Consider the following 216,975-nt stretch of genomic DNA (forward strand, 5'->3'; position numbering starts at 1 on the left):
AGAGCAATTGGCAGTGCTGTGTTTGGGATTAAAAAAGGCTGACTGTCTGTCCACCCAGTGTGTTTGTGTTACCAAAAGCTCAGTCCTTGTCCCCAGTGCCAATCCAATAATGAGGATACAGTTTGCAGAAAAAGGAAAAAGAAGTTTCATTGCTTTGCTAGCAAAGGAGAAACATAGGGGACTCCTGTCCCAGAGGCTGTGATTCTGCCCATCAGCTGGAACAGAAGGCTTTTAAAGAGGAGATTCAAAGGCTACATTCCATGTTTTCTCTGTTGGCATTGTAATGCACTTGTTAATTTGGGAACTAGTCTTTTCTGGTGCCATCCCCAAAGTCTGGATGACTTCCTTCCTATGGTGGTGTGTACTCAAGGACAGATAACTCTGCTGCCTAGGATGGGGAAGAAAGGTATTTCTGCTTCCTTTGAGATTGGAGAGGGGGAGAGATTAGGGAAGAGCTGAGAGAGAAAGAGAAACATGTCCATTTAAAAAATCAGTTGCTATGGCAGAGCAGCAAGGGCTATATTCAAAACATAAAATGGACCACTGTTACACTTGCTTGGCAGACTTAGTTCAGTAGCACACCCTTCTGTAGAAGTAAAGTTTGCCTTGCTGAATAACTTTTGAGCATATGCCTGATTTCTTGAGGCACCCCAATATTTCTAACAGTATATATGCCAATACTTATGCCAGAACCATGCCAGACAATTTATTTGCAGTACTGTGGATTGAATAGTGGGCCTCACATATATGAGGCAAGCACCCTACCACAGATCTACATTCCCAGTCCTTTTCATTTTTTAAATTTTAAGACAAGACCTTGCTAAATTCACCAGGCTGGCCTTGAACTTGTGATCCGTCTGTCTCAGCCTTCTAAGCAGCTCAGATTACAAGAGTGTGCCACTAAACCCAGGTACCATGCAATTTTTTAATCCAGGGCTCTCAATATGGTATAATAGATAAGAAGTATACTTTCAGAACATTTCCTTTGAAGAAAAGGAAAAAAAAAAACACACTTTTTGAGACAATCTTGACGTGTTGCCCAGGTTGCTGTCAAATTCATGGGCTCAAGTGATCCTCCTGTCTCAGTCTCCTAAGTAGCTGGGAATGCAGACATGCACAAGTACACATGGCATGTATGTTTTTAATTTTGATGAAATCTAGTTGATTTTTTCTTTGTGTTTTTGTTGTCATATGGAGTAAAATTTTGCTGCAGTTATGAAGATTTACCCTTGTTTTCTTGCAAGACTTTTGTATTTTAGCTTTCATATGTAAGTCTTTGATCCATTTTTTTCTTGGTACCAGGGATTGAACTCAGGGGCACTCAACCACTAAGCCACATCCCCAGCTGTATTTTATTTAGAGACAGGGTCTCACTGCATTGCTTAATTCCTGGTCATTGCTGAGGCTGGCTTTGAACTAGTGATCCTCCTGCCTCAGCTTCCTGAGCTGCTGGGATTACAGGTGTACACCACCACACCTGTCAGCCTTTGATCCATTTTCAGTTAATGACAAGGATGCTGCTTTGATTTATATTTTGTTGGGCTCAAAGTCTCATTTCCTAAGGCTGTTTTTTTCAATTTGAGCATGTGCAGGTGAAGGTCAATCAGTGTTCCTACCACTGAGCTACACCCTCAGCTCCAATTTCAGAACATTCAAATCATACAATTGTGAACTTGTATATCTGGCTTCTGTCACTTAGTATAGTGTCTTCAAGGTCCCTCCATGTTGCAGGGTGTGCTGGTGTATCTTTCCTTTCTGAGGCTGAATAATATCGCATTGTATAGAGACACCACATTGTGTTTATCCATCCCTCCCTTGATGGACTTTGGGTTGTTTCCACCTAGGCTACTCATAATGATGCTGCTATAAACATTCATGTGCAAATAACTTTTGTTACTGACCAATCCTCAACCTAATCCATTCAAGTAAATCTCTTTGAAGACATGCCACTCACAGATCAAGATATGTCAACATCATTTCAACTCTTTCCAAGTACAATCCAAAATTATGTCTTCATTTTCACCATATTTACCCCTTGAAACCCTCCTCAAGTTTGTGCTTAAAGAGGTAGTGAGATATAGAGAATATCCAGAAAGCTAAATGATATGGGTTCGTTCATTCTGTTCTGTGTTCACAACCAGCATTGATTCCCAAACCACAGGTGTATATTGACCAGGGTAGGCTTGCCATCGGGCACAGCAGAATTAGACTCAGTTCACTTGCCACACTTCTTTCCCTCTAACCAGATGGGTATGTGAAAACCCCAGATCAGCACAAATCCTTTGATAATCATTTACATTTCCAAATAACCCATATAAAATAGGACCCTTGACAAGAAAAGAACATCACTTGTAAATTACAAATGATAACTTACTAACATTCAAACAGGAAGTTATCATACCTTCAAATGCTGGTCTTGATTGGAAAGTCAAGTTGTTTATTTGCTGGGTCAATGGCTGGTCCCTCCTGTGGAGCACATGACACTGAATGAGAGTTGAGCTTTACTGTGCAGTGCTTGGCAAAGCTCCCATGCACCTTTCATCACAGATCTGAATAAGGAACTATGCAAGGGCATGAATGACATTGAAATAGCAGTATTTCATTTTCAAAAGATAACAGGTGCATTGAGAAAGGCACTTTAGAACTGTGTCACCTAGAAAGGATAGACTGGGCTGTGGTTCAGCAGCTAGACCCTGGCTTGGATCTATAGAGAATCCTAGGAATTGCTTCCTCATTCACCCACTCATCCTGTGTCTAAAGATACCGTGTACCTTCTCTTGACAATTATAATCTCCCAACAGAATCTCTCAGCTCCAGAGCACAGGGTGAGTTTGGACACGTGGGCAGAAAGTTATTTATTTATTTATTTATTTGTTTGTTTGTTTGTTTATTTATTTATTTATTTTTGGTACTGGGGATTGAACTCAGGGGCACATCCCCAGCCCTATTTTGTATTTTATTTAGAGACAGGGTCTTACTGAGTTGCTTAGTGCCTTGCTTTTGCTGATTCTGGCTTTGAACTCATGATCCTCCTGTTTTAGCCTCCCAAGTGGCTGGGATTACAGGTGTGTGCCACTGCACCCAGCCAGGGCAGATTCATTCAAGATGTGTAAGAGCCTCAAAGATGTGTCTGAAATTTACGCTTGTAATAAAGGAAGGAAACCTTCCTTTGGCTTTTCTGTAGCAGTTTTAGAAACCAAGCTTTCCATAGCATCCTGGCTCTAAGCTGTGTGGGGGGGACATGAGTGAGTCAGAGGACCTACAACTTGGAAGGGGCTTCAAAGGAAGTCTAGAGAACCAGGCCCAAGTATCCCCAAAAGGCCAGCCAGCTAAGCTGGAATCCCTTCCCTGCAGAGGCAGCTCCTCCATCTTGAGATAGTTCTGCCACTTAGAAAGTTCTAGAAGACATTACCCGTAACTTGTCCCCTTTATTCTTGTTTTCACAAGTTCAGCCACATGCAACAGATTAAATCCCCCAGGAGATCCCCTAGGATTCTTGCTTATCAACCCTGTCCCTTTTATCCCTTAAAATCATCTTGTTTTCCTGCCTAAACATTCCCAAGCTTATTCCCTGTATGACAATTCTGAGCTCCCTTTGACATTCTCATCACCAGTTCTTGAAGCATGTCTAGCTTGTTAATGTCTCTAGAAGGGCTACTGATACCCCAAACAGGGCACATATCCAGGCACTGTAGGCTGACCAGGAAGGCACAGGACATCACCTCCCCTTTCCTAGAGTACAACAAGTTCTTCAGAGCATGTAGGGATAAAAGATATCCACATTTTTCTGCTGTAATTCTAGAAGAATCTAGAACTCAGATGGTTAGCTTACTATTTATTCCTTCTTCCCTACCCACCTACATCAAAATTTTACCAGTTCAAATAAAATTTTAAAGTTATCATTTGTGAAGTGCTTCCTCTGTGCAGTTTCCATGTGTGTTTGTGTGTTTCCTTTACACAAGGGTCCTAAGATGTAAGTGCTATTACTCTGCCCATTTTGTACATCAGAATGCTGAGATTCAGGAAGGCAAGGTGATTTGTATAAGGTTACTCAGCCTGGCTGACTGCAGAGTCCATGCTCTCAACCTCTAAAGCCGAATGCCATCCTCCATTCACTGAGAACTGACATCTCCCACTAGCAAAAAGCAATGCCAGGTCCCAATATTGGCTTCGGGAATCTCTTCCCTGTGCCTTGGGCCTGTGAAACATGTACAGAACCATCAGAAAAACTAAAGGCCAGGATGACCACTCTGGCTCTTTCCCAGTCCTCCTGACTGTAGCTTTAGGACAATAAGTACTCCTGCTGGCTTGGCTTGGTGTGTCAGTCCTAATTTCAAGGCCTAGGCAGGACAGAGGGCAGCAGCAGCCCATCCTGTAAAGTTCCTCTGGATGAATGCAGTGGACCTTCTTCGCACTTAACCTGGCCTTTGTTAAAATGCTCCCGGGGAGTTGGCCTATCTTACCTATCTGCAGATATGGTAGAGACCTAGCCACTAATTTTGGAGACACTTTTGGCAGAATTCCTCAGAACAATGTAATACTGGGGCCTGAGGACCCCTCAAACTCTTCTTCTGAAGCAGTGCTAATGAAAAACCAATTGTCCCAAACTCTATAACACATATGCCTACCCAAGAGGCAGCTAAGTGGAGAGTTTTTCAAGCCAGAATCTGTAGGTTCAGGTCCTGGTGATTTCACTTCATGCTGTGTGACCCTGAGCAAGCTGTTTTACTGTGCCTCAGTTTCCTCAGTTATAAAATGGTGAAAAAATAGTACCTATCTGTATTATTTAGGCCAGGCTGCTTTTTATTTATTTATTTATTTATTTTTTAGTTCTCGGCGGACACAACATCTTTGTTGGTATGTGGTGCTGAGGATCGAACCCGGGCCGCACGCATGCCAGGCATGGCGCGCTACCGCTTGAGCCACATCCCCAGCCCCGCCAGGCTGCTTTAACAAAATACTATAGATTGGGTGATTTAAGCAACAGAGATTTATTTCTCATATGTTTGGAGGCTGGGAAGGTCAAGATCAAGCTGCTAGCAATGTGGTTATCTATGAGAGCCCTTTTTGGGACTTGTAGATGGTTGTGTCCTTGCTATGTTCTCAAATGGCAGAGACAGTATTCTGTATCTCTTTTTATAAGGGTCCCACTCTGGTGACTCAATTGCCTTTCAAAGGTCTCATCTTCTCATATCACATGGGGAGAGGAGGGCTTCAACCTATGGATTTTGGGGGGACACAGACATGTATCTTCTCACACTGTCTGATAGGGTTTTGATGAGAATCTTGGAGCCTTTAAAACATTTGCTCAATGTCTAGTATAGAAACAGTACTCAAAATACACTTGCCAGTTGGTTCTTTCTTTTTATGACAGCTTTGTTCAGATACAATTCATATACCACATAATTCAGTATATAATTCAACATGTGCTTGTGTATGTTTTAACACATTTATATGGTTGTGCACCCATCACCATTATCTAATGGCAGAACATTTTCATGACTCCAAAAGAAATCCTGGCATCCTATGACATCACCTCCCAGCCCTCCTTTCCCTGAACCAGCCCTACACAACCATTAATCTGCCCTCTGTCTCTATGAATTTGACCACTCCAGACATTTTGTATAAACATAATCACAGTATGGTCTTTTGTGTCAGCTTCTTTCACTTAGCATCATGTTTTCAAAGTTCATATATTTTGTAGTGTGCATCCATATTTAATTATTTTTTACTGTCTAATGCTATTCTATTATATGGATAAACAACATTTTCTTTATCTATTCATCAGGGACATTTGACTCATTTCCACTTTGACTATTATAAACAAATCTGCCATGAGCATTTGGGTATGATTATTTTTTTTTCCAGTGTTGGGGATTCAGCTGAGGATTAAACCCAGGGCCTCACACATGCTGCACAAAGTTTCTACTACAAAGCTATACCCCCAGCCTGGACATGCTCTTTCAATTCTCTTGGATATATACCTAGGAGTACTTTGCATTGCTGGGCCATAGAATAACTCCACAGTTCACTTGTTGAGGAACTCCCAAGCTATACCATTTTATATTCCCACCAGCTCTATATGTGACAGCTCTGATTTCTCTCAATCTTCATCAATACTTGTCATTATCTGCTTTTTTGATTATACCCTCTGAAGTAGGATCTCACCATGGACTAACTGCTTCCTTTAGAGAGTACTTATTGGCTTTATACTGGAGCTAAGCCCCAAGATGAGAAAAGAGCTGGGGAGACAAGGTCCTATTCTGAGCCTGGGACCACCTGGAGTTTGATAGGAAGAGTGGAGGTTGCAGAGGAAAGAGTTGCCTTAACAGATTTAGATATGCCCTTCCTCTTCACTGACCCAACTCCACCAATGTCTACTCCACAATAATCCCATGTACAATTCCACTAGAGAAACACAAGGGAAGCTTCACCCTAGGCTTCCAGAATCTTTCCTTCTTGACAAAATGTACATAGGGTATAGTTAAAAATAAATAAGGGAAATGCCCAACCAAGTCTGTCACACAGGATATCTTGCTAAACAGATGGATGTTTGCCCTTTGAAGACTTTGATAAAGAAGTACATGTTAACCTGGGGCTTGAGGGACGTTATCATTTGAATAAAAGGATGGAAAGGCTAAGAGAAGGTTCAACAGGCTGCAGAAGTCATATTAAGTAAAGACAAGGAGGCAGGCAAGCAGAAAGTCCATTCAGGGAACAGTAAAGTCACACATTGTGCCAGCTGAACTAAGGCAGGGGAGGCTGGGCATTAAATGCCAGGTCAAGGCATGTGACCTGATCCTGTAGACAATGGGGAGCCAGGGGACATTATATGTAAAGGAAGATATGGTTTTGGTTGTGGACACTTTGGGACACAAGCTACCACTCAGTCAGGAGGGGAAATCAACCTGCTTTCTGGGGACCAACATGGAAATAGGCACAGAGTGCACAGAGGTACGGGATGGCAAATGTCACCCCCAGGACCCTGTCCCTGGGCAGGGACCAAAATGAGGGAGCAGAAAGCAGATACCTGTGATCACAAATGAGCTGGATATCAAGAAGGTCGGAGCAAGAAGGAGATGCAGGTGTGTGAAGACCTCTTTCTCTTCAGGACTCTGCCTAAGCAGAAAGGAAGGGGAGAGAACCAGATTTCAGGAGACACTGTGGAGACAGGCTCCAGAAATCCTGTGCCAGTGGGCTGCCCTGCCAAACCATCTTAGTTCATTCCAGGGACCCTCACCAGAGGCAAGGTGAGGAGGTAGGAGGCGTGCTGTGTACTGAGTGGGTAGTAGGGTGTAAGAGTAGTGCTGGCTGCCCTGCACTTCTGGAGACCATCTTTCTATTTTCTTATAAATGAGTTCCTTAATGACTCAGATATTATATCTATCTATCTATGTATATATTTTTTTGGTACTGGAGATTGAATTCAGAAGCACTTAACCACTCAGCCACATCCCTTGACCTTTTTATTTTTTGGTTTTGAGACAGGGTCTTCCTAATTGGCTTAGGGCCTGGCTAAGTTGCTGAGGCTGGCCTTGAACCTGTGAACCTCCTGGTTTACCCTCCCAAGCTGCTGGGATTACAGGCTCACATTTTTAAGTTTTTTTTTAATTGTGATAGAATATACATAACACATTTTAACTATATATAAATGCACAATTTACTGGCGTTATATTCAAAATGTTGTGTACTCGTGACCACTATCTATACTGGACACTTTTTCATCATCCCCAACTTGAACTTTATACTCAGTAAATAATTCCTCTCCCTCCCCTGACTCCCACTTCATGGTAATTTTTGTTTTGTTTCGTTTTGTCTTTTGGTACTAGGAATGAACCCAGGGGCATTCTACCACTGAGCTACATCCCTAGCCCTCTTTATATTTTTATTTTGAGACAGGGTCTCACTTAGTCGCTGAGGCTAGCTTCAACTTTGTGAAGCTCTTGCCTCTGCCTCCCTGTTGCTGGAATTACAGATGTGTGCCACTGCACCTGGCCCATGGTATTTTCTTTTTTTTTAAAGAGAGAGTGAGAGAGGAGAGAGAGAGAGAGAATTTTTAATATTTATTTTTTTAGTTCTCAGCGGACACAACATCTTTGTTGGTATGTGGTGCTGAGGATCGAACCCAGGCCGCACGCATGCCAGGCGAGCGCGCTACCGCTGAGCCACATCCCCAGCCCCCATGGTATTTTCTTATGTACTTTCTGTCTCTAAGAATTTGTCCATCAAGATACTTTATATAAGTGGAATCATGCAATATCAATGTTTTGATTTCTGGCTCAGCATAATGCTTTCGAGGGCCATCTATGTTGTTGCTTACATCAGCATTCATTCCTTTTTATGGCTGAATAGTATACCCTTGTGTGCATACGCCACATTTTGTTTATCCATTTATTGTTCAGTGGACAATTGGGTTGTAAACATCTTCTGGCTTTTGTGAATAATGCTGCTATGGACATATTTGCACAAATATCTGTTCAAGTCCCTACTTCCCATTATTTTCCGTATGTATATGCTGGTAACTACCCCCTGTAGTGACTTGAATAGTATTTCCTAAAATGAATGTCCACTGGGAACCCCAGAATGTGACTTACTTGGAAATAGAGTCTTTGCAGATGTAATTAAGTATCTCAAAATAAGGTCATATCAGATTAGCATGGGCCCTAAATCCAATCCCTGATGTCCTTATATGAAGGCCATGCCAAGGCAGAGGTGGAGATTGGAGTTGTGTACCTACAGGAAAGGGAAGTCTAGGATTGCCTGACAGCCACCCAGAGCTGGAAGTTGCAAGAAAGGGTTTTCTGTTAGAGCCTGCAGGGAGCACAGCCCTGCTACCTTCTTGATTTTGAACTGTGGCCTCTAGAACTGTGAGAGAATGGATTTTTGTTGTTTTAAGCCCCCAGGCATGCAGTAATTTGTTATGGCAGCCACGAGAAACTAATATGCCCCCTCATGGGAGTATCAAAATATTAAATATGAGACTTGTCAAGTGCTTATCATAACACCAGGCACATTGCCCAAGGCTTTTCAAGAAATTATTATTATTCTCATCTCAGGTACCATTCACAGCTGCCCACAACCATAACACAGAGCACATCCAGGCACACAGTTCTCTGAGGCCTCATTTGGCTTACACGGCAGGCACCTAGCTCATCCATCTTACCAGAAAGACTGGGCTGGGCAGAATGTGAGTTTGAATGCCAAGTTGACTGCTGACTTGCTGGTTGACTTGACTAAAGTCAGTTTCCCTTTTTAGAAGATTTGTTGTATCAACTACAAGGTCATGATATTAATAGAAATGGTGCCCTCCTCCTTGGTTGCTGGGAGGACTTGACAAGGGAATGCAGGTGATAGTGTTTGGTACCATGATTATCAGAGAACTTGGAAGTAGAAGGGATCTTAGAGATAGTCCAGTCTAACCAACTCATTTTCCAGAAGAGAAAAACAAGGTACAGAGAAGAACAGTGACTTGCTCAAGCCACAAAGTGATTCCTAACCTTTATCCCCACCCCAACAACATCTGTGTGAGGGACTTGAAGTGCCCCAGCTCTTGAATGCTGGGCAGCACAAATCCATCCCCCAATGCAGCTCTCCCAAGGTGCAGAGAAGCAGCTCCCTGAGAGACTGGGTTTTCAGCAGCCCAAGTGAAGAACACATTTCAGGAAGTAAAGAGGGCTCAATTGTGCCATGGCCACAGAAAGATTAAGAAACAGAAGGACTGAGAATGGAGGATGGCAGGAGCCAGCGACAGTTTTCTATACCCAGCCAAATAGTGCAGAGTTGGCTTTATGGACCATAGAAAAGCAGTAATAGATGATGGTACACAAACAAATGGGTGTGGCTATGTGCCAATAAAACTTTATGGACACTGAAATTTTGTGCTAAATCATATTTGTGTGTCACAACATATTCTCATTTACAATTTTTCTCAACTATTCTTTGAATAGTTTGAAGGCCATGTGAAAACAGTGGACAGGACTTGACTCACTAGCCTTAGTTTGCCCCGCCATGGTCTCAGGCCAAGTACATTGAAAACTCAGGAAGTACAACCCTGAAAGGGCTGATTTTAATAGCTTTCTTGATACCAAGTGGCTCATGTATATAAACAAGAGAAATGAAAAGATGTGTCCACACACACACATACACACACAAAGCAAAAAACTAGGGCTGGGGCTGTAGCTCATTGGAAGAACACTTGCCTAGCATTCAATGGGTTCAATCCTCAGCACCACATAAAAATATATACAAATAAAATGAAGCTATTGTGTCCATCTACAACTACAAAAAATAAAAAAGCAAAACCTAAAAAAAAAAAAAAAAAACTTATATACATGGATGTTCCTAGGAGCATCATTCACAATAGCCCCAAATTGGAAACAACCCAAATGCCCTCCTACTGATGAATGGATAAGTAAAATATGGCATATTATACAAGCAAATACTTTAGCCATAAAAAGAAATGAAATTCAGATACATGGAATGATGTGGTAGATGAGATTTGAGAGGGTCCTCAAAGGTTCCTGTACAGGAAGCTTGGTTCCCAGTGCAGCAATGGTGGGAGGTGTTAGAACTTTTAAGAGGTGGAACTTAGTGCAATGTAATTAAGTCATTAGGGCACTTCTCTTGGAAGAGAATAATATAGGTCTCATGGGACCCTAGGTAGTTTCCATGGCAGTGGATTGTTATAAAAGAGTGAGACTGACCCCTGAATCTCTCTGGCTTTCTGTCTCACCATGTGATCTCTGCCATATGTGTTTCTGCCATTGTGATGCCAGCAGCCATAAGGTCCTTACCAGTGATTGAAATGATGAGGACAACTAATCTTGGACTTTTAACCTCCAACGCTGTGAGCTAAATGAACTTATTTTCTTTATAAATTATCTAGCCTTAGATATTTTGTCCTAGCGATGGAAACAAATAGGTGGTAGAGCATGAATGAGCCTCAAAACCTTGCTCACTGAAAATAGCCACACACAGTAAGGCCACATGGTATATGATTCATTTTTATATGAAATATTTAGAATTAGGCAACTCAGACAGAAAGGTGATCAGTGGTTGCCAGAGGCTGGTGGAGGGGGAAAGAGGAATGCCTAGTGAGCAGAGGGTTTTGTTTTGGGGTGATGAAAATGTTCTGGAAGTAGAGGTGATAGTTGCACATCACTTTTTAAAAATATTTATTTTTTAGTTGTACACAATACCTTTATTCTGTTTATTTATTTTTATGTGGAGCTGAGGATCGAACCCGGGGCCTCGTATGTGCTAGGCGAGTGCTGTACTGCTGAGCCACAATCCCAGCCCCTGCACATCACTTTTAAAGTGTTAATTTTTCATGTGAATGTTACCTCAATGTAAAAACACAATTTCACTGATGATTCGATCATGCTGGTAGGGTTGAGAAATGGGGCCAATGGAAAGAGCAAATTTCCAAGCAAGTTGAACCTGAAGCTGAACTCACAGTTGGGTGTTAAGGTAGAATCGAACAAAGAATTCCATCTTTTCCTGGGCTGGCAGTTTACAGTATGTTCTAGTACAGCCTGAGGGATAGACTGAAACCACCAGTTAAAGGCAAGGCAAAAAGTCCCTCCAGACAGGTGAAATGGCAGGGTAAGGAAGAGATGGGACTGGGCAGAGGGAAGCTGTAGGTGAGGAAAGAGCTGGGGAGTTGCACAGGAAGGAGGGACTGCATCCAATCATATAGGACTTTGCAGACCACAGACAAGAATTCAGTCTTCATCTGAGTCAGATGGAGAGCCACCCTTCTACCTGAGATTGATAAGGTTTGAGCAAGGGAATGACATGATCCCAGCTCCTTTTTAAAATTTTATATTCTAATTTGTTATATATGACAGCAGAATGCATTACAATTCATATTACACATATACACAATTTTTCTTTTTTATTTTTTTAGTATCTTTGTTTATTTATTTTTATGTGGTGCTGAGGATTGAACCCATGGCCTCGCACATGCTAAGCAAGCGCTCTACCACTGAGCCACAATCCCAGCCCACATATACACAATTTTTCATATCTCTGGTTGTGTAATTCATATTACACCATTCATATTACACATATACACATTTTCTTCATTTCTTACCCTTTATTTTCAAGTGCACAGGATAACATTTCTGATATATGCATCCCACTAGGCAGGCAGCCAACAGCGACACAGACTGGAGGGCAGGTTATAGACAAACCGGTTGCCACATCTATGGCAGGGTTTAGTATGGAAAAGGAAGTCCTTTGGCTCTCTCACATCCCTCAGTATCTCCATCAGCTCATCTTAGAGTTGGAGAAATCTCCCTGGGTGGATGGCACCCTGGGCATCATAGCTCTCCAGAAGGGCAGGGTACTTCTCTAGGCTCAACTGGCTCAGCCTGGAAGTGTGAAGCAGTTGCTCAGGACCGAGATGTCATTCCCATGGAAGCTCAAGACCCTGAGCTGGGAGCAGCAGCTCAGGACAGATAGGATGGCCTGGAGCTGGGAGTTGGTGATCCCACAGTCCTGCAAGTTTAGGGTCTCAAGGGTGGCTGCAGCGTTCTCTAGCAGAATTATGAGGGGCTCAGGACTGAAACTGGTCAATTTGATGCCCCACAGCGTCAGGTGTATTAGCTGATCGAGGTTTGGATACATAGACAGATTATTCCAGTCTGGATCTGAAAGCTGGCAGTCGGTTATTGAGAGGGTCTCCAGGAGGGGTCTTCAGGAGCCTGAGCATATGGCACAGATGGCCGTCTAGGCGGAAAATACCATCCAGGTACAGCCTCTGGAGGCTGTCCATCTTTGCAAACTATGAGGTAATGTCATCCATCAACTGATCTCTCTCCTCCTGGGAAGCATAGGCAGACACATAGACGTGGGAGAAAAAGAGCTTCCTCAGATTGCTCATCTGGCCCCAATAGGTAGCAAAAGTAGACAAGGTGGACAGTCTCCAGAAACACTGCACGTCCAACTGCTGGATAAAGTCCAGATCCAACCTCTCCAAGATCCTCTTGATGCTATGGACGGGCAAAGGGCACATCTGCAGCTTCTTACAGCACAGCTGTAGCAGACCCTTCCTCTCAACTACTCACTGAAAGAGGAAGGAGAGGAATGCATTCAGGGGTCTTTGCTGAAAGCACAGGCTTACCCTCAAGGGCAGAGTGGGCCCTGTCTCTGGAGGGGCTGTCACTGTTTGCCTCTCCTTCATGTCCTCTGGTGACCAGGCATCGACCACGGCTCCAGACCACATCCTCCAGAAGTTCCCATGAGCCTTCCGCAAATCCAGCACCTGCAGTTTCCACCTCCTGCAAGGAAAACAGCAGAGTCTCAGCGCTGAGGCCCCTTCCTTCACCTCTTAGCTGCTGCTCCCCACTCCACTTCTTTATTTTGTCTCACTTTACTCCTTTACCCTCCAATCCAGCCTGGTGCCTCAACCTGTACCAGCCGAGGGAGGGGCAGGCAAAACCTCCTTCAAGGGTCAGGGCAGCTGCCACAAGCACCTCCACATAAGGAAGCCCCTCCCAGATGGGGCTCAGCATGGCCAAGGCCTCTCTAACCCTCCTTGCTGGCAGCACAGGAAGCCTGTGGAGCACACTTCAGCACCCACTCTCCCTGCTCACAGCCATCACTTCCCTGGATGCCCAGGGCGCTCCTTTCCAGGGTCCCCCTCACCTGGGGCGATCCTGCTGGGCAGCCAGCATGTCCAGCCCATCCAGGGCCACTTGGATCATCTCCAGCTGTGGCTGCCTCATCAGGACCCCCAGGGGCAGGTGGGTGAAGGGCCAGGCCTGCACCATTTTCTTCAGGACCTCAGTGTGTCCCCTGCTGAAGGCCTCCACAAAGAGTGGTGGGAAGAGCTCTATGGGCAGGTCCTCCAGATCCAGGACGGCTCTGGACTTGTCCTTCAGGAGGCTGTGCCCTGCCAGCTCCTGGAGTGTGTTTGTGTGTGTGTGTGTGTGTGGGGGGGCTGCTCATCCTTGTGAGTCTGCATGGAAAGGATCCAGAGATGGATGATTGGCAGGTAGTTCAGAATCCTAGCAGTGTCAGACAGTGACACAGGGCTCCAGGTTTCTAGCTTCTTTGGCTCCTTGAAGCTTTCATTGATCTTTCTAATCCCACCTCCTCTTTTCAACGCCTAGTTCCAATCAGTGTTACCTGTATACACAATTTTTCATATCTCTTGTTGTATATAAAGTAGGGTCACACTATTCATATCTTCATACATGTACTTGGAGTAATGATGTCTGTCAGGTCGGTGGTGGTGACTTAGAATAAAGCAGCCTGCATGGGAAAGAAACATCAATCAGGCGCCTATGGAAACGCCTGTCAATCAGCAGGATGTCCTGACCAACACCTGTCAATCAGCAGGCCCCCTGGCTGATCCTGGAGTTCAGCCAGTTCTCCCAACCAACTCCAGTGGGACAAGGGACTCTAAAAATAACTTTTCCTGTCCCAAGCCCTTCCCTCCTGCCTTAGCCCCATAAAATCCCAGTCCGGTCAAGCTCCCATGTGGTTTCTCCTCATGACCTTCTCCTGTCCACTCTGTAAGTCTGATGAGTTCCACCCAGGAATGATATCTCAAATAAAGCCTCATTCAGTGGGCTTTTTAAATCTGCCTCCTTTGGTCGCTGCCCACCTTGCCTGATCTTACAAGGTCCATCTCATTCTACAGTCTTTCCTACCCCCATGCCCCCTCTTCCCCTCCCTCACCTTTGCCCTATCTAGAGTTCATCTATTCCTCCCATGCCTCCCCAACCCCATTATGAATCATCCTCCTTATATCAGATAAAACATTCAGCATTTAGTTTTGGGGGATTGGCTAACTTCAGTTAGCATTATGTTCTCCAGCTCCATCCATATACCTGCAAATGCCATGATTTTATTCTCTTTTAATGCTGAATAGTATTCCATTGTGTATATACCACAGTTTCCCTATCCATTCATCTACTGAAGGGCATCTAGGTTGGTTCCACAGTTTAGCTGTTGTGAATTGTGCTGCTATAAACATTGATGTGGCTGTGTCTCTGTAGTATGCTGTTTTTAAGTCCTTTGGGTATAGACCAAGGAGTGGGATAGCTGGATCCCAGATCCTTTTAAAGGGGCACCCTCTAGCTGCTGGGTGGAAAATGGGCTGAAGGAGGCACCCAGAAGCTTTCCAAGGCAGGGATGGGGCACACATGAAAGAATGGATGGAGAGGGTTGAAGGCTGCCTCCTGGGTCTAGGGGAGGAGCAGAGTGATTTGGGGGAAAGGGGGGACAGTTGTGTTTTAGACATTGCAGTGTCTCTAAAAAGTCACTTTTGAATAAAGTGTTATCACTACTAGTTGAATGTTGTATTCCACATTGGTGTTCTGTAACTTTTTCTGGGAAATTTCTCAGGCTGCTTAATGACTAGAACGCAACGTAAAGAGAGCAAATGTTGGTTTGTGTGGTTTAAAGTCTCTCAAGTGCTTGAGGGAGACTTCACTGGGTAAGCTAAATAAATTCCTACTCCACATTTGGGAGGCAAATGTTAAGTCCTGTTCCTATTGAGGTCAGGATTCAGAGTAGAAAATGCTGTCTGGGAAATATTACAGAGACATAATTTATTTCTTGCCAAGTGCTTATGCAAATTCCATATGAACTCAACTGAGAATTAAAAAGAAATATACAGAACAGTCTGTGCATTAGAAAAACACGCAGGTATGAGGTTGTGCCCTGCATGACTCCATACGCAGACCTCCTGAAGATACTAGCTGTTCTGCATAGAGATTTCAAAAGAAGAGGGCTGTTTCCCATAATAATGAGCCTTGAAATGAAATTGTGACCCTGTTGCACCTCCTACTGTTTCTTCTGGTCTGTTGTCACAGTGGCCAGCACTGCATTGATCACCACCATGTTGTCCTTGGGGTGTTAAGCCCTTCAAATCCCAAATGGGAATCCTTACAGGGATTCAGGATGAGATTGTAAGGGTCCGGTGAAAGATGACACTGTCATGAATATCTAAAAAGGAAAAAAAAAGGATGAGATGATTCTGATCTCTGCATAAAGGGCCCCTTTCTTGGGATAAGTGACTCTGCAGCATGAAAGACAGGAGCGACAAGGGGCAGGGGATTCTGCAGAAAACTGGAGAGGGAAGTCAGTGCACTGAGAGTGAAGCTGCTGCTCCTGCCCAGCCAATCTTGGCTGTGTCTCTCTAACTCCCTTTCCCATGCTGGCTTGCACCTCTCCTGAGAAGGGTTGTAGGATTCTTGGGACTCTTTCTCCCCACTTCCCAGCTTTTCACTCTTGGATGGTTCCTGTCACTTAGAGCAGCATTTTCTAAGGCAGATTTTTATTTCTATACAACAAAAGTCTTGAAGTTCCTTGGAGAAACAGAACCATGAAATGCCAATATTCTGATTTGTCACCCTGTAGTGCTACCCCATCCCACTTAAAACATATAGAGGTTGACATTGGCTTCTAGGAGAGTCTAAATTTACCCTGGTCTACAAGCACTGCATGACCAGGTTGTAGGCAACTCAAATTCCATATGGCCACTCATTTCTGGGCTATCACCTCAGTGTTTGTACCACAACAACCCCCATCTGACCAGGGAACTGTTTCCTTTCCTCTAAATTGTCTGTACCCTGATTCTCCCACTGGAAAAAGGTCTGCCCCAGAGTCCCAACAGCTCCCAGTGCTTCTGTCTCTAACTGCCTGAATCACATGTACTTCTAATTGCCTGTCTTCTATGTCCATTCCTATAGGGAACCGCCAGAGTCGCTGGACTTCTTGGAGTCTTCCCAGTCTTGAGAACAGGATGAGGCCATACATCGAGGCCCTTCCTTCTATCTATCACTTCCTTCCTTCTATCACTACCTCCACCCCATCCACTCCCTGAATACAGACTCATGGCCCCATCCCCTCCCCCTAGAAGATATGGGTCACATTCCTGTGTACCACTTGCTTCCCCCCACCCCCACATGCTGCTTAAAACCCTTATGTAGTTTTCCTCTGTTCTCAAGTTCAAATCTTTGCTCATTAGCATGGCATTAAAGTCTCTAGCTGACTTTGCCATGCTACAAAGAGAGGAGACATTACATTAAGAATGCGGGTGGTAGAGACATCTGTATTCCCAGGAACTCAAGAGGCTGAGGCAGAGTATCACAAGTTCAAGGCCAGCCTCAGCAATTTAGCCAGAGCCTGCCTCAAAGTAAAAATAAAATGGGCTGGGGATGGAGCTCAGTGGTTAAGCACCCCTGGGTTCAATCCCCAGGACAAGAGGCAGGGAGAGGACACCCTGGGGAGTGGCAGAAAAGCCTGAAACAATTTCCTTACAACTTGAAAAATATGAGAGGCTTCTACTGACATATGGAGTATCTTCCAAAAATTCCTGTATATCAAGGCTCTGAGTAGGCTGAATATTTTTAGGATAGCTGGTGGTTCCCAGCTTTGTGAATTTCGCCAAGTAAATTTCTTTTTTATTTTATTTTATTCGTTTTAAATTTTGGGAACAGTAGTATTGCCAACTTTTTATTTTGCAAAGTAAGCACATTAAACAAAACACTTCGAAACACTGCGATCTTTGCAGGAAATAAAGGACTTTTGTATTCCAAAAAAGTTCACGATTTCAGAATAAAGGTCAGTACTCTAGTGTTTTTTTTTGTTTGTTTGTTTGTTTTTTTTTAGGGGGAGGGGGACATTTGTCCAAACAAGTCTTTGTCTCTTAATTGGCTCACACAGCAGGAGCATGGTGGAAGTCAGACTGTTCTTTTCCATCTCTTACCCAGCTAGGACCCTAGAGGGCCATGAGTGAGTGACGCCCCCTTGAGGGACTTGTATATAGTATTGAGGGTGGGTTTAGAGGCAGTTGGGAGCAAGAACAGGAACTCTGCTTTAGTGATAGCACTGTGATTTTATTTATTCTGGGAGGCTGCAGAGGCTCAGGGACCCTGAGATAACAGCTGTTTTGTAATTTAGAACACATCCTCCCTTGAACACAGTGTGTGATGAGATTTGGGAATACCAGGCTGGCCCTCAGGAGCCCACTGAACTCACATTAGTGTAAACCTCCCAGTCTTATCTGTGTGTCTGCTGTGCTCTCAGGCTAGCTTGGTGGACATTTGTGCACGCCACACTTCTCTGCATGGGCCAGAGCTGGGGAAAGGCAGGCATTTTAGGAGGGGGGCTTGGAGGACAAAATGGTTTTTCCAATTGGTGACAATTTTCAGGGCATGAGAAATTCAGGTGTAGCAATTGGGTGGGAGCTGGGCACAGTGTCACACACCTATAATCCCAATGGCTCAGGAGGCTGAGGCAGGAGGATTGTAAGTTCAAAGCCAGCCTCAGCAACTGCAAGGCACTAAGCAACTCAGTGAGACTCTAAAGTATAAAAAGGGATGTTGCTCAGCGGTTAAGTGCTCCTGGGGAGGGAGAAAAGAGGGTGGGGACAAGGGGAGGGTGTATGGTGGAGTCAGGCTTGGCCATGAGTTGGTTCCAGAACTCAGGTGTATTGACAATGGGAAGTATGTGTGTATGTGTTGCAGGTACAGATCATGATTTCTAAGTGTAGAATTCTCTTTTTTTTTTTAAGAGAGAGGAGAGAGAGAGAGAGAGAGAGACAGAGAGAGAGACAGAGAGAGAGAGGAGAGAGAATTTTTAATATTTATTTTTTTTTAGTTCTCGGCGGACACAACATCTTTGTTGGTATGTGGTGCTGAGGATCGAACCCGGGCCGCACGCATGCCAGGCGAGCGCGCTACCTCTTGAGCCACATCCCCAGCCCTAGAATTTTCTATATGTATATAAATTTCTTTCTTTTTTTTAAAGAGAGAGAGAGCATTTTTAATATTTATTTTTTTTTTAGTTTTCGGCAGACACAACATCTTTGTATGTGGTGCTAAGGATCGAACCCGGGCCGCACGCATGCCAGGCAAGCACGCTACTGCTTGAGCCACATCCCCAGCCCCTATGTATATAAATTTCATGCTTACTTGCAATTCAGCAAGGTAGCAGCAATCCAATTGAGTTCCACCTCATACATTCATCAGATAGACTCATATTAACCCAATTTACAAGACACAGAGAGGCAAACTAGGTTCCATATGCATCATAACACAAAGGGAGAGTTATCTGGTGTTACTGCTGTTTACCAGTGATGAGTCCTTGCTTCCCTGAATGCTGAAGTATAAACAGAGAAGCACGCAGAGGCAAGTGTAGAGTGGAAAGTAGAAGGCTTTATTAAAGGACAGCAGAATTAAAGGACAGAAGTTTTTACTTCTCCCCGGGCAGAATCCATGGAAGGGTAAGGTCTTCCCTTTTTTACAGCTAAGGTCTTCTTTCAGCTTTCCCACACTCATTTCCTTTGTTTCCCTTTATCTTTCAGTGCTAGAATGCAGATGGAAAGGCCAAAAGGAGGGGCCTGGGTGGGCTGAAGGAGTAATCTGACCAGGAAGGGCCTGGGGTGGTTTTTGATTAGCACCTCCCTGTTTACTGGGAGCTACTTCCTTAACAGTTCCTTAGGATGGGTTCTGGGCCTTGGGGACATTAACATTTCAATTTCCCCACGTGCAGCTCTGGTTTCCTGGACACCATTCTCAATCTTGGTCTCCATTTTCTTTACTCAATATTAGACCCGATTCACCTAACTACACTAACTACCTATCTGTAAATCTGGCTTCATTGGTACGATAACTGATCTTGGGCATTTGCAATATTTTAATGAATGAGTTTTTTTTTTTTTTGAGTGTCTTTTGGCACATGATAACCATTGTCCTTTTCTTTTGGTTTTTATTTCTGTATGAGAGCAGGTCATTTTTTGTGTGTGTGCTTATCATATGTTCTAGAGAAGCATTATTTTGAGGTTCCACATCTTCACCACTCAATATAAATTCATGCCATTGTTCAATTTGCTGGAATGGAGGTTAGCAATCTTTTCCTGTAAAGGGCTAGATAACAAATATTTTAGGCATTGTGGGCCCTGTAGTCTCTGTTCCAAGTACTCATTTCTGCTGTGGTAGCACAAAGATAGCCATAGAAAATACAGAAAATAATGGCCATAGCTATGTTCCCATAAACTTCATAGCCCTGAAATCTGAATTTTGTATTAATGTTTTATGTCATAAAATACTTGAGTTTTTGGCAATAATTTTAAAATGTAAAAAGTACTCTTAGCTGGGAGGTTGCACAAAATAGTGGGTGAGCCAGATTTGGCCCACAGATTGCAGTGTGTAAACTGCCCCTGAGCTAGAAGACAGTCCTATCACACATTACTGTGGCAGGCATTTGGCTGGCGGGTTCCGTTGTCTCTGATGCACATGTAGCAGAGTTTCGGTTGGGTGTCACACTGCCTGTTGACTGTTAGAGTCTGTAAACAAGTCAAGATGGCGTCTGGCATTTTGCAGAGGGAGTGGTTTGTGAAGTAACACCAGCGAGCCATTAAGTGTGGAGATTCCTTATTGGTTGACTGCTGTATCTAGTTTATGTTAATTAAGATAAGCTGTGTGGAATGTATATATACCCCTCCTGTCCTACAATAAAGGGCTCCCACTCCTGCTGCATCAATGCACACAAGTTGCTGGTCACCCCCCCCCCCTTATTTTGCTGCAGCTGGACTGCGGCAGTTGACTGAGATGGCCTCACCTCAGGGGTTGTACTTTCCACAGCATTTACCCATCACAGTCTGAAGGGCTCCTATAGACCATGAAGTGTAGTGGTCCATTAGTAGAAGTTACCACCAAGGTCAGACAGTTAAATAATGGCCCAGGGCATCTAGATTTAGTGGAAAAATTGGGGGCATTTCTACAGTCTAACAGTAACCTCCCACAGACAACAGTAGCCAATATTTCTTCAGCTGTTACAACAAGTAATAATTCTACCATCATCACTGTGTGCTAGGCTGCCCACTTTTCAGATCCAGCCAGTATTTGTACCACATCTGGTACTAAAGTACAAATTCTTAGCCATTTATTGACTAGGCTTCCTCCTTTTTTGGTGGTGGCAGGAGGACTTCCTCCTTTGATGCTGTGGGCCTGGGACTGGCTTCCTCCTCAACCTCAAGGAACCCCCGAGCTCATTCACCCTCCTTAATTATTGCAGTGATGCATAAGGTCATTGTAAGTAATAAAATATAAAGGTAAATGCCTGAAATGTGCCATGTGTAGAGTGCCAGTTCAGTGACTGCAGCTACTTCTGTTCACTCTCTAGCTCATGTAACAAAATAAACACTGCTTTGAAAATCAGAAGACGACTTCTTACACACCATTTGGTTTTTTGCAGCCCCAGGATTCAGAGCAATGAATGGAAGCTGAGGAGGCAGGGAGAACCACTGCAGGTCTGGTGGGGCACAGGAAGGCTGCCTAATGGGCACTGGGGGAAAGTGGCAGTAGTCGCTCTGTAAGAAAGATGTGCCCCAGGACCTTCTGTGAACCATAATGGCAGGGACAGGCTCAATGCTGCCACTCCGGGGCAGTGGCGCTTTCTCTTTGTCCTTGAATGTTACTTGCAGCTGGGGCTCTTCTACAAAGCTTTCACGGAAAGGTTGCAGCGGGGCATCTTGCTGTCCGTGGTGGTGTCACAATCTGATTTCTCTCCATCTGGGAGATGATCTCCATCTGCGGGTGTTCATGGGAAAGGACTGCAGCGCGTTTGTTGGTAATGGGGTTTTCCAGATTGATTCTGCAGTTGTGAACTTGCACTTTCAACGCATTCAGAAAGCATAGGGAGTGCAGACCCTGGCCCTACACCAAGTCTCCCGAGCACAAGGCGCTCTGCCTCTGGGCCGGTCCCGCTTCCTCTCATCCGCCCTGGCACCCCCGGGCCGCTGCCTGCTGACCGCGGTCAGACACGAAAAAAACGGCACCTTTTCTTTAATTTTGAGACAGGATTCACTACATCTTCCTTCAGGGAGCAGCGAAAGGCTCTTATGCTCGGTTCTGGAGCGGCGGCTGGAGGGGTCCTGGGGGAACAGTCTTTCTTGGGGAGAATTTCAGGGCCAGAAGGGGAAGAGTCCTGGCCAAGGTCACCGAGCTGGCAGACGCTCCGACAAGTGCTCTCAGGCCAGGGGGGGTCACCGCACACGCCCGCCACGACAGCCTCCGGCTCGCTGCCTCAAGCGACTTATTACTCCCTGCCCACCCGCCCCTAAGTGCTTTCAATGGCCGGAACCAGGTGGGAAGGGGTGTGCGGGCCGCGCCCCAGAAATCAGACCGCTCCACCCACTGGGTGCCTGAGGCCCCGCCTCCCGGCATTGGCCACACCCATCGCCCCCGCCCTCAGACTGCGGCCCCGCTACAGAGACCCAAGCCTGGTCCCGCCCCGCCGGCCTTGCCCCTGCCGCGTCGCCCGCAGGCGCCAGCACTTGCGCGTCCCCTTCCCCGGCCCTCCCGGGGCCGCGCAGCGCGTACCGGCTCTGGGCGGGGCCTTGCAGTGGTAGCAGGGCTCCTCCTCCTGCTCCTCCTCGACCTGCCCCTCGGGTCCTCTCGCGCTGTCCTCCTCTGGGGCCCCTCCGCCTTGTCCCAGCCATGGTGGCCTGGCGCTCGGCGGTCCTTGTCTCCCTCGCTTTCTTCTTGGCTATCCTGGTCCAGAGAGGTAAGGCAGGCTGGGGACGCGTGTGGACCCCGCCCTGGGGGCCCCGGGGTCGCTCTGTGCTTGAGCGGCCCGGCCCCCGCCTCGCAGGCCTGAGTCTGAGGCACCAGGCTGTGCTGGGCGGAGGTGCGGGGTGCGACCATGCCGGGATCAGTGTAGCTGGAGAGGAAACATGGGGCCTCTCTTGGTGCTGAGCTACAGACCAGGAGATTGGCCTCCGCTAAAATCCTGAACAAGCAGGTGTCACCACTGATGACAACAGCTGTCCTCACGAGTTTACCTTAGGGAAAACCTTGGAAAGAGCAGTCATTTTCGAAAAGTGTGTGGGGCCACCTGCAGCAAAAGCACCTGGGGAACTTACTGGGTGGATTCCTATACCTTTGCGGTGGGGCTGGGGTGGGAGTGGAGGTGGAGGGCGTGACGTGTAGGTATAACCAGCTCCCTAGATGCTTTTGGTATCTGCTTCAGGTTTCAAGCTTTGGTCATATTTTGCCAAGAAAGAGGAGAGAGAAATTTCGCTGAATCAAGGGTGCAAGGTTCTTAGACTCTGTACTACTCAAAGTGTGGGCCAGGGCCCAACCGCATTGGCATCACCAGGGAGATTGTTAGAAATGCAGCATCATATGCCCTGTCCCTGACCCACTGAATCAGATTCGGTGTTTTATTTAGCTTTTTAACTAGGTCCCTGGATAATTTACAGGCACATTCAAGTTTGAGAAGCATTGTCTTAGAATAAATGCAATCTGTGGTTAAAAATAGGGTCTTAAACATGTACCAGCAGAATCTTCTTACACTTATTTATATCCCATCTCCACATCAGAAAAGTGGTCTAAGGGAAACTCTGCAATTTGAGCACTGAATTGTGCTCTGAGCTTCATGAAAATGAAGGTAAATCCAACTAGTGAAAAACATGAGCTCAGAAAAGAAAAGCTTTCACATGGTATTGAGTTCTATTAAAATTTATGTCACATATCAGGAACTCTGGAAAACAGTGGACAGTACTAGCCAAGGTAGGTTTGCAAAAGATGTGGAAATGTTTTCATGTGGGTCATCTTCCTGCATTTGATACAAGAAGAGCCATTCAACATTCTTCAAAGATGTCAGGCTTGGTTCTAGGAACTGATGATATAGAAGTGAACAAAACTAAGACTGTCTTCCTGAAGCTGACCTCCATGTTGGAGGGAAAAAAACCAACTACACACATCTGTTCTATAGAATATATTGTTAGTGCTATGAAGAAAAATAAAGCAGGTTATAGGGATAAAGTGTTTTAGAATTTTCCCTTTAATTTTCTACTTTGGGAATACAATTTATTCTGTCTAATATGTATTTGTGGAGAAAAGTATACAGTTGTGCCCCTCTTATCCTCGGGAGATACATTTCAAGACTCCCATTGGATGCTTCAAACCATAAATAGTATATACAGGGTTCAGTAAACCCTGTATATAGCATGTTTTATACTGTATTCCAGGCAGCGTTGCCACGGAGTACCAAATTAATTTGTCCTTACATGTCCTATGCCCTGGTGCCTCATTTATATCACTGGTCTTTTTTTTTTTTCTTTCTACATTTATTATTGCTGCATAATAGTTGCACATAATGATGGGATTTGATGTTACATATATAATGCACACAATATAACAATATAATTTGACCAATTTTACTCCCCAGCATTTACCCCTTCCCTCCACTCCTCCCACCCCTTGGTCCATTTCTTCCACTGATTTCCCTTTGATTTTCATGAGCTCCACCCCACTTTTGTTTTCTTTTTTCCTCTCTAGCTTCCACAAATGAGAGAAAACATATGACCCTTAACCTTCTGTGTTTGATTATTTCACTTAACATGATGGTCTCTAGTTCCATGCATTTTCCTGCAAATGCCATACTTTCGTTTTTCTTCATGGCCGAATACAACTCCATTGTGTATATGTATATATATATATATATATATACACCACATTTTCTTTATCCTTCTATCCATTGAAGATACCTAGGCTGGTTCCATAGTTTGGCTGCTGTGAATTGTGCTGCTATAAACATGGGTATGCATGTATCACTGTAGTGTGATTACTTTAATTCTTCAGGGTAAATACTGAGGATTGCTATAGGTGGGTCATATGGTGGTTGCATGCTTAGTTTTTTGAGAACCTCCATACTGTTTTCCATAGTGGTTGTACTAGTTTACAGTTTCACCAACAGTTTTTCTCCACATCCTTTCTAACATTTATTATTACTTGTATTTTTTTTTTTAACTTTACTAATAGGATATCTTTATTGCTGTTTTCATCTTCCTGGACTACTATTCTGGAAATTCATTTATTAAGTTATCAAAATTTAAAGGAATTTCATTTTCTCTTTTAGTACAAAAGAGCATCTTTTTACTATTATCTTAATTGTATATACTTATGGTGTTCAGTGTGATGATTTAACACTAAGATTTAAAGTTAGTAATAACCAGGTCAGGCTAGTTAGCATCTCCTTAAATTCCTTTGTTTTTGATTAAGACAGTAACTGCATTTGCGGTGGGCGGTTCTGACACACAGCACTATGTGTTCTGATCAAGTCGGGGTCATTAACGCTTCCCTCTCCTTAATTCCTGCTTTGGGGCTTGGAGCTCCTCTTCTGTTATTCCTAAGATAATCAAGGTATGGAGACTAGTCACCTGGTGTCCTGCAGAACCCAGAACCTGGCACCCTGTCCCATGTTTTAGTTCTGATCATCTGCCACCTCCTCTTTCCTTCCCCAGCCTCTAGGAATTGCTGTCCTACATTCTGATACACTCTTTTCACCTTGTACCTATGAGAACACAGCAGAACTTGTCCTTCCATGTCTGACATTTCAGGCACATTCAAGTGTGGAGGGCCTACCTTGCACCTGTGCCTCTGACATAATGTCCTCAGCACCGTCCAATTTCCTGCAAATGATGGAATGTCATTTTTTATTGCTGGATAATATTCCACTGTGCATACATACCATTTTCTTTGCCATCCTTTCATTGGTGGGCATCTGGGTTAATCCCACTTCTTGGCTATTGTGAATTGTGCAGCAATAAGCATGGGAATGTGGGTATCTCTTTGACAGGCTTTGTTTCCTTTGGATATACCCCCAAAGTGAGATTTCTGACTCATCCATAGGTCTATTTTTAGTGGTTTGAGGAGCCTTCATGCCCAGCTGCGCTAATTCACATTCCCGCCAATGGGGCAGGAGCATTCTCTGTCTCTGCCTCCTTGCCAGCGATTGGTACGCTCTCCTTGTGGTTTTGGTCTGCACTTTCCCGATGATACTGAGGTTGAGCATTTTCTCATGAATTTGAGCAACTTTGCTTTCTGTTGATAGGATCGCAGGCAACCTCTCCTCTCACAGATGTAAGATCACAAGGAACTGTTGGTGATTTTTAATTTTGAAAGATTTTTTTGCTGATGCAACTGTTACCAAAACTGCTAAGAGCCTTTCCTAGGTTGTGACCGCATTGGGATGATTTTCTGATAAATTACTTCAAGATATAAGGTTGAGTACAGCTAGAGCCGAGAGTTCTTGCAAAATGATTTTTCTAAAATTATGTAACTCTCTGTACAATTGGGTTTGTGTTAGCTTGGCTCTGATTTAAAATTCAAATTCTTTTTTTTTTTTTTTGAGAGAGAGAGAGAGAATTTTAATATTTATTTTTTAGTTTTCGGTGGACACAACATCTTTGTTTGTATGTGGTGCTGAGGATCGAACCCGGGCCACACGCATGCCAGGCAAACGCGCTACCGCTTGAGCCACATCCCCAGCCCTAAAATTCAAATTCTTACAGTGGTGTATTAATGCTTCCCCTGAGCTTTGCTGTTACCTGGGCAAGAGACACAAGGAACCAGGTGGCATCATGACTTGAATACCATTCCCGAAGTTGGGGTAGGCCTTACATGGCTGTGTCTTAAGTGAACAGGAAGAGCTACCACTGGCTGTCCCTCTTCTTTACTGGCCAGTCATCTCCCCAGGGCCACACACTACAGCCACCACCTTGCTAGTGCTGTCCCCAGCAGCAGCCTGGGCCTAGGACTTGGCCCCACCAACCCTGCTGCAGCCAGATGGTGCCAGGCATGGGTGGGCAGCCAGGGCGCTGCGCCACACACCGCTGCTGCCCCCACTGTGTGAAGGGCCTACCTTGCACCTGTGCCTCTGACCATGTGTCCCTGCTGACGAGCACGTCCCCTTTTACCACCAGGGTCCTCACAAAGCAGGTTGCAAAGACACACTGGTTAGGAATGCCCCGGGGGCCAGCAGAGCCTCTGCTCCTCACTTCCTGCTCCCTCTGAGGGGAGTCCTGTGGGACTCCGGCCTCCAGCCTCGTGGCCAGCCCCCGCCACCAGGGGCTGTGTGTTGAAACCCATGACGTCCTTCACCAGGGGTCCTGCAGACAGGCCCACCACCTGAGCCTGCCCGATCGGCCACCTGACGCAGGGCATGGAGGGGCCTCTGGCACAGTCCTCCTCACCTGTGCCAAACCCAAGGTCTGCCCTGTGGGACCAGATCTCGCCTGTGTCCCCTGACCTCCAGCCCACCCCGCCCACTCTCAAAAATCATCTTTACTCCTCTGATGGGTCCCCGATCCAAGACCTCCTCTCCTGCGCCTCTGCTCACTTTACTTTGTGGCTCAACTGTGGAATCACAGTCATGGTCAGCACTGGGTGTGGTCAGCACTCAGCGTGGTCGGCACTACTTGTATTCTTGATGACTGCTATTCTGACTGGTGTGAGATGAAATATCAGTGTAGTTGATTTTCATTTTCCTAATTGCTAATGATGTTGGACATTTTCTATATATTTGTTGGCCATTTGTATTTCTTCTTTTGAGAAGTATCTGCTTAATTCATTTGTCCCTTTATTAATTGCATTATTTGATTTTCTAGTGTTAAGTTTTTTTTTTTTTTAATTTTTAGTTGTAGTTGGACACAATGCCTTTATTTTTATTTATTTATCTTTGTGTGGTGCTGAGGATTGGACTTAGGGCCTCACACGTGCTAGGTGAGCACTCTACTGCTGCTACAGCCCCAGCTCTCTGGTGTTAAGTTTTTTGAGTTGTTTATATATTGTAGATACTGTGTCAAAGATCTTTCATTCTGTAGGTTCTTTTTCCACATTCCTAATTGTTTCCCTTGTTATGCAAAAGCCTTTTAATTTGATGCCATCCCATTTATTAACTGTCGGCCCATATCACTACTCTTCAACTTTTGGTACCATTAGGAAGTAAAATAAGAGTTACTTGAACACAAGCACCGCAATACTTCCACAGTTGATAACCTTAGTAAGTTGATAACCTTACTAAGCTACTAAGTGACTTGTTAATGGGTACTGTGTACAATTTAAAACTTGAATCATTTATTTCTGGATTTTCCATTTAACATTTTCAGTCCACAGTTGACCACCAATAACTGAAACTAAGGAAAGAAAATCCTCAGAAGGTGAAACCATAGATAAGGTGTATATTATAATCTTTGATTGATTTGCCTCTAATAGCATGGAATTTGAAAGATGAATATACATGATTGAGTGTCAGCTTTTCACTGTTTTGAGATATACTTAATTGATTTAGGTATATCTCAAAACAGTGAGATTGATTTAGGAGGTGCTGAAGGAGACTGAGAACCAGTGCAACCATTTTACAGTGAGGAAAGAGGCATAGAAAGGTGAAGTAACTTGTCTCAGATCATCCAGTAAGATTAATTGGCATGGTTAAGATTTTATTCCAGGCTTGCCTGACTCCACAATCACAACCTTTAAGCACTAGACATTGTGGCTTTATACCTGGAGGCTGTCCCACTTCTACCACTTAGTTGCTTTGGGAAAATTAATTCTCTAAACCTGTTTGCTCAACCATATAATGCCTGATAATTCACAAAGGTATCTTGGGACCAGGAATGTGTCACTCTTAGATCTGAAGCCTTGCTACCAGCTACTACCTCCTGAGTGCTTGCTGTGTGGCACAGATATCACATAACTTGTTTTTAATTGCCCCAATAATTTTGCAGGTTATGTATTATCCTTGCCTTACAGATGAGGGGATTCTGGTCACATAGCTCAGAAGAAATAGAGCCAGGATTACAACCCAGATAGGACTGCTACCTAGTGATCTTTTTTTGTTGTTGTTTAAATTAAGAATGCTGAACCAGATACAGGTTCATTTCAAGGTAGGGACCCAGTTTTCTGGATCTTTTGTCCAAAATAAGATTTTTTGCATTGGCAGTCTGCTCCAGGATCTGGCCAGTTAGCCTCAGCTGCTGCATGGAAATGAAGAAGTTGCACTCGAGGAGAGCCAGCCGTTCCTCACTGAACACCTGCTTTGTGTCTCTTCAAAGTGTTCAGTGAGGCACTGGTTGGCTCTCCTTGAGTGCAACTTCTTGGTCCCAGTCCTTAATGATAGGTATGACTTAACAATCCCAGCAGACCTCAGAAGGCTCACAGGATATCAGGGCATAATTTGTGAAATCCCTCCAGGCTTTGGCAAGTAGAGACAGGCATAAATAAATTCTTTTACAGGAATGTAAAGGGCAGTTAATTAGTTATCCTTGTTCTAATTACAGAGGGGTATTCAGTTCAGAGGGGGGCAACTGTAGGCACCAAGGAAGGCACCGAGGAAATGCCTGAAGTTTTCCCAATAGAGGCGACACAATAAGGCCTCTCCTTTTAGCTGTTCAGAGGGATATGAGGGTGAGGATCTGGACTTGGTCCTGGTGAGTTCAGAAAAGATACCTTCCAGATATGCTGACTTTCCTGTTCCCAGTTCTGTTCCCTACCCGGTGTTTTTGCCTTTCTTGTGCACTCTTCCTTTTTGCACTTTGCATGTTATTCCTCCTCTAGGGTGCTGAGGGGCCTGGCTCAAGGGGTTCCTGACCTCCAACCCAGAACAAGCCCTTCCTGAGGCCTGCTGAGAGGTGTAGTGATGGGCGAATTGTGGCTTGCATGTCGAAGCATTACATCATCATAAACAGTTATGAAGAGCCGGTGGTGAAATCTTTCCCATACATAGGTGTTAGTTTACATGCAAAAGGGAAGCAGGGGAATTGAGGAAACAGGGGGAATTAAGGTTGCTAGGTGTCTGTCCTTAAAATAAGGTTATTCTGGATTATTCAGGTGAGCCCAATGTGATCACATAGGTCCTTTAAATATGGAAGATGGAGGCAGAAGAGTCAGTGTCAGTCATGCCATGAGAAAGCGACTTGACTGACCATTGCTGGCTTTCAAGGGTCCAGGAGCCAGAATGTAGGTGGCCTTTAGAAACCAGAAAGGGCAAGGATTGGTTTCTCCCCTGCAGCTTCCAGAAGTAACCATCCCTGCTGACACTATAATCTTAGCTTAGTGAGACTCGGATTGGACCTCTGACTTCCAGAACTGTTAAGATAAATATGGTGGGCTGGGGCTGTGGTTCAGTGGTAGAGCTCGCTCGCCTGGCATGCGTGAGGCACTGTGTTCGATCCTCAGCACCACATAAAAATAAAATAATAATAAAATAAAGATATTGTGCCCACGTATAACTAAAAAATAAATATTAAAAAAGATAAATATGCATTGTTTTAAATCTTTAAGTTTATTATGTTTTGTTAAAGCAGAAATAAGAACAGAAGCTAAGAGTTAGATATTAGCATTTTCTTCATCTTTGAAAAATGAGTATGTGATGTTTCCTTACATTGTTGTAAATCAATCACCAGTATGGTCTAAGTTCAGGATTTTGAAATAAATGTTCTTGGTGTAGCAGCAAGTGTTTAGAAACACTTTGGAGGGCCCTGGGGATTTCTATTGCTTAGTTTGATTCTGAACTGCTTTATAAGGAGACTGGAGATGGATTTTGCATTTGAATGTGGCTCTTGCTGTAGGCCATCTACAGTGGAGTCCTGCAGTCTAGGGCCAGCAGACCATAGATTTTATTTGTCTGAGCAATGCTTGCCCAAGGAGTAAGAGGAGGAGGAGGAGGACTGTGTTCACCTTTCTGGCTGCCTATGTCTCAGTGTTGTGGCTTTTGCCTGCCTTTGCTGACTCCCTGTCTCCCAAGGTGGGTGAGGGCAGAAGACCAGGGCAGGAGTGTGTGCACCTGGACTCCTCTTAGCTTCAACAGTTTTGTGCTGTTTTTTTAGCTTCCTACTTTGCTTCTTATAAGATGGCAGGGGACTCTACAGCTATAAAATGGCTTTGAAAACTGTGGTAGTTGAATCTGCAAGTAAGGGGCCTCTATTCAGTGAACCTCTGTTCAATGCCATCTGGCTGGCATTGCTAGGTGGATCTATTTGGAATTGTTTTTCAAATTAGAGGAGATGCCCTCTGCAGAAAGTATTACTGCAGTCTGGAATTCATTACCATTGAAACAGTGCCAAGGACCAGCTGGGGCTCATTTTGATATTTTAAAGAAAAAACTTTATTCCTCTTTCAGCTAGACTGGGATGATGGAACTATTAAGTATTTCTTTTGCCCTAAGGACACTTTGAAACACTGAGGGAACCTAAACCAAACTGGAATCCAGGAGACCAGAGAATCCACTGATGCAGCTAATGCCAATCACACCTAGAGCTCATTACATATCTGCTAATGCATAGATGAGTGGTCATTAAACCACTCTGTGGGTGAAACATGACTAAAACATGCACCTGCACTCAAAAAGCTTACAGTCCAGACTGCTCTAAAAGCAAAGGTCCATAATAACTGTCATGTGTGTTTTAAGAGACATGAGGATTCCACTGTTACTGCAGTGGTATCTGAACAGAAGACTCCCTTTTTCTTTGAGTTTTCATCTGCTGCATAATCAACCTCTGCAACCTAGTGGCTTGAACAACACCCGTTTTACTATGTTCATGGATTTCATAGGTTGAGAGTTCAGACGAATGCAGTAGAGATGGCCTGTCTCTTCTCTATAGTGTCTGGGGCCCCAGCTAGGAAATTGCCCTTGTCAACCAGAAATGACTGCAGATATTGTCCAGTATGCCCTCAAGGGCTAAATGTCTCCTGGTTGTAAACAACTACTATAGATATCTCTCTCTCTCTCTCTCTCTCTCTCTCTCTCTCTCTCTCTCTCTCTCTCTCTCTCCTCTGTGTGTGTGTGTGTGTGTGTGTGTGTGTGTGTGTATTTGCAGTTGTTGGGTATGGAACCTAGGGCCTCTTGCATGCTAGTCAAGTACTGACCACTGAGCTATACCTTCCGCCCAAGACAGCCTTATTCTTTGTATTTGCCCTGTCTTTTCTCAGTATTCTTCATAAGTCACTTAAGTTTTCTGTCATCATCACTTTGCCTCAGGATAGATGTGTTGTAGGAAATCAGATCACAGGCAGTCCTTGTGGACTGGTATCAGCTCTGCAGACTCTAGGAATGTGCCCTAGACTCTACAATGAGCTTTGAATTCTTCCTGTTTAGCTTAGGCCTGTCACCAATCTCCTCAGGTAGTTAGTGTTTTTCTGATTAGATTTTCACAGATGGCTTATCTCATCTTTTTCATGTTGAACCTTATTAGTTTCCATTTTAGATGACAATCTTGTCTTTTAAAATATGTTTGATTTTTTTTGAGAGTCAGAGAAAAAGAATAGCAAAATGAACGAAAGACTTACTCAGACAGTTCATAAAAGAGATCAAATTGAACAATAAACATGAAAAGATGATCAACCTCATTAGTAATTGGAGAGATGCAAATTAAACTATAATAAGATAAAATTACTGCCCTCCAGTAGGCTAAAAATGATAATAAAATCTGACAATACCAAATGTTTACATGATTACAAGGGTAATATGTAGTTTTTGTAGTAAACACGGAAAATACAGAAAAGTGTAATGAAAACACAAACCCCATAACCCAGGGCTAACTCCTGGTACCACACTGGAATTCAGTATTTTAATGTTTTTCTATGAAGAAAATATGTTTTTCAAGTTACTGATATATACCTTTCTTCCCTTGTTGTGAAATAGAACCTATAGAAAAATGTATAAGGCTTATATTTACAGAGAAACAGAGAAGTACAAAGTGAAAACCTGTATCACCATCAACCAGGTAGAAAAACAGAATGTTGATAACACCTGGGTGACCCCTATATTCCTCTGCTGATCACAGTACCTGTCTTCCCACCTCTGAGAGATATCTACTACCCTGATTTTGGGGCAGTCCTTTTCTTGATTTACCTTATCCTTCTACTGCCTATGTATGCAGCCCTAAATAATGTAGTTTTGCCTGTCTTTTCTTTGTTGTGTGTATGTGTGTGTGTGTGGTTCCAGGGGGTGGAACCTATATGGTCCCACATATGGTCTTGCACATGCTGGGCAAGCATTCTAACACTGAGCCTCAGTTTTTCCTGTCTTTTATTTTGACTTTATAGACATGGAATTCCACTGGCTGTAATCTTCTGTGTTTTGTGTCTTTCCCCCAGTGTTGTTGATTTTCTGTTGTGTGTAGCTGTATTCATTCATTTTCATTATTATGTATTCCACTATTTGAACATGCCCCAAGTTTGGGGGGTTTATAGAAATACATTCTTTTATTAATAGACATTTGGGTAGTTTCCAGTTTGGGACCATTTCAAGCAGCGCTGCCAGCATTCTTATGCTGATGTGCCTAGGTTTCTATTGGGCAGATATTCTCAAACTGTGGTCTGGGAACCTTCCTGGTGGGGAGTCCCATTTCATGAGTCTACAAGATCCAACTATTAACTATTTTCATAGTAACACTAAGATGTCATGTGTGTTTTGTACTCTCCTTCTCTCATGAATCTACAGAATGTTCCAGAGGCTATGTGACGTGTGACACAATTGATCTGATGGCTAATGGAATGTATGCTGTCCTGTGCTTTAAAAATGTTTTATGAGGCTGGGGTTGTGGCTTAATTGTAAAGCACTTGCCTAGCATGTGTGAGGCACTGCATATAAATAAATAAAATAAAGGTCCATCAACAACTAATAAAACATATTTAAAGGGCCGGGGATATAGCTCAGTCAGTAGAATACTTGCCTTGCATGCAAAAGTCCCTGGGTTCGATCCCCAGCACCACAAAATAAATATATAAATAAATAAATAGGTCTGGGGACTTAGCTCAGTGGTAAAGCACTTCCAGGTTTAATCCCTGCTACACCTCCTCACAAAAAAATCTTGAAAAAAAAATTATTTGGGGCTGGGGATGTGGCTCAAGCGGTAGCGTGCTCACCTGGCATGCTTGTGGCCCGGGTTCGATCATCAGCAGCACATGCAAACAAAGATGTTGTGTCTGCCAAAAACTAAAAAATAAATATTAAAAATTCTCTCTCTCTCTCTTTAAAAAAAAAAAAAAGAATGACACCCAATGCTTACGTCCAACCTCAGCTGTACAGATGATGCTCGACTTATGTTGTTTAAAAAAAAAAAAAAAACTTAAGACAAAAAATATGTTTTAGTAGCCAGGGACAATGGCAAACGCCTGTAATCCCAGTGGCTCTGGAGACTGAGGCAGGAGGATCGTGAGTTCAAAGTCAGCCTCAGCAACTTAGTGAGGCTCTAAGCTGCTCAGTGAGACTCTGTCTTTAAATAAAATACAAAAAAGGGCTGGGGATGTGGCTCAGTGGTTAAGTGGCCCTGGGTTCAATCCCTGGTACCCCCCAAAATAAATAAATAAAATAAATAAAATAAAATACATATGTTTTAGTTTTTAATATGATAAGCACCAGTAGATATAACCCACATAAACAAAGCTCTCTAAGTTCCTCAATAATTTTTCAGTGTAAGAGCAAAGAGTTTGAAAATCACTGCTCTTGGGTTATACCTAAGAGTGGAGATTCTGGATTTCACAATATTTGTAACTTTGGTTTTTTTTTTTTTTTTTTTTAAAGAGAGAGAGAGAGAGAGAGAGAGAGAGAGAGAGAGAGAGAGAGAGAGAGAGGGAGGAGAGAGAGAGAATTTTTAATATTTATTTTTTAGTTCTCGGCGGACACAACATCTTTGTTGGTATGTGGTGCTGAGGATCGAACCCGGGCCGCACACACGCTAGGCGAGCGCACTACCGCTTGAGCCACATCCCCAGCCCCTGTAACTTTGGTTTTATGAAGTGGTACCAAACTGCCCACCAAATTGATTACCTATTTATCTTCCCACCAGCAAAATATCAAAGTTGCTGTTGTGCCACCATCTCACCAATACTGGGTTGTTAGAGTGCATTGTAATACTAGCCTCCAGGTGGGTTTGTAGTGTTATATTATCATGATTTCATTTTCATACCTCTGATGACTATTTATTGTCCAGTTTGACTTCTTTTGTGAACTGCCTGATCAAATCTCTGGCTCATTTTTCCTGTTGATTCCTACTCACAATGCTTTATTTTCTTGTGTTCTTGGTCGCAGTTCTCTTTTTGTTTGTTTCTTCAGGCTGTGTACTGCTCTTTGCCATTGAAATATATATGTGGGCAATCTTTGAAGCCAGAGATTTGTGTTCAGTTTTGTTAGTTGGTTTCTTACCTTTTCCCTTGGTCTCATCAGGACCAGGCAAGCCTTCTTTTCGATCTTTTGGAGATGAACTTGGGAGAGGCAGGTTTGTTTCTGAGTCATGCTTACCCCGTGGGTATAATACTTTTGGGTCCCAGTTTAATGTGGAAAGAACTTTATTACCATTTCTTATTTAGTGGCTATAAGTGTGGACTTCAATTCCTTTTGTCTGTCTTGGAACATTTCTGAAATCAAAGTCATGGTTTGTCAGATGCCTTAGAACAAGTGGGTGGGTTTGTGTGGGCTCCCACCACTCTGGATTGCTAGCTGTCTCATAGGTTTTGTTGTGGTTATTTTTTTTTTTTTTTTTTTTACCATTTTGTCAGTTCTTCAGCACTTTAAAATATATTTAAAAAATTTTTATTTGTAAAAGGACACAATATCTTTGTTTTATTTTTATGCATTTTTATGTGATTCTGACGATCGAACCTGGTGCCTTACATGCCAAGCAAGCACTCTACCACTGAGCCACAACACCAGCCCCCCACATTGAATTTTTTGTAGAAATTTTTGCTGATATTCTGTTAAACTTTCTGACATGAAGAATAGCTTATATGTTACAAATATGGTAGAGGTTTCTGCTTAATTATGGTAAGGGTCTTCTGAGTATGTGTGGGGGTGGTCTGCTTCAGTGGCATTGTTCCAGAATGTAGTAGGGTCAATAGTGGGATCCTTTGGTGCCATCAGTTCCCTCCAAGAAGTGTCAGTTGAGTTCTGCTTATGGGCCAGCGCCTTGCTTGGCGCCAGGCCAGTGGAGATGAGGCAGGCACTGGCCCTGAATTAGTGAATCCCTAGTCCAGTGTAGTGAGAGGAAGGGTTCTTTTCCTAAAGTTGGGGATAGACCACTGTGACATGGATTTGTTAGAATCTCTGTGGTGATCAAGCTGGGACTATGCCAGGTCAGAGGAGCAGAACCAGAAGGAATGGCAAAGAGCTGCCTGGCAAACTCTGCAGGTCTGGTGGGGGAGGAAGTCAGACCAGAGTTGGGAAGACAGGCCATGGACAAAGAGTCGAATTTCCCTGGTGGGGCAGTTTCTACTCCCCCATGGGGATGTGGTTGCCTTTAGTGAAGTGAAGGGATGAAAGAAGTTAGAGATAACGAAGAAAGGGAAGGTGCTGAAGGCAGGATCTGGTAGATGACCAGGCCATGAGGACTTGGGGTAGAGAACCGAGCCACTGTCAAGCAACTCCATCTCTTTTAATAACTGGAGGTAATAAGCTGGAAGCCACGAGAGGACAGACCAAAGAGAAGAGCAATGGCCAGGTGGCTGCAGTCTCAACAGAGGAGGGGTGCTGCCTGAGAGTGAAGGTAGGTTTCTTGGAGGGCCCTGATCTTCCCTCTAGAGGAGGAGATGGGTAGAAAGTCACTTGGGACTTGCCCAAACTCACAGATGGGGTTATATGTCCACTGTCAGCCTCTGCACAAGCCTCTGCATAGTAGGTTTATTTCCCTTCCCATCCTAGCTATTAAAAGAGTTGTTATTTGGAAGAGTATATGCAGGGAGCCTCTTGAAGTACCTTAGTATAAAGCAGGCAAAAGAAGTAATGGGGCTTAGAACTCATTGCTTAGAATTGGTGCATTTTCACATACCATACAATTACTCATTTCAAGTGCATAAATTCAGTGTTTTTTTAAGTATATCACAGAGTTGGCCAACTCTCAGCATTATCTACTTTTAGAACATTGTTACTGCAAAAGAAACCCCTCCCTGTAGTAGTCTCTCCATTTCCTGCCTTCCCTCTAGCCTCTGGCAGCCTCTAATCCACTTTCAGTCTCTATGGATTTCACTTAGTGTGGATCAGTACTTCATCTTTTTGTGGTTGGCTAACATCCCATTGCACAGATAGACAATTACATGCTGTTTATCTATTCCTCACTTGACGGCATTGGGTTGTTTCTACTTTGGGCTACTCTGAATAATACTGCTATGAACATTTGTGTACAGGATTTCGTGTGGACTTAGATTTTGTGTGGACTTAGGTTTTACTTGGGAATTACCAAACCATGTGGCAACACTATGTTTAACTTTGTAAGGGACTGCCTATTATACAAAGCTGCTGCATCATTTTACAGTCCCATTAGCAATGGACAAAGGTTCTGATTTCCCCATATCCTTACCAGTTTTCATTATTTAGATTGTCTTTTTTTGTGGGGGGGGGTATCAGGGATTGAACTTAAGGACACTCAACTACTGATGCACATCCCCAGCCCTTTATTTAGAGACAGGGTCTCAGTGAGTTACTAAGCACCTCACTGTTGCTGAGGCTGGCTTTTTCTTTTCTTTTCTTTCTTTTTTTTTTTTTGGTGGTGGTGCTAGGGATTGAACCCAGACCTTCTGCGTGCAAGGCAAGCATTCTACCAACTGAGCTGTATCCCCAGGCCCTGAGGCTGGCTTTGAACTTGGGATCCTCTTGTCTCAGCCTCCTGAACCACTGGGATGACAAGCATGCACCACCATGCCTGGCCTTTCTTTTCCTTTTTGATTCTTGCCATTTTAGTACATGTGAAGTGGTAGCTCCTTGTGACTTTGATTCATATGTGCCTGGTAACTAATGAAGTTGAACCTTCTCCTTTCCTGTGATTATTGGACCATGTTTTCTGGAGTGAAAATCTACATACTGCAGAGGTTATGAATCTGGAATCAGTAGGCCCTGGTTCAACTCTGTAATGGTATGTCCTCTTGAGGAGGCTCAAGAAAAGAAACTGATGAAATCTATCACTACTGATATGTATTTTATAAATATATGAAATTTTGGGGAGTACTAGGGATTGACCAAAAGGGTGCCTAATCACTGAGCAACATCCCCAGAACTTTCTTTTTTTATTATTATTATTTTTTTATTTTGAGATAGGGTGTCACTGAGTTGCTTAGGGCCTTGCTAAGTTGCTGAGGCTAGCTTTGTTTTTGTGGTCCTTCTGCCTCAATCTCCTCTGAGCTGTGGGGCTTACAGGCATGTGCCACACTGCCTGGCTATTCTATATTTTTAATTGTCCCCACTTTTATGATTCCTTTCATTTACTAGCAACATGCTCAAGTTTCCCTTCATCCTGCATCATGTCTTCTCTAAATACCCCACTTCTGTCCTTCAAATCTCCCTTTAATTTCTCAAACTAGACTGGCATCTGTCATTTGTCCCATTGGTCTACTGAAAAGTTTTTCTAAGGCCACTAGGATACAAGTACAGATTGAACATTTCTAATACAACAATCTGAAATTAGTAATGAACTGGAATTTGGATGCACATATTTCAAAATGTGAAAAACTCTAAAATCTGACACACTTCTGGTCCTAAGCATTTTAGACAAGGATACTCAACCTATAATTTTAAAAGTTGATTGTTGAAGTAGTAGGTCCCAAACCATTCACACCAGTGATCTCTCTGGGGAGTAGAATTGGAAGGAAGAGGATAACTTTCACTGCTTGCTCTTGAGTTGTTATTTGGAAGAGTATATGCAGGGAGCCTCTTGAATTACCTTAGTATAGAGCAGGCAAAAGAAGTAATGGGGCTTAGAACTCATTACTTAGAGTTGGTGGCAGGATATGTCTACACTGGTGACATCCAAACAGCTCCAGGGACCTTTGATACAATATTAGGGTTAAGCACTGTCTGCACACCCAGTCAATGATGTAGATGGGTCATACATATTCTGTAATTTAAAAAATGTATTTAGACATTGCTCTTATTAATAATAAATTGTAGAAATTTTATGATAGGCCTTTCTACAGTTAATTTTATTTTTTAAATTCCCTCTGCATTTCTTCCACATGTACTTTAGAGTTAAATTTTCAAGTTTTTTTTCTTTTATGTGAACTCCATTGAGATTTTACTGTGTGTGTGTGTGTGTGTGTGTGTGTGTGTGTCTCCATTGAGGATGGAACCCAGGCCCTCATGTATCCTGGACCAACATTCTAGCACTGAGTCATATACCCAGCCCCCCATTGGGATTTTGTTCGGAGTTGTCTTCTTTATACAGGTTGGTTTTTAGGAAAATCGCCTTTTAAACATTTTTATTTATTTTGACAGCATTGAGTTTTCCCATCAAAACTCAAGGTAGCTGTCTACTTAGTACCATCATCTTTGAATTTTATTGTGTTCATCTTCGTTCTTTACATTGATCTTTGACTTATTTCCAAGTGCTTTATAATATCTATTCCTGATCTATTTCTGTTGTAAATGGGATCTTCCACCACCCCCATTTTCTGAATGATCATTGTTGATGTTTGAGAAAGCCACTGATATTTGCATACATTTTTAATTACCAGCCATCTTACATAAACATACTATTTATTTATCTATCTATCTATCTATCTATCAATCTATTTATTTATTTATTAAGATGGAGGGTCTGTCTGTATTGCTCAGAGTGGCCTCAAACTCCTGGGCTTAAGCCATCCTCCTGCCTAAGCCTCCAAAGTAGCTGGAACTACAGATGTGCTCCACAGTACCTGGCTATCTAACCATCTTTTAATTTCTTCTAGTTTTTCACTTGATACTCTGGGTATTACCAGGTATATAATCATATCATCAACAAATAGTGATGCTTTTGTCTCTCCCTTCCTTTTTCTTTTTTGAGGAGAGAGAGAGAGAGAGAGAGAGAGAGAGAGAGAGAGAGAGAGAGAGAGAGAGAGAGAGAGAGAGAGAGAATATGAATTTTAATATTTATTTTTTAGTTTTCAGCGGACACAACATCTTTGTTTGTATGTGGTGCTGGGGATCGAACCCAGGCCGCACGCATGCCAGGCGCTAGGGCGAGCGCGCTACCGCTTGAGCCACATCCCCAGCCCTCCCTTCCCTTTTAATTTCTTACCTTATTCTACTGGTTAGCACATCCATGGCTTTTTATTGTTGTTATTTAATTTTTTTTTGTATTTGTAGATGGACAGAATGCCTTTATTTATTTATATGTGGTGCTGAGGATTGAACCCAGTGCCTCACACATGCTAGGCAAGTGCTCTACCACTGAGCTACAGCCCCAGCCCACATCCATGGCTTTTTTAAAGTAATAGTGGTCCTAATGGTCTCCTTACTTGTTCTTTTTTTTTTTTTTCCAGTACTAGGGATTGAACTCAGAGCCTTGCACAAGTTAAGCAAGTGCTCTACCATGGAGATACATCCCCAATCATTTTTAAAATATTTGAGACCAGGTCTCCATAAATTGCCTAGGCTGGCTTCAAACTTGTAATTCTCCTGCCTCAGTCTTCCAAGTAGCTGCATTTCACACATGCACCACCATGCCTGTCTTCCTTGCTTGCTCTTGACTTTGACTTGTTATACATAGTTTTATCATGTTAAGGATAAATCTCTACACCTATTTTACTAAGATTTGACTTTTGAAAACTCAGAATTAGGTACTAATTTTTATCAAGTGTGTTTTGGTATCTTCAGATTTGTCTCCTCCCCTTTAACCTGTTAATATCTTTTAAATTTTAACTACAGAGTGTCCGAGTGATCCTGGAAAAGCCCCCTATGGTTTAGATGTGTTGTTTTATTTATGCTTTTTATATTAATAATCATGACTATAGTGTACTTTTTCTGTGTTACCTTTTCTAGGTATCATGAAAATAAGTTGGAAATTTTTCTTGTTTCTCTGCTCTGCGTATTTAATAATGGAGAAATTATCTGTGTTTTGAGGATTAAAGTACTTCTCCAGTGGATTGAGTCTGCCTGATTCTTTTAGTGCAACAGTTCTCAGACAATGAATCCATTTTTCCCCATGCCATTTGCTCTATTTAGGTTTTTTCTTTGTAATTGACAAATTTTTGAAAATTTATATATTTGTAGATTAATATCCATCTAGACAAGTTGAATATGAACTCTACAAAGAAATGAGTTTTTTTTTTTCTATAATCCTAGGACCTAGAGCAGAAGAGAGCACATAGTAGTTGCTTATAAATGTCTATCAAATGGAAGAGGGATTCAGTTGATAAAGTCAGATTTGTTTTTATTCATGAGAATGGAGCTACATAAAATTTTGTCTTATTATTTTGATTTCCTTTGAAGTAGTAGTTAATTCTGTTTTATTCCTAACCATGTTAGTTTGTTTCTACTCTTTTTCTTGGTAGGGTAGTGAAGCAACTGTTGTTTTTTTTTTAAAGAAACTTAAGCAGAAGGAGCAAATCACCTGTCAGATGAAAAGAAGTCAGTTTATTTCATCCTTTATTAGAACAGTCTCTTGGGGAACAGTGTGTGATCTAAGTTGTCATTCTCATAGTGACAATACAAAGGAAAAATATAAGACTTCTTGTATCCAAACATTCACAGCAGCTTTATCTGTAACTGATCTCAAGCACTGGAATGAGCCAACACATCCCATACCATGGAATACAACTCAGCAAGGAAAAGGAACTACTAATACATACAACCTGGATGGATCTCAGATGTGTTATGGTGCATGAAAGAAGAATACAAAATGAACAATTCCATTTACATGACATTCTTGACAAAACATCATTATAGATATAGAGAACAGATTGGCGGTTGTTGGGTTAGGGACAGGTGCATGGGCATAGGGAGAGGAGAGGTGGAGAGAAGTGGGTGTGCTTGTATAAGATCAGCAAAGTGACAGAACTGTTCTTTAATCTGTGCTGGTGATCACACGAATCTACACATGTGATAAAATTGTATGGAATTTACTAAACACCCACATATGAGTACAAATGAAACTGGGGAAATGTGAATGAGATGTATGGTTATATCAATGTCCACATTCTGATTGTGATGGTATACTCTAATTTTGCATAATAAGACCTGTAGGGGAAAACTGGGCAAAATGTACAAGGGGTTTCTTTGTATTGCTTCTTACAACTCTATGGAAATCTGTCATTATCTCAAAAAATTGAGTTCAAAATATCCTTAAGGATGTACATGTCACTCAGGAAACTTGGAGATATCTACTTAATATCAAACATCCAAGCAAGAGGCAATTCAAAACTCAGAAAAGGGAAGCCAGGGAAGAAATTATTGGCTGTGAACACTGCAGTATTTAAAAAGATCTCAGGCTAATAGATCAGGTACAGAGCGGTGCCTGTCAGGAAGCCCTGGGTTCAGAGATCCAGAGCCACTGTGAGGGTAGGGGAGCAAAGAGAGTTGAAAACATAGGAGCAGATGGAATCCCTCTGGGACAATGGATTAAACCTTAAGGCACTCTGGGAAACACTGAAATTGGAGACAGAGTCTTATCATTGAAGGAGACTGAGAACTGGTGATGAGTGAGATAAACAAAGGAGGAAAATGTGGAGACTCAGGCTGGGCATGGTGGTGCACGCCTGTAATTCCAGCAGCTCCCAGAGGCTGAGGCAGGAGAATCATGAGTTCAAAGCCAGCTTCAGCAACTTAATGAGGCACTAAGCAACTTAGTGAGACCCTGTCTCTAAATAAAATATTAACAAGGGCTGGGGATGTGTCTCAGTGGTTGAGTGCCCCTGAGTTCAATCCCTTCTACCAAAAAAAAAAAAAAAAAAAAGAAAAGAAAAAAAGAAAATGTGGAGATTCAGGACAAAGTATTTCAAGGAATCTTGCTCAGTGTTATCAATTCCAGTAGAGGGAAAGATGAAGCCAAAAGGATGAGCTCTCATGCCTGCCATGTGCAAATCTGAGTGAGGCATTTCTCCTGCAAGCTAGCCTCTGTTGTGCTTCCCAGTTTGGTGGATGGTGTCACTATTCAATCCATGTGCCAAGGGACACTTGGAGTTCGTTCTCATTACTGTCTCACCACTGCAGCCCCTCTTAACTAGGCCCCTTCCCCTCCTCAGTCTGGCCTTCTTCACCTACCTTCCTCTTCTTCTCTGGCCATTCCCTGCCACACAAACTGGTCCAGCCATACCTACTTGGTTTCCTGCCCACCTGGGCTCCCTGTGGGCTGTCAGAATGGTGTGCTCCGAAGTGCTAAGGTCTGACTCTGGAGGATTCTCCTACTCAAAGACCCTCTCCTTCTGCTCCTCTTTGTGAGCCTGTCTAGGCTCACATTCCCTAAGGTCTGTCAGGCAGAGCTGATCACCACTGCTGTGGTTATAGATCCTCATTGTTCAAATGCTTCTGCCCCTTGGCTAAGGAAAAGAACTCTGGTTTTCTCATCCTTCTGTCTCCCCTAGTATCTGGTGCCTGATTGGTCTTCAGTGTTTGGTGACTAAATCATCCCATGCTTGCTTTTTTGATTCTAGAATCCTATGGAGAGCACACACAGCAGGATTCCCTTTAAATGAAAACATTTTAGGTCATTCGAAATGGGATCAGATGTGCAGAAATTTGAATCATAGCAGCATGGCTGGGGCTTCTGTTGCAGTCAAGCTAGGCATGCTGATCCTTGGAAGTACACCCTGTTTCATGTTTGCACTGTCAGGCTCAGACCTTGGTTGGAGGCCAGGTGTATTTATAGTGAGCAAGACATCTGACCTACCTTTCCTCCTCATGCTCTGGGCACTTGGCTGCTTCTCAAGTCTCCTCCCTTTTCCTATTATGCAGGCCATCCCTGATTTTCCTTGGGAGCTAGCTGACTTCTTCCAGGTTCCCTGTAGTATCTGATAGAATCTTCTTTATGAACATGGAATTTGGAAATGCAGTTTTTTAAATGTCTTTTAATCCCAGCAGCTCTGGAGGCTGAGGCAGGAGGATTGCAAGTTCCAAGCCAGCCTCAGCAGTTTAGCAAGGCTCTAAGCAACTCAGTGAGACCCTGTCTCTAAATAAAATACAAAATAGGGCTGGGGATGTGACTCAGTGGTCAAGTGCCCCTGAGTTCAATAACCAGTACCCACCAAAAAGTCTTTTAAAAATGAGAGATAATTCACATATCATATGTTCACCATTTTAAAGTATAAAATTCAGTGGCATTTAATACATTCAAAAGCATGTGCATCCTTTACCAGTTGTAAAAGCTTTATTATCCCAAAAAAGAGATTGTACCCATGAAATGGTCATTTTCATCTCCCAACTTTTGCTAGCCCCAGGTAACTACTAATCTGCTTTGTTTCTATGGATTTTCCTATTCTGACCGTTTTGTATAAATGGAATCATACAGTAGGTGTTCTTTTGTGACTGGTACTCTCAGTGAGTATGTTCTCAGGGTACACCCACATTTTAGCAGGGATCAGTATTTCACTCCTAGTAATGGCTGAATGCCCTAGAACTGTGCTCTGTGGTGGCAACAACTGTAGCCAACTTGTTCCAGGATGTTTTTGCAGGGTTGGCCACCTGATCATGTTTACTGGTAACAGTTGTTGAATGAATGAAAGGTGGTTACTGCTCTTCCTCAGTGTCTGGTAGTTCTTGGTGGTATTCTGCAATGCCACCAGCAGGCAGGTGGACTGCATGCTGGGAGGATGGGAGTGGGTGCAGTGTGGAGTGGCATTGTAGATGGTGAGGGGAACAATTCTTCAGCTACTCTTCTGGGTATCCCTTCCTCTTCCCCTTTCCTCTTGCCCACTGTGAGGAGGGGTGAGGCCTCCAACCCAGCCTGCATGCCTTCTGGGAAGAGATTGTACCTAAATTTGGCTCCTTCCCATCTTTTCCTGATACTATTTATATTTGAAACGAGTCCTATTTAGAAATTAATGGGGTGAATCACAGGAACTTCCTATCTCCTACCTAGCATGTCTTTTTATTTGTTGAAGTCTTTTGTGTCTTAGGCATATTTTTTTCTTTTCACACCTTTTATTGGTGCATTATAGTTGTACATGATAAAGAGATTTATAGTTACATATCTTAGGCATTTTTTGAAGTGTAGTTTACATACAGGAAAATGCTCAAATATTAGGATATTTTGTAGTCTTCTTTGGTAATATGTTAAAATTTTTGTCACATAGTTCTAGTATGATTTTGAAATATTCTTTTATTGAGGTATAAGTCACATATAGTACCATGATAAGATATTAAGATTGTTAGGTTCAATCAGCTTTGATGAGTGTGTATCAAGACAGACCAATTTTTATCACCCCAGAAAGCTCCCTTACATCACTTCCCCACTGCCTCCTCCCATGCAATCAGTGATCTGACATTTACCACATATATTATATCTAGATTTTTATTCTAGATTTTTTTCCTTGTACATGCGAGGCAAGTGCTCCGCCACTACATTCATAGCCCTCACTCCTAGCTTTTAATGGAAATGAAACCATACCATATTATTGACTGGCTTTTTAATGCAGCATAGTGTTTTCAAGGTTCATCTATGTTGTGGTATGGCTCAGCATTTCTTTTTATTGCTGAGCAGTTTTCCATTGTATGGGTAGATTCCATTTGGCTTACCCATTCTCCTGGTGATGGACATTTGGGTTGTTCTCAGTTTAGAGTGATTATGATAAAGCAGCTGAACATTTGTGTTTGAGGTTTTTCATAGTTCTATGTTCTCATTGTCTTGGGTGCAACTCTGAAGGGAGTTGCTGACTCATGATCACAGCAACTCAAAGGCTGAGGCAGGAAGATCTCAAGTTTGAGGCCAGCCATAGAAACTTAGTGAGACCTTATATCAAAATACAAAATGAAAAGACCTGGGGGGGACTGGGGTTGTGGCTCAGACGTAGAGTACTCGCCTAGCATGCACGAGGCACTGGATTTGATACTCAGCACCACATAAATGTAAAATGAAGATATTGTGTTCACCTAAAAATAAAAAATAAAAAAAAATAGAGAAAATGTTAAAAAAAAAAAAAAGACCTGTGATGTAGCTTAGTGGTAAAATACCTCTGGGTTCAATTCCGAGTACTGGAAAAAGAAAAAGAAAGAAAGAAGGAAATGAATACAGAGAGAGAGGGAGGGAGAGAGAGAGAGAGAGAGAGAGAGAGAGAGAGAGAGAGAGAGAGAGAGAACACAAACTGCTGGATTTTTCCAAAATGCTTGTACCATTTATACTCCCACCAGCAGCAAATGAAAATTCCAGATTTTTCACATTTTATGTAATATTTGGTGTTATGGCTTCTCTGACTTTTGATTTTTCTGTTGTTCTGATTTCATCCATCTTCACTCTTTGGGAAGTTCTTCTGAATCTTGGATCACTAATGCTCTACCCTCTTGCTCCTATGTCCAGTGTTTTCATGAATGTACTTGTGTACTGCTTTTCTGAGATTTTTCTAGGGTTTTGAGAGAAAGGCAGTCAGGACATCATTTTTTTTTTAGTTATCCAAGTAGTCTCTAATGGAGTTATAGCTTGTTCTGTGTCAAACATGGCCAACTGTTCCTGTCTTGTGTTTTCTGCATTTTGTTTGCAAAGCAGCAAGTAACAAAAATAATGATTCCTTTTTTACTCCAAGCCTGTGATCAAAGGATATTAACCTTTCAGCCCCAGTCTTACTGCATGTCCAAGAATAACTTATAAGAGGAAAAGGGACTGTTGATATTTTATATGATTTTTAAATATTAAAGACTTTCAGTGGACCAAATGGAAAAAGTCTTTTTTTTTTAAAGAGAGAGTGAGAGAGGAAATAGAGAGGGAGTGAATTTTTAATATTTATTTTTTAGTTCTCAGCGGACACAACGTCTTTGTTGGTATGTGGTGCTGAGGATCGAACCCAGGCCGCACGCATGCCAGGCGGGCGCGCTACCGCTTGAGCCACTTCCCCAGCCCCTGGAAAAAGTCTTGCATGTGATACAGGGTGGAAAGTGATAGGTGGCAGTTGTTTCACTAGTTCCCTTGAATGCTCAGCCCACAACCAGCATACCAGATGGGTATAAGTGGTCTCTGTAACTCCTTGAATTTGTCCGTCTTCTCCAGAATGTGTGTCCTGCTTGTTACGTTTTCAGGAAAATTACTGTTTGATTCATTTTCTTCCTTCCTGGAGTAAAGTAGTCCTTCCCCAGAGGGTGTGGGATAATCCTGCTGGTAGGATGGGGGTGTGGTGCAGTGGGGCGAGGCACAGACTCTGGCTATCACAGTCCAGGTTAAAGGAGGGGTGTAGGATGTAGAGCTTTTCTGGTGGCAGTAGTGCCCGAGGATAAGGATGTATTTTGTGACCAGGTACTGACTCATATTTCATAAGCAAAACCTGTCATTTTGGACTCTGAATTTTTGCTTAAATGATATTAAGAAAACTATAGTGCCTCTGCAGAGCAGGATGCACAGTTTACATGGAGCTCTACTTTCAGGAAGCAGTTTCTGAAGCTAGAAATCCTTGCTACATTTTTGCCCCCACTTCTGAAACCGTTGCTCAGAACCTCTGCACTCAGGAATTCATCTATCTGTCATTGGCAGTCTGTTAGTCTGTCTGAGATGTGGGGTAGAAACATGAATATACTTTTAGATAGGGACATTCCAAATGTGGGAGGACAGCCAGAGTTGCTGCCTTTAAACATCCTTTTCAACTGAACTTATCATAGCCATAGAAGCTGGGATGGGGGTGGGCAAAGTAGGGAAGAAACCTAATTATGCAAATTTTGATCTTAAAGCTTTTTTCCTATGTTTCCTGGCAGGCTGTTCTTTAATCTCAAGAGCAAGATTGCTCAGAATTACCATATATTCTTGTTAATTGCATTAAAATGATAGCAAAGGTTGTTTTTGCTATAATCAAGAGTGATTTTGATTAATACTTAGGAAATGAAACGCCTCACCAGTGGTGGGAATGAGAACAACCTTCTCAGTCAGCTGTCCTCTTCCTTCCCTCCTCTTCTTTCAAAAGGCCAAAGATGCAAACATATTTGAAATCATTTTTAAATCTATTTGCTTATATGGATAGTCATTTTGAAAGAGAAGTTCTCAAAGAGGGAGTCTGATTCTTTTCCTCTTTCTTTAAAGTGAAGGTTGTAGAATATCTCTTTACCAAGGAAGGCAGCGAGAGGACTTGACTGACATCTTGGCTGGTAACAGAGACAGGAACATAGGCTGTCTCATGGTAGACAGGCTGTCTCATGGTAGACTGGCTGTGGACTGGCAGACATTCAGTGTACTCTGAAAGGTCTTTTCTGTTGGATCAGTAGAGGACATTGGGAAGGCCAAGAAGAAATCTGCTGGAGAAGACACAATACCACCTATGAAGAGGACACTAGAAGTACATACAGATAGGAGGTCCAAATGAAATGGCAGAGAGCAAGTGATGCATGCAGTATTTAGGCAAAGGCCCAGAGCGTTGGCAGTGGGTTTGAGAGAAATGGCTGAATGTGAGAGACATTCAGTTGAATTGACTGACCTCTTGGATAGATTGGTTGTGGGTTGTGAGAGGAAGGAGGTGTCACTGGTGACAGCCAAGCTTCCAGTTTGAGCAGCAATATATGCAGCATCCTTCTCTTAGATGGCAATAATCTGGACAGGTTTCCCTGAGCACAGATGGGAGGTGGGTGCTGAGAAGTGACATTCCCAGGAGTTCTGAGCTGGATACAGAACACACACTTTCCTCCTGCTGATGAGAGGTGCCCACTCCACAAGGAGAGGCATTTCACAAGGATTCTCCATAATGCTTCAGGACCAGATCATTCTAAAAACTCTGAACTGATTACCCTGGAGAGCCTCATTCACTCACCTTGACCGTAAGAGAACCTGCAGAACAGCTTCCATGGCATCTATTCAAAGGAATGAGGTCTTCATGGACAACTACCCACACCCCAGGATGAATGGTAGGATGAAGTATGCCCAAGGAGCTACCTGGTATATGTGTGTGTGTGTGTGTGTGTGTGTGTGTGTGTGTGTGAAGCTGGGCCTTGAACTCAGGCCTCACACATGTCAGGTAAGCACTCTAGCCCTGGCCTTTTAAATTTGAACTCAGGAGCACTAGACCACTGAGCCACATCCCCAGTCCTATTTTGTATTTTATTTAGAGACAGGGACTCACTGAGTTGCTGAGCACCTCGCCCTTTGCTGAGACTGGCTTTCAATTCATGAGCCTCAGCCTTCTGAGCTGCTGGGAGTACAGGTGTGTACCAGTGTGCCTGGTTTCCCTGGTCTTTTCTTTAAAAAATAATTTGACAACATATTTACAGAAAAATTGTGAAAATAGTGCAGAGTTCCTACATACCTCCTCAGTTCCTCCTATTATTGACATCTTACATTAGTACAGTACATTTGTTATAATGAGTAAACCAGTATGCTACATTGTTATTGATGAAAACCCATATTTTATTCAGATTTTTCTTAGTTTTCCCCTCATGTCCAGAAACACTGTCCAGGATCCTGTCCCCTGCCTGCCTGGACATATTGCAGCTAAGAATTACTGGGCTGAATGGTTAAGAATTCCAATACTGGATTTCCTTGTGTTTGGGGGTTCTATGTCGCTTGGATAGTTAAAGATTTCCTGTATTAGGGTTTTTCTGTTTTGCTTTGTTTTGTTTTGTTTGAGATGGGATCTTATTGTGTTGCCCAGACAGCTCTCAAATTTCTAGGCTCAAATGATCCTCCCTTTTCAGCCTCCTAGATAGCTAACTACAGGCATGTGCCATTGCACCAGCTTCTGAGTTATGTTTTTTCTTTAAATAATTAAATTTCAATACTGTTTGCATTAGTTTTCTTTTTCTTATAGCTGTTGCATCTGATGGAGCTCAAGGTGACTCAATGGTTTTATTTCCAAATAATTCATGGAAAAGTGTGATCCTGCTGAGGAGGGGCAGAGGTCAGGGCTTCAGGTGCACAGCCACCATGTGGGTGAAGCATCATTTACCTTCTTAGTCTTTCCCTCTCAGCTCTTTGGTGTAGACAGTAGGGTCCATATCACTCCTTGGTCCCAGCCTGCTGTCACCATGGCAAGTTGTATGAGACTTCCCTTTCATTTTCTTTTATATTAGTTTAAATTTCCCTTCATCTTCCATTTCCATCTCTTCCCTTAAGCACCCATTCTTATTTTTTTCCATGTTTTTTTTTTTTGTACCAGGGATTGAACCCAGGGCAGTCAACCCTGGGCACTTAATTGAGGCACATCCTCAGCCCCACTGTTTTTGGTTGTTATTGGTACCAGGGAGTGAACCCAAGGGTGCTTAACCACTGCTCCACATTCCCAACTTTTTAAAAAATATTTTATGTAGAAACAGAGTCTCACAGAATTGCATAGGGCTTTGCTAAGTTGCTGAGGCTGGGTTTGAACTTGTGACCCTCCTTCCTTAGTCTCCTGAGTCACTGAGATTATAGGCATGCACCACTACGCTGGGCTTTTCCATGTTTTTTCCTGTGGTAAAATACACATGACATAAAATTTACTGTCTCAACAATTGAAAGTGTATAATTCCATGGGATTATGTATATTCCTGTTGTTGTGAAGTCCTTACATGTGGGGCATACATATGAATCTACCCAAGGGTTGCTGGGTGGTTTCTAGAATACTTCGGCTTGTTCTTGCTCCCACCATCAAGGCCCATAGGTTTATATGTTCCCCTGTCCTTCCCAAGTCTCTCCTTTATTCATCTTTCTATTTTTTGCCATTCCACAGGCATAGAGTAGTATCTCCTTGCATTAAGCAGCCATGATAAGCATTGTACATCTGTGGTGCCATTCATGTGGATACCTGGCCCAAGAGAGGTTGAATGTTTTGATTAAATGAAGATGTCATTTGTCACCTCTCATCTTCCTTTCCAAGCTGTGTTCTTCCTGCTTTTAGAAACTTTTTGCAAACTCACAGCTTCTAGGAAGCCTTACTGGATGAACCATGCCTATTCCTTACTCTTGATTATTACTAACACTTCAGATAAAGTGTTTGTACGGCTTTACTAGAGCTGCTCTAACAAAGTAATTCAGTGGACCATATTAACAGTGTACCACATAACAACATTTGGTGACTGACTGTGGTATATATCTGACAGTATACATCACATAGCCGAGGTGTGTAGTAGGCTACCTCAGCTAGGTTTGTGTAAATACATTCTATGATTCTTACACAAAACAGCATCACCTACATACATTTGTCAGAACCATTACTTATTGTTAAGTGATTGTGCCACAAACTGGATGACTTAAAATAAAAACAATAAATAGATGGGGGAAGGCCAGTGGAGTAGAGGAGGGAAACAGGGTGGGGAGAAGGCAGGAGGTGGTAATGGGGACTGAAATGGAGCAAATTATATTCCATATAACTGTGATTTTGTCAAAATGAATCCCACTAATATGTATAACTGATACACTAATAAAAACATTGAAATATTTTCTCACTAGTCTCAAGAATTCAAGGTGTCAGCAGGGCCATGCTCCTTTGCTCTCTTATACTCTGGGTAGAATCTTTCCTTGCCTCTTCCTAGCTCCTGGTGGTGGCCATGAGTCCCTAGCATTGCTCCAGTGACTGTGCCTCCATCTTTACATAGAGTTCTTCCCTTCATCGGTGTCCAAATTTCTCACTTGGAAGGACACTACTCATTGGGTTAGGGTCCACTTTAATTCAGCATCTTAATTTGATTATAGCTGTAAAGACCTCTTTTCCAGAGAAGGTCACATTTTTCAGGTTCTGGTTGCACTTGAATTTTGGGGGGATAGTACAATGAGACAGGCAGATTTTGCTTCAACAAACAGAAGTATGCAGAAAACTACCCTGAGAATGTGTTATGCCCCACTGATGAGCCAGTGTTGCAAGATCCAAATGGAGGAATGAAAAGGAACCCTCTAATTCTTTCTTCTTGACTTGCTGCCTTTGGTTACTTTCTGATTTAGTCTTCTCGTCTGAAAATTAGATTGTGATAAGCCTATCTTTATGTGAATAATGTGATAATTTGCAAGATTTGCAAATTGAATTCCTTGTGGATGGAGTTTATCCCTCCTGGAAGCCCCTTTCTGTGTTTGATTGGGGAGGGGGCAGTGACCAAAATGTATTTTGCTCAGGTAAATACAAGCTCTGGTGGTTGGACTGCCATCATTTGTTACCTTACCATACACAAGTGCCCCATAAATACAATAATTGGAAGCAGCTGTGCAAATGACAGAGCCATAGTATAATGTTCACAAGTGCCAACATGTAGCAAAGACCTAATAATATACTAGGTGTGAATTATGGGCCATAATTAAGGCCTTTGTCACTCATATTGCCCAATTATAATATACATAATTGTAAGTAGGACTTTTTTTTAAAGAAAAAAAGGATAATTGCTTGTTGAATGTCTGACATTAAAGAGTTAGCAGAATAGGATTTAGAAAGGTTTCCAAATGAATACTGCAAACCTGTTAAGAACAAACGGGGGTGCTTGCACATCATTTGGATGTCAGCTAGTTTGAAAACTTCTCTGGGGCAGGGGGTGTGATGTTCATGCTATTCTCCAGGCCTAGGATGGTGTCTGGATGGACAAGTACATAGAAGAAAGAAACAAATAGTCACCTACTACTGGTATAATGGTATAACTAATTGCCATGAACTTAGAGACTTAAAGCAACACAAAGTATATTCCTTTACGTTCTGGGTATTGGAAGGTTGACAAGGGTCTCACTGGGCTAAAATCAAGAATTCCTTTTGGGGTCCCAAGAGGTGAATTTGTTTCCTTATCTTTTCTATTTTCTGGAGATTGCCTGCATTCCTGGGGTTTTGACTCCTTCCTCTTATCCCACAAGCTCAGACCCTGTCTCATCCCTCTTTCTTTACACTATACAGACCCTTGGGATTACCTTGGGCCCACATATCTTATCTAGGATAACCTCCCCATCTCAACACCTTTAGTTTAGTCACATTTTGTGGTCACTTTTGCTACATAGTGTGACAAATTCAAGGTTTTGGGAGTTGGAATGAGAGCATCCTTGAGATATTCCATCTACAGCAGGAATGTACTTTTTGTACTGTGTCACATTGCTTTTTAAAAATAGTTTTAATTTTGAATGTGAACATAATATATTCCTAGAAAATGGACAACTACTACTGACATTTTGGTATGTATTATTCCAGGCTTTATGAAAACAAGAAATGAAAAAACCTCAAATAGGTCAGCAAGGTTGGGGGTAGATGGTGCTGGCCCCCAGAGACTATTGTATGGTTTAGGCCTTTTTTTTTCCTTTCTCTAAGAGGTATATAATTTGTTGCTGTTTTTAACTGCTTTATTGAAGTGTAATGGACATACAGTGAACTGCCCACGTTTAAATTGAACAGTATGGTCAGTTCTGGCAAATGTGCGCAACTGTGAGACCATTACTGCAGTCAAGGTCACCAACATCTCACTTGGCCCGAAAGGCTTCCTTATAATCCTTTCTCCTCTCCTCCCTATACCAAGGTAATCACTGATCTTTTTTTTTCCTCTCACTGTAGACAAGTTCACATTTTCTAGAGTTTTGTAAAAATGGGATTATGTAGTATGCTGCATATATTTTTTTGAGAGTAGGAGTGTCTGACTGTCATTCAGCATGATTCTCCTGAGATGCATCCATGTTGTGTGTATCAGTCATTCATTCCTTTCCCCCCTCAGATGGAAGGTTTTGCTGTTGTTAAAAAAAAATGCTGGGTTAGGTGATTTCATTTGATACATATGCTGAGTGTACAGGGAGCCTGTGCTATAATGGGCCTACTTCAGGAGTCCTCACCTTGGGTCTCTTGGCCCTACTTTGTGCAGCGAAGTTAGAATTCTGCTTGTTGACCTATGAAGTGACAGCCAGGAGAAAGAGCTCTTTTGCCTTGTGGGGTGGGCACAGGCTTTCTAGAGGACATGATGCTTGACATGGGCAATAATTTTCTGTGGAGATGGAAGGCAGAAAAGAGTACTCCAGGGCCAGAAAGTGGAATCCTTCAGGGAATCATCCCAGATGGGGCATCCAGAGTATGTGCAGTGAGGAGCAATGGGGAAGGATCTAGAAGTGGCAGGTTGGGGCCAGTTTGGGGAGTGACTTGTGGGTCAGGCATATGCATTTTTACTTCAGTAGCTATTGGAATTTCCTGGGGCTGTCTTGATGAAGTACCACAAACTGGGTGATTGCAAACAACAGAAATATACTCTTTCATTTCTGGAGGCTAGAAATCTGACATCAAGGTGCTGACAGGGCATATTCTTTCTGAAACCTATAGAAGAGAACCCTTCCTTGCTTCCTTTAGCTCTTGGTAATTCCAGTCTGTTTTCATCTTCACATAGTCTTTTATGTATTTTCTCCTTCTATTCTTCCTCCTCCTTCTCCCCCTCCTCCTCTTCTTTTTCGTGCTGGAAATTGAACCCAGGGTCTCATGTATGCCAGGCAACTGTTCTACCACCGAGTTTTATCTCCGTTCCTATCTTCTCTTATTATGAGGACACCAATCCTATTACATTAGGGCCCACCCTAATGACTTCATATTAACTTGGTTACCTCTGTTAAACTCTTATCTCCAAATACAGTCACTTTTGGAGGAACTGGACTTCAATATATGAATGAGGGGGTACACAATTCAGCCCATAACAAAAGTGTAAAGTGTCACTCTTTGCCTTTGCTGAGGAGTGATTTCGCTCTATAGATTAGCTACTAAAAAGTCACTTTTCTTCAGCTTGCACCCAGGGAATTCCTAGGCAGTGTGGTGTCTTATTATGAATGGTAATAATTAAATGACCCAGAGTGCTGTAGAGGGAACAGAGAAATAACACAGATGAGATAATTTCAGATTAAATTATTTCAAGAGTGGCATGGTATTGGGAGAACTGCTTGGTGGGCTGCTTGTTTTGCAAGTTGAGTGAGAGTCCCAGTGTGTGTCCCCCCTGGATCAACCTGTGAGCTTACAGCTAGACTTTGCTGCTCCCATGGGCTCCTATTGGGGGAACAGCAAGAGATGAATTGGACAATATTGCACCCTGTGTCTGGGGTATGGAAGGGCCACATAAGGGAAGGGCTCCCCAAGGAGGCACATCTTGACTGTCGGGCTGCAAGTTTTTGGCCCATCAGCCATTGATTTGGTGCTTGGATTCTCCCACTTTATACATTATGCTGGCACATCTCTCAGGCACATGTTTCTCGGGTGCATCTCTAGGCTTGGCAAGTAGCAGTGATTGCCAGGTTGGGGATAGGGCCTAGGTTTGTTGTTAGCAGGTTGAGTATAGTGTTCTAGGTTGCTCCAACTCAGTGGGACTTGCAGTGCTATGTGTACTACAGAAAAGGCCCACCCTTTTGAAGTTATCCTTCAAAAGGGTTTTTGTTGTACTTATATCACATGTCATTAAAGAGATCACAGCTCTAAAACAGGCCTAACTATTTGAGTGATTGTGAGGAGGCCCCTCTGACTGGGCCTACCTTTGCAGAACTGTAAACTAATAATTGGGTCATGTTGGCCTTTGAAGGCCCTCAAAGATTCGAGGGGAAGGGAAGGACCCGAGTTCTGTTGCTGAACCTTTGCAAGAGCCCTGTGTTCTGGCACTGATTTATCACCCCTATATTCCAGGTGAGAAACTGAGTTACTGAGCAGTGAAGTGCCAGGGCCAGGGTGGAGGCGACTCTAACCCCAGTGTTCTGATTCTAGTATGCATGGTCTTTGCGGCCCTACACCACACAGCATGAATGTCAAAGCAGGTTACAGTATTCAGTGGCTTTTTTCCCTAAAGAATTTCTCAATATATGTGGGTGAAACTTTTCCAGTTCTTGCCATCATCCTTTTTTTCCCTCCTCAGTGCTAGGGATCAAACCTAGGGCCTTGAGCATGCTAGGCAAGTGCTCTGTCACTGAGCTGCATCCCCAGCTCACTCTAGATATGTATCATTCCACTTTTACTGGAGTGTGTGTATGTGTGACACATCTCTATCTGGAGACGCAGGTTGGCTGACATGGCCTAGAATGGCTGTAAATGGCAAGAGTATAGATCCTATACATATGTCTCTTAAGACCAAGAGTTGGGAGGAGATGGTTATAAGCAGCAGAAGAGTATGGCATGAATTGAATTAAAAAATCAACTTCATGGTTGCTTATTGTATTTTACTGTCAAAAGTAGTAGTTCTATATATATGTAAGATAATTGAAAACATGTCCATACCAAAACTTGTACATGAATAGTCATAGAACACTATTTATAATATCAAAAGGTGGAATCAACCCAAATGGTCACTGATTGATAAGTGACCAAATAAAATGTGTTCTGTATACTCAATGGGCTATCATTTAGCCATAAAAAGGAATGAATTTCTAACACATACTTCTATATGGATGAACCTTGAAGACATGCTGCTGAATAAAACAAAGTAGTAAACCAGGTCCATCGGCACATCCTTGTAATCCCAGTGACTTTGGAGGCTGAGACAGGAGGATTACAAGTTTGAAACCAGCCTTCACAACTTAGCAAGGCCCTAAGCAATTTAGGAGACACTGTCTCCAAATAAAAAAATAAAAAACAGCTACGGCTGTGGTTCAGTGATAAAATGCTCCTGGGTTTTATCCCTAGCACCAACCAACCAACAAACAGACAAGGTGGTTACAAGAGATCCCATTCATATGAGATATCCACACAGGCAAATCCATGGAGACAGAAAGTAAATTCATGGTTTCCAAGAGGTGGGGGGGGAGTGGCAATGAGAAATAGCTACTTAAGAGGTTCAGGGTTGGCCTGGGGCTGTGGCTTCGTGGTAGCACACTTGCCTGGCATGTGTGAGGCATGAGGTTCAAGTCTCAGAACCGCATATAAATAAATAAAATAAAGGCCCATTGGCAACTTAAAAAAATATTAAAAAAAAAGAAGTTCAGGGTTTCCTTTTGGGGTGATGGAAATGTTTTTAAAAAGTGATGTGTGTGATGATTACAGACCATTGTGAATATAATAAAAAACACTGAATTCCATTGAATGTATACTTTCAATAAAGATATTTTAAAGAAAGAAAGAATCTGAGGTACTGGAGCAGAATTTGACGAAGGGATGTGTTGAGAAGAGTTTCCATGCAGAGGGACCCATGAGGACTCAGATGAGGGGAAGAACCAACTGAGGTCTAGTGACCAAATGAATTCCAGAGGTCTGGGCCATGGTAGAGAGTTGTCATCCTGTGCTAAACCATTGTCCTCATAGGTTTGGCTGACAGCCATGGCTCCCCGATTGACCTCCCTCAAACAGTCCTCCACACAACAGAGGGATCTTTGAAAAATGTCAGTCAATTTTACCAGATGTGCTTGTCCAACTGAGCCTGCAAAATTGGTCTTTTTTAGTGAAAATTCACCTCACTGATGACTCCTCTGACTGCCCTACCTAAAGCAGATTTTCACTGCTAAAGCAACTGACCTGAAGCACTCTTTTAGCCAGGCAGGAGTGAACAATTTAAGTGCTTGAAACAGGACACTATCTGGTAGTTATTGATTATTGTGGGCTGCCGCAAGCTGCCCGGCCCCGGGCCGGCTGAGTCCCGCTCCGAGCACTGCCTGCGGCACCCCTGCTGAGCGATCCCCTGCTGAGCTATCAGTGCACGCCGGCTTGCAATCTTACAGCCCGGTTGGGCACAAAAACACAAGCCAGTCAAACTGAGACAAAGTTTTATTTAGAGAGAGGCCATGTGCGTCCCCTAACAAGTGGGTCCACACGTGTGTGTCTACCTGAGCCGGGGGGGTTTCCACTTCCCCCGGAACACCCTCCTACCATCCTTTTCCAACCAATGGGAACTCTCCCATTACAAGAGTGACATGAGTAACCTGAGTCCTGAAATTGGGCCCAGCTGGACAGCATGAGTCCAATTACCATATGAATGTGAATTGCTGGCTGGCAGTCAAATAAAATCCAAAGGTGCCTGTATCAATATTTTTGCTGTGGCTCCTAACATCTGCCCCCTACTGTTTAAATAAACAACAGGCAAATGTGGCTAGGGACCGTGCCTGTTAGGTATGTCCAATTCACATATGGTTCTTACCCGTCATGGGAAAACTGACCTTATTGCGTCAGTCTCCTGGCTTAGGTTGATACCACTGTAACCGAATCATACCCGTCACTGACTACCGGTCCAGTATATAGCCATACCTGTGTAATAGGCCTATGCACCAGTGGGGGGGTGAGGTTCTTGCCTCACCTCTGTTGGCCCCCAAATTTAACCTTGGTGCCAGTGGGGGGGTGAGGTTCTTGCCTCACCTCTGTTGGCCCCCAAAATCAGACCATCACTAGCAGAAGGGAGAAAGACGCAGAATTGCCACGACACCAAGCCAATTGACGGCTCCTTTGGAAACACTGGTGACACATCGGCTAAGATATTTAGCACTACCAGTTCGCTGTATCAACAAATAGAACACAATGCATACAGGTGATACATAGTCCAGACAAGTTGTGTAAGCAGTTCAAAGTGGAGGAGTCTATCAATATGTCCATTTCCTCCCAAGGTAAATTAAGTCCTTGATTGAGCAGTTCAAATTGGAGGAGTCTATCAATATGTCCATTTCCTCCCAAAGTAAATTAAGTCCTTGATTGAGCAGTTCAAATTGGAGGAGTCTATCAATATGTCCATTTCCTCCCAAAGTAAATTAAGTCCTTGATTGAGCAGTCTTATTGAGTTATTTTGATTGATGTACCAATTTGTACAGTTTATAGTGATAGCTATCATAAAAGTTGTAGTTTGGTCTTAGTCTTCACCGGCACTGGGATGGAGATGGGAATTATGGCCATGTTGCTAAAGAGACATTATCCTGAACAGAATTATGAAATATAATGAAAAGGAAAGGTGAAAGTAAACAAACATATCTGTTAACCACCTTTAAAAACAAAATTTAATAACAGCTGTTTACCTAAAGTAAATTAAACCATATAAGTCACGTGACTAAATTTTTTTTTTTTTTTTGAATACTTGTATCTATATATACATGAGCGCTCCTTATAAATGAAATATGGACATACACACATACAGACATACAACACAAAACAGCATACATAACATAGAACATATAAGACAATAGTAAATAAAGGCCTTGTAGCTATAGCTAGGTGAAATCTCCATTGCAATGTTTAAAAACTTTACAGTTAAAAAAAATAAATAAATAAAACACAGTCAAAAAAATAAAACTGATCAGAAAAACATTAACCTAGGTTTGTATGAGCTTAAAAAATAAGGTAAAATAAAATAAAATAAAATAGAACTTTATGATGTGGGAAAAATGCAAATAATAAAATAGATATTGAAAAAGGCACCGTGGTAAATCACTGTCGCAGATGCAAGAATAGCCAGGCTGGAACTCTGGATATCAGCTGTTATGGATTTGAGTCAAATCATCTTTTTTTTCTGTAGAAATTGTTTTAGTTAATCTCTCTGGAATCCAAATTGGTTGCTGTTCCTCCTGTGGAAAAACACAGACAGAGCCCCGACTCCAGACTATTACTGGGTCCGGACCTTTCCATTGTCCTGTTAGAATATCTTTCCAAAGTACCTTAGGCTTATGTACATTTTTCGGATACATATGTCTTTCCGCAGCACTAAGTCCTGATGCATCCAAATTTAGAAAGTTTAGAGTAAAAAGGGTTATTTTAAGTTTATCTTTGGGGGATATATACCCCTTACTAATTCCCTCCCTTTGCTTTAATAAGTACATTTTTATAGTTTGATGAGCTCTTTCAACTATGCCTTGTCCCTGTGGGTTGTATGGGATTCCTGTTATATGAGTAATGCCAAATGATGAGCAAAATTGTTTAAAAGACTTGGAGATGTAACCAGGACCGTTATCGGTTTTTAACTGTTTAGGAACACCCACAGTGGCAAAATTTTGTAAGCAATGAGCTATAACATCTTTAGTTTTTTCTCCGGGATGAAGGGAGCCCATCAAAAATCCAGAAGAAGTATCAACTGTAACATGTAAATATTTTAATTTTCCAAATTCTGGCAAGTGTGTGACGTCCATCTGCCAAATATGGTTAGGTATCAGTCCTCTAGGATTGACTCCAAGATTAACTTGTGGCAAAAATGTCACACAATTTTGACATTGTTTTATTATATGTCTGGCTTGTTCTTTAGTTATTTTAAAACGTTTTTGTAAAGTATTAGCATTGACATGGAACCTTTTATGAAAATTTATAGCTTCTTCTATTGTGGAGAAAATATGTATGTCATGTGTAGATTTATCTGCTAGTTCATTACCCAAACTAAGGGCTCCAGGCAATCCTGTATGTGCTCTGATATGTCCTATAAAGAATGGATCCTTTTTATCCCAGATTAGACTCTGTATAGCAGAAAACAAAGAGAAAACAGTAGAGGAAGGAGAAATCCTACCAGCATCTTCAAGAGATACGATAGCATTAACTACATACTGACTATCAGAAAATAAATTAAATGTAGAATCTTTGAACATCATAAAAGCTTGCAATACTGCATTGAGCTCTACCTTTTGAGCTGATTGTTTGGGTACTAAAAATGTAAAAGTTTGATCAGGAGTAACTACTGCTGCTGTACCATTATTTGACCCATCAGTGAATATATTTGGAGCATTTATGATAGGGGTTTTTCTTGTCATTTTTGGAAAAACTACAGGATGCTTAGACCAAAAGGACAACAAAGGATTAGATGGCAAGTGATTATCAAATGCAACACTAGATTTACACATGATTATTGCCCAAGTATTTAACTCATTAGCTAACTCATCAATTTGATCCATAGTATATGGAGTAATAATTTTATTGGGAGAAATCCCAAACACTCCTTTTGCTGCCTTTATTCCTTTGAGTATTAATTGCCCTACAGCCTCAGGATATCTAGTAAGAATAGTATTAGGAGAATAAGACAAATGTATCCATAATAATGGACCTTCTTGCCAAAATACCCCTGTAGGAATATTTTTTGTCGGTAGTACAATAAATAATAAAGGCAAACTTATATCAATTCTATCCAAATGCATATTTTCCATATATGTTTCAATGATTTTTAATGTCTTTCTAGCTTCAGGCGTTAACATGCGGGGTGAATTTGGATCTGATGGACCTTTTAAAATATCAAATAAAGGTCCTAATTCTCCTGTTGGTATGCCTAGATAAGGCCTTATCCAATTTATATCTCCCAATAACTTTTGAAAGTCATTAAGTGATTTGAGTTGATCTACTCGTATTTGAATTTTTGGTGGACGGACCATGGTTGAGGATAATAGAACTCCTAAATAATTAATTGGAAGATTTAATTGTACTTTATCTATTGCTATCTCTAGATTATAATTTTTTAATAAGTTTGTAAGCGTGGCATAACATTCTAGCAATGTGTTTTTATCTTTATGTGCCATTAACACATCATCCATATAGTGAAATATCTGTAGTTCAGGGTTTTGAATTCTAAGTGGCTGGATTGCTTTATCAACATAAATTTGGCACAAAGTTGGGCTGTTAGCCATCCCTTGAGGGAGTACTTTCCATTCATATCTCTGATCAGGACCTTCATGATTCAGTGCAGGGATAGTAAATGCAAAATGTGGACTATCCTCGGGGTGAATTGGAATTGAGAAGAAACAATCTTTAATATCTATAGCTAGAACATGCCACGTTTTTGGTAAAGCAGACAGTTGGGGAATCCCTGATTGAGCAGGTCCCATAATAACCATCTCATTATTAATGGCTCTTAAATCTTGTAATAATCTCCATTTACCAGATTTCTTTTTAATAACAAAAATGGGAGTATTATGGGGAGATACGGAAGGTTGTATATGTCCTTCCGCTAATTGCTGTTTGACCAGATCATGGGCTACTTGTATCTTTTCTTTAGTTAGGGGCCACTGAGGAACCCACACTGGTCTTTCTGATTTCCAAGTAATTTTGATTGTCTCAGTGGCCCTTTTTGAAAACCCAATCCATGTTTATCTATCTCTTGATCTACTTGAATTGGTGCTGTTATATCTTGTTCTTGATCTTTTAATCTCTTTTCTTTTCTAAAGCCTTGTTTTGCCCTAGTAGTGGGCGCGTTAGGATTGACGTTATTTGTTAATGTCAATCCTAATTGATCTAGGACGTCTCGTCCCCATAAATTTATGGGGAGATGGTCCAATACATAGGGCTGTATAGTTCCTTCACATCCTTCAGGATCCCTCCAATCTAATACCATTGCACTTCTATGGGGATTAGTTGCCACTCCTAGGCCTCTAAGTGTTTGGGTCGCTTGCTGTAACGGCCAATGCTTAGGCCATTCCTGGCGAGATATGATGCTGAGGTCAGCGCCTGTGTCCAGCAGTCCATTAAAATCATGCCCTTGAATATTTAATTTTAGCATAGGGCGAGAATCTAAATTTAAAGATAGCATAGCCCAATCTACACCTGTGGAGCCTAATCCCTTGGAACCTCTTTCTACATTACAACTGGAAAATTTATCATGTAGGCTTGGTATTATTAATAGCTGTGCTATTCTATCTCCTGATGAAATTACTGATATACCTCTTGGAGAACTAGCTATGATTTTTATTTCACCCTCATAATCGGGATCAATTACCCCAGGACTTATCATAAGTCCTTTAAGTGTAGAAGAACTGCGTCCTAATAATAAGCCTACTGTTCCCTGGGGAAGAGGTCCTTTTACTCCTGTGGGAATGATTTGAACTCCCATCTCTGGAGTTAATACTGCTCTGGCAGAGGCACAGATGTCCAACCCTGCGCTCCCTCTAGTCTGTCTGATGAGGGATCTGATGGATAATGCGTCCTGGGCACCACCTTGATGGTGCTGCTGGGTTCCTCCATTGCCCCGTATATTTGTGGTTTTGGGCCCCGGGGCATTGGGCCCTCCAATTCGTTTTTTGACAACGGGGCCTGATGCCTTTCTCCACGATATCGTGGGTAGACACTTGGTCTTTGTCCATTTTTTGATAACGGAATACCCTCTATGGTGGTTTGAGAATGGCATTCATTAGCCCAATGTCTCCCTCTATGGCATCGTGGGCAAATACCCGGGATTCTACTCTTTTGATACCTAGCTTTGTTAAACCCTCCTCCTATGGGGCAATTTCTTTTAAAATGCCCTTCTTGATTGCAATTATAGCATGTTTTTGGCTTGGTACTTAAAGCCTGTTTTACTTCAGCTGCCATGACTTGTCCTTGTTCATTAATGTCTCTACATAATTTAATATATGTGTTTAAATCTTCCTGTTTCCACGGTCTAATGACCTCTTTGCAGCAACGATTTGCTTGATCGTAAGCCAGCTGTTTTATAAATGGCATTGCCTGTTCTGTATTTTCAAATGTCTCAGAGGCTGCTTCAATAAGTCTAGCTACAAAGTCAGCGTAGGGCTCATTAACTCCTTGTATTATCTTAGATAGTTGACCTTGAAAATCCCCTTGTCCCTTCAAAGTTTTCCATGCCTTAATTGCATTTATAGCGATCTGAGCGTATACGCCAGGATCATATCTGAGCTGATGCATCTGTTCTTGAAATTCTTCTTTTCCCAGTAACATTTTCAGGCCTCGTTCAGGGTAACCTGCTTCTGCATTTTGCCTAGCTGTCTCCTTGCAAAATTCCTCATTGGCAATTTTCCATAATAAATACTGTCCTCTATTTAGCACAGAATTACACACGTTAGCCCAATCTGCTGGTGTTAAGTTCCAGCCGGTAATAGATTCGACCATACTGACTGTGAAGGGAGCGGCCGGGCCGTAGGCTGCTACAGCTTCCTTTAATTGTTTTATTATTTTGAAATCTAAGGCACGGTAAACTCGTTCTTTTTCTTCTCCCTGCTCAATTACAGGGCATACTAGTTTTTGGGGTCCCGCCTCAGGATTCCGTTCATCATCTATGGAGGCAGGTAAAGCTGTTGGTTGAACTATGCCCTCTGGTGGTGGAACGGAGTTAGTAGCAGCCTCCCTATCTGACGACCGTTTTTTCCCTGAGCTTGCCTTGTTCAAATTTTCTTCTATCTGACTAGCTTGAGAGACCTTTTGTTTTGCTTGACCTAATATGTTTTCTGCCATGGCTTGGACCTCTAACAATTTACTTAACAGTTTTTCGGTTTGTTTTTTACTAGATTCTAATCTACTATAAAGGTAACGTAACCCAATAAGATAGGATAGAAGAAAGCCAAAACAGAATGAAACAGAAACGGAGAGGAGGAAAATGATTATGTCAATTTTCTCTCTCTCAGGGCCGAATAACTTCAAACCTTGAGTCAGCCATTTATTCCAACTCGTCTGGAAAAATTGTAAGGCTAGAGAGCCTGAAATAAGAGCAGAATAAATCAAAACAGAAATACCCATTCTGTCGCCTTTCCTTAGGGGCGAGCGATATTACTCACCTTTAAGTTTTGGGCGTTCCCAGTACAGGGCCACCAAAATGCCGCAAGCTGCCCGGCCCCGGGCCGGCTGAGTCCCGCTCCGAGCACTGCCTGCGGCACCCCTGCTGAGCGATCCCCTGCTGAGCTATCAGTGCACGCCGGCTTGCAATCTTACAGCCCGGTTGGGCACAAAAACACAAGCCAGTCAAACTGAGACAAAGTTTTATTTAGAGAGAGGCCATGTGCGTCCCCTAACAAGTGGGTCCACACGTGTGTGTCTACCTGAGCCGGGGGGGTTTCCACTTCCCCCGGAACACCCTCCTACCATCCTTTTCCAACCAATGGGAACTCTCCCATTACAAGAGTGACATGAGTAACCTGAGTCCTGAAATTGGGCCCAGCTGGACAGCATGAGTCCAATTACCATATGAATGTGAATTGCTGGCTGGCAGTCAAATAAAATCCAAAGGTGCCTGTATCAATATTTTTGCTGTGGCTCCTAACAGTGGGCAGAGTACTTCTTCTCCTCCCCTGCCTGATATCCACATCCAGATCTCTGGAACTTGTGAATGTTGCCTTGGAAGGCAAATGGTCTTTCAGACAAGATTAAGTTATGGATATTGAGATTAGAAGATTAGCTTGGATTATCCATCTGGTCCATTGTATCACAAGAGGCTTGATAAGTCAAAGAGGTAGTCAGGAGAGTCAGAGAAAGACATGATGACAGAAGCAGAGGTTAGAGTAATGTACTTTAAAGATAAAGGGTCATGAGCCAAGCAATGCAGGCAGCCTCCAGATCTGGAAAAGTCAAGGAGACACTATCTCTTAGAGCCTCCGGAAGAGTTGCAGCTTGCTAGTGTCCTGATTTTAGCCTAGTGTGACTCACTTCAGACTTCTGACCTCCAGAACTGTAAGAGCATAAAATTACCCTTTGAAGCCACTATGTGTATGGAAAATTGTTATAGCCCCAAGGGAAAGGTAATGCAACTGTTTTATCAAAGCACTTGACTGTTATGGGACCTCGAAGGCAGGCATGCTGGGGCAGAATCAGATTGACTGGCGGAATGACCCAGTGCAGCTGTACCTTTCTGAACCTGGCTCCCCATTGTAAAAGACATTGCTCATCAGCACAGTGGTAGCTCACTGACCATTGGAGTATTGATGCGAAACACCTGGCATGAAGACTGGCCAACCCTAGGTCCTCAAGAAATGGGCATTTTGTTTAGTCATCTAATCCAATACCTTCCTTCTGTAGAATGGGAGAATGGAGGCAGAGGGTGGAAATAATTTGTCCAAATTAGAAGACAACAGAAGCAAGCCTAGAGTTCAGATCCCTACATCTGGAGGGCAGAGATTTCTGGTATGTTTGGTTAGTCACAATAACCTATTATGTGTTTTCTTTATAACTGGGAGAGAGGAGCTCCAAACACAAAGTAATGATGAGGGGGGAAAAGAGACAAAGTAATGACAAGGAGATGAAAATGCCAATCATTCTGATTTGATAAGTACATATTGTATACATGTATTGAAATATTATACTGCATGCCATATGTGAGTACATTACATGTCAATAAAATACTATCGAATATTTAAGAAGATGGAAATGTTAAATATTCTGATTTGATTATTATATACTGTATACATGTGTCATATTATTGCATAGTACCTCATAAATTTGTAGAGTTAAGATAATTAAAAAATTAGAAATTAAAAATTGGGCTGGGGATGTGGCTCAAGCAGTAGCGCGCTCGCCTGGTGTGCGTGCGGCCCGGGTTCGATCCTCAGCACCACATACAAAGATGTTGTGTCTGCCAAGAACTGAAAAATAAATATTAAAGAAAAATTCTCTCTTTCTCTCTCTCTCTCTCTCTCTCTCTTAAAAAAAAGAAATAAAAAATTTAAAAAATGCTTCTTTTCTTTGATCTGGGCTTGGCTATCATATAGGAAGCACTTGCTTCTTAGGCAGGGTCTCTATAGCACTGTTGCAGCTGGGTCTCCACCCATCAGTGGGCTGTGCAAGCAGTGTAGTGGGTTGCAATTAGCCCTCTACACAAGAGACATGGTAGATTGGAAAACATTAAAGTCTATCCCCCAAATAAGGGTAAGCATTCTTTTGTTGTACTATTTGTTTCTATGAGTATCACTTCATTGCAACATGTGTGGTGTGCCGCAGTCTGGCTGGGCAAAGTAAGGGGGGGGGGGTGACAAGCAACTTGTGAAGGTTGATACAGTGGGAGCCGCTTTATTGTAGGACAGCAGAGGTATATATACATAACTGAATACACAGCTTGACTCAGTTTAGCATCATCCAGTTATAGCAAGCAGTCATTAAGGAATCCTCATCATCTTAATAATTATACACAGCTTAACTTAATAGACATAATCTAGACACAGCAGTCAGTCATTAAGGAATCTCCATCATCTTAATGGCTCGATGGCGCTATGTCTCAAACCACTCCTCTTGCAAAGTGCCAGGCGCCATCTTGACTTGTCTGTGGCCCTCAACAGTGGTGTTTTGTCTAAGTTTGTTAATGTATACCTGTCTGCAGGTGACTGAATGGATTAGGTGGGGATGTGAAATGTGGGCTCCATGTGGGGGCATGGGTGTCCTGTGCAGCTGGGGACTAAACATGCTTTGCTCAGTTGGTGAGGTCGTTAATGGTGAGTATGCCCACAGCTAGGCTGGCCTTAATGATGAGGTACCTGCTGCTACCCTGGCTTAGTTCCTGTCTTAAGGACACATTTGGGATGAAAAGAGGCTTGCAAATTGGACATGTTAGATTCCACTGTAGAGCACAGAAGAAACTTTTCTTGGGCTCCTTCCTCTTACCTTTCCAATTGGTCAGGCATGTTCAGCAATCTAGACTTGCAGGATACTTGTCAATTCTAGTGGATTTTAAATTGTCTTCTTATATCCTCAAAATGTCTAGATCCTCAGCACTCCCCATTATCACTCTTGTGGTCATTGACAGAAGTACAGACTGCTAAAAAAGGGAAAGGGCAAGTGAACATCAGGGACTTTATCTTGCATAGTATTAAATAATGTATTTGGTTTCTTTCCTACTCTACAACTAGCTGATTTAGGGATTTAGTTGGCCAAATCAAGTAGACACAGGCTTGGTGACACAGGCTCAGGACACTCATCTCCTCTTTCCTGCAGATAGGGAAACCATGTGGTCTTACTCCTTTAAGGATTTGTTTTGTGGGATGAGTCAATCTGGTAGCCTGCTCCAGTGAGAAGACGGCTCCAAGGGAGATTGGGGAGCCGGATGTATTTCCCATCAGAGGGCTGGCTCACTCTCTTTGACCCTGTTCACCAAAACGCTAAGTCAACATTTGCAGAGCACCACACAAGTACCAGAGGCTGTGAGGGCTTTGTCCACTGACTGTGTGCATAGGTGTTGAATTTGAGTGTGGTTGTTGATAGAAGCCATAGTCTGTGGTTGGTTGCATCCATGAAGGGGATTTGAGCACGTGACTTCCTGGCAGTATGATGCAAGTGAACAAGTTCATAGAGAAAAGTTGCATAAGTTGAAGGACAGAAGGGTTGAAGAAGTGGGAGGAGCAAGATCTCTTAGTGCTGGTGGCCGGTGATGCTAACCACAGGATTTATACATTATGGGGTAAACACACAAAAAAAGTTTCTAAAAACCTGACTCTTCCAACGAGTGAACTTTTTCAAATGCACATTGCTGGGCTTCCACCACAATTTTGAGAGAGAAGTAGTTCCTAAGTGTGGTCTCCTGCCCCCAAGTTGATAATCTGTGCATTTTGCATTGGAAATGAGTTTGTTACATTCTAAGGAGGGTTGAAGACATTTCAGGTTGTGTCCAAAGTTAATATGCCCTATGAGAGGTGGCTTTGTCTGTGAAGTTTATTTCTAAGAAACCATTAATTGCTGCTGTTTTTTTAAATTCCAAAACTTGTGGAGAAAATCATGTAAAATTTACCATCTTGAATCATTTCTCAGTATACAGTTAGTAATGTTAAGTATATCTCTCTTGTGCAGTCAAACTGCAGAAAAAAACTGTTTTCATCTTTGCAGAACAAAAGTTGTCCTTAATAAATAACAACCTCCCATGCCTTCACCTCTAGCCCCTGGAAACCCCTATTCTACTTTCTGTTGCTATGAATTTTACTAGACTAGGGCTCTCATAAATGCAATCATACAGTATTTGTCCTTTTTGTGACTCTTATTTCACTTAGCAGAAGGTCTTCAAGGTTCATCCATGTTGTAATCACTTGCTTTACTTATTTATTTGGCACTGAGAATTGAGACCAGGGTCTCATACATGCTAGGGAAGTGCTGTACCAACAAGCTACACCCCAGCCTGCTGGATGTTACTTTATTTCTTATTGTTTTCTAGGATTTCAATAGTGGGCATGCATTACTTGAAAATAATCATAAAAACTTACATGAAACAGTGAGAGGTCTAGTACAAAGGGGGCCTGTAGGGGCCACATCAGGCAGGATTGGAGGCCTGGCAGGCGATAGTTAGGCGTGTGCAGTTTATAGTCAATATACTGAGGATGTTTTTGAGAGCTTCAAGCAGGGTAGGTAATATACTAGGATGTTTGCTTAGAAAGGAAGAAGGTGTCTCCCTGCCTGTGGGCATGAGTGGGTTGGGACCAACTCTACACCTTACCCATTCTCCTGGAAGGCCTAGGCACATGGCTATTGTGGTAGTCCAGGAGAAGGATGTTTGCTGTATGGGCTAGACATGGAGAACTAGGTGGACCTCAGGCATGTTGTGGAAGCAGAATCAATAGTTTCTGGCGATGAGGTGGCTATAGAATGTGGGAGATAATATGTCCAGAATGGCTTGCAGGTTTCTGGCTTGAATGGTGGGTTGAGTGGCAGTGCCATTCAGTGAAACAGATGGGGAACTTGGGCTAGAGAGGCAAGCTTAGGCATTTGGCTGTGAGACATTGGGAAGTGATTCAAAGGGGCGGGAGTGGAGTATAGACAGCCATTTTTATAAGTTAGCTCACGAAGAAGGGGAGAGAAGGCAGCAGTATCGAGATGGGCGTACACAGTTAAAAGAGGGTTTTCTAGCTTAAAATGGGAGATTTGAGCATGTTTAAAAATAGATGGGATGATACTTCCCAAATTGATCTACAGATGCAATGCAATCCCCATTAAAATCCCAGCTGCCTTTTTGCAGAAATGGACAAGCTGATCCTAAAATTCATATGGAAATTCAGGCGACCTAAAATAGCCAAACAGACTTGAAAAACAAGAACAAAGTTATTGGACTCCCATTTCCCAATTTCAAAACTTGGTACGACACAACAGTAATAAAGACAAAGAGCTGGGACAATGATTACTAGTAGGACGGGGAGACAGAAGTCAGTTCAGGACATGCTTTCTTGGAGGAGCTGTGAGAATATCCCTGCAGGTAAAAGCACCTGCAGGATTGCAATTCTGAAGAAAGGTCTGTTTCAGGAACATATGGGAGGTGTTGCTAATGCCTTTCTACTATTGTAGTGGCCTGGCTGGGTAGCACAACTGAAGTCTTCTTTTTTTTTTTTTTAATTTTTTGGCACTAGAGATTAAACCCAGGGGTGCTTAACCACTAAGCCACATCCCCAACCCTTTTTAAAAAATATCTTATTTAGAGACAGGGTCTCATTGAGTTGCTTAGAGCCTCACTAAGTTGCTGAGGCTGACTTTGAACTTGCGATCCCCCTGCCTCAGTCTCTCAAGTTGCTGGCATTACAGTTGTGCACCACCACACACGGCAAGACTAAAATCTTTATGGGGCTTGGGAAGTGTACTTTCAGATTCTACTTCTGAGCTGGCCCTTGACAGGGAAACCCCTAGCTAATGCTCAACCTTGTGACATGATTGCTTTGCTTTGCCTTATAGGCTGTCTGGGTTAGATCAGGCTCTACCCAGGCCAGCCTGTTGGGGCCATTGTGCAACCCAGGCTTCATTCTAGTGCATCTGCACTGCAAAATGAGCTTTCTTGTACTTAAAGTATCCTGTTTTTGTTTAACCAATTTGAAACATAACTTGAAAAAAAATCAACTTTTTTTCATGGATCCTGTTTATCTCTAAAACAAATGGATTGGAGTAAGAGATCTTTGAGGTTGTGCTCTGCTCTGCCTACCTCTGATTTCTCTTTCTCTTTCTTTCTTTCTTTCTTTTTTGATAAAAAGGAAAAAGAAGGTTTACTGATTTGCTAGCAAAGGAGAAATGCAGGGGACTCCTGTCCTAGAGGCTGTGATTCTACCCATCAGCCAGAACAACAAAGCTTTTAAAGAGGAGATTCAAAGGCTAGATTCTACATGTTCTCTGTTGGTGTTGTAATAATACACTTTTTAATTTGGGAGACAGCCATTTCTGAAATCTTCTGGTACCAACCCAAAGTCTGGATTACTTCTTTTCTATGGTAGGTGTGCACTCAGGGACAAATAACTCTGCCTAGAATGGGGAAGAAAGGCAATCCTGTTTCCCTTGAGATTAGGGAGGGGGAGATTAGGGAGGAGCCTGGAGAGAGGAAGTGAAAGAAACATGTCCATTTAAAAATTAGTTGCAGTGGCAGAGCAGCAGGAGCTACTATATTCAAAGCCTAAAGTAGACCACTGTTACATTTCCCCAGTGTCAATATCTATATTCCATTTCTATGGAAAAATGGGTGATGATATCTCCAAACTGTTTCCTGCTGAAAGAGGGTGAGGTTGGGGAAAGTAACCCAAAGTCCTTGTTTTCTATCAGATGGGACTGGACAGTTAAAGGCATTCAGCATCAGGGCAGTCCAGAGGTCCACAGTGGCAGATGGCAGGTGACTGGATGAGGCATGCATAGGGCATGGATCATGCTAAGACAACAAATGACCAAGGGTGTTATGACTTTACTGAGTTCAGTTTCCTTTTTTCTCAGTATGGACCATGATGAAGCAACCTGTACCATTCAGGGAGTGAAGGCGGGAGTTCCTGATGTAAAAGGAGCTTTGGCAGCTGCTGGGATGGTCCCTCAGTCCCTCTGTTTACTCACAAGAATCTCTGATTTCAACATATTCATGTATGCAGCAGTGGCCAGACACAACTTCTCACCTTATCTAAGAAATCACACAGAAAGCCACTTGTTTAGGTTGGCTTCAGGGAAAGGAATGCTGCATATATTGTTATTAGTTGACAGACTATGGCTTAGAAGTGTTTGGGTACGGCTGTATCCAAAGCACCAATATTCTTATACCCTGGTTTCCCAGGCTTATGGCACAACAGTAGAATCTAAAGGTTCAACAGACACTGAGTGGCTTTATATAAGAATTTGTTTGTAGGGGCTGGAGTTGTGGCTCAGTGGTAAAGCACTTGCCTGGCATGTGTGAGGCCCTGGGTTTGATCCTCAGCACCACATATAAATAAATAAATAAAATAAAGACCCATTTACAACTAAAAAATATTTAAAAAGAATGTGTTTGCAAAAAAGTAATTGACAAATAACTATGGGTAAATGGCAGGAAGATCAATAGAAGGAAGGGAGCACTAGGTGGGGAGAGCAAAGGGTAATGAGAGGTACTAGGGTCTGAATTAGAACAAGATATATCCCATGCTTGTGTAATTATGTCAAAATGGATTCTACTGTCATGTATAACCAAAAAGCACCAATAAAAACGTGTTTGAACATTTTAAAAGGACTTACTTATAATCTACTTACTCATCCATGATTGATGAGCTTCTTCTACTTACTAGTTGATCTATTAGTAATAATAATATGTAATATTTGACAGATTCCTATATTTCAGATACTATACTAAACACTTTTTATAGAATGACTAATTCTGACATCATTGCACTGCAGTAAGTCATATTATCTCTAGTTGACAGACAAGGAAACTGAGGCCTAGAACCATCAAGTCCCTTGTCCAAGTGTCCCTGCTGGTGAGTAGTGAGCTGAGATCTGCATCAAGGCTCTGGTTTCAAAGCCAGTCACCTGTACTGATATCCTCAGGTGTTTTCCTGGCACAGCCTTGGACCGGTTCTCCATGTGACAGCAGCAGCATCACCCTTCAGCACACTTAGTACTTGTACTCCTTCATACAAACTGCAGACCTGAGAGGAGTACACCTCTAGTCATGGACTATTATGAGACATTAAGTCTCCTGAAGTATCACAACAGCACCTGATTTGTCCATGACCATTTTATTACCACTATACATCCAGCTTTTCCTGAAGGGGGAGGAGTAATCAGGTATGATACCTTTATTTCACATATAGGGAACAGGTTATTCTCTGGGGTCAAGTGATTGCTCTTGGGCTTTCAGGCACTGAGTGGCAAACTGGGACTAATTCTTGCATCTTCTGGTTTGGGGGTCATTTATATTTCTGCTGCCTAATGATTAATTGCTTTGGCTCCTGGTGTCCTACCTGTAAAAGGACCATCTGATTTCTGAGGTTCCAGTGAAAGTATGTGGAGATAGCTACTCCATTTTCTGTTGAGATATAATTCACAGAACATAAAACTTACTATTTCAATTTCTGTAATTCAGTGTTTTTAAAAGATTCACTATGTCTTACAACCATCACCACTACCTAATTCTAGACCATTTCTGCCACTCATTAGCAGTGTCCATTTTCCTCATCACAAGTCCCTGGCACCTATTATATTTTTCTTGTGCTAAGCAGGCCCCTAGTTCTCAGCTCTGACTTCTCCATGAAAAGGTTATCCTTGTAGACATACAAAGTGCATTTAAAGTTTTCTCTTGAGCATCCATCAGACAGTTGGTTTCTGAGTAGAAAGGAATACTTTTAATTGCAACTCATCAGCAAAGTGACTTACATAAAATTCCTAAACAAATAATTTCCCCACATTGAAGATCAAGCCACTTGCTACATAAGACACTTAGATACTTCCTGGAAACATGTAAAAAGACTTCCAGTCCTGGGGCTGGGGTTGTGGCTCAGTGGTAGAGCACTTGCCTAGAACGTGTGAGGCCCTGGGTTTGATCCTCAGCACCACATAAAGATAAATAAATAAAATAAAAATATTGTGTCCACCTACAACTAAAAAATAAATATTTTTTTTTTAAAAAAAGACTTTCAGTTCTGGCGCCTGCATCTGAAGGATCCCTTCTTTACTGAGTTTCCCTTTCCCCAGTGGAACTGGAGAGGGCAGCTCTATGTATACTTGAAATCAGCTGCTGGTTCTGACTCTGCAGTGGCCACTGCAGTTGGATTGGTGGTGGTGGCTGTTTTGGACTGAAATGCCGATTCCTGTCTTCTTGTGAACTGTCTTTGTGTCATTATTGTCTTCTCTGAGAGGGCTTGGAATTTATTCATGAAATTAGTTGGAGCTCAGATGGCAACAGCCAAATCCATTTAGTAATCAGAATAAGATGTAGGTCATTTTCATGTTACCTTGTGATGCTGCAACCTAACTAAGCCAGAGGATATCAATTACTCAGCATGCTTTGGGGTATAAAAGTCTAAATTTATCAAGAACAAGTGTGTTAGAGTCTAGATTGAGGCAACAATTTTTTTTTTTTCATTCTGGGAATCGAACCCAGGGCGTATGCATGCAAGGCAAGCACGCTACCAACTGAGCTATATCCCCAGCCTGAGGCAACAAAATTTAAAAGGGTGCAAAATCCCATAGAAATTGGGAATTAATAGAACTAGCATTTTTGGTTCCCTTCCATCCTCTGTAGCAAGAGGTGAGAGAGGATACCTACTTTTTGCATTAAGGGAGAGAAATTATTTCCACAAAGAGACCTTTGGAAAATTGACCATGCCTCCCAGTCACTTTGTCGCATAGATTTCCCACAAAGCAATTTTCAGGAATGTTTCAATGGTAGGTATGGAGGTGTGAACTTGTTTCTGTGACCTCTAGTCTTTGCTTTTAGTAATTTTGGCCCCAGTACCCCCTGCCAGAGAGTGGGGATGGGGTGGGGTGGGCATCACGATTTACAAGTAGCCGCACAAGGCGAGGGCTTTATTCCATCATGGTGGAACATCTTTATTACATGGCGTATTTCAGGTTATGTTAATCTATGTCCCTTATCCCTCTGCCAAGGCTTCATCTGCTAATAGAGGCCAATGTTAGTCTTATTCTTTGAAACCAAATGATCAAGAGGTTTGTGCCACAATTGTATTTTTCTGGGTCATGATTTTATCCCTCAGGTCTGGTTTTGAATCTGATCTCTCTTGTAATGGGCTTTCTTTGCATTGGTTGGTATTCTCCCTATTGACAAGTCTGTTTCCTTTTTAATAAGTAGCTTCATGCCCTTGGAATTGTTTAGACACAGATGCTAGCCCAGATGACAAACAGGTGAGTAGTATCATGGCTTTCCTGGGCACACTTAAATATAGTGTGAGTATTTATGGAACCACTAGTAAAGCAAACAAATGGAAAATCTGAGATGACACATCTGTGATTTACCAGACTAAGATGTCCCTGGTATTCTTCCTTATTCATATCCTTGGAAAAGGATCAAGATTTTAAAATCTTGAAAACTGAAGCAGTTCAGGTGAATATATATTCATTTAGGATTTATACTGGGCCCTCTTCCAAAAGAACTGAATGAAAATTGCTTGCATATATAAAGGGAGAAGGTAGAATAGAATCCATTCTTAGAAAGCAGGTGGATGGATGTCACTGGTCACTTGAGAGGCACCAATCTCCCTGCTTGAATCCTGACTTTGTCTCTGAAATCTTTGCAGTTTTTCATCCAGCAGTAGGCAGCAGACACGTTCCTATGCAGATATATGGATTTGTCACAAATTATTATCAGGCACTGTGTACTGTGAATTCCTAGAAACAGATCAGAGATCCTGCCCCTGAATGGAGCCAGAGTTTGGGTAATGCAAATGAACAGACCTATAGAGATGCTTCTTTGCTGCCAGGTCTGTATTTAGCATTGCTATGGAGATTACCAAGTCCCTGCCCTGGCTCCAAACAGCTGTCTAAGGTAATGCTGTCCTATGGAACTTTCTATAAGGTGGAAATGTTCTCTGTGTTGTTCAACCCAGTAGTCACCAGTCACATGTGGCTATCGAGCACTTAAAATGTGATTAATGCAGGTAAGGAGCTAAATTTTAACTATTTACTGAATTTTAATTAATTTTATTATAAATAGCCACAGTGGCTAGTAGCTACCATGTTGAACAGGGCAGGTCTAGGGAGAAGATGCACATAAACACTTAGCTGGAATGGGTGTGCAAACAACAAAGGAGGGAGTGATTAATCAAATCTAAATGAAAAGCTACTTAAGGGCCCCTTAGATGGTGTCTCTCAAGGATCAGACATTCTATCAAAGCTTTGGCAGGTTATGGCTCACTGCCAGGTCATGATGCAATTTTCTAATAAGGACTGGCTGTGTCTTGTTTTATAGCCTTCATTAAAATGCACACTTAGCTTCAGATGCCAGTGGTGGTGGGTCAGGTTGCAATATGAGGTCAAGTTTGTGTTCCCTTCCAAAGGGACATAATCTTCTGAAGGCAAACCTTGGCTGCTGGAGGTGTCTGTGGGTGGAACCAGCACTTTTCTAATTCAATAGGTCTTCTCAAGGACACATAAAAGTCTGTGGGGGAACATTTCTAAAGTTCTGCTGTGTTTGAAAAGAATTTCCAGACAGGTATCACCAGTTCACTGTGTAATTGTTTCATTTAAAAGAAACTCTTTGTGACCCTCTGAAGTGGAATGAGATAAGTTGAATACTACCTACTTATACAGGGATTGGAGGTTTTGAACAGCCTGGGATGGATCAGTTGCTTTTTAAAGTATGTTGGTGCCAAAGAGAGAACTTCTGGGATTCTTGTCTCCATCCCAAGCTGAGTACTTTTGGGTGGCACAAAAGGGCTATAGAATATGAACTTATTTGAAAAAAAATTGAGATATAATATCTTTATAAGAGTATTTGTTCTTGTCTTGGATTTAGCAGCTGTTATTGGTTGTAAGATTATTTTCCTTTTTGCAGGGTTAGGGATGGAACTCAGGGCCTAATACATGCCAGGCAAACACTGTACCACTGAGCTACACCCCTGGCCCTGGTTGAAAGCTTTTTTTAAAAAAAATATTTACTTTTTAGTTATAGTTGGACACAATACCTTTTTATTGATTTTTAAAAAATAAATGACAGCAGAATGCATTACAATTCTTATTACACATATACAGCAAAATTTTTCATATATCTGTTGTATATAAAGTATGTTGACATATAATTCGAGCCTTCATACATGTACTGTGGATAATGATGTCCATCACATTCTACCACCCTTGTTAATCCCCTGCCCCCTCCCTTTCCCTTCCACCCCTCTCCCTGTCTAGAGTTCGTCTATTCCTCCCATGCTCCCCCTCCCTACCCCACTATGAATCAGCCTCCTTATATCAGAGAAAACATTCAGCATTTGTTTTTTTTGGGATTGGCTAACTTCACATAGCATTATCTCCTCTAACTCCATCCATTTACCTGAAAATGTGATGATTTTATTCTCTCTTAATGAAAATTCTATTGTTTTTGTTTTTATCCATTCATCCACAGAAGGGCATCTAGGTTGGGTCCACAGTTTAGCTATTGTGAATTGTGCTGCTATAAACATTGATGTGGACACAATACCTTTGCCTTGCACGTGCTAGGCAAGTGCTGTGCTGCTGAGCCACAATCTCAGCCCCTGTTTGAAAGCTTTGAAGAAGTCTTCATAGCTCAGAATGTAGTTTGAGATTGAATGGTTTTATCCATAAATGGTTAGTATCTGTTGAATCCAAGGTCATTGAAGGATTAATAATACTACAAAATTGTGTTATTTGCTCTTAACTCTTTAGCTAATGGCATGTGGCAGGATATATTGACAAACAGTAAAGGAATGGCTGGGACTGCAAGCAAAATATTTGTTGGAGGAGTGTACTCTTACAATTTTAGAGCATTTTGGATTTCAGATTTTTAGGTAGGGATGCTGTATTTTGAAATCAGTGAGTATAATGCCTCCATATTTGTTCTTTTTCCTCAAGATTACTTTGGCAATTTAGGGTCTTTTGTGATTTCACACGAATTTCAGGATTGTTTTTTTTTTGTTTGTTTGTTTGCTTGTTTTTGTGAAAAATGACATTGGAATTTTGATAGGAATGTCATTCACTCTGTAGAATGTTTGAGTAGTATGAACACTTTACCAATATTAAGTGTTCTATCCATGAACATGGAATATCTTTCCAATTATTTATGTGTCCTTCAATTTATTCCATTTTTTTTTTTCAGATTTTATTGTATAGATCTTTCACTTCCTTGGTTAAATTTATTCCTAAGAGTTTTTTTTGTACTGAAATTGAACTCAGGGCCTTACTTACTTAGGCAAGTAATGTACTATTGAGCTATATCCCAGGACCTCACATATACCAAGCAAGCTACATATACAGAACTTCCTAGTACTATTTTAAATTTTATTTTAAAATAAGTTCTCACTAAGTTGCCCAGGTTGACTTCAAACTTGCAATTCACTGTCATTAGTCTCCCATATAGCTGGAATTACAGACTTGTGCCACCATGCCCATCATCTTAAGTGTTTTTAATGATAGTTAACTAGGATTGTTTTCTATTTTTTAAAACTTACTTAGGCCAGGTGCAGTGGCACATGCTTATAATCCCATTGACTTGGGAGGCTGAGGCAGGAGGATTTAGAATTTGAGGCCAGTCCCAGCAAATCAGTGAGGCCACAACCAATGTAGTAGGACCCTGTCTAAAAATTAAAAAGGCCAGGATGCCAGGTGCGCTAGCACATGCCTGTAATACAAGCAGCTCAGGAGGCTGAGGCAGGAGTATCATAAGTTCAAAGCCAGCCTATATAAAAGCAAGGTGCTAAGCAACTCAGTGAGATCTGTCTCTAAATAAAATACAAAATAGGGCTGGGGATGTGGCTCAGTGGTTGAGTGCCCCTGAGTTCAATCTCCAGTAACCCCCACCTCAAAAAAAAAAAAAAAAAGGTCAGGGGTGTGACTCACTGGTAAAGTACCTCTGGGTTCAATCTCCAGTACAACCGCCACCCCCAAACAAACAAAAACTTATTTGGAGTATATAGAAATGTGACTGATATTTTTGTGTTTATTTTGTAACCGATAATCCTACTGAATTTATCTGTTCTTCATTTCGTATATGAATGCCTTTTATTTCTTTTTCTTGCTTAACTGCACTGGTTTTTCTTCACCCCATAAGTTTTGATGGGCTGTGTTTCCTCTTTTCTTTGTCTCAAGATACATTTTAATTTTCCTTTTGATTTCTTATTTGACCTATTGATTAGTTAGGAGCATATTGTTTAATTTTTGTCTATTTGTGAGTTCTCCAAGATTGCTACCATTATTGATTTGTAGTTTCATTCACTTGTGGTCAGAAGAGATACTTGATATGATTTCAGTCTTCTTGGATGTGTTTGAACTTGTTTAGTATCCTAATGTGTGATCTGTCCTGGAGAAAATTCTGTGTGCATTTGAGAAGAATGTGTATTTTTTTTTTTTTTTTTTGCTATTGGATGGAATGTTCTATAATATTGTTGGATCTATTTGATCTAATATGTAGTTTCAATCCAATGTTTCCCTATTGATTTTCTGTTTACTTCATCTGTCCAATGTCAAAAGTGGGGTCTCCTATTTTTGTATTACAGCCTCTTCATATCTATTAATATTTCCCATAAAAATTGAGATGTTCTAATGTTGGTTGCATATATATTAGAGTCATTGTAACTCCTTGGTTAATTAGCATTGTTCTTTGTCTGTTTTTATAGTATTAGACTTAAAGTCTATTTTGTTTAATATAAGCATATTATTCTCACTATTGGTTTTCATTTGTAGAGACTTACCTTTCTTATCCCTTTATTTTCTAAAGAGAAATTACTATATCAAGAAAATATTTCAGTATTATTTTGTTTCATGCAAAGATAGTTAAATTTTTAAATTCTCTTTTCCTTTTTAGGATCTGGGGACTCTGATGATTTTAATCTGGAGGATGCACTGAAAGAAACTTCCTCAGTAAAGCGTGAGTAGTAAATCAAACTATTAAAACCAAACAGTAGTGATTAATAGGGACTACCCACTCAGAATATATATACCCTCAAGAATAACAATAGGTAGTCTATATTACACTTAATCAGGTTAAGCATGACTAGAAATTATATTATTTTTAAAATACGTAAAGTCCTTTGTTGAGAAAATCTAAGAATGTCCCCAAGAGGGAACTACAGTAGGCTGTGGAGTATGTTAGTTTTTTTGTGCTGTTCTGTCAATTTATTCTATAAACATTTTTCTAAAGATTAGTTGGTATTTTTTTGTTTTCATTACATGTGCAGGGCTTTTTCATATGTACATATATATTTTGTTTTTGACTGCTGCTTCGTATGTTACAGTATGCATTCAGCAAACATCTGAGTGCCACCTCTGTGACAGTTCTTGTTTTAGGCACTGGGGAGATAGAGCACAGACTGGTGCCTCTTAGAACTAGCGTTCCAGTAGTATGGATTTGGCCATGGCCAATAATGACATTTATTCACTGGCAGATATGTAGTTTTTTCCCCCTTTTTACACAATTACAAATAGGGCTACAGTGAACATTCTTGTCTATGTCCTTTGTACCTATGTGTAATGAAACTGCTAGGGCAAAGTGTGTGTGTATTTTACATCTTAGTAAATTTTGTCAAATTGTATTCCAAAGTGGGTGTGCTATTATGTATTGCCACTGATATTGTTGCAATAAGACCTATTTTCTCAGACCTGCTACAACAACACTAGATTTTTCTTATCAATATTTTCCAAATATGATAGACAAAACAATATCTCATTGTTTATTATGCAATCCCCTGATTATAGTACGATAGAGCATCATATTACATATTTATTGGCCAGTTGCATTTTCCTCTTTGATGAACTGTCTGTTCACATCCTTTCCCCATCTTTCTGCTGGCTACTCATCTTTTCAAAATGAGTTTAGAGGATTTCTTTGTATATTCTGTGTTGAGAAAGTTGGGGGCTCTGGAGTGAGACCCTTCCTAGGTCTGAACCCAGCCTCTGCCATTAATTGACTGTCACCTTGTATAAGTCAAGTGATTTCTCTGCATCTCAGTTTCCTCATCTAATAATAATAATAATAATAATAATAATAATAATAATAATAATCCCTGCCTCCTGGGATAATTGTAAGGATTAGATGAGATGATCACGTGAAGCATTCAGCACAGTACTTGGAACAAGGTGAATGACAAGTGTTAGCCATTGTTGTTCTTTGACTGGCTTGGTTGGAGTGAGTGACTGTGATTGGGCAAGCATACCCAAAGAACACACATACCTGCCTAAATCAACTGATAGACTCAACACAGTTCCTGCCAAGATTCCAGCTGGACATTTTGCAGAAATGAAAAAGCTGATTCAAAAATTCATATGGAAATTCAGGTGACTCAAAATCTTCAAAACTTAATGCAAAATGTACAATATTCAAAGTATTGTGGTATGGGTAAAAAGACAGATTTAGAGATCTGTGGACTAGAATTGAGAGTCTAGAAATAAACCCTGACATCTATGGCCAGTTAATTTGTTTTTACACAAATGCCAAGATCATTCAAAGGGCAAAGAACAATCTCCATCAAATGGCGCCGGGACAACTGGCTATCCATATGCAAAAGAATGAAGTTGGACCTTTACCTTATACCACACACAAAAATCAACTCTGAAGGATGATAAACCTAAAAAACTATATATCTCTTAGAAGTTAATGTTTGCATGTGATGTGAGGTAAGAGGTTAGAGTGTTCTTAGGTGTTTCCTGAGCATGCACACAGTCTTATGCATGTGAGTGGCCTCTTTGATTCCCAGGAAAATAAATAATTTATTGATAATGTTGATTTTAATGAAATCATTAAACATTTCTAAAAGTAACAGGACAAGAAATGATAAGTATAAACAGACTCCAAATTAATAAACTTATTATTTTTTAATGGGGCCTTTTTATATGGTGCTAGATATTGAACCCAAGCCTGTGCATGCTAGGCAGGTGCTGTATCACTGAGTTACACCCCAGCCCCTAATAGGGACTTTTCAATACTAATACCCCCTTCTGAGTCATGTGCCAGACCATCTAATCTGAGTCTTAGGTACCCATCAGCCAGTGTGTCTGGAACTCTTAGCGCCACGAAATGTCATGTCTGTTGTTGAAAGACAGCCCTTAGGACCACATTATGCTGCCACCTTTTGTTTTCTACCTTACCTTACATTTCATGTAGTTGACATTTCAAAGACATAGGCCTGTTCAGTTGTCCTTGGTCCAGTCATTTATCCTATGGAGAATGTTCTCATTTGTACATTGTGCATTCCTTCTCTTGTTTAAAAAAATTCATGAACCACCTAGTTTGGGGTACCCTTGTCAGTGACCTCTGTCTATTCATTCATCAATGCTTAATGTGTACCTGCTTGCTGCCAAGCACAGTCCTAGGTGTTAGGCATATACTGTGGAAAAGGTCACTGCCCTTATGAAGCTACTTTCTCCAGGAGGACACAGAAAGTACCTAAAATAATTTCAGGATGATGTGATGGTGGGGGCCCAAAGAGGTGATAAGGAGCAGCTCCTTTAGATACAGTGGCAAAGGTTCTCTGAAGAGAGGTGATGTGCAAGGAGCCATGCAGATTGGGGAAAAAGCCTTCGAGGCTAAGGGATCAGGCATGAGAACCTGGTAGAAAAGTGCTGGGCTTACTCCGACCTGGAACGCAGCCTGTGTGGCTGGAATGTGGAGAGAGTTGGAGAAAGCATAGAGAAGATGTCAGGGAACAAATCATACAGGATCTCATAGGGCATGGTGGTGACTTTTATTGTAGGTGTAAGGGGAAGCTCCTTAAGGATTTTTGAATAGCTTTATTGGCATATAATTCATATTCCATAAAATTTACCCATTTCAACATGTACAATGCTTTTAGTGTACTCATAGGATTGTGCAACCATGACTGTTGTCATTTTCTCTTCTTTTCTGTAGTGCTAGGAATGGAATCCTGGGCTTTGCACATACGAAGCAAGCACTCTATCCCCACTTACTTTTCCAGCCATCAGTCAATTTTGGAATGTTTTCACCATATCATAAAAAATAAGCCCTGTACCCTATGTTACTTCATTTTCTATGGCTGTAACTGAATGCACAGACTGGGTCGTTCATACAAGATAAAGGCTGGTTTGGTTCATGGTTCTGTGGGCTGGGAAGTGTAGGAGCATGGTGCTAGAATCTGGGGAAGGCTTCTTGCTGCATCATGGCATGGAGAGACAAAGCAAGTCAGACCTTGTTTTTGTAACAAAGCCACTCCTGCAATGACCATTATTTCAGTAAGACCCTCATGAGGTCAGAGCCCTCATGACCCTATCATTTCTTTTTCTTTTTTTTGAGAGAGAGAGAGAGAGAGAGAGAGAGAATTTTTTTTAATATTTATTTTTTAGTTTTCGGTGGACACAAAATCTTTATTTTTTTATTTTCATGTGGTGCTGAGGATCGAACCTAGCGCCCTGCACTTGCCAGGCAAACGTGCTACCGCTTGAGCCACATCCCCAGCCCAACCCCTTCATTTCTAAAGATCCTTCTTGTCAGCATTGCTGTATTGGGGACCAAAACATGTGAGCTTTGGAGGACATCTTCAAACTATGTTAACCGTTTTTTTTTTTAAGATTTATTTAGTTGTAGATGAACATATAGTATCTTTATTTATGTTTATGTGGTATGAGGATCGAACCCGGTGCCTCACACATGCGAGGCAAGCACTTTGGCACTGAGCTACAGCCCCAGCCCCTATGGTAACCCTTTACTTGTCATCACCAATCCCCTGATTCTTCCCGTTCCCACCCTTCACCCTGAAGCAACCACTAATCTCTTTGTGTTTCTGTGGATTTCCCTATTCTGGATATTAATGGAATCATTCTTTTTGTGGACTTTATTTCTGGCATCTTTCACATAGTGTAATGTTTTCAAGGTTCATCTGAGTTGCTTTCACAATTTTGTCCCCTACTCAGTCTTCAGTTCTCCTGGAGTAATACATGTCTGCTTTTGAGAAATAAAAACTTTTTATGATGTGGGCCCAATTGTTTGTGCTTTTAAAAGTCCCAGCAATTTGGGAAACAGGTGGGAGGATAACTTGAGCCAGAAGTTCAAGGTCAGTTTGGACTACATAGTGAATCCCTATCTCAAAACACAACACAACAAAACAAAACAAAAATGTAAAAAATGTGACTTTTTGTGAGTGTCCTTGTTTCCTAGGAATGCCATGGTCCCTGTCTTAGTATATTTGGTTTATTGTAGCAAAACATCTTGGACTAGGTAGTTTATTTTAAAAGCAGAAATTTACTTATCACAGTTCTGGAGGTTAGGAAATCTAAGATCAAGACATCAGCACATTTGATGTCCGGTGAAGTCTTCTCTTTGCTTCATAAATAGTGCCTTCTATTGTTGTCCTCAAGTGGTACAAGGGACAAATTGGCTGCCTCAAGCTTCTTTTACAAGGGCCCAAGTGCCATTTATAAGGTCAGAGCCCTCATACCTAATCAATCCCAAAAAGCCCCACTTTTTAATACCATCACTGTTTGGGTTAGATTTCAACATGAAATTTTGGGGACACACAAAACTTCAGACCATAGCAAGCACTATCATTAAACCACAGCAAGATGATTCTACCGTTTTTGTTTACTGTATTGGTTGCAGCACCTTATTATAGAGAATCGCTCCAGATAGGATTGCCTTGATGCTGGAAGCATTTGCTGAGCAGCCAAGAAATTTTAAAGCTTTAATTTTGAGAAAGATATCATAGAAATAGTTTTTTTTAAAATTTTTAGGACCTTAATGCTTTGAAGAAGTTGACCTACTATTCTTAGAGTTCTTGATGAATAGTTAGACTCTCTCTCTCTTTTTTTTTTTTAGAGAGAGAGAGAGAATTTTAATATTTTATTTTTTTTAGTTTTCAGTGGACACAACATCTTTGTTTGTATGTGGTGCTGAGGATCGAACCCGGGCCACACGCATGCCAGGCGAGCGCTACCGCTAGAGCCACATCCCCAGCCCTAGACTCTCTTCATCTTAATTATGGATGACAAAAAATCCCATTCAAAGACTCATGACAATATACAACAGAAAATCTGTAGTTAATAGTTTCTTTAAAAGCACATAATTCCAAACTCATGTTCTACATCATTACAGGCTCTGACTCTGACAGAGTAACTGGTTCCACGTGCATTTAAGAACCAACCTCTCTTGAAGCGGCACCTACAGGTCTTCAGAGGAACAAGAATTTTCTATAGACTGTAGCTTGGCAGGGCAGAACTCTACAAAACTACCATAATTATACTTTGGTACTAGCATAGTGTAGATAAATGGAACACAATTCAGAGCCCCAAAATTAAATGTTCATGTGTATGATCAATTAATTTTTAAAATTTTCTTGGTGTATTATAATTATCACATAATAATGGGATTCATTGTGACATATTTCTGTATGCAATTAATCAATTTCATTCTCCAGTATCTTCCCTTTTCTACAGCTCCTCCCCTGTCCCTGATCTCTTACTTTACTCCCTTTACTTTCATGAGACTCTCCCCCATTCCCCCCTCCTTTTTTTTTTTTATCTCTCTGGCTTCCACATTTGAGAGAAAACATATGACCCTTGACTTTCTGAGTCTGGCTTATTTCACTTAGCATGATGTTCTCCAGTTCCATCCATTTACCAGCAAATACCATAATTCCATTCTTCTTTATGGCTGAATAAAACTCCATTGTGGATATGTACCACATTTTATTTATCTATGTATCTGTTGACTGATAGTTGATTTTTTAAAGACAGATAAAGCAATAATTTTACACAAAAGCTGTTTGAGTCATTCAAATTTTAAACTAATATATACATAAGTGACAATTGCTTTCCTAAAAGTTGTCCAAATAATGATTTCAATAATGCAACTCTTTTTTCCTGCCTTTGCACATCACTATAATATAAATATACATCAAGAAAGATAAACTACACTTCTTTATTTTACATTAGAAAGTCATCTCTCAATCTATCATGAGCATGTATTATATGTGTAGTGGGGCATGAGAGTGTATGCCTGTAATCCCAGTGACTCAGGAGACTGAGGCAGGAAGATTGCAAATTCAAACCAAACCTCAGCAACTTAGTGAGTCCCAAAGCAATTTAGTGAGATCCTGTCTCTAAATAAAATACAAAAAAAGCACTGGGGATGTGACTCAGTGGTTAAGCACCCCTGGATTGAATCCCTGATACAAAATAAACAGATAAATAAAATATATATGCATAGAAATAAAAACTAGCAACAGATTATCAATGTGTTTCTTTTGCCATAAAAATCTATGTGGTGGGCTAGGGTTGTGGCTCAGCAGTAGAGAGCTCGCCTAGAATGTGTGAGGCACTGAGTTCAATTCTCAGCACCACATATAAATAAAAAAAAATTCCATCAACAACTAAAAAATATATTTTAAAAATCCATGCACTAGTGTAGTGTTCACATGGATGTATGTGGAATGGTATACAAAGCTTCCTGCAGAGTAGCATGCACGTTTGAGCAAATTAAGAAAACTCTGTTATCAACCACTTCCATATAAGCCTGTTACTAAAGCTGAACTGTGAGAGATGGTGCATGCAGTTATGCTATGGTCTCCTTTACCATTCCCACTTTTTCAAAAAAATATTGAGTTATAATTCATATAATAACATTAGTCATTTTGTTTAATTTTTGAATAATTTTTGTGTGTGAGTTATACAACAATATTATAATATGTGTACTGATAGTAAAATAGTTACTGTAGTGAGCCAAGTTACCACATCCATCATCTCACTTTGTTGTGAGATAATGGATGTGCTAACTTAGCAAAATTTCCCTTAGCAAAATCCCTAATATAGTAGAATTTTATTAACTATTGTCCTCATCTTGTATATTAGATCTCTAGACTTATTTATCCTATATATCTGATACTTTTTTCTTTTAATAAAATTAACTATTTCATTTAATTCAATAACTTATTTATTTCTTGTGGTAGTGAAGATTGAACCCAGTGCCCTGCCCATGGTAGGTAAACACTCTACCATCAAGCTACAACCCCAGCCTTTCAATTTTTTTTTTAATTTGTAATTTCGAGACAGGATCTAACCAAGTTGCCAGGCTGGCTTTGAACTTGAGATTGTCCTGCTTGAGGCTCCTGAGTAGCAGGGGTTACAGGTGTGCCCCATTCTACCTCTCTTTGATACGCATTTTAAAGTTAAGAATTCAGTGGCATTCTAGAATAGACAATGTTGTATAATCACTATGTCTATCTAGTTCCAAAATATTTCTCTATTCCAGAGTAAAATCTCTTAATGTATTTCACAGCATAATTGTCACAGATGTTATGCCATTTTTAATTTCTGAAAAAAAGTGGAGTGTGACCATTATGTGAAACTTCTTAAAAATTGTGCCAGTATTATTTAAAAGTCATTTATTACCATACTGTCTTTGGTGAAAGATTAGGATGAGTAGAATACTCATGAATATATGATAATATGCTGGCAGTGCTTTTGCAGTGAAATAAGGTTCTGTTAACCAGACTCTCCTCATTCCTCCCTTGTTCCAGTCCAAAGTAACCACCCACTTGCTTTTTGTGTCTGTGAATTCAGTCTATTTTGAATATTTCATATACAGTCATGTATCATGTAAAGATGTTTTGGTCAACCACAGACCACATATACAATGACAGTAGTCTCATAGTCTCATAGGATTTTCAGGGAGCTGAAAAATTTCAATTGCTTACTAATATCTTAATGTCATAGCATAACATATTGCACTTAAAATTATGTACAGCACATTATATTTGATAATAAATAATTATGTTGTTGGTTTATGTGTTCACTATACTTTTAATAGTTATTTTAGAGTGTAGTCTACATTTAGGTTTGTAGCCTCAGAATACCAGGCTGCCTAGGTGTGTAGGAGGCTGTATAATTTAGGTTTGTGTAAGTACACTCTGTGTTGTTTTCACAATGACGAAATTGTTCAGTGACACATTTCTCAAGATATATTCTCATTAAATCAAACCTACACATCCGTGTGACCTTCTGTATCTGAATTCTTCCATGTAACATAATGTTTTGGAGACACATCCATGGTTTCAGTGTAACTTATTATCAAAATACTCAAGGAAAAATAGTGTTTTTACTAAACAGGTATAGACTTTTTTGGCCTTTATTCCTTAAATAATATGATGAAACAACTATTTATTTAACATTCACCTTATATTAGGTTTTATAAATAATGTAGAGATTATTTCACATATACAAGAATAGGTATGTAGGTTACATGCAAATACTATGCCATTTTATTCAAGGGTGGGAGAGGGTCCTGAAACCAGTCACTCACAGATACCAAGGGATGACTCAATACTTTGTTTCTTTTTGTGCCTGAGTAATATGGATTGTGTGCATATACGTTATTTGTTTATTCATTGTTTAATGGATCTTTGGCTGTTTCCACATCTTGGCTGTTTAGGAATTATATTATGGTCAACATGCTATTTATATATGTTTGTTTGAACCCCTATTTAAATCTTTTGGCAAATATACTTAGGAGTGGACAAGCTGGTTCATCTGTGCTTAACTATTTTAGGAACTGCCAAAGTGTTTTCTACATTGGCTAAGTCATTATACATTCCCATAAGCAATGTATGATGGTTGCAGTTTCTCCACATCCTGGTTTTCTTTCTTTCTCTTCTTTTTTTAAAAACATTTATATTTTAGGTGTAGATGGACACAACACAATGCCTTTATTTTTATGTGGTGCTGAGGATCGAACCCGGGCCCTGCCCTTTCTAGGCGAGTGTTCTACCCCTGAGCCACAATCCCAGCCCTATTTTTTGATTTTCTAAAAATTGTTTTTACTAGTGCATTATAGTTATACATAACAGTGGGGATCATTTTGACATATTCACAAGTGCATACAATTTTTTTTTTGTACCAGTGTTTGAACTCATGGGCACTGGACCACTGAGCCACATCCCCAGCCCTATTTTGTATTTTATTTAGAGACAGGGTCTCACTGAGTTGCTTAGCACCTCGCTTTTGCTGAGGCTGGCTTTGAACTCGTGATCCTTCTGCCTTAGCCTCCAGAGCTGATGGGGGGTATGTGTCACTGCACCTGGCTGCATATCATCTGCCCAGGTTTTAAAAGCCATCTTAATGGCATTAGGTGGAGCCTTGTTGTTTTCATTTGCATTTCACTGAAGATTGAATCTTCATGCATAGATCAAGTAGGATTTGTAAAGATTTCTCCCATTTTATAGGTTCTTTTAACTTTCTTTATGATGTCCTTTAGATGTACAAAAGTTTTTTTTTTTTTAATTTTGATGAAGTTTAATTTACCTGTTTTTTGTTTTTAAAAAATTGAATTAACATGTATACATATTTATAGGGTATATTACAATAAATCAGTACATGTTATAAAATTTATAGTGATCAAATCAGGATAATAGCATTTGCATCTAAAACATTTATCTTGTTTTGGTACTGGGGATTGAACCCAGGGGCACTTAACCACTGAACCACATCCCCAGCCCTTTTTTAAAACATTTTATTTAGAGACAGGGTCTCACTGAGTTACTTACAGCCTCAGTAAGTTACTCAGTAACTCAGTAAGTTACTCAGTAAGTTACTGAGGCTGGCTTTGAACTCATGATCCTCCTGCCTTAGCCTCCTGAGCTGCTGGGATTACAGGCATGCATCACTGCACCTGGCTTAAAACATTTATCTTTATGTACATTAGAAACTTGGGTCTCTTCTAGTTATTTGTCATAGACTATAGTTACCCTTTTGTGCCATAGGACACCTGAACTAATTCTTACTATATCTTTGTACTTGTTTAACCTCTCATTTTCTCATTTGTTGCTCATGCTTTGGCTGTTAAAGTATCCATTGCCTAATTGAAGGTCATGAAGATTTACTCCTGTGTTTTCTTCTAAGAGTTTCATGGTTTTAGCTCTTACATTTAGGTCTTTGATCCATTTTAAGTTAATTTTTATATATGATATAAGGGCCTGCAGGTTAATTTGGGAAATTTTGCCAGGTTAACAATATTGACTCTTCTGGTATTTTATTCTATTTTTAGGTCATCTTTAATTTTTTTCTTATTTATGTTTTATAGCTTTTAGTGTATATGTCCTTACACTTCCTTGGTTAAAGTTATTTCTATGAGTTTTCTTAATTGTTATTATAAATGGAATTAAGTTCTTATTTTCCTTCCTGAATTGATCATTGCTAGTGTATAGGAATACAACTGATTTTAATTTTATTTTTTGCCCTTTCTTTCACAGAATAGGACTTTTTAAATTATTTTTTATTCTAATTTGTAAAACAGGACTTTTTTTAAAGCAGCAAAACTAAAGATTACTTTGATTATAATAGGTTCACATATAAAAGGTAAATAAAATTAGAAGCAAGATTTTCATAAAGAGTTAAAAATAGAGGTATTAACTTCTGTTTATTAATGCATATTGTATGAATTGATTTGTATTTTGCAACTTTGCTGAGCTCACTTATTAATTAGCTTAATCATTTTAACATATTTTTATGTAGATTCTTTAGGGTTTTCTTTTTTAAAAAAATATTTATTTTTTAGTTGTAGTTGGACACAACACCTTTATTTCACTTGTTTATTTTTTTTATGTGGTGCGGAGGATCGAACCTAGTGGTAGAGCGCTTGCCTCACATGTGTGAGACCCTGGATTTTTAAAATTTAATTTAATTTTTTTTAGTTGTAGATGGACACAATACCTTTATTTTATTTATTTACTTTTACTTGGTGCTGAGGATCGAACCCAGTGCTTCACACGTGTTAGGCGAGGCTCTACCACCGAGCCACAACCCCAGCCCAGATTCTTTACAGTTTTCTATAGGTAAGATTGTCATTTGTTTTTAGAAACAGTTGGAGTTAGTTATTTTCAATATGGATGATGGGCTTTTTTTTTAAATCTTAACTAATGGCCCTGGATAGAACTTTTACTATAATGTTGAATATAAGTGATGAGAATGGACAGTCTTGTCTTGTGACTGTTTCTAGGAGGAAAGTTTTCAGTATTTAACATTTAGCTTATGCATTCATTTATAAATTCTTTATAGATGCCTTTATCAAGTTGAGAGAATCCCCTTTTATTTATAGTTTATTGAATGTTTTGTCATGAAACAGTGTTGACTTTCATCAGATGCCTTTACCATATCTAGTGAGATGATCGTGTGTTTTTTTCAATTCTATCACTATAGAACATTACCTTAACTGATTTTATTATGTTATGCCACCCTTGTGTTCCTGTTTCCTCTTGGTCATCATGTGTAATCCTAATATACTACTAGATTTGGTTTACTTGTATTTTGTTGAGAATTTTTGCCTTTGTATCTATAAGGGTTCTAGGTCTGTAGATTTATTGTGGTGTATTTGTCTGACTTGGGTATTGTGGTACTACTGGTTTCATAGAATGACCTAGGGAATATTCCCTTCTCTTGTATTTTTTGGAAGTTTGAGAACAAATTTATAAATTTCTGAGCACTGCTTTCATTAAAACACAAAAGTTTTAATATGTTTTCATTTTTGTTCTTAAAGTATTTTTATAATTTCCCTTTTGAATTTTTCCTGGACCTATTTTTCGTTATCCAGAACTGTGCTCTTTAATTTCCATATAATTGTTAATTTCCCAAATGCCCTTCTGTTATTGATTTCTAATTTTATTCCATTATGTTTGAAGAACATAATTCATATTATTTCAATCCATAATTCATATGATTTCATTTGAGACAGTGCTGGGGATGGAGCTCAGTGGTAAAGCACTTTTCTAGCATGTGCAAGGCCCTGGGTTTGATTCCCAGCACCACAAAAAATTTATTGAGGCTTGTTTTGTCATTTAGATAAGGTTGGTCTTGGAAAATGTTTCATATACACTTGAGGAAATGTATGTTCTGTTCCCAGTTGGTTTATTTCATGATAACTACTAGGTCTATTTAGTTTATACAGTTGTTCAAGTCCTTTCTTAAAACTGGTTATTTTAGTTATAGATGACAGTGCAATCTATTTGATATACTTATACAAGGATGGAATATATCTTATTCTAATTAGGATTTTCTTTTTCGGCCTCATTGTTGCTTCTATAATTGAAAAGAGTGTATTGAAATCTCTGTTAATGTTAAATTATCTAGTCTTCCTTTCGGTATTATCGTATTTTGCTTCATGCATTTTGAGATGGTTTTAGGTGCATATATATTTAAGATTATTTTATCTCTCTGTTGAATTCACCCTGTAATCACTACAAATGTCAATCTGACTCTGAAAATACTTTTGGTATTAGTACAGCTACACTAGCTCTCTTACTATTGTTTATGCAATATATCCTTTTCCATTCTTTTCTCACAACTTATTTCTATTTTTGTTGTTTGTTTTCTAAGTAAAGTACTTAGAAAACAAACAACAAAGTACTTGCTGTATACAAAGCTGAACTTGTTTTGTGTCTGCCTTTCACATTACTCTACTTCTTTCTTTCCTATTCTTTTCTTTGTTCCAATCAGTTATACATGACAGCAGAATGCATTTTGATTCATTGTACACAAACGGAGAACAACTTTTCCTTTCTCTTGTTGTACATGATGTAGATTTGCACCATATGTGCAGTCATATATGTATTTAGGGTATTGATGTCCATTTTATTCCACCATCTTTTCCTGCCCCCATGCCACCTCCCCTCCCCCTCCCCATTGCCCAATCAAAATTTCTACATTCTTCCCATGCACCCCCCCCCCCATTATGGATCAGCATCCACTTACCAGAGAGAACATTCAGCTTTTGTTTTTTTTAGGATTTGCTTACTTTGCTTAGCATGATCTTCTCCAATTCCATCAATTTACCTCAAATATCATAATTTTATTCTCTTTTAATGCTGAGTAATATTTCATTGTGTATATATATCACAGTTTCTTTATCCATTCTTTGATTGATTGAAAGGCATCTAGATTGTTTCCACAGTTTAGCTGTTGTGAATTGAGCCACTATAAATATTGATATGGTTGTGTCACTATAAAACTAGACATGTAGACCAATGGTACAGAATGGAAGACACAGAGACAAACACACACAAATACAGTTATCTCATACTATACAAAGGCGCTGAAAACATACACTGATGGAAAGACAGCCTCTTTAACAAATGGTGCTGGGAAAACTAGAAATCTGTATGCATCAAAATTGAATTAAACCCCTATCTCTCACCATGCACAAAACTCAACTCAAAGTGGATCAAGGACCTGGGAATTAGACCAAAGACTCTGTGCCTAATAGAAGAAAAAGTAGGTCCAAATCTCCATCATATTGGATTAGGTCCTGATGTCCTTAACAAGACTTCTAAACTACAAAAAGTAAAATCAAGAATCAATAAATGGGATGGATTCAAACTAAAAAGCTTCATCTCAGCAAAGGAAACAATATGAAAAGAGAGTTCACAGACCAGGAGAACATCTTTACTACATGCATATCAGATAGAGCACTGATTTCCTCTACTTCTTTTTAAAAATTCATTTATTTATTCTAATTTGTTATATATGACAGCAGAATGCATTTCAATTCATAGAATATGTATAGAGCACAATTTTTCATGTCTCTCGTTGTACAGAGTCACTCGGTTCATATCTTCATACATGTACTTGGGGTAATGATGTCCATCTCATTCTACCATTCTACTCCCTCCCTTCTCCTCCCTCCCTCCCCATTGACTTATCCAAAGTTCCTCCATTCCTCCCATGCTCCCCCTTCCTTCCCCACTATGGATCAGCATCCTCATATCAGAGAAAACATTCAGCATTTGTTTTTTTGGGATTGGCTAACTTCACTTAGCATAATATTCTCCAACTCCATCCATTTACCTGCAAATGCCATGATTTTATTCTCTTTTAATGCTGAGTAATATTCCATTGTGTATATAGTATACCACAGTTTCTTTATCCATTCATCTACTGAGGGGTATTTAGGTTGATTCCACAATTTAGCTATTGTGAATTGAACTACTGTGAATTGAGCGTCACTATAGTATGCTGTTTTTAAGTTCTTTGGGTATAAACAGAGGAGTGGGATAGCTGGGTGAAATGGTGGTCCTATTCCAAGTTTTCCAAGGAATCTCCATACTGCTTTTCAGATTGGTTGTACCAATTTGCAGTCCCACCAGCAATTTATGAGTGTGCCTTTCTCTCCACATCCTCACCAACACTTATTATTGTTTGTATTCTTAATAGCTGCCATTCTGACGGGAGTGAAATGAAATCTTAGACTAGTTGCTAGAGATGTTGAACATTTTTTCATATATTCATTGATTGTATATCATCTTCTGAGAAGTGCCTGTTCAGTTCCTTGGCCCATTTATTGATTGCATTATTTATTTATTTATTTTTTTGGTGTTCAGATTTTTGAGCTCTATATATTCTAGAGATTAGTGCTCTATCTAATGTGTGTGCATGTGGTAAAAATTTGCTGCCATTCTGTAGGCTCTCTATTCACCTCACTGATTGTTTCTTTTCCTCTTCTTCTTTTGACAGTAGGGAAACAGGCATCATAGTTTTGATTTCTGTGAAAAGAAATTATTGGAAAATTTATGCACATCATGTAATTCTTGTGAATGATATAAATAATTTTAAAATCCTAATATTTCTAATGGTAAGCATACTTAATAAAATATTTCATTCATGTGTTTTGACTATTTTCTTTTAAAAAATATATATGTTACTTGTAGATGGACACAATATCTTTATTATATTTATTTTTATGTGGTGCTGAGGATCAAACCCAGGGCCCTACGAGTGCAAGACAAGTGCTTTATCACTGAGCTACAACCTCAGCCCTTGACTACTTTCAATCTATGGAATACTTCCATATTTCACTAGGAACATAACCCCAGCTTGTCCCTGAGCAGTATTGTCTATGGTTAAAGTGCCAGGTTGACAGTGTAGAACAAAGGTTTGGTGCTCTCAGGGACTAATGCAAGGTTACTTACTGCAAGCCATGAAGTAGTTGCTGTGTTTGGTTACTAAATATGCTCTCCTTGATGTCCTTTCTACCCCTTCTAGAGAGATGGGACCACCTCACCACTACTACAACCAGGAGGCCAGGAACAACCAGAGCTCCAGCATATCCTGCAGGTAACTGGCTGCTCTGAGGATGGCAGTAATTAGGGCCCTGGTGGACCCCCTTGGAGCACTGCCCAAATAAGCTAAGTGTACATTTTTCCCCATGTGTGCAAAGTCAACCAAGGCTTTTGTCTAAAAACTGGGTTTAACTTAGTAAAGTGTGCATACCTAGCTGATCATTGGGCTTTCTGTGTGTTTTATGAAAAGTTCTGCCATGGAAATTTTACAGAAAAAAATGCATTTGTATTTCTTCCCTTATTCAACCATTTAATTTTCTAAAATCAGAGAAAATGTATTTGTAATTGGTTAGGCTTTATGAAGCCCATCAGACTTTTTTTTTTTTTTTTTCAGGCAGAGAGAACATTTTGTAATGGGATTTATTTTATGGGCTTACCTTTTAGGAAAGGATTTTGGAACTCAGTATTTCTGTAATGACTCTTTCCTGTAATTGTTTGAACCTTTCTTTAGTTGGACCATTTTGCCATTTGGACATCTTCAGTGATTTAAAGAAAAGCTTGGCTTTGGGGATCACAGACTTAGTCACTGCCTCCATTGATAACTTGTTTACAGTACTTTCAGGAGACATGCTGATACCTTCCATTCAGTGGAGAGCTACTTTCCTTTCAAAGAGACAGTGACGATCTAAGAGAGTCACTGCATGAGTTAACATCATGTCTTCACATTTCCAGATTCAAAGGGGTATTTTGTGACCATGTGGTCTTGTTTTTTTTTTTTTTTTTGGTACAAGGGATTGAACCCAGGACACTCAACCACTGAGCCACAAGAGCCTCACTGCTGAGGCTGGCTGTAAACTCCCGCTCCTTCAGCGTCGGCCTCCCGAGCCACAGGGATTACAGGTGTGCACCACCACACCTGGCTGTGTCCCCCCCCCCTTTTTTTTCCATGTCCTTAGTCAGTTTAATTTTAAGTATTATTTGTATATTGGTACTGGAGAGGGAATCCATGGTCTTGCACATGCTAAGCAAGCAATCTACTGTTTTTTTTTTTTTTTCCGTGTGTTCTTTTTTTATTTTTTTAATTTTTTTAATTTTTTTTATTGTTGGTCGTTCAAAACATTGCATAGTTCTTAATACATCATATTTCACAGTTTGATTCAAGTGGGTTATGAACTCCCAATTTTACCCCGTATACAGATTGCTGTATCACATCAGTTACCCTTCCATTGATTGACTGTGTCCCCCCTTTTAATTGTCCAGTTCATGGACTTTGCACATCTGGTTTTGAATCTTGGTTAATGCCTGCAATCAGTGAGTATGCCATTAAAATGATCCACCTGCTGGCCAAAGCAAAGCATCTGTAAGAATCTAAATTAATTTCAACATCAGTATACTGCAGAATCAGAAAGTAGGAACTTGCTCCATCCTGTGGGTATTTTCATTATCAGTGTCTGTATACAGAGATTTCATTTTCAGTTTCTATTTTCTTAACTCATTGTTAGTGCTGATCAGTTGAATCCATGGGTGTTGTTTTGCTTTTTTTGGAGTCTTGCACCCCATTGTTAATCACTTGCTTGTTTCCTTTATGTTTGGAAAGGTGATTTTGATTTGTCTGATGCTTTGGGTGATCGAGATGATGGCCATAGGAAACCAAGTGCAGGGGGAAGAGATAACTCTTAACTGGTTGGAACCACTGGCCTGTGGCATAGCTCCATGCAGGATTCTGCCCTGTGTCCCAGTGATCCTCTTGTGAAACTAGGACACTTCAAATACCAAGAGAACCCTAATATACAATCATGCCCCAACAATTTAGTCTTAGTATTTCCTAAACTATTGATCTTTGTTTCTCTCTCTCTCTATATATATATATTTTGTACTTGTACACAATATCTTTATTATTTATCTATCTATCTATCTATCTATCTATCTATCTATCTATCTATTTATTTATTTATTTATATGTGGTGCGGAGGATCGAACCCAGGGCCTTGCACATGTGAGGCGAGCTCTCTACCACTGAGCCATAACCCCAGCCTCGATCTTTGTTTTTTTTTTTTTTTTACTTTTTTTTTGTAGTTGTAGATGAATAGCATATCTTTTTTTTATTTGTTTATTTTTATGCAGTGCTAAGGGTCAAACCCAGTGCTTCACACATGCTAGGCAAGTGCTCTGCCACTGAGCCACAACCCCAGCCTAATTATTGATCTTAAGAGCTTTTGTTAACATGGATCATTATGAATCAATATGTATCATCTAAGAACTTAAACTAAAAAAAACAACTATTAACCAATCCATGTAAATGACATTAAAAACCATACATAATAACATAAATTGGAGTTTTTTGTTTTTCTTACTATTGAGTTTTGAGATCTCTTTAAGTATTCTAGACACAAGTCTTCAGTCAGAAGTGTTTTGCAAATGTTTTTTCCTATTTTGTAGCTTATCTTTTCAATCTTTTAACAAGGACTTTTGTAGAGCAGACATTTTAAATTTTGATGATATCCAGCATATCAGCTTTTCCTTTTATGGATAATACTTTTTTAAATCATTTTGTTAGTTGTCAATGGACCTTTATGTTTTATTTATTTACATGTGGTGCTGAGATTCAAACCCAGTGCCTCACACATGCTGGGCAAGTGCTCTACCACTGAGCCACAACCTCAGCCCTGGATTATGCTTTTGATACCATGTCTAAGAACTAGGACTCTTTGTCTATTCCCAGGTTCCATCGATTTTCTGTTTTTTTTCCCGTGCATATGAATTTCTAATTACTCCCAACACCATTATTTAAAAGACTATTCCTTCATTGAACTGCTTTTGATCCTTTAAAAATTAAATGGAATATAACTCTTTTTTTGTTGGATTTGACGTGCTGGTATTTTTTGTAGATTTTTGCATCTGTATTCATAATAGAGGTCTGCAGTTTTTCTTAAGATGTCTTTGTCTGGTTTTGGCATTAGAGTTATGCTAGTCTCGTTGAATGAATTTGAAAGTATATCTTCTGTTTTCTGGAAGACTTGTAGAAAGATTGCTATTTGTCCTTTAAATGTTTTGTACAATTCACCAGTGAAGCCATATGGTCCTGGGCTTTTATTCATTAAAGTTTTTGATAATTAGTTTTATTTACTTGATTTTTTTTGTGGTGCTGATGATTGAACCCAGGGTCTAATGCACGCTAGGCAAGCTTTCTACCATTGAGCCATATCCCCAGCCCCTAGTTCTGTTTACTTGTCTATTCAGACTTTATATTTCTCCCTGAGTTATTTTCAGTAGTGTGTATCTTTCAAGATTTTGTGCATTTCATTTAGGCTACCAATTTATTGGCATACTTTTGTTAATAGTATTCCCTTTTTATAATCATTTTTATTTATTTTAGTCAGTAGTGATGTTTGCAAATTCCCCTAATTTTTTCTGTCATTATTTTTCATTATTTATTTCTCCTTTTACCTCTACCACTTTTTGATTCATGTATTTTGAGTGTTTCAGTGCTTCCAAATTTAAAAATATTATGTCTTCCAGGTGTGTTCATCCTCTTATCAATGTGTTATACCTTTCCTTTTTTCTAATTTCTTGGCTATGCCATCCTTTTTTTTTTTTCCTTTTTGATACTGGGGATTGAACTCAGGAGTACTCAACCACTGAGCCACATCCCCAGCCTTTTTTTCTTTTGTATTGATTACATTTGTATTGTTTACTTTTCTTGAGTCACCTATTATACTTGGGTGTGCAACAGAAGTTCTCTAAGCACCTTCTCATTTCATCACATGGAATGTTAAAAAGATGTGTATTCAAGGTTGAGTTCTAATAAATGTTTTCTGCTCCAATTACCATAAGTTTAGTGAATTAAAATGATTTTGTATTCACTTCATTCTCATTTGCCTAGGATCAGGAATGTGGCACCTATTTAGCTGGATCCTCTGCTTAGTGTCCCCTTGCAAAGGTGCAATCCAGATGTCAGCTGGGGCTAGGGTGTCATCTGAAGTCTGACGTCATGTCAGTTTCCTATTTCTGCTATAAATCAATGACCATAAACTCGGCTTTTTAAACAATTCAAATTTATCTTATAATAATTGAGATTATTAATTCAAAATGGGTCATGCTGGACTATGCTAAAGGAGCTAGCAAAGCTACATTTCTTTTGAGACTCTAGGGGAGAATCTGTTTCCTTCCCTTTTCCTATGTGTACAATCACCTGTATTCTTTGGCTTGTGGCTACTTCCTCCATTTTCAAGGCCAGTTGAGTAGCATAGTCAAGCTTTCTGAGTCCCATTCCTGCTTCCATTATCACATCTCCTCTGCCTCTCCTTCCTGTCTCTCCTTGCAGAGGCCCTTATGATTACATTGGCCCTGACCAGATAATCTCCCTGTGTCAAGGGCCTTAGATTAATCACATCTGCAAAGCCCCTTTCCTTGTGTAAGGTAACATGTTTAAAGATTCATAATTGTTAACAGAATTCATTTCCATGAAACTGTGAAACTCACAGTTGCATATTTCTTCAAGATCAGCACAAGAGTGAGAGGTTCTGCTGTCTGTGGTATCATTCAGAGAAGGCCTAAGCCCACTTTTCAAGAGCTCACCTGATTATGTCCAAATTACCTAGAATATTCTCCCATTTAAGTAATCTAAAGTCACATTGCAAAATCTATTGACCTCTTCCACGTTAAAACTTCATCATGACAGTGCCATCCAGCCTGGGCCTGGGTCCTTCCCACACTCAAGGAATGAAAATTATATAGAGTGTAGGAATCTTTGTGGCTATCTGAGAATTCTGCCTACCAGGTTCATCTAGGACTTTCTTAAGTGAAACAGGCATTCTTTCTGGACTGCCATTGTGTAGTGATGAGTAGTCTCATGACATCTTGGGCCTTGCTGCATGCCAAGGGCTGGCAAGTTTACTCACCATTACTTTTGTATCACAGTGTAAATGCTGATCTAGTAAAAAGGGCAACAAACATTTGAGGGTGATTATGAAAATAGTTATGGCCTCCTAGACCCCCTGGGGGACCATGGGGCCACTGTCCTTTGAGAGGATGACTTTATGAAGTTATGTGGTATCAGAATGTTTTCCTTTGAGTTAGTGATCTGGTCAGTATTGGCATGCAGTGAGCATGTATGCTGGTGCTGTGGCAGGCAGGAAGCTTGGTTTAGATGTTATACCAAGTTGTTCCTGTACAGTTTCATTTCTGTAGATGGTAATATGCTTCCAGTCTTTGGGGAGGGCACTTTTAATAAACTCTTTGAATGAGCAGTTCTACTTCAAAGTGCTTTCCCCTCCAGGTACATTTATACATATACATGTACACAGAGGTACATTTGAAATGATGTTTGTGACTTGTGTAACAGACCCAAATTTAACACCCTCAAATCCCACTACTGAAATAGATAAATTCTAAACCATTCATACTATGAATATGAATAGTAAGGTAGGTTTCTGGAACTGACTGACACAAATAAAGCAAGCCCCAGAACAATGAATGAATTTCTATCATATAAAATTAGATGTGAACATAGGGACACATTCAGAGCAGCCTCCTCTGGGGATAGACTTGAGGCTGGCTTTGTTATTTCTTATAGTTCTGTGCCATTGGTAAAATGTATTTTTAACACACAGTATGTATTACCTTTATAACAAATTTAAACTTTAAAATTGAAGCTGTTTTTACTAAAGAAGAACTCTAGGTGTCAGAATTGGAAAGAACCTTAGTACTCACGTCCTCCCTCTCATTATTCATGTGAGAGGGACTTGTTCAAGGTCATGCTGCAAGCCAGTGGACACATGGACTGGATATTCTGACTGTATCTGGAGGGTCTTTTCTTCTGTAACATGTTGCCATGAGAAGTGTTTGTACAGAGCAGTACTGGTGACACTGTAAGTAATTTCAGGGTTGTGGTTGGCCAGAGTAGCCATGGGTTCCTTATACATTTTGAATATTAACCCCTTATCAGATATATACTTTGAAAATATACTCTTCTATTCTGCACATTATCTCTTCATTCTCTTTCTTTCTAACCTGGGGTGCTTTACCACTGACTTAGGTCCCTAACCCTCTTTATTTTTTATTTTTTTAAAAATATATTTTTTATTTATATGTGGTGCTGAGGATCAAACCCAGTGCCTAAGCACTCTACCACTGAGCTATAACACCAGCCCCTATTTTTGATTTTGAGATAGGGTCTCAGTAAGGTAGTGAGACTGGCTTTGAATTTGCCATCTTCCTGCCTTAGCCTCCCCAGTCACTGGGATTACAGGCATGTGCTACCACCCATGGCTAGAAGTGCATTTTAAAACTTAAATTTCCAGGGTTGGAGGTGTAGCTCAGTGGCAGAGCTCTGGCTTAGCATGCACAAGGCCCTGGGTTTAATCCCTATACTGCAAATAGATAAGTATATAAAATTTCCAAACATATGGAATACAATATTACTTTGGTCATTGATTTGTGATTTTATTCTATTGCAGCTCAAGAACATGGACTGTATGATACCAATTCTTTTTCTGTTTGTTGAGACTTGTTTTGTAGCCTAGAACGTGGTGACAAATGTTTTGTTAAAAGTTTAAGGTGAACTGGAAAAGAATGTGTAGTCTCTAATTTGGGGATGTCCATGAACTCAGGCTTATTCAATTTTTCTATATTCTTACTCTTTTTTGTCTTCTTGAATTTTCAATTCCAGTGAAAGGTGGAGTCATTTATTGTGGAGTTTGCTAATTATTGAAGTTTTACTTTTACTGCTACTTTTTTGTGTTTATATTCATCTGAGACCCTATTATTAGGTAAATGCACACAAGACCAGAATGTTTAACACTTCTCAATGAATTATTTCTCCTTAGGCAGTCATCCCTTTAGTCCCTAATAATTATTTTGGCTCTGAACCTGACTTTGTTCAACATTACCTTCTCTCCACTGGCTTCCTTTGGGGCAGTATTTGCCAGGTATGTTTCTTTTCATCTTTGTCAATTGGGGTTCGGTGGCAGACCACAGATCTATTCTAGCTATATAAGTTGATTTTTTAAAGAGATTTATTATCAGGTGAGGGTGAATTCCATAATCCAGGGAACAGAACAAATCCTAACTTCAAAATGCCATAGAAATGCAGCCTTATCCTCTACTCCAACCTGAGTCCAAGTATCTGCTCCCAGGCTGTCTACACTGCAACTTTAAGCATCACCTGGCTTAACTCTTCATTCTTGATGGCTCTTCAGAATTTCTTAGTTGGATACAAACCCATTCATGTATTTTGCTTTTGTTTCCTATATTTTTTTGGATTGTATTCCAAAAATTCTTTGCCAAAAGCAATGTTTAGAAACTTTTCACCCATGTTTTTCTATAGCAATTTTAGAGTTTCAGTTCTTACATTTTAAATGTTTAATCTATTTTGAGTTGAATCAAATGAGATGAGGGTCCAGTTTCATTCTCCAGCATGTGGATTTTCACCTTTTCCAACATCATTTTTTATAAGAGTATCCTTTTGCCACTGTGAATTCATGGCAATTTAATTCAAGATCAATTGAACATAAATGTGTGAACTTATTCAGGCTTTCTATTCTGTCCCTTTGGTCTGTATTTCTGTTTTCATGTCAATACCATGCTGTTTTGATTACTGTTGCTCTGTAGTGTATTGAAATCTGTTGTGTGATGGTTCCAAATCTGGGCTTCTTTCTCAATATTGCATTGCTATCCACTGTTTGGTGTTTTCATACAAATTTTAAGCATCGCCTTTAGGATTTTTTCTAAACTCTGTGAAAAATGCTGTTGGAATTTGTATGGGGATTGCACTGAATCTATATATAGATCACTTTGGATAATATGGACATGTTAGCAGTGTTAATCCTCCTAGTCCATGAACATATCTTTCTACTACTGCATCTTCTTCAATTTCTTTGAGTAATGTTTTATAGTTCTCAGTATAAATATCTTTTAACTCCAGAGTTAAATTTATTCCCAATTTGTTGTTTTTATGTTATTGTAAATGGGATTTGTTTTGTTAAGATGTTTTTGAGAGTTTATCATTAAATATAAAAATGTTCGATTTTCTTATGTTAAGTTTGTATGCTGCAACTTTACTGAATTTGTTTATTTTAACAGCTTTTTAGTGGGTGGAGTCTTCAGATTTTTATTTCTATACATAAGATCCTGTCATCTACAGACACAACTGAACTTCTTCCTTTCAGATTGGGATGCCTAATTGCTCTGGTGAGGATTTCCAGTACTATATTGAATAGAAATGGTGAAAGTAAGAAAAGTGATCTTCTAAGAAAAGTGATCAGCTTTTTACTGTAGAGTATGATGCTAGCTGTTGGCTTGTCACACACAGACTTTATCATAAGTTTACAGTCCTTCTGTACTTAAAAACTTTTTTTTTAAATCAAAAGCATGTTGGATTTAGTCAGATGTGCTTTTTCTGTGCCTGTTGAGATGATTGTATGAAGGTACAACTTCATCTGATGTGATATACCACATTAATTGATTTAAGTGTATTGAGACATCATTGTATCCCACACATAAATCCAACTTGATCATGGTATATAATATTTTTAATGGACTATTGAATTCTGTTTGCTAGGACTTCATTAAGGATTTTTGTTTCTGTGTTAAGCAGGGATACTGGCCTGTACTTTTCTTGTGGTATTTTCTGGCTTTGGTAAGAGAGTGATGCTTGCCTCACTTGCTTTACACTCTTGATCCTTCTGCTTCAACCTCCCAAGTAGCTGGGATTACAGCTGTGTGCCACCATATCTGGCTGTTAGATTTTGGATCATTGATTCAATACTCTTATTTATAGTTGGCCTGTTCCAATTTTCTGCTTCTTCATGTTTCAGTCTTGATAAGCTGTATGTTTCTAGGAATTTATGCATTGTTCTAGGTTACCCGATTTTTGGTTCATAGTAATCTCCTATGATCTTTTATATTTCTATAGTATCAGTTGTAATGTCTCCTTTTTTCCTTGATAATTTTGAGAGCTCTCTTTCTTTGTTAGTGGAGCTAAAGGATTTTTAATCTTGTTTTATCTTTTCAAACAACTGTTAGGTTTGTTTGTGTGTGTGCTGGTTACTGAACCCAGGGTGTTGAACATGCTATGCTAAGCATGTGCTCTATCATTGAGTCATGCTCAATCTTCTATTGATCTTTTCTCTTGTTTTTTCTTGTCTCTATTTCTTTTTGTTTTTGTGGTAGTGGTGGGAGTGTTGAACCTAGAGCTTCATGCATACTAAGCTAGTGAACTACACCTTCAGCTATCTATGTTTCATTTATTTCTACTCTGATGTTTATAATTTCCTCCTTCCTGCTGACTTTGGCTTAGTTTGCATTTATTTTGTTAGTACCTTGAGCCATACATTAGGTTGTTTAAGATCTGCCCCCCACCACCCAGGTAAGCATTCCCCCTTAGAGCTTCTTTTGTTGCATCTCATAATTTTTGCTTTCTTTCTTTCTCTCCCTCTCCCTCTCCCTCCCCTCCCCTCCTCTCCCCGTCCCCCTCCCTCCCTCCCTCCCTCCCTCCTTCCTTCCTTCCTTCCTTCCTCCCTCCCTCCCTTCCTTCCTCCCTCCCTCTCCCTCTCCCTCCCTCTCCCTCTCCCTCCCCTGCCCCTCTCCTTCCTCCTTTTCCCTTCCTCTCTCCTTCTTTCTTATTTCCTTCTTTCTTTCCCACTGGGAGTGGAACCCAGGGCTTCATGTATTCTTTTTTTTTTTTTTTTTTAAAGAGAGAGAGAGGAGAGAGAGAGAGAATTTTTAATATTTATTTTTTAGTTCTCTGCGGACACAACATCTTTGTTGGTATGTGGTGCTGAGGATCAAACCCGGGCCGCACGCATGCCAGGCGAGCACGCTACCGCTTGAGCCACATCCCCAGCCCAAGGGCTTCATGTATTCTAGGCAAGTGCTCTACCACTGACGTACCCCTCTATTCCTTCGTCTCTATTACTTGATTTTCCTTTTCATTTCTCCTTTGACCCACTAGTTGTTTGGGACCATCTTGTTTAACTTCCACATGCTGGTGAATATTTCAATTTTCTTCTTGTAGTTCCTTATCATTGCATTTGGAAAAGCTACTTGCTGTCATTTAACGATTTCTCCTCTGAACTCTCTTGCATTGTTTCATACATGAGCTTTTGTGGGATACCTCATATCTAACCATACACATATTTAATTACTCTAGCACCTTTTGCTGAGAAGACTTTCTTACACTGGATTGCCTTTGCATGTTTATCAAAAATCATCTGGTGTATGTTGAGGTCTTCTTGAGTTCTCCATTCTGTTCTTTTGATCTGTATTCCTGTCTGTCCCTCAACCACTATCTCAATTAGTGTACCTATAAAATAAGTCTTAAGACTCGGTAGAGGGATTCTTCTCACTTCATTCTTTTTCAAGATTTTAAAAAGTTATTATAGGGCTTGTGCCTTTCCATATATATATTTTAGAATAACTTTGTCTATTTCTAGTAAAAAATCTTTCTGGATTTTAATAGATCAGTTTGAAGAGAGCTTTTTTTTTTTTTTTTTTAAATATTTGGCAGAATTCTCCAGTGAAACTACCAAGGCCTAGAGATTTGTTTTTGAAAACTTCCGTTTCAACTATAGCTATAGGAATATTCAGGTTGTATATTTCATCTACATTGAGTTTTTTCTTGTAGTAAACATATATAACATTAAGTCTTCTATTATAAGTATATATTTCAGTGCAACCATCATCACTATATGTTTCCAGAATTTTTCATTACCCCAAACATGAACTCATTTAAAAACAAACAAAAATCCATGGACTGGGAGGTAGCTTAGCAGCAAAGTATTTGCCTTGCATTCACAGAGCCCTAAGTTTGATTCCCACTCACCGCTCCCCAAAAAAAAGAAAGAAAGAAAAAATAATAATTCCACATTTCTTTTATCCGGATCCTCTGGTAACCTGTTTTACTTTCTGTCTTTAAGCATCTTCCCATTCTAGGTACATGCAAAAGGACAAATATTGTATGATTCTACTTATGTGAGATACCTAGCTAACTTCACTTAACATAATATTTTCAGGGTTTGTCTGTCATATCAGCATTTCATTCTTTTAAGGCTGAATAATATTTCATTGTATATGCCATGTTTTGTTTAACCATTCATATGTTGATATAAACTCGGATTCTTTCTACTTTTTAAATGTTGTAAATAATGCTGCTATAAACATTGGTGTGCAAGTGTCTGTTAGAGTCTCTACTTTGAGTTCATTTGTGTGTACACCTAGAAGTTGAATTGCTAGATCACATGGTAATTCTGTTTTTCATGTTTTAACGAACTGCCAAAATGTTTTCCACATTGGCTGTACTATTTTTATATTCCCATAAGCAACATACTAAGTTTCCAATTTCTTCATGTCTTCATCAGCACTTGTTATTCTTTATTTTTAATTTTTTAAAATTTTGAAAATAGCTACCTTAATACATGTGAAGTGGGATCTCTTTGCATTTTTTTTTTTTTGTGGTACTGGGGATTGAACCCAGGGGTGCTTATCCACTGAGCCACATCCCCACCTCTTTTTTATATTTTATTTAGAGACAGGGTCTCGCTAAGTTGCTAAGGCTGGCTTTGAACTCACAATTCCCCTGCCTCAGCCCCCCTAGCTGCTGGGATTACAGGCGTGCGCCACCGTGCCCAGCCTCATTGCAGTTTTGATTTGCATTTTTGGAATCTCTATTGATGCTGAGCATCTTTTCATGTCTTTATTAGGCATTTTAATGTCTTCTTAAAAGAGCTATCTAGTTAAATCCTTTTCCCGTTTTTAAAATCAGGTTGGTTGTTTTTTTTTGTTGTTGTTGTTGTTGTTGAGTTGTAGAAGTTTCTTACATAGTATGGATACTAATACTTTGTTATGTGTATGATTTGTAAATATTTTCTTCCATTCTTGTGAGTAATCTTTCTACTGTCTGAATAGTGTCCTTTGGATAAATTTTAAAAAATTTTCATGATGACCAATTCCCCCCCACATACTTTTTTTTTTTTTGCTTGCTGTACTTGTAGTGTCATGTTCAGGAAGTCATCACCAAAACTAATGCCATGAAAAATTTCCCAGTTGTTTTCTTGTAAGATTTTTTTAGCTCTCATATTTAGTCTTTGATCCTTTGAATTATTATTATTACTATTATTTGTAATGCTGAGGATTAAACCCAGAGGTGCTCTATCACTGACCTGCCTCTCTAGTCCTTTTCTTTCTTTCTTTTTTTTTTTTTTTATTTTGAGGCAGGGCTTTGCTAAGTTGCTGAGACTGGCCTCAAACTTGTGATCTTCCTACCTCAGTCTCCCAGGTACCAGGGATTACAGGTGTGTGCCACCATGTCCAGCTTGAATTAATTTTTTTATATGATGGAACTTCATTCCTCATTCTTTTGCATGTGATGTTCAATCCCAGCACCATTTGTTGAAGACAGTCCTTCACTTATTGAATGAATGGTCTTCGCATCCTTGTTGTAAATATGTTAATAATATATGGTAGGGTTTATTTGGGGGCACTTTGTTCTCTTGCATTGGTCTGTGACAGTTCTTATATGTCTATACCATGCTGTTTTGATAGCTACAACTTTGTAGTGAGTTTTGAGATCAGGAACTGTGATTCTACCAACTATGTTCTCCTTTTTCTAGACTGTTCTTGACTATTTGGAATTCCTTGAGATTCCATATGGATTTTAGGATGGATTTGTCTTTGTCTGCAAAAAAAAAAATGCCATTGGAATTTTAACAGAAATTGCACTAAATTCATAGCTCATCTTGGGCAGTCTGGTCATTTTAACAATATTAATTTTCTGATCCATGAATATGGGATTTGATTGTGTTTTGATAGTTGGTAGTTTTTGTGACATTGGTAAATTTTTCCAAATTGTCAAATACATGAGCATAAAGTTGTTCATAGCATTCCATTTTCCTTTTTAATGGCTACAGTTTGTCATCAGAGTTTATTTCATTTTTCAGGTTGATGTGTTTTCTCTTCTCTTTTTATAGTTATTAGTAAGACTATAGGTTTATCACTTAAATTTAGTTTTTCAAAGAACAACATTTTGGTTCATGACTTTCTATAAGTTTCCTATTTTCAATTTCATTGATTTCTTCTCTTGTGTTTACTATTTCTGTCTGCTTGCTTTGCTTTTGTTTTTCTACTATCTCAGGTTAAGAACTTGGGTTATTGATTTTAGGTCTTCATCTCTAATTTAAGCATTTAGTGCTATAAACTTCCCTCTGAATATTTTTTAGCTGCATTCTCTATATTTTGATATGTTGTATTTTCATTTTCCCATAGTTCTCTGTATTTCTAAATTTCTCCTTGAGTCATTTTTTTGGCTCTTATTTTATTTAGAAGTATGCTGTTTAACTTCCAGTATTTATGGATTGTCTTCTCTTTTTTTTTTCCTTTTTCTTCTTTGTATCTAGTTTGGATTCATATTGTCAGAGATACCTCTCTGTATAACTTTAATACTTTTAAGTTTGTTGAGGTTTTTATTTATTTATTTAGAAAGGGTCTTACTAAGTTGCCCAGACTGACCTCAAACTTGGATTTTCTTGTCTCAGCCTCCTGAGTAGCTGGAATTGCAGGCATGTACCACCACACCCACCGGAGGACCACATTTAATCTGCCAACTCATTGATGCTTCCCCCCCGCCCCGAAACATTGCTATTTCTCTCTGGTTGCTTGCTCTGGATGGCTCTATCAGTGCCTTTCTCCACTATTACCTTCAATAACAGGAACAATTATGGCCTTCTCTTCTGAAGTGCAAGAGAAGAGAATGTTGGAAAATGCCATGCTGTGGAATTGATGTGAAAGAAGTCCATATTTTTAAAGGACCTGGTTGCATCCAAAGACCTAATATTTCAGTAGTAACCACACTTGTATAAAATTGTATGTATATGTTGTAACGACTTTTAGTTAATAAGACACTTCCATACTTCACAGGGAATGTTACATTGGTCCATCCATGGCAGTTGTCTTTGGTTCAGGTCTGGCTGGCATTGGTGGAAACCAGGGTGAGGAGCTCTCAGGGATCATGCTCAAATCTAGAACTTCCTGACCATGCAGTCATCTCCAGCAAATCTGAGATAAAGTCCCAGCTCTCTCACTCACCTGGTCAGATGTGGGACTATATTCATCTCCCAGTCCCCCCTTCCCCTGAAGAAAAGTGAGCAGAATCCACCATTTCTAAACACTTTCCGTCTCTTTGGCATTCATCTCAGTATGATTGTTTGGAGGTCTGAAGGTCCAAGGCAAGGGTACTCTATTGATGTTGTGACTCTCCCAAGGTATAGAGTAGTTGTATAAATGTGTGTTCCTTACTGTCCTCCCTCCCCCTTCTAGGGAGATGGGACCACCTCACCACCACCACAACCAGGAGGCCAGGAACAACCAGAGCTCCAGCAGGTTCTTCAGGTAACTGTCTGCCCTGAGGAGGGCAGTAAGGAGGGTCTTAGGGAGCCCCTTCAAAGATACTGTCCAAATGACCTGCTTATAGTTTAACCAGAAGACTGTATTCTTGTCTTTTTGGGCCTCCTGAAGTAAATGATTTCAACTTGGCTGATGCTTTGGATGATCGAAATGATCCAGATGATAGCCGCAGGAAACCAAATGTAGTAGGAGGAGGTAAGTTCCAGCTGACTGAAACCATAGGCCAACCCTGGAACAGTAGGTCGTATCTATCAGTATTTACCATCTGAGTCCTTAAAGCTGAAATTGAACATGACCAACACAGAGTCCTACACGTTAACATAAATAGCATATTTTAATGAGAAGTAACTATATTTGGCAAGAAAAAAACACCACTTAGTGAGAATAGTGGCATTATTTTACATTTTTGCAAATTTCTCTAATATCTGGCTTGATAGGAGACAACTGGATTCTCAAATGTAAATTTCAATTCAGTTGTGATATGTTGTGGGTGAAATACATGAAGAAAATCCAGCCTCATACAGATAGGTAGCTGGAAAAAGGAAAACATCTTTATAGACTTTTCCATGTCAATATGGACATTCTTTTTCAGTAGCATACCAAAACTCAACTAGTAGTTGTTTATAGGTTAAGCACATTGTGGGAAACGTATCTTTGAGCTTTCCTCTCTCTGTTCCATTGAATCCCATGGGACTCTCTTGCCCTCTTAGTGGATCTTTTAACTATTTGTGGTTTTGTGACATTGCACATTGGTCACTTGGAAAACATTAATATTCTAAGATTTTTCCAGTTTCAAATAATGCCACACTTCATTATGCAAAACTCAAAGTAACATTTGTTAATATCACCACCTATGTCATTAGAAAAGGTCTTTGAGTATTGAGAAGCTATTAAATCACAGTGATGGATATAGGTTTTTGAGAATCCTAAGTTTTAGTTGAAATCATATTCTTGGCAATAAATACCATCAGTAGCCTTTCTGAATTGTTGAACTCATTTCATTGATTTTCAAGAAAACATCAACTTGGTATAACTATAGTTGGTCCATCATTCATTCTATCCAATAAAAGTGGTCTCCTGTGACCCAAAGCAGCTAAGACCTTAGAATTGGAGCAGTCACGCAGCTGCTTTTGTGAGAGAACTATAGTACTTCAAGTGCAACAGAAATGCCATAAGCATACTTTCCATTTCATCATGAAATATTCAAAGAGGTGTACTCAGTGGTTGAACTATATGTAATTAATAACTGTTCTGCTTCCTGTATTAGTTTTCTATTACTCCCATCACGAATTTTCAGAAACTTAGTTAAAAAAAAAAAGAAATAGTGAATGAAGATAATGCCCATTTGCCATCTTGAAATTTCCTTTAGTCAGTTAGGAAGCTGAGCTTTCTGTTCAGGGTTTCATAGAACTCCAATCAGGGTGTTGACCAGGGCTGGGGTCTCAACTTCCAACCTCATGTGGTTGCTAACAGTATATTTCCTTTCAGCTATTTGCTTCTTCAGGACCAGCAGGAGAAAGGCAGAGAGAGAGGGTTGAAAGGGAGAAGAGAGAGAAAGACTTGCATTTTTGCTTCTGATGTCTGAACTTGAGGGAAGATAAAACCTGCATTTAAGGGGTCACCTGATTAAGTCAGGCTCACCCAGTGTAATTTTCCTTTTGATTACTGTATCTTAATTATGTTTGCAAAATCCCTTTACCTTTGCAATGTAATATGACCTATGACCTAATCAAGGGAATGATATCCATCCACTTCATAGTCCCACTCACATTTGAAATGACTGGCTGTTATACAGGACATGTACACACCAGCAGTGGGAAGTCTTGGGGCCCTCTTGGAATTTTGTCTACCATCTTCATCAAGGGATTTTTTTGTGTGGTTCTGGGGATTCAACCCAGGACCTTGCACATACTAGGCAAGTACTATTCCACTAGGCCATGCCCCCAGTGCCATCAAGGACATTCTCAAGTGGAACTGGCAGCATTTTCTATTAATATTAATTAATGTTAACTAATATGAGTTTCTTGTTGCTAAAAGTGTTTTGTCATTGAAATGTATATTTTATTTTTTTCTAGGTTTTTCAGACAAGGATCTTGAAGACGTATTAGGAGGTGGTGAATACAAACCTGATAAGAATAAAGGTAATAGTGTTGATTTGTTCAACTGTGTTCCTATTCTGGTTAAAAAGGTGCTTATGCAGCAACCAGGCTAATTGAGCCATTCTTACTCAGCTTCTGGGAAATGAGAGATAGTACTCAGATACCCCAGCTTGCAAGTTGGAGTTCCCTTGCAGTGACATGGGCCATGAAACTCAAAGTTGCCTGTAAAAGTCACTTTGGAAAAGCTACACATTTCTCCTGCTGCCCTTTGAGCCAAGGTGCCTCCTGGACTGACGCTTCCATGCTAGCAGTAGCCTGTTTGTGAGGCAGTGCTGAGTGTAGAATGACCAAGGGCAGAACACATGTACAGAATGGCCTTCCCCAGAGAAAGCCTGCCCCTCTTGCTGTGCTTGAACCAAGGCTCATCCTGAAAAGGCTCCTAGCAAGTCACATCTTTTTAAATACCTTTAATGAAATAGTTTAAGACTCACAGGCAGTTGTAACACTACTTCAGGGGAATCCCTCCTTGTGCACCCTGTACCCTTTCCCCCCTGAGGATAGGGTCATACAGAACCCAAGAACATTGTCCAAACCAGGAAATTGACATCTGTGCAATACTGTGAAGTCATGGACATACCTTGTTCAGATTTCCTGTGTGTGCATGTGTGTGTGTGTGTGTGTGTGTGTGTGTATGTGTGTGTAGATCTGTGAAATTTTATCATGTGAATATTTGAGTCACTATCACCACAATCAGGAGGCAGAATGGTTCCATCATATTATCCTTGAATAGTCACACCCTCCCCAAGGCACTATATTTTTCGTCCCCCCCACAACTACCAATGATTTAAACCTTTTATCATAGTGTGTGTCAAATCTGATGCTAAGTATTGGGGGGGGGTGTCAGCCAGACTTGTTAATGTGGTGAAACAACTTAGTGTTATAACTTGTAGCTGTAACTTGCTATGTCTGCAACTTGTGGTTGTAATGTGTTGTGCAAGTAACTTGTGATCACGTTAGGATGGTGAGTGGAGTTGGTTGTTAACACTTTGGTTATAATTGATTGTGATGGCATGTTGTAGTAACAGGCTAGGGGTGTGACAAGTTATGGGTGTAGCTGTAGCCCTGAGATGCCTCACAGTCCTGACTGTGGTACTGACATTTGCTTCTTTCTTGCAAGAACAGTGTGTCTTTCATGTGGGAGCATTGTTCTTTTGTGATTCAGGTACTATATTCAGAATTATCCTCAGAAATCCCTTTCCAGACAGTGTCATCTCTAGAAAAATACCCCTAAGAGCCTCTAAATGAAACTCACAGGTGTCAGGAGAACATGGGACGTTTAAAGGGCAAACCCAGCAAATTAGCCAATTACTTCTGGGTGACAAATGGTATTTCCAGATGGGGAGATGAGGGCAGTAGTTGTGTGTGTAAGCATGCATGTGAGGGAAGGTCTGAATGGCATGTCAGGAGCTTTTCCTTATTAAAAGTAATTGTTTTAGCAAGGAAGAAGTGTAAGGAAATTATTTAATTAGGTTCACATTGGAACTTCTCTTGTAACGAATAATCAATTGTTAGCTTCAGTTATATCCTCTGTCATTATGGGTGTCAGTAAAAGAAGATCAAGGGGTCCCACCAGAAAGGACAAGTGTGAAACTGAAACACGATTATGACAAGCACACAATTATCTTCTCAGACACTATCCTTTACACAAAAACATGTTCATGCTGGGAGCAAAGGTAAAGCCTCACATTTAAATAAATTATAAACTTCAGCATAAAGAGAATATCTATTAATGCATTTCCAGCCTCATGTCCCAGGGAATAGATTCAGCTATACTTTAGTGTGTTTGTGAAACAATATATTATCTGTTATGTATTTTTTCCTCATGAAACCTTTTCCCTGGCCCTTTAGGATGCCCATATTTCATCTGGGTGAAAATGCCAGTCTTTTGTCAATAGGTCCTCTTACCTTGCCTAAGAGGGTGAACCCTCCCCCTCCCCCTTCACTCCCTCCCTGCCTAGTCTGGACTGGGATTTTTCCCCATTTCGGTCGATAGCTTCTTTGGTATTCCCCTGTCATTTGTATCTGAGTGCATGTAAGAAGCTTCTCCCATTGTGTTTCCTAGTGACATACTGATGGTTTCAGCTTTATGTCATGTGTGACCTAGGTTCTTTGCCTGTAGCTGGCTGCCCTCTCTCTGTTTGCTCACATGGAGATCAGAAGGAGGATACAAGCTCTGTCATATGTCTTCTTATAAGGCCCTAACCCCATCATGAGAGGTCTATGCTCAGGACCTAATAACCACCCAAAGACCCCACCTCCTAACAGCATCACAGTGGATGTCAAGACTTCGGCATATGAATTTGTGAGGGGTATACAAACATGTGACACATAGCACTAAGTATGCACACATAGCTATGATTATTTTTAGGCTTAATTGTCTGTAGTTATATTAACCTAAACATTGCTTCATACTTACATCTACTTGAATCTAGTGCCAAAAGGCTTATTTTGGTCTTGCTTGCTTGCTTATCTGTAACTTGCCTCTCTGATGGTGAGAACCTGACTTCTACCATCTGTCATCCTGTTCCTTTCTTGCTTAGTTCAGCTATGCCTGTATATCAGTATAAGAATTCTCAGCCCATACCCCCTTTGTTTCCCAGTTACTTAGACCATCTCCACCACCCCTATGCATTCAGTGTGGTTTTGCCATATGTTTATAATGGGTTAAATTCATTTGTCACTGTTGACATTCCATCCGGGGATTCCTCCACCCACTTAGTTCATGTTTTGTTTTGTTCTATTGTAAGTTCTTCTACACATTCCCTCTATAATCCTCAGTTATTCCTCCCTCCTTCAAGTCTTATCTGTCTTCTATTATTGTAACCACTGATCTGTTCACCATCTCTATAGCTGTTTCTTTTCCAACATGCCGTGTCATTGCAATTGTATAGGATATAGCCTTTTCTGACTGGCTTCTTTCACTTAGCAGTATGCTAAGTTCATCCATATCTTTTCATAGCTTGTTTCATTTTAGTACTGAATAACAACCCATAGTAGAAATATACCACTATTTACCCATTCACCTTCCAGTTGTTGGTGAATATGAATCAAGCTGCTTTAAACATTTACCCTACAGATTTTTGTGCAGGCGTAGGTTTTCAGCTTACTTGGATAAATAGCTTAGGTGCGTGCTTGCTGGTTCATATGGCAAGTCTATGTTTAACTTTGCAAGAAACTGCCAAGCTATCCTCTAAAGTGACAGTATTACTGTGCATTCCCACCAGCAATGAATGAGAGTTCCTGTTGCTTCACATCTTTGTCAGTGATTGGTATTGTCAGTTTCTTTTTTTTCTTTTTTTTTTTTTTTTTTAAATTCAGACATTCTAATAGGTGTGTATTGCGTTCTGGTGGTTTTCTTTTGCATCCCCTTACTGAAGAGGATACATACCAGGCAAATGTTTCACCACTGAATTACACCCCAAACCATTGTTTATTTCTTATTTTATATTCTCTGGTGAAATTTGTTTATATTTTTCCCCAATTTAAAATTTAGGTGATTTGCATTCTTATTGTTGACATTTAATGAGCTCTTTATATAATCTGGATACAAATATTATGTATATGATTCTGCAAATATTTTTTCCCAGTCTGTGGTTTGTCTTTTCCTTTTCGCTCTAGGGTTGTTTGTAGAATAAAGATACTAGTAATTTTATAAAGTTCAACTCATTCATTTTTTTCTTTTATAGATTATGCTTTGGAGACCTTTCCCTAAGTCTGCCAAGAGTTTTACAGTTTTAGCCTTACATTTAAGACTTTTCTCCATTTTGAGTTCATTTATCTATGGTATGAGATTAGGACATGATTTTTTCTTTGACATGTGGATATTCAGTTGCTTTAGCACTGTTTGTTGACAAGGCTATTGTCGCGATGGAGAAAGGTGTGACTATGCAGTCGAGGGGAGAAATAAAGAATGTCCACACACTAATGCCTTTTTCAGTGCTTTATTCACTCAAATTACTCAATAAAATTTCACTCTATAGGTTCTTAATCAAGAAAATGACAATCCTTAATGCTGGGCACTGCAATAGACGTAATCAATTCACAGCAAACAATTCTAGATTAATTCTAAGCACTGCAAACACACTTAATCATGACAGGCTAATGACAATTCCCTCTGTATGCTAAGCTCAAGTGCCAGATCTTAAGTCTCAAGCCTTAGGTTTTAAGTCAGGTAGGTGTCCACTCACTCAGACCATAGTGACCAGATCAGGAACCAAGACAGGCTTCTCCTGGGGTGGAGCTGATGGCCCACTGGGGAGAGGGTCGTAGGGAGAAGTTGTGCCTCTCACCAGGGTCAAGATGTAGCTGTAGAGTTTGACAGCAGTGAGGACAACAATGCAGAGGATCAGGCAAATGATGAGAAGAGTTGGGGTGTCAGTCCAGGTCCTCATCAGGCTCTCCAGCATGTGGGCATCAGTGTCAGCTGGCTGAAAGTCTGTTCATTTGCTCCATCATTTATGCTAAGTCTGGGGGCTTCTACCCACCCTTTGAATCCCTATCAGCCATTACTGCGTTTCTCAGTGATGTCTTTCATTCTGGGGTCAGGACATCTGGTCTGGTGGTTTACACCCTGATCTCTTGCCTCTGACTTTATCAGGGCGAAGACAAATGACAAGTGACTTCACTCTGAGTTTTGTCAGGGTTGTGAAAAGTGACTTATTTTATCAGGCTATGCCTGATAACAATATTAGAGGGCTCTGTAGGCGTGCCTGGTGGGGACTGTAGTTTTATTTTAAAATGGTGTTAGGCTAAGGCCCTTCTTAGGTTAAGGCCATCCTTATAGCTGTCCATTCCTCCTTTGAATCATCTTGGCTCCTTGGTTGAAAACCAGTTGACATAAATGTAAGTGTTCATATGTAGAATCTTAGTTCTGCTCTAGTATCTCTATGGTTGTCCTTCATCCTGTACTAGACTCTGCTGGGCCTATATTTAGCTTCAGGATGACTAGGAATATGTAAAGACTTTTTTAAGCTCTCTGCAGTTGCTTCACCTCCCCATTTCCCTATTAGATCTTAGCCAGGTAACTGGTTGGTGTCTTGCTCAGGTGAAAGAAACTGCTGGCCTTCCCTATTCACTGAACTCCAAGATTTCCATGTTACCTGACAGTGCTCCAAGTCAAGTCTGTCTCCTTTGGCATCTGCAGCATGGTTGCTGGGTTTTATGGTATCCAGGGAACAATCTGTTAAAAGACCTAGGGGGAGGAAAAATGAGGGCAGTCCTGAGCAAAACTGCCTCTGACTCAAGCTGCTCTGACTGAAAGTAAAGCAGTTTCTAAGGAGAGAATGTGTTCTCCTCACTGTCTCATGTTAGAAGTCCTTTCCTCTTGTATATTTTGAAACTGGAATATTCTTTCTCCTTACCTCCCATCAATTCCAGACTCTCATCTCCTCTCCATGGATTTTCCCCTAACCCCTTATCTGGTCTCCTTGATCCAGTTTGCCTTCCGTGCAGCTTCCAGAGAACCATCAAGAACATGAGTCTGATCATGTGTCACTCCTCTGTTTAAAGGTACTGCATAATAATGAACAAATAGCCCAGTTAAAACTGAGTGTAACATTTGAATAGACTCTTCATAGAGGAGATTATTATATTCAAAATCAATGTTTTTCAAGGAAATACACATTAAAATCACAATAATATACTACAACTCACCTATCAGAATAGCTAAAATGAAAAAAAATACTGATAATATCAGATGTTGATAAGGATGTGAGACAACTGAAATTCTCATGCATTGTTGGTAAAATTTCTTAGAAAACTAAACATACACCTACCTAGTGACCCAACAATTTTAGAAATGAAGGCTATGTAAAAAATATAAACCTGTTGATCCTGTGATTCACATTAGGGGTGGGATCATGGCATGGGATGAAACATGTGAGGGAGCCCAGGACTTCCCAGAAGGTGTGGGTAAGGGTGCAGTGTGAGGGTAGGTGAACTCTGTGTCTGACCTGTAAATCCAGCTTTCTCCCAGTTGAGCTTCAGGGTGCTTGTGGGAGATGGGGTAGCAGAAGTAACAGGAAGTTTCTGTGTGACCTCAGTCCTGTCCTCTACTACACTGAAGCTCGGTCCTTAAGGGTGCTGGTATATTGTAGCCTTTTCATAAAGTGATTACCTTACCTTGACCTTCCTCTGGTCCTTGTGTCTGTTCTCAATTGGCAGAACATCATAGCAGAAGAGTGTGGCAGAGGGAGGCAGCTCACATGATCAGGAAGCAGAGAGACTCCACTTACCAAATACAGAATATATACCCCAAAGGCATGCCCCCAATAATGACCTCCTCTCACTACACCCCACCTGCCTCAGTTAATTACCACTCAGTTAATCCATCAGGGATTAATTCAATGATTAGGTTAATGTCATAACCCAATCATTTCTCCTCTAAACTTTGCACTATCTCACATGTGAGCTTTTGGGGGACACCTCACATCCAAAACAATACACTTTATTTATTAATTTAATTTTATTTTGCACTTCTGCCATTTAATTTTAGATAATGAAATACATTTATAAACTATCTGAAAGCCCAAACTGTGTCTCATCGAAGTCCAGAATACTCACAAATGTATTTAAACACTAAAACATCTTCCGCTAACAGTTCTAGATACAGTTATCCTTCTGTTATATGACTCTCTGTGTCCTTGGCAACTGAATGTGTCATTCCTCACCATGAGCCAGGGCTTGGGATCCTATCAGAGAATGGCATCTACATGCATTGTGTCCTTGCCTCTCCAGGTGTGTGACTGTATAGAACTCAAGGCTGTGTATGTGTACATTGTTGTTTTTGTATTTGAGCTGCTGGGGTGTCTGACACCTACTTTGAAAATGGGGCTTATTCACAATGTGTTAGTCCATTTTCTATTGCTGTAACAGAATAACTAAGAATGGGTAATTAATAAAGGAAAGATGTTGATTTACCTCACAGTTCTGGAGGCTAGAAGCTTGAGATTGAACAACCCCCTCTAGTAAGGCCCCATGTTGTATTATAATAGGGCAGAAAAGTGGAAGTGCAAGTAGACACCTACAGATGAGTCAAAACACAGTATAACAACCTGCTCTTGTGCTAACTAATCCATCCCCAGGACAAAAGACTTAATCCTTTTTCAAGACCTAATCATGTCTTAAAGGCCCCATCTCCCAGCACTACCAGTGGCAATCAGATTACAACACCAGTTTCCAAGAGGACAAACCATATTGAAACCATTGCGTACAACTTTCTCACTGAGCCAGTGCCTCCTGTTCTACAGGGTCCCTATAATTATGGTGGTCAGCATAACTGTAGCTGCCCTCATAGCGGTGGTGGTTGCTACATCTACAGGGTTCCTGTAGCTCTGGGACCTGATGTGGCAGGTGCTCACTGTTGCTACAGTGGCTATCGTTAGATCAGAGGTTCCTAGAGCTATAGCAGTCTGTACCACTATTTATATGCCTAGATGTCTGTGCTGAAAGCAAGTTGCAGCATGAAGTACACTGTACAGGGAAATTTCTGGTGTGACAGAAGAGTACCATAGTCCCTTTGCTATATAATTATGAGCTCAGAAGGCAGGTGGGATAAAATGTACTGTATTAGAAAATGAAGATCTTGCAATGACTTGTGAAATAGTCTCTTGGAGAGAAATAGATCATATGGGGCTTACATATTTACAAGTTTTCTAGAATTCTTTAAAAAAAAGTGTACATATGTAAAAAAATTATGTAAAAAAGTTGTTTGTTGTTGTGCCATCTAGGGAGAAGGGCCAATAATACTTTGGAATATAAACTGGAAGTTCTTTTTCTATGCACAAATATATATTTGTAAAGAAGTGTGTCTGTGATCATTGTATTCTTTTACCACCAGTTTTTATTCAACCATGCTCTATTGTTGAAATGTGTTCTATAATACCCTCTCAGTGACAACATAATATTATGTTATACCATCATGTCTTTAACCAGCTACCTGTTTTTGTACAGAGAGGTTCCCCCAGCTTTTGCTACTGTACACAGACAGTGTCAAGATGAGCATTGTCATGCTGAATATGCAAAAGCACAGTTGTTTCTGTCAGTTAAATTCCTAACAGTCAAATTGCTAGGTCATAGAAGGTATCCGTTTTTAAAGATGAGACTTTGCATTAAGGTTGTACCATCTTGCATTTCAACCATGAGGAAGCAAGTAGATACCTTTTTTCTTAGACCTTTGCCTCCATCAACATCACGGTTTTGTAATCTCTGTAAAATCATTCAGAGCAAAACACTGTCCTGTTCAAATTTGCATTTTTTTAATTCAAAAGAAGTGAAACTTTTTATATGTCTTATTGGACAATATATTTTGTGAATTGCCTGTCCATATCTTGGCCCAATTTTCTCATAGGTTGGTAAGGGTTCATTTTACATTATGGATTAGGAAGCCATTTTGCATATATTCTAAAAAGATTTCATTTATTCACTCAAATAACTTTGCATTTTTTCTACTTTTTAGCTTTTATGAATGTTGCTGTTATGAATATTGGCATACAAGTTTTTATGTGGACGTATGTCTTGAATATATATCTGCCTTGGTCTGTTTTCTGTTGGTGTGACTGATGATCACAGACTGGGTAATTTGTTTTTTTGTTTGTTTGTTTTGGGTAATTTGTTAAGAATAGAGGTTTATCAAAGACTGATTGTTCTCTCTGATATGTGGATGCTAAACCACAAAAAAGAAGGGTAGGGAAGAGAAGAATAGAATCCATTGGATTAGACAATGGGTAGGGAGGGGAGAGGGGAATAGGAAGAACAACAGAATTAAATGGACATAACTTTCCTAGCCTTGTATTTGAATACACAACCATGGTAACTCTACATCATGAACAACCACAAGAACAGGATTGTAATTAGAATAAGTTGTCCTCCATGTATGCGTAATATGCCAAAATACATTCTACTGTCATACATACATAAGTAAAAATAACAAAAAAGAATCGAGGTTTATTTAGTACCAAGTTCTGGAGGCTGGGAAGTCTAACGGCATGATGCTGACATATGCTCATCATCTGATGAGGGCTTTCTTGCTGGATCATGACATGGCTGAAGCCTTCATGTGGCAGGACAGAATGAACATGGTAGCCTTGGTCTCTATTCCTCTTTTTTAAAAAATTTTTGTTCTTTTAGTTATACATGACAGTGGAGTGTATTTTGACATATTGTATATACATGGAATGGGTAATTAATAAAGGAAAGATGTTTATTTACCTTACAGTTCTGGAGGCTGGAACTGCCCATTCTTGGGCTTGTACATGATGTGGAGATTCACTGATCATGTATTCATATATGATCATAGGACAGTTGTGTCCAGTGCATTTTACTGTCTTTCCCATTCCCATCCCACCCTCTTCCCTTTCTTCCCCTTTGTCTAATCCACTGAACCTACATCCTCCCTCCCTTGCCTTCTTTTAATCAGTCCACTAATGCCATCATGGGGACCCACCCTCCTGACCTCATCTAACCTTGATTACCCCCCTGAATATCCCACCTCCAAATACCATTGACATATGACTTTGGGGATTAAGTTTCCAGTACATGGATTCCTGGGGGTACTTTCAAATGGTTTAACAGTTGTCCTTACTAATGTATAAGAGAATTTCAGTTTTCCTCACCATTTTCTTTCTCCTTTCTTCCTTTTTGTGGCATTTCATTATGATTTTGGGGTGCCTTTCCTGAGTTACATGGACTGATTTTTCAGGTGCTTATTGGCTATTTGTGTGTCTTTTTGGCCATCAAATCCTTTGCCTATTTTTATTTTTTATATTTTATTAAATATTTTTTATTTGTAGATGGACACAATACCTTTATTTCATTTGTTTTTATTTATTTTATGTGGTGCTGAGAATCAAACCCAGTGCCTCATACATGCAAGGCAAGCACTCTACCACTGAGCCACAACCCCGGCCCCAGCCTTTGCCTATTTTTAAATTGAATTATTGGTCTTATTATTGAGTTGTTAGGAATTCTTTATATATCCTCAATACAAGTCTCTTATCAGTTATATAATTTACCAATATTTTCTCCCATTCTATGAGCCATCTTTCACTTTCTTGATGATGTCCTTTGAAACACAAATTGTTTTTAATTTTTATAAAATTCAGTTTATTTTTCCTTTTGTTGCTTATTCTCTTAATACTAAAGTTTTTACATGTGGTACACTATTTCCCATTTTGTGTTTCCTGCTTTATGATAATGTTTGAAAGTCATTCCTTACCCCTAAGATAATATAAATGTTGTCCTAAAATTTCTTTTAGTGCTTTTATGGCTTCATCCATTTTATTTTTATTGGGAACTCATTTTCTTGGATGGTACTGAGATGTATCACTTTATTTTATGCCGGTGGTTTTTTTTGCTTGTCCCAAGACCATCTTTTGAGCAGAGTGCATTGTGTAGAGGAGCTGGATTCAGCTTGAGCTCAGGTAAAGTAACCAGAGCTCAGTGGCCAAAGAGCTATCAAAGCCAGGACCTTGGCGTGGCTAACTCCAGTAACAAGGTTCATGCAACTCAACTGGACAGGATTTGGGGTGATGAGTTCTATTTTTCCTCTAGCCTCACAGGATGAGATCCCTTTTTTGGAGAAGAAAGAATTACAGTTTTGGTTATCATCTTAAGTCAGTGTTTCCTATAATCACAGCTAGATAATCAGGAGCCTAAGTGTTTGGATCTGTTGGCCAGTCTCTCTGTACACCCCTGGGGGGAGATGAGGAAGTGAGCAGGCTTGGGACTACACTCAGCTTCATTCTCTCTTTATGTAAAAGAATTACCTAGAGCTGGGCGCAGTGGCAGGATCCTGTAGTCCCAGCAGCTCAGGAGGCTGAGGCAGGAGGATTATAAGTTCAAAGCCAGACTCAGCAAAAGCAAGGCACTAAGCAACTCAGTGAGACGCTGTCTCTAAATAAAATTCAAAACAGGGATGGGATGTTGCTCAGTGGTCAAGTACCCCTGAGTTCAATCCCTGGTACACACCCCCTACCTCAAAAAATAATTACTAAGAGGGTTCAAAACCTGGAAATCTAGTCACTTGAATGTGTCAACAGAGGGAGCCTATGTGGATATCTGCCTTTATCCTTGGCAATAGCCACCTCTAGAACAGTAGAGGGGACCAATGACAGGCCAGCATTGTAGTTCTGCAAGCACTCACTGGTGACCTTGTTGCCACTCACACATTAGTGTATATGGCAACTCCTACGCTTCTTCCCACTCTGCTTTCTCCAACAATAGCAAGTGTGTTTGTTAGAAATGCTGTGTTATTTGTTTTGTGCATAGCCAATCTGAGATCTTTATAAGATGCATCTGATTCCATGATTCAGTCCTCGGTGGGAGAATAACAAATCTCATTTTCTCCTGCCCTTTGACTCTTTTTTTCAAAAATAGATTTTATTTTTTGGAGCATCTTTAGATTCACAGCAAAATGAGTGCAAAGTACAGGGAGTTCCCATATAGCCACTGTCCCTCATCCCCCCCCACAATCATTGCCCCCCCCACCATGGTACACTTTTTACATTCCATTATCCTACACCTCCCAAGACTCTTTGATTAGTAAAGAAAATATCAGAACCCATAGCCTCCAACACCACAGGTTGGATTCCCCTAAGAACTCTGGGCCCAGAAAAAATCATCTCCTTCCATCAATGAGCATTTGGTCTTAAAAGGAGGAGGGTGACAAGAAGTACAAACTCAGGGCTAATTAATGTCCTGAATTAGTACCAATTGCTTGTCAGGGAGTGTTGTGTGTGTGTGTGTGTGTGTGTGTGTGTGTAGAGCTCTGTGGAGTTGTATCACAGGTGTTGACTGGTGTTATTATTACTATGGTGGAGATGAATAGTTCTGTCATCACAAGGATTCTCCGTGTCACCCACTTAGAAACACAGCCAAATCCCTCCCCCTCTGTCCTCAACCCCTGTCAACATTCCTATGGGGGACACATGGTGTTGTCATTCAGTCAGGCCTGGCCTGTACTCAACCTCTGCTGCCTGCCAGCCTCTGCTCCCTCCCTTGTAGGTGGGGTGCTAAATGCAGCTGCCCCATTGGATAGCAGAGAGAAAAACTAGGGAGCTAACTGAATGATGAGCAATTCTACCCTGAAGCCTGGGCTTTGCAGGTGACGAGCATAAAGAAACAGGCCCTGCCATCCACATTGCCGCAGGTTCACAGCAGACACTAAGTGTTTTTGTCCTTTCCAGGTGATGGTGGCTATGGCAGCAGTGATGACCCTGGATCTGGTGAGTATCTGTACCCTAAGGTTTCATTGGAAGCCATAAGGAAAATAGTGCTGTCCCACGCTGGTCTCAGGGTGTACCCTGCCCTTCCCCTAAATGTTTTCAGCAGAGAGCCATAAGGCAAATAGCAGAGGGGCGCAGTCTTTAAAAGGAACTAGCATGAAGATCTGGGTCCCAGGGGAGGTGGTCCAATGAGGGGGTCTGTTGACCCAAGACCCAGAGCTGTGGTTGGGCCTTAGTAAGAGCGGGCACAGTACCATTTCCATGTCTACATTTCAAGTTCCTCAAAATGCAAGTCTTTATACAAGACCAAAAGTATTTGGCAAATCCAAGGAGTACTGTGTCACTGTCATGCCCTGGACATCCATGGCTTAGCCTTCTTGCATGGACATGGGGGTTATGGCATCTGGACCAGCTTAGTTCGGGGTAAGTAGAGAAGCCCACTCCTGAGCTAAGCTCCAAGGTGCTCTGCAAAAGCTCTCCCTGTTCTTTTGTGCCCAGGCATGTCAGCTGAGACTGGCACCATCGCTGGAGTAGCCAGTGCCCTGGCCATGGCCCTGATTGGTGCTGTGTCCAGCTACATCTCCTACCAGCAGAAGAAGTTTTGCTTCAGCATTCAGCGTAAGTGCACCTGAACAGTGAAGGGGTCAGTGTAGACACATCCCTCCCACATCTGGCCCCACACTAGCTTCTAAGTGTACTGCCTGGGCCATGGTGTGGGGTACCCTTTTAAAATCCACAGGGACAAAGTGAGGTCCAACTGAAGTGTACATCAGTCTGTGACAACAGATGGGAGTTTTCCAGGTGACCTTGACATTCCAGGGGCCCCAGTACTCGGAGGCTATATGGAGACAGAGCTCAGTGACCATTGTGGCATTTCCTTCCCTAGAATGGAAGGGGCCCTGGGATATCCTTATGGCCTCTGATCACATTCAAGGGGATGTGGGGCTACCAGAGGCTCTAGGTCAACAGCTCCCTCTCCTGCTGACCAGAAGGCCATACTTTCTTGGGGATTTTAAACATAGCAGCAAATGCCATTGGGCAAGCCAGGGCTCTTATGGTTCTGAAAACATCCCCTTTCTGATCCTAAAAGGTTGCTATGGGGCCACACCCTGCCCTCACATCTTTTGCTGCTATGACTAACAGACCTGACCAGAACAACTGTTGAGAAGGAAAATTTTATTTGAGGGCTCAGGATTTTCAGAGGTCCTAGTCTTTAGAAAGCTGGCTCCATTCCTTGGTGCTCAAGGTGAAACAGAACATCATGGCAGAAGAGCATGACAGAGGGAAGCAGCCCACATGATGATCGGAAAGCAGAGAGAGAGACTCCACTCACTAGACACAAATATGAACCTAAAACCATGCCCTCTATGCCCACCTCCTCCAGCCTCACCCTACACTTCAGTTACCATACAGTTCATCCTGATCAGGGGATTAATTCACTGATTGGGTTGAGACTCTCACAATCCAATCTTTTTTCCTTTGAACCTTCTTGCACTGTCTCACACCTGAGCAATCCAAACTATATCCACATCCAAACCATAACAGTGGACCCCAAAACTAGTGGGAGGTCTGCACATTTACTGGAGGTCTAGAAGTGTCACATGGCATACCTCTTTGTCCTGCTATTCTGCTCTTTTCCCTTCCTACGTACATGGGGAGGCAAGGAGAGGAACTGCCACTCTGTGCTTGGTCCTTAGCCATGGAGGTACTCAGACAAGAACCCCTCTAACTTGGGAGGCAACAGGATTCACGAGTAAGGTTTGCCAAACAAGCAGTCTCGACCTGCACAACTGTTGCATTATCCTGTGGCTGTTGGGACAAAGAACCACAGTCTGAGTAGCTTAAAACAACTGAGACTCATTCTCACAGTTTTGGAGGCTGAAAATCTGAGGGCAAGATGTCAGCAGGGCCGTAATCCTTTTGGAGGCTCTAGGAAACAATTCTTCCATGCCTCTTACAGTTTCTGGGGGTTCCAAATGTTCTTTGGCTTGTGGCCATGTTGCTCAGTCTCTGCCTTCATCCTAAATCCAGAAAGATCTCACCTTGAGAGGCTTAATAAGTAGTAGACTCCAAATATGAATCTTAGTGGTTTCAGACTTTTCTCCTGGAACCCTGGGACTTCTATGAGATTGGTGGCACAAACCTAAGCTTCCCAGGGCCCTATGACTGACTAGAGTGTGAAAAGTCTTATCAAGTTATCTCTATGCCCTGAAAAGTACACCCTGGAGTTCTGACTGGTAGGAGGAGCACTGAGGTGAGAGCTCACTCAGGTCCACTCCGGTCCATTCTCATACTTGAGGGTGAAGTTGTTGGGGCCTGAGAGATGAAGTGATGTGGTCCAACTCCAAGTAGACCCTGATGACCCCATTTTACAAAAGGACTAGAGCTGGGTGAATGCAGATCATGCATTCACACCCAGAGCCTCAGGACTGTTCCTGTGGGTGAGAAGCCAGCCCTGTGCCTCAGCCTGGCAAGGGCAGGGCAACAGATGGCCAAGAGGACTTGGGTTGAACAGACAGAGTGGGTCTTCTGGGCCTCAGCTGTATGAACAAATCTTGTGACCAAATAAGGTCAGAGCCACCTGGGTAGGAATAGACAGGAGGAAAATGGGTTGATTTCCAAAACATAGAATAAACATCTTGATTGGATGTGTTTATAGGGACACTAAGGTAAAAGGAAAAATACATTGTCTTCACACTTGTTTAATAAACCAACAGGTGTGAGGTTTCACACACTGAATTAGCAGGTAAAGTGGCTGGTTCCAGAGGGAACTCTCCCCCACTCTGTTGATCTTGGACTTTACTGCTCTTCTTTGTCAACCCCCCTCTTTCCCTGGGTGTCTGTCTCCCGAAGGTAAAGGCCTGGGATTCCCTCCTGTGCCCGACCTGTGTACTCCCAACCTTGGGACCTGTGCCACCCAATGTGTCTCCTCTGAGCCACAGCTCTCTCACTGTTGCCATGGCCACTGCCTGTCCAGGCCCAGGTCTTCTTCCATCTCCTAGCTGGATGGTTTCATCTGCCTCCTGCCTGCCCCTCTCCCCTCCCATAATTCTCCCTCTTCAAGAAGGGCCTGTTTAAAATGCCTGGACCTCGTGTTTCTGGCTGCCCTCAAGTTATGTTCCAGGCCCTGAGCTTGGCATTCAAAGCCCACTATGGTGCGGCTCCTCCCTGTCCCTGGAAGCCTTCTCTACAGCCATACCTGCTTCCCTGGATGCCCTGCCCTCTCCACCCTGCAGCCTCTGTCTCCAGAGAGCTCCTCTCATCCTCTGGCCCAGAGCATTCCCTCTCAGGAATCCTTCCCCAGGACCAGCCTGTGGCTGCACTGGCTGCATTTTTTTTTGTGCTGCCACAACGCCCCCTGCTGACTTTGCCAGAACCTGCAGGGCCAGTGGGTTTGTGTCTGACTAGACCCCAACCCTGCATTTCTCTGGACTGTCCATTCCATGGGGACTGTGTGTGCTTCATGTACTGATGTGCTAATGATATCTAGTCCAGGCCAGGATCAGAAACAGTCTTGAGGATATTTGTAGGGTGGCTAACCTCATAAACACTTGTTTCTGTGGAGGGCCTGCTTCCACCTTCTATGTGGGCCTCAGATGCTCTTGGTCACTACTGCTACCAAAGGAGCCCATGCTTTGGGGTCTGTCAGCTTCCCCTGTCTGCCTCCAGTGCCAGTGGTCAGTGTGTCTCACAGAAAGCCCAAGAGTTTGGTTGCCAGGAGCTGAGTTCTTACTCCAGGGTTCTAAGATTCGTGTCTTGCCTTCAGATGCAGCAGAAGGTCAAGGTAACAACATGCTTTGATTTACTTATGTTCCTTGTGCTTTGTCCTTGGACACCTCATCATTCCTCCCCCTCCCTTGCCTCATCTTGCTTTTTCTCATGCTCCCCACCCCATCCTCTTCCCTGGCACTCACCAACTTGGCTGCAAACACAACCATCTTTAGCTTTCCCTGATATGTGTGTGAGGATGCCACTTGCCAGACCCTCTGTCCCCAGGCCTGTGTGGCTGGGGGTCAGGGATGGGGCAGGATCGGAGAGGACACTGAGATGCCCCCTAGTGGCCATCCCTGAGGAGCAAGTACAGGCAGAAGGCAATCTCCCAGCCCCCACCCTTCAGGGCTGGGCCCTCCCCTGCCTGGCTGTGCATGGGGCTGGCCACCTGTGCCAAAGAGCAATGACTGCATTTTTCAAAGGCTCATCTGGCTTCCATCTTCAGCCCTTGGCCTGGGATGATAGTGTGACTTGTGCCAGTGCTTGGTCAATTGGGTCTATTAGAACCACAATTTTCCTGCAGGGCCTGGGTTACCAAGAGATGAGACAAGGTCTATGGATTCTCCTTTAGCAGCAGCAGGTGTGCTGTCCACTACAAGCCTCTGCTGGACTGAAGAGGATGCTTTGTAGAATCTCTGCATTCCAGTTAGCCAACTAGACTAGAGCAGCTGCCAGTAGGCTCTGGGCCCTTCCAGCTTGGGTGGGGACAGCAGTTATTCCCGCTGCCAGGAGAAGCCATTTGGTTTCTCTGTGCAGGTGCTGCTGGGAAGGCCATGTGTTGGCAGGAGGCTTTGTTGGCATCTCCACAGTGAGCTCCATTCAGCCATCTGCCCCCTCCCTGTGCTGTATCCATCAGTCACTCATGTGGCACTTGGCTCTCTCACCACCTCCCTGGTCACTGGGTCACACATGGGACCTGTGGATGGTGCTGAGCCCTGCTGTCTGGTGCCTCCTCTTCTGAGCAGAGCTGCCCTATAGGGACAGGGTGTCAGCGGCCTTTGATGCATAATATTTCATCTCTGAGGCACTGATGAGTACTCCTGAGCAGTGCAGTTCCAGATGGACAGTTTCAGTTGAGATAAAGGATGTCCAGGTTGTCCAGGACAGGGGTCTGAAGTGGGCAGCTACTGTAATGGAGGACTCAGTCAGGAGTGCTGAATCACAGGGGGCCCCTTTATTTCCATGCCCATCACTAACACGGCCATCTGCCCTTTCCAGAGGGTCTCAATGCAGACTACGTGAAAGGGGAGAACCTGGAAGCCGTTGTATGTGAGGAACCCCAAGGTGAGGACATCTTGGTTACTATTCCTTGCTGAAAGTCTCCTAGTTGGTGGCCCCAGCACTGAGCAAAACTGGGCTAGGGAAGCATAGAATGACCAGCCAGAGTAGAAGGCCACAAATGCCCAGGTGTGCCTGGATCAGCCAGCGTCTTCTGGCTTCAGGAGACTGGCATTGCTGGGATGACAGTCAGAGCATCTGGTGCCATGTCAGCAACTTTTGGGCACTCCTGCTATTCTTGCTCTTGATTGATCTGAGCTGGAGCACCAGGTACCTCTGTTCCCTGTTGGCAGAAAGGGACATGTCCTGGACACATTTAGATAGAGCTGTGGGAAGACTTTTCATCTAGATCTATAGCCTTTTGATTTGAAAATTGCCAAAGGCAGGGCGGGTACATGGGTGAAACCCAGACCTTCTCAGCCTTCCCTTCCTTGCTCAGTGAGCACTTTGGGGCTTCAGGAACTAGCAGCAATTTGAGGCCGCATAAGATCAGGCCACTGGTCTGGAGTGGCCAGCTTCTCCAGGAAGATACAGCCTGTGGCCCAGAATGCCAGTGGAGAGGCCTGGCAAGGCTTCAGGAAGCAGAAGGCAAGCCAGCTTCTTATCAGCTAAGGCTGGGATGGCACAGACAGGGAGACTAGCTGCCCAGTTGTGTTGTGACCAGAGTCACAGGGCAACAGCCATTATGATGGGGCCAAGGAGATCAGGAGGGACTGTTGTGTAAGGGGAACAAGGTTCTCATGTCATCATCAAGGTGTTGCTGTACCAAATAGATGAAAATAGCCCTGGGTCCAAATGTGGAAAAAAAGGATTCTATGAGAGGTAGCATTCACTATCACAAGTTTTAACTTCTAGCCTCCATTGAGTGAGTGAGCACCTGTACCGGCCAAGTGCTGTGTTGAGTGCTTTATTTAAAATAATCAGTAACCCTGTGAGGAGCATTCCAGATTCCAGGTGAGGAAGTGGAGGCTGGGCTCTGCAGAGCCTGGCTGGCTTCCCTTTTCCCCCTTCACCCACCCAGAACATTGTTCCAGGGCCCAAGGCATGTCCGACACAGGGCAGGGAATGGGCCCCAGAGGAAGTGTGTCTGGGACAGGCTTGGGTCAGTTCCTGACCCAACATGCAGGAAGCACAATTCTGTCCCTAGCAGGGCCTTCTGTGCAGGATACAGGTGAGACCACCTAACACATGTCTTCTTTCCCTAGTGAAATACTCAGCACTGCAAACACAGTCTGCAGAGCCCTCACAACCCGAACTGTCCACAATCTGAGGCTCCATTCAGCAGCAGACACACATGAAGGGTGCCACCACCCTTCGGCCCCTCATGTAGATCCCCAGCTGCTGTGCTACGCTTTCCACATTATTGGCTTCTTATTGTTGTGAGTTTTCCTGACAAGCTTTGAGTGTTCGTGAATTTGGTTTCTGTGCCCTGCCTGCAGGGTGGGGTGTCTGCCCTGCCCCAGGTGCTCTGAAGAGACTTGGTACTGAGGCTCAAGACCCAGTTCCAGCAGATTACCAGCATCATCCTCGGAACCTGCTGGGTCACCAGCTCCTCAGGGCCATCCTGTCCCAGCCTCAGCATGGGGAGGGGAAACCAAGATGAGAGCAGGCAAGAGGACACTGGGGACGGTGTGGAAGGAGAGCATTTCTGCTTGGGTGATAAATCGAAAGGTGGTATGATCCCCGTACACACTGGAATGGCTGACTCTGGCAGTGACCTCTGAGAGCTGTAAGTGGCTGGGTCCTGCTAGCACCCGGTTCACTTGGAATCCCTGCACGGGGCAGACAAATCAACACCAAGCAATGCCACACACATGTAATACCCAGGGCAGTGTTTTTCTTTTCCAATCCTGGATTTTACATTGCTGGCCTTTAGAGCTGGCACAAGTGGAGACTTTTCAGTTACTTCAGTGCAAATGTACACCTCATGATAATCCTGCCCTGAGAGTATAAGAATCTGGAGAAGTTGGAAGCTGCGACTTGCAGCCCTAATTCCTACCAGATTCCAGAGGGGACTAAGGGTAGCCTTAGGCTGGCCAGGGTAAAATTCTTAAGAGTCATTTCTGCTTTGGAAATGTTTTCTACTGGGTGATGGATGGTCACCCCACCCTGTATATGAGCTCATTTGAGTAGCAAGAGCTACAGGCATGGAGAACGAGCATTGAAACCAGAACCATGCTCATAGAAGTTGCCTAGAAATGTATGGGAGGGTACAGACCTGTAATCACAGCAGCTCAGGAGGCTGAGGCAGGAGGATCACAAGTTTGAGACCAGCCTCAGCAACTTTGTGAGGCCCTAAACGACCCTATCTCAAAACAAAACAAAACAAAACAGGTTGGGGATGTGGCTCAGTTGTTAAGCATCCCAGTTAAATTCCTGGTACCAAAGTAGAAGAAAGAAAAAGAAATGTATGGAAGGAGGAAAAGGAGCTGCTTCTGCCTGTGTAGCTCTGTAGTTATCCTCCTTGTCGATTCTGATGAAGAGCATTTGGAACATTGATGATATGTTAGACATGAGAACCCAAGGAATGGCCCCTAACCTGGCCCAAGTTGTGTGGTTTGGGCCAGAGCATAGCTGGCTTCGTGGTATTCCTTTAGCCCTTGCCCACAGCAAGCTCTGCTGTTAGAGGCTGAGCTACAGCATAGAGCCCTGTGTGCTGGTTATCAGTTTGCCATGTCAAAAAGCAATTGTTTGCTTCTTTGCCTCATGCTGGGCAATCCTTCTAAGCCACACCTCCAGCCTCCCAGAGAGCAATTCTGAAAGCAGAATATAAGTCACCAGCAGGCAAGATTCTATTTACAAAACTTCAGGGCGTCTTTGGACTGCATGATGGCCCCAGGCAATCCACATGCTGCACATTTGCTCCTTGCTGAGCTGGGATGAGGCATTCCCATTTCTTAAGGAAACCACTGAAATCCAAGCAGACCCCATCCACCATCTAATGCATGCTACTGTGTGTGTCCATTGTTTTAAAAGCCTATTCATGGCAGAGGGGCTTCAGAGGTGGTGCTGTCTCTAGGTGGTCTGGTAAGCCCACTCCCAGTGAATACTTGCAGCCTTCCAGCTGTTCCCTGACCTGTTTGGCCCAGACACACCAGCACTGGGTCTGAAAGGCAGGCTGGAGCACTGAGGACGCAGCAACGTGAAGGAAGGGAAATGTGGCCTCAGGAAGTTTAATTAGTCAGGGAGGCATTGTTTGCAAGATTTGCATGTTTTCAAGACCTTCCACACTGCTGGTGAGAATATCATCAATCGGATTTGTGCCTCCCTGATACCAAGGACATCAAGAGATGATGGCCCCGCAGCCTGGCCATTGCTGAGCTGGAGGTGGCTATGAAGAATTTTTGCATCTTTGGTCTATTGGCACCTAGATAGGGTGACCTCAGGGGTGTTATCCATCTTACTTTTATGGAGAGGCCCATCTGATGGCACAGACGTTGAAACCCTGCAGCCACGATGTAAAATAAATGCTCTTGGTAAAACCATTTTCTCAGTATCACTGACTTCAGTGACAAGAGCCCTATCAGCTCTCCCTTAGCTACCTCGGTGCCTTCTGCGTAAAGCCCTCCTGCATAAAACCCATCACTTGGCCCACAGGCGCTAACTTCAAGTGCCTGGACAGGCCTGGGCGGTCCTTGGCCTCCCATTTGCAGAGAGTATCATTCCAAGGGCTCCTTCTTCCCGCTGGCATTTGACACTTGCTTGGGTACTGTGGCCTGCAGAAGCCTTGGGAACTCCTCTCCTGTCTATATGAAGGCTTCATTAGTCAGTTCAGGTCTGGTCCTAGGTGGTAGGAAAAAGGGAGTGATCTGGAAAGGCCAATTGAGAACACTGATTATCAGCCAAGCTTGGCAGGGAGAACTTATAAAATGTTTAGCATTTATAGTATTAGCTCTGAGTGTATCCAAGTGAGCTCACAGCTCCATGGAAGACTGCTAAGGGAGACAGAAGATAGGGAACTTGGTGGGGAGGAGTGTCCTCATGCTGTGGGGCAGGCCCACTGCCTCAGCCACTTGGATTGGGGTTAGTATCATTTCTCTGAGGAAGAAGTGTTGGAGACCGATCTCAGAATCCTCTGTACATTCTTTTGTATGTGCTGTGTCCAAGTGTGAATTGTAAAATGTCTAGTGTGTGCATTAAACAAAATGGAACGTTGTATTGGGATTGTGTTGAGGTGCTTTTGTCACATGGCTCTCTTTTCCTACAAGAGTTGATATGGAGCTGAGCTCATTCCCTTCATTTCCAGCCATAGGTTTTCTCCAAGTTGAGAGTTCTTGCAGTTACCTCCTCATGAACAGCCTAGTGTCAGGGCTTCTGGGGGTGGCCTCCCATTATACAACAGCTGCAGTATAATATGCCCAATATCCTGGGCTAGGAGGGCAGACGCAGGAGCAGAGCCTCCAGAGGCCACACCCAGGCTTCATGGGCTGCCTGATGCTGCAGCTTGCCAGGTAGCATCAACTCCTCTGGGAGGATAGATGTGGCTGCACTGCCTGGCAGCTTCCCAGCCCACTGCTCTGTCCTCAGAGAAAGCCAGTCACCAGCAAAACTTCTCGTTATATGAGTTGTTTCAGGTAGAGAAAGCTGAGCAAGAAAAGGGGCGTTGTACCTGCCTGTGGAGAGTGGACTGTTGGGGATCAAGTCCCAGCAGACCACCTTGTCAACTCACAGCTTGAATTACAAACTAAGAAGATGGATGGAATTGTCAGCATGAACACGCTGCACAGATCCTGTGCAGTGATTGGAGTTGTTTCACATTGATAGCAGTTTTTTTTTTTTTTTTCATTTTGCTAAACTAGTCTGGTAGTGAAACGGCACCAAATCCTCAAACTCAAACTCACCATGTGACTGCCCTGTGCAGAAGTTCCACATGGCTAGTGGGGACCTGGCACAGTGGCCCTCCTAGCCTTCTGCTCTGGTGTCACTGCTGGGGATAGTTGCCTGGCAATTGGTCCCACTGAGCATCTTCTGCCTAATATTAGGTTCTCTCACTCAGCAGTGCTTCTCAGGACAGTCAGAGATCTCAGGCCCTAATAAGAAGGTTGACCTGTAGGGGGCAGTGTGATTTCACATAGGCCTTTACAGGGCTCCAAAAACGTGAAGTCCCCTAGAATTGGGGAAAGGCAAATTTTAGGTTTTAGCGCTGTACAAGGAGGACCCATTCCTTGACTCTTGGGTATTTCCAGTAGTTTTCCTGCCTTCAGCATTTCCTCAAGTTTATGGGTAAGGGGCATTTCTCATTTTAAAATCAGAGTACTTATCTGTTCCAGCCAAACACTTAAGACTCCTGATGAATTAATTACATGTATGATTTTGTAAGTGAATATTTAGGCACTTTACATATATTATTTGTGGTTGGCATATAGTAAACATTTACTACATGTTACTTTATTATTACTAATTTTCCCCAAGGGAAAAACCTACTAAAACACTTAAAAGAGTGACAACAAAAAGACCAGGGAGCAAACATATTGTAATTTTAATTATAGATTGAAATACAGTGCATCAGATGAGACAAATACAATATTCTACCAGTTTTTAAAAACCTGAACCATAAAGGTTTTACATTCTAGTACACTTAAATAAAACAACAACAAAAAAAGATGCTTAGATAATAAAACTTTACTTCAAGTTGTTTTAGAAACGGTTCTGTTCTAGGAACATACAAAGGGAAATGCTCTGCTGTGCTTTTTTAAAAAAATCAAATGGGAGTTTCGAGGGATCTGGCTGGCAGAGACCACCCAGGTGAGGGAGCATGCAGCTTGGCAGGGGGCAGCTCCCACTCCACCCATACCAGCCAGCTCACCTCACCAAGAATTAGCACTCTTGGCTTCTCTGATTCTGCCAAAAGCATCATCCACTCCACTATAAAAACAGCTCTAGTACGGCTGGGGAATTATATTTTTCCAGGGGAATAAAAATGGGAAATATCTCCATTTTAAAAAAAATCAGTGCATCAATGAATAATAGTTTATAAATCAGCTTTTGGATGTGTTGGGAACATAAATCAAAAGTAAACGTTAATTAAGCTATGATTTAGCAACAAATCCCCCAGATGATAAGAATTGAGAATTTGAGGTTATCAAATTATCTTCAATAAATATTTCTAGTATCTTCTGGAAGAATAATTTTCTGTAAGAATCAGAAGGTTGCAAGTTGAAAAAAAAATCTATTCTCTATATTTGACCATAGAAAACCTTTTTTAGGAATATATTTTAAAAAGTAAGGTCAACATGTAGGACTCTGTGTGGCATTCAGCAACTTGACACCAACCAGAAGAGGGTGCAAAACAGTAGTTCCGAGGCTGACCCTTTAAGCTTCAGAGAGTAATCTTACCTCCTGCTGCAGGTAGGGGTCTGGTGATTTGCAGAAATGGGCACAGCACTTGGTGGAGGGATGCTGGCACCCCACACGAAGGAGCTAAGAGTTGATCATAAATTCATTCTTACAAGGACTCACAGAATCACAGAGCTTAAATTCATTAAGTGAAGGTGCAGAACGATGGAGAGAAGCTTGCCTAACTGAGGCTGGCTCTGAGAAGGAAGAACCAAGGGAAAAGTGTGCTCTGCTCTAGCAAACCTCAGCCATGGCACAGTGGTTGCTTGAAAATATGGACAGGCAGTCTTGTGAATAAACTGATGTGAAAGGGTTGTGATAAAATGACAAATATTATTTTGTCCAGGCAAATCACTGGACAAGAAAGCAGCCTTGCTTTGATACAGATGCCTGGCATCTGTCGAGAGATGGTGGGCTGCAGAAACAGCCCAGAAATTATCAATAGGCGCTGCTCTTGAAGGAGCTGTCTGGGAGGCCAGCACTTAGGCACAGCTGTCTGAGTTCTCAGCATAACCTAATTCTTGCTGTCCTGAGGCACCCATTGCTCCCTGTGAATGGACTGGGCCACCTCAGGAGGCAAGTACAGAGTTTGGTTGAGGTCAATAACACATTGCCATTGAAATGACCACATCCAAAGCTTATTTCAAATGTACCACACCAAAGTCAGCATGAAGTTCATTTGGAAAGAATTTATCACATAGTCCAGTTAAGCAAATCCCCCCTCAGGTGACTATTCTAAACATAAAAAAGGACATAGGAAAATAAAGGCATGTTTCTCTTTTTAAAAAATACCTTATATGTACACAAGAGTAATTGGTGCAGGAAGACCCCTTGCATGAAGGTAACTGTTGACTAGATGGCAATTGTCTATATTCCCCAAAACATTTCATTTAAAAACAGTTTTCAAGTTGTGGCAAAGAGCTGAAAGAAGCCACATGCCTGGCAGTGTGGTCTTTCAAGTGAAGGATGTTTTTTCTATGAAGAGTTTAACTTGGAAAGAAATGGCGTGAGATGTTCTAAGCCTAAGTGCTGCGCTGCATCCACTCAAATTTCCCCCACACTGTCCATAGGAGAGGAAGGTGGTTCACAGGGTGTGTGTGACAGGTGGCTCCCCTGTGAATCCGGCTACACGAGGGTCGCAGGCTGGTCACAAAACAAAAAGCATTTACTGACAGTGGGAGCTGCCACCTAGCCACACAGATGGTCCCTGGGCCTAATCCTAAGAGACAAGATCACAAGTTACAGCCCTAACAGTAATGACCAGGTTCTTGAGCCGCCTGGGAGATGGTGGAGCAGCAAGATGGCCCGAGACACTGGCCTTGCTCATCAGACTGAGGTGTGGACAGGAGTGGCTGAGTGGGAGGGCGAGGAGCCCCGCTCAGACGAGGATGAGACGGCACGTGTGGCCACCTCCCGCTGCAGATCCTCCACCCGCTTCTGCAGCTCAGCCCTGACAGCCAGCAGCTCCTTGAGATTCTGGTGAATTGGCATCTGGTGGTGAGCAGAGACAAAGTCTCATTATTGGGCTGCTCTTACAGTACTGTGTTCCAACATCTAGGCCCTCAGCTTTGTGGTTATTTCCTCACCCAGAATCCTGTGTTACAAGTCTCCTGGACCAGTTACTGATCTTTCCCCCAGTGTACACTGATCCCTTCCCCATAAGCCATGTGCTTCAGCTGCCACCCAGACTACCCTGCATCTACTGGCAATGAGCCAGACTGGACTGGGCACCATTCAGGCCTTTTTGCCCTCTGCTCTCCTTGCTGGGCTCCCAGTTCTCAGGACAAGATTCACAGGCTCTGGTGAGACCGCAGACCTGAGTCTGCCCAGTGCAGACTCAGCCAAGCAGTCTGCTGAAGACTGTCAAACACACATGGTGCTTCCGGGCTGCCCAGCTAAGCCATGTTCACATGCAGACCCTGCTGCCTCCAAGAGCTCTGTATTTGTGCATTTTTATAAATAGTCCCCCTGACTGAAAAATACATTTGTTAAATCAGCACTTTCTACTACTTGGAGCTGTGTTTATTTGCAATGAAGTAGAGCATAAGGCCCCAGAGGGGTGATGCCATGGGAAAGGGACTAGCCTCTCACTCAATTATTCAGTACTTCTGCTCAAGTGCTTCACCCCAGTTATCTTTCTTTCAAACCCACAGATTGAGATGGGACAATAAAGAAACTAGAAGGTCACGCTATTTTATAGTCATAGCATCTAGCTCTCCAAACTACCAAGATAGCCTCAGCACCTACTAGAAGCCCAGAGATCAAAGACCTGGACTTTCACAGGCTGTGAGCAAAGTTGACTAGGCAGGGAGGTCACTAGGGAAGTGAAGAGGCACAGGGCGGGGTCTGGATCCTTTTCTCCTCCCAAACCCACTGTGCACACACAGCTACTAGGTGGATTCCAAGCCTCAAGCAGACCTCATGACATACCATGTTATTATCCTCTAGTGGCTTCTTCCCCTTGCCCTGAGAGTAACACCCTGAACTTGACCTCCAGGCACTAGCCTGCTTCTCTAGCTCATCACTCACCAGGTCAAAGACTTGAAGCTGCACCATCATGGTGCCCTGGTGATCAGCCCTTCTGGTAGGTGGGGGGAAGAACAAGAGAAGGAAGAGGAGTAAAGATAGGGCATTTGCATGCTTCCAACATCACAGGGTGCTCAGTAACCAGCACCAATGAGGCTAAGAACACTCTCCTTTGTCAGACCATGGGAAGAAGGAGGTAGGGGACAGCAACATCAGGGTCTTATAGCAAAGGCTGATCCTTAAAGGACACTAACAATGACAATAGTTCTCTTAACCTTAGGATCTCTCTGGGATTTTGCTCATCTGTGGGATTGTTTGATTCCAATCAGATGAGGGAATGCTTTGCAATCAACCACCATTATTAACACACACATGAGCTTCCTGGAGCAGAGCACGCAGGGGAACAGTCTCCTGCACACCCAGGAAATGAGACCCGGGCTGCCCAAGTGTGCCACCATCACCTTATGTCCTCAGGGAGCTTTTTGTAATTTTCTCATGTATCAGTTTATTTGCTACTAAGCAAGGGGGTGCCTGAAAAACAGATAACTCTGAGGCTTAAATGCAGGACTGCGTTAGAGAAACTTACCAGAGAAAGGCTAGCTATGTCTGACCCAGGTGTGCTAGCATGTGTGAGGCATAAGCCAAGGCCCAAAGGAGGAGGATGCCCACTGGCTCTTGGCCCCACTCAGCCATCCTCTAATAGGTTTTAAGAGGGAGCCCCTCTCACAGAAGTGAACCTTGCCATCTCCTTCTCAGAGCAAAGAGACCCAGTAGGCTTGTGTCCCCTGCCTTTCCTCCTATATCCTTCCTCCTCTCAGCCCCACATGACTCTGTTCCACTCACCACACACCTATGGCAACCTGCCTCATGGCCTTCTGCTTCCCATCCACCACAGTGCAGCCAGAGGGAGGAAGCTTTCCCCATCATACACCTGGCCTTGTACAAATGCCCACCTGCCTCCCTAGCATGGTATATCACCAGTGTCCCAAAAGGCCATGTGCCCAGCATGTTGTGTTTGTGGCCTTTAGTATAAAAGCTGTAGCCATGGAGATACAGCATAGGGAGAACACACACAAAAAACCGGACACCCACCTTCTACACCACCCCCCAGCACTGTGGCAGGTACTTGGCATAGATTTGTATCACGCTTGCACCTTGCCGTGAGGCTCAGGGCCTTGCTCCAGATCAGGACTGAGTTACTGCCAGAGACCCAATTTGGCCCTGGTGAGGGATATCCTTCCACAACTGCACACAAGTTGGCAAGTCCTGGATGAATTATGGCTTTTCAGACCCTTCCCTTCACCCTCTGCACTGTGGGACTGACATGAAGTCACAGGCACAGTGCCCAGTGGCACATTAAAGGACCTCAAGATAGGCAGCTATAGCCATGTTCCCTTGATCATCATCACGCTGAAACTGAACGCTCTTCCATGAGGGAGGAAACATCAAGAATAGATCTCTTACAAAAGATTTGCTCCCTGCCCTCACTTGTTTCTAATGGAGAATGAGCATAACAGGGTGTGTGGCTGGGCCTGTGGCACCGGCAGAAGGAGCTAGCACAGTGCTTCAAGGGGATGCTGCTTACATTTCAAGTCTATGACCTGCTAAGCCCTGCAGTAACTGAGAAACCCCTCTAACCAAAAGAGCACCAAACAGTTGGTCCCTGGAATCACTAAACAGACTATTTAGTGGCTCTCTCTACATAATTAAAACAAAGGTGTGACTTTCCCACTCTACAGCTGCCCAGCAAAGAAGAATTCAGCCAAGTGCCTGTGACAGCAAAACACACAAAGGAGGAAGCTGCTGGAAGCGGGTGAAGGCTGGGTCTCCTAGGTACAGCAGCAAAGGCAGGCAGAGTAGATCTGGAGCCTGGACTCCAGTGAAAGGATGGCAGTTCACCCTGCACTTCCACACCTGCAGAGCTTTGAGGTGCCACTTGTGCTACTTGGAGCTACCAGCCCCAGCCAGGGAAGAGGAGAGGGAACAACAGAGGTGAAGGCAACAGGGAGTGTAGGGCCTAGCTCAGAGAACTATGTAAGTGCTATGATCAGTGAACACTGAAAAATGCTCCTGCAGTTATAAGGCAGCAGGGCCAACTCACAGGATCTAGAGGAGGAAAGGGCTTTTGCAGCTGAAGCCTCATGGAACAAATGGAGTGAAACAGTGAAGCATCAGGGAAACATGCAGCAAGTGTGACTGGTGTGGGCTGCGGCATCAGAGCAGAGGATCCAAGGAGGAGATGGGTCACAGCTGCCTGGGGCAGCAGAGTGTACACGTCAGACTGAACCCACAGCTGAGGCTCCACGTAAGTGCACTGTTAACCCCAGGAGTTAGGAAAGGGACGGTGCCCTCTGGAGTTCCAGTGCCAGACAGCTGAAAGTAAAATGAACAACTGGACCTTGCCCCTGTCTGTGAGGCTTGGGGCTAAGATGGAGCATGTGAGGACACCATGAGAGGGACAGATGGTTGAGGAGGAATGCAGAGAGAGCAGGCAGGCTTCATCACTGGCTGATGGGGGAAAACAGTGGTGTGAACAATGGCTGGGCAGCATACTCCTGGTGAGTGTCTGCTAAGCCTTGGATGTGTTATCTTAAGAATAAACCTCAGCAGAAAGCTCTCTGTCCACAGAGGTGAGGGCTGTCTCCTTCCCTCCTTTTCCACATCCAGACCCCACCAGGCCTGGCCACCCATGTACAGAAAATTGGGGGTGGGGAGCAGGGATGAGTCAAAACCCATGGCAAAGCCCCCAAACTGGGGGAGCATTCAGAATAGGTCACGGGAGGCTTCGCTCACAGCCAGAGCTCAGCCACCGAAGAACACAAAGTACAGGCACAGGCTTGGCTGACTGGCCCTGTCTATGTATTGTTCTCTCAGTTTTTACCATCTCAGAAAGTATTACTGTGAAACAGTCTAGGATGGTAAGGCAAACATTACCCCTTCCTGGAGGGGAGGCAGTTCTGTGCCTCAGCCCATGCCTTCTTTCTATTGTGCTACTACAGCCTTTCCACCAACTCCACACATACATTACTAGAGTAGGTACTACTCCACCCATAAGACTTCCGAGCAACTTATAAGACTTAGAGCCAAACACAGACAGGATTCTCTCCATACCTTCCTCAGTAGAGGACAGAGGGCAGGAAGGAGGAGGTTTTCAACTCTAACAGCTTGGGGTTGGCCTAGAGGAACATGAATGCAAAGAACTACAGTACGTTAGCACCCACCATGCACACATTTTATAACATCATCTTCACCAGGAAAGAGACGTGTTCCTATGAGGAGAATAAAAACAAAAAGGTACCTGTGGTCTCATTCGTGGATTCCATCGTACATAATAGTTCACCCATAATTCCAAATGACTCAGACTAGCAACAGGATATAACACATGGTTTTCATAATTCACAAAGAAGGGATTAGAAAATTCATCTAGCTGGCTATTGATATAAGACCATAAAGATATAGTCTTTGTATATATATCCTGAAAAACAAAAAAGGAATAACTGAAATAAGCTTTTCTTCATATTCCAAGAATGAGTATTACATAAAGAAAATGACTGGAATAATGAAGAGAACTCAAAGAGTTACTAGGCCCCATCCCCATCCTCCCACCAAGTCTGGCCTCATGCTGGGGACAACATGGGAACATGCACTGCTTGCTGTCCTGGAAAAACATATTGCTGATATTAGGCAACATCCAGTATGTGTGTCTGTGGGGAGGCGGAATGAGAACTTTCTAACATCCACAAGATGATAGGACTCATCAATAATAAATACATTTTTTTATTCTGGTTTAACGTTTGCTTTTGTGACTGTTCATGTTGACAAACGTAGGTAGAATTTACAGTTAAGATCCCTTGCAATGGAAAAACCATACGTATCTGCAGAATACTGTGCCATGACGGCAGACTGGAAAAGCTGCCTATAGAGAAGTATGCATATCTTCCCCTCAATTTTATTTATTTATTTATTTTATTTTTAAAAAATTTTATTTTATTTATTTATTTTTATTTTTTTATTGGTTATTCTCTTCCCCTCAATTTTACATTACACTATTTAGAAATGATTAACAATTTGCATTGCTCATCTGAATGAAAACACCCAAATTTGTAGGGATGGGGACAAGACAGATAAGCATTAAACAATGGATCAAACAGTGAAAAATTCAAATGAAGAAAATAGGTCAAGAAAATGTTCTACCAACCTAGATGCCCTTCAATAGACGAATGGATAAAAAAAATAATGTGGCATTTATACACAATGGAGTATTACTCTGCATTAAAAAATGACAAAATCATAGAATTTGGAGGGAAATGGATGGCATTAGAGCAGATTATGCTAACTGAAGCTAGCCAATCCCTAAAAAACAAATGCCAAATGTCTTCTTTGATATAAGGAGAGTAACTAAGAACAGAGTAGGGACGAAGAGCATGAGAAGAAGATTAACATTAAACAGGGATGAGAGGTGGGAGGGAAAGGGAGAGAGAAGGGAAATTGCATGGAAATGGAGGAGACCCTCAGGGTTATACAAAATTACATACAAGAGGAAGTGAGGGGAAAGGGAAAAATAATACAAGGGGGAGAAATTAATTACAGTAGAGGGGGTAGAGAGGGAAGAGGGGAGGGGAGGGGAGGGGAGGGGAGGGGAGGGGGGATAGTAGAGGATAGGAAAGGCAATAGAATACAACAGACACTACTATGGCAATATGTAAATCAGTGGATGTGTAACTGATGTGATTCTGCAATCTGTATACGGGGTAAAAATGGGAGTTCCTAACCCACTTGAATCAAAGTGTGAAATATGATATATCAAGAACTATGTAATGTTTTGAACAACCAACAATAAAAAAATAATAAAAAAGAAAATGTTCTACTATTCTGTTGCTTATAAAAATGTTTACTTCTCACTGGAACATTCAATTATGACCATTTAAGTTCTTACATTTATAAGAGAAATACCACCGATAATTCAAAGGATCCAGAATAGCCAAACTAATTTTCAAAAGGGAAGAACAAATTAGGAAGACTCATATTTGTCATTTTCAAAACTTGCTACAATAATCAATACCAGTGGTGCTGTCATAAGGATAAACATAAAGATTAACAGGACAGAATATGGGGTATACTGGGGAATGATACTGGCCAAATTACATTGTGTGCATGTATAAATATGTAACAATGAATCCTGTCATTATGTATAATTATAATAGACCACTAAAATATGAGAAAAAATTATAAAAATGAATTCTTGCATTTATAGTCAACTGATTTAGAGCAAGGGTGGCAAGACACTTTAATGGCAGAAAGACAGTCTTTCCTCCAGCACTAGCTAGATAGCCAATACAAAAGAATGCAGTTGGACCCTTATCTCACATCATATACAAACATTAATTTAAAATGAATCACATACTGAAATTTAAAAGTTAAAACTGTAACATTTTTAGAAGAAAACGGGATCAAATTTTTGTGATCTTAAGCTATGATTTCTTAGATACGGTAACAGAAGTATAAGCTACAAAAGAAAAAAAATGGACTTCATCAGGATTAAAAACTTGTGTTTCCAAGGACATCATAAAGATAGTAAAAAAATAACCCACAGAATGAGAGAAAAAAACTACAAATCATATATCTTATTAGGGACTTGTATATATAAAATGTGTCAATAATGAAACTGACAAATAACCTAATAAAAAATGGACAATAGACCTGAATAAACATTTCTCCACAGAAGATATACATATGACCAATAAACACATAAAAAGATGTTCAACATCATTGATTGTAAGGGAAATGCAAATTAAAAACATGTCATACTACCAAGTACAATGGTTATTATTTTTTAAGGAAGTAATAAGTGTTAGTGAAATGCAGAGAAATGAGAACCCTCAGACATTGCTGGTAATAATGCATAATGGTGCAACTGCTTTGGAAAACAAGCTGGTGGTTCCCCAATAAATAAGTTAAACATATATTTGTGGCATGACATAGCAATTCCATTCTTTTGTATCCAAGAGAAACAAAAGTATGTCCACAAAAATTATGAATGTTTATAATACACCATTATTCATAAGAGCCCCCAAGTGAAAATAACATAAATTTCTATGAACCAATGAATAGATAAAAAATGTCATCTAGGGCTGGGGTTGTGGCTCAGTGGCAGAGCACTTGCCTCGCATGTATGAGGCACTGGGTTCAATCCTCAGCACCACATAAAAAAAATGAATAAACAAAATAAAGATACTGTGTCCATGTATAACAAAATATTTTTTAAAATGTGGTCTATTCATACAATAGAACATGACTCATTCACAAAAAAAAGAATGAAGTATTGGCACATGATGAACCTTGAAAACATGTTTTCATTCTGAAAAAGGAAGTGAAGGAAGTCAGTCACAAAAGTCCACCTACCATATGACTCCATGTATATGAAATGAAATCAAATCCATAGAGACAGAAAGCAGATTAGTGACTGCCAGAGGCTAGGGTGTGTGGTGTTTATTTTTGAAGTGATAAAAATTTTATAAAATTACATATTGGTTATGTTTGCTCAATCTGTGTATGCTAAAACCACTGAACTGTACACTTTAAATGAGTGAATGTCATAGTATATAAATTAAGTCTCAAGAGACTAGGCTTTTTTTTAAATAGTAAATTTTGCAGTCCCCCTTCCACCAAAATAGATGAAATCATAGTTTAAATTCTATATATAAATTTCAATCTTCTGCTGCTGGGTTTTTCTTTGTTTTAAAGAACTTTATTAAGATATGATGATTACCATAAACTTTATTCTTTATTTTTTTTCCCTTTTAAGTTAACAGGGCTCAATCACACTGAATGCAGAGGAGTACAGATTTGTGTTACTCCTCAGAAAGTCATGGGCTGGAGCTGGGGCTCAGTGGTAGAATACTTGCTTAGCACATGTGAGGCACTGGGTTCGAGCCTCAGCACCACATAAAAATAAATAAATAAAAGGATTGTGTCCATCTACAATTAAAAGAAAGAAAGAAAGAAAGAAAGAAAGAAAGAAAGAAAGAAAGAAAGAAAGAAAGAAAGAAAGTAAGTCATGGTTCATTGGGTCCCAAACACTATAAAGTAAGAGGCTCATATTAGACATATGTGCTTGAGTTGCTAGAACCCCGTGAGGGCTTCTAGTATAAGCCCCATCTCCCTGCACACTTACAGATAGCATCAGGACCAGAAGCCAAGTCCTCCCTCCATTTAGGCCTCCTTCTATAATAGTCCTTATTGGAATAGGTGCCTGGGCAACATGGGAGACATAAGACACTTACCTCTTTGAGCCGCTGTTGTTCACAGTTACACAGAAAGGTCCCGAAGAGACAGCTATAAAGGTGATCCAGAATTGTAATCAAGAATAGTTCATTAAACTCGAATGCTGAAGGAAACTTAAATGGAGAGAAAAATAAGGTTGTCTTAAAGTCTAATTTCTAAAATAAAGTAATAACACTTCATTGTGAAAGATAACTAAATTACTGTTTGGAATTTATCGAGATTAAAAGGCAGAATGACCCTATGTCTTAACTATCTAAGTTTCAAGTCCAAGGTGATCTGTCTGGCTGAGAAACAACAAAATTTGTTGTATTTTTCTATGCCTAAAATATTTTATGTAGTTTCTACTTCTCACAATGTAGGACAGAGCTCAGGTTCACCCTTCTGATAGAAACAGAAAACTGGATAAAATATATGAAACAAAAATGTTTTGATATATTGGCAATAGGCAACAAGAGACTGTGACCTTGAGAGAAGGCAAATAAGTGAGGGGAGCACTATTATTGTTCCAGCTTCCTATTTGGAGGCACACTGTAGGCCACACAGCAGGAAGGGAGACCCTGGGTTCAACATATACCAAAAGTGAACCAAGAAGAAATATAAAATATTAATAGCTCTTCTATCCATTAAAAAAACCCTCATAACTAAGAACTTTCCCACGAACACAACCTCTGAACATATATCCCTGAATTCTTACTGATATAAGAGCAAATTGAACATGGCAGCATATTAAAAGGGTAATACAAACTGGATGTGGTGGCACACACTTGTAATTCCAGATACTCAGGAGGTTGAGGCAGGAAGATCGTAAATGTATCCATAGCCTGGACAACTTAGCAAGATCCTGTCTCAAAACAAAAAGGGCTGTGATGTAGCTTAGTGATAAAGCACTTGCCTAGCATGTGAGAGGGTGATGGTAGGGTTTGTCTTAGGAATGCAAGGCTGGTTTAACATCTGAAAATCAATGTTACCCCAAAAGCCATTATTATAATTCATCATATTAACAAAAACTATATAATCATCTCAATTGTTTTAGGTAACTGATGATAGGGCTTTGCAGAATTCCAATGAGACTATTAGCATTGCCAGCAGGTTTTAGCTAGTAGCTGGCATTGAGTTATCTGGAAATGATAATAATGATCTCAGCATCAGCGTATACTGGGTACCTACTATATGCCAGAATTCTAATTTTAAAACATAGTGAAATATTCATCACCTACTGAATGAAGCAGAGTCAACTAGAACAAAACCAAATAGAGTTACCTAGTGTATCTGTATTGAAGTCAGTTTATATAAAAGACCTATTCTCCAATCAGAGTGATGTTTTGCACACTATTATGACTAGTCCTGATATCTCTAGAGTGACAATGAGGATCACTGAAAGACAAGTTTACTTTTTAATTTGTCTTTACTAATTTACTATACTAGGAATAGGGTTTTCTATTAGAAACAACAGTCAAATGATGACAGTCTAGACTCCACTTGAAACTGTGATTTTCTTCACTAAGTTATTACATTAGTTGATTTAAAAAATTAAGTATAGTGACCTTCAATAAAGATTTGCCTTTCTCTCCTCAGGGACTGATCTCATAGAAACACAAATATCTCTCCTTAAGGAGCCCAAACATAATGTTGCTTCTTCAGAAACTTCTGGAAACCAGCCGTGGTGATTATTCTTACTGGTATTCTTGTCCCCAGGTTAAGTAAATCAACAATGTGATGTCTCTGGCTGAAATACTAATAAAATCTACTTGTGAATTCTCTCCTGGGTTTTTAAGACTGCTCACTACAACTCTAACAATGGCCTTACATTGAAAATAGCTGTTTTTTTTTTAATATATATATACTAGGGAGTGAACCCAGGAATACTCTACCACTGAGCCATAGTCCCAGACCTTTTAATTTTTTTCTATTTTGAGGCAGGATCTCACTAAGCTGCTGAGGCTGGCCTGGAACTTGTGATCCTCCTGCGTCAGCCTTTTGAGTTGCTGGGATTACAGGCATGTGCCACTGCATCTAGGCCAAATGGCTGTTTTTTATTTTTTTTGTTTTAAATGTCAAGTGTGCTATGTCCATTTTCCCAGTATCCCATAACTATGCTGAAATCCTAACCCTCAAGGTGATAGAATTAGGAAGTAGGATTTCTGGGGGGTAATTAAGGCACGAGGGTAGAGTCCTCATGAATGGGATTAATATCTTTACAAAAGAGGCTAAGAGTGCTCCCCTGTCCCTTCCATCATCTGAAGTGACAGTGAAAATGTGTCATCATGAACCAAGATATAGACCTTCATTAGACAGAATCTGCCAGCACTTAGATTTTAGACATCTCAACCTTCAGAACTGTTGAGAAATTTCTGTTGTTTATAAGCCACTTGGTCTGCAGTATTTTGTCATAACAACCCAAATAGACTAAGACAACAAGCATTCTTACTGATTGCCCCAAGCCTGCATGCTAGATTTGGGAGTCTGGGTAGGTATGTCTTAGTGCCACAGACAAGCCTTGTGGCCAATTGCATACCAGGTATGGGAGGGCAAAGTGAGCAGGGTTCAATCCAACCCTATTGGCACCTATGAAAACCAAAAAACAAAGGCTTCATCTGTCTATACTCACTTTGGTTCATTGGGTAAAGATTGCCATTCATACTCAAAGGGTATTGTGGCATTAAGTTCAACTAAGAAAACAACTCTCTGGGGGAAGTAGTAGCAGTAGGGCAATACAAATAAAATATTAACTCTCTGCCATTCAGTATGTTTTGATTTCTTCACTTGGAAACTATACCATTCCCACAAAAAGTAGACTTTCAAAATATCCACAGTAATCTACAATAAAATTCTGTACCTCTTGAGGAATGCACATTTATTAGTAACTATTAAACCTATCCAAAAGAGTAAAGGTGCAATTAAACTATGACTATTATACAAAATCTCTGAGACTAAAGATTCCCTCAATTATTTTCCCTTAGTTCCTTTTCTAACAGTTTGTCAACATATAGACTAGTTCATTTTATTCTGAGGTTTTTAACAACTTTACACTGACTTAGCATAGTTGATTTAACTTTGGGCAACCTAAAATAAGCAATCTTGTTACATGGATGCATCTATATCAATCATTTGTTAATTGATAAACACTAATCATTTATCTCTCCTAATGTATTAGCAATACACACCTTTCATGAACAGAATATTTGAGCTGTGGGAGGCACCCAAAATGTTCTAATCCAAACCCCATATTTTCTTTCTTAAAATCCAAGGAAACAATTAAGAGCAGAAAGAGAAAGCCTACAAAATGGGAGAAAATTTTGGCTAGTGACTCATCTAATAGGTGATTAATATCCAAAATATACAAGAATTAAAAAAAATTAACACCAAAAAGATTAATAACCCAATCAATAAATAGGCAAAATAACTTTTTGTGAAACTTCTCAAAGTAAGAAACACAAATGGCCAATAAATATATGAAAAAATGTTCAACATTTCTAGCAATCAGGGAAATGCAAATCAAAGCTACACTAAGATTTCATCTCAATCCAGTCAGAATGGCAATGATCAAGAATATGAACAATGATAAATGCTGGCGAGGTTGTTGGGGGGGAAGGTATACTTTACATTGTTGGTGGGACTGCAGACTACTGCACCCACTCTGGAAAGTAGTATGAAGATTCCTCAAAAAACTAAGGATGAAACTACTGTATGACCCAGCTATCCCACTCCTTGGTATTTTCCCCAAAGATCTAAAATTGGCATAGCACAGCGATACAGCCACCTCAATGCTAAGAGTAGCATAGTTCACAATAGCTAAATTATGGAATCAACCCAGACACCCATCAATAGATGAATAGATTAAGAAATTGTGATACATATATACAATGGAATTGGACTCAGACATTAACTCAAAGATTGAATGTTTTCTCTCACATGATGAAGCTAGATGAGTGAAAAGAAGTCAAGCAGAGTAGAGGAAGGAGAACATGGGAGGGGAGGAAGGATGAGAGGGGATAAATGGGGAGGGGAAAGAGGGTATCATGAACTGAAATTTATTTCCTTGCATGAATGAGTTTGATGGGATGAATCCAACTACTATGTATAACTATAAAGCTCTAATTTAAAAATCCAATAAACAATACAAAACTAACAGATTAGACAAGAAAATAGGCACTAAACAGTATGAAGAACAAAAATCAGTTTGAAGGGGTTTGAAGGGGTTTATTCATACATCCTCTAGGCATTCAGGAGGAATACACTACTTTACATCCACAAAAATGGATGTTCTGTGCTAATGCGTGCTTATCCCATTAGTGGTATCAGAATTATTTTTTCATACGACATTTATATGCAATTTTCTAGGATATGTTTCATACTTTCTTGTCTTAACCTGAAATTAAAAATCATTTAATTTTGTTATTGGCTCAGAATCAATACAAACAGCACAAAGTAGAAGGCATATATAACAGTAGGACTTATAGCCAGCCTCCCTGCCTTCTGAGCCTGTCTCTGCAGTTACTTGTTACTTGTATAGTCTATGTGCCACCATTCTATCCCGCACCAGCTCTCTAAATGGTTACTTTTAATCCACTGTCTTGGCTCTCAGATAAACATGAGACCTCAATCAGTGTGTTGATGCTAGGTCTAAAAGTATATGACCCAGCCATCCCACTCATTGTTATTTATCAAAATAAATAAGTAAATTCAGCATCCTATAGTGATACAGGCATAACAATGTTTATAGCAATACAATTTACAATAATCAAGTTATGGAACTGGTCTAGGTGCCCATCAACAGATGAATGGAAAAAGAAAATGTGAGATATATATATGAGTTTTACTTCACCATAAAGAATGGAATTATGGCATTTGCCAGTAAATGGATGGAACTGGAGAACATCATGCTAAGTGAAATAAGCCAGGCTCAGAAACTCAAGGGTTGAATGTTTTTTCTCCTATGTAATCACTAGAGAGAAATGAAGTAAATTTTAAAAAGAGGGGGAAATCCTATGAAAATAGAAGGGAGATTAGTAGAGAAGAAGAAAGGGACTGAAAGAGAAAAAGAAAGGGTGGGAAAAGGGAGGAACTGCAGAATGAAATGATCAAACTGGGCTGGGGTTGTAGCTCAGTCGTAGAGGGTTTGCCTAGCACAAGTGAGGCACTGGGTTGGATCTTCAGCACCACTTAATTAATTAATTAACTAATAAAATAAAGGATAAATTCTTTTTTTTAAAAAAAGCAATTGATCAAATTATGCTATGTGTGTGTGTGTGTGTGTGTGTGTATGTATGAATATACCACAGTGAATTCCACATTTATGTATATCTATCAAGCACCAATTAAGAAAACAATAAGTAGGGGCTGGGGTTATGGCTCAGCGGTAGAGCGCTCGCCTCGCACATGCAAGGCCATGAGTTCAATCCTCAGCACCACATATAAATAAATAAAATAAAGTTTAAAAAAAAGAAAACCAAACAGTAAGTAAACAGATGGAAGACCAATAGAATAGAGAAATGAGAATAGGGGGAGGGAGGAGGTGAGGGAAAATGGAAGTACTGGGGACTGAAATGGGGCAAATTATATTCCATGCATGTATTATTATGTCAAAATGATCCCCTATATTATATATAACTATAAAGCACTCATAAAAACATTTTTTAAAAGGAAGAGTCAGTTCTAAGTGAGGACCTGAGTACTCTGTGAGATCTCCCTTGGCTACTCAGAAGTCCTTGCCACTCTGAAGATAGGCCAACATTCTCTAGACCCTTTCCACAGTGTGCTCTGTGAACCGGCAACATCACCTTGTGGAGATGCAGCATTGCTGGCTCTACCCCAGATCCACAGACTCAGATTCTGCATTTCAAATAGAACCCCAGGGGATGTGTTTCATTTAAAGTTCCAAACTTAAGTATACACCACAATGCCTGGAGGCTTGTGAAACCAGAGTGCTGAGCTCCACTCCCAGAGCATCATCCAATCTTTGGTAAGCCTGAGAGCTACCATGGCTCCCAAGCTCCCAGGCAATGGTGCCTGGGAGAAGTCCCAGCTGAGGTGGGAAAGGGCAGCAGGGGCAGTAGAGGTAGTGCAATGGAGCTCCACCTTCTTTTTGCCCCAACACAAGCTCCCTTCAGTAACAGTAGCTTATAATCAGGAAACACAATTGACATTTTACAACTTTCTACAGTGAGAAGGCAGTTGTACTCTAAAAAGATCCCAGGGTGACTGTGGTAAGGTTGCCAGGAGTATCACAGATGAGCTTATGACTGTTGGAGGAATCCCTTGCAGATTTCAGCAGCTTTCTGGCTGGTTCCCTTCCCCTTACCTGAAGGAGCCAAGGCAAGAGCTCCATGCAAGTGTATAGGAGAGACTGCACCCAGGCCCTGGTTCTCAGTCCCCTAGTTTACTCTTCCTGGCAGCCTCTCCCTCAGCCAGGCTGCACAGTAGGCTCTGGGAAAAACTAATCCATTTTACCTCCTTCCTCCCTTTCTCTGATTCCAAGTCCATTTCCCTGACACTATCTCCTATCCCAAGGCTAAGACACCAAACTCAGGCTTGGAAATTGGAGATAAGGGGGAAAAAAACTGCAAGTGCCCTATGGTCTGCTCTGAACTGAAAGCCATGGGGCCTAAGGGAAGAAGGATATATGCCTGGCTTCCTTGCTAACCAGCACCCTGTGTACTGGGGTTTGAAAACTAAGCGATAGCTGAAGATAAACTACTACACAGCTTCCTCTCTGCCTTTGGTTCTTGACACATACTTCAAAGTCTCAGTGACTTTCAGGTATGAGGTGCTGTGACCTAGATCAGAATGCCTAGATTCCTAAATTCTCTGATCTGACCCTATTTACAGCCATATCTGCATTTCTAACATCTGGCTAAATGTTAGATTAAGTGCCCAGCAGGAGACTAAGCAGGTTTCCTGGACCTGACAAAAAGGGAGCACTAGAGGCAGAATGGGCCTTGGTTTGCACAGCTGGTACAAAAGAAGATTGACAACAACCACTTGCAGAAGAAAATTAACTTGGTGTGAAATTTGTTTTTTCTAATTTTCAGCTTATGTTTCTAAGTGAATAAGAATCAAATTGTACCAAATAACATAAGGGGTCATATTTTACATACAAACATTGATTTTGAATGAAACGGCAATGGAAATTTATCCAATTTTCAACTTAAGATATACTTGAATCAAACACTACATAGGTCAGAAATATACTTGAAAACTCTCACCTGTCTTGTCATTTGCCAAACACAATCAATAAATTGAAGGAATATAGGAGATCGGTCAGGATCAGCATGGTTGTCATCACCATGGCCCACTCGCTGCAAAGAAAGCAAAAGGTTAAACATCTTCATGTATGCTTCAGTCCTCTCAAAAGTCATTTTAAGTGATACAGTAATACCTTATCAGACCTAAAAGGATTTGTGGCACATAAACAGCACTTGAAAATGTTTACAAAATTAAAGTGACTTCCATTTTTTTAGGAAACCAAGATTCAGCTTACTATATATCTTGATTGTTTTGTAATTTCTCTTTAATATAGTTGATTTCAATAAATGAAAATCAAGTGGCTAGTGAACTTTTCAGTTCAAATAATGGGTTCAAGATCAGCTACCAGCAGGGGCTGGGGAAAGGGAAGGGAAAAGAGAGGTACTGGAGTCTGAATTAAAATCAGATCTATTCCATGCTTGTATAATTATGTCAAAAAGGATTCTTCTGTCATATAAAACTAAAAAGAACCAATAAAAGAAGATCAGCTACCACATTAAGCAAATTTTATCAATGTGGGAGTGAGTACCAATTAGCTCACAAAGCACATCATGAATGTCATTTTCTCTGTAAGTATAAAACCATTTTTTCCCATTTTTCAGAAATGTCAGGAAGTCTGCATATCAAAATAGTGATTAATAGGGCTGGGGTTGTGGCTCAGTGGTGGTGTGCTTGCCCAGCATGCATGGGGCACTGGGTTTGATTCTCAGGACTGTAAATAAATAAATAAATAAATGCCCATCAATAACTAAAATATATTTTTTAAAAATAGTGATTAATAATAGTTTTTAAAAAATATTTATTTTTTTTTTTAGTTATCGGCAGACACAACATCTTTGTTGGTATGTGGTGCTGAGGATCGAACCCGGGCTGCACGCATGCCAGAGTGCGCTACCACTTGAGCCACATCCCCAGCCCTAATAATAGTTTTAACCAATTTTCTATCACTCAAGAACTCTTCTTCCTTGCTCAAGGAGTCTGGTATTGTGTTTTAGATCTTTTTTTTTTATATTAATAGATTGATACTTATTCTCACCCACATAAACATGATTGCCAAAAACACTGAAAACATCATGAGTAAAAAGATAGCTAAAGAGTGAGCATTCTGAGAGGAGCTTAAAATAATATATAACTAAACAAAAGAACAAGAAAGAAAAAACACTGGGAACACAGAACATGGTCACCACAGGGAGAAAAAAATATACTTCATCTATAAAATTGCCATCGGGAAGACATAAAAACAAAGAAATAACCAAGTCGATGTCAACAGCTCAGAGTAATAGTGTATTGCCTTCTTTTCATTTTTTTAAATATGTGTAGCAGCTTTATTTTTAATAGTCAAAAGCTGGAAACACCCAAATGCCCACCAAGAGATGAATGAATAAATAGTGGTACAGTCATGTTTTGCTTAACAATGGGATAGGTTCTGAGAAACATGTCATTAAGCAATTTTGTCATTGTGTGAACATGACAGAGTATTTTTAGAATGATATGGCTATGACATCAGTAGGCAATATCTTATGGGACCACATCATAAGGGTGGTCAGTCACTGACCACCGTTTATGGGTGCATAATTGTATATCTCTACAAGGGAATGTTTCTCAACAATAAAAAGGAATGAAGTATTGATGCATGAAACAATATGGTTAGACCTCAAAATAATTATTCTGAGCAAAAGAAGCTAGACAAAGAAAAGAAGAAACTTCATGATCGTATTTATGTAAAATTCTGGAAAATGTAAACAAACATAAGGTGACAGAAAACAGGTTAGTAGTTGCTTGGGAATGGGAATGGGGAGTTTTTTCGTTTTTAATTGTAGTAAAATAGAAATAAAAGTTTTATCATTTGGGCCATTTTAAGTGTGTAGTCCAGTCACATTAAGTACATGCACACTGTCAGTACCATCACCACCATGTGTGTGTCCAGAACTTTTTTATCTGACAAAACTAAAACTCTGTTCCCATTAATCCCCAACTCCCCATTTCTCCTCCCCTTAGTCCCTAGCAACTACCCTTCTGCTGTTTCTATGATTTTGACTGTTCTAGGCACGCCATGTAAGTGGAAAACGTTCACTCTATATACCTTTGTGACTGGCTTCTTTCATTCATCATGTCTTCAAGGTTCATCCATGTTGTACAGTGTATCAGAATTTCTTTCCTATTATATTCCATTGTATAGATAGACACATTTTGTTTACCATTCATCTGCTAATGAACATTTGGGTTACTTCCACCTTTGGGCTATTGTTAATAATGCTGCTATGAACAATGCTGCACAAATATCTGTTTGAGTCCCTGCTTTCTCTTCTTTTGGGTATATGCTCAAAAATGGAATTGCTGGACCAGATGACAATTCTATTTTTAATTTTTTAAGGAACTTCTATACTGTTCCATAGCAGCTGCATGAATTGCCTTATTTCTGTATTTGCCCTACATAAAATAATTTGTAGATCCTGCTCTTCAGTACTTAAGGTTCCTAGGGAGCAGTTCCTCACCGACAGTTCAAACTTTAGAATTCATTCTTTCTTTTGATAGACAGTCACTGAACTCCTATGGTGTGTATAAGACATCATGTCTGGCCCTCAGAATTTCAGGCATTTTCATGGAATGTAGTAGAGTCCTAGTCTTTGGCTATCCACCTAGGATACCAAGACAAACCTGTGCTTAATGACTATTCATTTGTGGTCTAGTCGAAGGAGAAAGACTTGTAAAGAACTAGGGCAATTAAGTATTGTAGGGGCTTCTGTGTGTGCATTTGGTACAGTGTGGGCTCAGAGGAACAAGTAAACCATCCTAGCATGGGGTTAGAGAGGGAACAATGGGGGAAACTCATAAAAGTTACAGTTATGGTTGAGGTCTCATTTAAACTTTGAATAATAGGGAGATGCCTATTTCCTATTGGCCAGGAATTTATTATAAGCAATGGAAACATGAGGGAGGATGCTCAGGGAGTCATACATAGCTGGGCATTACTGAGGCTTGGGAGATGAGGTAAGGGGAGGAAGTTGATAGATGAGGCTGGAGACGTGGGCCAGGGCCAGATAACTAAAGGGTTTGAGAGCCATGCTGATGGGTTGCCTATGATCCTGAAGGCCACAGGAAGGCACTGAGGGATTCACACTGGGCAGTGCCAGCATCATATTTGTCTTTTGGAATGTTCCATCAGGCTACAGTAGGGATGGTGGATTGGAAGGGGACAGGTTGAAAAGAGACTACTTAGGAGACTTTCTGAGGGAATTGGTGAGACCTGAATTAAGAGGGCAGCAGTAGCAATGGAGAGGAGATAACAGATTTGAATACATGTACTCAAAGTCATGAGACTGGCTGAGATCACTCAGGGATTAAGCACACAGAGAAGAGAAATCATCTAAGGACTAAGCCCTGAAGTACATCAACATTAAAAGGTTGGAGAAAAGGGGAGGACCCAGCAATAAGAGAAAATGTAAAAGTTTATAGAGGTCCAGAAGCCTAGTGAAGAAAGTGTGCTTCCAGAAGGTGGGAAGAATCAGCAGCATCTAATACTCAGGCCAAATAAGAGAAGGACTTGGCAAAGTGGCAGTTGCTGACAACCATGAGAAGACCATGATGTCAAGACAGCTGGAAGGAGACAGGCAGTGATAGTAAATATATATAATAATTTTGAGGAATATTGTAAAAGGGGAGCAAATAACTAGGGTGATAGCTAGAGAGGGCTGTGAGGCCAAAGGGTTTGGGGGGATATAGTAGTATGTTACTATACCAAAGGGAATGATCTAGGAAAGAGTAGGAATGGGGACAGGATGAAGGAAGAACAGTCAGTTTCATAATAAGGTCCATGAGGTAGATGATGGAAGCAGGTGGACAAGGGCAGGAACTGGCCTCAGTAGCTCAGGTGTCTCATTCCCAGAAATTCTAGGTAAGGTAGATTACAGGGACCCAGTGGGTACGTGGTTGCAGGCCTGAAACCATGGTCTAAATGCTGGCTCCATTCTAACAGTATGACCTAGAGGAGATAACTCATATTCCTGAAACCTCAGTTTCCCTGCCTGTCAATGATAGTACCTGCCTATCAAGATTAAATAAGATGATTCATGTGATGGTACTGGACATACAGTGGTACTCAGTAAATTGAGGCCATTATGAATCATACAGTCACATCACCTTCTCTGTGGCCACGATGTGGCCAGCCCCAGCATTAGCAAGGAGGGACAGGACCACAGAATTGTGGGCTATCTGGACACCTGCACTCCTGGTCAGCCCAGTTGTGTGCTGCCATCTCTGTTGTTTCAATAGACAGCCATTACTGCTGCCCATCTGAGAAAGGCAACTTGCCAGCCTTACCTCCCTCCAGACATACAGTTTGGAAAGGACAGGTAGAAGAGAATGGTTTCTGAATCCTTAGGGAAGGCAAATTGCAAATATTTCGAAAGATTCTATACTCTATCCTCCCCATTGAGTCTAGCCCTTGATGAGAAGAAACAAAGGTGTTCATGATAGTGTTTAAAAATAACCAAAAGAGGTTAAATTTGGCTGGCACTTAGCAGGGACACTGACATCTAAGCACTTGATACACCCAACCTCCATCCCCCATACCACTCCATTTCAGAGGGGAGGAAACCAAAGCAAGAGAAGGGAAGGAATGTATCTAAGGATCTGACAAGAATTCCCCTGGGGCACGGGATTCGGAGGCTATGGACCTGACCATTTTAAAGGGCTGTGAGGGCCTCTCTCTGCTCTCCACTTGGTGCTCCTACATGGAAGCCATTGAAGTCCTCATGCTGCCCATCCTGCATTCCAAAATGAGTCTCTCTGGGAATCTTGGAGTCTTCCAATCCAATGCATGGTGAAGACAAATCCCCAAGAGATCAAGAGACTAGGAATTAGCTACCAACTGGATAAAAACACAAATGGCAGCCACAAAATGCCATGCCAGGTGACCCAGCAATTTCACTCCTGGGGATATGTTCCCCAAATTGAAAGCAGGTTGCTTTGGGGTGAGTTATGTAATTTGCAAATTGAAGTCCTAACCCCTAGTATCTCCAAATATTATGGGATTTGGAGATAGGACCTTTAAGGAGATGAAGTTATAATGAGGCCATTAGAGTGGCTCCTAACCCAATATGACTGGTACCCTTATGACATGAGAAAATTTGGACACACAGAGAAACACCAGGGACACATGCACATAGGTACGAGCATGTGAAGAGGCAGCAAGAGGGCAGCCATCTGTAAGCCAAGGACAGAGGCTCAGGAGAAACTAAGTTGCCCTGCTGACAACTTGATTTTGGAGTTCCATCCTTTACAACTGTGAGAAAATACATTTCTGTTGTTTTAAGTTGCCCAGTCCATGGCACCTCATTATGGCAAAAACTTGTACATCCATGTTCACAGCAAAAAGTGGACAGAGCCTAAGTGTTCATCTACAGATTATGGAAAAACAAAACATGGTATGTATGTATATATATATATATATATATATATATATATATATATACACACACACACACACACACACACACACATACACACACACACACACACAAAGGGAATACCATTAACCATAAAAAAGAAAGAAAATTTGATATTTGTTATAATATATATCAACCTTGAAACATCATGCTTAGTGAAATAAAGCCATTAAGGGAAAGTAAATATTGTATAATTCCTCTTATATGAGGTACCTAGAATAGGAAAATTCACAGAGTCAGAAAGCAGAGCAATGGTTGTCAGGGGCTGAAGGGAGGGGAAAATGGAAGCTGAATGCTTAAGATATGCATAGAGTTTCCATTTGGAATAATGAATAGTTTGGGACTAAACAGAGGTGATGGTTACACAACATTATGAAGGTCATCTAGGACACTGAATGGAGCACTTAAAAATGATTAATTCTATGTTATATGAATTCTACCTCATTTTTAATAAAAAGGCATACATGTACACAAAAAAGCCCTGCCATACAATGTTGAGGTCCATGGTATTCTATTATGGCAATTCAGGTTTGATACAGAGGTGAAAGTCTGCATGCAAGTGTGTGCACACATGTCTGTATATGCTACACATGGCAGGTACATACATGTGACAAAGCAAAACATTCAACTACAGACCTCATCATCTCAACTTACCAGTGCAAACCTATGTCCGAAGCTTATCCACTCCTTTTCTATGAGAGTTTCGAATCCTTTAATGGTCCTGTAATAACTGTCCAACATCAGCATCGCCAAAGATGTGAGCTGGGCTGTTCGGTCCCAACCATCGCTGCAGTGCACCACCACAGAGGTTTTCCCAGATTCAATTTTATCAGCAATTCTTACTGCCCCAGCAAGAAGCATCTTCAGAAAAGGAGATATATCAGACAAAACTACACTGAATTTCAATTAGTGCATAAAATAATTAGAACTTTGTAAGTTCTGGTCAATAAACCAAACAAAATGCCATGAAGGGGCTGAAGGCTGGAGCTCAGTGGCAGAACACTTGCCTAGCATACAGGAGGCCCTGGCTTCCATCCCCAGAACCACACACACATACATACACAGAAGACTGCCATGCAGTCAATTAAGAATCACCAGGAAATTTTAACAACATTTAAAAAAAAGTATACAAAGAAAAACTACAGCAGTAATTCAGGTCCTTTTCTAAAGAGTCACAAAGCTCTTTTACAACCTGACTTGAGGCAAGCCTTAACCCCTTTTGATTGTCACAAAAGCCCTCTACAAAGACCATAGTCAGGATGCTGCCTGAGGAAACCAAGAAAGCTCATAAACAAAGCAAAGATGCACTTATTTGTGATACCAAAACCCACTTGGAGATGGGGAAATTTATGGCACTGATGGAGTGAAATCTTAAATGGAAAGCATTTGACTAGACCTCTTTACCCTTATATATTCCAGCCAATGTGTCCCATCCACGTTGGATAGCCACCGTGCCTCATCAATGGAAGGGTACACGATCTCTTTTAATTTCCGTAGTGACTCTCTCATCACATGAATATTGTGGATCTCCAAGAATACAAGCTCGGCATTAGGGTAAGCACTTTCACTTTCATATCCTCCACCCTTTGCCTGTGAAAAACAAAAGATATATACCATTTATCTGGAATTAACTTTTCTATTGTTTCTAGTGCTACCAGATACAGACCACTAAAGAAGTAACAAACACATCCATTGATAAACCTTGTATATACTTATCTGAGTGTCCTGGAGTTGCCAGAACAAAGTACCACAAACTGAGTAACTCAAAATAAAAGAAATGTATCATCTCACAATTCTGAAAGCTGAAAGTCTGAAATTAAGATGTTGGCAGGGTCAGGTTCCCTCAAAAGCCTCTTGGGGGGGATCCTTCCTTGGGCTTGCTTGTCCAGCTCCTGGCAGAAGCCTCAGGCATTCCTGGTTTGTAGAGACATCACTTTAATCTCTGCTTTCATCTTCACTTGACCTTTTCCCCTTTGCATCTCTGCCTCTTCTCTCTTCTTATAAAAAAATACCCTTTGTATAAAATTAGGGCCCACCTCAATACAATATGACCTCATCTTAATTATACATGTAAGAACCCTATTTTGAAATAAGGTCACATTTGTATGTATTAGGAGTTAGGACTTCATATCTTTTTATAGGTATATAATTAAAGTCATAACAATCCTTCATCTATTAAAAATTTTTAAAATATAAAAAACTGGTTCTTACTTAAGAATTAGGTTTAAAAAGGTATTCTTTATGTGTAACTAAAAAGAACCAATTAAAAAATTCCTTCAAGAAACTGAAAACAAACTAAAAAGGTATCTACTGTTAGTGCTATCTATCTGAATAGAAAAAAGTTGCACTGCTACAAAATTTCTGCAATAAAATAATTTGGCGATCAAAAGACAAACCATAACATTTATCTAAGCAATTTAACTAAAACAAAATACAAATGTAACAAAAAAGGAGGATATAGCCCACTTCCTGGTGGTTACTCAAGAAGTTAAACATAAAATTGCAATATGATCCAGCCATTACACTTGTGTACATATATCCCACAGAATTCAGAAAAGGTATTCAAACAAAAATTTGTACAAAAACATTCACAACAGTACTATTCACAATAGCCAAAAGGGAGAAACTATCCAGATGTCCATCATCATCAGATAGCTGGATAAAAAATGTGGTTTATCTATACAATTGAATATTATTTGGCCGTAAAAAGGAATAGGGTACTAATGTTAAAATGTGGATGAACCTTGAAAACGAAGTAAAAGAATACAGGGATTTAATATTGTATGATTTCATTTATATGAAGTGTCCAGAACAGGGACCCCATAGGAATAAGACTAGTGGGTCCCAGGGGCTGGGAGAAGGGAATGGGAATTGACTGCTACAATGGATGGGGTTTGTATATGGGGTGGTAAGAAGGGTCAGGAGTTAGACAGTAGTGCTAATTGCACAACACTATGAATGTACTAGGAGTCACTGAACTGTAAACTATGGAATGGCTAAAATGGTAAGTTTTATGTTATCTGACTTTTATCTCAATAAAATAAACAAAGGTAAACATGTCTGTGACCCAAAGACCACACTCTTCATTCAGTTTCCAATCATTTACCAAGTAAATATGAATGCCCATTCCTGGAGCAACAATGATAAACAAGTAGAGACCCTGGTCTTTCAGGTCCCCCAAATCTGGGGTGGACCGGGAAGAACAGGGTAAAGGGTAGCACAGGGCTATAGGTCTTCTGCTCTGGGAGAACCCAGGGGACACCAGGAACACTGGCCAGGCCTGTTCTACCAGAGGGAAGAAAGCACAACTTGGTGAGAAATGGGCAAGAAAGGTTAAGGGGCCATGGAGATTGACAGTAACAGCTTCCTGAGAGGGGAATAAGAAATTCAGCAGACAGAAATCTAGGGCAGCAGCAAGAATGGTGAACAATGAGACCAGAGACCATGCTGGGACTCAGTGCCAAGCATGAAGAAGGTCAGACAACAGAGGAATCACTGACTCTACTGGGAAGAAGACACTGGAGGTGGGTGAGACTTTTTGCTATCTTCCCTCTTTCTGCGTCTATTTCTATATGACCTTATTATAGGGACACTGGTCATTGAATTCAGGGCCTATTCTAATTAGTTAAGACCTCATCCTAACTGATTACATCTACAAAGGCCCAATTTCTAAATAAGTTCATATTCTGAGGTTCCAGGTAGACACAAATTTGGGGGGGACATTACTAGATCCATTAGAGGGGTTCAACATACAAAAACCAATGAAATGCAGCACATTAACAGAATGAAGGGGGAAACAACTACATGAACATCTCAATTCAGAAAAAGGATTTGACAAAATCAAACATCTTTTCAAGATAAATGCATTCAACAATCTAGGAAAGGAGGTAAACTTCCTTTACTTTGATAAAGGACATGTATGAAAACCCATAGCTCATATCATACCTAATGGTGAAAAATGGAATACTTTTCCCTAAGATTAGGAACCAGGGCTAAGGCTCAGTGGCAGAGTGCTTGCCTAGCATGCGTGAGGTACTGGGTTCAATCCTTAGCACCACATAAAAATAAATAAAGGGATTCTGTCCATCTACAACTATATAAAAAAAAAAAGTTTAGGAACCAGACAAGGATGCCTGCTTTTACCTGAGATTCAACATTGTGCTACAGGTTTTTTATAGGGAATCAGGCAAGTAGCTATGAAATACAATACCAGAAAAGACATAGTCAAACTCTCTATTTGCACATGACATAATCATATATGTAGAAGAGTTGATGGGGACTTCAACAAATGAATATCCTGTGTGTTTCCTAGACACATACACTGCTATGGTTAAAATCATTGTAGACATGCATTTTGGTGTCCTGCTTTTATTTCTTCTGAACAGGATAGAAGACAATGATTATTAAGGCTATTAGATATTGAGAAAATCACCTCCATGAAATTAAGAAAACTATCCTATTCACAATAGCCTTAAAAAATACTTGGGAATCAATCTAACAAAAGAGGTGAAGAACTTCTACAATGAAAACTTCAGAACACTAAAGAAAGAAATCGAAGAAGACCTTAGAAGATGGAAAGATCTCCCATGTTACCAGATGGGCAGGATTAATATTGTTAAAATGGCCATACTACAGAAAGCACTATACAGGTTTAATGCGATTCCTATTAAAACTCCAATGACATCTTTTTTTTAAAAAACATCCAAATCCACTCTTTTTTTTTAAATTATTTTTTTAGTTGTAGACAGACAAAATACCTTTATTTTATTTATTTGTTTTTATGTGGTGCTGAGGATCAAACCCAGTGCCTCACACATGCAAGGCAAATGCTGTACCACCTGAGCTACAAGCCCAGCCCCCAAAATGACATTCTCCATAAAAATAGAGAAAGCAGTTATAAAATTCATTTAGAAAAATAAGAGGCCCAGAATACCCAAAGCAATCCTTAGTGAGAAGAGCAAAGCAGAAGACATCAAATGCCAGACCCTACTACAAGCTACAGTAATAAAAAAAACAGCATGGTATTGTCACCAAAACAGACATGAAGACCAATGGTACAGAACAGAAGACACAGAAATAAACCCACAGAAATACAGTTATCTCATACTAGACAAAGGCATCAAAAACATACATTGGAGAAGATAACCTCTTCAACAAATGGTGCTGGGAGAACTAAAAATCCATATGCAGCGAAATGAAACTAAAACCCCTCTCTCTCACCCTGCACAAAACTCAACTCAAAGTGCATCAAGGACTTAGGCATTAGACCAGAGACCCTGTGTCTACTAGAAGAAAATTTAGGCCAAACTCTCTATTATGTCTGCTTAGAAGCCAACTTCCTCAACAAGACTCCTAAATGCAAGAAGTAAAATCAAGAATCAATAAATGGGATGGTATCAAACTAAAAAAGTCTCTTCATAGCAAAGGAATCAATCAAGAATGTGAAGAGAGGGGCTGGGGTTGGGGTTCAGTGGCAGAATGCTCGCCTTGTACATGTGAGGCACTAGGTTTGATCCTCTGCACCACATAAAAATAAATAAACAAAATAAAGATATTGTGTCCATGTATATATATAACTAAAAAAATTAGAAAAAAAAGAATGTGAAGAGACAGCCTACAGAATGGGAGAAAATCTTTGCCACCCACACCACATATACAGCATTAATCTCCAGGATATATAAAGAACTCAAAAAAACTTATCACCACCACCACCACCACCACCACCACCACCACCGCCAAAAAAAACAAATAACTCAATCAATAAGTGGGCAAAGGAACTGAATAGGTACTTCACAGAAGAAGAAATATGAATGTTCAACAAATATATGCAAAAAATTTAACCTTTCTAGCAATTAGAGAAATGCAAATTAAAACAACACTGAGATTTTTTTTCTTATTCTAGTCAGAATGGCAATTATTAAGAATACAAGTAATAATAAATGTTGGCAAGGATGTGGGGGAAAAGGTACACTCATACATTGCTGGTGAGAATGCAAACTGGTGTAACCACTATGGAAAGCAGTATGGAGATTCCTTAAAAAACATGGAATGGAACCACCATTTGACCCAGTTATCCCACTCCTTGGTATATACCCAAAGGATTTAAAATTAACATACTACAGTGACATAGCCACAATCAGTGTTTATAGCAGCTCAATTCACAATAGCTAAGTTATGGAACCAATCTAGGTGCTCTTCAAGAGATGAATGGATAAAGAAAATGTGGTATATATACACAATGGTTCATTAATCAGCCATTAAAAATAATAACTTTATGATTTGTGCTGGTAAATGATGGATCTGGAGACTATCATGATACATGAAATAAGCCAATCCCAAAAAACCAAAGACCAAATATTCTCTCTGACATGTGGATGCTAATACACAATAAGGGAGGGGAAGGGAGAATAGAAGTTCAGTATATTAGACAAAGGGGAATGGAGGGAAGGGAGTTGAGATGGGAATAGGAAAGACAGAATGCATTGGACATAACTTTCCTATGTTCATATATGAATACACAACCAGTAAAACACCATATCATGTACAACCACAAAAATGGGATCCTAATTAGAATAGGTTATACTCCATGTATGTATAATATGTCAAAATACACTCTACTCTCATGTATATCTAAAAATATTTTTTAAAAATTAAAAAAAAACAAAGCATGTACCTTGTTGGTATCAGCAACACTGTTTTGTCGGGCATCAAAGATAATAAGTTTGTGGGACTGTGCATTAGCATCCATTATTGTTTGCAAGTATTTTTCATCCTCTTTGCAGCGTTTATCATTGGGACCCACCAGTGGCTGGCTGCAACGGGTAATTGTTGCCTGACTCTCCGGATGAATCCATGACAACACCTAGTGTTTTTAAGAAAAAAATATTAGTATAGTTCCTAAAGCAATATATTCTCTAATTACTTGGGACAAAAAGCACAATCTCTCCCTAAAATTTTCCTCTCCAAGCACATTTTATTTTCCTTCATGTCACAGTGGATAACCATGTGGCAGGGTGTGCAGCAGCTTGTTCAATATGTGTTTCTCCTAAGCCAGACAGTTGGCCACATCTATCCCCAGAGCCTCATGCACATCAGCCTAGCACATGGTAGCTATTCATGTACCAAAGGCACAACATACTCAGGTACTGAGGGCAGGTGGCTACTTCTTTAAGGTGGAAGTCAACAGATCTTCTAGAAAGTAGGATTTGTGAGGTGGGAGGCTGGCTCATCAGAGCTGAGAGAGCAGTACAGTGGCCAAAGGACCCACTGTTCTGCCCAGGTTGTAACTCATCTGACTAGATGAGCTCTAAAAATCTCTATGATTTTAAAAAAACAAAAAAACAAAACCTAAGTCTAACTATTACTGAAATATAGCCCCAAACCTATTTAATTGACTAGTTTACTCTTTTATCCTAATTAAAAAATAATCATTGTATCTCCACAATAACATATGTGGCAGGGTGAAGACAAAGTAAACACAGTCTCTTAAAAAATTTTAAACTCTGCCACCAAACCTTCCATTTTCCTTCAATGGCCAAGTGACTCAGAATTATAACAGATAGAAACTCCAGGGTAAAACCATCACTCCCTGCTGGCTGCAATTGTTTCTGTAACAGTGTTCTTCCCATGCAGCTACAGCATTCCACTCAGCATGAAGAAAGAAAGTAACTTTTCCAGGACATTTTCGTGAAACCCGTGATGTGAACTGTTAATGCAATATCATGTTCTTTCTTGCTGTGTCTTTGTTATTCTCCTCTACATTTGGAGAGCATAACTTAAGTTACCCTTGCACTTAGAAACGGGAAATCATACAAAGGGGAGACGCAGCAAAAAGAATGTTTATATCATTAGGTATTTCTTTTTTTATTTGCTTTTTTAAAAGTTTTTTTTAAGGTGGACACAATATCTTTATTTTATTTTTATGTGGTGCTGAGGATTGAACCCAGTGCCTCACGCATGCCAGGCAAGCACGCTGTCATTTGAGCCACATCCCCAACCCCATTAGGTATTTCTTGAGAACCAAAGATATGTTCATTTTTAAGCTTTTTTTCGCCTACTGTCCACTTGGCTAGATTGTTTTCTGTCTTGCATCTTCCCATATTTGATCTAACACAGCGTATGTTTCCATCTGAATGACAATCTTCATTACTTACAGGGACTCTGCCTTTTGCTCGAAAGGCTGCCACTTTTGAAAGGTCATCATCTTTTACACTAGTTGGCACAACAATGATGGCAGGGTAGGTGTCACAGAACTCATAATTACTGTTTATTTTGGATATTTTCCAACTCTCATTTGGCAAGCCCTGAAGGGTGTTAAGAAAAAGGGAAAAACATAATTTTCCACTTTGAAAAATTACTAATCATTAATCACATATGTTTCTTATTTTCAACAAAAAACATTTATACCTTGTTTATTGTTACTTTCAAATTCATACATGTGAATATACACATATGTATACACTTGTATAATATATATGTATTATATATATATGAATATATATATATATATATGCATGTGTGTGTAAAAAATCTGGTATAACCTATTTCCTAGATATTCTAAAAATCTAATGAAACATAAGGTTTTCAAAATCATACAAATATTACAAGTATAAAAGTGTACACTAGAATTCCAGTTCTATATATTTCTTGTCCTGTTTTCTATAAACAATAAGCTTAGAGTTGTTTCTAAAAATACACTAAAAAGTACCTTATATACATAACAATAAATGTTGGAAATAAGTAATACAAAACATTACATCAAATAAAAGGTATAGACAAACATAAAATATCATGAAAATAAGATTATACTGGAAATAACTTGGAGCTGACAATGTACTACGGAGCTCCCAAACTCAGTAGCACCACCTCAGACAGATGCAGTATTGCCATACACCACAAATTGAACTTAATTAAGTGGTTTGGATTTGTAGTCATCAACTCTTTATTAGGTCATCTAATAAAAACCACCTGGAAGATCTGTCGTTTAAACCCCCATTCTTTTTCTTTAATTTTTGAATTATTTACTTATTTGTTCTAATCAGTTATACATGACAGCAGAATGCTGTCATGTACACAAATGGAACAGAATTTTTCACTTCTCTGGCTGTACCCAAAGTAGGGTCACACCATTTGTGAAACCATACATGTTACTAGGGTAATGATGACTGTCTATAAACCTCCATTCTTGACCCCTTACACACCCTCTGGCAAAGGATGAACAATCAGTGACAGAGTCAAAAGTTTGGCATAGGAGAAGAGGCACCCCAAGAGATGGAGAACCCATAAGATAGAGAAGTTGTGCCTATGTACAACTTACTGGAAAGTTTCTTTTCCTCTACCACATTTCTAACCTTTTAGAAGAGAAAAAGATGTTCAACTTATTTATTTTCAGTCTGATAAGCAATATCCTTTACCTGTCTCTTATATTCAGATACTGGATCATAAACTTTCCAGCCATTAATTGGAAATTTTTCTTTATAACTGAATGCAAATAGTGCCTAGATACAAAAAACACAAAACAGATGTCAGTATATATATTTTTACATCATATACCCATTATTAAAGCTTTTCATTCTGACATGAGCTGAATGTATTAATACTCCTATTATAACTTCAAATTTTGAACTAACAAATTGGTAGTGTCTCAATCATTACAGAGAACTGACAACATCCAAATATTCTAATATTATTTATCAATAGAAGAAAAAAGAAATGAAGGAAACCTCCAGAAAACAGAATAATTAAGCACAAAATTATTAGACCATCACAATTGCTTGCAGAAAAGGTTTACTTTGGTGAACTTACCTGCCCATTGGAAAGAGGAAATGCATGTTTGTTGAGGTTTTCAAATATTCCAAGTTTACGCTGTTCCTCCTGTTTATAAGCAAGTCGCAAGTTCCTCATATCCTGGTTTAAAAAAAAAATTAGAACTCAAGTTACTCAATATTTACTGAACTTCTATGAAGCAGATACCATGCCTATACTGATAAATAAAATATTTTATTCATCTCCCATTTTCTACTTTCTACAACTATCAAGAAAAATTTAACAAAAGCACTTCCAATGAGATAAAATAATTAAGGAAACGATAACACAGGGGATATACTATATAGGGAATCATCAGATGCAACAGAATAAGGTTTGTACACAAAAGCTGTGCCATCAAGTACTGTGAAGTTACTGAATAAACTGTGCCATGGAATTAGTTGTGCATTATAAGCCACTGAAAAAAATCTATAGAATTCATACCATCCATAAAACAAAAAATGCCTTAGATGCTTCCCCTATGCACTTACAGAAAGTTTTAAAAATATCATGTAGAGACAGTGACATACTTAGAGCAACATGATGCTATTTCTCCAGCTCACAGTTTCTTGAAATGCCTCCCCACAATGCCAGTTGATGGTCAAAGGCCAAGCACAAGTCAATGGGAACAATCCCACCAAGCCCAGCTCTGATGCTGTCATTTTTCTCATGACAATGTTTTAGGCATTTCCTCACAATATTTTTAAAACTATGTCTATGTCAAACACAAAAATCTCATTCTCAAAGATTATAATTGAAAATAAATGTAACCACAAACAAAGGAATCACAATTTGGGAAATGAAGAAGTTATGTAATATTATTTATAACACCAAAAGCATGGGAATAACCCATCAGCAGGGGCTGTAGTTAAATAAACTATAAACAGCTAACTGGACACTAAAGAGTTGTGAAAATCAAGAAGTAACTCTGTATATACTAATAGAAAGAAGTTCAAATATTGGTAAGGGGTAAAAGAAAGGAGAACACTGTATATAATAGAGTACAATTTGTATTTTCAAAGAATAAGACTAGACATACATGCTTAGGTGCATAGGGTATCTATGAAGAGAGAGGTACTTTAGGAATTGGTAAATTGGGTGCTGGCAGGGAGTGGAACAGGGATATTGGGGAGAGGAAGATTTACTTTTGCTATATAGTTTTTGTACTTTTAAATTTAGTACCATGGGTTAAAAATAAATCCCACACTTTATATGGCCCTTACACGTGAGCTGAGAGGGCTAGGAGCCTGGCCTTAGTGCTTTTAGGTTAGAAAACATTTAAATCAGCTGTTAGCCAATGTCCACTCAGCCATAAAAATATCTTAGTAAAATAGTCACAAGACACCTGCCAGAGCAGCATAATTTCCTGACACACCCTATTTCTGAGCTACTGGAGACACACACACACACACAGACACACACACACACACACCTTGGTAGCTACCTGAGCTGACTTGCTGTTTGGGAGTTCTCAGAAAGAAAAGTATCCCAAGCTATAAAAGAACATGTGCAATGCTCCTGGTGTGGGGCTGGGGGTGTATCTCAGTGATAGGGTGCATGTTACCAAGTGTGAAGCCCTGGGATCGGTCCTCAGCACCACAAAAAAACAAAAACAATCTTGGTGTATATGTAAGCACATGGGTACAAGGCAAGTATGAGCATCTAAAGGAAAGCCAAGAAGACTGAGAGGCAAGGATGAAGGGAGGGTGGCTCCAGAGGAAGCTGCAGAAGAAACTGAATCAGATTCAGACATGTGGGGACTTGAGAAGGGGTGTTTCCCCTAGCCTGTGAACAATGGGAAGCTACTCGAGAGTTATGAGAAGGGGAATGGCAGGTTTCAAAATCGCAGAACCAGTTCAGTCCTCTGACTTAAGTTCTGCAGCTGCTTGTCACTGTTCACATGTGGAACCCTGTCTAAGAAGGACAAGTGCAATGCGCCATGTAGTCACTAATGTGTATCTAGTAAGCCAGCAGATCCACAATTTGGAAAAGTAAAAGCCTCTTTGAATAACTGTATTTAACTGCAGTCTAAGGCCAACCAGGGGTAGCTGTCCTCAGAAATTTGATCAAAGCAAAGAGATTGACAGGAATCCAAACACATAATTTGGAAGGGAACTTGACAATTCTACAGGCACTTGGTACGTTGGGTAGGTTTTTAGTATTATATGAGGTAAACTCATTAGAAATAAAACATATCCATTAAGGGCACACAATTCTACTTAATTCATTGGAAGAAGGGTATAAATAAAAAATAAGCGATTTAAGGTGAAAATTCCAGCATCACCAAAAAAACTTTTATCAGATGATTTACATAACACTTTTGACTCTTTAGGAAGTCTTTGTCCATCCAGTGTTCTGAAGAGTAGTCTTAAAACAATGAACAAGCCAGGCACGGTGGTGCGTGCTTATAATCCCATTGGCTACAGAGGCAGAGGCAGTAGAATCACGAGTTCAAAGCCAGCCTCAGCAACTTAATGAGGTTCTAAGCAACTTTGTGAGACCCTGTCTCTAAATAAAATGCTATGAAAAAAAAAATAGAACCTTTTGTCCTGAACCCCTGGCTTTCCTGGCTGAAGGACAAATGAGAGAGAACAGCTTACAGTTCAGTCCTTCGTACAAAAAAAAAAAAGAAAAAAAAAAAAAAGAAAAGAAAGAAACATAAGGAAAAAACAAAGTATTGATCTCTGCTTTCCACTTGCTTTCTCTAAGATGTAACAAATAATGTCAGCACTTATTAGGTTATATGTCACATTAACTATAAATACTTCAACAGGGCTGATTTGCTGCTGCACACCAGAGACTCAGGAGGATGAGGCAGGAAGACTCAAGTTGGAGGCTAGCCTAGGCAACTTAATGAGATCCTATCCCAAAATAAAAAATAATAAAAAGGGGTAGGGATGTAGCTTGATGATAGAGCACCCTTTTGATGTCCAGTACCAAAATAAAAAGGAAGACAAATATTTTAAGAGAAAAGGATTAATTTGATGAGTTACACAACAGTTTAAATCTGTTGATATAACATTTGAAGAGATAACTGCCCTGAAAACATCTGGGAAACTAACAGTGCAAATTACTCTTACAAACCAAAGATCACAAAGGCTGAGTCAGAAATAAGTTGTGAGCCAACTGCCCCCTTTTAGTTTTCACTTGTGTTTGCAGTTTACCTTGCACACGATCTCTATACCACAAGAATTGTCCCCATGACTCTGCACACCAATCTTCTCAACTCTGCTGATCACTCCAAGGGGAACATCAAGGATAAAATGTGGATCCTACATTTAAAAATTAAGATGAATATCTGTCAAGGTCAGCCACCTGAGTTTTCATGTCTTAAGTCTTTGCAGGGTTATGAAACAAGTTTGTTTATCCTGCATTTACTCTTTGTTCCAGCTAAGAAATTGAAGTCTGATTTATAGCATACCTTCTGAGGTTTCCACTGAGACTACAGTGAAACTTCCCCTCCAGGTTTAAGTGTTATTTTAACAGCCTTTTGGTCAAAATACAAAGTCTTTTTGCAAATGTGATATCTTAAAACTCCCCCTCTGAAATGAAAAAAAAATAAAAAATATACCTCACCCTCTGGTTATCTATGGGTGATGGGATTTCAGAAGACTGCTTATTTTCTTCTTTTATTGTTCTGAATTATTTTTTTAAAATAAAACACACTTTAAAAACTCACCCTCTTGGACTAGGGATGGAGCTCAATGGTACAGCACTTGCCTAGCCATGTTTGAGGCCCAGTGTTCAATCCCCAGTACAACAAAAAATAAATAAGTAAACAAACAAACATTAAAAACTCACCCTCTCTACGTTTTTGAAGTACATCTTAAAGTCCGTCACAGTCAGGGTTCCAGTCACTGCTCCCATAAATGGGCAGATATACATGACATCTTTCACTGAAAGAAAAAGCTGAAAGTAGCAACTACTACTATAGACTTATGCTTCAATAAATCTTAGCATGAGTTTCCAAAATATGCATGGTATGTTATTCTAATTTTCTAGGAATTTTAAATTCCTAGGATTATATCAATTATTAATTTAAATAAAGTCATAAATGGAGAGTCTTCTAATAAAGTTCAATTGTTTAAAACAAAACTCTGATTTGTTAATTAATGACATTTTAAGTAAAGTCCTCATAATAAGTTACATTTTGTCATTTTTTCCGGGTAGTTAACATTTTTCCTGGGATATAAATTAATCATATTCAAAACATTAAACTCTGAAGACACTGGGCTTTCCTTTCATGAATTATTGCTACTTAAAACTAATGGAAGTTAAATACTAACTCCTAATGCTATTCCAAGGCAAACTACTTTACAAATTACAAAACTACAGCCACTTCAATGAAGTAGAAAAAGACTTGTAGCTCAGTGGTAGAGCACTTGCTTAGCATGCATTCGGCCCTGTTGTGTTCTGTCTTGACACTAGAAAAAAAATCCTGTTTCAAAATTCTTATCAGCTTCCTTATCAATTTTAACTTTCTTTTTATTATCAATCAAGTATAAAACATTTAATTCCTTTGAGTGTTAAGAAGCCTACATCTACCATAAAGATCCTATATCACTATTTTACCAAAAGTATCATTCCAACGGATTGACAAGAATATACATATCTACAGATGTACTGAGTGGAACAATTGAAAGTACTAAAGTTAACCCAGCACTGTGGTATATGCCTATAATCTTGGTGGCAAGGGAGGTTGAGGCAGGAGGATCAAAAGTTCAAATCCAGCTCCATCAATTTAGCAAGGCCCTAAGCAACTTAGTGATCAAAGGAAAGTGACCATAACACTAGGAGCAACCAAGAGATCTTTACTGCAGCAGTGCAACAAAGGAGAAGAGAAAGAAAGAGAAAGAGAGAGAGAGAGCAAGAGAGAGAGAGAGACAGAGCAAGAGAGCAAGAGAGAGAAGAGCCCAGCAGGAGAGAGTTTTTATAGCCCAAATCTAATGGGGCCTCTGGTTCTGCAAGCTGCCTTGTTGAAACAGGGGGGGTTAAGTGTTCAGCCTTGAGTGGGAGTTGAGTGTTCAACCTTGAGCGGAGGGTTTAGTGTTCAGGTTTGATGCAAACAGGTGATAAAGGACCAGACAGAGGGGGGTTTGAGTGTGTGGGCTATCCTGCAGCTAACATTTGTTCAGCCTGCCCTGCAGATAACATAGTTCAGCCTGTCCTGCATCTAACAAGTGAGACCCTGTCTCAAAACAAAAAGGGCTAGGGATGTCACCTAGTGTTAAAGCATCCCTGGGTTCAATTCCTGGTAAACAAAAATAAAACAATGTACTGAGGTGTTTATAACATAAGTAAGAATAAAATAAATGACAATCATGGCATAAAGATGGGGAAGGGACAAATGAAAGGCTCTTATCCATGAAGAGGTATTTAAAATCACTTGAAGTCATCCATAGTAAGTTAAAGATGTGAAGCAACCAGTAAAATAACAAAAAGGGTTATAGCTACTATGCAAACAAATGAGATAAAATAGAACCTTAAAAAGTATGCAACTAAATTAAAAGATGATAAAAGAGGGAAAAGGAATCAGAACAAATGGGACCAAAAGAAAACAAACATCAAAACTATGCATTTAAAGCTAATTATATTAATAATTATACAATATGTAAATGACCTTATATTAATAGTTATATAATGTATAAATAGCCTAAACACCTCAGTTAAAAGGCAAAGATTGGGGCTGGGATTGTGGCTCAGTCACCTAGCACGGGCGAGACCCGGGTTCGATTCTCAGCACCACATAAAAATAAAGGCATTGTGTTGTGTCCATCTACACCTAAAAAATAAATATTAAAAAAGGCAAAGATTATCAGACTTTTGAAGACAAAAGCAAGACCCAACTACATGTGACTGAAAAGAAAATCACTTGAAATATAAAAATACAAATAGTTTGAAATTCAGATGAAAATAGGTACATCATAATACTAATTAAAAGAAAGCTACCATGTGTATAAAAATATGAGAAAGTAAATTTCAAAGCAAAAGCTATTACTAGGAATAAAGAAGGTAATGTCATATTAATAATAGGGTCAATGCATCAGAAGGACATACTTACAAAACACTTATGCACCTATTAACAGAACTTAAAAATGGATGCAGCAAAACTGATAGAACTGCCACAAGAAACAGACACATCCACAATTATAGTGAGATTTCAAACCCCTCTCTCAATAATTGAGAGAAGTAGATGAAAAATGAGTAAGGGCACAGAAGACTTGAACAATGCTATCAACAAACTTAACCTAATATTTATAGAACACTAATCAATAACATTAAAATAGGGCTGGGGTTGTGGCTCAGTGGTAGAGTGCTTGCCTAGTATGTGCGAGGCCCTGGGTTTGATCCTCAGCAACACATATAAATAAGTAAAATACAGGTATTGTGTCCATCTACAACTAAAAAATAAACAGTAAAAAAAACAGCAAAACACACATTCTTTTCAAGTACATATAAACTGTTTATGAAGACCATAATAAATGTCTTTTTTAGTTATATTGATTTTATTTTTTAAATACATGACAATGGAATTCATTACAATTCTTATTACACATATAGAGTACAATTTTTCATATCTTTGTATATAGAGTATGTAGAGTATGTTCATGCCAATTCATGCCTTTATACATGTACTTTTTTGCATTACAATTCTTATTACACATATATACCACAATTTTTTTATCTCTGTTTATATATAAAGTATGTTGACACCCAATTTGAGTCTTCATACATGTACTGTGGATAATGATGTTCATCACATTCCACCACCCTTGCTAATCCCCTGCCCCCTCCCTTCCCCTCCCACCCCTCTTCCCTATCTAGAATTCATCTAATCCTCCCATGGTCCCCCTCCCTACCCCACTATGAGTCAGTCTCCTTATATCAGAGAATACATCTGGCATTTGTTTTTTTTTGGGATTGGCTAACTTCACATAGCATTATCTTCTCCAACGCTATCCATTTACCTGAAAATGCCATGATTTTATTCTCTTTTATTCCTGAGTAAAATTCCATTGTGTATATATATGCCACATTTTTTTTTATCCATTCATCCACTGAAGGGCATCTAGGTTGGCTCCATGGTTTAGCTATTGTGAATTGTGCTGCTATAAACACGGATGTGGCTGTGTCCGTGTAGTATGCAGTTTTTAAGTCCTTTGGATATAGTCCAAGGAGAGGAATAGCTGGGTCAAATGGTGGTTCCATTCCCAGATTTCCAAGGAATCTCCATACTGCTTTCCATATTGGATGTATCAATTTGCAGTCCCACAAACAATGTATGAGTGTATCTTTTTCCCACATCTCTCCAACACTTATTGTTGTTTGTCTTCATAATAGCTGCCATTCTGACTGGAGTGAGATGATATCAGAGTAGTTTTGATTTGCATTTCTCTGATTGCTAGAGATGATAAGTATTTTTTCATATATTTGTTGATTGTTTGTACATTGTCTTCTGAGAAGTGTCTGTTCAGGTCTTTGGCCCATTTGTTGATTGGGTTATTTGTTTTTTTGGTACTTAGCTTTTTGAGTTCTTTATAGATCCTAGAGATTAGTACTCTATCTGATATGTGAGGGGTAAAAATTTGCTCCCAGGATGTAGGCTCTCTGTTCACCTCACAGATTATTTCTTTTGCTGAGAAGAAACTTTTTAGTTTCATTCCATCCCATTTATTGATTCTTGGTTTTAATTCTTGTGCTATAGGAGTCTTATTAAAGAAGTTGGGGCCTAATCCCACATGATGAAGATTAGGGCCTACTTTTTCTTCTATTAGATGCAGAGTCTCTGGTTTAATTAATATAAAAATATTCAAGGCATTAAAAGTATGTTTTCTGTACACAAATGGAAGAAACAAAATTGGAAAAAATTCACAAATATGTGGGAATTGACCAACACATTCCAGAATAACCCAAGGTTCAAAAAGGAAATCAAAACGAAAACTTAAGTATTTTTACTTGAATGAAAGTGAAAGCACAACATCATAATTGGTGAGATACCACTTCTAAAGAAGCAATTGAAAGAAAATCTGAACACCTAGACTAGAAAATAAGAAAGGCCGCAAATCAATGACAATAGCTCCTACCTCAAGAAACTGGAAAAGAAGAGAGAATTAAACCCAGGAAACACTAAGGATCAGAGTGGAACTAAATGAAATAGAAAATAAAATAATGAAACTAAAAGCTGATACTTTGAGAAGATCAATAAAATTGATAAACCTCTAACTAGGGGATTAATTAATCTCTGAATATTAAATTTACCTTGAATTCCCAGGATAAAATCTACTTGCTTATTATGTAGTATCATTTTTATATATTGTTGGATTTGACTTATTAAAATTTTTAGGAATCCAACATGGCGGCGGGCTTGGAGAGATCAAGTCTCTGACCTCTTCAGCTGCGTGGGCATAGGGAGTCTTAAACCGTCTAAATGCTGTTTGCTCAGGATCACTAGGCAATGCTGAGCTGACGTGGATCTGGGGCGAACAGTCTGGGCCTCTCAGAACACACACCGAGCCCGGATCGGATGAATTCAAGCTCCCGTTCGCCTGCGTCTCGCAGACAAACCGCTGTGACTCAGCACTAAATGATCCCGCTGAAACAACTGGTCGGCCTTTCTGAACCTGCGGAGGTTAATACCAACTGAGCCTTCATAGGCAGTGGCCACAGGATTGAGACGGGGCTTGGGAGAGCCAGTCAGGACCCACCCGTTGCATTGGTCACCCGGCAAAGGGAATGAACTGTCGCCATTTGCATGGGATACCACCATGGCAGAGAACTGACCTCACCAGAATGAAGCAGAGGAGATAACTTCATTGAAACCAGCGGCGACAGGTGTGTAACCCCCTAGCCCCCGGCTCCACACAGCAGGGAAACCTTAAGGGCCTCTCCCAGCTCTCCCGTGAGCACGATAGTCAGACCGAGGGAATCAGGAGTGGTGCAGGACCGGCGGCACGGAACCCCCGGCTACTGCTCCCACCAGTGCTGACAACTGAGGTCTCTTACACCAGTTACCGGGGGCAGGGCTACCGGAGGGCAAGCAAAATACGCTGAGGGTTCTCAGCCCCCGGCTCCACAAACTTAGGGTCTGAGGGAAGGGCAAGCAGGGAGAGTATGCCCACTCATTCAAGAAAATAGGGCTCCCGGGAGTAGCAGACCTGGCATGTAGCCAGTATTGTGGTGAGTGTCACCGGTGAGCGGGGCCTGGCTTGAGGAAAACTGGGTAAGTGACTAGGCACAAGAGGAGGCCCTAGGCACTGAGGATTGGAGACCCGCCCAGTCTGGGAGGAGGAGCTGCTGCACAGTGATTGGTTCCCACCTATTGAGAGGAGAAGCTTGGCCTGGTGGGCACAGCTCCACCTACTGGAAGAGAAGTTAATCAAACTTTAAGACTGCATTTATTAAACTTTTTTATTATTATTTGGGTTTTTTATTTTCATTTTTTAAATTTTTATTTATTTATTTTTATTATTTTTAATTCTTTTTTATTTTTCTTATTTTCTATTTTTTTCTTTTGTCTTTTCATTTCTTTTCAATTTCCTTATTCCCCTTCCTTGAATTCTACCTGCTTACTCTCATTCTCCTTAGTGACTTCTTCCCTTCCCTTCTAATACCTTTCCTCCCAAGCATCAAATAAATTTATAGGAGTAAACAGTAACTCAGCAGTCAAACACAACAAGAAGTAACATGAGCAGCATGAAAAAGCAAGGAAGAAAAGGAGTACAAACAATGCAGGACAGCCTAAATATTCAGGAGGACCTAGAGGCATCAGCAAAATGGTCAAATAAAGAACTCAAGGAATACCTTAGACAGATGGAATAGAATCTTAAAGAGGATATGAGACAGCAAATTCAAACAATGAAAGAACACATTGAAAATGAATTACATAAACAGATAAAAGCAGCAAATAAGCATCTTTATCAGGAGATAGAGATTATAAAAAAAATCAAACAATAATTGTAAAAATGAAGGAAACTATAAACCAAATTAAAAACTCAAATGAGAGTATCACTAACAGAGTGGAGCAAGTAGAAGCCAGAACGTCAGATAATGAAGACAAAATATATCACCTTGAAAAGAGTCTAGCCAACTCAGAAAGGCTAGTAAAAAATCATGAGAAAAACATCCAAGAGATATGGGATAACATAAAAAAACAAACTTAAGAGTCATTGGGATAGAGGACGGTATAGAGGTTCAAACCAAGGGAATGAGCAACCTGATAAATGAAATAATTATAGAAAACTTTCCAGAAATAAAAAAGGAAACGGATGTACAAATTGTAGATGCATACAGGACATCGAGCATACAAAATCACAATAGACCAATGCCAAAACACATTGCTATGAAGATATCCAATATACAGAACAAAGAGAAAATATTAAAAGCTACAAGAGAAAGGAGGCAGATTACATTCAGGGGTAAACCAATAAGGTTAACGACGGATTTTTCATCACAGACGCTGAAAGCGAGAAGATCCTGGAACAACATATTTCAAACACTGAGAGACAATGGATGCCAACCAAGAATTTTGTATCCAGCAAAATTAAGCTTCAGGTACAACAACAAAATAAAAATCTTTCATGATAAACAAAAGTTAAAAGAATTTGCAGCCAGAAAATCAGCATTGCAAAGCATCTTGAGCAAAACACTACACGAGGAAGAAATGAAAAACAATAACCAAAACCAACAGTGGGAAGTACCTCAGTAAAGACAGAGGGCGGGGGGAAAGCTAATCATGGAGAAACAAAGCAAATTTTAAAAAAAAGATAAATAATCAAACATGGCTGGAAGTAGAAACCATACATCAATAGTAACTCTAAACGTTAATGGCTTAAACCCTCCAATAAAGCAACATAGGCTGGTAACATGGATTAAAAAAACAAATCCAACAATATGCTGCCTCCAGGAGACACATCTGATTGGAAAAGACATACACAGGCTGAAGGTGAAAGGTTGGGAAAAAATATACCACGCACACAGTCCTTGTAAGCAAGCAGGCATGGCCATCCTCATATTGAATAAAATCGACTTCAAGACTAAGTTAATCAAAAGGGATAAGGAAGGACATTATATACTGTTAAAAGGAACCATTCACCAACAAGACATAACAATTATCAATATTTATGCACCAAATAAGGGTGCTGCGACGTTCATAAAACAAACTCTCCTCAAGTTCAAGAATCAAATAGACCACAACACAATAATTATGGGTGACTTCAACACACCTCTCTCACCATTGGACAGATCCTCCAAACAAAAGTTGAATAAAGAAACTATAGAACTCAATATCACAATCAATAACCTAGACTTAACTGACATATATAGAATATATCAACCATCATCAAGTGGATATACTTTTTCTCAGTAGCACATGGATCCTTCTCAAAAATAGACCATATATTATGCCATAGGGCAACCCTCAGTAAATATAAAGGGGTGGAGATAATACCATGCATTTTATCTGATCATAATGGAATGAAACTGGAAATCAATGATAAAAGAAGGAAGGAAAAATCCTACATCAAATGGAAAATGAACAATATGTTACTGAATGATCAATGGGTTACAGAAGACATAAAGGAGGAAATCAAAAAATTCTTAAGAGATAAATGAAAATACAGACACAACATATGGGAATCTATGGGACACAGTGAAAGCAGTTTTAAGAGGGAAATTCATCACCTGGACGTCATTCCTCAAAAAAAGAAAAAACCAACAAATAAATGAGCTCACACTTCATCTCAAAGCCCTAGAAAAGGAAGAGCAAAACAACAGCAAATGTAGCAGAAGGCAAGAAATAATTAAAATCAGAGCAGAAATCAACAAAATTGAAACAAAAGAAACTATTGAAAAAATTGACAAAACTAAAAGTTGGTTCTTCGAAAAAATAAATAAGATTGACAGAACCTTAGCCATGCTAACGAAGAGAAGAAGAGAGAGAACTCAAATTACTAGCATACGGGATGAAAAAGGCAATATCACAACAAATGCTACAGACATACAGAAGACAATTAGAAATTATTTTGAAAACCTATATTCCAATAAAATAGAAGATAGTGAAGACATCAATAAATTTCTTAAGTCATATGATTTGACAGACTGAGTCAGGAGGATACACACAATTTGAGCAGATCAATATCAATGGATGAAATAGAAGAAGCAATCAAAAGACTACCAACCAAAAAAAGCCCAGGACCGGATGGGTATACAGCGGAGTTTTAAAAAACCTTTAAAGAAGAATTAATACCAATACTTTTCAAGTTATTTCAGGAAATAGAAAAAGAGGGAGCTCTTCCAAATTCATTCTATGAGGCCAACATCACCCTGATTCCGAAACCAGACAAAGACACCTCAAAGAAAGAAAACTACAGACCAATATCTCTAATGAACCTAGATGCAAAAATCCTCAATACAATTCTGGCGAATCGGATACAAAAACACATCAAAAAAATTGTGCACCATGATCAAGTAGGATTCATCCCTGGGATGCAAGGATGGTTCAATATATGGAAATTAATAAATGTTATTCACCACATCAATAGACTTAAAGATAAGAACCATATGATCATCTCGATAGACGCAGAAAAAGCATTCGACAAAGTACAGCATCCCTTTATGTTCAAAACATTAGAAAAACTAGGGATAACAGGAACCTATCTCAACATTGTAAAAGCTATCCTCAGGCTAGCATCATTCTGAATGGAGAAAAATTGAAGGCATTCCCTCTAAATACTGGAACAAGACAGGGATGCCCTCTATCACCACTTCTATTCAATATAGTTCTCAAAACACTGGCCAGAGCAATTAGACAGACGAAAGAAATTAAAGGCAAAAAATAGGAAAAGAAGAACTTAAATTATCACTATTTGCAGATGACATGATTCTATACCTAGAAGACCCAAAAGGGTCTACAAAGAAACTACTAGAACTAATAAATGAATTCAGCAAAGTGGCAAGATATAAAATCAACACGCATAAATCAAAGGCATTTCTGTATATCAGGGACAAAACTTCTGAAACAGAAATGAGGAAAAACACCCCATTCACAATATCCTCAAAAAAAATAAAATACTTGGGAATCAACCTAACAAAAGAGGTGAAAGATTTATACAATGAAAACTACAGAAGCTAAAGAGAGAAATAGAAGAAAATCTTAGAAGATGGAAAAATATACCCTGTTCATGGATAGGCAGAACTAACATCATCAAAATGGCGATATTACCAAAAGTTCTCTATAGGTTTAATGCAATGCCAAACAAAATCCCAATGGCATTTCTCGTAGAAATAGATAAAGCAATCATGAAATTCATATGGAAAAATAAAAGACCCAGAATAGCAAAAGCAACTCTAAGCAGGAAGTGTGAATCAGGCGGCATAGCAATACCAGATTTCAAACTATACTACAGAGCAATAGTAACAAAAACAGCATGGTACTGGTACCAAAACAGGCTGGTGGACCAATGGTACAGAATAGAGGACACAGAGACCAATCCACAAAATTACAACTATCTTATATTTGATAAAGGGGCTAAAAGCATGCAATGGAGGAAGGATAGCATCTTCAACAAATGGTGCTGGGAAAACTGGACATCCATATGCAACAAAATGAAACTGAATCCCCTTCTCTCGCCATGCACAAAAGTTAACTCAAAATGGATCAAGGAGCTTGATATCAAATCAGAGACTCTGCGTCTGATAGAAGAAAAAGTTGGCTCCGATCTACATATTGTGGGGTTGGGCTCCAAATTCCTTAATAGGACACCCATAGCACAAGAGTTAATAACAAGAATCAACAAATGGGATTTACTTAAACTAAAAAGTTTTTTTCTCAGCAAGAGAAACAATAAGAGAGGTAAATAGGGAGCCTACATCCTGGGAACAAATTTTTACTCCTCACACTTTAGATAGAGCCCTAATATCCAGAGTATACAAAGAACTCAAAAAATTAAACAATAAGATAACAAATAACCCAATCAACAAATGGGCCAAGGACCTGAACAGACACTTTTCAGAGGAGGACATACAATCAATCAACAAGTACATGAAAAAATGCTCACCATCTCTAGCAGTCAGAGAAATGCAAATCAAAACCACCCTAAGATACCATCTCACTCCAGTAAGATGGGCAGCCATTATGAAGTCAAACAACAACAAATGCTGGAGAGGATGTGGGGAAAAGGGTACACTTGTACATTGCTGGTGGGACTGCAAATTGGTGCGGCCAATTTGGAAAGCAGTATGGAGATCCTGGGAAAGCTGGGAATGGAACCACCATTTGACCCAGCTATTGCCCTTCTCAGACTATTCCCTGAAGACCTTAAAAGAGCGTATTATAGGGATACTGCTACATTGAAGTTCATAGCAGCACAATTCACAATAGCTAGACTGTGGAACCAACCTAGATGTCCTTCAATAGATGAATGGATAAAAAAATGTGGCATTTATACACAATGGAGTATTACTCTGCACTAAAAAATGACAAAATCATGGAATTTTCAGGGAAATCGATGGCACTAGAGCAGATTATGCTAAGTGAAGCTAGCCAATCCCTAAAAAACAAATGCCAAATGTCATCTTTGATATAAGGAGAGCAACTAAGAACAGAATAGGGAGGAAGAGCATGAGAAGAAGATCACCATTAAACAGGGTCGAGAGGGGGAGGGAAAGAGAGAGAGAAGGGAAATTGCATGTTTAAGGAAGGAGACCCTCATTGTTATACAAAATTACATATAAGAGGAAGTGAGGGGAAAGGGGAAAAGAACAAGAGAGAGAAATGAATTACAGTAGATGGGGTAGAGAGAGAAGATGGGAGGAGAGGGGAGGGGACAGGATGGGGGATAGTAGAGGATAGGAAGGGCAGCAGAATACAACAGACACTAGTATGGCAGTATGTAAAAAAGTGGATGTGTAACCGATGTGAATCTGCAATATGTATATGGGGTAAAAATGGGAGTTTATAATCTGCTTGAATCAAATGTATGAAATATGATATACCAAGAGCTTTGTAATGTTTTGAACAACTAATAATAAAAAAAAGAATCAAAAAAAATTTTAGAATTTTTACATCTATATGTATGATATATTGCTCTGTAGTATTCTTGCAATGGCCATTATGTTTTCATACTTCTTTTTATTGCTGAAAAGTCTTTCCTATAAAGATACATGATAGCTTGCTTATCCATTCATCTATTGTTAGATATTTGGGTTGTTTCTACAAATAAAGCTGCTAAAAACATTTACGTACAAGTCTTTAGATGTGTATTTCCTTTTTTTGGGGGGGGGGTAAATACCTAAAGAATGGAGTGTCTAGGTCAATTCTAGGTATCTGTTTGTTAAAAGGTAAAGAAAATGGTGGTAAAAAGAAAAGCCTGCATAATACAATATAAAAATGAGAAAAGTGATGTCACTACATATCCTATGGATATTAAATGAATAATAAGAGGATGTGATAAACAACTGGACAATAATTCGACAACTCAGATTAAATGGGCAAATTTCTAGAAAGATATAAACTACTAAAGCTTACTTGGAAGGAAAAATACAACTAAGTTCAACTGCATTTCTAAACATCAGTGATGAATCCTCTGAAAGAAATATCAGGAAAACTACCCCATTCACAATAGCTTCCAAAAAAATAAAATACTTGGGAATCAACTTAACAAAACTGATGAAAGACCTCTACAACGAAAACTACAGAACACTAAAAAAAGAAATGAAGAAGACCTTAGATGATGGAAAGATCTCACACGCTCTTGGAGAGGCAAAATTAATATTGTCAAAATGGCCATACTACCCAAAACGCTATAAAGATGTAATGCGATTCCAATTAAAATCCCAATGTCATTCCTTATAGAAATAGAAAAAGCAATCATGAAATTCATTTGAAAAAATAAGAGGTCCAGAATAGCCAAAGCAATCCTTAGCAAGAAGAGAGAAGCAGGAGGTATCACAATACTAGACCTTAAATTATATTATAAAGCTAGAGTAACAAAAATGGCATGGTATTGGCACCAAAATAGACTTGTAGACCAATGGTACAGAATAGAAGACACAGAGACAAACCCACATGAATACAGGTATCTCATACTAGACAAAGGCATCAAAAACATACATTGGAGAAAAGACAGCCTCTTCAACAAATGGTGCTAGGAGAACTGGAAATTCGTATGCAGCAAAATGAAACTAAAACCCCTCTCTCTCACCCTGCACAAAACTCAACTCAAAGTGGATCAAGGACCTGTGCCTAACAGAGGAAAATGTAGGCCCAAATCTTCATCACGTCAGATTAGGCCCCAACTTCCTTAAAAACACTCCTAAATTGCAAGAAATAAAATCAAGAATCAATAAACGGGATGGACTCAAACTAAAAAGCTTCTTCTCAGCAAAATAAACAATCAGTGAGGTGAAGAGAAAACCTACATTTTGGGAGCAAATTTTTGCCACATAGAGCACTAATCTCCAGGATATATAAAGAAATCAAAAAACCTAACACCAAAAAAACAAATAACCCAATCAATAAATGGGCCAAGGAGCTGAACAGACAATTCTCAGAAAAAGATATATACTCAATCAAAAAATATATGAAAAAAAATGTTCAACAAGTCTAATTACTAGAGAAATGCAAATCAAAACTACTCTAAGATTTCATCTCACTCCAGTCAGAATGGCAGTTATCAAGAATATAAACAACAATAAGTGTTGGCAAGGATGTGCGGAGAAAGGCACACTCATACATTGCTGGTGGAACTGCAAATTGGTGAAACCACTCTGGAAAGCAGTATGGAGATTCCTTGGAAAACTGGGAATGGAACCACCATTTAACCCAGCTATCCCCTCACCCCCCCGTTTATACACAAAGGACTTAAAACACCATAGTATAGTAACGCAGCCACATCAATGTTTATAGCAGCACAATTTACAATAGCTAAATTGTGGAACCAACCTAGATGCCCTTCAATAGAAGAATGGATAAAGAAACTGTGGTATATATACACAATGGAATATTACTCAGCGTTAAAAGAGAATAAAATCACAACATTTGCAGGTAAATAGATGGAATTGGAGAACATTATACTAAGTGAAGTAAGCCAATCTCAAGCCATATACCAAATGTTTTCTCTAATATGTGGAGGCTGATCCATAATGGGGGTTGAGGGGAGCATGTGAGGAATGGAGGAAATCTGGATAGGGGAAAGGGGAGGGAGGAGAAGGGAGGAAACATAGAGGTAGGAAAGATGGTAGAATGAGATGGACATCATTATCCCAAGTACATATATGAAGACACAAATGGTGTGACTCTAGTGTACACCCAGAGACATGAAAAACTGTGCTCTATATGTGTGCTATGAATTGAAATGCATTCCGCTGTCATACATAACAAATGAATGGAGCTGGAGAATAGCATGCTAAGAGAAATAAGCCAATTCCAAAAAGCCAAAGGCTGAATGTTCTCTCTGATAAGTGGATGTTGATCCATAAGGGGGGGGGGCACATGGGAAAACTGGAAGAACTTTGATTGGGAAAAGGGGAGTAGGGAAGGGGATGGGGCATGGGGGCAGGAAAGATGGTGGAATGAGATGGCCATCATTACCCTAAGTACATGTATGGCTGCACATGTGGTGCGATTCTATATCATGTACAATAAGAGAAACAAAAAGTTGTGCTGCAATTGTGTACAATGAATCAAAATGCATTCTGCTGTCATATATAACTAATTAAAATAAATTGATTAATTATTTTTTAAAAAGAGAATGGACATTAAAAAAATACAACCAAGTAATCCTACAACTACTAAAGACATTAAATTTTTACTTAAAACCTTCCCATAAAGAAGACTAAAGAGGACTGGGGTTGTGGCTTATTGGTAGAGTGCTTGCCTAGCACACCTGAGGCACTGGGTTTGATCCTCAGCACCACATAAAAATAAACAAATAAAATAAAAGTATGTATGTATGTATGTGTATATATATATATATATATATATATATATATATATTTTAAATAAGACTAAAGATTCAGGTACCAAAATATTTGAGGAAGAAATAAACTCTTCCAGAAGACTGAGGAAAAGAGAATGATTTCTAATTCACTTTTTTATTTTTACAAGGATAGCATTATTCTGATGCAAAAACCAACAAAGTCATTACAAGAAAAGTACAGAGCAATATGTCATAAAAATTGATGTAAAGTTTCTGCAATTTTAAATGAATCAAGCCAACAAAATACATTATAAGAAAATAGAGTTTATCCGGGGAATGCAAGGTTGATTAAACATTCAGAAATTAAGTAATATAATCCACCATATTATAAACTAAAGAAAAATCAATGATTATATTAATCAATACAGAAAATGCATTTGACAAAATCTAACATTCATATTCTTTGTTAGAATATGACAGAATGTTGAACTCAGGAGCACTCAACCACTGAGCCATATCTCCTGCCCTATTTTGTTTTATTTAGAGACAGGGTCTCACTGAGTTGCTTAGCACCTCACCATCTAACATTCATTATTGATAAAAACTCTCAGCAAACTAGGAATAGAAAGGAACCTCCTCAACATGACAAAAGGCATCCACAAGAACAAACAAACAAAAAACCCCACACAGCTAACATCATATTTAATAGTGAAAGTATGAATACTTTCCCAAGACCAGCAACAAGACAAGAATGTCTGCTCTCACCTTTTCTTTAACATTATACTGGAGGTTCAAGCAAGAAAAATAAAGGAAGGAAAATAATTAAAAGACACTCAGATTGGAAAGAAGAACTGAAATGCTCATATATTGCTGGTGAGAATATATACTGGTTCAGTCACTTTGGAAAATAATTTAGTAGTTTCGTAAATGGTTCATTGTACACCTATCATATGACCCAGATACTCCATACCTTAGGGATAGTTACCGAAGAGAAAAGGAAATATATGTCCATACAAAGACTTGTATATAAATGTTCACAGCAGCTTTATTTGTAGCACACAACCAGTAGAAACAACCCAAATATCCACCAATAGATGAACACATAAGCAAGCTGTCATGTGTCCATATAATGAATTACTATTCAGCAACAGAAAGGAATGACTGTCGACTCTCATCACAGTATGGATACCAAAATGAGTACAAATTGAAAGAAGCTAGACAATAAAGAATATATACAATGATTTAATTTCTAAACATACCAGAAAATATAATCTAGTTTATAGCACTTGAAGATAGGGAGGAATATACCAGAAGTAGGGAATAACAAAGGGACATAAAGAAACCTCTGGTTTGGATGGTAATGATGGATACATTCACTACATTGACTATGATAATGACTTCCCAGGCATATACTGTGTCAAAACTCTTCATATTCTGACAGTGACAAACTGAAATAATAATCCATGGAGAGTACTTTACTTTACAATGACCTGTTTTAATACTTTGCCTCCAGGAATATATTTTATTTAAAAGTAGGGGTTAATTTACTTACCCTTTGAAACCCACTGGAGGCATTTAAAGTATACTTAAACCACTTAAGGATGTGCAGATATCCTTAACATATATATTCCAACAGTTGGGAGAGGAATGGAGCCAGGAGGGAGCATCCTTCTCCCAGAGTTCCATTTCCAGAGTGAAAGGAGAAACCAACAGGAGAGAAAGAACTACAGCTGGATCCACTGAAGTCTTCTCTTCTTAAAAAGACAACTATAAACTTGCAATCCAAGCTTTCATAACACTCCTTACTAATTCAAAGTGTATCTGATATACATACAATGTGATCAATCATCTAGATCAGCTCTAATCTCTTCTAAGTGGACTTTGGAACAGTGATAAAGTAAATAAACCCCTCTACACATTGTACACTTTCAATCTGTATAGTTAATAAGGTCTGGAGAAAAAGCAAGGGCAAGACATATTTAGCTCAAATTTAAACAGATCATTCAGAAGGCAGCATGGAGCAGGGCTGGAAGAAGAAACAGTCAGAGACTAAGAGAGAATCAAGTTGCAGAAGCCAAGGAAAACCAAAAATGGATAAGCCAAGAGCCCAGACTGGGATATTCAGCAGGAAGAGTTATTTGAAGACTTAGGTAGAAGAACCTAGCTACTCAAATGTTCTTGATACAAGATGACCATACTATGAAACTGAGCACATACCTTTGAGAGACAGCCATGAAGGAAGAAGAAAATGCTCAGCCTCGCAAAGCAGATTGTTCAACCCAACAAACTGATGATATAAAAACGTGGCACCCACCAGCAATGTATAAGTGTACCTTTTCCCCACATCCTCACCAACATTTATTGTTGATAGCTAAGCTATGGAACCAACCTAGGTGCCCTACTATTGATGAATTGATAAAGAAAATGTGCTAGATATACATGATGGAATAATACTCAGTCATATGAAAGAATGAAATTTTGGCATCTGCCAGTAAATGGATGGAACTGGAGACTATCATGCTAAGTGACATCAGCCAATCCCCAAAATCCAAAGGCCGAATGTTCTCTCTGATATGCAGATGCTAGCTCACAATAAGGAAGGGCTAGGGAATAGAGGTACTTTGGATTAGACAGAGGGGAGTGAAGGGAGGGGAGGGGAAATAAGGGTAAGAAGGATAGAAAAATGAATTGTGCATATAGGATTACATGACTCGTGTGAACCTACATCATGTACAACCAGATGAATGAGAAGTTATACTCCATTTATGTATGATATGTTAAAATACATTCTATTGTCATGTTTAATTAATTAGAACAAATAAAAAAAGAAAGAAAAGTTGGCACTCAGCTGCCCCTCCCATCCACCCATGGTACAATCAACTACCTTCTAAAATGCCTGAGGACACACCACAGAGGGATATGGGAGCACTCGTGCCATCATCTTTACAATCAAGTCCTCAAAACTGTTATTAAAATATGATTTGGACTGTTTACCAATATGTTTTCTATATGGTGAAAGATTTCAATAAAGTAGTGAACTGACACTACACTAAGTGTTTAATTACCTCTCGGTTCATCAGGAAAAGCTGGGACCCTCTTCTCTTGGTAATGCCAACTAATACTCAATTACAGCTTAATGGGATCCTCTATAATTTTCTATCTCTTAAGGTCAGGATGACAGTAATAAGAATTAATAGACCTAGTTCATTTGTCCCCAAATTGGTCTGGCTGATATCCAGCTTATATAAAACCTGTACTCACAAATGAAGTGCCATTTCATCTTCGGGATCTCTATAAGCAAAATGTATGCATTAAACTTACCAATAGCCTTAATTGATTCTCCTGGAAAAAGTGGCGCTTCTTCCATCTGTGCCAACTTATTTCCATCCCTTAGAGCCTGGCAAAAAAAAAAAAAAATCAAACAGGAGTAAATCTTACTTTACATCTGTACACCTGAAAAAAATGTGGTGTTCTGTGCTCTCTACAAGGCTATGTAAGCGTGCACAATGTATGCCCCCTCCCTTTAAAAGACAGTTTCAAAGCTCAGCATCACAGGACATCATGCTGCATATTCTAGCAAATTATTACAACATATTTACATTTCACAGTGAGAAAGCATTAATACAGAAGGGCCTTGACATGACAGATAGATACTGTAATCACTACATATATAGCTAATATATAAGATGCCTCCAGAATTTGGAAATAAGGTCAGAAAAAAAGGTCACCTTCTGAGCATGAAACTAATACAAATAAAAACATTAGATGTAGGTGCTTGGCTTGCCATAGAAATGACCCAGCCTATGAGACAGTTTAGGAAACCCCAAACCCTAATCAAATATCAAAGAATGGTCTCAGAACATAACCTAGGAAAGTTCTAGGCTCTGGTATTGCAACCCAGCCACACGTATGTGTGCACACACACATACACCAAGTATTTAACATGGGACATGGAGGGTGGAATTTTTCAGTTTACCCAATCCAGGCCACAAGAGAGTATGTTCTCATTTAGTAGAAAAGAATACAGGTTGAGCATCTCTAATTAAAAAATCCAAATCTGAAATGCTCCAAAGTCTAAAATATTTTGAGCACCTACATGATGCCACAAGTGGAAAATTCTACACTTGATCTCATGTGATGGGTCACAGTTAAAACACGGGAACTAAAAATATTGTATATTGTATAAAATTTCAGGTTATGTGTATAAAGTATACATGAAACAAATTTAATTTTAGACTTGGGTCTTATCCCCAAGATATTTTGTTATATACATTAAAATATTCCAAAATAAAAAAATCCCAAATCTGAAACATTTTTGGTTCTAAGCATTTTGGATAAGAGATATTCAACCAATATTCTAGTCTGTACTGTGGAGCAGGATATGCTCATCAGGCATTTCTCAAACCAATTCAGTTTTGTGCTAATTTCAAGCACACCAAGAAAACTGCTAATGTCTTACTAGTTTCCTGTATGGCGACAATGATACTAGAACGATGCCTTGTACATTTCATGCCAGCACATTTCATGCCAGCACATTTCATGCCCACATTTTTAAGTGACCAGACCGGCATTACAGTCCAGTAGCCAGTTTCTTATAAGCTTGGTTAGATGGTGCCAGATAATTCAGGGGAGGTCAGAAAGCAGTGCTCTTGGAGTACAGTGCTAGGAACTGGAGACTGAATCTGGGACCTATTCAAAGTCACCACCATCTCTCTGAGATGTTGCCAAGGAAACCACTCATTTTCACCCTGGCATGTAGGACAAAATGTGTCATAAATAAAACTAAGGTGATCAAAACCCTAGCAATTCCCAAGTTGTGCTTCACAGAGCATTAATTTCCCAAGAAATGTGAATAGATCTTAAAAAAAAGAAAAGTTTGGGAAATGCTGGGTTAAACAAAACAAGTTAAGCTATTTGTTTAGTGAGACAGTCTTTAGTGTGTTAATGTACACCAAGGCAGCAAGAGGGCGCTAAAGTATAATAATGCATGTCTCATACCTATTTGAACAGGGGCTGCATTTCCAAGGAATACCTGTCAACACCGGGAGGCCACTAGTGTTCAGTGGAAAACAGGTTGAACAACACCAAGTTTTCGGCAATAATTTTGTAAAGCAAAATGGATGTATTTTATAATTCTAATCTAAATTACTGAAAATTAAAAATGACTAATGATTTTTCATAGTTACAAGAATATTTCAATTTTTCATTAAAGGGACTTAAAGGTCAAGTTAGAAACACTATAAAGAGTAGTTTCATATTTTTTTTTTAAACAAAGAAAAATGTTAAAATATAAATAGCAAATTCGATGCTAAAATGTTGGTTGAGGTATGTCTTTTTTTCTGAAAGGGAACAAAATACATGGTCCATTTTTCTCCTTATCTAAAGATATATGGTTAATATAATATATATTAGGACCAATCATTACTTCTAAACAATTTATTCTGTTTAATTTTTAGTACAGATTAGTTATTTTCAGCCAAAAATTTTAAGGCATTAACACATTAAAGGGAACATGGAGAATCATTTTAGATTTAATGCTCACATCTATCTGATTTGGACTATACCTTTATGCAACAAAACATAAGCCAATATGTATACTTTTAAATGCCTGGTTTTAGAAATATTAAAATATCTTAACAGAAACCTTAATTTGAAAATTTGCCTTAATTTATTATGTGAACCAGTGACTAATTTTATAGAATAGTTACAAAGTAAGAAAGCTACTTTAATCAATTTCATTACTTCAAATAATAAATTGGTAAGGCTTATTATAATATATATTATACAGATGTAAATCCCTTAACTTATACTTAAAAATAAATGGGGATAGATTATTTGAAATATATTTATAAAAACAAGCTATTCTGATCAATAGAATCTGAAAGGGATTAGAGAAGATAAGATTCCTGCTAAACTTTCCAGCAAGCCACATGGAACACTGTAAAGTTCTCAATTCAGGACTAGCTAATGAAAAATTGCAGGTGGTAGACAGTGGTGATTGACTATTTGGGGAATGCACAATGCTGTCAAGATAGAGACTAAGGAGCAAACCTTTTTCTTCTTTACCCATAGTCATGTAAAGTGTGGCTGGAAACACCTGTGCATTTACACAAGGCATAAATGTTTTGGTAAAACAGATAATATCCTCACTTGTGATAATTAAATCTGGGACATGCTTTTTAAATGATGAAAAATCAACTATCAGAATAAAACAAAGGAATGACCCCACTGTATCTGATTTCACCATAGGAAGTTTGTTTGTAAAAGGAACACATTAAGCTTTAGCATGGGAACTCAAGAGGAGAACAGTTTTTAAGGCTTGTTTTTTAAAGTACAGTAGATTCCCTTTATGAAGCTGGTGTTAGGAGAATGGACTCACACTTGTGCTATATTAAGCTTTTGCGGCAACTACCAGGTTGCACAGGACATGATTTGACCCTTGATTTATCCAACCCATGTATTGTACAATCAAAGGATGGAGTAAATTTGACCTCACAATTACACCCATTTCTCTTGGTGCCTTTTGCACAAAGTGTTCACCAAATAAGGAACCCCCTCTGATGATCTCATCTCAACTCTCTTCTTATGACCCTGAAGGTCCAGATGAGGTCTGCAGCTCCCTGACTTTGCCCTTGAGGGCTCTAGCCCATAGGAGTGACCCTAGCCTCTCCACTATTATTCTTTTCAGCCTGAATCTAAGCTTCAAGGTGGACAGTTTATGCAGCTGCTGCATGCCCAAAGCAGTGGTTTTCAAATTGAGCTCTTTCCCAGGGTCTCCAATGGAAGGTGGGGCTAGGCAGTGGAGGACAAAAAACAACTGAGCATCCGGGGCTTGTTTGCCTATGGGTCTCATACATTAAGGCAACGAGGAAAGGACTGCTGCCTTGAGACTCCAAAGAAGGTCCAGAGGCACTGAGCAAAGAGGAAGTACTCCAATAGGAATGATTTTGTAGACTGATTAGTAAATATAAAAATTAAGTACTCATTCCATAAACACTCACAAAGGGCACAAACCATGCAAATTTGAATAAAATAAAGTCTACATACTCAAGGAGCCCCTTAGCATTATGTGTCTGTCCCCTCTAGGTTTCTGGAAATATACTTTAGAATCGTACAATGATGGAGAGTCACTAACCTCATCAATAACCCCTATCTGGAGGAACCAAGAAGCACAGAGGAACAAATTTCTAGTTGACAAAATGTTGGATAAACCAATTTTTGCAAATAATGTCATAATGGAATCTACCAAATTTGGACAGGAGAACACTAATATAGTGGTAAGAGCATTTGGAAAGCTTTGCTTATTGTCTAGAAATCTAGTATGAAATGGCTTCTAGATACACGATCCAAACAGATGAACACGTAGAACTTGCCACCTGATCAGCTTCAGCTTCAGAAGGGTAGCCATTGTGTTCTTCCTGTATCTCCTGCACAGCACCAGGTGCATGGACAAGAAAAGGCAGAGAAGAGAAAGAGAAACACGTGCAAACAGACAGGTGAAAGGACAGAATTTCTTTTTTAAAGAGACAGTAAGCATGTAAAAGTTGACACAACTTTCATGGCTTTGCAAATCACAACATTTGCCCCATTGGAGTTAAGAAAATAAAATGTAGGCTATCTATATAGCATCCTCAGCTTAAAATGGGAGTATCTATTCTGCTTGTGTTGGAGTAGAAAATGTAAAGCAAACAAACATGGATTTCAAAGAATGCGCTGTTTTTTTTAAAATCAAGCAACACTATAGCATGTAGCAAAGAAACTAAACAACAGGCACATCATGTGCTCATAGAAAATAAAGCAAACCACAGAAACCAGGTAAAGGGCAAAGTCAGGCCAAAATACAAAGGCAGTTCATAGACATCTAAGTATGTATACAATTTAGAGTATACTTATTTGTATACTCGAAAGAACTATTATTTTGCCCAAGGGTCAGTTCCACTGCACACATGCACATATCACATGCTGGAGATTTTTATATATACATATGTACATATATGTGTCTGTTTCTTATTGCTAAATACTATGACAGATGAATCAACATCTTATTAGATATTTCTAATTGCAGTATCAACAACATGCTTCCAAGAAATGAAAAGGTTATATATCCTCCAATTTTTTACCAATACCTGTAAAGGTACATTGTTTTTAGTTTAATTTCTTCACAAAATCAATTATTTTTGAAGCTTTAAAAAAACCTAACTTTTAATTCAGTTGGTTAAGTGTAAAGAATGTGAATACTGAAAATGACAAGATTATAAAACCTTTTAAGAATGGTATCAAATTCCAGAGACTAAAAATATTAAAATTTAGCATAGATATTTTTATTTAATAAAATTTTTGTTCCAGTGATTATATTTCTTTAAAAGTGAAGAAGTAGCAAAGCTTTAAAAGAATTCAATATTTCCCACCTTCAGTTTGGTCAATAAACTTATCACATTTTATAATTTATCATCAGATTGAATTCAGTACACAGTTGGTACAACTACACTTCAAGGCACTGTAATATTTAAATGTGGCCAGGTTTTTGAAATTCCTATTTTTGAAATACAAAGAAATGGAATTATTCTTTGATTCGATTTTTAAAAACCAGAAAATGAATAAACAAAAAAACCCCACTGCATTTCAAAATCCATGCAAGTGTAAAGGCAAACACTAATATTTAACAATGTGAATCAATGAAAGAAATGATTACCACAAGCAAAATAAAACAAGATTAAAAGGGTAAACCAATTAAAATAGAAGAATTTGACTCAACTGATTACTTTTGTACTACTTCATTGGCTTCAATAAGATTAAAAATTTTAGGCTAAAGTCATTAAATATACTGTCAAATCCACATTGTTTTCATTGAATGGAAACAGGTTAATTTTAAATGTCTGATGCTGAGTTAATTGCATGCACATTACCAATCTTTGTCTTGCTTTATGAATATTCTGAAATAAAGGGAAAGAAAATCATGAGGAAAATATAAGCTATAATCTGCTGTATCTCTATTTTAAAAACTAACTGGGACTGATTTTAGTACTTTTTTAAAAAAGATTAGCACTCCTGCTTTTTGAACTCAACATGCAAACACAAACATGACTCAAAACCTTATTTAGACTGGATGGACAACATCTGACCATTTTATTTTTGGGGAGGGGGTGGTGCTAAATTCCTTAGCATGAATCATATGGCAAGCAAAGTTAAAAGAGGTCTCTGTAGGCCTAAATTTATAATCCCTGCCCTGAGCATCCATCTGGTCAGAATTCATGTAGTACAAGGAAAGTCAGTAGTACACATTGGTAACAATTTTAGCATCCTGCCCTCACACACAGTGGCTTTTACTGCACATAAAAACATTGTAACAAATAAAGCATTTCTAGTGAACACTTAAAGCTATAACACAGCAGAGCAAATTGATCTGAGTGACTCATAAAAACCAGTGAGAAGGTAAAGAACACTAAATAGACACACAAGGAAGAGGCCCATCTGCAGAAAGCCAGGTATCCTTACCCTTATATCAGGCCTCCTGAAAACCTGTTAGTTAAAATACAGAACATCATCATCATGGACATCTTACTATTGACCTGTGAAAGATGCCGTTAATCAACAGCCCACTCCCTAACAGACATCATAATCCTCTGGATAAAACTAGTGAAATCAATCCTAACACATTTGCCCTCCAATTTTCATTCAATATCAAATCAATACTAATATATTTGTCCTATAATTTCCAAGGAAGTGTATAATTTGGAGAAATGTATCACTCTTAGGCTAAGACAAACTACATTATCTTAAATACAAACCTCTTCTGTCAAGTGCTATTATAAGTTATCGGGAACAGGCTGTGTTTGAAAAGTCCATTTGTATTTCTGTTTGGAATACTGAATGCATTTTCTACATAGAAGCAATGACATAAAAAGGCAGTTATGCTCTCAAAGCAGCCCACAAAACAAAACAAAACCACAGAAACTCCCACATTGGACCTAGAGCACAGTTCAGCTATAGTATTAACTAACAGTACCATAAAACTGAGGTAATCACAAAGCTTAGCCTGACTTTCTATTGAAATTATATTTCCAATTCATACTTTGGACTATGGAATTAAACTCCTCAATGTGGCCACCCCATTGAGAATAGGGTGCCTGCTCTGTACCCCAGCACTGATAGACATGGATAGCTAAGGGGAACTTCCAGGCAGGAAGGGGTGGTGGCTAACCTTAGAAGGGAAGCCACACTATTCAACTGAGACTTATTTCAGCAACATTATTCCTTTGCCTGTGGCCTGTGAATCATAATTGAACATGTAACACACACATCTGGAAAGCCCTGGTCAGAAGAAATGGCCCACACATGGATGTAAGTTTTGAAAAGCAAATAGTTGTAATAGTCTGAGGCAGACTTTATATCTGTATCTCATTCCAAAGGCTGCAATCCTAGCATCTAAACAGTGAGTGTTCTATTAAAAACATATCATCAAAAAAGACAATCACCATTTTGGTTATTAGCTTTATGGTTTAACTCAGAAGTGATAAGAAAATAATTGAATACAAATATACTACTTCAAAAAACATCAGAATATTATCATTAAAATACTCATTGAAGTCAAAAAGGCATTCTGAGCTAAGTGACACTGTATCTCAAAAGTATTAAAACCCGTAAGTTCCTATAAAGACTATTTAGAATAAGAGGCTTAAATGTGGGCTGGGGTTGTAGCTCAGTGTTACAGCGCTTGCCTAGCATATGTAGGGCACTGGGTTCGATCCACAACACCACATAAAAATAAATGGATAAAATAAAGGCATTGTGTCCATCTACAAATTAAAAAGAAAAAAAAGAAGCTTAAATGTGGCACTTTTTTAGGGCAAGGAGAAATAGGGTTATGGATGTTTATCTTAACTGTGATGATGGTTTGTTTCATGAATGTGTATATATGTCAAAACTCATCAAGCTGCATACTTTAAATACATGAGGTTTATCACTTAACTACACCTCAAGAAAGCTAGCAAAAAAAAAAATGTTTATGGTAATAAAAACTTTGAAATAGAAAATCTCCCCTCCCAGAGCTTCATTCCCCATAGACAACCACACTCAACTTGACCTATTTTTAATTCTTCTATTTCCTCCATTACTATGAAAAATGGTTCTACTTCTGTTTCTTAATTTGTCACCTTTAAACAGTATTCATTGACCTCCCATTTTAAACATTAAGAACATAATCTTTCTCAAACTACTACTTTTTTCTTCTTAGTCTTTGCTGATTCAAAGTTTAATTTTTATTTCTTCTGACATTTTCCTTCAGCAGCAGTTGCATCATAAAAATACACTCAGGACTTTTATGTTCCAGCCACTCCTTGAAGTACTTTATACATATTAACTCATTGTATTCTTAAAACAACCTTGTGAGATAAAAACTATCATTGTAAAAACACACACATACACACACACACACACAAAAAAAAAGACAAGTAATTATTGGCCCAATTTCTTTCTTTCTCTCTCTCTTTCTTTCTTTTGATGAGAAAATCAAGGCACAGTTAAGTAATCTGCCCAAGTTCAAGTTAGCACAGCTACTATTTAAATCATGGTAGTCTAATTCCATATTTGTGTCCCTAACAACACTGATCTTCTGCCTTGGTGTAGGGTCTCTATAATTAGCCCTGAAACCCTGCTTTGACCCCTCAAAAGTACACATGATAGCTCTTAACTCCCTTTAAGTTTGCTGAAGAAACCAACACCACCATCCTTTTCTCCACCTCTCTTCCCCTCTCAATCTCCAATCCTCCATTCCCACATGATATATTATTTTCCCATTTGTTATGTAACTACAACTTTTGATATTTCATATGTAAATTGACAGCAAAAGTTGAAAAATAAAAAGCAGCATTCACAATTATTTTATGGAAATAATATCTACTGCAGAACCAGGGAGTGCAATTGAGCCTCATATATGGAAGACATAGCTAGCTCCTTGTCAATAAAGCCTTCACTATTAGTTTGAGACACTAACTTGAAAGTTTGGAAAGGTGTAGAATAATTGGGCTTTAAATTCACATTCATTACCTACTATAGTGAAATGCTCAGTGTTCTTGGTATGAGAAGGAGGTCAATGAAGGCTTACTACAAAATCTCATGTGTGAAACAACTCAAGAAAATTTAGAGTGAAATGATTGGGTTATGAGAGCTTTAACCTAATTAGTGTTTTAATCCACTTGAATGGATTAACTGGACAGTAACTACAAGCAGGTATGGTGTGGCTGGGGCAGGGGGATCACTACGGGCATGCCTGTATGGTGTGGCTGGGGCAGGGGGATCACTAAGGGCATGCCTTCCTTTTGGGTATATATTTTGTTCTTGGCGAGTGGAGCTCTCTGATTCCTTGTTGTCATGCCCTTTCACCTTGATGTTTAGGCTCACCTTAGACCTAGAGCAATAGAGTTGGCTGTCTATGACCAAGACCTTGACATCGTGAGCCCCAAATAATTTTTCCACCCTCTATGTTGTTCTTGTTAGGTCTTTTGGTCACAGCAGCAGAAAAGCTGACTGAACTAGTTGTGTTTCTCTCTAGTTCATTCTGCCTGAAATAAGCCATTTCAGGCACACACAGAAGTTCATTTTCTTCTTGAATCCAATTCTGATGGAAGTCAGAGGAGAGGGCAGTGCTTTTGAATCAAGGCCAGGGAAGCTCCCAATGTCTGCCTTCTGGGCCTCAGTTTCTACACAAAGAAAATGAGAAGAGGTTGTGGGATGACTGCAAAGTCCTGACCAGTTTAAAATCCCAGGAGTGGAATTATCTAAACCTCCTTAGAAGCTTTCAGAAAACATCTCCCAAACTGAGGCTTAGGGAGGCAAACTGGCTCAGGTTACAAGAGTGAACTCAAGTCAAATCCTGAATCCACCACTTACTTACTGGCTACAAGACCTTGGATGAGCCATAAACCCCTCAGAGTCTTAGTCTCTTCTTTAAATTGATGACGCTAACTCCATCTCCCTCACGATTATTGGGAAGATTAAATCAGTTAAGGTAACTGTACATGGGGCAGGATAAGTAACTTTAAGTTGATGGGTCTCAGCTGCCCTAATTTGGACTACAACTATCTCAATGTGGCCCACATCCCTCCCTCACCTCCTACACATGCCAAGAACCTCTAAGAAGGCATAAAAAAGTAAGTGATTTCGATCTATTCAATAAAGCTAGCCGACTATCCAAAGGTTAACTAAGTTTTACCTGCCCATACCAACTCTAAATGGCTTCCAGCAAATCAAGAAATAGTAACAAAATTCAAATGTGTGTGAAAGTTTCTGTTAGGGGTAAACCTCCCTTCCTCTGTCCTTGGGTTCCCTTTGTCATCCTTCCAGGCACTTTCCAGCAGATGGGCAAGAACTTCCATTGACCATCCATTTTTGACAGCTTTTGGAGTGGAGCTGGCATGTTTCACATTGGCCCTACAGTATCTGTCTGCTAGGGAGACCTGAAGGCACAGTCCGCTCTCCCCCAGCCCAAGGTGTTCACTTGTGTGGGCCTTGCCCCAAGAGAGGACACAACTGCATTTGGGTAAGTTAATTTAACCTTAGATGGGTGAATGAAGCAGCCTACTCTGCAACATACCTTAGCTAGGCCCTCCAAGCCAGTTTTCATCAATTGCTAAAGCTGATATTTTGGTCTAAATCTGGCTCCTGTCTTAATTCTTGATAAAGTGACAGCTGATACCCTTAGACCCCCAAGAGTGTGAAAGGATATCAGAAAGCTTTCAACACAGCCACTACTGGTACTACAAATAATAATGAGCAGTTGTTGAAAGCGTAAGCTATGCTACTGAGTGCTTTACATATGTTCTGTCAACCCTCCCACCAACCTATGTGACAAATGCAAAAACCGAGGCAGTGAGTGGTAGGCAACTTGTCCCTAGCCATACAGCCAGCAACAGCAGAGCAGGGACTCAAACCCAAGCTAGTTGGCTTTAGTGCTCATGCTCCTGACCTCAACATGCCCTTACCTACATCTGTTCCCCTTCTGCAGAGTGTTGACAAAGACCCTCAAGTCTTAAGTCCCAGAATGCCCTGCTCTTTCCCCCTCCTTCCTCCCATCACACCTGTTTACATGTCTATTTTAATACTCACCATGGATCCAACTTGTACCATGATTTTCTTCATCTCTGCCTGACTGAATTCCACGTAGCCCAACCCAGAACAGATGCTCACATCATGTTTCTTAAAATAGATTAGTGTTCAGCAAGGACAATATACTCTTCTTGTATTTGTTTTTACACATAGAAATTTTTAGTGGTAGTATGTAGTAAATGAGCATTTGTATGTGTTGCACTATTATAACATTCGTATGTTGCACTATTTAACACATTCAGCTTCTGCTACAATACCATTATGCAGATGAGGACACTGAGGCTCAACAAAGTTAAGCAACTTCATAAGCAGCTAGTCAGTTACAAGACTGGGATTCAAGGTAAAAGTGCTCTGATTCCAAATTTAACATCTGCTGCAGTAACCACATACAATTTTCTAAGACCAAAAAAGTCCATTTTTTTGTAGTGGTGATTGAACCCAAGGGTGCTTTACCACTGAGCTACATCCTCAGTCATTTTTATTTTTTATTTTGAGATAGAGTCTGACTAAGTTGCTGAGGCTGGCCTCAAACTTGCAATCATCCTGCCTTCACCTCTCAAGTCACTAGGATCATAGACAGGTGTCTGCCACCACAGCTGGCTTAAAAAATATCAGTTTAATATCAGGAATAAAATAATATTCCTTTAGCATTCAGATTGCTACAAAACGAACTTTTAAAAAAGAGGTTTGCCCTGTTATGTAGTTTGTACTGTTAGGTCAGGAGATGTTTTTTGTTAGAGTAAAACTGAACACATTTGTTAAAGCCTCAACCATCAGAAGTGAGTGTTCACCAGCTGACCTGAGTCAGAGGCCATGGAATGGTCAAAACAAATCTCAACTAGCTGAATAATCTTCCCCATGCTCTTTTCAACATCATCAACAAAATAAACCCCAGTCTCTGTGAGAAGCTGACCTGAACCTTGCCTGATAGCCTTGTCCAAACCCTGACTAAAACAAGACTACATAAAACCCTTCTGGAAACATGGCAAATGAGTTGTCCAATTCTATCCTGACTCTCCACTAGGCATCCTGTGACATCCCAATTTCCACTTACAAAAGAAATAAACATATTTATAATTCAACTAGTAGAAGTACAATTGTTGACATATTTTCCATTAATTCTAGCATCTTATTAGCATAATTATATTTTTCATTTAAACAATACTTCCAATATATTGAGTTGTTAAAATACTAATCAAAATTTTACACATAGTGTAGAATCATTCAGCATGAGTTCATGTACACTTATACTTTCTGCTTTATTCTTTTTCAAAATTGCTGTAGCTATTCTAGTTCCTTTGACTTTCCATATAAATTGTAGAATAATCCTGTCTGCATCTAAAATACAATCTTTCTAAGATTTTAGTAAGAATTGAACTGACCTATGTATTACTTTGGGAAAAAGTGACATCTTTACTATGTTTAATTGTCCAATAATAGTTGGAGTATGTTATATCTTGGTGCGAATTTTTTTTTTTTTTTGAGGGGGAGTTTTCTTTGGAGTATACTCACTTAGTGCCACATTTGGGTAAATTTTTAGTTATTATTTCTTCAAGGAATTTTTAGCCCTACCCCTTTCTCGCCTTTGGGACCTTGATGACACAAATGGTAAATCTTTTGTTATAGATCCACAGGCCCCTGAACTATTCATTTCTCCCTTTCATTCAGACTAGTTAATTCCTATTATTCTGTTTTCAAGTTCACAGATTCTTTGTCTTCTTTATTCTGCTGTTGAATCCATCTGCTTAGTTTATTTTAGTTATTGTATCTTCCCATTTTAAATTTCTATTTGGTTCTTCTTTATCTCTTGTATTTTTTTTTCTGAAACGTTTTTATTTCTTCCCTCTTTCTATTTTTTTATTATTTTGAGCATATTTATAATTGAAGAAATTTTATGGTTTCTTTAAAATCTTTTGCACATAATTCTAAAACTTTGGTCATTTCCATTTTAACATCTGTTGATTCTAGCTTTTTTTTAATGGTGCCAGAGATGGAACCCAGGGCCTTAGGCATGCTAGGCAAGCAGTGTACCGTTGAGCTACATCCTTAGCCCACAATGACTCTCTTTTTTTCACATTTGTGATCTTCCTCATTCTTGGTATGACAAGCGATTATCAATTGGAATTGGGATATTTTGGTGTACTATGCATGAGACTCAGTCTTATTTAAACCTTCTGTTTTAGCTGTCTTTCTCTGCCAGTACTCCAGCAGAAGGAGTGCATTGTTTTATTATTCCCAAGTGTGGGAGAAGTCCAGGTTCCTTACTCAGACCTCCACTGACATCATCAGAGTGTACAAATGTTCCTTGTTGCTGCTGAACAGGAGCAATAGTTCTAGCTCCCAGCTAGACTTGCATAGAAAACTTTCTGGTTGAGAAAGGAAGGGATGCCTCATTATTGAACTGCAAGTGGCCTTCACTGATACCACAAAGGAGCAGGTAACCTTTTTATCAATGGGCAGTATTGAAAATTCTGACTCTCCACTAGGCATCCTGTGACATTACTCCTGCAGAGTGGTGTGCATCCTGACAGCCTGGCAAGTCTCCCCAACTGGCTTTGCTGGTGGGGTGAGCATGGGGTTACAATATTTTTTGTTTGGCTGGAATACAGTGGTTAGTGTATAAAGTTTTCTTTTTGCAAAACTGAACCTTTCCTGGTCCTTTAGTTAAACAGAGTTGTTTTTTCTTGTCTGCACCTATAAACTTTTGAGTCAATGGCTGCTTCCACAATGCCTTTGGACTATGTGTGGCAAAAACAAAAGTCAAGGCACTCAAGATCATGACATTTCTTGAGTCCTGAGGTCCTTAACCAGTTTGCTTTCATGTCTTTGACTTTCAGACTGTTCTTATGTTTACTTTATAGATAATGTCTGGGGCTTTTAGTTGTACTTAGTATGAAGAACAAGAAAGTTCATTGCTCCATCTTTCTAGAAGCAGAAGTCCAAGTCTTGTCATTTTTAAGAAATCTATCTCCTAAGGACCCTGGAAGTTAAAATAGCACTTTTCCATCTATCACAGTGGTCATAAACTTGAGATCTATTGCTTAGACAGACGGTAGCAGGATTTTTAAAAAAATTTCTTTTAGAGGGGCATGATCACTATCCAGTTCTCTGTAATACTCCCCTGTGTCTGACCAGCTTGTTAACTGTCATATGTAGGCACCTGAGTTGGCAACCTCTGATTTAATATGTAACAAGGCCAGGCTATAGACAATGGATTACAGTTATAGATTATGAAAAATCATGTTTAAGCTTCCCTTTTTAGAGACTAGTACTCAATTTAAGAAATATTGCTGGGCATGGTGATGCACATCTGTAATACCAACAACTCAGAAGGCCGAGGCAGGAGGATCCTAAGTTCAAAGCCAGCTTCAGCAATTTAATGAGGACCTAAGCAAGACCCTGTTTCAAATTTTTTTTAAAAATCGAAAAAAAAAAAGGATATGGGATGTGGCTCAAAGGTTAAGCACCCTGGGTTCAATCCCCAGTACAGAAAGAAAGAAAGAAAGAAAGAAAGAAAGAAAGAAAGAAAGAAAAGACATATTAACCAATATCTTCCTCCAGATTAATCAGATTAATGAAGTATCTCCCATATATTGCTTTCCCTTCTCTCTAAATTCCTTTGGGAAATTTTTGTTGAAGATCCAAAATTTAATTATTGTTCTATCTTGTTCACTGATTAAACTTTGTATAGGACACCTTTTCCATTTTCTCCTTTTTCTTCAGAATGTCTATAGAGAAGACACCTAGCTTCTGGGTGTGTATGGGTGAGGAGGAGAGAAAGAGAGGCAAAGGACCAAAGAATAGTGATGAGAGTGATAGAGTCAGAAGATAATCACATTAAACCTGCAGTGTCCTAATTTCCATAAGGCTGACCAGAATCAAATCTTTCTAGACAAAGCATAACTGAAGAATGCTCTGGAAACAGAGAAATTTAGAGGCTTATAATCTAACTTAAACCTGTTAATCCTCACAGACAAAGAAGCTATCCTCAGCAGGAAAGATGGTGGAATGAGATGGTCATCATTACCTTAGGTACATATATGAGTGCACATATGGTGTGATGCTACATCATGTATAACCAGAGAAATATAAAGTTGTGCTGCAATTGTGTACAATGAATCAAAATGCATTCTGCTGTCATATATACCAAATTAAAATAAGTAAATAAATTAAGAAAAAAAGGAAACTATCCTCAGAGATTATCCAAGTCACAAAGCTAACCAGTACTATTTGTACTCCTCCATTAGGCTCCCTCTTCTTGGCCTGGTTCTACTTTCCAAACAATGGAAGCTTTGATTAACTGCATCCTTTCTACTAATAGTTCCTAGAAATGTTTCATTACAATCTTTGACTGTTTCATTTCACCTGATCTATAGAAGATTACATTCAGATCTTATTCTTATATTGTTTAACAAATTCAAGGAAGACATTTTTTACTTTGTTAACTTAATAAAAATGAAAATAACTGAGTTGGTAGTAGAGGGGAGCAAAATATTTTATTACATTTCTTCTGATATTCTTAATTATTGGACTAATCTTCAGGATAACTTGGTATTAAAGCATGCATTTATTAATTTAGTTAACCTACAATTCAACCTAACTGCTGTCTACTCTTTCAGCTGGGACAATGTTTGCCAAATTTCTGTCAACTCACAATACCAACTCTACCAGTTTGGCTTGTTATGTCTGTTTACCACTTGCACTGATACTAATATTTGTCCATATATTGATTTAAAATCCACTCCTTTGTATATTTTGTTTGCTTTAAGCAATAACATCCATTAAATCATAAGTTTGATGTGCTCATTTTTCTAATATATAATAAAATAATTATAAAGCTATTAAAATATGTTCAAGACATACCATCCAAACTCATCTCATATGACACCAGTGATATTCTTACCACTTTGGGTGATCTGACCCTGGGCTGACCAACAATTTAAGATATGAGTAAAGAATAAGTAACTGCTCTCAACATCTAACATGAGTTGTTAATATTCATGTTTGTATGAATGTACTAGGAATGCTTTGTCCCATCACCAACCTAAACAGCCTTAGCAAAGTGAGGCTAAGCAACTCAGTGAGACCCTGTCTCTAAATAAAATACAAAATAGGGCTGGGGATGTGGCTCAGTGGTCAAGTGCCCCTGGGTTAATTCCCTGGTACAAAAAAACAAAACAAAACAAAACTTCCTTGAAGAAGCATAACAACTCACAAATTATAAATTTAATGTCAACTTGTAGATTTGGCTACAGGGCAAATATAACAGAGATAGTTTTAAAACATGCTCTCTTACAATAACTCATCAAAGAATTTAACTGTAGGATGCAGGGATGAAATTTTTTAAGTCTTATTTTTTTGAACACCATCTGTTAAACCATCATAACATGAGCTAATTCTGTTACAGAAAATTTGTAAACAGACTAAACATAATAAAACTTAAGTTACTTCATGATAAAGTACAGATTCAGTTTGACCTACTAATATATAGTTTAGAAAACTATGCACACAGTCAACATTCAGTCTTTTATAGAAGCCACACAACATAACTATTCAACCATAATGAAAAATTTACAATTAACTCATAATTGCACATAAAGAAAATCACACCAAAGTCAGAGAGTTTTCCTCTGCCAATATGGGTGCTTGAGCATCTCCTTCAGTGGACAGTTTCTCAGGTAAAGTGGGGGAAATTGGACAACTGATCTATAGCTGCTCATTGGCCAGCCACCCAGGCATTGGTGATACAGCAAATGCTTCTCCCAACTGGACACTGTGTTTATCCAGTCAAGTTTTGAAGATCGGGAGCTCCAGCTACACTTTTCTGGGAAAATATAAAAACCAGGTAACGGGGGATACTATTAAGGGATATACTGTCACTCTTCTGGTGGGAAGATTACCCAATTTCCTCTAGTCCACTGCTATGCCTTCCCCTGATAGGCATACTCAACAACATCTGCTGGCTTGGATGAGGCAAGAGACAGCAACATAGCTGAATCTCAATTAGATGGCCTCTTGAGTTAGTTTCTGTACTTGTTATGTTATGAGCTAAAGAGGAACTGAGGCAATTAAGAATTAATTAGCATCTTTATTGTAGTTCTTAAATATTTGTAAGATTTGTAAGATTTGCTGTCTGGCAAGGATCATGATTTTGAGAGCCTGTAACTAATACAAGTCCAGGATACTAAATATATTTTATACATGCTTATAAAAAATCAATCATATCTTCCTAGCAGACAAAAATGATCATGGTAAACTGAAACCTTAATTCAAATAAATACCACAACTGAAATGTAAACATGGTTTCACTTAGTGTGCCTGTTAATAGTTTATTGACATTAAAATGATGGGGCAAGATCATAATGATCATCATGAACAAAGATGGAGCAAGTAATTTGGGGCTTGTTAATTGATTCATTAAGTATTTACTCAGTACCTATTATGCTCCAGGATTATGCTGGGAAACCAGTGGTGAGTAAAGGAGCCCTGGTGTCTGCTAATAAGGAACTTATCACTCTTAACTCTAGAATAAGCAGAAGAGATTAAAATAAACAAGAGAATTTAAAATAAATTAAATTTTTCACTTCAGTAAGGACTAAAAAATGAGGCTGCTCATACATTCTTTTGAATTTTGCAATTGCTTTTACATTCTAGTTACACATGTTAATGCTGTATACTCACAAATAATACCTAAATACAAAAATGAATTGTCAGCTTAAGGAGATAATGTACATATACATTTTCTGAAATAAAGAATATTAACAAAGAAAATATATGCATGTCTTATAATAAAATGGAACTTGAGTTTTAAAAGAATGATCATAATCTAAAGACAGTTTTTCCTTTCAGTTATAAATATATGACCACATATACTGGCTACTGGTAAAACTTCTCTTCTAAATTTCCAATTGAACAATAGAGAACTTGTCCCCATTCCCAAGCAAATGACAGTTAATCATCAAGGGGTCAAAGGCTCACTTGAAATAAAACTACAAAACTTCTTTGCTGCTTAGTTTACTGAAAATGAATTAAACACTCAATGTTGCTTACCTTATAATCTCTGGATACATTTTCTGATGTCACTGAACCTGAAATCTGACTAGAAATTGTAGCAGCTATAAGCTGTTTACACCATTCAACATGTGACCCTGTAGGACTAAAAAAAAAAAAAAAAAAAAAAAAAAAGCAGCATGATTAAAAAATTTTAAAACAAAGGCTCTGTAATAGAGCACTGAATAGGGATATATGCACAAATTTAGAGGAATAAATTTTTGTTAAAATATTTGGTTACCTCTACATTTACTGTAAGAAATGAAATACTGGCTGAGCACCATGGCACACACCTGTAATCCCAGCAGCTTGGGAGGCTAAGGCAGGAGGATCGCAAGTTCAAAGTCAGCCTCAGCAACTTAGTGAGGCCCTGGGCAACTCAATGAGACCCTGTCTCTAAATAAAATACAAAAAAAGGGCTGGGGATGTGGGATGTGGCTCAGTGGTTAAATGCCCCTGAATTCAATCCCTAGTACCAATAAAATACTGACTGAAATCTAGGAAGTAAGATTACAATCTTGGATAGTTTTAAATGAATTAACCATTTTTTTTCAAAATTTTAAGATTCTAGGTGATAAGCATACTGTTCTCCAACATTAAATGGAATTTTATCCTATTACAATTGTATGGAAACATGATTCTTAATGTAACATTTATAGAAAACTAATTGTTTAAGTGAAAAATTTATCTTCCAGCATATGTTTTTCAAAAATTTAATTTCATGTTGGCAGTTTTAATCTAAAAACTAGTGTAATCTTGAGTAAACCAAAGAAACTCTTAATGGAGGAAAGCTGATTGTGATTTTAAAGAGAACAGAGTAGAAAAATAGCATTTTATATACAGTAATAATGATACCTTACATTTCTGTAAGTGTTCTGCTAGCTTACAAAATGTTCTTCCAGTTGTTATGCCAGAGCCTCATAACCATGGTATGATGAAAAGGCAGAACACGCAACTGGTTTTTGAGATGAGAAAATGGAGGCACAGAGGTGTCATGCTTTGTTAGGAAGCAGCCATCCTTACAGAACATGGTACAATAGTGACCAGCTTAATGAGCTAAATCCAGCACCACAGATGCTAACCATCTGCCTCATATGAAAATACAACAATGTGAAAAAATGTTATCTTCCAATTCCACAGTACTCTACAGCGTTCAAAGCCATTTCCACACATGTATTCTTACCCAGCCTCAAAGTGACCCATTTCATAGATGAAAAAATCTAGTCTCTAGTTTGGTCCAAGCTCATATGACTGCTAAGTTCTAAAGGACCACAAAAAATAAACTAGGTAGTGGTAGAATTACAAATGGCCCCTCAAAATTGGGTTCCTCTCCTGATTTGTCAAAACTGAAGAAATTAAGCAAGAGAATAAAAGATGCTTATAAAAGTTTACTGTGCAGGTAGCTTTCACTGACTATTCCAGATCTTTAAAAAAAACGCATGACTAATTAAATCCACTCTCATGTATTAAAGAAAAGAAACACATGAAATCACCAGGAAATACGTAAAATAAACTAAATAATAAAGATGATGTTCTGTCCTAGTGATCTAAACTCCAGTTTCTGATTAAGACAGCCCAATGGTTAGCTGTGTGGTTGAAAATATAAGCAAAATATTTGCTCATTGGGCAGAAATTCTGATGATATCCTAGGAATCTATCATAATTCCTAAGAGGGGGGGAGGGGAAAGCAAGGATTTTTGTTTCCTCTTTAAAAGCTGCCATCTTTATTGCCTGCTTGTACTCAATTTTTCTTCTCATTTTGCCTTTTGCTCTATCAGCACCCATTCCTGATTGCAAGTATAGGGAAAAAAACTGTAGAAACCCAACTATTGACCATGAGTGGCCTGGTACTACCATTTGCGCAGTATCCCTTTCCCAGTTCTTCTCATTAGAAACTTCCCTTTATTTTGAGGAACTATATAACTCCTGCCTCCCACTTCAGAGGATTCTATGGGGGAGAGGAAAGGGATGGGCTAATCCCTTCTTCCTCCTGCTCCCACTTATAGCTTATAGGGGAGTTACTCTGGCCCTGCCAGTCCCAAGTTTGTTCTTGGATTCTGAGCTCTGTGGATCTCCCCCAAAGCTGCTAGAAGCCAATCCCCACCTCTACCCCTTAAAAGAACACACAGAGATAAAAAGTAAGAAACAAGAGATGGGCAGTCCTGACAACACTGTTGCAACCCTGGTCCCACTTACATGCATTGGCATTATCTCCCCATCTGGAGCAGTTACGTGAGCCAACATATCTCCTTTGTGGTAATGAGTTGTGTTGTCACCTACAACAGGAAGTGTCCTGGCCAGTGCAGTCACACACAAAGTGGTATAGTGGGCTAGCAGACAGGAGGCCTGGATTCTAGCCATGCTCTGTCACCAGCTAGTCTGTGACCTTCAACAAGCCACATCCTCTCACAAGACCACAGTTTCGTTATCAAGTACAGTACTGGGAAGAGGGGTGAAGGTCCCATGTTCCAGGAAGCATGGCCAAGCCAAGCCCATATAGCCAGGTTCTACTCTAGGAGTCACTCTTCAAAGAAAACCATGAATGGGAGCTTGTGGAAATGACAGACCTGAGATTAAAGGCCACTTTTCCTCTTCCCTTCTCTCATACCTTTAGTCTGCAACTGCCTTCCACATTCTTGGCTTCAACAACCACTTGTAGGCTACAGGCTCTGGTTCTCCAACCTGGTCTTTCGTGGTCTCACTGAGCAATCTCACATAGCTGAATGCTCAGCAGGTCATGTCCCTATTCCCTGGTTAGTATCTTAAAAATTGACCCTGTCCTATTCCTACTTTATTCCTTTTCAGGAGCCCCATCATTCTGTATTCTCATCCTGCCTCATGAATCAAAGCCCCATCTAGATGCTAATGACTCACCAATTTAGGTCTCCAGCCTAGGTGCCATCCCTGAACTACAAGCTCATGTAAACCAATTGTCTTTCTGACATCTTCTCAGGGGTATAATTGGCATTTCCTAATTAATATGTCCAAAGATGAGAGCCTTCTCTTTCCTAATCCTGATCTGCTTAGAGACTTCTCCATCTCAGCAATACCATTTCCCCACAGCAAAATACACTAGAATCCTCCATGATTCTTTAATACTCAACAATCAATCTTCAGCAAACCTTATTGGCTCTTACACTGCAGGTCTTCTTCATACCACATCTATAATCAGACCACTTCTACCCTCCTCTACTCCATCACCCTAGGCTAAGCTGTCATCCTCTCATGTGGCCTAGTACAACAGTCGCCTACCTGCTGTCCTCTCTGTTTCAACTCCTTCCCTCCTCTTCCTATTGTCCACATAGCACCATGAAAGCCTACTGAAATACATAATAAATTATGTCACTCCTTTGTTCTGAAGTCCCCAGTGACTCCCTATGGCCTCTAAGACTCTCCACCAGCTACTCCTGAGGCCTCTCTGACCTCATCCCTTAGTTCCCTCCAGAGTTCCCTCCTCACTACTGACTCCCTGTCTCCTTGCTAGTCCTCAGATACTTCCCTCATGCTCCTACCCCAGTTCCTTTGCACAGGCTTTTGCCTAGAAAGCTATCTCCCCAGATATTTGTAAGGCTGAATCTCCCACCTGTTTCAGGACACTGCTCAGATGTCACCTTTCTCAGTTGGGCTTTTCTAATCATCCTACTAAAATTACAACCACTTCCAAAAGCACAGATCCCAACACTTCTTAGTCCCTTCTCAACTTATTTTCCCTAGCACCTATCACCATCTAACCCAGAACACATTTTACTTGCTTTTTGTCTTTGTCTCCCAACAAACATACACTCTATGGGGGGAGAGATTTGTGTTAGTTCCTTGCTTTATCGCCAGACTCAACGCATTACTGGATGCAGAGTAGGCATTCATATTTGCAGAATAAATGCATGAGTGATTAAGCATTTTGATAATCCACTGACCAGTTCACAGTCCATCTGCCACACCACTGCATAGCTCACCTGATTAAAGTCCTTTTGTGGTCCCCAAAGCTAGGATGACCATATAATTTCTCATTCAAACCAAGAAAAAACTGAGTGTTGAAGAAGGATGTTAATAATTATACTGGCCCACCAAGTAAACCAGAACCATTGTGAGCAAAATATCCCGTGTGACTCACATAGGCTCAAAGTCAGAAGTGAATGGACTAGATTTAGGATGAGGCCGAAAAATCTGTGTTTAGACTTGAGATGATTCTGATGCAGCGATCCCTATAGCAGGATAATGACCCAATTCCTTAGGAAGGCTGTTTTCCCACAAGAAGCAGGCTTCTCACTTACCAGTTCTCCATATCCCCGTGTTACCTACATGACTACACATTCTGCTCTCATGGCCAAAAAAGCCCTCCCTGTTCTGTGCCCAAGCTAACTTCTACTCAGTTTTCACTATTCAGTTCCAGTGTCAGTTTTCCTTGGAAGATCCTCACTTATAGCCCAAAGTAACTGGCAAAATGTACCCATAGTACAGGGGGATCACTACTCAGTCTATAGAGCTTTTGGAAAATACTAATTACCAGGTCTTCCAGAAATATCCTGAAGGAGTATTCAGAGAGGTATGGGGCCTGGTTCATTGTAATACTTAAAAAGCTCTGCAGGAGCCAGATGTGGTGGCATATGCCTGTAATCCCAGTGACTTGGGAAGCTGAGGCAAGGGAATTGTAAGTTCAGGGCTAGTGCCAACAACTTAGTGAGGCCCTAAGTAACTTCAGAAGATCCCGTCTCAAAATAAAAAGGGCTAGGAATTTTAACCTCAGTGGTTAAAATTCCTGGGGTTTAATCCATGGTTCAAAAAGGAAAAGGTGGGGGGAAGCTCTGAAGGACAAGAATATAAGTTATATCTTAGGGTAACACATTCTGGCTCCTTCAGCTTCTTAGATATTCAGACACAGGCCCCATCCTGAGTATCCTTGTGTGTTCACTTCTAGCAGAGCTCTCAATCACATTTGATTTCAATTGTTGCTTTGTTTGTATTCTCAGCAAAATGGTAAGCCAGAGAGCAAAAGACATCTTGTATTATTGTCTGAATTGCTGATACCTCAAACATTGTTGAATATTTGCAGATAAGTGAAGTCCTCACCATTCCAAATGCTGTCTGTGTTAGCTGTGATTAGTTTTCAGTGAAGCTGATCTCTTGGGTGATTAATTTATTGAAGTACACTGTAATTACACTGAGCTAGCAGCAAAGTGAGGGAGTGTTTCCTGTTGCTCCTGTGCCTTTGGAAACTCCCAAAACTTCAGTATACTGGTATGACTAAGACAGGCAGGAATGAACATCTGAAACTCAGCTACATCACAACAGTGTCTGTTGCCTAAGTCACTCCAGCATCAGGGAAATGGCCACAAGGTGGGCAAACTGGATGTTCTGGGCCACAGGATAATTCATCACTTGTCCTCAGAGTATGGGATGGCCCTTCCCAGTTGGACATGGTGGGTGGCTTTGTGTGCCTGTAACAGATTTCTCTTAGTTCTGCAACTGCCTCAGAAGCAGTAAGCTCTTGCATTCAAGAAAACAATGAGTGGGTCCCTCTGAAGTGTGAAGAACTGAAAGAAGATTCTGTGTTCTTGTTGCATGAACAGTTTGGAAGTTTTCCATCCCAGTTTTTCAAATCAGGGTATCTTTGCCTTCATCTGCACCAGCTCCCACGCGTATGGGATCCTGTCCCACAGTCCCCAACTCCAACATCAAAGACTCCAAGGAGCAGCAGCAGGAGGAGAATTTGGCTTAAAAGGAGGCAAGGTGACTCAAAAGAGAACAGCCCGCCCGGGTGAAATTGCCCCAGAAGATTCGTGGCTCCAGCAAGTGCAGACCACGGGTTGTCAAGGGAATCTTAGTAGGTATCTAGGGAAGCGGTGTGACAGCTCCGAAGGCCATCGGAGGGCCAGGGGAGAGCTCGACTAGCGAGGCGGAAGTGGGCCAGGTGCACAGCCTGGGACAGGTCCGAGGGTGCGGCCCAGGTTGGGGCGCAGGGGTCTTCCGGGGCAGGGAAGGGACTGTGGAGGGGCCCTCCGTCCCCGCCTTGGCGGCGAGCGGTGAGCGGGAGAGGCTGAGGGGGCCCAGTGAGTCAGGGCGGCCCGGGTCCCGCTTACCTGTCCAGGGTCTCCACGCTGGGTTGCCGGGAGCCGGCAGCGGCGCCCCCAGAGGCCCGAGGGGGCCTCCTGCCGCTCGCCAGTCCCGGGCCCGGGCCCCCAGCGCCCTCACAGCCCGCCGCCGCCGCCGCCGCCACTGGCCTGTCCATGGAGAGCCAAGCCCCTGCGGAGCCCTGCAACCGCCGGGAAGCCGCAGTCGGACAGGAGCGGCGGGCCGGAATGTTCCGCCACGCGTGTCCTGCAGCCCTACTCTGCCGCCCGCCTCAGGCGGCCGTCGCCATTAACTGTCACCTGGCATCCCCACTTTACCCACAAGGCCGCGCGCGCGGGGGCTGGGGAGGGGGCGGGGTCGAGGCGGGAGGGCGGTGCGCAGGGCGGGCGTCTGGTTCCCGACCCCGCCCAGGCCCCACCTGGCACCCGCCCCCAGGAACCTGTGATCTGTAGGCTGGGACGTCCCACTGGAGCACATCCGCGGGGATTCAGGATCTTCAAACGCATTAAGCATAACATGCTTTGCTCAATAATCAAACCGGGTTGACTATCAAGATGCGGGGTATATATTTAAAAACAAAAACAGGTTTCGGGAAATTCAAGGGTTAAAAACTCTTTTCTCCCTCAGTTTTGTGGTGCTCAAAGAAGTTTTTGGGTCGGGACAGTCCAGGCTCCTTGGGCGTACCTGGTCTTGCCGTCTTAAAGCATAAGCAATTGCATGCATTTTAGCAATTCTTACCCATTCCCTTCTTCCCTCTACCCGCACCCCACCCCACCCCCCACACAAATCCACCTCCCTGCCATCTGTAGGGCAACCAAGTGATTCCAATGCCGCCCTCAGAACTTCCGCCTTTGGTTTATGGTTTATGTTAAGAGTAACATTTAAGCTCTGTTGATTTAAATACGCCACTATGAAAATCATGATGATAAAGCTACATTTATTACCCTCATTCTGCTTGGGTTCAAATATGTAGTGGCTTATCCCCTTTCAGCACATCTCTGATTTTTTTGGTAGTAGATATGGAAATCCAGAGCTTTTTTGTCTGTGATTGCTTTGGGTATGGAGTAGACTTCTGCCTTAGATTTGCCCAAGGACACATAAAGGGAACACTTCCCTTACTGTTAAAGGTAGACCTGTAGACAGTAACCCACACCCACCCCAAACTCATTGTGTTCCACTGGCTTAATAACTTAACTAAGTCTTGAGAATGTGATGCCTGGAGCCCCAGCAACCATCTTATACCAAAGCGCAGGTGAACCTATGGTAAAGGGTTGACAGACTGAGGATGGCTGGGAGGAAATAAGGGAAATATCTTGGCACACTGGAAAATCACGTCCTGCAAGATTCTTGTTTTCCAAAATCATTAAACAAAATGTTTAACCTAGTGTTAGGGATTGAATGTTTGTGTCCCCCCACACAAATTCACACCCCAAATCAGGAATGTGCTGAGAGGGGATAACTACAAACATTATGGTATGTGAAGATGACATCTTCATAAGGTAATTAGGTTCTGAGGGCCTGCCTCGGCCTGACTGAATTTGTGCTACTATAAAAGGGCCACTAGAGAGCTTGATAGTATGCTTTCACACACATGCACCAAGAAACCCATGTAGGGCCTGCCTGGGGTGTAGTTCAGTGGTAAGAGTGTGTGTTCAGTGCTTACAAGGCCCTGGGTTCAATCCTCAGCAGAAGAAAGAAAAAGATAGGGAAGGACAGTGAGGGAAGGTCATGTGAGGACATTGCAGGAAGACAGCCATCTGCAAGCCAGAAAGAGAGCTCTTACCAGCAGCCAAACTGCTAGATCTTTGACTTTCCAGATCCAGGATCTGTGAGAAAAAAATGTCTATCATTAAAGCTCCCCAACCCCTGCTCTACAGTATTTTGTGGTGGCAGCCTGAGCAGACTAAGACACCCACTTTCAAAGCAGTTTTTTTAAACAAATTGTTGCAAATACCCTAGCTTCCCTAAGATTTTTCAGAACAAAAATAATGCAATGAAATTTGAAGGATATTTAAAATACTAGATACTACAAAGAGGATTAGGCCAAAGAGGGGAATTCTCTGTGACACTATCAACCTTTCAAATTAGTTAACCACATGTTGGATTTAGAGGACAGAGATGAATCTGACATATACCTGACTATGAAGTTTACAGTTAAGTGAAGGAGATAAAGTAACACTGGTATTTCAAGTTGTAAGTGCTCTGCCGGGGGCAATCACATGGGTTGTAGGAACACCTACCCCAATCCATGGAACAAGAGGAAATTAGGGGGCTGGGGATGTGGCTCTAGCGGTAGCGCTGCCTGACATGCGTGCGGCCCGGGGTTGGATCCTCAGCACCACATACAAACAAAGATGTTGTGTCCGCCAAAAAAAAAAAAAACCAACTAAAAAATAAATATTAAAAAAAATTCTCTCTCTCTCTCTCTCTCTCTCTCTCTAAAAAAAGAGGAAATTATGAAGGCTTCCTAGAAAAGGTGACATAATGCTGAATCTTAAAAGATGAGTAGTATGTCCTTGTCAGGTTATGTCAAGTCATTCCAGGCAGATGGAACAGTTATGGACACAAGTAAGGAGTAGGTTAATTACCTTATATGAAAGGGAACTTCAAGAATTTCACTGTTGCTGGAGCGTAAATTCAGAGAAGTGAGGTGATCAATGAGAGGTCACCAGGGCCAAGCCATGGAAGATTTTAGGCTAAAAAGTCTGGGCATTGTTCTGTAGCTCAGCAGAAGATTTCTCAAATGCTACTGTGCAAGAATCGCCTCCAATCTGCATTTCCAGCAGGTGTTACAGGGACTCTGATGCAGGGCTCACTGCACTTGGAGAAATACTACTACAGTAGATTGTGTTTTCAAAGCAATAATACTTCCCATTCCACATGCTCTTTTGCAAGGTGACCTTGCCACTCAGATACATCAATAGATGGAGTCTATTTCTCCTCCACTTCAATGTGGAGAGAATGGAGTAGAGGTAATGATGTACAGTTTCCAAGACTAGGCCATAAGTCATCTGGAATTCCAGCATGTCTAGCAGCCAACACTGTCAGTCATGTGAGTGGAGGCATTTCATGGCTTCCAGCTATCCCAGTGGCTTTTCCAACACTATGTGAAGATGGACAATCATTCAATTAGTCCAAAGATTTTGAGATATAAGTTGTTTTGTAAGCCAATTACTAGATTTGGGGGATGTTTTCTGCGGCAACATACATTGCAGCCCAGAGAAGTAAACTTCCACTTGCTAAGATCTCTTCCCCACTCAGCTGGGGATCCAGGCACAAATCACAGCCACTCTCTAAGTAGGTGCTCTGCACTTAGGTCAGAAGCTCTTATGGGTCAAGATTTATCCTACTACAAGCTAAAATTGTAGTTGATCATTATGCTCTGACAGAAAACACAGGATCTCTGAATCAGAAACAAAGATGGCTCATTATTCACAGCAAAAGATGCAGCCAGAAAAATAACTGTCTCTATAGTTTGCATTTTCCAGCATGTCATGTAGTTGGAATTATATAGTATGTATCCTTTTCAGACTGGATTCTTTCACTTACCAATATGCATGTAAGATTTATCCCTGTGCTTTCATGATAGACAGATCATTTCTTTTTAGTGCCTAATAATATTTCATTATCAGGATAGACCACAGTTTTGTTTATCCATACCTCCTGAAGAGTATCTTGATTGCTACCAAATTATGCCAACTATGCTATAAACATGTGCCAACTGTCAAACATTTGTGTGAAGGTTTTTGCCTGGGTGCAACTTTTAAATTTATTTGGGAAAATACCAAGGTGTGTGATTACTGATTGTATGTGAAGGCTATATTTAGCTTTGTAAAAAACTGCCAAACTGCCTTCCAAAGTGGCTGTACCATTTTGCATTCCCACCAGCAATAAATGAGAGTTCCTGATGTTTCCCATTCTCACCAGAGTTTGGTGTTGCTGGTGATTTGCATTTAGCCACTCTAATAGGTGTGCAGTGGTATCTTATTGTTTTAATTTGAATTCTTGTGATGACATATGAAGTGCAGCATGTTGTCTCGTGCATGTTTACCATCTGTATAGATATTTTTAGTGGGGTTTCTGCTCAAAACTTTTGCACATTTTAAAATCAGGTTGCTGGGGTTATAGCTCACTTGGTGGAGTGCTTGCCTTGCATGCACAAGGCCCTGGGTTCAATCCCCAGCACCACCAAAAAACAAATAAAAACAACAACAACAAAACCCCTTACAATCAGGTTGCTTTCTTTTTATTGAGTTTTAAGAGTTCTTGGTATATTTTGCATAACATGATCTCATCAGATATGTTTTGCAAAAATTTTTCTCCCAGTCTGTGGCTCATCTCATCATTCTCTTGAAAGTGTTTCAGAGAAACTTTTCATTTTAGTATGGTCTACCCTACCAATTTTTTCTTCCAAGGATTATACTTTTGGTGTTGTGTCTGAAAATTCTTTGCCAAATCCAAGGTCATCTAGGTTTTATTCTTCAAAGATAATATTCATATTGATTTTATAACCTGTAGCCAGTGATGCTCTAGGGGAACTTTTAATTATCAGCTCTTTGAAGGGAAAAAATCCCCAATCTTTGTAGTGCTTTCTGATTTCTGTGGCATAAATCTCTCTACCCTGGATCAAGGTGCCACCTTGATACCACCAAGTACAGGATTGGGAAGGGATGCTCATAGTTGGCCCATTATTCCAGGTGTGCCATCTCCAGCAAACTGACTACCTGTGCCTGATAATTAAAGTAATTTGAAGGAAGTCCTGAAGTCTTTTTTCCCCCTTGGCTGTTTTTCTGTGAGCTATTCATTTTCTTCAGAAAACGATTTGTGAGAATTTTTAGAACTCTGGGGAGAAGGTGTGATACTCCAGAAAGCATCTGGGGGCATCATAAGCCTGGTGCCAGAGGACTTTGAACTACTGAGGTAAAGTAAATTTGGACTACATGCCAGAGCTCACTCCCTGGTAAGCACCACTTCTTAGGACATTTTAATCTTCTTCCCTCTCTGCTCTGGGCCAGTGCAAATTTCCTACAGCCTTTGATGTTGGACTGTAGTGGGAGATATGTTAAGAACATTGAGGTCATCAGACCTGGGCCTGTTTACATTCTGTATCCTCCTTCAGTTAGCTTCTGTGGATGCTTTAACAAATTGCTGCAAACATACCAGCTTGGACAACATAGAGGTCAGGAGTTGGAACATAGGTCTCACTGGGCTAAAATGCAGGTATCTTCAGGACTGCATTTCTTCAGGGGACTGTGGAGGAAAATCTGTCTCCTGTCCTTGATTGGCATCTGGAGGCTGCTGTGCCCTTTGGCCCATGGCCAGGAGAGTTGGCACATGGCAAGACTCTTGACACTGACTGTCCTTCTGCCTCCCTCTGTTACT

At 40.2% G+C, this 216,975-nt stretch overlaps 2 protein-coding genes across 5 annotated transcripts; one reads left to right on the forward strand and one right to left on the reverse strand.

The window, feature by feature from the left end:
- The first annotated feature begins 22,237 nt into the window (after nucleotides 1-22,237).
- Nucleotides 22,238-131,970, forward strand: Cd99l2 (CD99 molecule like 2). Its single transcript, XM_026403521.2, has 10 exons — nucleotides 22,238-22,527; nucleotides 78,808-78,870; nucleotides 93,972-94,043; nucleotides 108,299-108,370; nucleotides 108,497-108,580; nucleotides 110,461-110,526; nucleotides 122,727-122,765; nucleotides 123,264-123,383; nucleotides 127,755-127,820; nucleotides 129,020-131,970. The coding sequence occupies exons 1-10, from the start codon at nucleotides 22,461-22,463 to the stop codon at nucleotides 129,082-129,084; spliced, it is 714 nt and encodes a 237-aa protein (XP_026259306.1). The 5' UTR covers nucleotides 22,238-22,460; the 3' UTR covers nucleotides 129,085-131,970.
- Nucleotides 131,971-134,943: 2,973 nt separating this feature from the next.
- Nucleotides 134,944-211,897, reverse strand: Mtmr1 (myotubularin related protein 1). Of its 4 annotated transcripts, XM_026403518.2 has the most exons (18): nucleotides 211,602-211,897; nucleotides 205,525-205,630; nucleotides 193,867-193,890; nucleotides 193,278-193,304; nucleotides 191,748-191,798; nucleotides 187,693-187,768; nucleotides 170,258-170,352; nucleotides 169,621-169,728; nucleotides 166,457-166,558; nucleotides 166,066-166,149; nucleotides 164,806-164,955; nucleotides 163,326-163,514; nucleotides 158,057-158,242; nucleotides 157,307-157,513; nucleotides 151,166-151,258; nucleotides 143,960-144,073; nucleotides 139,975-140,151; nucleotides 134,944-135,641 (listed from the first exon to the last, which is right to left on the reverse strand). In XM_026403518.2, the coding sequence occupies exons 1-18, from the start codon at nucleotides 211,748-211,750 to the stop codon at nucleotides 135,477-135,479; spliced, it is 2,103 nt and encodes a 700-aa protein (XP_026259303.1). In that variant the 5' UTR covers nucleotides 211,751-211,897; the 3' UTR covers nucleotides 134,944-135,476. The 4 variants fall into 4 exon arrangements, with proteins under 4 accessions (XP_026259303.1, XP_026259304.1, XP_026259305.1 ...); XM_026403519.2 differs by lacking the exon at nucleotides 191,748-191,798; XM_077793959.1 differs by lacking the exons at nucleotides 134,944-135,641; nucleotides 139,975-140,151 and adding an exon at nucleotides 143,469-143,654.
- Nucleotides 211,898-216,975: the final 5,078 nt, after the last annotated feature.

The sequence above is a fragment of the Urocitellus parryii genome, chromosome X (assembly GCF_045843805.1).
Source record: "Urocitellus parryii isolate mUroPar1 chromosome X, mUroPar1.hap1, whole genome shotgun sequence".
Taxonomy (NCBI): Eukaryota; Metazoa; Chordata; class Mammalia; order Rodentia; family Sciuridae; genus Urocitellus; species Urocitellus parryii.

Coding starts and splice junctions, on each gene's coding strand:
- Cd99l2 (XM_026403521.2), top strand. CDS start 22,461: ATGGTGGCCTGGCGCTCGGCGGTCCTTGTCTCCCTCGCTTTCTTCTTG. Junction 108,581..110,460: donor ACCAAATGTAGTAGGAGGAG/GTAAGTTCCAGC, acceptor ATTTTTTTCTAG/GTTTTTCAGACAAGGATCTT. Junction 110,527..122,726: donor CAAACCTGATAAGAATAAAG/GTAATAGTGTTG, acceptor TGTCCTTTCCAG/GTGATGGTGGCTATGGCAGC.
- Mtmr1 (XM_026403518.2), bottom strand. CDS start 211,750: ATGGACAGGCCAGTGGCGGCGGCGGCGGCGGCGGGCTGTGAGGGCGCT. Junction 187,769..191,747: donor CTGAAGCTGAAGCTGATCAG/GTGGCAAGTTCT, acceptor TTTTTTTGCCAG/GCTCTAAGGGATGGAAATAA. Junction 157,514..158,056: donor ATTGGCTGGAATATATAAGG/GTAAAGAGGTCT, acceptor CCTTTTCTGAAG/ATGCTTCTTGCTGGGGCAGT.